The 253,701-nt window shown below is 36.4% G+C and overlaps 4 protein-coding genes and 1 long non-coding RNA gene across 5 annotated transcripts; 2 read left to right on the top strand and 3 right to left on the bottom strand.

Annotated features, from left to right (window-relative positions):
- Nucleotides 1-10,745: 10,745 nt before the first annotated feature.
- On the top strand, nucleotides 10,746-60,620 carry tmie (transmembrane inner ear). The gene is made up of 4 exons (XM_067364092.1): nucleotides 10,746-10,892; nucleotides 25,343-25,460; nucleotides 26,004-26,153; nucleotides 60,319-60,620. Exons 1-4 carry the CDS (start codon nucleotides 10,746-10,748, stop codon nucleotides 60,618-60,620), a joined length of 717 nt encoding a protein of 238 aa, XP_067220193.1.
- Nucleotides 44,983-47,960, bottom strand: LOC137002569 (uncharacterized). Its single transcript, XR_010891889.1, has 5 exons — nucleotides 47,806-47,960; nucleotides 47,015-47,173; nucleotides 46,814-46,865; nucleotides 46,670-46,707; nucleotides 44,983-45,803 (listed from the first exon to the last, which is right to left on the bottom strand). It is a non-coding gene; the product is annotated as an uncharacterized lncRNA (long non-coding RNA).
- A 4,629-nt stretch (nucleotides 60,621-65,249) lies between the features above and the next one.
- pth1r (parathyroid hormone 1 receptor) lies at nucleotides 65,250-161,282 on the bottom strand. Its single transcript, XM_067362301.1, has 13 exons — nucleotides 161,208-161,282; nucleotides 113,359-113,461; nucleotides 89,540-89,650; nucleotides 87,045-87,169; nucleotides 77,230-77,324; nucleotides 69,252-69,438; nucleotides 68,379-68,532; nucleotides 67,695-67,755; nucleotides 67,441-67,507; nucleotides 67,049-67,143; nucleotides 66,709-66,850; nucleotides 66,558-66,599; nucleotides 65,250-65,837 (listed from the first exon to the last, which is right to left on the bottom strand). Exons 1-13 carry the CDS (start codon nucleotides 161,280-161,282, stop codon nucleotides 65,484-65,486), a joined length of 1,611 nt encoding a protein of 536 aa, XP_067218402.1. The 3' UTR covers nucleotides 65,250-65,483.
- Nucleotides 161,283-180,866: 19,584 nt separating this feature from the next.
- myl13 (myosin, light chain 13) lies at nucleotides 180,867-186,358 on the top strand. The gene is made up of 7 exons (XM_067362310.1): nucleotides 180,867-180,983; nucleotides 182,500-182,527; nucleotides 183,605-183,754; nucleotides 183,828-184,001; nucleotides 185,388-185,465; nucleotides 185,797-185,829; nucleotides 185,986-186,358. Exons 1-6 carry the CDS (start codon nucleotides 180,882-180,884, stop codon nucleotides 185,823-185,825), a joined length of 561 nt encoding a protein of 186 aa, XP_067218411.1. The 5' UTR covers nucleotides 180,867-180,881; the 3' UTR covers nucleotides 185,826-185,829; nucleotides 185,986-186,358.
- Nucleotides 186,359-193,070: 6,712 nt separating this feature from the next.
- Nucleotides 193,071-253,008, bottom strand: LOC137002561 (corticotropin-releasing factor receptor 2). Its single transcript, XM_067362303.1, has 12 exons — nucleotides 252,758-253,008; nucleotides 252,551-252,670; nucleotides 232,927-233,012; nucleotides 228,211-228,317; nucleotides 226,431-226,548; nucleotides 223,739-223,892; nucleotides 216,612-216,672; nucleotides 213,827-213,899; nucleotides 212,181-212,266; nucleotides 207,898-208,033; nucleotides 199,447-199,488; nucleotides 193,071-193,951 (listed from the first exon to the last, which is right to left on the bottom strand). The coding sequence occupies exons 1-12, from the start codon at nucleotides 252,876-252,878 to the stop codon at nucleotides 193,811-193,813; spliced, it is 1,245 nt and encodes a 414-aa protein (XP_067218404.1). The 5' UTR covers nucleotides 252,879-253,008; the 3' UTR covers nucleotides 193,071-193,810.
- Nucleotides 253,009-253,701: the final 693 nt, after the last annotated feature.

Below are 253,701 nucleotides of genomic sequence, written 5' to 3'. Positions count from 1 at the left end.
CCAGAATGTGAAACGCCCCCTGCTGAAGCGATATGTGTGCGATGTCTTGACCTCTCTCTTACCGTGTCTCTCCTCTTGTTTACATTTACCGTATCAGCCTCGGCATTCATGCTGCCATACTTGAGTTATTCTCTTTCCTATGCGGCCGGAGGGGGTTTGAGGCCTCCCCTCCCAGCGCTGCTCCACCACGCTCAATTTAAACCTGTGGCTGAAGCAGTGTGCTCCTCCTGAAACAGCACACTATTTCATCTTCCCAGAACCCTGAGGGACACTGGCAAGCCCGAGGCTGTTACGAGCGCAAGGACCACAAGACAAAAATATCATCCGGGATTGGAAATGACGGAAAAAGCAAAATGCCTTATTTACGTCGAAGGAATAAAAAGAGCTTTTGAAATGAGATTTCAGATAAGAGATGTTCATAAATATTTGACACGACTGAGCTGCAGTTGTAAAGGCTTTAAAGGGATAGTTCACAGCAAAATGAAAATTCAGTCATGATCTGCCTTGTGAAAAAAAAGTACTTATTATGGTAACAATACACTTATAAGAATATATGTGAACTGAATGTGATCCTTTCAGACACTTAATTGCATGTTATTTACAGTTGAAATTAAAATGTTTTATAGTTTAAATGTATATTAAATGCAATTAGTTGAACTTAAAAGTGCTTTTTTGACCCACTTAAGTACCTTTATATGTAATTACATAATTACTTGGTTAAAGTTACTACTGAATGTACTGAAAAGCATCAATGGTCAACTAGAATTTACCTCTTGAGACTTGTATGTTATGCATTTAAATATATTTGTAATTACACATTTGTAATAATAAAATTGCAATTTAGTGCATTTAAAATATCTTTAAAAATGTAATGTTGAATAACATTGCTGTTAAAGTAATTAACACATTGCAGTATAATATTACTGACTTCTAAGAAACCTCATTTTATAAAAGGACTCAAGTACACCATTATCTTCTTGTTTTGTGTTTATGATTGAGTATTAAATCAAAGAAAAATTGAGTGGATGTTCTGATCATCTCATTCAAGCAGACAGACCTAATATTGATTTCAAAGTTTCTAGCTAGGAAAATAAAGTGGATTTGTTTGGCAAAACAAGAGCTGAATCCTATTAGATAAAGCCATGTGATGCATGGTGTTATTAAAGGTCAAATAATCTCTTTCTCTTTGCTTAACTTTGACTAACTAACTTACTAAATAAATACAATTTCATCACAAATCATGATCAGCAGCACTCAAGCTGATCTATGTTATCCATATGGATTGAGAATGTCCCGGTGCTTCAAATGAAGTTCACATGGTCAGCGAAATCTTACTGTATGTCTTTCATTTGCTTTTAAAGGGTTAGTTCACCCCAAAATACAAAAATTCAGTCATCATTTACTCACCCTCAAGTATTTCCAAACCTGTAAGAATTTCTTTGTTCTGCTGAACACAAAGGAAGATATTTGGAAGAATGTCAGTAACCAATAGTAGGGAAAATAAATACTATGGTAGACAATGGGGGGCGAGAACTGCTTGGTTACTGATATTTTTTTAAATAAATAAATTATAATAAGATACTAAAATGCTGAGACAATTTAACAAATGATTTGACTATGTTTTATTGATGTGACAGACAATTTCAAAACATAAGAACCAGTGAAGAGGCATTATAAAAGCCAGCACTTTGAAATATGTGGCTTTAAACCAAACAGATTGGCATTGTTTTGCAAGACCCCAGTAGCCCTGAAAGGTTTAGATTTATTCCCGAATACCCAGCAATAACCCACCGAGCCAAACGCGTGCTTGTGTCAACAGCGTGTACGTAAACAGACTCACCTATTTGTCATTCCATCTTTGAATGGGCCCTTTCTCTGGGCTGCTCCTCCAAGGTATTCCCTCGTTCCGGACCAGTGCTTCCTCCACACCATTGACTACATCCAGGAACTTGGGTAAATAAGTCCCCGCTGTGCAGGCAGAGGTTAAAGTGGACTATGCCAGTTTTGACGGCGTTGTGAAAGAGGTGAGAGCAAATCACTGCCGTGTGAATACACGCATTCATTTAGCATCATGATCAGGAAAGAAATGAAACTTGCACATATCCAGTCACACTTCCAGGCTACACTGTAATTACACAGTGCAATCATTAATGAAATAGCTTGTAATTAAAAAAGATTAAATGTAGTGCACATTGCTGTATTATAGACACCTCAAATGGTGTGAGAAAAACAAAGCAAAACAAAAAACTTGGGCCTAAACCAAGCACCAGTTGTTCTGCAGAATGAAGCTTGTAATATGTGGTTTTAATGGGTTTAAGCACAACTGTGCATTGCTTGTAAAAGTTTATTGAACCTATAGACAAAATCTAAAAAATGTTTGCATCAAGTGATGCATCATGGCTCATATTATAGTATGACATGTAGGCTATATGGAGCTCATACTCATAAACATCACCTCAGTTTTAACTGGGAAAAATATGCAATTTGGTGCAGATGCTGATATTTATATGGCCAAAAATTAAGATGAAATTCGGATGCTTGTAATGTAAATCAATGAGATTTTTTATAACAGCATAGCAGATACTTACATAAAAATGCATAGAAATATCAGTCTATATCTGCCAATAATAATGTTTTAGTAAGATTATATTTAAATGCTTAGTTTTATGATCAAAGCTCTGTATAGTTTTATATAATGCAATGCAATACAATGATGATTGAGAGAAATAAACACTGATCATATCTGATACTCATATTTGAACATGAAAAAATATTGACTAAAATGACGGGGTTTGTAGGGTTAATTAGCTAACTGTAAGGGATAACTTTGGATATCAGATGCTTGCTCCCTGTATTAATATTACCCAGAATGTAGCAAATGTCACTTTTAATTTGAATTGGTGTTATAGTCATTGTTTTAACCACAAGATGGCAGTGTATGTCAAATTAGAAGTGGAGAAACGGGATGAATTGTCTTTCCAGCCTCTCAGGATCCCATAATTAAGACTAAAATAAATGATGTGCCGCATTAAGAGAGACTATGGGCATAATTGCATTCCTCTGTGTGTACGTTAGTCTGGCTGTCATTACGCATTAAGTCATGAGTGAATTTGCATGAGATTATTTATTAGAAAAAAACATGAAATGCACAAACAGTTTAATAGTACACAGTAATGTCCCATATAGCAGAAATGTTATTTTCCTGACCCAAAATCACACGAAAGTAGCACAATAAAGTCACGGGGTTGCGTCTAAGAAGCCGGGAAACGGGATTGGTGCCCTCGTTGGAGCCACAGCACGTCTCTCGGCGTTACGGTTTGGCAGCAGGTTTTATGAGAGGCCTTCTGGGTGGCAGCTCATGCACCGCTTTAACGCAGATATGCCGTTTTTCCACAATCCCACGGGTGTAGCTCTTTCTTTTAGCTTAATTACTTTTAATGAAACCATTGAAAGAAAAGGGTCAGTTCCTATTACTGTGTAATTTAAAAGATCTGTGGTGAGTTCCTATTTTTGGATGAGTAAAGCGACCTTGAGTCAACGTCTGTATATGTCTGTCCCCTCAAAACTCGTATCCATCGCTCTCACACGATTTTTCCATGACACACTTATCTCAAGATTGCCCTCTGTGGTTCCAGCGACTATGAATCTGAAATCAGCTTGAGACAATGATTGTAAAATTAAAGCTCCACATGAAGTTGGATTGGATCTATCCGAGGGAACGACTGCCAGTGTAGTTAATACCGCATCGGCATACAGACCTGCTGCGTTCATTGGTCTGTAATCCAAAGCATTCAATTGAATTACAATTATCAAGCACCATCTGAATTTTCTAAGTCTGTACCTTCACAAGTACATCATGTTACAGGTGTAGCAGGTGGTAAATCCGTGACGCTCGGTTTCCTTCATCTGCCAAGGCTAGTCAGGCATTGCTGCCTTGGAGACGATTAGTTTAAGCAATTACCTGAGCCATAAATGCCATGTGACAGGGATTGACATTAACACCTGCAAACCCGCCAAATGCAGGTATATTTCAGCAGTGGCGTGTGACGCATTCACTTTGGCGGGTTGAATAATATATGCATTTTACTAATTCTCCCAGATTTTGTGCTCACACCGAAAGTGCGCATATGAAGGTGCCTCTCAGAGTTATTTTTCGCTGCTTATTGCCTATAAACAGTCAAATACACAGAAAATAATGTCAAAATGCCAGTCTTGGCGAATGTAAACAGTTGAGAAAGAAAGCACATGTGTAACAGTATAATGCATCTGTGCATCAGGTCTTAAAGTGACAGCAGCCTAATAATAGTATAATATTAAAAATATCTATTTGGCAGATTTTTCCCCATGGTATCAATGTGGCCAGAGAAAATGCTGAGGCTAGTAACTTTGGAAAACCACTAACCACAGGCAGATGGTGTCAAGCCCTGAATGTGACTAAAGCTGCCTTCATGTGTTATCGGAAATCTGATAATTCCCACTTCTGAAGATGTGATTACGAGCTCATTGCATTCAAGTTTTGAAATGGGAGGGCATTCATGTGCAATTTTTTCCTAGGAAACATGTATTTACGATAATTCCAAGAGCACATGAAGGCAGCATAATCACTCATGAGCTTCAAAATTATTGTTGTATCCCAATTTTCCTGCTTTTATGAAGCTTCTTGCACTAAAAGCATGTTTAGTTTTATCCGAAACAGATGAAAGTGAAGATGGCAGTGTTTTATTAGGGTGGTTGTTGTACCATGACAGTGGCAGTTCTGAAATAAAATGTTCAGTAAGTGTCGCTAAAAGGATAATGCTCAATCACGTTGGAAAATAATGTAGCATATACACCAGGGATGGACAACTCCGGTCCTGGAGGGCCAGTGTCCAGCAGAGTTTAGCTCCAACCCTAATCAAACACACCTGAACCAGCTAATCAAGGTCTTTAGGATTAGTAGAAAGTTATAGGCAAGTGAGTTTTTATCAGGGATGGAGATAAACTCTGCAGGACACTGGCCCTCCAGGACCGGAGTTGTCCATCCCTGATATACACTAAACCTTACCAATAGTATAAAAAAAGCAAATGATAGATAAATATTTGCTAAAACAACCTTGCCATTTTAGTCATTGAGCACTTTTATGGTGATTGGTGTTTCACGGGACTCTCACCTGACCAGGTGCTCACACTGAGCAAGTTTACTACATCAGAAAAGCCAAACATATGGAGGTGATTATGTGATGCAAATGTCAAAACTTATAAGCTTACAAATGATGCACTGTGGTGAAAGTGTTTTGAGGTCATGACATAGTATTGTGCAAGGAACCACACAAAAATAAGTCATTATTAATCATTAATCTGCTCCTGCAATCATAATTTGTGTGAAAAGGCATTTTACTGCCTCTAGTGTTCATTTAAGCTGGAAACTGCAGTGATTTGTTTTGGTACATGTTTGGAGGTTTGCAAAAGTGTAGGTAGAGACACGTTTTTCCAATGAGCCTAGGTTGGGTGTGTCCCTTTAAATGCAAATGAGCTGCTGCTCCCTGCCCCCTTTCCAGAAGAGGGCGGAGCTTTAACAGCTCAACAACAACAAAGCTGGAGAATCTCACGCAGCCAAAATGACGATTGTCAGTAACGGTGTTCAGCCTTACATTGTTCAAACCGGAGTTGACACTGATGGAGAGACTCAGGAAGAAGTTACAACTTTTAGACGTTTCTGAATGGTTAGTGGATAAATTGATGTAGTTGCTGTGGAGTTGATTCAACTCATCCACTAGCATGTGCCGTCATGTTCATCTTTTGTGTTGAATTGACCCTCGTTTGTGAAGCAGTCCGGCGTAAAATGACGGCATGACAACAACACTCTACTACAACAACTCTTCCTCTTCTCTAAAGCAGCCCAACATGGCCCCGCCCCCTTTGTTGTGTGTTCTAGGGGGCGGGGTTTATGTAAATTTTGTGATGTCACCAATCCGGGAAGAAGCTTGTTGTAGTCCATACCAGCCATTTGTTGTAGTCCTTAAAAAAGAAAATATCTCCCTTTGCATTGAACTTTGAGCATCGTAACTTTGCAGACAACTTTGTTTATGCTCCAACAGCAACATTACACACTGACTTAAGTTAAAAAAGTGAAACCATAATCATCCACCCCTTTAAGTAGAAGAAGATTGTTTACACAAATGCCCGCTTTAGCCCGCTTTAGCACAGCAAGAATTACTGTGTTCGCTTATGGCGTTATTTTTGACCGATCGCTGCTGGACATGACCATAAACAAACAGGCTTCCTTAAGATTGACTGCTCGTTCAGACCACTAACTAGTCAATTTCGAAAATATGCATGCCTCATGTTTAAAAGCAGCTGCATTAAGTAGTGCAGAAACACATGCTCAGATGTAATATCTGATTGAGACAGAGTTGGTAATCCAGGAGAGGCACGACATTCATATCTAATTCCTTTCATAACAGCAGTGTAGGTTGGGTTATTAGCACCCATCATCTAATCCCCAGATCTTAACATTAGCATGACATTTGGCTGTGTTTATTCATTATCTTCTCTTGCAGCTCTCAAAGGGAGTGGAGAAAACCTTGTCAGTCAAGCTGTGGTGATGTATAGGCTGAAACCAATAAGCTGCTGATGAATTCTAACCACATCCTCTCACCAGCATGATCACGCTCTAAGAAGATCACAGCCCAGAAATGTCAGATCCCTTGAAAGAAGGATGGAAAATGCAAAAGTAAAGAACAAATTTGAATAACATATTCTCTAACTCAGTCAGTATTTTTAAATGAGTAGATGACTTTGGACCTCCAAGTTTGGAAACCACTGAATTACACTATTATGTCAATATTTTCAACCATCTGATCCAACCTCTTCCTCTCAACATCTCTTCTTAACAACATAAAACAGTACGCAGGCAGATAAAACGCTGGATAGCATGAGTTTGGGAACACCTGTTTGTTTGGCCAATGGCAGACGGAGGGTTTGTTTAGGAAACCTGTTTGAAAACAATAATTTAGCAGTTCCAAATTCATGATGTTAATGCCGAATTATCCACATTTATCAGTTTAGAGCTTGGCACAATGTAATTTTAGTATCATTGAGACACTATTATAATTTTTATTAATATTTTACATTTACATTTTAGTTTTAGTTATAGGTTTTGTTGTTTTTCATCCAGTTTTTTTTTTAAATGTCTATCATTTTTATTAATTTTAGTTGTTTTAGTACATCAAGTTAAACTTTAGTATCGTTAAACAGCGATACTAAATTTCTCCACCGATACTGATAGCCAACGATACCAATAGTTTGAGGGTTCTGCCTTTTATACCTTCTTTTAAATGAATGATAATTTCATTATAATTAATAATTAATCATTATATTTTTAAATATTTTATATATTTAAAAAAGAAATGCAAATAAAAACTTTATTCTCTCCATTTTATCAAATTGTTTCAGAGTAACTGGTATCAGTTATAAACACACACAGTTAATATTAACACACATTAGCTAAATTCTAAAAGAAGTAAAAGATTATATTAAAGAAATAAAGATTATATTAATATTTCTTAACTTTCTGAATGTAATTAATTCATATAATTACTATTAATATTGAACATCAAACTGGTTTCTTAGCGTTTTCTTTACACAAAGCACAAATGAGGTGCATTTTCCTGCCCTCTTTTGATTGACAGGATATCAACCCTGACTATATGATTTTATATATATATTTTTTTATTTCAAACATTTTTGAATGGTTTCACTTTTAGTTTAATAACCCAGATATTTTACATGACATTGATATTTGAAGAAGTAATATAATTAATAATTTGCTAAATAGCATGAACTGCGTTATGTGAGCATGGTGTATGTATGTGGCTAAAGCTTGATAGCAGTTGCCAGTTGAAGTTATTATAAAGTTTTGTGGTGATATGGTGTCCTTTTGAAAGGTATAAAATTTGTATTTTGTGTTCACTATTAGTTTGCTTCTGATGACTGACAGCTGCTTTCCCCTCAGTCACACCAGCCATCTGCTCACAGCCTGCCAATGATGATTTAATGATTAATGCAAATATAATTCAGTACAGCAGAGATCTGAAATCCTTCTGCGCTAAATAGAGCTCTGATAGTGTCTTACTGGTGATGCCTGCTCTGAATTAACTATTAAACATTGTAATAGGTTCAGTGGGGCTCTATATATAGAACTCTAGGGATCTTGACTCAATTTTAAAGAAACCTTTATGCAAAAAAAAAAAAAAAAAAAAAAATGGTTTAAAATGTCTTAAAGGATTACATAATACTTTCATGTTTAATGGGTTATTTCATTTTTTCTAGTGATAAAGCATGTTTATGAGCTTTTCAATTCATAACATTAAAAATGAATTAAAACAAAATTGTATAATTAAAACTAAACTCATAAAATGATCTCATGAGGGGAACTGTAACGTCGGCTGTTTCAGAGGAACGAGAGTAGGATCCCGATGCAGCAAACATTTATTCAAACAAACATAATAAAAGTAAATCCAGGCAAAACTGATAAATCCAGACATGGCAAGGAAAAACTGACAACAAGCGCACGCATGTAAGGACAACACCAGACAAAGAATATGAGATATCTAACAAACTTAAACACACATCCCAAAGAGCTGTATATCCAAAATGAGAGACCACAACGGACAACCGCTGACTTCATATAACATTGTGTTTCTATCAAAAATGGAGATTAAATATCAGATTCGATAGCAAATTAACCACAAAGACTAATAATGCATTTAGTTTTAGTACATTTGTTAACCTAAAAAAAAAAAAAAAAGTTTAGGGCGAAATAAGTCTAAAAAGCAAATAAATATATTGTACATTATTATTCAACAGATATTTTGCCAAATTTTGTATTAACCTTGTGTAGAAAGTTTGAAGGTGTCTTTTTTAGATGTCAATAAAAGGTTGATTATGATTGTCCAATGGCCATGAATGGATGAGTTTTAGAGTTCAAATCACAAAATTTTTCCCATATTCTCCATTGTTGCAGCTCCTCTCTTCCTGAACTTTTTTCTCGTAATTTAATGACTTTATTCAGATAATTTAATGAGTTTATTCTCAACGTTTTATCTTGACTTTTTTCTTGAAATTTAACAACATTTTTCTCATAATTTAACGAATTTGTTCTTGTAATTTAACAACTTTTTTCTTGTAATTTAATGACTTTATTCTCAACATTTAATCTTTAAAATTTAACGAGTTTTTCTCGTAATTTAACGAGTTTATTCTCAACATTTTATCTTGACTTTTTTCTCGAAATTTAACGACTTTTTTCTTGTAATTTAATTACTTTATTCTCAACATTTTATCTCGACATTTTTCTTGAAAATTAACAAAGTTTTTTCTCGCAATTTAACAACTTTAATCTCGAGATGGTTTGATTTTTTTATTATTGCTCGGCCCTAATCCTCTTCCGTACTTCCCAGACTGTCAGTAACGCTCTGGGGTGCGTTTCCCAAAGCAAACTATGGTCGCAAGTTCCGTTGTTACCAATAGAGTTCAATGGGACTTACGACCATGGTTCACCAACGATGCTTTCGGGAAACTCACCCCTGTTTAGTTCCTGTCTCTATGAAGCCCCTCCTTCTGAAAAGCACAATGTGCTCTGATTGGTCGGCTTGAGCAGTGTGTTGTGATTGGTCAAGTGCTTCGAGCATGTTTGGGAAATGTCCCGCCCCTTACCAAAACCGGCAGTTTCAACACACAACTAACTAACTAACTAACTCAACCAGGCCCCGCCCCTTTATTTTGCATATGCCTTGGGCGGGAATTATTTAAATAATGAATATTGTGACATAAATCTCAAGACTACAATGGAGGCGTTTCAGGGAGTTCAGAAACAGACACTGATGAAGAGAATATCTCCCACTGGAGGGACTTTGCAGAGCTTTTTCTTGCCCAAACATCAACATTACACACTAAAGACAGATGAAAATGTGACAAAAGCAGAATAGCTCCTCTTTAAGGCCGTGACACACCAACTCACACCAGCCCTTTTGTCTAAGAGTGTATGGAGCTGTTTATGTGATGCAACCAGTCAAAAATGTATTCGTTTACAAATCATGCACAATGATTTAAAGTGTTTTGAACTGTGCAAAAATATGTCTTAATCAAAAATATGCTGCTGTGAAAAGAAATGAAAGTTAAAACTTGATGTTTTACTACCACTAGTGTTCATTTCAGCTGAAAACCAAAGTGAAGTTTTACCAAAATGTAGGTAGAGGCATGTTTTTCCAGTAAGACTATTTTAGAAAACAGCAAAAAAAAAAGTGAGCATTTCACAGTTCAGTAAATTCCCCTTATCTCAGTGGACAGCTGAACAACTTTGTTCACATAATTATTGGAAAACCTGCTGCCGATCCTTGGGCCAGGCATTGTATTAAGATGAATGTGTGATCAAAATACAAAGTGTCTCCAGAGTGTCACACAACTCCTCTGATCTCATCGTGTCCTTCCCTGTAACTCCCTTCCCCCCACAACTCTCGTAACCTCTCTGTGCTCCGGGCGGCAAGGCTGTAAACGACACCAGGGCTATTAATTAATTAATGGCCTTTAGCCGAGTGGCTGGCTTTCTGCAGCGGCGAGCGTAGTCTCTCTGTGGAGCGTTAGGACAGAGACCAGAGCAGCATTCATGTAGGGGAGGTGGTGGATATTTCGCACTGATCGACTATCAATCACCTGGACTATTGTGGTCCTGCGCAGTTTTCCGGGCAGAAGCAGCAGGGGGAGGGATGAGGCGTGGGAGAAGAAGAGGGAAAATGGCGATGGAGGGGCCTAGGCATCAACCGCCAAGCCTCGTCCCATTGCTGATGAGCGTAACGGCGGTGTTGATCTCACACCACGTCTTCAATGCGGCTGCCCAGATACCAGACCCAGAGGTAAGAGCTGCTTGGATTTTATGGCCCTTAAACTGCACTGCTGCTGTTGTTCTCTTTGTATCAGGCTAGCGTGAACTGCTTTTCAGTTTTATGGCACTGAATACATTTACAGACAAAACTGCAGCGATTCTGCGGCTTTTTGAAAGCAGTGGACACATGAGGTTAAAATCGCACCTAGCCTTGCAGTAGATTTCTCTAATTACATCTCAAATTAGCGCTTATGGTATTTCAAAAATATTTATTGACAGTCAAATGCCACTGTACAGTTATATAAGTGCAATAGTGCAAGGACACTGTTGCATCTGTCAGACAAAAAGATATAAACAAATTTGTCCTTGGTTGCTTCAATTTCCTGTGAGTTTAGTTACATTAGAGCTCAGTTTCCCGAAAGGTCAGTTCCTTGAAGTTTCCAGAGTAAATTAATAGATTCATGATGTGCATAGCAAACATTTTTTCACACAAAGTGTTGAAAGAAACTAATGGAATAGAAGAAGTGGATAATAGCTGTCTTAAACTTCATCTTTGAAGGTCATTAGTCACATTGACACAAAAGATCTCACCAGCTAGGACTTCGAAACAGAGTTGCCACTGGAAGAATTATTAGTGGTTGCTTGCTAAGACTAGCGGCACTATTACTATTTCTTAATTTTAGAGATTTAAACAAAGTCCTACACTGTTAAACCGAACAGTAAAATTAATTAAATTAAATGAGTTTGTTTCACTCAAATACTAATGAAAGTTCATTGTACTTAATAGGAAAAAGTTGCATGAACTCAAAGTTTCATTGTAGTAAGCTGAACTTAATATGATTGAGTTGAGCTGCAGCAGATTTCTAATTCCCAGCATGCTTTGCGTCAGACCATATAAAAAACTGTTGAAATTAAGTGTTATTTTGTGTGTTTTTGCACAAGATTAACATATAGAGATATAAGTTAATATTTAATGTTGTGTTATGTTGGGATTCAGGGGGTTCTGTTATGTTAGTTTTGTAGGGTTACCACTGTGGTGAAGAGTAGAGCCTGTGGTTAGGTTTTGGATGAGCTGCAAAACATTTAAGACCACATATGTTGTTTGATTACATATACGCAAGTATGTAATGACAGTCTCTCTGATAGTTATAATAGCATGTGTTATTTGCTATGTAACATTTAACCAAGATCTGAATGTGATGTTTATGTAAATTAACTGTATGTAATTAACATTATGATGAGTTGGGAAAGGGATGCTGGTGACGGGATTGTTAGTAAGAGAAACCTGTGCACCACACTGGCCTTGATCCGCTTCCATGGCTCTCAGCCCCGCCCCACTTGTCACAAAAATTTTAAGTTCTACCAACTTTAAAAAAATTAGTTAGTTTACTTAAATGTTTTGAGTATTCTGAACTTATTGGGTTTTACAGTGTAAAGTAAACATTAACATCAAAATGAAACGGCAGTCACAACATTTTATGGTATCCTTGTTTCAGTGTGAATTTATTTTTATGCATTTATCGGGCCGATTAAGCATTTTTTTAACTGATCGGTATCGGTTATCTTTAGTCTCACATAGCCAGATGTTCAGACTGACAGCAGAAGATCTGGACATTATTGCATCTTTCATCGGCCATGGATCGCCCAAGAGGACATTTGACTGACATGTAATGCAACCAATCACAATTCGTTTTGTTCCGCGTCATGTTTAGGGTGGTGAAAATGTAAAAATCGATGTTCCTACAATAACAGAGCAGCATGCATCTAATAAATTATTCATTCAAGAATGTTGTGCGAGTTCACTGCAACAATGGAGCCGCGAACTTCACATAATTTTGAAAATCCAGTGTTTAGTTGATCCTGGTAAGCACTCTTTGTCACAGTTGTGACACACACATCTCTCTGACATCCTGTAGAATTCAACCAACCAGATGAAGAAAATCCTGAAGTGTTTCCAGTTAAAGGATTAGTTCTTTTTTATATTAAAATTTCCTGATAATTTACTCACCCCCATGTCATCCAAGATGTTCATGTCCTTCTCTCTTCAGTTGAAAAGAAATGAAGGTTTTTGATGAAAACATTCCAGGATTATTCTCCTTATAGTGGACTTCAATGGGCACCAAACGGTTGAAAAATCACAGTTTCCGTGCAGCTTCAAAGCGTTCTGCACAATCCCAGATGAGGAATAAGGGTCTTATCTAGATAAACCATTGCTCATTTTCTAAAAAAAAATGTAAAAATTATATACGTTATAACCATAAATGCTCATCTTGAATTAGCTCTCTTCATCTTCTTCTCTATTTGAATTCCAGCAGTGTAGACACTGCTAAGTGCATTACTGCCCTCCACAGGTCAAAGTTTGAACTAATTGTTATATACTTGCACTAGCATATTGTATTTGACAATTTAGTTCAAACTTTGACCTGTTGAGGGCAGTAATACACTTAGCATATGCATCAGATGTTCGGCCAACGGTCCGTGTGCGTGACGTCTGAGGCTGAGACTAGTGCTGCGTCCCAATTCGCATACTTATACTACGCCCTAAAAGTATGTACTCTTTCTGCGAACAAAAAGTACTTTTGAGTGTGTAGCAAAAGAGTAGACAAGCTTTGGGACATACTATCACGTCATACAATCGCGTCTTTGCTCTCTGTCGCATCCTGTCACCGTAACCTGTCAATCATCTTACATTCTCCACATTTCATTTAGTTAATTTCCTACCGTATCGGAGAGAAATGCAGCACGCTGATCTGCAGTCGCGAGTCTTTCATGTGGAGAACTCTCCTCATATTAATCCATAATTATGCATTTAAATGTTAATGGTCAATCGGATCTTTATAAAAGTCCACATTGGTATTTACAGAAAAATAACACAGATAACAATAAATAAATATTTTCTATCACTTTAAACCAATTATTAGTCACTCAAACCTCTCAGCGTCGATCGCACATATCCGCCATATTTTGTAGTTTTTTAACACTTTTTACTCGTGTTTGTAGTTCTGAACTGATTTCTCGTCCAAAGTGCAATGGGTTGTGGGCAATATTAGCCTTTATAGTGTGCACGGATCCACACTTCGAAAATCTACCGGAAATAGTATAGACTTTTGGCATACTCTTTTGAACATACTATGCTTTGGGACACACTTATTTTAATCTCACATACTATTTAGGATGGATAGTATGGGCATTGGGACGCAGGGCTGGTTATCCTAAGCTTGCAGTAGGTGGCGGTATGCATCTTCAAGGGGGTTTACCAACCACCATTAAAAGGAAAAGAAGAAGCTCAAATGTGTGTGCATGATGGGCGATAACCAATGAGGTCTGTTAGCCTCTACATACATTTCTGCAAATCTCCAAAAACGTACTTATATATCACTGCAGTTTCCAGCTGAAATAAACACTAGTTGCAGTAAAACACCAACAACTTTTATTATAATTATTCACACAAATTATGATTACGGGGCAGATAAATGATTAATAATGACTTATTTTCGTGTGGTTCCTTGGTTCCTCAAAACACTTTCACCATAGTTTATCATTTGTAAACTAATACGTTTTGATGTTTTCTTCACATAATCACCTCCATATTTTTGGCGTAGTAAACTTGCTCAGTAGTTCACCCGGTACAGCTGTGCTCTTGTGATGTGAAGTGTCCTGTGAAACAAGAGAATAAAGTTTTTAGTTTTTTTTTTTTGGTTATGCGAACATTAAGCGAACCCTCCATTTTATCGCTTTGCAAACATTATGGGAAAGCTACTTTACGAATGTTCTCTGAACGTTCAGAAACAGGTAGCAACATTTAAAAAACATTAGATGAGCATCCAACTAAAAAACATTCCATGAATAATGTATAAATAATGTCTTTGTGCTAATGTTTGAGTACTTTGAACAAATGTTTTATTAATGTAACTGGAAGAATGTTTGTTCATAACTTTAGCTAAAGTTCAGAGAATGTTGGGTTGATTTGAGCCAACTTGGGTTGATAATCGTTCATATTCAGTAACCCAACGATGCTGGGTTGGGAATGCGGCCGTAAAAAGAGTTTATGCATGTCAAGTTCCAACCTTTTTTTAAGAGCTGACCTCACATACCGGTATTCACAGCTCTCATGACGGGAATATGTGTGGAAAATAGAAGAAACCCAATCGGAGAGATGTTGTGAATGACTGGTGAACAGGAAATGAAAAAGTAGGAATGGCTCTTGAGAAGAGCGATTAAAAATGCTTTAATCATGTTGATTCACTATGTCACTTCTTGGTGACTTTTGCCTATATTTTTGTCCATTTTTAGGTGCTCTTGCTAATCAGTAAATTTCAGCTTTTGATTACTGTTGCTTGTTTTGTATGGCAGTAGCGTGTGTTAAAGTAATTTTAATTTACAACCTATTTTAACCAAAATTTTAACCCAGCAGTACTTTTAAATGGAATCTGTACGTTATATGCTTTTTCCAAAGCTGAACTAGAGTACTTTTACAGTATTGACGAACATGGCACTTATAGTGTGAGGCACTGAATAATGTCTGTCTGACAAATATATAGAGCAGTGTAATATAATTAGTCTGGTGCAACTTCACATCCAACAAGGTGCATGGAATGGAAAATATGTAGTTTAGGAACAAAACCGGCAGCACACAGCAGGAGTCAAAAATAAACAAAAAACTATGAAACTGGAGCTACACTGCAAAAAATGCTGTTCTTACTTAGAATTTTTGTCTTGTTTTTAGTCAAAATATCTTAAAGTTCTTAAATCAAGAAGCGATTTCTTGACAAGTACAAATTATTTTCTTGTTTTCAGGAAAAATAAATCAAAATTGAGTACTTTTTTCCTTAAAACAAGCAAAATAATCTGCCAATGGGGTAAGCAAAATAATCTTAGCCCAAACTGAAAACAAGATTATATATCTTATTCTTGGTTTGAAATAAGATTATTTTGCTTACCCCATTGGCAGATTATTTTGCTTGTTTTAAGGAAAGACTTACTTAATTTTGACTTATTTTTCCTGAAAACAAGAAAATAATTTGTACTTGTCAAGAAAATGCTTCTTGATTTAAGAACTTTAAGATATTTTCACTAGAAACAAGACAAAAAATCTAAGTAAGAACAGCATTTTTTGCAGTGTATGTATCAAAACTTTATTTTGCCAATGCGTTTCGGCACACAGGCCTTCGTCAGGTATATATAGAGCAGCAAAGCGAACACAAGGTGTGCTATCTAAAAGACCCCAAATACGCAACATCAGTTCTTTAAGGTGCAGGCAAAAGTTTAGTTTACATTCATAACCGATAATACTACAGGTTTCTTCACAGCACCTGTTTCCTACACTCACTGCTAATTAAACACTCATTATAGGATCAATTACCCAGGTGCCTCCAATATTCCCTGCCTGGGCAATGTTTAATTCCAACATGAAACATCTTAAGGAACACAAATTTATGGTTTGGTAACATTTTGTGCTCCAGTTGGCTCAGCAGGCAACAGAGTTGAACTGGAAAAAAGGGTGATGCTCATTCATATTTATAGACACATCAAACACCCAAGTAATTGAAGAGATTTGTTCTTGAATCAGCTGCAAGCATTATAAGACACAATTCTATCATATCATATAAGGCTGGAAGAAGCTCTTCATGCTATTTAACATACTATACGAACACATTTAAATATATGCCTAATTAATTTTTACATATGTGAATGTGTGCAGATAGAGACGTTTTTGTTAAGGATACCTCAAATAAGAATCTACAATTTTATTTCTCTGGAGGACAGAAGAGAAGAGACATGAAGTACATTACAACGAAAAATATCAATAAATGATCTACTGCCAGTTGAACTCTCCAAACAGTCTGCATCTCATGATTGATTGGCTGTCAAGAACGTTGAATGACTCAATAAATCTTTAAAAGCATCAACCTTAATGCTGATATTTAACATGACCTTTTCTGTATTCAGTTCGACCTACTTGTTTCACTCAAAAACTTTTCATTTAAAGAGATATTTGTTTTTTTCAAATATTGTTTAATTGTTTTGGCGCATTTCTCAATTCACATTTGGTTAGTGCGGTTGTTTGCCTATAGGGTATATGGTTTATAACCAGAGCTAATTGATATTAGAAGAAGATGGTTGAGCCATAGCCTTGTGGATTGAGCACAACAGAGATTCAGAAGCATATAAAGGCATAAATGCCAAAAGTAAATTAAATATATAATCTCACAATTCTCACAGAATTGTGAGATAAAAAGTCCCAATTACCTTTTGTTATTTTTTATTCAGTGGCACAAACAAGCTTCCATAGTTTAGGGTAGGGGTAGATAGAGACATTAATAAAGCCCAGAATCACATCAATATGATACTGGTAGCGTTTACCGCTGTCAAATTGTGCTGCTAACACCGACTAACACAAAAACATACACTCTTAGCCCGGATTTTATATTTACTTAAAAATATAATTACAATATACTTAAAATATTTAAGTTTGGTTGCATTACTTATAAAATATAAGTCTATTCTACTAATTTGTGGGTGTATTTGAATGTGTTAATAAATGTAAGTTAAATGCACTTAAATTATGACGTTTTTCTCCTAACCACGCCTCTTACACATTGGTTTACGGCAGGTAATGACGCCATTTTGTCGTGGTGTGTGTGAATTCAAGAAGCTGTTGATGAACAGTTGGAACATTTGTTTTGGCTGTTCTACAGACATTTTTCCCAAACATTTACCTTTTTATAGTTTTTCACCAAAGGAGAAAATCACAATTTTTAAGTTACCATCATCGAGGTCAGGGTTTGTTTTAGTTGAGCTCTTGACCCTTGACTTTTTAATATTAGATTTTGTTTGGGAAGTTTTAACTGCATTAAAACCAACCAGACAAGCAAAGTTAAAAGATGATCAGGTGGTGTTTTCAGATAATCATTATTTGATCTGAATCACTGAACTCATTTAGAGCCCAATCTCTGAGTTAGATTGACATTATTGATTACAGCAACACTGTGATTCGGAAGATCAACTTTTACAACGCTTTTTTTTTAATTATTTTTTTTTAAAGTTGTCATCACAAAAAAAAAAAAAAAAAAAAAAAAAAAAAAACACAGCACACACAGACATCAAGAATCAGCGTATGAATCTCAACAACGGTGACAAGCAACATATTCTGATAAACAGATCAACTCTGAACATTAAAAAACAAGCTACTAAAAAGTTGCATAAACAGAACAAAATGTAATATGAGGTCTTAAAGTGACAGCAGCCTAATAAACCTGCTACAGTCTGCCATTAATGTTAATCAAACAAAAGAAAATTAAAATCCCTCACTGCTCTTAATTGAATAACTTTTGTAGCTTTAATAAAAATGAATATTAATCTATATTTTAATCTAAATTATATAGTAAAGTCTGTGAAGTGTTTGATAACTGCTTTGATTCAAGATATTTATAAATTTATTCCAATATAAAATTATATTTAAAAACTTTAATGTTAGGTGTGATTAATCGCGATTCATTTTAGAAAAATGTGCGATTAATTAGTTAATTTTTTTAATGGATTGGCAGCACTGATAAGTTGGGAAAGATGCCACTCCTTTTACTTCTACTGATCAAAAATGTCAGAAATCGAAACTTAAATACATTTATTGAATGACTATAATTTGACATTTAAACATCAATATTTGTATGATTCAGTGATGTTTTTTGTCATTGCATAATGATTTGTGAGTTGATTATATGTTATATATAAAACAAATCTGTATATATATATATATATATATATATATAATAATATATATGATTTGTCACACACCACCCCATAGTGAAGTCTTGTTTACCCTTGTGTTGCATTTCTTGGTGTTTCCCTGTGTTCATTACCTGCTTGCCTGTTTCTGATCTTGTTTGTCTTTCGTTTATGACCCTCTGCTGCCTGCCTTTGGACTGTGTATTGTTTCCTGACCTGTGAGTGATATCTGCCTGTCCTGACCATTGCCTGTATCCTGACCATGATTCTGCCTATCCCTTGCTGTTCCTGTTTGCTCCTGCTTTGTCCCTGCCTGTCCGACCATGCTCTTATTTAATAAAGCTTGCAAATGGATCTCTGCCTCAGTCCCGCTTCATTACATAGATACATATGGGAGACGTGTAGTAGTAATTAATTTTTTAGGATTTTGAGGGTATTTTTTTTTTTTTAAGTAAAAAGTTAATAATTCCATGAATTAGATTTACATTTACATTAGATTTGATTTTAAGCAAATCTTCATTATTCATCATAACACATTCAATGTAATTTCACAGTCTATTACTATTGTGACTTCGCTTCAGTTATAATATAGGCATATGCTGTTCTGTGTTCGAGTCTGAAGTCTGTAAGAAAAACAATGCCGATTTATCCATGATATTTGAACAGGTTGTTAAGACTGTTATATTCATCTCTGCGAATTACCATAGTTTCCTTAGTTGCTTAGTATCTTAGTTGCTCTTCATGTAAACCCAGACTGACTCAATATCTCTTCGTAAGCCATACCCTCTTTTCATAAAAAAATCACTAGATTATTACAATATTTGCAAAAGTAATGTTTGTAAATCTAAAATAGATCTTAGTGGTTGGAAATCTGAGATTGATCTTTCTGGAACACTATAGCAAAAGATATAACCATCGTAAAGCATTTAATATTCCTTGACTTTTGCACATTATTATATGTAATTTAGTAATAATACATGCACCTTTCAGATGTATCTCCTTGTCTAGAATTCTGTTATTTGGTTTTGTAAAACTACAAAAGGTTACTAACTGTCTGACTGATGTCAATGTAGACATTTCGTTCTGTTTGCAGTAATGTTTATTCACAGCTGGAATGGGCTCAATACAAATCCCTGAGGCACTCCACTCTCCGATATTACACAGTCAGTGAAATAAAAAGGATTTCTTCTCATTCCCTGGCCTATACATCTATCCATTTATCAATCAAACATATAAATATATGCTCTGGAGTTCTGAGGCTTACTCTGTTTCTACACATTGAAGAGTTTCTGCATGTAAATTGTTAGCTTGCTTTTACAGTAGACTTGCTTAGACCTGACCGAAACAGGTGCCAAGCTCCGAATGTCTGAAAGGGTTTTTAGCACTCTCTCTATCGATGTGACACAGCGAGAGACCATGTGGAAATCTCAGGCTTTATTGAATAAGACTGAAACATCAATAGTAATTTACTTTTAGCTGAAAGGACATCTGCTATCTTCAGCCTTACTGATCTTATCTAGCAAAAATATCATTCCAATCAGTCAATACTGAATACTAATGGTTTAAGTCAATATTGATTATTAGTAGTTCTTGCTAATGCAAGCCTCACCATTTGATCTGGTGACACTTAGGGTTGGAGTTTTATATAGTGCTTTATACAGAGCAGCTTTACCGTGATAACAGGAATATGATGCATTTCAGAAGATCATCAATTGCTAAATTGGTTCATTTCATCTTTGAAGCAGTTTTTTTCCTCAACCAAGGCTGTGATTGGATAACAGGACTAACCAGCGAACCATCGCATCTCAGATTACAGTGTTTGTGCGTTTCATCTGCTACTTTGAGTCACAAGTCATTGATGTTGGAGGAAATGTCTTTCCTGACGGTGGAAACTTCCATTTTCTATTCAGATATCTTGCTGCAATTTCCCAGGAAGGGACGGTTTTGTTCTTTTGAACACATGGGATGGAAATGCTGCTTTACTTGCAAATGTTTTATGCCTTATTCCAATTTTGAGCACAAGATAAATTTGCAGCTTTGGATGGCCCAGAAACCAACCAGAACACAATTGTTATGCATGGGTGAAAAGGCCATATCTCTTTGGCATATTAAACTATAACCATGTTGGTACATGAAATCTCATCATACTAGCAGCTTGTCACCACCAGAACTGTGAGGAACTGGTCTGAGGCGATGGACAGTCATTATATGACCAACTACATCAATGTTTATGTGGACAACACAGTTCCATGAAGACAGTGCACTGCTTCCTTCACTGAAAAAGCTTTGTATCACCTGCAAGGATTCATAGATTTATTGAGCAGTACAAATGGCCTTCAGTCCTGGAAACTGGAGACAAGTGAAGTCTGTCTACAATAGATGTGGAGTGATAACCTGTGCAGAGGAACTTGGATAACAAATCACCATGTCAACAGTGACCGAATCCTTGATCCCAACTTTCCACCAATGCTTTGTATGACACATACATGCTGAATTATTTAAACACAGGCAACAAACTCTCACCTTAAAGCGACTGTCACACATGCTGCCTGGAACCTGCCAGAGCTGGAGCCAAACATTCAAAAGTTTGGAATTTAGTTTAAAGGATACTTGATATCAGTGTTATTTTGGTATCATTGAGATATTAGTTTTTTATTAATGTTTTGATTTGGGTTTTATTTTTAGATTTTCCAATTCCATTGTAATTTTATTACTTATAAAGCACATATTATTCTGCATGACCTTATTCTACATCTCTATATCCTACCCCATACCTACCCCTAAACATAAATGCTACAACAACTACCTTACTGACTATTAATATGCAGTAAATTAAGTTTATTGAGGCAAAAGTTGTAGTTAATAGTGAATATGTGTTCCCCATACTAAAGTGTTTCCCCAAAAAACTTACACTTAAACATTTACAACAAATGCCAATTTTTTTTTTTTTCAAAATACTCTTGCTTTAAAACAACAAGAACAACAAAAACTCTTCATTTTACAGCAATGACATCTGTGTGGATATTCTAGGCATTCTAGCAATAAGTTTATTGAAATATTCAGGTAAATCATTTTTGTTCCCATCCTGCCACTCCAGAAATGTAAGTACTTTCAGCACATGAGAAAAGACTGCAACTTTTTAGGCATTACGCAACACAGTGTTTTCTTAGTAGACTGACTGATGAAAATGGAAATTCAATATTAGTTTTTCTCAATTGCTAAAACACAATTCATGAAACGATTCACCATGAACAATTCAAAACTATGAACACAATCTCGTAACTACAAACCAGCTTGTACAAACCTCCGACTTCCATGTCAAAATCAAATATTTCAGTCAAAAAATTATTCACTTCTGTCAGAATCAAACTTCAGCCATCAATTCACAACACTGTAACAAAAACACTTCTTATTGGTATTCAAGAATAATTTGGCAGCTCAGTGTCTATTACAGTATACAACATAAATGAGTGCAGATAGAGTAAAATACAACAATGAGCTTTAAATAAAAAAATAAAATAAAAACATTTCTCTAGTAGATGAAGTATACAGGTGATTGGGACAGTTTTTGAATTTCCGGCTTGTGCAAGGTTTCTTGTCATAAATGAAAAACATCAGCTCAACACATGATACATTTCTGAATAATGAAGATGTTAACTATCCATTTGAGGAGGAAACAATGGCATATTATAATGAAAGGTTGTGTGACATACACTTTTATGTAAACAGAGCAGAAAAAAAGAAAAAAAATATGGTAACATTTGGGTGATTGGGAATGGATCTTTCCATTGATTTAGGGTAGTGTAAGAATATTTACTGTATTGCACATGTTAGTTCAAACTTTGATATAATTTTATATGCAATATTTCATTTTCTGTTCAACATCATTAAGAGTCCATGTTTATGTTTGTTCAACTTTATTTCTCAGTTCATAAATCAATTCAAAAAAGAAGGCTTGAAGTCCAAAAGTCATTGAAAACATTTAAAAATCAAGTAAACAAGTAAAAGGAAAATGCTATAGGTCCAAAATTCATTAAAAAAAAAAAAAAAAGTAAACTGGTAACATTTGGATGAGATGTTGGGTGGGCCTAGACTGGGTAAACCCAGCCTGATCTGCCGGCGATTTGATTTCGCCCAGCAACTCAGTCTGGAAACCCGTACATTCATTTCTGCTGCATCTGTTACACTTTTTTGGGAACCAATCACAGACTGGCTTATCCACCTTGGTCACCGGACCTTTGATCTGATTGGTTGAAGGACTATCCAATTGCGCGAATAATGCTCGTTGATCACACCTCTTGTGCAGTAGGAAATACATAGCAAACTCCCCAGACCAATGTTCAATTTAAAATTGAGCTTGGTCTGTTGACAGCCAGAAAAGGGTGGGCCCATCACCAATTAACTGTTTGACAAACAAATTTAACCTGCACAAACCTTTTATTACTGCAGTAAAATTATTTCTAAATTATTGAAATCGTGGGGGCCCCCAGAATCATCACCACCTTTAGCCCTGCTAGCGATGGCTCTGATTACAATATTACTGTTTGAGTACATCTTTAATGAATTACAACCTGAATCGGAAAATGTTGGGACGTGGTGGATGTTTGGTGTTGGAATTTGGTCCCATTCTTGCCTGATATAGGTTTCCAACTGCTGAAGAGTTTGTGGTTGTCTTTCTTTTAATGATGCGCCAAATGTTCTCTATCGACTCTTCTACGACGAAGCCGTGCTGTTGTAATAGCTGCAGTATGTGGTTTTGCATTGTCCTGCTGAAACACACAAAGCCTTCCCTGAATTAGACATCATCTGGAGGGGAGCATATGTTGCTCTAAAACCTTTATGTACCTTTCAGCATTCATAATGCCTTCCTAAACATGCAATCTGCCCATACCGTATGCACATATGCACCCCCATACCATCAGAGATGCTGGCTTTTGAACTGAATGTTGATGACACGCTGGAAGGTCTCCCTCCTCTTTAGTCCTGAGGACACAAGAAAGCCATATTTGGAGTTGTCTAACCATAGAACACTTTTCCATTTTGAGACATTTTAAATCAGCCTTGGCCCATAGGACACGACGGCGCTTCTGGACCATGTTCACATATGGCTTCCTTTTTGCATGATCGAGCTTTGGTTGGCATCTGCAGATGGCACGGCGGATTGTGTTTACTGACAGTGGTTTCTGGAAGTATTCCTGGGCCCATTTAGTAATGGCACTGACACAATCATGCTGATGAGTGATGCAGTGTCATCTGAGGGCCCGAGGGCATCCAATAAAGGTCTTCAGCCTTGTCCCTTACGCACAGAGATTTCTCCAGTTTCTCTGAATGTTTTGATGATGTTATGCACTGTAGACGATGAGATTTGTAAAGCCTTTGCAATTTGACATTGAGGAACATTGTTTTCCACAATCTTTGCATGCACTCTTTCACAGCTCTGCCCATCTTTACTTCTGAGAGACTCTGCCTCTCTAAGACATCCCTTTTATAGCTAATCGTGTTTCAGACCAGATATCAATTAACTTATTAGTTGCTAGATGTTCTCCCAGCTGAATCTTTTAAAAATGTTTTGCTTTTTCAGCCATTTGTTGCCCCCGTGCCAACTTTTTTGAGACTTGTAGCAGGCATCAAATTTGAAATGAGCTCATTTAGTGGATAAAATTGTTAAATTTCTCCCTTTAAACATTTGTTATGTTCTATTGTGAATAAAATATTGGCTCTTGTGATTTCAAAGTCTTTTAGTTTTCATTTTATTCAAGTTAAAAAACGTCCCAACATTTCCGGAATTCGGGTTGTAAATGCTACATTGCTCAGTACAAGTATAAATATATTAAATTGGCTGTGTAGTTGCAAACTTTTGAATGGAAATTGTTAGACAGAATCCTTGCACAAGTAATGCTGGATCAAGTCCCTTAATCATATCCCATATCCCATATTTATAATATCTGCTTTGTCTGGTATAGAAAACCAGTTGGCAGGATTTTGTCTGATACCCTGTATTTAGTTTAGGATCTAAATCTGTATTAACTAAAACTTAATATTAATTTAAGATCTTCTACCTGCCCAAGAGTTCGACAGAAGAATCCAGGGAAGAGCAGAAAGCAGGACATAAAGTGATGATGATTACAAGTGGGCAGGGTTTATTAAATAATTTCTCTAAATAATAGGTTTTTCTGACCAGCACAAATCCAACTGCTTCCTGATAATATCCTATAAAACCTTCGGATTGAGATATCTCTTATTTGTGAAGAAAAATATTTCATGAAACTCCACAATTCTAAGTAAAAAAACAAAACAAAAAACAATGGAACACAATAGGTAATAATAAGAAAAAAATAATTCAAACAAAATAATAATATAAACGATTAAATGATACAAATGATAATAAAACAACACAGATGTATAGTTGCTCTCTTAAAACCACACACACACACACACACACACACTCACACACATACACACAAGGTTGCCACTGGAACGGATCCTCAGTGGATGCTAGCTTAGAATCTCTTTCTCTTTTATTTTATTGTATTTCAGACTGCCATTTGCTTCCACTTTCCCCTTCCTTCTGTCTAAAAATGCACTCCAAGCAATTCACAGCCACTGTGATCACCATGAGAAAGTGAAATCTTCCTGCAGTTCCTAATCACCGCTATTGTTACCATTCCATCCATTTGGGTGGTGCAATTACCTGGAAATGGAAAGAGATGCACGAAAAAAAAAAAAAAATCTTTTTTTTCCCTATTTTCCCTACAGCTCCTGCCAACAGATCCTCCGAAGAAGCCCGATCCGGTCACCTCAGAAACAGTGGTGTTTTGGGGTCTTCGATTATGGCAGGTTGTTGGAATTTTCTCCATGTTCATCCTAGCAATTAGTAAGTGTCTAAAAGTGTTTATCTTACATTTCAAGCAATAATGCATCCAATTAGCCACTGTTTTCAAGGATTGGGCCTGTCAAGCTCCAAAGTGACAAGTTTTATAGACTATATTTTTGATAACTTAATGATAGCCTACTTATGGCACATTTTGTGTCCTTTTTGTAGCTTGAAAAATCTAGTTTCCATTCATTATAACTGCATGGAAAAGAGCATCCGGTATATTATTAACAATTCCTCCTCAGAAGAAATAATTATACATTTTTTATTATTGCCATGAGGGTGAGTAAATGATGGAAGAATTTGTATTTGTGTGTGACCTCTTTAAAATGGCAAGCTATGCATATATTTGCATTCAGAATTCACATAAATGGATGTCAAAATAAACATTTAATTATTTACATGTCGTGAATCACATTAAGTGATTTAATGAAATTTCCCCAGAGCAAAATAGCATTTACAGAACAAAGAGATTCGAGACGCTGCGTGTTGTGAAGGACAATCTCTTTCAAAGATTTCAAAGCTCTCTTCCTCATTTCACAGTAATAACTCTGTGCTGCATCTTCAAATGCCGAATTCCACGAACGAAAAAAGAGATCGAGGCCCGGCATGCTCAAAGACTAGCTGCGAAAACGTATGCCAACACACTGGAGACGGTGCCCCCCCTCAACGAGCTCACAGATGTGCCGGGAGGTAAGAGCACACATTGTCTGATGTGTGACCATACATCTGTCCTTGTAGCTGGTTTGTTCTGTTGCATATTTGTAATCGTACGACCTCATTTGTATGTTTTTATTTTAAAGATAGATCTTCATACTTACATTTTTTGTTTTTCAAATAAATCATACATTTTTACATGAATCACAACGTGCAGAATTGCAAACTCATTAAACTGAAACTGGTTTAGAGTAATTAATCAGTGCTCATATATATATATATATATATATATCTTCTTTTATTAAGATTTGTTTTGGTCTATTGGTATTGACCTGTGAGTTCATTATTGGCTTCTGTCAGGTGGGTGTGTTTGATTTCACAATGTCAATCAGATCAATTTCCATTAATAATAGCAATTCAATAATAATACCATTCCCATTATTAGCCTATCAATTTTCCCAATGTGTAATAATCTAACATTAACCTATTCAATAAATGAATAAATACATATATACAGTTGTGCTCATAAGTTATTTACCCCTGCAAATTTTTATTATTTTAACAAAATATGAGGGATCATACAAAATGCATGTTATTTTTTTTTTTTATTAGGTACTGTCCTGAATAAGACGTTTTACATAAAAGATGTTTACATATAGTAGACAAAAAACAAAAACACACAAAAAAGCTGAATTTATGAATTTATGAAATAAAATGACCCCATTCAAAAGTTTACATACCCTCGATTCCTAATACTGTGTGTGGTTACCTGGATGATCCATGACTGTTTGTTTGTTTTGTGATGGATATTCATGAGTCAAACATTCAATGATGCTCCAGAAGGAAAAATAACTAAATAAAAAATAACATGCAATTTGTATGATCTCTCTTATTTTGTTAAAATAATTAACATTTTGCAGATATGGTATGTAAACTTTTGAGCACAACTAGTTAGCATATGCAGACACACTGTATGAATACTGAACCTTTTTTGAGACATAAGCTGTTGATGGGTAAAGATATCATTTAAAATGATGAAAAGATGAGCATTAGAACATTATGGCACAGACAGGCCTTAGATCAAAGGATTATTTTACTTTCAAATAAAAATTACCCCAAGCTTTACTCACCCTCAAGCCATCCTAGGTGTATATGACTTTCTTCTTTCTGATGAACACAATCTGAGTTATTTTAATAAATATCCTGATGCATCCGAGCTTTATAATGGCAGTGAGCGTTACCAAACGAGTATGAGCTGAAGAAAGTGTCTCCATCCACATCCATCCATCATAAACCTACTCCACACGGCTCCGGGAGGTTAATAAAGACCTTCGGAAGCGAAGGATGTTTATGATGGTTGGATGCACTTTCTTGAGATTCAAACTTATTGCCCATCTTCACTGCTATTATAAATCTTGGACGCATCAGGATATTTTTAAATATATCTCAGATTGTGTTCATCTGAAGTCATATACACCTAGGATGGCTTGAGGGTGAGTAAAGCTTGGGCTAATTTTCATTTGGAAGTGAACTAATCCTTTAGGCCTTAGTTCAATTAGGTCATTTAAGAGGCTTTTATAAACGTGCCTTAAAAACATTACTGGTGTGCATCTAGAGACAAGACAATGGCACTGACATATTTTAAGATATGCTTTCAGTTAAAACAGCTCAAACATGTATTTTAGTCTGGACCTAGACTTAAGCTTGTCTGTGAAATCAGGGGAATATAATATACAACAAATAATGAAGTCGTCTTCTGTGGAAAAAACAAGCACTGTTGGCAGGTACCGTCTCCTTAGGTAGAAATAATGTGTTATTGGTGTTTCTTATAATTGACATTGAAACACTTGCCAAACAACTCAGACTCTGACTCATCCGATCACTGATAATTATTCCCAAAGTCCTCTTCTTCCTTACCGACTTTCCACATGGCCTAAATGTATGCAGATTTCCATCCTGACAGAATTCCTTTTTCCATTTTTCCTTTCACACATTTCTTCCACATATAATTTTCTTCACCTCAGTTCATATCTCTTGTTCCAGCTGATGTGTCAGATCTGTCTTTTTCTATTGGTATTGATCTTTGCCTCTGCTTATCTGTATTCTTTTCCCTCTTTTCACTACCCTTGTGTGTTTACTCAGCTCTTGCGGAAACGCCAGCGCTGCAGACAGTCTCTGAGCAGGTACAGGCTCGTGGTAGTGGACAACTTCCTGCGGTCAGGGAAGAAGATGAACCTGCCAATCCAGTCACTTAGACTGTGCGCTTCCTGTTCTTTCTGACTGTCTGTCTTCAGCCTGCACTCCTGATGGCCTAGAGTAGAAAAGGCTTTCAAGACTATATATGATGAAGCTGGTGTTCTTGAGGTTGTGTTTTGCCTGCTGTCAGTAGATGTAAGGGAAAGATGCAAGTGTAAATGAATCCTTACAAAATTCAGGCTTGGGTGCATCTTAGAAAATATAAAGTAATGAATAAGTGAAAAGCACAGATCTTTACTTGTTCTTTCTCTGTCTGTGTCTCCACCAGGAATCAGTATTAGGCACATTTACTTTCGTAACACACATTACTGTGCATGATTTGTTGGTCTGCAGTTTTCCAAAGGAAAAAAGGTGTCTTCATAATCTTTTATCACAATGCAATTACAGTGGCCCAATATTGCACAACACAACAAAATATAAAAATCAAACAAGTTAACCTCACAGCAGAATCAAGCCACAACACAAAACACTAAAGGAGGGCGCTATAATTGTTTAAGTGCATTAAGAATTATAAATAATATTCTGCATTCATTGCATTTTATTTAAAGGGTTAGTTAACGCAAAAATGAAATGTCTGTCATTAATTTCTCACCCTCATATCCTTTCAAACCTGTAAAACTTGTTCATCTTAGATCACAAATTAAGATATTTGTGATGAAATCCAAGAGGTTTTTTATACCTCAATGAAATGACCGTCATTTAAGGTCCAGAAAATTAGTAAAGACACAAAAATAGTAAAATAGTTAAAATACTGACTGGTTTTACCTTAATGTTATGAAGTGACGAGAATACTTTTTGTGTGCAAAAACAGAACAAAAATAATGACTTTATTCAACAATATCTTCTCTTCTGTGCCATTCTCTTACGCTGTTTATGTCCAGTGCTTCCAAGTTCTACATCAGAACGCCGGTTCAGTATTAAAGTAGTGACTATATTATCAAACTGCTACTAATGTGTTGTTAATGTTACACAAACCATGTTCCCGTTCTTCATCTCAGAGTCAAACAGCTGTCTTCTAACAATCAATATCCTTAGAAATGCTTTGAACAACTCAGAACATCAGTGGAGAAAGGCATATAGTTATCACAACATCGTAATATACATCATACACCCGCAATATTGCTAAATCTACACAATTTTTCATATCAATAGAAAAATAAAACGGGGATAACCTGGCTTCTCTTGAGACTCCCTTGCGCGGTCAGTTAATGATATGCTGGTGTTGTGATTGGTTACATGTTTGTGACGTAAGAAACACCAGCGATATCAAACCGTTTTCTGTAGTTTTAAAGAGAAAATACTTAGCAATGTTGACTTATGAATTTGCTCATGGTTTGTCTTAAAGCATATTAAAAACACCACATAGACATTTAAGCAACATTAAAAACTTGATCTTCTCTACAGGGGGTCTTTAACATCTAACTTGATATAAACATGGCACTAGAAACTGATCTAATATATTAAATGTTCATTAACGTTACTGTGGTATGAAGCAGGGCGGGAGACTCGGACATTCTGCAGTCGTCCTTTCATTTTGTTCCTTATGTTTATTTTACGATTAAAGTAACGGTTAACTTTGCAGGTTCCTGCCTCCTCCTTCCCTGAACTTGAACTTTGTTACAGTTTGATCACATGAATTCACATTATTTTATTTCATTCTAATGAAATAGTCACAAATGCTTAATATTACCTTTTTGTTTGTTGAACTGTATAACAACAATGTCACATGGGAAAAAATGCATTCTTGCTCGTATAATATATGATCAACATTAAGAACAAGAAGAACTCGCACTGGATATGTTTCTGTATCGAAGAGAGCTTGAGTCTTGAATCGATCTCTATGCACAGTCTGCATCTATATTTGTTGTTAGTAAGTGCTAATTCCTCACTTTTACAAAGGTACATTATCGAGGACGGCAGTAATGTAGAGCGATTTGCTAAAGCAGCATATTCTGCATGCAACATACCATATGCTTGTGTGGATGCAGCCTGTTTTGAATGCAAAAGATGAGGTCATTTGATTGGATGTCATGCATTTGACCTTTTACGGCTCTAGCATTTTCATTTTTTTACACCAGAAGGGTTTTAATGTTAATCTGAGGTGGGGTAAAATTAAATGAACGGCAAAACGCAGCATTTTGTTTGTGTCTGCCTTCTCACGTACCCTAGTTTGGGAACCACTGTTCTAAGTCCATGTAAAAACGAAGAATACTTTGGGCTTTAAGGAAGTGTTATGCTATTTAAAGGGGAGGATCATGCATCAATAAGTAACTAATGATTAATTAGCTAAGTTAAACCTCATGGTAGTAGTTAGTTAAGTGCATTGTTGTGTGGGATAATTTCTTGATTTCAATGTTTTTACATTTTGTTGTGTTGTGCACTACTGGGCCATCGCACACTTTCACACTTAGTGAATGTGATCTCATTACTATTTGAATGTGTTTTATGTAAAGAGCGGTTCTACAACACATACATTTACTTACATTTGCATAGACAATATTGATGTATTGAGAGCATCTAAAATGCAAATTATTTGTGCATGAACTTTATAGATGTACATGTTTTTAAGAATCCTTATTTATGAATATTGAATACACAAAATGAATTGGTTAAAACTATTGTTTTTCTGATCATTGAGATGCAAATTGCATATGTTTCACAAGTTTAACTGCCCATACAGGCTATCTCTCCACCCAGATACATATATGAATGGGATGATAAAGACAGGTTTAGTGAAGAGGAAAATCTCTGATATAAATGCTGTATAGTGCACCTTAAAAGCGAGAGCCTACTAGTGTATTTTGGCACTTGACAAAAACCCTCCTCTATACAAACTAAACACAACTTCAAAAAAACAAGAAAATAAATAATCAAATCCAGATTGATTATCCTTGATGTCTATACAGAGTCATGCGGTGCAAATGGTCTGATAAGGCCTCTTCTAAGCCCACTTCTGTGCTAGACCAGGGCTGCGCTGATGAAAATGAGTGCAGCCACACATGCAAACTTAAAAGTGAAGGACCAGCATTTGTATTAATTTTAGCCATCAGACCCTCAACCTGCTGTGCCAGTGCTGCCCCGGTCGCAGCCAGGCCTTGCTTAAGAAGCTTAGATTGGGGGAGAGGAGGAGAACTGCCCTAGCTTTTGTCACAAAAGAAGTGCCAGCGAGTCTCTCTGGTATGAGCCGATAGAACAAAAATTCATGCAGGAGGTGGGGTCCTCTTTAACCATGAATGCATGCCCAAAACAGAGACAAGGCATGTAGGTGTTGTTGCCATCCTGTGGAGGCATGACTGCCTTGCGCTTGGGTCGACTCGCCAGATGCTCAGAAACCCAAAACACCATCACATAAAAGCCAAAAGCCTGGCGAATTGTGTACACAGTCCAATGAGATAGCATTGCATGCATACAGAAAAATTCAAGCCCCCTAAACTGGCACAACCATATCAATTTTTGACTTCATTCTACTTGGTTGTGCTGGAGTAAGTATCTGTTACAATCTTTGTACAGAGACAGAGCTTGTAACTCATTCACCATTTTAGCTAATGTAATAGCCAAAATGAAGGCAGTTTTTATGTACAACCACTTGAGATCTGATGTGAGCAAGGGCTTGTAGGATTACTCAACAAGAGTGTCAAGGACCCTTCCAAATTCCCATGTTGGCAGGGTTATAACCTTTTGAGGGCTAAACGTTTCACGCCTTTAAGAAACTGATGAATCAGAGCCCTGTCTGTCTCCGGCACGCTACCCAGCATGAGAAATCCCTATCACTGCCAAAAATCTTTTTTAGCATAGTCAGTGATCTCCCAAGCTCTTGTAAAAAAGACAGAATTACAGTTGCATCACAAGCATGTGGATCTTTCTGGCATGCTTCACACAATAATTGAAACATCAATCATCGATAACCACTCGATGATAACTAGTAGGTATTTCCCTTGCACTCTGCAAGGTGTGCACCACTGACCGAGAGAGACCCATTAGCCGCTTTTCCACTGTCGGGTCAGTGTGAGTCAGGGCTTTCAACGGGCCAGGCTTGGACAGTTGCCTCGGACCTGTAGCATTGAGCCCAAAATCACGCTGCGTTTCCACCATCATGCCTGAAGCTCCGCAGCGCTTCACTAAACCTGCCCATAACACGCCTCTCTGGAACATCACACAAACCCATCATTTCACCAATAAATGGAAGTTTTATCAGAAAACTAATCAATTTTTGTTGTTTACTTAAAGCTTTAAAACCCAATCATCGATGTTTTACCACGATTTTACAATATAATAAGTTATATGTTGATCATAATTAATTAATTTGTGTTTACATCACATTTAGACAGAGTGATCATTTCTACATATTTACCACCAAAAATATGACCTGAGAAGCTTTAGCACTCACTCCAGTGACAGTCCCAATACAGTTATATTTTCAGTCAGAGAAACAGAGGAAGTTGCTTTATTTTATGACATATGCGGAGCTAAATATGGATATCAGACAGTCCGGTAAGAGATGAGACGTACTGATAAATAAAAAAAAAAATACATGATTTTGATAGCCTGATTTGTCTGATTTCTTCAGTCGTATTTACCATGTTTACTATAGTAAACAGTACTATAGTAATGGTTATGCATAGACTTTTGAATTGCATATAAATATTCCTGCCTTATACGGTGATCAGAATCCATATCGGATCACGAACAAAAATGATTTTAAACACTCACTGCTGTCTGAAAGTGAGTTTTGAGCTAAAATGATTTTAAAAGTCTTTAATGCTGATGTTAGCTGGCATATGAAATCATCTGCAGTCTCCAGACAGATAAACTTCGCCTTTGTTTGTAACCACTCCCTCAAGCCCGAGCTGGCCTACTCTGGACCAATATATTTGGCGAGCAAACAAAAACCCTGACCGTTGGCCCTGAGGAAACCCCGACAAGGCCCGATCAAGCCCTGGAAGTGACAGTGGAAACACGACTGGCCCTGGCATGCACTAGCATGCCCACCTTTGGCTTGACAGTGGAAACGCAGTTATTGATAGGATGTGGGCCCTCTCATGGGCCAGGCCCACAGACTAAATCCCTGAGGAATTGAATGGAACAACATTCCTTGGGCCTGAGACAGTAGATACCATCTAAGGGGAAGCTCCAGGGGAACCCCCTCTAGGACAGATTGAAGGTCATGAGCTTCTATCATGAGGTTGAAGGTCAGAAAACCATTGCATGTGTGTCCAACTTGGTGCCACTGGTATGACCATGATTATTCTCCATGCCAATTTTTGGAAGGAGGTGCTTTGATCCCTTGTCTTCATCAGGAGTTGAAGCATGTGTGCCATGCTTGGTTTCCGGATCCTGCTGCTCCTGTCTAGTTCAGTTTCGGTTCAGTGTCAGGGTCCGGACATTCATGCACCATATTTTTCATCATCTTTTGTTGTGAGGGTTCATTTCCTCACCTTCTATGGCATTGTACTTTTTTGTTGAGTGTCTGGACAGTTGTTTTTGTTTGGTGTCTGCATATGCCCTCTGTTATGTTTGTTTCTATGTGCCATGTTCTCCTCCAACTTATGTCTTGACCCCGCCCTCCTTGCTACCTAATTGTAAGTTACCTTCCTCATTTACTTCCCTATTTATTCTCCCTGTGTTCTCTGTTTTTGCCTTGCTTCACACTATCAGGTCCTGCTGCCGGACATGTTTTCCCCTACAGGGTAGTTTTGGTTTGTTTTTGAGGAAGAGCTCACTGCTCCAGCAATGAAGAAAGTAAAGACAGACAAAAAAGAAAACCACAGAGAGGGGTCCTGCGGGAGCTGGAGAAGAGTTTATTGCTGTATCTGCTGGAAAGAATAACTAAAGAAAATACTGAGCAGAGAGAGAGAAAAAACAGCAATGTTGAAAAGGCATTATTGCCTTTTTGCTTCAGTTGGGATCATGGTACCTGAAGCAGAAATTTATCAGCAGATCACAAATTCTTCACTGGCCGGTGTAGAATAACAAGACCTGATAGATTTGAAGGGACAAGACCAGTTGAAACTTTAAAAATAATAGCAGGGCCTTGAAGTCAATCTGATATCTGACTGGTAACCAATGAAGGGATGATAATTCTGTCCCTCTTTCTCATACCTGTCAGTAATCTTGTGGTGGCAGGTTGAACCAGCTGCAGTTGGTTCATCAATGGCTGGGAAAGGCCAAATACACAACATTGCAGTAGTCCAGTCTGGATGATATAAATGCATTGATGATCATCTCCAGACCTTTCACTGAGAGCATAGGTTTATCTTAGCAATTAACCTTAGGTGATATAAACTATACTTTTCACTACAGCATTAACTTGTTTTTTTTTTTTTTTTTTTTTTTTTTTTTTCAAAAAACAATTCAACTCAGAATCAAATAATACACCTACTTTTTGCATATGGGTGAACATTTCTAGAGAGGGACCCCAAGTATTTAGAGATAAGGGGTGAAGAGCTAAGACGGCCAAAAACAACAACATCAGTTTTGCTCTCATTTAAGTGGAGAAATCTAGTCTTTTACATCTTCAATCAAGACAATTACTAATGTTGAAACAGGACCTATCAACCGGGTGTAATGGGACATACAATTCTGTGTCTTCTGCAGTTGCTATCTGATATTTCCCAAAAATAAACCCCAAAGAAACATATAGGGTGAATTTAGGATGATTGGGACACTTTTTGCCATTGAGATGACTTGGAAAAAGTGTCACAATCAACCTGAATTCACCCCTACAGTGAAAACAGAATTGAGCTCAAAATAGACCCTTGAGGCATTCCACATGATAAAAGAGCCGAAGGAGATGAGTGATCGCCAATTCTAGCTTTAACATACCTATTGGAGAGATAGGAAGAAAATCAGAACAAAGCAATGCCGCTAATGCCAACCTCCTGCTGTAGGTGATCTCTTTTATTTTTGTGTATTTATCTGTATTGCTTTGTTTGCTTAATAAAAATAAGTAAATGAGTAAAAATAAATCAAGCAAAGTTAAAATGGGCGAATTGGCAGAATCTAAAGTGAGCAAGAGGTCATTCATTATGGTCTGTTAAACATGCAGAAAGTTGAAGAAAAATCTTCTCCAACACTTTCGACAAGAAAGGCAGAAAGTTTAAAAATTATTAAAACTGGATGAATAGAGATTTGGCTTCTTCAGAAACATCCTTTTCACTGCGTGCTTAAAACAGGATGGAATAACATCTCTAAAGAGGCATAATATCATATGCCATATGGTGAGGTAGTCGGTTTCAATTTATTAAGATCAATTGGATTAAAATGAGCAGAATTGTAAAAATTAATGGGATGATAAACACAAGGAATGCAAAAATATAAAGTCTCAATCTTACTCAATCTAAATAACACAACTCGGTGGTAGTGTCTGGGTATGATGTTGTCCTATCAAAAGTATTAAACAGTACCTTTTATATTATGTGAAATGTTAGATATTAAATCTGAAATATACTTAATTTTAGTTTGATAGCCACACAGGCAATTCTTAAAAATCTCCAGAGAAACATGTAACTTATCTTTTTTCCATTTACGTTATGCTTTACAACATTCCTGCCTAAGAACATGAGTATGGTGTTTAAACCATGGGTGTGAGCTAGATTTGGAAACCTTAATGTTGATTGGGACCATTAACATGTTGAACGAAATGAGTCAATGAATTGTACAAATTCCTTCACCAGGTGATGAGAAGGGCAGCAGACATGAATATACAGTAGACATTAATATTAAAGTTGCCCAAAACTAGCAGTTTATCCGCTGCAGTGACAATATTAGACAAAAAAAAGTCCCAAATTCATGAATAAAATCCTTATTATATTTTGGTGTTCTATAAATAAGGGAATAAATCACCAGGCTAGATAGTCGAATTCACAATAATTGCAACTGAAATGTGAGGTATTGAGCAGTAGGCAAAAGCCTAAATTTTAAAACGTTTAAAAAATAAAACCTCCTCCTCTGCCCCAATAATCTGGGAGAATTACAATAATTACAGTCTTCTGGTGATAAGTCTGCAAATGCATCCAACTCACCAGCGTTGAGCCAAGTTTCCATCAAAAATATAAAGTCCAATTCTTGTAATATAAAAAAGTCGTTTAAGATAACTGATTTATTGTAAATGGATCTCGCGCAGTTTCACGCCGTGGGCCGGTGTCCAAGAGCTCTGCAGATGGTTTAGCGTATTCCAAAGAGGAGAGATTCTGATAGTCGACACCCCTCTTGATGCAGCGTTGTCTTGATGATCTGTAAAAATAGTATGGAAAGACTGGAACAAGACAGGTAGGCTGTAGCTCCAACACATAGTAAAGTTTAAGCTGCCTAGAGGCCCAACGTGGAGACACATTAGCATCTCCTTAGCCTACAAGAAGTCCACTGCGCTTTTCTTGCTTTCTAAGTTGCTTGTTACAATGAAGAGAACAGCCGGTCGAGTCACAGGAGAAGTAGAAGAAGCCCTTTAGTTGAAGAAGTGATCCTCAATAAGGGATGCGTCTGCAGCAGTCCGTAGAGAAACATGCAGTGTTGGTGTCTAGAACTAATAACCATATAAAACAACGGGTATAAGTGAGAGCCGACAGCATGCCAGCAAACAGCCTGGTGCCATCTAGAATTAGGTTTAAACTTGAATTAATAATTAACCTTTTAACTTTCTGACCAGACCTGTACAGGTGTATCGTGCCTATTGATGTCTCCTATAAATAAAAATGTTACATAATTATGAATATTGATATGTTGTTGTTATGATGGTCGGGTTGAAATTTCCAACAGATTTGAAGTAAAGCTTGAAATAATTCTGCCTTCATTCTGCTTGACCCCATGAATTGGATTGATGATTATTGACAATAGAAGTTAGTTTAGCTCACACTCCAGCAAAATGTAACCCGACTAGCTTGTACCAAAGCAAAGGAGACACTTTTAAATAGATTTTTTCCCCCCCAACCAATTGGTGGATAGGAAAGGTATGGAATCTTGTTTCTGCCACGGAATAAAAAAAATAAAAAAATAAAAATAATAATTGCTTTAAAAATAACAACTTTTTATCTCACAATTGCGAGTTTACATCTCACAATTCTGACATTTTTTCTCAGAATTTCATGATATAAAGTTCCAATTGTGAGTTATAAAGTCAGAAATATGAGATATAAACCTGCAATTACAATAAATAAAGTGAGAATTGCATGATATAAAGTCAAAATTGTGAAATATACACTTGTAATTGCAAGAAATAAAGTCAGAATTACGAGATATAAACTCGCAATATATAAAGTCAGATTCACGAGAAATAGTCAGAATTGCATGATATAAACTCGCAATTGCAAGAAAAAAGTCTGTGAGATAAAAAGTCGCAATTACCATTTTTAGTTTTTATTCAGTGGCAGAAACAAACTTCCATACAAAGGTAATAATAAAGTACAAGCATCAATGCAATTTATGACCGATGAACCATGATTTGCTACTTGCTATTGCATGTCAAAGGCAGATGGTATTCATAACTGAGGAGATGGAAACGTTCTCTTGAATAAAAAGTGAGAAACCGTATATTCCTGTGTGTTCCAGATGAGTGAATTTTGATCCAGACATTCAAATATTCTAGGTGCAAATGTGCATATGCGAATGCTTGGCAGTACATATTTAAGATTCTGCCATAGGTAGCGATAAACATGTCAGCAGGTTAGCTAAATTCAACCTGCTTATTCAACTCTTGTTCTACAGTTCACATGAAAGACTGTATGGTAATGCTCACTACAGTGCACAATGTTAAGAATGCAATGTGGACTGTACAAAAATTAACATATTATAAAATGCTATTAAGTGTTCTTCTTTAGAGTATGTTTCAGGCCTAAAAGCTTTTGTCCATTCTTAGGAATCAAACCTCAGAACTACAGTACAAACGGGGTCTTTAACACCACTACACACTGCACTATATACAGTCACATTATGGGTCGTCTGTCAAAAAGAAGAATATTTATAGCCTCATTATTCCAAGAGGCTCATGTTTGATGAAGCATTCTTTGACAGACTGTAAATAGACAAGATTTTGTTTTACAGAACAACGGGTCTCAGAAAACTGTAACATGCATGAGATGGAATGACATGCTCAGCACTGACGTTCAGATTACACACATGAATGAAGTATATACGCACACACAGTGCCAGGGATAACGGAGTGTGTTTGAAACAAACAAACCCACTGAGGCTCGCACTTCCCCACACAAACCCTGAGTTAATTATATTCATCATTAGAGCTAAAGACATTCTAATGGGACTCTCCCAGATACCACGGAGACCATTTAGCACAGGAAGTGCCCCTCGTCAGGCGCCTTGCCTGTTCCTTGTGTTCATAGATGGAATGCGTTACACACTTGTGGCTTTCTTCTGTGGACATATGCATTTTTCATAGGCAGCTATGCAAATAATGTCAGTGGGTTTCCACTGCGGCTACATCTGGATTAATTAGGTCACCCATAAAAAACGTGATTTAAATATCCCTCAAAGAGGAGAGGCCTGATTGTGCGGTTTACGATCAGAGACACGTCGTATTGCTTATACAGCACAAGAGGATATGTGTGATCAAAACCTTGATTCAGTCAACACTCGTGACAATTGTTTTTTTTTGTAGTAGTATGCTTTATATAGTGCTACTTTCCTATCACACACACAAAAAAAAAAGTCTGCAGTGTAACTGGGACAGTTTTCAATGTTTAACTTTAAACAATTGACTTCATATAATGTATCTAACTCAATGCATTTAGGCATGTAGACATGGTAAAGACGATCTGCTGAAGGTGTTTTAAGTGACGTTGAATGTGGCTGAGTATTTCAGAAAGTGCAGATCTAATAGGATTTTAACACACAACAATCTCTAGGGTTTACAGAGAATGGTCCCAAAAAGAGAAAACATCCAGTGAATGGCAGTTATGTGGGCGAAAACACCTTGTTGATGCCAGAGGTCAGAGGAGAATGACCAGACTGGTTCCAGCTGATAGAAAGGCAGCATTCGTTACAACCAAACCTCTGAACACACAAGCAGATGAGCTCCAGCAGCAGAAGATGACACTCCTGTCAGCTGAGAACAGCAAACTGAGGCTACAATTCACACAGACTCACCAAACTGGACAATAGAAGACTGAAAAAATGTTGCCTGGTCTGATGAGTCTTGATTTCTGCTGTGACATTCAGAACATTGGGTCAGAATTTGGAGTAAAAAACCTGAAAGCATGGATCAATCCTGCCCTGTATCCATAGGGGCTTTCACACCGAATAGATTTAGGAACTCAGTTCTAGGAACTAGCCACTAGGATAGTTCCTTGATAACTCATTTCTCCCCTGGACCATGTTCTTAGCTGCATTCGCACCGGGAATAGGAACTCTGAATCGGCCGACAGCGGCATCTTTAAGTGCAACATTTACAAACGCTAAAAGCCGGTGGATGGAGGATGCCGTGATCGTAACTGTGTTTGTTGTGTGTCATGGGTTTCGTGATAACAATGTAAATGCATAATTTACGTGACTGAAAGAGCAAAAAGTGGGGCTTTGATGAAGATGGAATCTCCTATGTCATTATCAAGGCGGAGAAAAGAACACAACCATGCAGACAACAGGTAGATGCCGTTATTGCTGTTTTCCATGTTCATAAACTAAATGTATACATGGCTTTTAAAAATGCTGGGTGCCAATGTTTGACATGCGTTTGATCAAGTTCCTATAGTTCCTATAGTTCTGGTTTAAATCCTACTGTGAAGTAGGAGCTAATTTTGTTCTCCCAAAAGGAGTTCCTAGAACTAAAATCGTTCCCGGTTCCTGCAGTGCGAACACGGCAAAATCCGGGGTACTTCAGCCAGTAGTTCTAAGAACTATGAAAAGGTTCCTCCGGTGTGAAAGCCTCTAATGGTTCAGGCCGCTGCTGATGGTGGTGTGAGGGATATTTTGGGCGCCTTAGTACCAGTTGAGCATTGTTTAAACGCCACAGCCTGTCTGAGTATTGTTGCTGACCATGTCCATCCCTTTATGACCACTGTGTACCATCTTCTGATTGCTACTTCAGGCAGGATAACGCACCATGTCAGCACAAATCATATCAAATTGGTTTCTTGAACATGACAGTGAGTTTACTGTACTCAGATGGCCTTGAAAGTCATCAGATCTCAATCCAATAGAAGACATTTGGGATATGGTGGAATGGGAGATTCATGTCATGGATACGCATCACTGCGTGATGTTATCATGTTGTCAATATTGACTGAAATCACTGAGGCATGTTCCCAGCACCTTGTTGAATCTATGCTATGAAGAATTAAGGCAGTTCTGAAAGCAAAAGAGGGTCCAACCCGGTACTAGCAAGGTGTATCCAATAAAGTGGCTGGTGAGTGTATATATATATATATATATATATATATATATATATATATATATATATATATATATATATATATATATATACATATACATACACATACATAAAGTTGCTGTTTGGATTTAAATATGCTTAAGAGTCTATGATTGGAGCATTACTGCAGTGATTATTATGTTTCTAGCATGTTATATGTTTGGCAACAGTTCTTCTAACCCTAATTGATGGAGTGTGTAGCTTTTCATTTCTTAAACAACCATGTATGAAGACACATCATGGCCATATTCCAGGATGAAAAAGCCAAGATTCATCAGGCTCAAATTGTAAAAGCACGGTTGAGAGGGAGCATGAAGAATCGTGTACTTGAATGCTACAGTATACAAATACCCGACTTCAGTATTTTTCTGAGGTGTATACAATAAAGGTTGTGAAAAAATTGCCTAATATTAACTCTACTTTGGTGCTACATTGCACAATACCGAGATAACTGACTTTCTCATCTGAGCTGCCTCTAACACCGCTCATCAATGTCAAAATGTTTAAGATGACCAATCAAATCAGTGTAGGCGGGCTTTATGTTCACAGAAGCTGCTGAGAGTGAAATCCAGCACAACGCTTCAGTGAATGCTCATAAAGTGCGAGAAAAGCTGTAAGTAGCAAAACTAAGCATTTAATATTTGACAGCTGTTTTACAATAGAAATGTTAAATGAATGACTGATATATGCCCTCAAACACCACCGTAAACTGAGTTTTTGGACCTCAGTAATTATAAAACCCTGCGTATAGCCCTGCTATAACCCTACTGAAAAAGGAACTCATCACTTGTGCCAAGTAGCCATGCCCACAGAGTCCAAAAAATGCATTCCAAATAACTTTATTAAATATCAAGTATATTACAGTTGGCTGTTATTGTGCAGTGTTGGAGAGCATTTCTGACAAATTACATCATTGTATCATTGTAAATGAAACTGTAATGTGGTCAACTAACCTGAGACGACTTCATAACTGTGGAGTCTCTGAAAATAAATCAGCACTGTTGGTTTGTCTTTCAAGCATTTCGAATTCAAATATTTCAGTTGTATAAACATTTTTTTAGTTGGTTTGTTTCTGTTGTGAATACTTGCTTATTGTTGGTATCTAAGCTAATTCTTGGTAGATATTGAGTAGTCACAAAATTGCACAATGAAATCAGTTTGAAAACATCAAGCTTTTCTGAATGTATTTCATTATCCGTGTTTACCATCCTTGCTTTTAATGAATTACCCAGAGCATGACCGTTTTCAGGCCCAGAGCCTCTGAAGAGCAGAGACATCCCAGTAATTCTCCAAGACCTGCTTCACTCACACACCTTAGTAACCTTGAGATTCAATCCCTGACCTTTCAGCTCGCAGGCCAAATCATTAACCTCACGGCTGCCGGCCACACACAGCCTAGAAGTTATTTGTGAAAACTGAAGACATAAAAGCCATAGAATCCATTTAGGCTGTGCAATGTTATCAACAAAATGCTGTAGGCGCATAAAAATTGGTCATAAAAATGCATAGAGTAGGTGTAAAGAAACCATTATTACACACTTAGAGAAATGTCTTTTTTGGACCCCTGCACTTTCCCCCTGAAATAATGTTTCCCTAAATAATTTATAACCCCCTGATTTAGAGTTAAAAACCTGAGAAAGCAGTTTTGAACCACACAGTAGTTATTTCTGTTACATATATTTAAATTGTCACAGAAGTACTGAGATAAAAGTTTAAAGTTAGGATATAAACAATGATATCTATGATAGCGATCAAAATAGAACAAAACACCTTTTGAAACGAACTTCACGCTTTAAATAACAGTTTTAGCAATTATATCTTATGCCACTAGGTGGCGACAAGTGGCTTTTAAAATGTATTTGTCATTGAATCATTCCTTCAAAAGATTAGTTCAAAAACACTGATTCATTCAGTAATGAAACAAGTATTTATTAATCATTTTTAAAATTATTAATTCAAATTAAACATTTTCCAACAATTAAAGTCCAGCAATTAATGTTTTGTCAAAACCTATAGTAAATGACATGTTATTTTGTTTAGTTTTATATTCAGAATTGTGGGAGAATCGTGATCTATTTGAAACCAAAAAAATCATGATTCTCATTTTATCCAGGATCATGCAGCTCTAGCCTATTGTTTTATTTGTAAACTCTCCAAAGACACACACAATACTCAAATACATATCACAAACTGACTGTCAAAGTGCAAAATTGCTACAAACATCAATGCAAGAACAAAATGCAGTGCAGGTTAAACTCACAGCACATGCAGTGATGAAACTCTTTTACTGTGAACGGAGCTGTTCTGAGACGCGAATCTTGAGCTGCTTGTGTGAACACAGTGCGCTTCGTTCTGAAACCTGCCGCAACCTATTTAATTAGATCACAGAATTTGCTGTATGATAAGCACACTAAGTTATATCGTTTTTTTTTTTTTTTCGATTAACATGATGCTATGCCAAAGCAATGGTGCAAAACAAAATGTAGCTTTTAGTCATGCTACACCGCTACTTGTTGTAAAACGTAGTTAGCTGCATTTTTTTAAAACGGACTTCGGCAACCCGCGGCTCTTTAGCACACCCCTAGTGGCTCCCTGGTGTTTTTAAAAAAAAATTATGGTTTCTGTAGGAGGACATACATGACACAAACATTCTTAACATTTCCCAATGCTGTAAAAATGTGTATAATAAATATTAAATTTCAACATTTCTGTCAACAAAGATTTGCGTCATAGGCTGCGACACACGTTTCAGCGCGGCGCGAGGGTATGTATCGACGTCACTTTCCCGCCGAAAGCGCGCTCCCTCAGCTGGACTGAGTGGCAAAAGAACCTGATGCGTGACTGGATTTAATAGAGGAGACGACAAAGACGCGAGTAAAACAAACGAATTACACTAAAGGTTGGGCTCGAAAGTGTTTCGTACAACATGTCAAATAAACCTAATCCATGGATATTGACATGCAGCCAGGAATCGTGTTTCCTGACATTTATATGTGCCTGATTTAATCGCCGGGGAAATACATAAAGCAAATCTGCCTGTGAATATTTTATATAACTGCAATATAGGTAGGTTTAAATCCGTGTGATCACTTATATCAATGTTATATATATCATCATATTGTCCAGCCCTAAAACATATTGTTTTATAGTATAGTTTTTGTCAGTGTTTATTTTAAAACACAATTATGCAGAATATAAGATGAAAAATATTTAATTGATGATTTGTCAACATAATATATAGCAATACAATATATATGGAATGATTTTACCTCAAAATCCAACAATTTGACACAAAATGATAACTGCAAATCCATGTTTCTCTGCCTGCTGTTTCTGTGAATTGCAACGATCCATTTGCTTCTTTTTTCTGTAGCTTTCAGCAGTTTTTAAATATATACCTCGGGAATACCTCATTATATATTTGTAGCCTACTTAGTCATTTTGATAGTAGGCTAATACAGCTAATATACACTTACAGCCTGTGTTGCCTTCATATAAGGCTTATATAAGGCTTTTAATTTTTTTTTTGCGGCTCCAGACAGATTTGTTTTTTGTTTTTTTGGTCCAGTATGGCTCTTTGAACATTTTGGGTTGCCGACCCCTGTTTTAAAAGCAACTGAACTTCTGTCAAGCTACTGAAAAATATAGTAGCGTCTTGTAGTAAGCTACTCTCCAATATTGTAAATATCTTTCAGGCATCGGTGAAGCATCTCTCAAATCACGTCATTGATAATTCAGTTACAAACAGTGATTGTCACTTCATCTACATTAACTGTTGGCGAGCTGAAAATCAAGGCTGTAATGGTGTAGTGTGTTGATGTATAAGCAAGTAAGTACTGCACAGTGATATGATGAAGTGGTGTTTTGTGTCAGAAGGTGAAGCTCTGCTCATAAACGCATAAATCAAGCACAATCAATTCCTCTGAATTTCCATAAAGTTGGGTTTTGTCACAAACATATGACTCTTCTCTATACTGAAAATGTAAGTGATATTGATAATCTTGGCCTGATTGCTTCTAATAAATGCAAGAGAGGCAGAATAAATGAGGTTGCAGTTCTCAGGAATCAAGATTTATTCTTCAAAGCAGATAAAGTCTCGCATTTAACCGTGTGAGCTGTGTGGTCATAAGACACTGATAGACCCTATTTCAGGGAGATAGGACTAACTGCAGAACCACAGAACCATACGTCATGACAGTCTGAGGACGACAGTGCCAGACTAACAGCCTGAGGGCGGAAGTGGGCGGAGCCAATTTATCTCCGTAGGCATCGCTCCATTTGGAGCATTTTAAAGTTTAAAACCATGTTAATGTGAAATATTGTATTAAAACGATCTAACTGAAATTATAGATATAGATTCACATTGTGTTAATAGCTTAATCATATACACAATCACGTTAAGATATATATATATAGCCTATGTGTGTATTAAAATCCCCTTGTAACCTTTTAATATTTTAAAAGTTCATAAATTTGTTTTATGTCTTAAATGATTAACTGAATATAAATTGAACACAACAAAGCTTAAACACTAAAATCGATAAACATTTATTAATTTGTCATAAAATAAAATAAAAAGCATTTCAGAATGAATCATTGTTTTTCATAATATATAATACGCATTACACGGTTGTACACTAGAATGCATGAATTAAACACATTCAGATCCATCAAACCCAAAAACAAAAGATATTTATTTAATTTTAATAAAATGTACTAAAATGTAAGAGCAAAAGCATTATATAGCCACTAGCTGTGCTTTGCTCTAAAAAAATACAAAATCAAACTAAATTGAGTGTAGATTGAACAGCAGGTACATGATGACAAATTAAATCTAAAAAAATAAACTTTTTTTGTAAAATGTCCATATCATCCTTAATTTGAAAGCAAAACACTAAAGGCTCTTTGGCCAGTTGTCTGTCATCATCTGTTTCAGCCTGTGAAAGTTCTTGTTCCTGGTCTTTTTCTTTCAATATCAGAAAGCACAGCTCTTCCACTAAACCCGTAAAGACCTTTGATTGTTGTGCCGCGCAGAAGTCTTCTGTGATCCGTGGTTCCTTCATGAGAGAAGGGTATAAACAAATGGGATGAGATGTTAAAAGTGTATTTAACAACACTTTGTGTTGTAGTCAGGATGCAGCACAGCATGTATAATAAAGTTTTGACATTCTGTTTTTCTCATGTTTATATATTGAAGACTTAAATCATACTCTGTCACCAATGAAATTAATCAGTTATGTTCAGTATAATTTTTTTTTTTTTTTTTTTTTTTAAAAGGCAAGCAATTCACATGGCTTTTCACGCTACATTTAACCCCGGGTTATCGTCGTCCTAAACACCACTTTTAACCGTGGGTAAAGTAACGCTCCACATATTGCTTGTATATTTACATGCTTTTGACAGTCACAGAAACACTGTGCATTGTATATAAATAGAAAATTCAGCATTGTAAATAAAAAAAAAAAAACAAATGCTGACAGAAAATGCAACAATTGCAGAGCAGAAAATACTGTTTAATTCTTTTATAGTCTGAAATGTTCATTCAGGATAAACTTGATCTATATGTAATGAGGAAGTTGACTATATGTAATGAGGATGTGCAATGCCTAAGCATTTATGAAAACATATTGTGTGCTTTGTTCATCCAATCAGTGACACTGACACTGCAAATAAGGATGTTAACCAGGGTTTAGTAATGTACAGTGCATATGAATACTCAGGATTAATTGTTAACCTCAGGTAAATGATGATCAGTGTGAAACGTGAATCAAGATAACCCAGGATTCTGTTTACCTGGGGTTAACAATCACCCAGGGTTAACTATTTAAAGTATGAAAAGCCCTCATATATGTTTTTCATTCTAATGAAAAGAGAAGTTCATACATTTTTAAAAACTTTTAACTTTTCCTTTTTTTTTGCTTACCATTAACATGAAGATCCCACACAGCCGGTCAACTGTTTCTAAAACAATAAAATATTATTAAGTTATTCCTGAAAAGATGTGACAGATATAACACACCATCTGTATAAGTAGCTTATGTGTTTATGAAAGTCTTATAAAACTAACCTTGTTTTTGATCAGCTTCTCTTGTTCTGGGGTGATTCTGCTTGTCAATTTACTGCATTGCAAAATCAAAGAAAAACTTAGATATATAACCATAAAAATTGCATAAAAGAAACAAGTTTCATTCTTCTAAAGTCAAAATTACTACTTACTTCATTGCAAAAACAACATTTTAAATTCAGAATACAAAAGAAACGTTCATACCTCCATGAACGACAGTTTTTTTTAAGTGAATTTGAAGCTGTGCATTCAACCTGTGCCGTCTGGTCGGTTTAAGAGCACTGGGCAGTGGAAGTTGTTGCAGCACGTTTTGCATCGCTGTAAATGAAGTAAAGCGGAGCATCTCCCGATACTAATATGCCTCTAAAATCCACAAAAACACTGATCAGTATAGTAAAATGTAACCAATTAAATAAAATACAGTACCAACAACAAGTAAAATAACAAACCATGAATATGTAAACACCCAGGTGAAAAAATACTATAGTAAATACTATAGTGTTTTTGAACCATACTGTATTTACAACACTAATGAATGCTACATAATACTATAATATTAACTATAGTGAACTGATAAACTAGTATAAATAGTATACTTTAGTTTTTACTACAGTAAACTGTAGTGTATATTGTAGTATAATATACCCTAAAATTGTAGAAAACTTAGTACAATATTGGGTAAAGTAATTTGTTTATATTATTATAGCTGCCATATTATCACAGCAACTATAGAATTACCACAATAAATTAATTCAAGTATTTATAGTACTATAGTATGGTTCAAAAACACTATAGTATTTACTATAAATGACTATAGTATTTATTCACCTGGGCGCAAGCAACGTGAGACGATTTGTAAAATATCAAAAGACGTGATAAAGTGACTTTGAAGCCCATTTACAAAATATCTGAGTCATGTTAAGTGTTAACGATCGAATAAATACACAACACATAAACGTGATCGATTAAAAGCACAACACAAAGAAACTTTTTACCGTGTTCGCTTCTTCCGCCATGATTGTTTGCTTGTTTGTCGTCAACTCCGCCCACATCCAACGTGAGACTATTACTCCGCCCACTTCCGCCCTCAGGCTGTTAGTCTGGCGCTGTCGTCCTCAGACTGTCATGACGTATGGTTCTGCGGTTCTGCAGTTGGTTATTATTGATTTCAGGGGCTTCAATTCTCCCATCTTCTGTCAAATCTGTGATTAACTCAGCACCCTTATATGCTTAATGAGTAATTGACTGTAAGCTCATAATGTCATAGCAGAATAACATACACCACAGATTGAAGTATATACCCAGCAAACACAAAACGTTTTTACAACTTTTCACAACGTTGTATTTTGGTTGCAATTAGGTAATGTTGTAGTACAACGTTTTAAAAACGTTTTAAAAACGTTTTTTAAAATAAAAAAATAATGTAACCAAAATAAAACGTTTTAAAAACGTTGTGAAAATACCAAGCTGGTATGTTTTCTTTAAGTAGTCAAAAAAACGTTAATATCACGTTTGTCTACTACGAAAACGAAACTATACCAAATTGCAACTTTTGGGAGACGTTTTATTCAGGTGTTAAAATAACGTAATCTGCACGTTGGAATACGACGTTTAAAAAACGTCATGACAGTACCAAAATACAACCATGTCAAAACAAAGACTATGCTAGGGCCAAAACACATACATTCTGTTTTTTTATTATTATTTGTTGTGCAATAGCCTATAGCCTACTTTTATTTGTACACCACGTTGATCATTTCTGGTATATAAAACATATGTTTTCTTTAGTCAAAAAGAAAAAAAGAAAAGAAAAAGAAAACTTAAGTATTCTAAAGCTATATTATATTATATTATATTATATTAACCCCCCCCCCCCCATATTCAAATCCATCAGTTACAATCCCCCCCCCCAATATTTCAACATGAAAATCACAGTAGATCTATACTAAAATATGTATAATTCATTTATTTTGTAACAATAATTTTGTTTATAATCGAATATGTGTTTGTCATAATAAATTAGTAAAAAAAATACCCCCCTCCATTGAACCGATTGGTAACGCCCAACCAATGCGCATCGCATTTTCACCAAAAAAACGCCAGTGGCGCTCTACTGTTTGAATGAATGAGAGCGGGTAGCACCAAAAAAGAAGAGAACCGCTGCCCAGCCGACTATATTAAACTTCTGTTCAAAGAGGGACGTTAAAAAGAATAAAGCATGTACTGAGAAGGAGGTATGAAAACATTGTAATAGTTAAGTACACTCCACATATATTTTAGCTAGCTAATCCATTGCAATTTAGCCATAACTATCAGTGTAACTGTAACCAATTACTAAAACAGCCATCTATTTTGTTACTTCATTTTTCAATAGCGTCTTATCAGTGACAAAAGTATTCAAATCGGTGTTTGTTTTCTTCCTTAATTAATCTGATTTTTGAATGAATTGGCTGAATGAACGATTTAAGTAGCTCACTCATTAAAACGTCGAATCGCTGCCACCTACTGGCGGTTTCAATATATAACATTATTTATTTTTAGAATCACTCCGTTATGTTAGAATTTGATGAATAGTTATATTCCATAAAGTTATGATAGATAGATAGATAGATAGATAGATAGATAGATAGATAGATAGATAGATGATAGATAGAGAAGAAATAAATTATCCAATAACGCTACACATAAAACAGATTTTTTTTTTATTATTAAAAAAAAACAAAAAACAGGCAGCATACCAACGCTCAACCCCCCCAATGTTGAAACCAAATCTACGCCCTTGACTCCATCAGTAGTCTATTGTTTTAACGCTGTAATGTAAACGATAGCTGCTTAACTTTTGACATGTTTAATTGGCGTGCGCATTTAACATTTCGAGTCCCGTGAGCAATCGGATTGGAGTCACCATGGAAACGGGGCGGCAACCAGGCGGCAACTCAACCAACTGACAAGTGTCAAGCAAGAGCACGACCGTCTGTCACTGTTATTTTCACTGCTTTCAGGTAAGTTTAGTGCCTAAAATTACACAAATAATACATACAACTGTTCTTGACACGTTCATACATGTAATTGACAAGCTTCTGTTGAATATTTTCTTCATAGAAAAGGTTTGTTGTCTTTGGAAAAAGATCGTTAGAATCTCAACCGTTAGGCTAACTTTAAGAGGTAGACTAACTTGACATAAACTCTTATTTATGAAAGTTTGGGCTTTTAATCACATTTTATGTGTAGATTAGAGGTTTTGATAGTTTTGTAAATGATTTTCTGGCAATTTGTCAATGGATGATTAGAAAATATAACTTAAAAGTATGCGGTGTACTGTTAATCGGTGACGTCACTTATATGGAGCGTGAAAATGGGGTGAAACTAACGTTATTTCAAACATGTTTTGATATTTCATGGTAAATAAATATTGATTAAAATTGCACTGTGATTTCAGGAGCGTCAGATATATGAATAATTTATATTTATTGCGTCCAAACATAATTAAGTGACATTGTATGAGGAATACTAAATAAGTAAAGCTACAAATGTAAATGCTGGCATCTTAAGACTTTTTTTTACACACACACACACACACACACACACACACACACACACACACACACACACACACACACACACACACACACACACACACACACACACACACACACACACACACACAGACAAACACACATAGCCTATATATAAATATATATGTATATATATATATATATACACATATATGTATATATATATATACACATATATATACACACATATATATGTTCTGTATATTATTCTTTCTCATTTCTGCATTTCACCTCTATTCTATTTTTTTTTTTTTTTTTTAATAAACCTGACATTGAATACTACATTTTGTTGGCCCTGTGACAACTTGTTTATGTTCCTAGATTCTTCCATGTTAAAGTTTGATCAAAAGTTTATCAAGTATTCAAAAAATTCATCAAATATTTTTTGAGTCCTCTATGGCCATCTTGTTTAACTCTGCATTGAGGACACTTGGTATAGAGTTAGCAACCTACAGTAAGGTCCAACATAATTCAAAATGAGACAGATGATAATAAAAAAAGTACTGAGCATTGTGAATGTAAGAGCCTCACATTATATTAATAACAATCATTGTTGGTGTGTGAATTGCATTTCAGGGCAGTTTGTGAAGACGAGATGCTGTGACAACCTGGACAGAAGTCAGTTCCAGATCCACCTTCAACACCAGACTTCTCATATGGATTGCTGTATACTAGCATATTATTATTCGCTTCAGAATTGGGTGCATGCAGACAAATGTTTATAACATTCTTTCTTTCTGGTGTTGTGTCGAATTCTGTGACCTACCAAATCATATGACTATAGGCACTGCATTGACCTAATCTGACTAAACCTAACCCTAATCCTACCCTTTTGATAATTAACCATGGTTTTACTATAGTAAAATCTTGTTGTTGTTTTTTTTTTTGTTGTTGTTGTTTTTTTGACGTATTGATTACCATTTGTATAATCACACAAATACCATAGTTAAAACTGTTTTTCTAGCAGAACCATGGTTCATTTGTGGTAACCATGGAATTACTACAATGACTATATTTTTTGCTTTTAATCATGGTAAAACCATGATAAATTTCCATAACCTACACCTTATAACCTACTAGGGTCACATAATTTAGTGGGTTACAGAATTCGGCATTATAACTGTTTGGATCAGCAATTAAAGGGTTAGTTCAACCAAAAATGAAAATAATATCATTAATTACTAACCCTTGTGTCAGTCTACACCCGTTAGACCTTCGTTGATCTTCGGAACACAAATTAAGATATTTTTGCTGAAATCTGATGGCTCAGTGAGGCCTCCATTGCCAGCAAGTTAAAGGATTAGTTCACTTTTTGAATGACAATGTCCTAATAATTTACTCACCCCATGTCATCCAAGATGTTCATGTCTTTCTTTCTTTGGTCAAAAAGAAATTAAGGTTTTTGATGAAAACATTCCAGGATTATTCTCCTATGGACTTCAGTGGACTCCAGACGATTGAAGGTCAAAATTACAGTTTCAGTGCAACTTAAAAGGCTTTCAGTGATACCAGACAAGGAATAAGGGTCTTATCAAGCAAAACGATCAGCCGTTTTTTTAAGTAAAGCTTTCATTGCGAGTGCTTTCATGTTCCGTATTCTTCTAATGCTGTATATCCAATGCCTTCCCTATTCTACGTACGGAAAAAAACTGAACTGGTGCCGGTTCGTTCCGTAAGTTGAATAGTGAAGGCGTATGACATAAATAGTAAGCTTTATGAAGAATACACAACACAGGAGCACTCGCAAGGCGATCATTTGTGTTTATAAATCATATACAGTTTTTTTTTTTTTTTTTTTTTCGAAAATGACTGATCGTTTCACTAGATAAGATTCTTATTCCTTGTCTGGTATCATTTAAAGCCCTTTAAGCTGCACTGAAACTGTAATTTTGACTTTCAACCATCTGGGATCCATTGAAGACCACTATAAGGAGAATAATCCTGGAATGTTTTCATCAAAAACCTTCATTTCTTTTCGACTGAAGAAAGAAAGACATGAACATCTTGGATGACATGGGGTGACTAAATTATCAGGACATTGTCATTCAGAAAGTGAACTAATCCTTTAATTTACACTTTCAGTGCCCAGAGAGTTACTAAAACGTTTAAAACAGTACAGCGGGCCTACTAATATTAGTATTGGGTCTTAATATTGTAGAACAGCACAAGGGTGAGTAATAATATTGACATAATTTTCATTTTTGGGTTTACTATGTCATTAAGACAGCTCCTAGCTGCCACCTACTGGCATAACAATGTAACCTGCAATGAAAGCGCTGAAAAATCGAGAAATCGCTAACATAGTTTCTCAAAATCAGGTATTTATTGAACAATAAACTTCTTATTTAATATATATTATTTAAGTTCCGATGCCTATATATTTGTAATTTGTGTTGAAAAAAATCCTTAAAATATAAGCATTAGTTTTACTGCAAACAAGTGATTAAAATATAATTATTATAATCGCAATAAAATAATTTGTATCTATTTAAAATGAAATACTTTACAATTTACAAATTAAATGTTTTTTTCTTCTGTAAAAACATCTGTCCTCTGAAATTTCTTGGAATTTGTTAATGACCCCATATTTAAATTCGCCAGTAATGGCATAATTTTCATGTGTTTTATTTATTTACATATTTACCTTTTTTTCCATATCATGTTACTTTTTTTACATTTTGTGAATAAATATGAGTGACAAAATTTGTGTGTAGTATAAATTATTAGGCCTACATATATGTTAATGTAGGCTTATACAATGGACAACAACCAGAGGTCTGCTCTACAGGTAAGGTAGTGCAATGTAAAAAAAGTTCTGTTGAATATTCAGATTTACAGAAATGTTGTAAACTGACATAATAGCTTATGATGAATTATAAAGAAATATAAAATACACCACTTAATGTATTTATCTTACCATACATTTATGTTTTATATATTTGTTTTATATGGTTTTAGTCATTTTATCTGGAAAGATAACACTAAAAAAAACATTTTGATGGCAGCATATGAAGTACTAGTTTGGACGTGTCAAGTACGTTTTTAAAACGTTGCAAGGAGACATTCAGACGTGATAAAAACGTTATAAAGACTTTTCTGCAATGTTGTGAAAAAACGTATTTATAACGTAAAAAAAACCCGACATCTGTCGTATTAAATACGTCCGATTAAAACGTTATCACGACCTTTTCACAACGTGAAAAAAACGTTTTTACAACGTTATTGTGTTTGCTGGGTAATTAACTATTGACTAATTATAATATTAAATTAGACACCAAATCCAAATCCTTTTAAAGTCTACACTACACTTCTGCTTTTTACAGTCGATTGCATAGCCTTTCAAAATGTCTTTGTACTGTTTTTAAGTGACACAAGCGCTTATCAAAGTGCCGTCTGTTGTTGTTTTCTCCTCCTTTTCTTTTGTGACTGTGGAACAAGCGAGGACACTGCAGCTCACATATCTGAAATCGAGTTGTAATGGCAAGATTATTGCATTTCATGCTCAGCAGACACGACTGTGATAGGATACAATGCACTGCAACCTTTGATGCAGTGGGAATAGATATAAATATCAGGGTTGTCGAGTCGCATGACTTGGACTTGAGTCTGAAATTTGATGACTCCATTTTATATAATTAAAAAAGACTTTTGATTTGACTTAGACAATACAGATATGGATAAGACCAGTTTTTTTTTTATATCTAACTAGTCATGTCAACTCTTCTATCTACCAAATAGGCAAGTGCTTTTATAAATGAGCAGAGATTATAATAGTAGTCTTAACTGCAGTTTCTTAATGATAAGAGAAATTGTACTAATAGAGACTTTACTGAGACCAGCACAGATTTACAGCACAAACTTATAAAATTGCTATAAGAAAGGGGGAATGAGTTGAAGATAATATAAAAAAAGAAATAACGAAATGGCATGAAGTACAACACCGATGTGTGTGTGCGTGTGTGTTTTATGTTAGCCGTTGCTATTAAAATAATTACACTCTTAGATCCTTCAATGCTATATACATTATTATATGTTGAATGTATTTGTCATATTTGAAGAGCAGAATCTATCAGCATGCAAGATCAAAACTATCCATGTTATGATATTAAACAGGTTATTTTTACAGGTTTATGTATATGTCAGTTGTGCTTTAAAGCTGAAATCAAAACAAAACTAGAAAAAAACAAAGCTTTTCTTCCGGGAATGAACACGTCACAATATTCCTCATTTAAATAATTCCCACCCATGACATATGGAAAATAAAGGGGCGGGGCCTGGTTTAGTTAGATAGTTAGTTAGTAGTGTGTTGAAACTGGAGGTTATGGTAAGGGGCGGGACATTTCCCAAACATGCTTGAAGTGCTTGACCAATCACAACACACTGCTCCAGCTGACCAATCAGAGCACAGTGTGCTTTTCAGAAGGCGGGGCTTCATAGAGACAGGAACTAAACAGAGCGTTACTGACAGACTGGGAAATGAGGAGCTGCAACAATGGAGAATATGAGCAAAATAATGTGTTTTTTGACATTAATTTCATATACATGATTTTCATTGATTTTCTTTGCTTCATGTTATAGAGAGAGGTGTAATTTTCCTTCCATTGCTCTTTTATGCTCAGATGTTTTGTTTTTTGACATGAACTGTGACGTTTCTTGTTTTGTTCTGGGTGACTGATGTATTAATATCCACCAAATGAAAGAAAATAGAGTTTTCATACAAGATGACACATCACATCATCTTTCTTCACTTTTATGACAGACTGAACGGACACATTAAAAGCGTATATGAGCTTTCAATATTAGTGTCTTGAAAACATAAAAACATTTTTCCACCTGAACAAGCATCCGACATGTTTAAATGTGATAAACTGCGGTATAAAAGTTGCTTATTTCATTGTGAAACATTAGTTTCATTACTTCAGAGCATGGCTCGCTCATCCCTTGCCTGCTTTACATGAGGATTTTATCCTGTTTGTTCCAATTATAAATGCATGTTATTAAACACGACAAAAATATTATTCTTTCAAAAGCAGCATGTATGTCTTGTACACGTCCTAGTATAAATCATGCAGTAAGAACGGCCCCTCAGAGGAGGAATGCGCTGAGATTGTGTGCATAGGGTGAAAGTGCGGGAGGGAAAATATTACAGTTGGAACATTTTCCCATAAAAATGTTTGATGGAATTCAGAGCAGCCACAGAACGATTCAGACAATCTCAACCCTGCCCCTTTAGAAAGTCTATCTCTGCACACACGTTTGGTTGTGCACAGCGAGAGAAAGAGCTTTGTTAAAATCTCCAAATACACTTGCTGAAACTTTAATTTACCATTGTTATTATATAGATATAAAAGGCTGAAGAAAGATGATTGTATGTTTTGAAAAGGCTGAAAGAATGGGGGTTTTGGGTGCATGTAAAATCATCTTTTGTCACACTGTGTATGTCAGATTAGGTGGTGTTTTCTGAGCGCGGTGAAGACAGCGTATTCACTCACAGGACTGCAGTCCGCCAGCTGATCAATCTGAAACCAATTAACAGACATCATCTCCTGTCTGCTCCATTCTGAGCTCTTTCTGAACATCTCTATCAGTGGCTGCTCAGTATGTAGCTATGTTTCAATCAAAAACTAATTTAACTTACGCACAAAATTGGAATATGGCATAAAACATTTGTGAATAAAGCACCGTTTCCATCCAGTGAGTCGAAGAGAACAAAATTGTAACTTCCTGATAAACTGGCACTAAAGAAAGTGCAGTAAGAAAAGCCACTGTATAAAATAATTTCGTATATAATAAATGATTTGCATCTCAGGGCACGCTCTTGCTTCTGGAGGTGAATGCCGGCTGTTTGACAACGCAGTTCTGGGAGGGAATTAAACTGAATCACTTTGACAACAGACTTTCTCAGGCATTTCAGAACAAACAAAACAGCATTTCAGATGATTAGTCCAGTTATGCCATCCCATCGCAAACCTGTCTTTTTTTTTTTTTTTTGATGCGCATTAAGAAATTTATTCAGAAAATGTGTTTCCATCATAGTTTATTCACATGTTTTCTTATCAGATAAAAAGTTTATATGACTCAATTGAGTGCAAATGTTTGTTTTTTTTTAATTCATGTGCAATTTGGTGTTTCCATCTAGCATTTTTGTTATGCAATATCCAAAAAGGTGCATAAAAATGGGTGGATGGAAACAGCTAGTGTCATTCAGATATTATTACTGTTTTTCTTATTATTTTGAATTATTTTTCATTTTTTTAGTTAAAGTTTTGGTGACACTTTATTTTGATAATCAACTTTATGCATTCTTCTAACTAAAAGTAACTTTGTCAACTAACTCTCATTAGAGTTTTAGTAGACTGTGAGGTTTGGGTTAGTAGAAATAAGTTGACATGTAGTTGCAAAGCTACTTGTAGTCTGTAGTGAACTACTGAAATTAAAGGGTAAATTCACCCAAAAATGAAATTTCTGTCATTAATCACTCACCCTCATGTCGTTCCACACCCGTAAGACCTTCTTTCATCTTCAGAATACAAATTAAGATATTTTTGAGGAAATGGCTCAGTGAGGCCTGCATTGCCAGCAATGACACCAAACTTTTCAAAATCCAGAAAGCTTCTACAAACATATTTAAAACAGTTCATGTGACTACAGTGAAACGTCATTATTTTGTTTTTTTGCCGCACGTTTTTTCTCTTTCTGGATCTTGAGAAGTTCGGTGACATTGCTGACAATAGAGGCCTCACTGAGCCATCGGATTTAATCAAAAATATCTTAATTTGTGTTCTGAAGATGAACGAAGGTCTTACAGGTGTGGAACGACATGAGTAATAAATGACATCATTTTTGGGTGAACTAACCCTTTAAGTGTTACCAAAGTTTTAGTAAATTTGTTGAAGTGTGAATAGTGAAATGGGACACACCTAGAGTTGTTCTCAAAATAACATTAGTAACAGTAGTATTTATGACTGTAGTGTGTGAATCTTTCATACGCTGTGCTGGATTGTGTTGTTTTCATAGCTGGAATGCCTTAGGTTGGTATAATAAATGTAGTCAGGTCGACTCATTCATATTAAACTGTTTATTATTGTATGAATATCACAGTGGTGGCTTTAATGAAAAAGATGAACAAAAGAGTCTTTAAAAGGAAACATGCTGGAGATAACTAATAAGACTGAATAGCATCACCACATAAATCATTGATGATACCGGACGATGAACTGAGAAAACACAGGGCTCAAATACATGGAGAAAGTTATCAACAGGTGTGGGAACTGACTGACAACAAGGGAAACTAACTAGAAACTCAGGCAGGTAAAACAGGAACGAAACACAGTAAAAACGAAACCAAAACAGACTAAATGCTGACAATGTAGTTGTACATTTTTTAGCTGATTCAGATGCACAGTTTACGTTTCAATTGGATTTTAGGAAAATTCATTCCACTGAGACGGCTTTTTTAAAAGTGTTAAATGTTCTCTTACACACCGACTCTGGGTATTGTGTAGCACTGGTAGTTTTAGACTCAAGCGCCACCTTTGATACTGTAAACCTGTTTGTCCCTCTTGGCACAGGCAGTGGGCATGAGTGGTTCTGCCCTCAGCTGGTTTCAATCATATCTTACAAACAGGAGTTTTTCAGTCAATATTGGGCGATTTCTCTCTGGCTCTGTCCCTCTGACCTGTTGTGTCCCCCAAGGTCCTACTCTTGGTCCCATATTATTCTCTCTCTGAATGCTTCCACTTGGTTCTGTCTATCTGGTATAAGTTACAATTGTTACACAGACGACACACAAATATATCTTCCTTTGAAACATACAAATGGTTTAGACCCTGTGGTCCTTGCCTCTGATATTAAAGCATGGATGTTCTTACATTTCTAAAGTCTGAATGAGAGTAAAACACAGATTGTGGTTTTTACCCCTTCTGATGCCCAGAGCATACTGAACTTAAATCTTTGTGTTTTAGCATCTCATGTTAGGCCTTATGTGAACAATCTAATGGACAGCACATTAAAGCTGGATAGACAGGTTAATCAGGTGATAAAATCAAGTTTCTGCCAAATATGAGTCCTGGTAAAAATGAAGTCCTTTCCCTCTTTTAATCATTTTGAAAGAGTTATCCATGCTTTTATCACCACTAGGCTTGACTATTGCAACTCTCTCTCTCTATCTGGGGATTAGTCAATCTTCTTTAAATCGACTTCAGATGGTTCAAAATGCAGCTGCTACAGTTTTAACATGAGCTCAAAAGCGTGAGCGTATCACCCCTGTCTATGGTCACTGCGCTGGTTACCTGTGTGCCACAGAATTGATTTTAAAGTGCTTTTATTGGTTTTTAAACTTTAAATGGTTTAGCACCCCAAGACCTCTCTGACCTGTTGATACACCACCAATCACTGAGAGCTCTAGATCTGCCAATCAGAGGATCTTACACTCTGAAAAATGCTGGGTTAAAAACAACCCAAGTTGGGTTGAAAATGACAAACCCAGCGGTTGGGTTAAATGTTTGCCAACCTGCTGGGTAGTTGTATTTAACTCAACTATTGTTTAAAAATTACTGTATTGCTTAATTAAAATGAACCCAAAGCATGTTGGAAATGAACATTTATTAATGTTCAATGAATAATTAATAAACAATAAACATTTATTAAATTGCTTATTCATAAATTTATATTAATAAACTATTAAAGCTTATTAATAAACATTCACCTTTTGTCTATTATTGTTGCCTCTAATTGCATCTGGTTTTTAATTTCCCAACTATTTTGGGTTCATTTTAAGCTAGTCATATAGTTGGTTTAAATAAAACTACCCAGCAGGTTGGGCAAACATTTAACCCAACCGCTGGGTTTGTCCATTTTCAACCCAACTTGGGTTGTTTTTAACCCAGCATTTTTTAGAGTGTAGTGTTCCCTAAAACCAGACTAAAGTCTAGGGGCGATCGGGCATTTGCTGTAGCTGCTCCGAGACTCTGGAACAGCCTACATATTCAAATCAAAACTGCTCCCACATGATCTATGTTTACATGAAATTTAAAATCATTTTTATTTGATCTGACTTATAACCCATGATGTGTAGCACAAAACAGACTGTGACTGGCATCCATGAGTGTAAAGTTGTGGTTTGGTGTCACTTTGACAAGAAGCTTAAGTATAAAAATAATGTAATATTGGTAACACTTTATTTAACAGGGTCCTTGTTACATGTAGTAATAACAACAGTAAATTATCCATATTTACATGCAACTAACCCTAAACCAAGCCCTAACCCTATAGTAAGTACATTTAGTTTATTAACATTAATCAGTACTTATTTGTGTAATTACACTGTAATACACCTTGAAATAAAGTGTAACCGATTTTTACTATCATTTAGTGGAGACTACAATGCAAAAAAAGATTTTTCATAGCTGTAAATAAAAGAGTGATTATTGCAATAGATTATAGATATATTATATATATCTTCCAAGGGGTTTTTTCCCTCCTAGGACTTTTTTCCCAGTGCTAGCACGCTGGGTTTTTCTCCTAGGGGGTTTTTTCCACCCCTGGGAGTCAGCCGACATTGGCTTAATGTAGCACCATCTTGTATATGTTACATATTACCACGCTTGTTTGTACAGCTTATTTTTAACCACTTCCCTTTTTTCTGTGCTTCTAATATGTAAAGCTGCTTTGAAACAATTACCAATTGTAAAAGCGCTATATAAATAAATTTGACTTGACTTGACTTGACTTGACAATAGCTTTACAAGAAAATACTGTTGAATTATTTCTGCTTCAAAATGTCACGTTTAATTCAGTCCATTCCTTTGTAATTATTTGTGAAATTTCTGATTGTGAATTCCTACAGCATTTTTTTTTTTTCAGTGTAAAACACTGGTGAAATATGACATCAAATAACTGTTGACCTAATCCTGATCTTTCTCTTTGGTTTAGCGGCGAAGCCTACGGAGAAGGAGGAGGTGCCAACCGTCGCGGGAAAGGTTGACGCAGAAAAAGGAACAAAGAAGAAGGATAAAGACGGCAAAAAGGAAGGCAAGGGTGCGAAAGAGGGCAAAGAAGGGAAGGGAGAGGAGAAGGAGGAAGCCACGAAGAAGAAGGGGGAAAAGGGAGAGAAAGGAGCATCAAAGAAAGAGACGTCAGATGGAGGGAAAGGTAAAAAGGGAGGTGGAGAAGAAAAAGGAGGGAAAGGAGGTGGAGCCAAAGGCAGTGAAGCCAAGAAGCCTGCAAAGAAATGAACATCTAGTCACCTTAATGGTGTGTGCTAAACTTCCATTAGCCATTTTATAATTGATTTTTCTAAGAAGATTTGTAAATGTACATTTACAGTTTGTTTATTTCATTGTAAATTGTAAATATGGACAATAAATGTTTCTCTGTTAATTATACATTTTTCATTTATTTCTTATTCACATGATACACACGATCAGCACTAAATAATACAACACTGGTGTACTTAGAAAAGTTATTTTGCATTTATGTAACATATAAACAACAACAACAACAACAACAATGTCAAATTTTCATTCTTTAAAGGAGTATTTTCTCCGAAAAATTCAAATGTGCTTCTATGGTGCTTGTTTGGAGCTCGACATTGAAGAAACGGTAGACAAAAGACAAAAAAAAAACAAAAATATTCCTTGTTGCAATGTGTCAGATACACTTTTCTAATGATGACATGAAGAATGATGGGTAATAAAATGTACAGGAGTAAAGCAGAGATGGACAGTCATTCAAAGCAGTAAAAATAAGATCATTTTCTTCATTGATCGATCTGTTCTCTGTACAAGACACCTCAATCCTGAAGATCTGAGCTACACCCACCATTCCCAATCAATCGCTGTTCATCTAAAACAAACAGCCTGAGCTGCTGTTGAGGACCAGGACACATAACAAGTGCAAACATAGATGGCATTTTATAAATAAGACTGAATTTAATGGTAAAAAAAGACATTTTCTTCCTCAAATTCAAGTTCAAACATGTTATATAGAGAAAAGCAGAATGCATAAGTATATTTATTTATAAATACAGTAAAGGTCTGAATGTATCGACAAGCAAAATCATCCGGTAACACTTTACTTAAAGCTTTTATGTATAATGCATTATAAAAGTAATCATAATGTACATTATAATGCATTATATCTTTTCATAAATAAGTGTAACCAAAGTTAAAATGCATATTCACAGATCCCTTGTTACATCTGAAATTGGTTATTTGTCGTGTTTTAATGCATTACACTTTCTAAAGGTGTATTATAAAGCATTACAATTACACAATAGGTTACAATTATTCATGAGATCATATATATGCATTATAATTTTTTGTTTGGAAATTTGAATTTAAACTTTTTTGAATTTCAGCATATGTACTGCTGTTTATTGATCTGCCAGCATATGAATTACTGCCCTTTCATAGTCATATTACATTCCAGAATATATGCAGAGGAACACATTGAGCTCATAACTGGATGGACCTGTTCATTATTATGTAAACACAATATGAATGTTTATATATGGAGTAACAAAAAGCAGCATTAGATTACACATAACAGACCATGAGCCTCAAAAACTGTAATACTGACCAACAGATGATGGCTTCATGAACAATCCCCATACACACATAACAAACCCTGTTTGTTCTTCCTTATGGCTGTAAAAAAAAAAAAAAAAAAATGAAATGATAGTAATTTGGCATCTGATGATTTTCATCTTCCCGTATACAGTAATATATGACAAACATTATGAAGTGATTGACTGAGGCAGTGGAGTGAAGCGTACGTATAATAGAGACTTTTCAGGATGAAATCTATATGCGACACATACGACTCATTCATTATACGATAATGATGAAAGTGAAGTTCGGGTGTTTTTCTGTAAACAGCTCTAATGATGCTTTTAACGCTGAGCAATAATTCCTAGAAAACTCTTAGAGTGCAGATCATGATGCTGCGAATCGATTTACTCATTTCCAAGAATGTGTGTTTATTATATATATTTGTTTATGGCCTGACACTCGAAATATAGTCTAAACAGGACACAAAATAACAAACACAAAATGAAAGGTATTCTGGGTGCTGACAAAGGATATATTGCAAGGCATTATAATAACGTTCATTAATATGTCATGATAAAATGCTCAACAAATCAATATTTGCTCCGCATTTAATTATATTTAAATTTTAATTTCTGTTGAATGCAAATGGTAAGGGTCTGTTATATAATGTTATATAATTATTGTTCATACATGGGGTTGGAGATGTGGACGCACACTTTACCTTTTAATATTAAATGCCTGTTAATAACTCGTCCTCTTTTGACGTGAACACCTCATATCATTTGGCTTGTTAATAAGAGCGTTTTATACGTGATCTGACTAAATAACAAAGGTTCGGATTATAGAGATTTTGTATCGGACCAGTAAACCCTATCAAACACCCTAGCAACACCTTAGCAACCACTCAGAACAACTTAGCAACCATTCTGACATCCACTAACAACATTTGGGTTTGAGCAAATCCAGTTTTTATAAATATTATTATAGACGGTATTATGATAAATCTGCTATAATAGATGCAAAGGTTAAGGCAGCCAAAAATGACCCTGAACATGGAACATACAGATATAGGATTTCTCTTTCATGCTATGTGTCTTTCAAAATGCTTTGATATTTTACAAATGCAATAATTGCTTTATCATGACGGGCAATAATATACTATATGAATCTACACAGATTCAGAGGGAATTACCTTTTGTTTTCACTGTCAGACTCACGAAGAGAAAAAAGACCGTTTGGCAAATCTACACTGCAAAAAACGGATGTTTTTCCTCAGTATTTTTGTCTTGTTTTCCAGTACAAATATCTAAACATTTTTAAATCAAGATATATTTACTTGAGAAGCAAAATGACTTAAAGGGGACCTATAATGCATGATTCACTTTTATAATGTGTTTGAACACTGATGTGTGTCTGCAGTGTATGAGAACAACCAGCCTATAATGGTAAAAATCCACTCACTCTTTTTTTTTTTTTTTATTATTCCCATAAATCAAAAGTAGTCTCTTCAAACGAGCTGATTCAGATTCCCCCCTACGAAGATGTCATAGAGAAGCCCCGCCCACAGCCAGTGACGATCTGCCCTATTAGCATAGACACAGCGCTGAGTGAGAAGCATAGAGTCCACCATTTCTGTATCCTCACTGTAGCAGCTGGAGTTGTACAATATCTGCACCAAAGAGGCTTTAGAAGTGTTGTGTTTTGGGATGTACCAATGAACATAAGAGTCTCCGTAGACTCCCGCCATCTGAGGACGTTGTGGTTAAGTTGAATTTTTAAAGGAAATGTCCTGAAGAAAGTAGGTAAATTCTTATATGTTTGTACCAATCTTTTTACGCCAGACTGCTTCAGGAAGAGGGTCTTTTCAACGCCTCTGGTTCGAACATATAAGGCGCTGAACACCACTACTGACATTTTCTGACTTTTTCAGTGCATGAGATTGTCCTGTTTTGTTGTTGCTGGTATGCCGGAGCATGAGCTCTTGAAGCTCCGCCCTTTTCTGGAAAGGGGTCTGGAAGCAGCAGCTCATTTGAGATGTTTCGGGATGTACCAATGCACATATGAGTCTCCATAGACTCCTGCCATCTGAGTCACTGAGGACATTGAGGTTTAATTTAAAAGGAAATGTCCCGAAGAAAGTAGGTAAGGTCTTATACGTTTGTGCCAATCATTTTACGCCGGACTGCTTCACAAACAAGGTTCTGTTCAATGCTGGATTTTCACAAAGATTGATTCTGAAACAAATAAGGCTGAACACTGCTACTGACAGTTTCTGACATTTTCAGTGCGTGAGATTGTCCTGTTTTGTTGTTGCAGGTATGCCGGAACATGAGCTCTTGAAGTCTCACCCTTTTCTGGAAAGTTGTACCAATGCACATAAGAGTCTTCATAGACTTCCGCCATCTGAGTCACTGAGGACATTGTGGTTAAATTTTATTTTTAAAGGAAATATCCCGAAGAAAGTAGGTAAATCTTACATGTTTGTGCCAATCATTTTACGGCGGACTACTTCACAAATGAGGTTCTGTTCAAGGCTGGATTTTCACAAAGGTTGATTCTGAAACATAAAAGGCTGGACACAGCTAATGAAAGTTTCTGACATTTTCAGTGCGTGAGATTGTCCTGTTTTGTTGTTGCCCAAGCATTTTTTGGAAAGGGGGCTGGAAGAAGCAGCTCATTTGCATGTAAAGGGACACAAAAACGGCACGTTTTTGATCAAGCCCCAAAAGTGGAAATTTTAACATGCTATAAAAAATTATATTTTGAGTTAAAACTTCACATCCACACTTATTTTACATCTTGTAAAAAGGGGCATAATAGGTCCCCTTTAAATATGAAGTCTTGAGTAATTTTTCTTCTCCAGTAAATGTACGTTGATTTAAGAATGTTGAGACATTTGCACTGGAAAACAAGACAAAAATACTAAGGAAGAAAATCATTTTTGTCAGTGTACTGATAAACTCTCAAGGCTTAGAGACATATAAATATCACATTCTACTAACAAAATCCTGCTATTATAATACATACATCACCCCTGCTGACAGTTGCATCATTCTGAACTAGTGTAAATAAAATTACATTAGTGCTGATCAAAAACATTTTTATGTAGGCTTATTTAAAATATCATGGATGTCTTATTTACAATTCATGGTCCACCGTGCCATATATTTCATATGACTTGTTTATGAAGCAGAATCACCATTCTTCATCTGGAGGAGATACGACAACCTGAAAGCGCCGGCGTTGTGTGTTTACAGCGCAGAAACACACGTGTAATATATTATGGTGCTCACCATAACCAAAATCTGTTCTCGTCCTGCAAACACTGCTGGTGAAGAGGCCGGTGCCTGTAGAAGATTCCAGTCTCGCAAGAACATTGTGGCTCATTTAAAAGATACTGATCATATCTGGTCCATGAGGTTAGTCATTGTGTCTCCAACACATCTGAGATGGTCCCACAAGCCAAATTGTGAGGAAATCCTGAGAAACAAAGGACTTGCTAATCCTTCGATGTTTTTTTGTACATCATTTGTCATCTTTCTTAAGTCACATGACGGTTTCTCTTTCCTCCTCCACCACTGGGATGGTTTTTTCCACCTGGAAGTTCTTTGAAGGTTCCTCCTCTTGTATGTGGAGCTCCTGACCCGAGGATGGGATGGAGTTCTCTGAGACGGAGCCATTTTTGACGTATCCCGGAAGGTTCCGGTGGCCGTTGATGGTGACGGGCCCCAGGCGGGTAGTGAGGTGCAGGGCCAGAGGGCCCCGTGCCGTCACATTTGTGACGCTGGTGTGAGACACCATGGGTCCATAGCTGTACGTGTTGCTGCCGCTCCGGGCTTTTCTCTTGAAGTCCAGAGCAAGTGTCCTCCTACTCCATGACTTCTTGATTTCTGCTTGGACCTACAGAGTGATCAGAATGAGAATAAAACAAATTGTTTCAACTTCTACTATAAATAACTGCTAGTAATAATAAAGAAATGTGTTAAATGCTATTTACACAGCAGTATAAATGGATGCTGCTTTATTGGGACATTACTTGTCCCCACATAACCCTACCCATTAGGCACTTTATTTCAACTTTTCAAATACTTTCTTCATTTTTATTTAAAAAATAAAACACCTCTCCGAGCTGATGTGCATGTCTTTTGGAAAAAGTGGCTACTGCACTGTTATTCTTCTAGTTATTTAGCTATAGTAGCTAATGAAACGCTCTTGCAGATACACAAAAAATATCTCCCTTCAGTATTAGAAAACAAGGTCTTTCTTTCCAATAAATATGACTTTAAAGCCAGAATACAGGGGCTCATAAAATTAAACAAATTAGGTTAAACAATTCAAGAGCGTCACCAACAGTTAGGAGAATACATCAGTTAAACTGAAATAATTCAAACTGAAAACAAATCATTTAAATTCAGAATTGAATAGTAAATAAAATAGTATAAAGTGCTAGTACAAAAAATAAATAAATTAGGGTCCTAAAACTGTCAGGATCTGCTATTTAAAAAATCCCCACCACTAAAACACAGACACCTGGCAGCCTGTGTAACTTCTGTGTATGTGGCCATTAACAATTACCCGACAAAGTTTTGAGATACAGAAGCTACAGAAATTCATTCTTACCTCTCCATTGCAGAAGCAATATATAATTGCAACAAAGAATCCCTGGAAAACATAGCATGGATTTAAATATAAATATACAAGTTATTGAAAAATATTTTGGTGTCTATGTCCAATCATAATTGTCTACATCTTAAGAAGTTTGAAGTTGTACCTGGAATGAGTTAAAGAGCATTTCATAATGCATCTGGATTTGCCACGGGACCCCAGACACTTCTGTATAGGGCATTGCCATGAACACAATGTAGTGAACGCCAAACAACGGCATGAGGACCAGAGTCGACTTTAACAGCTTTCTGTGGGACACAAACAAGATAAAGAACCAAACGGCATTTAAATAAACAGTCAGTGTGTTCTTTTTTCTTTTCGCTGAAAGTAACTTTTATTGAGCAAGGATTCATTAAATTGATAAAAAATAACAGTAAAGACAATTATAATGTTACAAAAGATTTCTAAAAGATTTTAAGTAAAGGCCATTCTTCAGAGAATCTTACCTGTACTGTTGTCTGGTGTCACATCTCCCTGCATTTGTTTCTCTAAGTTTTGTTGCCAAGACTCTGATTATATTCAGGAACAACAAAAAATTTACCTTTGGGGAAAAAGTACATATTTAATGGATCATAGCTGAGACTTAGTGACACATGAAATAACTCCTGAAGATTCTTACACTGTATTCACATTAAAGAAAATGGCAGATAAATAAACAGCATATTTGAAATTTACTTGAGACACATGCATGCATCATGCAAAGGTCTACAGAACTTAAACTACTAGTCAAAAATGTGTAAACACTTGACTAAATTTATACTTCTCATGAGTTTAAAAATATAAAACTTGTGCAAAAAAACTCTTTAAAATGCATTTCTTTTTACTTATGGAAACGTACAACAATTGCTGTGAGAATAGGGATCTGCACAATCCATTTCAGGTTTCCTGCACTTAAATCCCAGCACCTGTTGATTATAAACCAGATCATATCAATCCAGACATCTTATTAATATTATTTAATATTAGCCTACTATACATAGATATCATGTTTTTTTGCAAAACATCCTTCATGTGCATACACTATTTACCATGCAGAGAATATTTTTATTTGTTTGACAAGCTGAATTAACTGTTTCAAGCACAAACACTTACTCTGTGTCAGCAAGAGTGGCTCTCACGCTGGCCCAGATGGTGACAAACATCGCAGGAACTCCTGTGTAGTTCAACATACAGAAGGACATATGAATTTATTTTTACACAGCGCTCAAGGCTAATAAGATTGACCTTGAATTTTGATAGTCTTTGATAACATTTATTTAAATAAAAATAAAAAATACTGTATGCCATGATTTTTTTATGCATTTATACAGCATTATTTAATTTTTTTTTATATATCATAGTGTAAAGCTAAAGTACTGGTGCAGCAGAAGAAAAATCCTATTGTTGAGCCATGGCTCTGCAACCCTCTGCAACAGAGAAGTGGCTTAACGCCACAGCATCCACATTGTATGCGCTGTGCATGTCCAACTTTTCCGCACAGTGTGTACAATGCAGGAGCCGTGGAGTCTAAAGTACATCCACAAATGTGTCTCCAAAAGATACAGCACTGGAAACAATTAGCAACACCTCAAACTAACTGCCGCCATTATACGAGAGTAAAATCAAAACTTTGTTTGATTTACTAATTGATAGCCCACTTAGTTATTTATTCCAAATAAAAAGTCTGAAGAAAGCAGTAATTATTGGACATGATTTGGTGTCTGTAGCCAGAAGCTGAATAATTATGTCCTATTGTTGTGTACTGGAGATAAAGTGTACGTGAACAAGTTTACTCACCCCATCCAATCAGAGTAAAGCCCCAAAGGTACTTCCTGTCTGAGAAGAAGGTCATGAAGATAAGGCTGTGCAGGTACAAGCCTTCCACCAGAATCCAGTAATAATTAGTCGCCAAGAAGTACAAGAAGAGAGTCACGGCCACCTTACAGCCAATCTTGAAGGGTAAAGAAAAGTCGATTCAGCACATATTGATTAGAAGAAGTGTTCATTTGCTCTTGAGATATAGACTACATGTAACTTGACCAACCCACAAAAATCATTCTTTACATAGAAGGACAATTTAAAGCAAGTTTTGAAAGACATTCTGTCAGAAGCTGATATTATGTGGAAACACCTTTGACCGTCTATGAAAATACTGAAGCCTTATTGAACCATGCCAGTGTCTCAAACTGGCCAATGCTGTTTAAGTGCGCCAAATGGAAGCAGCTCGCAACCTATATAAAGCGGCATCAATCGGCAAATCCTCAGGGAAATTGAAAGGGAACCGATGTTTGCTGGGTGACTGCTTACTGATCCAAGACAAAAGAAGCCACCCTCAACTCACTATTATATCCTGGTCTCTAGATATGGCTTGGGACCCATATTCATGCCAAAAGAGAATATCCATAATCCTTCCTGATACTGGGTTTGAGTAACTACTATAATAGTCTTAATTATAATATTTAATTAAAAATGAAATGTATTACATAATTTAATTCCTATAAAGCTTAATTGAAAACCTTGTTTATGCATAAAATCCTGTATGTGTATGTGGAAATTGCTACAGGGTCTTAGTGACAAATGCTTTCAGATGATAACAGTGCTCCCACCAACACAATATGACTCTGCTATGAACTTTACTGTGAGATATGACTGTATGTGTGCTGAACTTACAAACTGGGTTTTGTTGGCAGGAGGGGCTTCTGTGATGGATTTGAGATCCTCCACAGTGATGCGTTCCATTTCCTGTAATGCAGCACCAGAGTACAACACCACATCTTTCACAAATATACTAATGGCCCTCAACATGAACGATACAAACAGGTGCATGTGGATGTAGTTTCTGGTGCAGTGTAGCCGCCTAAAAGAGTAAAACAGAAAAAAAAAAGAGAGAAATGAGGTCAAACAGATGTTATTTTGTAATTAGGTGTAAACAGTGTGAGGAATCAAGGTACATAAAATCACAGAACTCAGTACTATGCAATAGCAGATACTTTGAGCTGTGTATGTCTGTGTTTGGTTGCTCTCCAATGCCCTTTCACAGAGGCTAGAAGAACAATACTCATCTTAATTAGGGCCAGATGAGTCTGCCGCTGACTGTAACACATTCTTTGGATTTAAAGGGTTCAGAAAGCACAAATGTTGAAAATCCAGGGCTCAAAAAGTAAGCTATAAAAACAAAATTGCAAGCATGTGTTACTCAGATTCCCTTCAGTTTGTCTACACTTTCTCAAACTAGTTTGACCAGAGCAAGTCTATTAAGGTATAGCTGCTCCAGATTTGTTGCAGTCTTGTGAAAAAAAATAAAAAATTGCAGCCCTCATCTCATCTCATAGTGTTTACAATACAGCTGTCGATATGTAAAAAATATATATATATATACAAATCTTTATATATATATATTTGTGTACTTATATTTTACTACTATATAGATATGTTTGAGCCCACCTCAAACTACTTACCAAGAATATAAAAAGTAATAGGCAGATACACAGGGGTCAGCATGGGCACCCTGACTTATCTGCAGCTATGCAGCTCCGTACGCAACAAACTGATGCACTGTGTATTCTGACACCTTTCTATCAGAACCAGCACTAACTTTTTGAGCAATTTGAGCTACAGAAGCTCGTCTGTTGGATCGAACCACACGGGCCAGCCTTCGCTCCCCACATGCATCATTGAGCCTCGGCTGCTCATGACCCTGTCGCCGGTTTACTACTGTTCCTTCCTTGGAGAACTGTTTATAGACACTGACCACTGCAGACCGGGAACACCCCTCAAGAGCTGCAGTTTTGGAGATGCTCTGATCCAGTCGTCACTCGCTGCCTAATATATCCACCCACTAACAGGTGCCGTGATGAAGAAATAATCAGTGTTATTCACTTCACCTGTCAGTGCTCATAATGTTATGCCTGATCGGCGTATTTGCACAGCAACAAATATTGTAAATACAATATACTGTTGTATGGATATTTTCAAGCTTCCAACTCTACCCCGTTCCAATAAAAATAACGATTTCTTGCCAATACAGACACCACCTATCATTATGGTTGCCAATAGTCTGCCTTTATTTTATGGTGATGGATAGCTCTCTGTAGATGAATTTGAGCTATTCCCAAACATATCTGATGCACCGCATCCAACAATCTATCGCTGGAAGTTTCAAAGGCTCACCAGACCAGTTGCAGAGAGGAGCTGAAACCCCAAGATGAACAGGAAAGCTGTCAACCCAGTGGAGGGCTTGCAGAGATAGTTCTGGGCATACTGGGGAGAAACCAACACCAGTCCTGTTGGTTGCAGTTGCATTAAGAACGGAGGAACTGACCCACCTCCTGATTAAGCCTCTCAATCTGCCCACTGGAATGGGGATGGTACCCGGATGTATTATTTACATTGATGTTTAGTAGAAAAAACAAACAAACAAAAAAACACGATGACATTCGATGACAGTGTTTTGGGGGTGAAACACAGAAATCAAGCATTCTGCATCAGTTCAGGCCTTGTAGTCAAGCACCCATATCAGCTGATCTGATTTCTATGGACTCCATTGGGAACTCTAAAATAAGGCGCATTACTTAAACACAGCTTTGGTCATTCATTAATCAGATTCATTAACCAGTGTCATTCTGTTGTCATTGATGCATGCTCTGTTCTCAATAGGGGGATTTTCTGCTGCTCTAAATGGGAGGTTGTCCCCAGAAGCTGCTGCTGTTCCCGGTCTTGGCTTTCATGGAGCTCATGAAAAGGACGGGAAATTTAGAATAGAGCCATACCACCAAATTGTAACTTTAGCAAAATATGCCAATAAAAAATTTACTAAATTTTGTCTCTTGTAATTTTTTACTTAAGTGGTCCTGACTAAAGTAATGTTGATGGGTGCTGCTACACTGCTGAAGTCCCTGATTAAACATCTATAGAAATTGGTGAATCTCTGCTATTCTTTGACAGCCTAAGGAGCAGGCCAGTATATGATTGCTTTGATTTTGGCCACATCCATGCAAGCACCTCCAGCACTTGACAAGTAGCCTAGGAAAGAGATGGTTGGTACATTTAGGCATTTCTCAGCTTTCACAAACAGATGATTGCTTAGCCTTTGTAGCCCTTCGTCAGGTGCTCCAACGAGGTGGAATGGATCAAAATGCCATCTTTTTAAACAATTGTTTACAATGATTTATTTATCACGTCCTTAAAGATTTATTTTATGAAAGATTGGAAAACTGATGCAGTGTTGGACAAACTAAAAGGCATCACCTTGTATTCAGAATTTCCCAAGCTGATAAAGGCAGTCTTTCATTCTTCCTCTCCGTGGATACGGATAAGGTTATCGACAAGGCGGTGATTGAGCTTGGAGAAAATGTGACCTCACTTATCCGTTCTGTTGATGCTATTACCAGAGGCAGGGGGCATGGGAACTTATTACATTGAGTACTCTGTAGTCTATACATGGCCAGAGATTACTATCCTTTCTCTCCACAAAGAAAACAACTGCAGCAGGTGAGGTAGTAGATGGATGGAGGAAGCCCAAATGCAATGCAATGATTTTCCATCGCCTTGGTCTCGGGCAACAACAGGGGGTAGCCTTTAATCTTAGGAGATTGAGCACCAGTCAACTGATCAATGGCACTGTTGTGGGGATGTTGAGGAAAAAGTTAAGTGGCCTTGGCATGTTAAACACCATAAGATATTTGGCTGGTAAGAGGCATGGCATGGAGGTTGCACTCCACTTCAGGATCTCTCCCAACCTCCAGGAGATGACATGCTGAATAGCTGAATCTTTTTGTTATGTAAAGGTCCGACAAATTAACTGGCTGGGTTACTTATGAGTCAGAGCCTGCTCACCCATAAATGCTGTGACAGACAAAGGAGGAACACATGGCACAGAACCAGTGGCTAATTTGTGGATAATGGCAGCATTGATAAAATGACCAGCAGCCCCAGATTCAATACATGCTTGAATAGTGGTTTGATTATTACTAAAAGTGAGTATAATATAACAAAACAAAACAACCAGGAGCCATCAGATTTAATGGAAACATGAGGATTTGAGCTCAATGTAGTGGTGCTAACAAGCATTTTAATGGGTGGGCTCAATCTGAATGAAAGTGAGCAAATCAAATCATCAAGGCCAACAGTGAAGGCTACATGTTGTAGTTAAAATAAGTTTTGTAGGTAATAAATAAGGCAATTTGTTTGCTAAATATGACTACCTGCAGGGTCTATCGAAGTAAATAAGGTAAGCTAACGGGATAATGGAGGCCACTACGCTTTGTTGTGGTCACATTCAGAGTTTCATTTTATTGCTCCCATTGCCAAGTGTGTTCCAGATTTCCAAATTGAGACAACTGCCCTGCTCCTACTTCAAAGACTCTGCCCTTTGGAGTGGATGCTTAGGGGATGCTAACTTCCCACTGAAATTCACCCAGTGAGATTGGACATTACTGCTGAAAACAACTGTGTCATAAATTGCTTGAGCCGACAATAGGAATAGTTGGAATAGTTACATGAATGCAATGTTTGAATTGGACTACGAATGAGAACACATATCTATGCATAATGATTTTACAGCTTCAAAAGTCTTGGAATAAAGCAAAAATCCATTCATGGTGCATTTTAATTTTATGGTTAATAGCTGTCCCACAGCAAACAAAGTCATAATTAAAAAAAGAATGAAGTAATTATTAAATAATGATAGAGTGTTAAAATTAACATAAATATTCAGGCTTGCTTAAAATAATGGGATATCTTTTGTGATATATAGCACCAGAAATCACACATAACAAAATTAATTTAATGATAAATGTGACCTTAAAATCTTATCATTTGTTTCAAGAATTCAGTATTCAATAACCTAAAATGCTGAATAAATAAAGTGGTTCATGCATAAAATGTTTGTTGTTACCAACATGTACTATTGTGTATGCAAATGTGCAAAACATACATGTGCTTGAACCAAACATGCATGTTTATTCATGAAATCACAATGGATGTCTGACATCATAGGCCACTTTTGTCAGAAACAGATCCTGTATTGACGTCCACTAAAAGAGCACGGGAATGTCTGCACTATAATGTCCCTTCGTTCAACACAGACAGCAATCAATAGCAAACAAGAGCAACTCATGAGAATGGCTGATCAATTTTGTACTACAAGAGCACAATTTCAAAAATTGTTTCAGAACCTCCACCGGTCAGTAATGATTGCGGGTGTTGCTTTCGTCCAACACCAGACATTCACCACAAATTGTGCACAAAGTTCAGTTATTTTTTAAAGCTAAGATTATGATTGTTGGTATGATTTACTGAGTGTTCTGAGATTTACTGAGGCTCTCTAACGATGTTGGGCTTTTATATGTGATCTCAATTAACTGTTTGAGTGGTTGCTAGGACATTGCTAGGGGGGCTAAACAGACCTGATTGTTGTATTTGTTGATTGTTTTAAAGTTCTAGGACAAATTACATTTAGAAATTGTGGTCTCAAAATAGGGATTTAAAAAAAATGCAGAGGCAAAAATTAGTCACTAAAATGGTCATAAAAAGCTACATCCAAAATGTAACAACAACAACAATAATAATAATAATAATAATAATAATAATAATAATAATAATAATAAAAATATTACAGAAAACGGAGCTGATTGTTACAAACTATATTTTTGTTTGGAAAAATAAACATTTATTTGAATGATATGTATATCTTTACTGGCCCAAGATTGTTTAAGATTTAAAGGTGCCATCGAACATTTTTTCACAAGATGTAATATAAGTCTAAGGTGTCCCCTGAATGTGTCTGTAAAGTTTCAGCTCAAAATACCTCATAGATTGTTTTTAATTATTTTTTTTTAACTGCCTATTTTGGGGCATAATTAAATATGAGCTGATTTGTGCTGCTGCCCCTTAAAATCTCGTGCTCTCCGCCCACGGAGCTTGCGCTTGCCTTAAACAGTGCCTAAACAAAGTTTACACAGCTAATATAACCCTCAAATGGATCTTTACAAAGTGTTCGTCATGCATGCGGCATGTATGCGTCGGATTATGTGAGTATTGTATACTGTTATATTGTTTACATTTGATTCTGAATGAGTTTGATAGTGCTCCGTGGCTAAAGCTAACATTACACACTGTTGGAGAGATTTATACAGAATTAAGTTGTGTTTATGAATTATACAGACTGCAAGTGTTTAAAAATGAAAATAATGACGGCTCTTGTCTCCGTGAATACAGTAAGAAACGATGGTAACTTTAACCACATTTAACAGTACATTAGCCACATGCTAACGAAACATTTAGCAAGACAGTTTACAAATATCACTAAAAATATCATGTTATCATGAATCATGTCAGTTATTATTGCTCCATCTGCCATTTTTCGCTGTTGTTCTTGCTTGCTTACCTAGTCTGATGATTCAGCTGTGCACAGATCCAGACGTTAATACTGGCTGCCCTTGTCTAATGCCTTTCATAATGTTGGGAGCATGGGCTGGCATATGCAAATATTGGGGGCGTACATATTAATGATCCCGACTGTAACGTAACAGTCGGTGTTATGTTGAGATTCGCCTGTTCTTCTGAGGTGTTTTAAACAAATGAGATTTATATAAGAAGGAGGAAACAATGGAGTTTGAGACTCACTGTATGTCATTTCCATGTACTGAACTCTTGTTATTCAACTATGCCAAGATAAATACAATTTTTCATTCAAGGGCACCTTTAAGATTGTTATCATAAAACCGTATGTGGTGATAATTCTATTGCAAAAGCCATATAATTGATAATTGTAATTTTCTTGAACGATCAGTATCCATTCCAATCGGAGTGTAATTTCTTACTAAAACAAACAGTTCAAATGTTCAATTCAGTCCCTTCTTCAGAAAGACACTGAAATGTGAAGCCTTTTGGGTTTATTTGTGTTATCCCTCTGCCTCCTGGAGAGGTTTATGGTGACTGCGTGGAATCGGTTCCCTCCTCATCATTAGACTAACTGCTGTTTAACCACCATCCCACTGGGAACGATTGATCGGGAGGTTCCGGAGAGCAGATCTGGCTTCTCGGAGCATGCCTCAGACACTGGAGGTAATGTCTGAGAGTCACCGCACTGAATGGCTGATGTCCTGAAGCTCATGCACCTGAGACCATACTGCTGACACTGTGAGTGCAGAGCATGGAAAGGCTGGCCGCGGTTCAGCAGCAGCCCAAACGAGCCCTTATTAAAGTCATTTTCCTGACCTGCATTTCCGGGTGCCTAGGCCTCTTAAAAACATGGAGCACTGGAGCCGAGTCAAGCTAATCTGGTGCCTGTCAGCGGCTCATTCTGCACACGACCCGACCCTTTATTTGAATAAGCCCACTGGATAAATAACGAAGGGAACCTCTTTGCATTAATTAGTAATGAAAATGGAACGATTGAACGCAAAAGTAATAAATGCACTCATATGTCTTAATATTGAAAAGGGGCCAGCACACACACTGGGTGAACTATTAGAAAAACATTCATTTGATGCAGTTCATTTGGAAAACTGATCGCTTTAGTCAAGTCAGAACACAAAGTTTTACTTTAGTTTTAATAGTTTCTCCACAAATTCAAAAACATTAACCCTTCAAAGCCATTGTGCCACATATATCTGTCTAAATCATTTGTAAAGCCATTCATACACAAATGACAAGTGACAATTTCAGTAATTAATAATTTAGACAAAAATGTTCTCTGCTCATGCCTGAAGAGAAAAAAGCACATACCAACTCCAATTAACTGCTAAAAAAAACATTCAAAGTCATTCAAAGAGGCCCAATTATGCCCCTGTGCAAAGTCTTGATTACTTGGTATTGAATTTTTGGCTCTACTAGAATAGGTTTTAATGCATGAATGTTCAAAAATCACATTATTTTCCTCATATTCTCCATTGTTCAGCTCCTCTCTTCCCAGTCTGTCAGTAACGCTCTGTTACTGTCTCTATGAAGCCCCTCCTTCTGAAAAGCACAATGTGCTCTGATTGGTCGGATTGGACCAGTATGTTGTGATTGATCAAGCACTTTGCATGTTTGCGAAATGTCCCGCCTCTTACCATAAACGCCAGTTTCAACACACTACTAACTCAACCAGGCCCCGCCCCTTTATTTTGTGTTTGCCTTGGGTGGGAATTATTTAAATGAGGAATATTGATTCCCGGAGAAAACTCAATGTCTAAATGTGGATACCATAAAACTAGCATCAAGTGATATAAAAATGGTGCATTATATTAGATTGTAGCCTAAGAGCAGCTGCAGTGAGTTTACTGTAGATCACCTAATTGTTTTATAAATCAACACAAAATGATTACTCAGCCTTTGTTTGAAAAATGCATAATTTATGGCATAATTTATCACTTAATTTTCTGTAAAGATTATAGCTGTGTTACGCTGACATTGTTAAAGCTTGCAGATATGCTGCATGTTGTAAGCAAGATCTATGCAAAAACTGTATGGATCAAAGAGAAAAGTAAAAAAGAAAAGAAAAAAGAGTAAAATATCAAGACGATATCATAGGAGAATCACACAAACTTGTTTTCTGCACAATCCCCAGAAGTAGGAAAAGGCCCTTAAAATTGCTTTTGAAGATTTCTCATTTGTGAAGGGATTCATGAATCCTTTCTGTGAAAACAAGGATGGGTTTTCTCACCGAAAGTATCCGAGGATGACTGTGGCCACCATAAGTGATCCCAGAGAGATGGAGTAGCCCACTGTGTAGATCAGGTAAAGTCTGTGAAAAACCTCCTGAGAATGAAGAGGACAATAAGAGAGTGAGAACAATAACAGCACCAGTAACAGAACAAGTACATTTTGAACGTCGTCCACCTTATTGTGATGAAATGTTTTACAGAAAGCAAGCAGTCAATCACTTCAGCTCACTTGAGTTCTGCACCAAAACCTGTTCTGATCAACAATGTTGTCTGCGCTGCATAATGAATCTCTTGTTTTCACTGTTTGCACTGTGTTACGATGAAAGCGTTCATGAGAGTGGAGAAACTGAGTTGTGATGGTGAGATTATTGCATTTGTGCTCAACAGACATGGCTGTAATGAGCTGCTCTCAGCGCTGCAGCCTTTGATGTAACGTCTTGTTAATTTACAAGGACTTTTCCTTGGACTAGTCTAATCTGGAACCATTTAATTTGTTCTTCCACTTTGACCTTGGCTGAAACAATCCCACAGTTTCTTTATGTTTACTACTATTTACATCACATGAAACTCACGTCAGCAGCGTCTGATTTCTGTTTGGGCTTAAACTCAAAGCTCAAGCAGTTGCATCTTTTGGTGTGTAAACCAAAGCAGAGCTGGTAAAGGAATTACCAACTTTGGCAGTTTTTCCATCAAAAACACAAATGTTTATTTGAGGAGCAAGCTGACACCCTGTGACTAAGGTGTCTGCTCACTGCCTCATGTGAAAACAGTTTGTCTTGAAGTTCAGAGGCCTGACAAAAGCTAAGCAGTCAGCGGCCACACTTTCAACTCAGATTACTTCAGGCTGCAGTCAGCCGAGTGACTTCACATCGCGACCGCACTAACTGAGCTATAGCTGGATCAGTGGCATGCATTAGAGGAGAGCAATCCGGGGCTGATAGAACAAGAGATTTGCCAGCTGTTAACATTTAGCATGAGGGGTGATGGCCAAACCCAGCCATCGTGGCTGCATTTATTTTGCAAGGATGAATTTTTATTAACTACAGAAGTGGCTCTTGGGACTTCATCAAATATAAACATGGGAAGCAAAAAGGCATGACCTCAATATATAGATCTCCACTCTCAATCTACGCTGTTACAGTTCAAAGGAAGATATCTTTCAAAAAAGTGCTAAATAGTAAAAAAATAAATTGGAAACTATAATTGAATATTTGAACATCAGGGTGCAGTGAGCATCCGTGGATCTGAGAAGAGTGTCTGAAAGGCTAATCTACAGAGCAAATTATACCTTTGTGACAGAATTGTTATGAATATGAATCAATTGATCCAGAGATTATCTGACTTGTTAATGAATGAACAAATGAGATATGAGCAACGTGTGTAAAATGTCTGAACTGAATTTTGGCAAATTAGTAGTATATTTTGGCAAATTTAGTTCACCCAAAAATGAAAATTCTGTCATTAATTACTCATCCTCATGTCGTTCCACACCCATAAGACCTTTGTTCATCTTCAGAACAAAAATTAAGATATTTTTGATGAAATCTGAGGGTTTTTTTTATCCCCCAACAAAAGCAACGTAATTACCTTCATTCAAGTTCCAGAAAAGTATTAAAGACATTGTTAAAATAGTCACTGCATCAACTGCATAGAAGACTGACAGGGGAGATAACAAACTGTTGAATATTTTTGTTTTGTTTTTGTGCACAAAAAGTATTCTTGTCGCTTCATAACATCAAGGTTGAACCGCTGTAGTCACATGGACTATTTTAACAATGTCTTTAATACCTTTCTGGACCACAAAAGATGCAATGACATTGATGCCTATGTGAAACCCTCAGATTTCATCAAAAATATCTTTATTTGTGTTCCTAAGATGAACGAAGGTTTTAAGGTGATAATACATGTGGCAACTTTTTGAGGAATGTTGCTGGGCAACAGGCAACCTGCTGAGACACATGGCAACTAATAGGGCAACAGACAGTTGCCAGCAACCAATCAGAGAGGAGCAAATCTATTGCCAACCCAATAAATACTTTATTATAAACACTTCATTTCAACTTTTCAAATATTTTCTTCATTTTTATTAAATATAAATGCCTTTCCAAACCAGACAATATAATGAAAAGCTTGTGGACTTTACAGCTTGCTGCATTAATACAGATTATTATTTTGTGGTCACAGGTTTTTTTTTTTTGTAGCTTAGATCCAGTTGCAGTAAAATGAAACAAAGTACTTTTCATTTGTAAATGAATGAACTCACTGCATTATTCAAAAACAGACATTACCACATGGATGTTTATTATGCAAACCATTTTTGTTGCACTTTTAGCAAACTATATCATGATACTAATATACTAACATACTGTGATATAACATCTAAAGGTCTTTGCACACTGTATACATTTTGGTCCAAAAATAACAAAAAACTATACGACTTTTTTTAGCATTGTCTTCTCTTCTGGAATCCTTTCCATTGAATTGGTTCCATTGAATTGATTCCATTGAATCCTTTCATCTGTCGGCGTTGGTAATGCACTTTTACGTCGCCGTGGTTGTTTTTGGCGATTAGGACATTAGGACATGCACACTTATGCACCATTTTAAAAAATATAGCAAAACCAAAATACAAACAATGTAGAATAGCTTGAATACAGCGTGCGTCTCCCTCAGACTGTAAACGAAGCTTGGGCGCACCGGATAACACGTCAGCAGCGTCACTGCGGAGTCGTGAACCACACTCCGGAGCAGAAGGGGGCGGTAATGCACCAATAAGCTGGATGCCAACTGCCGTAAAACAGGAAAGAAGAAGAAGCGGAGTCGTGAACGCAGATTGACAACAGACCCGTAAGAGAATACAATGCTGAATAAAGTCGTAGTTTTTATTATTTTTGGACAAAAATATATTTTCGATGCTTCAAAATGTCGCGGATGTACTAATCGCCAAAAACAACCACAGCGACGTAAAAGTGCATTTCCAACGCCGACAGATGAAAGGATTTAATGGAATCAATTCAGTGGAATCAATTCAATGGAAAGGATTCTGGAAGAGAAGACAATGCTGAATAAAGTCGTAGTTTTTGTTATTTTTGGACCAAAATGTATTTTCGATGCTTCAAAAACTTCTAACTAACCCTCTGATGTCACATGGACTACTTTGATGATGTTTTTATTACCTTTCTGGACATGGACAGTCTACCGTACATACATTTTCAATGGAGGAACAGAAAGCTCTTGGACTAAATCTAAAATATCTTAAACTGTGTTCTGAAGATGAAGGTCTTACAGGTTTGAATCGACATGAGGATGAGTCATTAATGACATCATTTTCATTTTTGGGTGAACTAACCCTTTAAGTTAGTGAACGTAAACCTGTTACTTTTGAATGTTGCCTGAACATTCTGAAACAAATTAAAAAATGTTAGACGAAAAAAACGTCCCGCTGAAATGTTTCTGGTAAAAACATACTGTGAACAATGTATAAATAATGTTGTTGTGCTAACGATTTGAGAACATTATTAAAGACCAGATAACTTTGAAGGAATGTTCTATCGACATTATTGGAAAAAAAAAAAAAAAAAGTTTGTTCATAACTTTGAGAAAACCTTGTTAGAACGTTTCCTGTTAGATGGGATGTTCTGTAACCTAGAGGTTCAACAAATTTTGATGACCTACATTAATTATGCCGATTCCATTGATTAAATTCAATTCAGACTTCTGCAGTGGAATACTCTTTCCACTGAGGGTTCAGTTTATGTACATTCCTCATCTAAATGGTAAATAGTTCTGCCCGCAGCTGAGCTTTTCGCCAGTCTACGCCAAAATGAAAAGCACACAGATGAGAGAAATGAATTTAAACAAAGCTAAACAAACAAAAGACTTCAGTGTTAACATTGATGACTAATGAACTGTGTCTACACAATGTGGTTTGACTTTAAAATACTGTCATTTCCTCTCATGTTGTTCCAGGCTATATTCCAAAGCCATGATAACTTTGTGTGAGGAACAAATCAAAATGCAAACAATTAGGCAGAAATCACTGAGGGGGGAATTCACTAAAGAGTTGCATCACATGGTAAGTCAACACAGATACCTGTGTCTTATTCACTAACCACCCGCAGACAGTGCTGAAATTGTGCTGCGCTTTCAATATTTAAATGAAGACATTGACATTCCTCTCTGCGCAGACCTGCCTCATTATACACCGTGCTTCATTCACAATGAAGCAATATGTATGAACACATGTACACCTCATGCAATTACTACCAAGTGAAGTACCACATGAATGTAGCCTAGTGGGAAAAAAATACTTAAAACAATTGCTCAACACTGTCACAACTTAATTGCATTGTGTTCAATCCACATATATGTACAATTCAGTTATTATTTCTGTAGGTATTTGTGGTTACCATTGTGTTGAAGAGTAAAGCCTGATTGAAGACTCTACTGTGTGTTGCTTCACAGTGCACTGTAGCTGTGCTAATGTTTCAGTTTACTGAAAAATGTAGACTGGAATATACTAGAATTTACTCAATATCATTGAGTTGATGTAACTAAAAACATTGACTAAGTTAAGCTTAAAGTTACAGTGTAAGGGGCCGTTCACACAGAACACATTTTTCCATTTCAATGCGCTACTTTTTTAAATTGTTTTTCTAGGTAAACACGCACTAGACGGATGTGTATGGCCATTGCGCTCACGTCTTTTGCAGCATCTCGCATGAGCGCCGCATTTTTGAGGCTCTATGTCAACTTTTCCATGCAGCGCTGCTCATCAATGGCAGTTCTAAAACAATGGACCAATCAGATGATACAGGAGGCGGGGCAAGCGTTGTGAGCATGGCATGTTGTTGGCATGGCAACTGTTTTATTTGATGGCAACATGGCAGCGGAGGCGCTCATAGTGGCTGTGTCTGGATAGCCAATGCGATTATTTTCTTTTTTTTTTAATGTCAAAAACATGTGACACTGTCACATAAAACACGTGTTTTATCCACTCAATATATATATAGCATGATGGTTTTATGTATATTTGAGTTTTAATTGGGTTTCATGTTGTCTTAGCCATTTTATTCCTCTTACTTATTTTAATGTGTGTATGTCTTTAAATGTGTACGGGTCTGCCTGTCATTTGACTGATCACATGACAGGATCCAGGAAGTAAGCCAGCATAAAGGAGGCAGCATGGCAAACAAAGTGGGTCATTAATCAAACGACCACAAGCTGGATTGCAGAGTTGTTTTTAAAGACTTACCTTTCCAGCACTTCACATCATCTTCACTTGGATTAACACTTCTGTGGACTTTGTATATACACCGGTGGACACTTTCACATTGGGACTTACATCACGCTAGGATTCTTATGGACTGTTTTAGGGTATGGTGCAATCGGACTCAGCGCTTTTAAACAGCCTAAGTTATTCTAGTTTTATTGTGTTGTTTTAAGTTCCTTGTGAATATTGTAAATACACTTTATTTATTCATCTTTGTTTTTAAACACTCATAACCTCACACAGCATAATCTGACCCCATTTTAATCAATGTAAAATCGACCGATAGGGCCAATCGTTACAAACCGTACTGTAGCTATCTGTTTGGCTATTTCTGTTATGTCCGTTATTGCATCACATCTCAAAAGCACGTCTCAAGACCATTGGCACTTTTTTAAAACCTTTCATGGGGGCTGCGTCTTGCATTTTTAGAAGCATTAGTGTTAAAATGTCTTATATACACTGTAAAACAAACCTATAAAATTTAATCAAAGTAACAGTTTGCACTCTGTTTGTTTGGTTAAATTTCATGCCATGTTTGGAGTGAAGAGTACCAACATGTAACAGATGTAACATACTAAATTAGGAAATGTCTACACAGTGTTGGGGAGCAGCTAACCAAAGTAACGATGCAATTAACTTTTGTAGACCGACAGTAGATCATTTGCTTTTAAAACTGTGTAGCTTTTCCAGTAGCTAACAACTTTCTCCAGCAAGTAGAGGTGTAATGTGACTAAAAACTACCGTACATTTTGATGAACCTGCAATGCATTGGAGCAGCGCAGCATCTTATTAGATCACAACCTGAAATTGTGCTTTACCACCATCTATTGTTATGTCACACATTTTACAGTTCACAGAGATCGTCTGAAGATTACGTACAGGAGTGGGTTTGTATTTCTTACCCTAACAGGTGAATAATAGCTTTTTTTAAATTGATTAATTATCCTGCATTATAACACTCTGAGCAATATTTTAACAATCTAAGTGCATGATCACGCTCTTTAAATAACAAAAAAAATAAATAAAAAATACTGCGCCATTGACTTTGGCCAACAAAAACCTGGTCTAATGCTGTGTTCACACCAGACGCGACTTGCGCGAATAAATCGCGCTATTCGCGCGTAGTTGGACGCTTGAACATTTTGAGTTTACTCGCTTCATTCGCGCGTGAAAATCCCTTCACAACAGACGCGAATTCGCGTCATGAGAGGGGCTCTCCCGCTCCTTTAGAGTGGGGGTTCAATCTTCAACTGGCTGGCGGCAGCAGCCACTGACAGGTCACATGTCTCAATTAAAGCAGTAAAATGACCGTGATCTCAACTGGTGGAAAATGACGCATAGCCCAGCCAGCCACTGCTGAGACGCGAGTATAACGCGCTCTCTAATCACTCTCGCTGCATGGAAATATATAATTTTATTATTATTAATATAATATTATTTCTATATTGTTTTGTATGATTGACGTTTTAGATGGGTTTATCTCAATTAAAGCAGTAAAATGACCGTGATCTCAACTGGTGGAAAATGACGCATAGCCCAGCCAGCCACTGCTGAGACGCGAGTATAACGCGCTCTCTAATCACTCTCGCTGCATGGAAATATATAATTTTATCATTATTAATATAATATGATGTCTATATTGTTTTGTATGGTGGACGTTTTAGATGGGTTGATCTCAATTAAAGCAGTAAAATGACCGTGATCTCAACTGGTTGCTAGCCTATATGCTTTGCTGGACGCTCAACCATCCAGCCACTGTTGCCTGTCATTCCAAAGAAATCATTCTAATTTGTATGCATACTGCTAATAATTGTGACGATTTTATGTTTTGTAATAACACGAGTTATGCAATAATATATAGCATAAAAATGGCAATTAAAACGTGAATTATTCTAATGATACGACCCTTTCTCAACATTAATCCTAAATCTGGATACAATCATTTTAGCGGCTGTGGGGAAGATTAGGTCTCATTTTTTGATTTCATTTTAAAAAGGTGTGTTTGATGTAAATATTTAGATACATTGACTTTGTTCATTTCTTTTAAGGTCACGGGCAGCATAAGCAACATGACCACCTGTAAATCTGCTTGTTTCACAAATATGTTTCACATATTTACAATATTTGGAGGGGACTTGCATGTTTAAAAAGTTGTTGTTGAGTGTTAGCTTGTAAGTAAGTGTAAGATAAAAATTTTGTGGAATGCAGCAACTTTGATTTACCTAATTATTCATGACTCTTTTTTTAATGTTAAAAATAATAAAATACATGTTCACATTTTTTAATGTTAATGTAAACAACATGCGTTTGGGTAACATTTATTTGTCCATTTCTCATTAATTATATATATGGGAGGATGTACAGTTTGTGCAGTATAAATAAAAATCATGAGTCCCAGTGCATGTGTGTATGAAATATGATACTCAAAAGTATGTGCATGTTTTTGTTGTTGAGCATCATATTTATACATCAGGCTTTTATAGCTCAATTTTTTGAAAATCAATCATAATATGTTCCCCGAAAGCATGCTGTGTTATATTTGACATTTTCCACCAATTGAGATCACGGTCATTTGACTGTTTTAATTGAGATCAACCCATCTAAAACGTTCACCATACAAAAGAATAGAGTCATAATATGATATTAATAATGATAAAATTATGTATTTTCATGCAGCGAAAGTGATTAGAGAACGCGTTACACTCGCGTCTCAGCAGTGGCTGGCTGGGCTATGCGTCATTTTTCCACCAGTTGAGATCACGGTCATTTGACTGCTTTAATTGAGATAAACCCATCTAAAACGTGAATTATACAAAAGAATAAAGTCATAATGTTATATTATTAATAATACAATTATGTATTTCCATGCAGCGACAGAGATATAAGGAACGTGTTACACTCTGCCAGCCACCAGAACCTCTTGCTGCGTTCCAATTCGCCTACTTATACTACGCCCTAAAAGTATGTACTCTTTCTGTGAACAAAAAGTACTTACTTTTGAGTGTGTAGCAAAAGAGTAGACAAGCTTTGGGACATACTAACACGTCATACAATCGCGTCAATTCTCTCTGTCGCATCCTGTCACCGTAAACTGGCCTGTCAATCATCTTACATCCTCCACATTTCATTTAGTTAATTTCCTACCGTATCGGAGAGAAATGCAGCACGTTGATCTGCAGTCGCGGGTCTTTCATGTGGAGAACTCTCCTCATATTAATGCATAATGATGCATTTAAAAGTTAATGGCCATTCGGATCTTTATAAAAGTCCACATTGGTATTTGCAGATGAAAAATAACACGGGTAACATTAAATATATATTTTCTATCAGGTTAAAATGATTATTAGTCACTCAAATCTCTCAGCGTCGATCGCGCGTATCCGCCATGTTTTGTAGTTTTTTAACACTTTTTATTCGTGTTTGTAGTTCTGAATTGAATCCTCGTCCAATGCGCAATGGGTTGTGGGCAATATTAGCCTTTATAGTGTGCACGGATCCACACTTCGAAAATCTACTGGAAATAGTAGACCATCCGGGGACTTTTGGCATACTCTTTTCAACATACTATGCTTTGGGACACACTTATTTTAATCTCACATACTATTTAGGATGGATAGTATGGACATTGGAACGCAGGGTCTGACAGACATGCCATAATCAGACTGGCAGCTGCCACCAGCGCCAATGGCAGGTCACGTGACCTGCCAGAATCAGACTGGCAGCTGCCACCAGGTCACGTGACCTGTCAGTGGCTGCTACCGCCAGCCAGCTGAAGATTGAACCCCTACTGCTCCTTTATGTGTCCCAGACTCTCCCACTGCTTCTGCACACTTCCTCTGAATAAACACAACTTGTCAGTGGGGAAATAATTGTAAATTACAGCGAATAAGCTCAATTGGTCGTCTTTAGTTGGCTTGTAGTCTCAATATGTATTTATATATATGTATATATATATCAAATTGAGTAAAGACCGTCTTTTACAACTTATCAGATTGTCCGACCTCCTCACTCACTTTCTTTCAAACACGGTCCTTTTTATTTCTGTTTCTATAAATGTATGAAGATGTACAGCGACGATGATTTTGTCCTCCATTGTTGTTTCGAATTTCTGCCTCAGCTCGCTACATCACGTCACTACTAGAGCAAGCTCCCGATTGGTTAACGCGGCGCGGAAATTCGCCAAAGTTCAGATTTTTCAACTTGCGCGATTCGCGCGAATCGCTCAATTCGCGCCGCGTCATTCGCTCGAATCGCGTCGCAGGATGTCAATTCGCGTCTTTGCATTGACTTAACATGTAAATCACTCGCGCTTACCGCTTCATTCGCGTCCGGTGTGAACGCACCATAATGGCGCAGACATTGTCAGTTGCTTCAAAACAGCAATACGCCAACAATGCACCTGAACACACCTTGTTTTCAGACCAGCCCGCCCATGGTCGAACAGTGCATTTGCTATTTAAACAAAGTGGCACTGGATGTGAAAATGATAACTGCGTCTAGCTGACAGACTCGTGTCGCATACTGTAAGGTCAAAGGTCTTACCCTCTCTGGGTCCGGTGGGTAAGGGTTGAGGAATTTGGCACACTCGCTGTAGTTAGCCCAGGTTTTGTTGTTACTTGAAGCCAGTTCCCAGGTCCCGTTGTTGTCACAGCGCCGGTAGGCATGTCCTGGAGACACAGCACAAGCATCCTCTAGCAAAGCATCCGTGTCTTCAGGACAATCATATATTGATTTTCTCAATCAGAATGACAGAATAGAGCTACAGTGTAGGAAATGATTAATGTTTGCCCCATTAGCATTAAACAGCGGCACACTTATGGATTAAATTATTGATAAAAGGAATACAATTAAAAAAACAACCGTGACTGTGGATAGATTTGAGTAAGATGTCCAATTAGTGCTTTCATATACAGATCTCTAGCTACTGTAATTAATGCATCTCTAAAGCACTATTGTAAATACTATTTTGCAAGGAAACTCTGTGTTTGGAAAGCAGCAAATCAAGTCGAAATGTGTTTCTAGGTTTTCATTTCCACTGTTAGGGAAAAGTGTGGAAAGTACTGTATTTATAAACCACTTCAATGGAAATACATGATTAATATTGAACTAAATACCCTAAAAGGCAGAAAAATATACTGTTATACTGAATATTTTTATAGCTTTTTAAATGCAAAAAGGACACATTTAAAAAGCTATAAAAATATTCAGTATAACAGTATATTTTTCAGCCTTTTATGGTATTTAGTTCAATATTAATCATGTATTTCCATTGAAGTGGTTTATAAATACTCATTGTAGCCAATCAGAGGTAAAATGTTTAATGCAAATAATAAAACTAGTTTAAAACAATGTTGTTTACACAGTTTTCCACTTATAGAACACAAAGAAGAAAAGATATTTTATTATTTTCATTAAAGGATTAGTTCACTTCTGAAAATTTCCTGATAATTTCCTCACCCCCACGTTATCCAAGATGTTCATGTCTTTCTTTCTTCAATTGAAAATAAATTATGGTTTTTGAGGAAAACATTTCAGGATTTTTCTCCATATAGTGGACTTCACTGGGGTTCAACAGGTTGAAGGTCCAAATGTCAGTTTCAGTGCAGCTTCAAAGAGCTCTACATGATCCCAGACGAGGAATAAGAGTCTTATCTAGAGAAACCATCGGCCATTTACTAAAAAACAATTTGTATACTTTTAACCACAAATGCTCATCTTGCACTGCTCTGCAATCCGCCATGCATGACGTAATCATGTTGGAAAGGTCACGTGTGACGTAGGTGGAAGTACAGATTCAGTGTCTACAAAGTGAATGTGCAAAGATTAAGCCAAACGGCCTTTACAAAAAAAAGGTAAAACAATGATGACCTTTCCAACGTAATGCGTGGAGCATCACAGAGCAGTGCAAGATGAGCATTTGTGGTTAAAAAGCATATAAATATATATATATATATTTTTAGAAAATGTCCAATGGTTTCTCTAGATAAGACTCTTATTCCTCGTCTGGGATCATGTAGAGCTCTTTGAAGCTGCACTGAAACTGACATTTGGACCTTCAACCTGTTGAACCCCAGTGAAGTCCACTATATGGAGAAAAATCCTGGAATGTTTTCCTCAAAAACCTTAATTTCTTTTTGACTGAAGAAAGAAAGACATGAACATCTTGGATGACTAATCCAAGTGAACTAATCCTTTAATAATATCTAAACAACATTACACGCCGATAAACAGAATTTACCTAATGCTAAAATCACGAAACATATCACAGAGATGCATGTGACCTTTTGTGAGTGATGAAACCAAAACTCTGAATCAGATTCTTCTCATTCTACAGAATTTGAAAAATGATGCTTTGAAACAAACAGTGTGAACTGATTCAAGGAAATGAATGAGGGAATGAACAAACTCATCAATAGCCCTACACTGTAAAAAAAAAATATTTCTTTGAAGTTGTAAATAGGAATGACTATTTTACTACTTCAAAATGTCATGTTTAATTCAATATGTTTCTGAGTGAAAATTGTTTCAAAGTAAATCCTACACCAGATTAAATTTTCCGGATAGAAGTCTGATTCATTGTATGCACTGCGTTTACTCCAACACTGCCGAATAATAACACGACTCTAGTATTTTCTAAAACTTGGAATGCTAGCACGTTTTGTATAATTTTCTCCCTTGGATTATTTGCTGACAATATTCTTATTTGTCCATCACTTTGCCACTTTCTGCTAAAAGAATAAATATAAATGTAATGAAGTAAGGAATCACACTGCTAGTTTTCAGTTCACTGTCTAGGTACATGATACATTATGAAAACACACCTTGTTATGAATGTACATATCCCAGCATGTTTGTCTAAAAGACGTGACAAGAATTGTGAGGTCAACAATGATGTTCTGTATGAGGAGAAAGGCAGAGATTCTGGAGGATGTGTCTTCCAAATAAGAGTATACTGGAGGTTATTCATTATTGTCAGGGGATCTCCATGTGCTTCAGACATGTGTCAGTTAACCACAGGTCAGCAGCTGCAGGCTCACCTTTGTGGTTGAAGTCATATATGTACTCTGGGCAGGCAGTGGACACCATCCTTCCAGGAACTCCCTCAGGCCAACATACGATGCCATCCCACTCCGGCGAGCAGTAACCCTCTACAACACAAAGACGATTGACATTTAGATAAAGTGAACTCCACTCTCCACTCCAGCAATACATGAATAACCTCCTCTGCAATTTGAGGACAGTTATAGTGGAGAGAATGTAGCTTCTCTGACACATTTGGATATGCTCTTCCTGAATGACAAGGCTACAATCTCTACTATTCTCTCTGCTCAATATACTCAGAACAGAACAGAATGTGTCAAACACTGTAACAATCAACTGCTGTCTATCTTTCAGTGCACTGTTATCTTGTCTGCCCTTTACGTGCATGTACTTTTGTAGTTTGAAGTCAACCTGAAATGACATTTATAATCTCTTTAATTTCAGTAATCTGATGCACAAAGCCACGTTAGGCGGATTATGAGTGAAAATGAAGCAGATGATAAGTATAATGAAAGCAGCATTTTCAACTGTAATGTTTTCATAAAATGCATCAAAGTTTGATCACATGAGCGTCTACGGTACACAAACATGACGGTCCGGTACGTATCTCTGTATTGAAGTCACAGTTCGGTACGAGTTAACTAAACATAAAATTGCTTCTTTTTTATTTATTTATTTATTTGTTTCATTAGACAGTGGTTTGTCTCTCTCTTTAAATAAATTAAATTTAACATTTTCTTAAGGATAAAAAAAATCTATCTCAGCTAATGCTGTAAACAATATACAGGGAGCCCTTTCTTGCACATTACTATAATATTAAAGGTTACTATTAACAACAGAGCCTGAACTATTAAATTCATATATATATGTAAATATATCTAAAACATATAAATTGCACATAAGGCAGGTTTTGCATTAACTTTTAAATCTAATTATAAAATTATTTTTCAATTATTTTTCTACTCCAATTAATTTTTTAGTATAATAATTTACACAGTTACTGTCGTAACCTGTTTTCATGACAAATTTATTGAAACATATATTAAATAATTTAGACATCACTAACAGGTAAAGTAAATATAATGAATAAATAAGCTAATATAGTGATGCTAATGCTCCTCTAGAGTTCATTTATCTTGTGAACTAACATGCTGTGGACACTAAATGACTTGCCTGAGGTAAATGTAATGCTACGTGAGATATTATTCTCAAGCTGTTTTATTGATGTCTTTTAGTGGTTGAAACACTGATGAGAGATTATCAGTGCGTTCCAAACGGGATATATCGCCCTCCGAAGGGCACTTCGGAGTGAAAATAATCATGGCCGCCATATTGAAGGGTCGTTCCAAACCAAAGTGCTCAAAACTGGCCACTTCAAAGGGCCCTTTGGAATGAAGGATTTCGAAGGGAACAACTGATGGACACTTCGGGCCCCATGATCCTTTGCACAGGGAAGTTGTTTGACGTCACAGAATGGGTACAGGAGGTTAGGAGTTCGATTTTAACTATAAAGTTATGTATAATATTTTTCTGTACTACTGTAATATTTATACGAGTTAGATTTGGTACATTATTATGGTCAAAATGACATTGTACTTCAAAAAAAAAAATACTTTACAGCTCATTTATCAGTCCATTCAAATGTTTCAAATACATAACCTACATGCGGTAAACCTAAAATAAATAAATAAATAATAACGTTAAACAAAAGGCGCAGCTTGCACAATTTATCCTCCTTGATTGTCTCGTTAAGATGATGCTGAAGTGCGTTCCAAAAGAACAGTTTTTTTTACCCCTACACCCTTCATCCCTTCGAAGCTCTCACTCCGGAGGGTAAACCCTCTGAAGGGATTAGGGCATAGGGATGAGCCCTTCCGAATGGAACGCAGGGCCTAACATATGTATGCATAGATTATCAGTTCTTCTGCACTTTTTCCTGTTGTGGCGGTCAGCAAACAGCGTTGCCCCCTTCTGTATTGGAGTGATTATGCATAATTTATAAGTAACTACATGTAACATGTAACAAGGACACATACATTATATATACTTGTAATAAGATTTGTAATAATACTATTGACCATATCCTAAATTCAACAGCAGCAAAAGTAAATCTGGCACAATTATGCAGAACATCAAGTTAGTACACAATAAGTACATATATAAATATAATATTATATATAATATATATATAAATAAAAACATTATTTTTTGTGCCTCCAGTAGAATCATAACATGCTCATCTGTATTGAGGCAAAAACCCCAATAACTTGGATGTGCACGGTGGGAGGCTCAGTTAACATTTTTACCAATCTCCTCAGTTTCTCTCAAATTTTTTTTTTTTTTTTTTTTTTTTTTTTTGAGTGACTGAGATATTTGGAAATCAACTGATATTCACTTGAATCACTTTGTCCTCTCAGGCTACAGCATTAAATGTTGATTAACTTCAATACTTACAGTGATACAATTATAGGTTAAGACCATCAAATGCTGTTTATCAACTTTTTCATTTTTCCTTTTTCTGTTCTGCACCTCTATCAATTTTGGTCATGTGACAGACTTACAGTAATGTCAGATGGTGAACGGCTGATAATATCACTTATATAATACATAAAATGTTAAACAAAAGCTAATAATAGAATGACATTAGCCTTGTTTTATCTCCCCATTTTCATTTCTACACCTTTTTGCAATTACAAGTTTGGTGGATTTAACTTCACCTGAGTGTCACAATATCTTCTATAGCACACCATCTTCAAAAGTGGAGCATAAATCTATTTTAGTCACTTAAACAACTAAAACACACAGCAAACTTTTATCATACCTCATTTTCTTTGTTTCACGACATGCTATAACTTCACACTTCAGGACAAACTGACACCAAGAGCACAAAGCAGCTTCTATTCGTGTGCTAGTAACAATGGTTCATGTCATTCAACTCTTTGAAAATGAAATAGTGTAGGAACAGAAGAATGAGGCATAGATCTAGACCACCTACAATATTTCAAAGTCTGTTCTTGTATGAAAAATTAAAAATGGCCACTTTTGACAAAGAACTGAAATATCTGGAAATATATCAATGACAAAGTTTTGAATGAGTCTGAATAATAGACTAAATGACTGAACACATTTATATGCACTTTTTAAAATAATAGCTTGTATGTAGGATCCAGACCTCTGATAAAGGCAAGGGTTCTGTCCTGATTGTCCTTGTTTTGTGTGTCAGTGTTTGTTTTGTGTACGAGCACATGACTTTGTCTGTGTTTATATTGGCCATGTGCTCTCCTCATCTGGCCTCCTCCTTTCCCCTCACCATGTCCCATCGTTTAGTCCTTGTCTAGTGCTTCTTTTGTTAATTGTTTGGTCCCACTTTATATTATAGTGTCTTTACTATTACTATGTACTTGCATCAAAATGAATAAATAAACAATAGTTAGGTGCAATGTACTTATTGTGTTGATGTTGTATTATAAAACACTTGTGCTGCTGTTGAGGTGGATATGGGTGAGGTTAGGACAGGTTTGGTGGTGTGGGTAGGTTTAAGGGTGGGTTAAGGTATAAGGGAAGGTCAACAGTGTAATTATAGATGTCAATATAGAAATTAATTGCAGCTCTAATTAAATAAGGAAAAGTCAACAGTGTAATTACAGATGTCAATACAGCAATTAATTGCAGCTGTAATTACATGCAGGTATTTTCAGATATATGCAATGTAAAAACAGTATAAAAAACTATATATATTAGTACAAAGTAGTTAGATAGAAGTTCAGCTTTCTTTAGTGTGTAATGTTGCTGTTTGAACGTGAAAAAAGTATGCAAAGGTACAAAGGGAGTTATTCTCTATAATATCAGTGTCACTGTTTCTGAACTCCCTGAAACGCCTCCATTGTAGTCTCGTGTTTTCTTCCGGGAGCGAACACGTCACAATATTGCTCATTTAAATAAGGAAGCCCACCCTTCCTTTTCCTAAGGAGGGGCTTCATAAAGACAGGAACTAAACACAGTGTTACTGACAGACTGGGAAGAGAGGAGCTGCAACAATGGAGAATATGGGAAAAATTATGTTTTTTAAATAATCATGCATGAAAACTCTAGTAGAGCGCATAAACAAAATCAAGACTTTGGGCGTTATATGGCCTCTTTAACTCTTTCCCCGCCACTGACAGAATTTTTCAGTCAATATTCACTGTTATGCAGTAGGGGGCACTGTTGTACATCTTCTGAAAGAGTACAGCATCTCCGGCTCCAAAAACAAGTGAAGAAGAAAAAGCAAAAACTAGTGTCAGAATCATCACAAGTAAGCTAATGTGATCATCAAACATTAAACAGCACATAAATCAACACTGCCTAACGTTACTGAATGAAATGTCGAACTCATGAAGATGAAACGACTGTGAAGTTGTGGGGGTGTTGATGGACTTGATCTACTCCATCTGTTTTGATCATCCTTCTGAATCCCATCTAGACAATGTCTTTGACAAAAACAAGATTTTCTCAACTTTTTGTTGAAAATGTTTCTTAAATCTTAAATACAAATTGCCCACATTTAAGTGCTGATAAAAAAAAGAATGCATGAAGCTGTTTTCACTTGATCCTTGTGTGCTTTCCTCAATATATTGTGTTTCCTTTCCTCCTGATTGTTTAGTGCCACACGTTTTGTAGGCTTACTTGTTAGTTGAGTTTGTCTTGTCCTGTCCTGTCCTGTCCTGTTATGACCCTTGTCTGTTATCAATCTAAGCTTAAATTAGTAATTAGACCCAGTTTTCTTTACAGACAGGGCTTAGGTTAAGCCAGGATCAGGCCTTAGTTCAACTAGGACCGGGTGTGCCTCATACGTCCTGAAAAGTGAAGCTGCAGGCTCTTTGATCGCCCCCTGGGGGCTGGATGCAGTACAGGTCATAAACCCCGCCCGCTCAATGCAGACGAATGAGACTTAAGTTAATACATAAAAATAAATTATGCAACTATTAAAGATGGTTTTGGTCATTTAAGGTAGTTGTTATCACGCTGATTTATATTCAATAGCTCGATTTTGTGATAAGTTTGATTTTATCTAGCAATTTGGTGCTATAGAAAAGGGGCGTGTCGTCATGATTCACAGTTGATTGACAGCTTCTCTGAGGACTGTCGGAGCTTCGAGGGGAGATTGAAGATATATAACTAGCTATTCATTTTCGATTTCTGTGTTATTTCACACCGACAAAATGAGCTGTTCAGCAGTAAACTGTCCTAACTGATCTACAGGATCTGACAGATATCTGACAGATATCTGACAGATACACGCCTAACGTTAGCCATGACGGAAAAAAAAGCAGGTGATCGTTATCTGGAAGTTACTAATTATTTTTATGGGTATAAAATAAAAATTAGCAGGATAAAAATAATGATAGCCTACTGTAATTAATTATAGAGCACTGTCTACAGCAATCGATCTCCTGTAACGTTAGTTTAACCCTTTATTTGAAATGGCAGGACCGTTTCTGATGATTTAGAATTGTTTCTAGTGGCATATTATATTGAGTTTATCTACTGAATTTACTGTTTCAAAAATATTATTGCTCTAGAAACAGAATAGCCTATTATTTTATAGGTAGAATTTTAATTTGTGTATAATTTATATAGCCTATTTAAAATACATCAGTGATGACGCAGTCGTCTGGGCGGAAGTTTGATACCGCGACTCCGCTTCCGGGCTCCACTGACGATTCTTTCTGCGCATGCCCAGGCTCCAAACTTTTTTTTTTTTTTTGGACGTTTTTGCGTAACGTGTCAGTGCCCATCGGCGTCCATTTTGGCTTCAGTTCAATACAATGGAAGGAAGCGGCGTCGCGGCGTCCATCTTTTTTTACAGTCTATGACTAGGACATTTAAGTAGCTTTTATAAACACCTTAAAAAAAAAAAAATACTGGTGTGCTTCTTGAGACAAAACAATGGCATTGACATATAAGATATGCCAGAGCATTTTACTCTGTGACTAAGCTTAAGCCTTGTCTGTGAAACCGGGGGTTATTATGACAAAAAAAGCTTATATTTTTCTATGCACCTAGTCTAGCAACTTTTACAGCGCTGCCCTTACCGGAAATTACCATGCCATATTGTCTGGCTGCGTTGTTTACATGCTGCTGCTCTGTTGTCATAAAAAAAAGTTTAATATTTGTTAATATTTTTAATATTTGTTATAAGTTAATATTTGAAGTTGTAATAGTTTTAGGTTTCATCATGAATATTTAAGAGATGTAAATGTTCCTTCCAAAACAAGGTGATGTCAATGGTTCCCGAAGAGACAATCTTTCATTAAAGCTATACACGCTTTGAATTGCTTAGTCCAGTTAATCATGTGAACTGATTCTAATTACACGAGTGAATTCATTCTCTTTCCAAGTTCACTAAAACTCAATATTCTCATTCATAGAAGTTTAGTTACTCAGTCTTCATAAGCAACAGCATTATTCTTCCATTTGCATTCTTAAGAAACTAAATTTGAACTCAAATTGCATTTTTTCACTCTATACATTACTCTGTGTTCTCCATTAGTATATTAATGATATTGTGTCTCATGCATGATCGAACTCCTTGAATTCTTTAAGTAACTTAAGGTGAAACTCATGCTTCTTTACAGGCACGGTGAATGGAATCGCACTGGCTTGTTATATGCTCCATCTCTACATTAATTTTTTGATAGTATCTGAAGGTCAAATACATATTCTAGCTCTTTATGTATTACCTGCATGACACTACTGAAATATCTAAGCATTGTATGCTAAACAAAGCACTGTATGCAAAGAATACATTATCTGATAGCATTTGATATGCAAATACATACAGATTTGCACTGCATGAACATCTCAATAAGCTCATGTGATGCCTATTCATTCACTTTTAACGTGTTCTTATTCAGCAGTGTTTAGTCTTCATTAGCCTTCATTAACCCATAAAAAATAATTTTGTTGGTAGGAATTAATGATTCAGTTATGTTTTAATTTAGATGTTACCATATTTTTAGTGCTTTTGACATTGAACGCAAAAGCATATATTCTTGCTAGCTTGCTTATGGTTTATAATTTCACTCGTTGCATCATGCACAGCTTGTTAAATATCAAACATAATTAATGCTTCGTTTAGAAACTGATAAATTCAGACAGTGCAATGTTTTGTGATTTGGAATAATAATAATAAAGTTCACTTATCTTAAGAAGTTAAATTTCAGAGAAAGACAACACCGAACCAAATTATTAGTTAATAGCAGCACATTGGCTGCAGATGCAACAGAGACCAATCAGCTTGTGCCGTGTTGTAAATTATGTCATAGCGATCAGATTGCGTTAAGGACCTATTAGCCTGCGCCATCTAGAGTTTCATGACAGAACTAGATATTTATAGTAAATAAAGCTTGAGTTGAGAATCATCTCACTCTTAATTCCTCTCTCCCCGCAGGACTGACAGAAATGCCTTTTCGTTTTTTTCCCCCCAAGTTTTCTTGGCAACTCTAGTATTTCTGGCTTTGCTTTCAGTCGCTGTTATTGAAACCATCTGCCCCCAACTTGCCACAAATAACTAGTTGAGGATAAATCTCAGCGTATGGCTTTACTGCAGATCCATTATTTTCCTATGCCTGTAATTAAAGATTTTCAGAGGGAAAATCAAAGCGTATGATGGAGCACATTTTATATGCCTGGAGACCAGCTTGTCAATTTTTGCGAATGTAATTAAAGGCGAGTTTCAGACAACAGGCCTGTTTTGCAGGTCGCTTGTCCTGGAGGGAATGTGCCATGTGTGTTTCACATTTCCAAAATAACAATAGCCAAATGCCGAGGTTTTCATCTTACATATAGAGCATTAAGCCGCAGACCACCTCCAATAGCCTTCTGGTTTCAGATATAGCTCCACACACAATCGTCACATATAATTTCCCAACATCCAAGGTTCCGAGGAAGCTATAAACGTATCTGATGAGGTTGTGGGTATTGATGATGTCATTTGGGGTTTCTGAATAATATTTATCTTCTTGCCCCCTTCTCACATGAGATTCGGAGTGGCTGGCATGAATTGTGCCGGGGTTTTGATATATGAAAGCTTTTATAGCAATCTGGTGGTGTTATTTTACACCCAACCGCAAGGTTTGAGCGTCAGGCTATTTTCACACACAGGCCAGAGAGTCTCAGGGCTTGTGGAAGCCACATCCCGGCACTGTGCGACCCAGGCCGAAACCTCAGTGTCTCTTTCAATGGGAACCTTGTTCATGCCCCGCCATGGAGACTTGGTCTTAACCGAAGCACAAACGTGCAATAAAAACAAATAAAAGCTTCGCAGTGCAGAGAGCTCTGAGGCCTAGCCTTGACTTGAGGTTGGGCTCCGCCACCTCCAGCCTGGACTAGAATAGATAAACCGACTCAGCTAACTATTTGCTGAGCAAACACGACGATGCAATGGTCTAATAATAGTTGGCTCAACGGTTAGTGGAGAGCGCCACATAAACTGCAGCATAAAAACGTCAAGGGTGGTCTCACAAAAGGCATGGTCAGGGGCGAAAGACATTGCTGAATCAATCCCCGTGTCTTTCCTCACTCAGCAAGACGGAGGGATGTAGCGGCAAGCCGTTTCCTTTTGATGGTGAATACTTGAAAATAGACTTGTTTTTACTGTAGGAAATCTCCTTAATGTGCTATGACATGCATTTATTGTACTAGGGCCAGAACTGTCTTTGGCAATACCTCACACAAGCAAGAGAACGCTGAGAATTGCATTGACGGCGACGGAGAGGAAGACAGCGATGAACGGTTGGTGTAAAATTCGAGTTAGAGACAATAGGGAAAGGAAATGCATCCAAACTGTTTGTGTTATGTAGGGTTGCAGTGATGCTGGAGTCCATCACAGGGCGAGACACACACACACACAACATGTCTGTGACACTTTACAAGTGAAATGTCCAGTGGCAGTGAGTGGCACAAAAAAGCATGTTGAATTTCATTTGAAACAGATGAATGTGAATCTGGTGACATTTTATTACGATGTTTGTTGTATGTGTCACAGCAATTTGGAAATTAAATGTCACCTTTGAAAATAATGTACCACCTACAATAAACCAGTGACAGAGCTAACAAAAACAAATTTGCTAAAGCAACCGTGCATTTTTAGTTTGATTCTACTTTGAGCTCTCGCATTTCAAGTGTACCAGGTGAGCTACTGAGCAAGTTTACTACATCAGAAAAGTCACACATATGGAGCTGATTATGTGATGCAAACGTCAAAATGGCTACGTTTACATGCACCAATTTTCGTCAATCCGAATGAATTGAATCCGACTGCAGATCTGTTTACATGTAATCTAAACATGGTAATCTGATTTAAATATCCGTTTATATGTGTTTTATATTAAGAGGATTTGTCATTTCCAATTAATGTAGGTAACATTGCTATTAGGTTAAATTAATATTATAATAAATTTGCCCCGCAATAATTTCATAGAGCATCACTGCATAACTGATGTGCTCTGAGGATGATATAAGATTAGGCTATTTGCTATCTTTGAAAATGATTTAATTTTTTTTTTAGATCTTAGCCTATACAATAAATTATAGGGCTATAAAATTATTAAGAGTGTAGGCTATAATATTGTCATCAATGAAAATTAAGCGCAGCTTTACTATAAGCACTGACGTTAAAAACAACAACAACCTATTTACACGAAATGTGAACTTGCGCACTGCGTGATGCATGCCAACATTGCACTGTGCTCCAGAGACTTTTGAATACGACTGAGAAAGTAGTCGGATTCAAGTGTTTACATGGTAATTTTTTGCTGTTGGATCGGCTAAGAAAAGGAATAAACCACCCCTTCCAGCAATCCGATCGAAATTTCATTCAGATCGAGCTCAATCGGATCGATTAAGGTGTTTACATGAATGTTTTTCAATCCGATTGAGCCGCCAATCCGATTACAAATGGATTATTTGGGTGCATGTAAACATAGCCAATGTATTCGTTAAAAATCATGAACTTTGGTGAAAGTGTTCTGAGGTCATAAAGTCTTTATTATTCGATAATCTGCCCTTGTAATCATAATTTGTGTGAAAAGGAATGAAAGATGTTGGTGTTTTATTGCCTGTAGTGCTCATTTTGCTTGGAAACTGAAGTGATTTGTATATATTGGTATGAGTTTTGCAAAAATGTAGCTAGAGGAGTGTTGTTTTTCCAATGAGCCTGTGTTGCAGACATTCACACTCATGGTCAATTCACAGTCTCCAGTTCACCTGTGCTGCATGGCTTTGGATTTGGGAAACCAGAGCACCCTGAAGAAACCCACGCCCAGACAGGGAAAGCATGCAAACACCACACAGAAAGGTTGTCTGGCTCAGCAGAGTCTTAAAGCAGACCTTCTTGTTGTGAGTTGACAACCACCATGAGCCATCATACTCGCCTAAACGCAGGAAATGTGCAGTGTTACACATTGAAGCTGACAGACTACATGCTAAATGCTGTTACAATCCCAGATGCTGCAAAATTGTATAATACTGTTGGGATTGCTCTGACATGATGATGTGACCTGCTTCAAAAGACCTTGCAAAACAACGAGAGCCAGTCAATTCAGAACAGAAAGAAATACACATGAAAAGGTCATAAACAAACAAAGATGTCTAAGATGATGAAAATGAAAAATCTTTTTTAGGCTGAAAACCAAATAGGTTTCATTTGTTTTTGAAAAACGCTTCCATACACTCCAAAATGTCCAAATGGACTGTCCATAAAATAAATAATTTTCCTAACCTTGTATATATGTGAATGCACATATCTTATTCATTCTTTTCAAGGTAAAAACATTTTTTTTTTACAGACTAATCTTGCCATGTCATAAAAGGTCAAATTTCAAGGTTAGTGTTTTTCATGCACATAAATATACTGCAGTTTTCATTGCATTTAGAGTTCCTCATTCAGAACAACTTTGCCTCACGGACCAATAGGGTAAGTCAAATTGTACTTTTAATATTTGAGATAAAAAAAAAAAAAAAGAAGCTAACTAATCCTAGTGTCGTACAATTCTCTGGACTCCCTAGATCAATATTACTGTATCAGTTTTAATCAATTTTGTTATTTAAAGGGCATGTTAGTAATATGAGCCTATAGGCGGGTGCACAACCCACGTACACTCTGTTTGGTACAGACACATCGGTGACTTAAATATTAAAAATAAAAGGATTCCTCTCTGGAGAAGCATTCGGTCTTTCCGCTTGCAAATGCTGCCATGTAAATAGCGAATCCACCATGGTGCAAGCGCACCTGGCTTTTAAAGGGAATGAGAGATGAGACTCTGATTGGTTTATTGCATGTTATGCCCAAAACACACCCATGACTCATTAAGACTAGGTACAAGCCATTGGGACCATTTTTTTTCCATCGTTAAACTTGCAAAAGAGGATTCGGACACGCCCTAAGTGCACCTGCGCCATGCGCTTCAGAACATTTTCTTAGATCGCTTAAAATAGGGCCAATGCAAACTTTTATGGAGAATGAGCAATGGGTGGCAATATAACAGTTATAAATGTTTAAAACACTGTATTTCTATGATAAGTTACCTGAAATTGCTGAAAATTGTCTTTTCCATCTCTGCTTATAGACTTGCTACATAATATATACGTTAATATATCTTTATGAATACAGTTAAAAGTCTTAAGTTGTGATTTTTAACCCTTAAATGCATACCTCGGGTCTTTAGTGACCCGGGACGTCATTCACTACCCTCCTCCTCGTTCATTTTTTAAAGTTAGGCATCAACCTTTTTGGTATTCCTCAATCAATTCTTTATAAAGAATATAACAAGAAAAAAATTATAAAAGAATGCCTATTTTTGTATTATTTTTTTGTAAAAATTGTATAGGGTCGTAAACGACCCGAGGTGTGTATGAGTGTTCAAGCTCCAAAAGGTAACAAAATATGCTTTATTTTATTCTTCTGTAATTGTTACTCTAATATCAGATGAGTTTTATATTATTGCGACAGGTAGAGATCCTTCCGTGTTAGACATAGATCCGGGGCGATAAAGACCCGAATATGTAAGAATGATTGGCGAAACAGTCATGCATTTAAGGGTTAAATAAATTAATAGATCCAATTTTTTAAAAAAAGTGTCACATCATTGACCCAAATACAAAATGCACTACAACCATCACCAGTGTCTTCTAGTCTCAGCACTTCAAAAACAGCAAAAAGACATCATGCATACTCTTTGTCAGAGATAACATGCTTAGCCTAATTTCTTCTGCTGGTCCATGATCAGAAAGACGTGTGCACCCTTCCAAAAGGGGTCAGGAAACAGCCACCAGAAAGAGCACAGAGTCATCAGGTAAACAGGTCAGATCTGACTCAATCGCCCCACAACACAGGGCCAAGACCAGACAGCAGGGAATCTCTCCCAAGATCCGCCACATATAACATCACTTCACATTACTGGGGGGCTTTGAAAAGATTTGATAAAAACAAAATTCTTTTTTTCATGAATGAACATTGCATATGACCTACGCTAATAACTGACTGCATGAAACTTACAGCCAGGGAATCTGAGGTTTATTCTCTGGATGTAATAATGAACATCTGGAACAAACAAAAGTTTGGATTTCTAAAACTATATTTAGTTTGTGCGTATGGTATTTTTGAATAAACAGAGACTATCTGCACAAGTGCAAACGGTGGCAGATAATATGCATGTCAATGTATTGTAGTATATTATTAAACAGTATGCAATAATAACAACATATTCAGTGTATTTGATTATAGGTATAATTAAAACCTGTTAGTCACTTTGCTTTTGGGATCCGAAAATAGGCGGATTTGGACTTGGGTCGGTCCCGTCAAAAGGTAATTTCACTGTCCTTACTTGCCAAGCTGCTGTTTTGTCAGGCTCAACCAGTCAATAGTTAGTGTGATTAACCTTTGCCAACGAGATGGGTTATTTGCACTCATTTGAATTGAGTTTAATCAGATCGACTGATGTGTTTACACTGAGGCTTTTCAGTCTGACTGAACCATCAATCCAGTTACTAACAGATTATTTGGTTGCATGTAAATGTGGATAATGTGAAAGAAAAAAAATATATATAGTATATAACATCCAATGGAGTCTGAGACAATGTAAAAAAAAAATAAATAAATAAATAAAAAAATCTAAATTTAAGCCTGCATGGACATAAACTTTTTTTTTTTTTTTTTGAAAAATGTCAAACAAATAATAGTTATGATATAATAGAAATAAGAACTATATCAGATTTAAAGGGGTCATGAATTGAGAAATAAAATTTTCCTTGAGCTTTTGACATATAACAGGTCATCATACTACAAGAATATCCATAAATATTCAGAACTAAAAGCTTCCTTGTTCAAAAACAGCCCAGATTACGACTCGTTGTGGAATGTGCCTACTTCTACATTGTTACCACTTTAGCCCCACCCACTGATTTGAGCACAACAAGTAGTAGGTAAACAACAGACGTGGTGCTAACACTGGATCGAGCAACTAAGTGATAAACTTGTCTTTGAAGAGTGCAAAATGTTGTGAAGTGTCAGGCTGTGGAAAAACACAGTAGTTGCACAGGATTTGCAGAGAGCCTGAAGTTAAAAAACGATGCTGTGCCTTCTATATTGGATCCGACAGGAATGCAAAAAGAAATGGAATTATGTGAGAAAAGTTTTTACTGTGTCATTATTGATTTGCTACAGACCGTTTGATATGTACTCATTATGTGTACATGTCTAACCAAAACCACCTCTGATTTCTGATATGTAATAATTCATGTACAGTCAGATGTTCTTTATCTCAAAATCGCTTGTCAGTAAATCAAACCAGTGACTAAACTTTCAACTTCACGTTGTTTCTCTTAGTAGGAAGAAAATAATCTGTTCTTTAAACTGTGGTTAAATTATATATATAGAACGCGATCAAAGAACGCTCCCTTTACAATCGCTGGAGCTGTCAATCAAACAGCGCAAGTTTATCAGTGACTCGTGCCGAAACTCCTGTTATATTCAACAAATCTATTATTTAAATTGTGTTTGCACTGTTAGTTATGATGAAAGCATTCGTTAGTGTGCAGAAATTGAGTTACAATGACGAGATCACTGCTTTCATGAGCTCAACAACATGTCTGTGATCAGCTACATGTTCATCACTGCAACCTTTCATGCCACGATCTAAATATAATGCTATAATCAACACTTTTCACGATTAGTAAACCTTGAGAACTGTAATAGTAAAAACGTGCTAAACATTTCTGAGAGTTAAACATGTAATACTTAGCTATTTTCATATGCAAAGATGTCAGCCAATCACAGCAGTGGGCTTTTACACTGAAGTCTCACACAGACACACCCCTTAAAACAGAGCGTTCAAATCAGAGGGCTAAATCAGGGTAGAAACATGCCTTTTATTTATAAATTATGACAATTTGTGATGTAAAAATCATATTAACATTATAAGTGCATCCCGGGAAACATTATAAAATAATAATTTTATGCAGTTCATGACCCCTTTAAGACATTATTTGTAGATCAATAATCAAACAAGCAAATATGAGAAGAATAACTTGTGGAGTTATGCCAGCTTGAGTGCTGCTGTTATTAAAGCTAAAGGTGTATTTCCAAAGGGGACAAAAAAAAAAAAAAAAAAAAGGTTTATGCATCATAATTCTAAGAAATTCAAGGTAATTGTTTCAGTAATGGTATAACTATACAAAACTGGAAAAGTCAATGTATCAAAATTCTAAGCAATTCTGAAATAAAAAGATAAAAATAAATAAATAAATAAATAAAATGATGAAGTTTATAGTTCAACTCAGATTTCAGGGATTCGTTTCCCGTAACTCGCTGCTGAACCATCACAGTATGATGCATCATTGGAGAAATTACCTGCTAATCACGACTGTTTCACAAAACTGTAGTAACTTGTTCGTTTGAAATTGCGATACATCCACTCAGCCTTGAAAAATGCAAAATAGACTTGTAGTCTTAGACCCCACTATATAGTATAATTATTCCTGTCTGTTATTCATCATTTCCAAAGACACTGGAAATGGTTTTGAAAGAGTGAAAAGAGCACAGTTGTCCATCTTGGCAGTGACACGAAAGAGATGTCGAGAGGCATTTAGTGTGACAGAGCTCAGGCAAGCTAACCTTGACTGCATCTGAATGAGAAGTCACTTGAGTGCCAGATCTCTGCTTAGCATCAGCGTCCAGCTGCATTGAGATCAGTGGCCTCTAATAGGAGATATAGGAACATCTACTGCTCCCTAAACCCCTCATGACAACTCTCTGCTGCTGGATCAACTCAAGACCTAGTTCAGAACAACTCAACATTGAGCAGGACTGGACTAGCATTACTGCATAAACACAGTCATGGGCAAATCATGGCTGCTGTATAATCTTCACTTCTGTTTCTTGTTCATTTAAATAAACCAGAGCTACTAATTGTCACGGGTAGGGGTGTAACGGTACACAAAACTCACGGTTCGGTACAGTTTTCGGTACAGCAGGTGGAGAGAAAACTCAACATAAAATTGCTTTTTTTTTTATTAAACAGAGGTTTACTGAACAAATTGTGTTTTTGTCTTTAAATATATTAAATTAAATTAAAACTAAAAGTTTCTTAAGGATAAAAAAAATGATCTCTGCTAATGCTATAAACTATGTAGGGAGCCCTAACTTGAAAGAAGCCCAAACTATTAGCCTAAATTCAATTGCTTTTTATTTTGAGATAAAATAATCAACACTTAATTAAATAAATTGTATGCAAACCTGTAAGCTGCACCTAAGGCAGTTTTTGCATTAACTTCTAAATGTTTTTTTACTCCAATTCGTTGTTGAAATATAATCATTTCTACACAGTGGCTGTTATTTTAACATCAGATTTATTTAAACATACATTAAATAGCCTAATCAGGATATCACTAAAAGGTTAAGTAAAATAATGAAGATATTGGCTAATACAGTGCATATATTAAGCGAAAGAGTTCATTTCTCTAGCGAACTAACAAGCTGTGAACACTGAATGGCTTTTCTGAGGTAAATGCATCATGACATATTGTTGAATACGGACGCTTTCATTGTGTCTTTCCACCGTTGAAACACTGAATGAGCGATTACATGAGATATGACCGTTTCAGTAAGTTGTACTGAATCTTCGACATACCTTCAGATGTTCTTTCATGTTTATTCTGTAATGTTCATCTGTAGATGAACACGTTCACTTGCGCTCCGCGCTCGCGCTGCCGGTTGAACTGAGGCACCTGTACAGTGATCTGTCACCCCACATCAAAGCACGTCAAAATGGCATTTTCTGTTTAAACTTCATGATTTCGTGGACAGAATTTGAAGGATGACACTTTGTTTCTTATCGAAAGTAACAAAACGCAGAGCTTATTGCGGTTATTGGTGGTGAATATTGGTTGCAATGTAATGCTTCGGTACACACGTACACACGTGCACCGTACCGAAAGCCCTGTACCGAAACGGTTCGGTACAAATACGTGTACCGCTACACCCCTAGTCACGGGTAGTGTGTAACTTTTCCAAAAGTGAGATGAGTGACACAGAATGATTTAATGACCAAGAAAATTTAATAAACACATAGAGCGATATACAACATATAACATTAACTTCAATGCTGAAGAAACAGGGCTTATAAACACAGAGAGAAGAAAAGAAACAGGGAACAGGTGAGAATTAGAAACCATGGTAACAAACGAGAACTCAAAGACAGTGACAAGGGTGATGTTCACATTAGCTCCACCTATTTTTATCCACATTTTCGAATATCACATAAAAAAAAACAAAAAACTGCTAGATAGAAACACCAAAATGTATGGAAGCCCGTTTCCGCCACAAAAAAAAAAAAAAAAGCTTTCCTGTAGCTCAGTGGTTAGAGCATGGCACTAGCAATGCCAAGGTCATGGGTTCGATCCCAGGGATTGCACATACTCAGATACAAATGTATAGTATAATGCAATGTAAGTCGCTTTGGATAAAAGCGTCTGCCAAATGCATAAATGTAAATGTAAATGTAAAAAAGAATTAAAAAAAAAAAAAGATTAATTGCGACTTTTTATCTCAGAATTCTGACTTTTTAACTCGCAATTGCGTGATAAAAAGTCAGAATTCTGAGATATAAAATCGCAATTGCGAGTTAAAAAGTCAGAATTCTGAGATATAAAGTCGCAATTGCGTGATAAAAAGTCAGAATTCTGAGATATAAAGTCGCAATTGTGTGATAAAAAGTCAGAATTCTGAGATATAAAGTCGCAATTACGTGATAAAAAGTCAAAATTCTGAGATATAAAGTCGCAATTACGTGATAAAAAGTCAGAATTCTGAGATATAAAGTCGCAATTACGTGATAAAAAGTCAAAATTCTGAGATATAGTCGCAATTACGTGATAAAAAGTCAGAATTCTGAGATATAAAGTCGCAATTGTGTGATAAAAAGTCAGAATTCTTGGATATAAAGTCGCAATTGCGTGATAAAAAGTCAGAATTCTGAGATATAAAGTCGCAATTGCGTGATAAAAAGTCAGAATTCTGAGAATTCCGAGATATAAAGTCGCAATTACGTGATAAAAAGTCAGAATTCTGAGATATAAAGTCGCAATTGCGTGATAAAAAGTCAGAATTCTGAGAATTCCGAGATATAAAGTCGCAATTGTGTGATAAAAAGTCAGAATTCTGAGATATAAAGTCGCAATTGCGTGATAAAAAGTCAGAATTCTTGGATATAAAGTCGCAATTGCGTGATAAAAAGTCAGAATTCTGAGATATAAAGTCGCAATTGCGTGATAAAAAGTCAGAATTCTGAGATATAAAGTCGCAATTACGTGATAAAAAGTCATAATTCTGAGATATAAAGTCGCAATTGCGTGATAAAAAGTCAGAATTCTTAGATATAAAGTCGCAATTGCGTGATAAAAAGTCAGAATTCTGAGATATAAAGTCGCAATTGCGTGATAAAAAGTCAGAATTCTGAGATATAAAGTCGCAATTGCGTGATAAAAAGTCAGAATTCTGAGATATAAAGTCGCAATTGCATGATAAAAAGTCAGAATTCTGAGATATAAAGTCGCAATTGCATGATAAAAAGTCAGAATTCTGAGATATAAAGTCGCAATTGCGTGATAAAAAGTCAGAATTCTGAGATATAAAGTCGCAATTGCGTGATAAAAAGTCAGAATTCTGAGATATAAAGTCGCAATTACGTGATAAAAAGTCATAATTCTGAGATATAAAGTCGCAATTGCATGATAAAAAGTCAGAATTCTTAGATATAAAGTCGCAATTGCGTGATAAAAAGTCAGAATTCTGAGATATAAAGTCGCAATTGCGTGATAAAAAGTCAGAATTCTGAGATATAAAGTCGCAATTGCGTGATAAAAAGTCAGAATTCTGAGATATAAAGTCGCAATTGCATGATAAAAAGTCAGAATTCTGAGATATAAAGTCGCAATTGCATGATAAAAAGTCAGAATTCTGAGATATAAAGTCGCAATTGCGTGATAAAAAGTCAGAATTCTGAGATATAAAGTCGCAATTGCGTGATAAAAAGTCAGAATTCTGAGATATAAAGTCGCAATTGCATGATAAAAAGTCAGAATTCTGAGATATAAAGTCGCAATTGCGTGATATAAAGTCAGAATTCTGAGATATAAAGTCGCAATTACGTGATAAAAATTCAGAATTCTGAGATATAAAGTCGCAATTGCATGATAAAAAGTCAGAATTCTGAGATATAAAGTCGCAATTGCGTGATATAAAGTCAGAATTCTGAGATATAAAGTCGCAATTACGTGATAAAAATTCAGAATTCTGAGATATAAAGTCGATTTTTTTTTTTTTTTTTTTTTTTTTAGTGGCGGAAACGGGCTTCCATAAAAATGCACCAAAATGCACATAAAAAACTTTTATAACACATTTATCAAATAAATTCCATGCGCATAAAAAAAAATCATGTGACTTAGCGAAGGGATGGCATAACTGGACTAACCAGTGGACCAATCTCATTGCCCAGCATCTGAAATGCTGTTTTGGTTGTTCTGAAATGCCTGAGCAAAGTCTGTCCTTCCAGAGCTGTATTACAAGATCCCAAACAGCAGGCATCTTCCTGCAAGATGGAAGATGGCGGCGTGTATTTACGCAGCGGCTTGGTGCTCTCAGTATAAGTCTATTGCGCTTTGACTGTGCGCACTGAGATGCAAATAATTTATTATATATGAAAATTATTATATACAGTGGTTTCTCCTACTTTTCTTGGTGATATTTAGCACCATTTTATCAGGAAGTGACAATTTTGTTCTCTTCGACTACATAGAAACGCTGCTTTATTCGCAAATGTTTTATGCAATATTTCCATTTTGCACATAATTTACACAGCTACTGTGAGTCCAAATCCAATTATTTGTGTATCAGACTGGAATCTGATCTAAAATGATTAACATCCACATTGTGTATCTCAACTGTTCAGATCCGATTTGTGTCACGTGGTGCTCTTTTGTTTTTCTGAATATTTTTATTGGTTTCTATGGCAATGACGTTTTTTTGGTTGGCATACGACAAAAACAACAACATCAGCTGCAAAATGGAGGGGTTTGCAATACAGATGTTGTCTTATTATTGTCTTGCGTTTTCACATTTGGCTCTGAAACTCTGGAATAGCCTTCCTGATGATGTTCAGGGCTCAGACTCGCTCACCCAGTTTAAATCTAGATTAAAGACGCATCTCTTTAGCCAAGCATTCACATAATGCATCTCATACCAGATCAATTGCACATGACTATCTTTGTCTAATGTCATGAACAGCAGCTACGCTAATTATTCTCCATTTGCTTTTCTGTTTTACCTTGGGATCAACATGCACATTGCCCAATTTCTATATCCTAATTATTGTTAATGTAATTCATTTTTCAGGAGCTCATTGCTTCTACGTTCAGTTAAACTGCTAACAGTGATTGTAAATTAATTGTCTAAATTATTACATTATTACCTAACTGCATTCTTTAAATTGTAATGTTGACATGCATTCTCTGTAAAGCTGCTTTGAAATTATATGTATTGTGAAAAGCGCTATACAAATAAATGTGAATTGAAAAATGTGAATTATTTACATGACAACATGTCCAGTAGCTGGACTACTGCGTCTTCTGAGGCAGCGGCAGAAACGTGGGCTGCTTTATTATAGCTTTATTACATGCTGTCGTCTCCACCGGTTTCAAAACATGTCTCCGTTATAGTTTCATTTTCTGCTCGTCCTGCACTTTGCAACAACGCAACCTTGTTTCTGCAGTGACTTTCAGTATGTTTCCTATAACAACGTCTAACGGTTACGTTTTACGTAAAAAGTCACACAAACCACTGATCAGAGCGGTCAGACTGAAACGGATTTCCAGAAATGCGATATGACCACATATGAATGTAGCTCGAAACAGATTTGTAAAAATTGCATTTCACGTGAATTTTTGCAGTTCACATCTTAATAAAACATCTGATCAGATTTCAATTGGTTTCATTGGTTTCTGTTTCTTTTTAAATGTGTTTACTTTGATTGTCCCTCATATTTGATCCCATATAGATCATCTTATTCACTAAGACATGAACAATTTCCTTTCTTTTTTGTTCCCAGAATTTTTAGTAAAACTGGACGAAGGTCTTTTCATTATAAAGCCCCTTCGGATTGGAACAATCTCCCTAAGTCTTTGAGATCTATTACCTCATTTTATTGCTTTAGGTCATTTTTATTTTCTCATCTTAAAATTGCTTGTGTATGTTTTTAAGTTCTCTCATGTTGATTAGATGATTGTGTATGTGTATCTACATGCTTATATATAATTGCTGTAATTTTGTTGTGGGTGTGAGGGTCAAGTTGAGCTTGTTTGTTTGTTTTTTTGATTATTTGTATGTTTGTTTTGTTTTTTGTTTTTGCTTAGGACCCCCTCGGAAATGAGATGTTGCGTCTCAAAGGGCTATCCTTCTAATAAATATACATTGGATTTGCACAAAAATCAGATTTGGACCAACAGTCTTAACATAGTCAAAAAACCATGACCTAGAAACTAAACAGAACATCACAATGAAACTAAGCAGAAAAAGATAAAGAAACTGAACACCGTGACACTAATGTACATTTTCATTTAAACTCAGGCTCACACATTTTTGACTAATGGCTTTCTATGACTTTTCCATTCAACCGTGAACGCTTGATAAGGAGCTAAAAATCATTTGAGAGACATTGCACACAAAAAACAGCAATTTCCAGATGCATTTTCCATATTTTACCAGTTAAATATTTGACAGAAATTACAGTCCCACTCGTTTTTTTTCTTCTCTATTGCAATGTATACAGTATGCGAGTGAAACGGCTTCTGAAGAATTGACTGTGAGGGTTTTTCAGAAAGCAATCAGGTGAAATTATTAGTACGTCTCCATGTCTGTGACCACTGCAGTGTGATGATTAGATGCTATTTATATTTAGTCCAAATAATGACAGATTTGCACCTCGGTGAATATTTATTAAAATCCGAAATGGATGCTGCCTTACTTGTCCCTAAATCCCACCACTACACTAACCGATCCTGCAGGTAAGTAAAGGATTTCTCAAAGGTCCAAGAACAGAGACATGTTTTTTTTTTAACAATTTGAGCTGCCAGCCTGTCCGATCAACATCTAGACCTCATCAAACTTCAAGTATCAGTATATTAAATACCTGTTTATTACTCTACACCTCATTTCCACTTTTGATTTTGTTTTTAAATGTAAAATAAGCTGATATCAGATGAGAAAAGTGAAAGAACCTGCAGTCTGCAGCGTGTCCTGATACCATCTGCACACAATAATTCCATCTGTCTAGCAAAAAGGCAAAAGCCTGAAAACAAATGAATGGCTCACAGTGACTTACAATCATAAGCATATTTTATTTTAAACCATATTTACACATGTGTATATATATATATATATATATATATATATATATATATATATATATATATATATATATATATATGAAAAATGCAATGGAAAAAGGTGATACTCTAATCTGAATTCAAAATCCTTAACCCATCTATAATTATTTTAAACACTAACGTACTGTAGCTTACGTCATGTTTCATTCAAGTTTGCATCCAAAACTGAAATATCTTGCACATATTCCCATTGTGTGAGAGTCTGACACGAGATTCCACAACATTCACTCCAGTTCGGACATAAACATCCCTAACTGTTTCATGCTGCGAGACAAAAGTGACTTAACACAAGTAAAATAAGCCTGCGATGAGAAGAAAATAATACAGCAGTCTGGCTATGACAATAGTCCGCCAAAAAAGGTTATTTAAAAAGCCTTTGAGACAGTCCACCAGGGAATGAAATGACCACAGTGAAAGGAAACTGAGGTTCCCATAAAATGAAACCCTTTAACACACTCTTCTATTCCCAGATCTCTATTTAGCATGGCAAATCACCCAAAAGGGATTACACAGAACTGTGCTATGCTGTTTTCCAGGGCAACGTCTGAGGACATCTAGCAGTTGTTGTTGTTTTTTTTTTTCTTTTCTTTTCTGATGTTGCAATGCCAATGTATCGTTCAGACATCACACCATAGTAAGTAAAGACGCGATTTTAATTCAATTATGTCATCAGTTGAAAGGGTTATTTTAAAGTTCCTTTGAGGTTCACTTATATTGTTATATTTTTATGCACAAATATATGTGTGGAAAAACATTATGAAAATCAAAGCATTATGAAATCATTTATGCAGTTTGTGATGCTGCTGTCAGATCCAATACATCTGAAATGCACAAATATTAATGCAGCCAGATTGAAGCAGTTTACTTCTTTTTTTCATAAGTGTTGCGTGAATCACCTGTACGCACCAAAAGCGTGATAAGATGATGAAATGTGCAACCTATTTGAATCCTCACAAATACAATAACTATGGTACATAGCACCTTGATGAATTATAGACCAAGCTAGTTTTCTCTGTGTAAAATGTGTTCTGTTATAATGATGATTGATAGTAGGAAAAACCTGATATCCAAAAATATTACATAAATCATTAAAAGCCTGATGAAATGAAAATCTGTTCATAGCAGGAAATTTCAGATTTTAGTGAAGTTAGACTTCCCATGGTGCTCTGAAGTAGAAACATCTGTCCAGTTGAAAAGGTTAGGCCTAAACAATATAAAATACTTCATATATCACATCCAAACAATGAATTATGTTAATTATTCATTAATTGCGGTAATCAGCTTTATATGTGTGGGTTATAAAGTAAGCTACCACAAAAACAAAAAAAATAAAACTAAAACGCTTCTCACTTCAACCCCCCAATGTTCAAATCAAATCTACACCTTGGAGTCTATTGCTTTTTTAAACAGGGAGCTGACAGAGCTTATTTTTTTTTTTTTTTTTTTTAATGGCTTAAATAACGAGATGTCAGGCCAGTGAAATAGAAACTAATGAATTCTCTTGGCTTTAGCACTGACTGATGGAGTGTTGCTGAGAGATCCAACCTAATCAATGCCAGTTCATTTCAGCATCAATCTGATTGGATGAGGCGTAGCGCAGAGTCATAGTTAAGCACCTGAGACCTGACCTCAGCACACATCCCTATGGAGACACATGTATCCACAACTCCTACGTTCATCAAAGATGTCATTTCAGCAATGCTAAACTGAGGCGAGAGCAAAGATAGTGCTCAGAGACATGGCTGTTTATGCAGTGACACCGAGAGCCCTCCTGAGATTAGTAGTTTGTTACTCTGCATGCTGTCATTTTTTTTAAGAATAGACCATTTAAACTTACCAGTAATTTTATGTTTGGACTTGATCACTCGCTCGCATTTCCGCTTTGCGTTGAACAGCAGATAGATTTGCTCCTCTTTAGTGAGGACATCATCAGCATCGACCTGTACAGACACACACAATCAGAGTTGATTACCATGGGTATTATTTACCTTCATGAGGGCATATTGTTTTTCATCCTTTTATGTCAAGCCCTTCAGTGTAATTAATTCACTGAGATAAATGCTCAAAATAAAATCATCCTCATTTCTAAGTAATTATTTTATGTGAGATTATGTAGCATAACTAATGTCTAACTAAGTATTTTATGTAACAAGTATAATGTATTATATAAAAACAACCCAAGATAGATAGATAGATAGATAGATAGATAGATAGATAGATAGATAGATAGATAGATAGATAGATAGATAGATAGATAGATAGATAGATAGATAGATAGATAGATAGATAGATAGATAGATAGATAGATAGATAGATAGATAGATAGATGGGTCAACAGTGTAATTATAAATGTAATTACAGAAATTAATTATAGATGTAATTACATTCAGGAGTTTTTTAAAATATAAGTAAAATGTAAAAACATGTATGTACACAATAAGTGCATTGTATCAAATGATTAATTTAAATGTAAGTACATAGTAGTTAAGTCACTTAATATAAAGTGGGACCCAAACTTCAGAATGATAAAGAAAATTCAATTTAGCCCTTGTTGGATACAAACAGTATTTGAACACTTAAGCCACACTTGAAAATGTATGATTGTTATTATTGCAAAATATCAAAGAAAGTGTCATTTCTTTTGAATAAATTATAGAACCAGCACATTTTTCATCAACAGATATACTGTTCAAAAATGAAGATAAAAGTATTGTGATAGTTTCTTGCTGTCAAATGTTGGAACGTGTCAACAGTTAATGTGTTGAACTACTCAAGCTTTAGCATCACTGGCTTGCAGATGCCACTTGATTTGAAATGTTATCATCTAACTAATGACAATAATCATTCACAGAACTAGCAGTCTGGCTTAATGTCCATATAGTTTTTGAGGTCACTATATATATATATATATATATATATATATATATATATATATATTAGGGCTGTCAAAATAACGCATTCATTTTGATTAATTAATCTGAGAAAAAATAACGCGTAAAAAAAAATAATGCAGATTAATTAATTCCGTATCGACCTTTGAACCTGGAGCCGTTCTCGTGACCGCAAGCTCTCTGTCTTCAAAGTAAGCACCGTCTTTGCACTCTCTCTACCTCACACATAATAATCTAAATCAACTGACACAATGCTAAAGGTTCGTAAGACCGAATCAATGTTTCACGAGGCGCATTCGGAGAATGTTTTTCCTGAATAACCCTGAATTGTGCTCAAAAGAACGTCTCCTCATCTTCTCTGACAGGCGCCCTGCACGTGCAGCTCACATAAACCACACTTTCAGTAAACAAAAAGAAAATCCTATCCAGTGGTGAAGTGTTTTCTGTGTTGACAGATCTTTTGCAATGTCCTAATAACAGTCGCGATTCGCACAGAACGCGTCAACGTCTGCTAATGTCCGATTCGCGACCTAATGACTCATTTGAACAAATTCATTTTAATGAATCATGACAACAACTGATCTGTCCACACGGTCTATAATGAATCATTTACTCGAACAACTCTGAAATGAGAACATAAGTGTGCTTACCCCATTTAGCAAGAGTGGTTAGTAAAATTAGCCTTAATAATCCACAATATTTTCAGATTATTTAAATGACAATGTTTAGTAAATTAGGCCTACCTATAAAATCAGTTAGTTTAGTCTGGAGTGAGGTGAAACCGAAACAAAGCAAGCTGTTGTTAGCTAGGTGCATTCAATTGTATATGGTAGAAAATTATATTATTAGTTAATATAACTTCTAAATGCTACTTCTTAATACTTTTCAGGTTTAGCTAAAAATCATCTTCTCTTACAAAGCTATAAAATCACTTTTTTTTTTTTTGCAGAGAGGGCAAGAAAGAATTACAGTGAGAGTGACGGGTACTTTATTGTCAGTATCGGGCTCGCAGATCACGTGGACACTTTTTACTGTTTGTGTGGATGACCATGTCTGTCACCACTGAAGACCTTTTTTGACCCAGAAAACACCCTGCGTTGATTCATTTGAATTGAAATATTTAATACTTTCACAGCAAAAATTATTTATGCGATTATGTATTTAGATTAATTAATCACAGAGTATGTAATTAATTAGATTAAAATTATTAATCGATTGACAGCCCTAATATATATATATATATATATATATATATATATATATATATATATATATATATATATATATATATATGTGTGCATGTTTTCTGAGCGATAAGAAAAGCACATTTTGAAAAGCACTTTGTTTCTCTAGTGATAAACAGGCCACATAACGGCCTAATATATCAGGGAGACAAATACAAAACCAACTCTAAGATATTCAGCTATTTTTATCACTTTAATATCAGTTCATAGTCCATACTCACAAAAGCTTTGCCAAGTAAACAAAAAGAACAATGCACAATATCTTGAAGGATCTAAGGATTCTCAATAGCAACATACGTGTGTGCGTAGCTTCAACGGAGCGACCATACATCTGTGTTGTGTTTTCTTTGTCTTTTTATTCTTTTATAATCATTAAATCACAATCGTTTATGATTTATTATCCAATTTAATCATGTAATTATTAATCTTTATTATTTTCTTGCAATGCTTGCTATTGTAGTTTAATCTTATGATTGTGTGGTTTCAAGGGATGTTTGTCCTCATGAGTAAGAGATAAGTGAATGTCTCCATTTCAAGGTTTTTAAGGACAATGCGGTGAAGCAGTAACTTTCCATTGCTTTTGCTTTGGTATAATAACACTTGTTGGATTTATTCTGGCCAGAAGAATTTCAAACAAAGTCCAGACGAAGTAGAGATGAAGTTCAGATGAAGTCTGAGAATTGAAACATATGCATCTAAAATTATTTAATAAACCCTGGTCATTTTTTATAATCATCTCCTGCTTTCTGCTCTTCCTTCCTCTCAGGCTGATAGAAAACAGTTAATATGGTTTTGTTCACTGATGGAATCAGACACATCTCTCATCGCATGCTTCATCCACTTTGAGCTGTGATGCTAATGCAGGTGTCACTGAATTTGGCTTGCATTATTTCCCATTTTTTTCCCCCACTATTTCCTGTCCTCTCTACTATTACAGCATGCCAGAAATGCTATCATTTCCAGTTATGCACATATGAACAACAGTTTTTCAGTGGGATGAAATTATGATATGGAATTATCAATGAGTTGTAACAGATGAAAGGGTGTCGGCATCAAATATGGTGGAAAATAACTGCAGCAGATGGATGTTAATGTTTTTCAATTTTCAGTGCTGCATTTCAGTAATATTCCCATGTTGTGCAACAGAGCTTATAGTAAACCAATGTTAAAGAGGACCTACTATACCCTTTTAACAAAGTCTTGACGTAGTTTTTGTGCTCTACTAGAACAGGTTGTCATGATTTCATGCATATTTGACATTGTTGCAACTCCTCTCTTCCCAGTCTGTCAGTAACGCTCTGGAGTACGTTTCCCGAAAGCATTGTTAGTTAACTATAGTCGCAAGATCTTCCCTTATTAATATAGTTCAATGAGTCGGTGTTTCCCAAAACCATAGTTCGCAAATATCATCGCAAAGTTGTGGGGTTGGAATGACAGCTCTCGACCTGTGGTTAGAAGCAAAGTTTCTTGTTTGCATGATGTGTGGATTTCATAAATCTTGAGCAAAGTAAGCAAGCTGACATTCAGTACTCTATCTTTTATTTCAAATACATACAAATGTCTTTTAGTTTGTCAAGAGATTTAAAGCTCCATTTTTGAAGAGTGTGCATATGCGTACGTGTTCTATTATGTGTGAACGAGCCTATGATTGAATCTGGAAACAAAGCAAAATAACTGAGAAAAATGAGAATTAGTCCTCAGATGCCATGTTTGTGATTTATAGCAATATGGAATATATTCAATCTCAAATGGATTCATTTATAGAGGTTATTACTCCACCACCTGTGTGTCATTATTATCCAACATGATTGAATGACAAATTTGCGAAAATTCGGTTTCGGGAAACAGTCATGACTAGCTAGCTGAACATGAAAAAAAGCTCCTCTTTAAGCTAATGACTTCACAGTTTTCCTTATGTTAGATTGAATGTTAGATATAGTGTATTCAGTTATTCTAATTCACTGTGCTTATTTTATTTTTTTCAACTTCTATATTTTATTTCCTTTTTTAATGTATGTTGTGTCATAACAACTGAAAAATCTTGTTTCAAAAAACTGCTTTCCTATTTACAGCTTGACTTACAATGTCCAGAAATCCATATTTTGAAGTATAAAACATATCCAATCAAGATTAGAGCTAGAAGACTTACTCACAGCCATAATTAGACGTTCTGTTCCTGAACAAGCTACGGTTATATGAGAACCAAAGATTTATTATAATCATCATCATTTAAACAAAGTATGCAGCTATTTATAGATGTAAAATGCCCACATCAGGCCCTTAGAGATTACAATATGTAGCTTGCAAAGCTTGTTATTAATGTCAGTTTCATTGCTTATAAGATGGAATAAATATTTCTTACATTGACACACAGAAAAAGAACATTGCATCTGATAAGAGATCGTCAGCGTTGATTTTATCCAGCTGAGCTCCAGTAACTGTTTACACTGTAGTACATTGATTTCCTTCTCAGGGAAGGTGTCAATGTCTGCAGTGCTTTGATAGACCTGACTGGAGTTTTTTCTTTGTATGCATTCACTGGTTGTTTAACATAGCATACTATACCCTGCCATATATGCGATCTGTGCACAGTACACAGTTTTCTTCATGCACAGAATAAATGTATGAATTTGTGTTGTCAAAAGTACACAGAAACACATGGGAGCATTTAAAAGAAGGCGTCAATCGGAGATCCCTAATATATCCGCTGATAGACGGATCGTTTTTGAAGCGTGGATCATCTGTTGAGCATGTGAACACAATGCCAATCAGAGGTGTTTAAGAATCCGCACAGCAATTTCCTTTTGGAAAACTATCCATTTGCATTCACATTCATCTCAATGGCACTTGCTTGGCTGACTAACTATTTCCGGCGAGATTCTTAAGTGCACTTCTGATGAACTACTATCCCATGAGGCCACGGGAGACGAGCGACACAACTGATTGAAAAGATGAAGGTCACATGACCTATGTAGTATGTCCAAATTTCATTCATCCTACCCATAGTCATACTATATGCAACATTCTTTTGAACAGTCTCAAATGCAATTTTGGATGCAGCTAGCATATTTTTTTTACATTGGCATTGTAAAATTCTACAATTAAGCATTCTGAGGCACGACTGGAAATAACAACAACTTCTCAGGCTAACTTCAGAATTATAGGCAGTGAAGTCTTGTGGCATCTACAGGAACATACACCTCGATGAACTCTGTGTGGCATACTTTTATCTACGGAAAACATGAATAGGATTTTTATAGCAGATGAACCCTACTGTTGAACTCTGTTGAGAGAAACTTGAACGTAGAAAAGTGCTGAAGGTCGTAACAGGATTCAAGAGAGTGAATATTTCATTATAAGACAGGCTTGTTTTAATTCTTCAAAGGTATGGTATGTAATTTTTTGGATGTTACAGAGCCTTCTTTTATCTAAGCATAAAATGCAAGTCATTTGTAGGCTGATTTCTCCTGAAAAGTCTAAACACTGTGGCTTTGTGGAGCTATCAAAACACTGATGTACCCGACACAGCAAAACTGGCTCAACCAATAGGGTTTCTTCGGTCAATGATCTGTTATTTTATTGCAGTGCAAGCATCAGAACATGTAGTTATTTTTTTTGCAATAACATTTGGCAGAAATTACACACTTCATTTTTAATCAGTAATGTCAGACCACCATGACTTAATATTGTGTACTGTCAATTCACTAAGACAGTTTAGTGTAATTGATGATCCAAATGTTGCTCTTATGTATATCATGAATTGGAAAACTATGGGTGTCATTTGAACCTGATATTTAACATCCATGAAGAAGTGTAGTTGGAAATTACTGACATTAATCAAGACGGATAAATATGAAAACGTCCTCTAGCTTGACTCGCATGCAGCAGCACTAATTTAGGCATTAAATCAACATTTTCTTTTTTTGTCTAAAAACATTTACCTTTCACGGTACACGGCAGTCAACATTTTATACTTATATAAGCACAGTAGCCAGGCAGGATTTCATTAAATTAAATCACAATATTTTCCAAATGGCCAGGCCAAAATCCAAAATTAATGAAATGAATAGCGTGTCTTTTATCTTACGACTGAATGGTTGAGTGACTCTCAACTCTACTGTGAACTGCCATGTTTGGATATGATAATGAGACCAGAATTTTTTTTTTTTTTTTTTTTATTCCAGAAAGGCAGTGTTAAAAAAAAACAAAAAAAAAAACAAAAAAAACAGACGATAAAGGTATGATAAAAGAAAATGTCCTTGGATGAGAAAGGAGGACATGAATGGAATGTTTTTAAATAGCTGAAATATGATGCATTATGCAATGTGATTACAATTGAGTGCTGCAGTTTTGTTGTCTGGGCTGTTAACTCAAGATCTTTGAAAAGATGTTTAGTTATCTCATTGCAACAGCAAAAAGAGTAAAGCTGTCCAAGCTGAAAGACTATATAAGATGTCTGTCTTTACCCATCGTTAAGAAAATAAGGACTAATACAAAACAAAAACACGTTCACAAGAATGACAGGAAAATCCAGGTACATCAGTAATGTGAAGTGGAAAACACTTGAAGTAAAAAAAAAGCCCATAATGTGAAACGCTTTCTCCATTTTTAAGTAGCCAGTCAGCGCCAGCATTTTTGATCATATTCACAAAACTTTCATGACCCGAAATCTGAACATGTAATATATCAAAAGAAAGAAGAGTTTTTGCTTTTAAACAACAACAACAAACATTTTATTCTAGCTTCATTCTAGCAGTCGATTTAATTAGATCACAGCCGTGAGAAAATCACAATGAGCTACATCGCAATTTTGTTTTCTGTTCGATTGACAGATTGCTTTGCCAAAGCAATGGCACAAAACAACATTAGTGATCTTTTAGGTTCATTATAAAACTGTGTTGGGTTATCATAAAATCAGAAATATTGAGTGCAATAGCAGGACAATTAATCAGTTTAAAAAGACTATTATTCACCTATTTGTGCTCAGACGCATCTTTGGTTTGCATAAATTACATACAAAAGTATAACATTTCCTAGTCGATTCATGTGAAATATCACACAATCTCTTCTCAGTGAACTGTAAAGCCGCAAGATGCATGATGAAACAATAGATGTTTCAATAGTAATGCACAATTTTAGTTTGTGATCGAATAAGAAGAAGACGCTTGCGCTGCTCAATGCATTGCATGTTCATCCAAACGTAAAACTTAACGCAGCTTTTGGTAATGCTACATCGCTACTTGCTGGAAAAAGTAGTTAGATACTGGAAAAGCTAAACAACTTATCCTCGCCTGATTTATACAGATCTTCTGCTTTGCTTGTTTTTGCAACTGGAGATACTGCACTATTTTAGAGGATCTGTAACAGCGCCCCCTGCCGTATAACAGTGAAAACACAGATTGCTGGAAAAACTTGCCAATGATAAGGAAAGTGAAAAAAGTGGACGTTATATATCAGAACAGAGCCAGATGTTTGGATGGAAGGGTTGCAAACATTAACCCTTGCTGGTAGATGCTGTAACTACACCATTCTTAGACAGTAGACAGTAACGTATCCTTAGGAGTTTTTTCAGTAAAGAAAATCATCCTCTTCAACCAACTTCATTCTTTCACCTTAAGTAGTAGAGACAGACATGTGTGTGACTCATCCAAAGTAAACTGTAGTCAGCCAACCAAAATTGTCTGCTTCATAGTGGCAATCATAGTCTCATTCACAGCATCCTTTCTAACCCTATTTTTCCAGACTGGGTATTTCTGACGCCTAAATATCTGACCCCATTGAGTGGCAGCATCTGTAACCATAATATTCTATCCATCAATATTTTCTCTTTTCTCAAGTAAGGAGGTGAAGGGAAGTCATATTTTGGGCACTGAAAGGGTGTACAGAGGAAAGACATTTATGGCTACGCACAGTAAACAACCACAAATGGAACAACATTTTGCCACAAGCAAATATGGGATAGACACAACTTGTTTGGTGTTCTGGATAGGGCAATATCGAATATTCCAGAATCCAATCCAAACAGGTCAGGATAGAAGACCAAGATATAAATTTGCTCAGTACTGATGTAACGTTATGGAGAGGTAAGTCCAGGGAGAAACAGGATACAACCAACACATTCAAACAAATCTACATTTAGCAAAGTAGAAAACAGATAAAAGATTTAGGGGATGATCGGGGAAGATGTACTCCTTAAGAACATTGTGCATTTACTTCTAAATTGTAACATATTTAAATAAGTTTAGCATGTGTAGGATGATGATGCAACAGCCAGTATGTTTGCTTTTTTCCCCTTTTTTTGTATAGCATAGCAAAAAATGTCAAATTATTCAGAAAGGAAATTTTACCCCACTACTGTATTCTATATTCAATAACCGATGACAGACAAAGCAAAATCCTAATAAAAGATTTATCTATTTATTCTATGACTTATATACAGGTATATGAATGTATGCATCTTTAATTGTCCATATTTTAATTGAGGATATGTTCTAATAGCAACACTGTGAATTCAAATTGAATTCAGTAAACTAGCATGTCATTTTTAATGAATAAAATGTCTGAATTGTACATCTAACTCATGGAATTGCAGCCCTATGATTTACAATATGCAATTGGTTTTATAATAGTAACACTAATAACATCATGCCACTCATGGCACCTGTGCCAATACTGGGAAACTTTTGAAGTAATATTTTTACTTCAAAATGAATAAACAATATTATTTGCTCCACAAATAATGTCCCCAAATCCCCCATTAATAAACTGACATAAAAATGTCACTTAGAATGTCACATATCACTATTTTCCACAGACACAAAATTAGATGAATTAACCTAGACTGACTTCATTGTACAAATACCTAGTTCTGGCATGAAACTCTAGATGGTGCAAGCTGATAGGTCAAACTCATTTGGTAGCGATCCTGGCAGAAGCAAGTCTCGGTACTTGCTCTGCAGCAGCAGTAGCGTAGCAGATCTATTCCGCCAAGACCAAATACATTAATATTGCCATATCCATAAATATGCCAATCGCCCGAGGGTTGTCATGACAGAAATGTTGATTTTCAGATGAAATGACAAAATTAAGAAGAGAATAGCCATTCATTTTTGATTTTGCAGAAGCAAGCTACAATGGCCTGGTTGTTTAAGCAAATGCTTTGTTATCTCCCTTTTGCTTTTGTTAACACTATGGTGTATAGGGATTTAGTGGTACTAGCATTAACTTTTAGCGACACTGACCGCACAATTCATTTCCAAACTGTTGCATTACATACAACAACTGTTGTGGAAAAAAAGTCATCTCTTTCTTGCAAATGCAGCTTCCGGAGTTCCAGAAGTCAAAATTAGACTTAATTGAGCAAATCAACAAAGAAGAGATGCCTGCAGGACATCTGAATATGTTGAGTCCCCATCTTTATACCTTTTTCTTATCAGCCATTAACCAATAATAATACAGCTAAATCGCTACTCCTGCTTCCCACCATTGAAGCCCACTCCCCTTGAATTTCATTGTGGAATCCTGCCAATTGATCTATTTTCCAAAAATAGCCTTTAATTGGGCCTTTCTCAGCATTTCTCAAGGACAGTTGTTCATCCCTAGAGATAAGGTATCCCCACGTGACACACACATCTGGACAGTGATTGAATAACCCTTTGATTTCCACAGCCACTTGCTGTTTGATGGAATCATGTGATTTCAAAGCTACTACTAGTGAGGCTCTCAAACTCATCTGGCTTTTATAATGATTACTTCCACAGGTTCATAATACTACTTCTACAACTGTTTACTGTGTATTGAATGAAAACATTCAGAAACAACTAACTAGGGGTTGCACGACTACTGATTTGTCCTAGTCGGTTACTTGTCAGTTACTCAAGTAATCGTTTAAAAGATGCATACAAAATAATACTGTCAATGAGAGATCATTAGTCAGTCCAATGTTTGCAGCTCTTGCATGTTTAAATCATGTAGTCTATTTGCTGTCACGTACTCTCTTTGGTCACAGTCATGGCTCACTGGTTTACTTTAGGAAAAACAAGCATGTCATTATGGTTATTGCATGTTTGAGTACAAAATAGCTTCTGACAGTGCAGACTAGTGGCTCAAGTAGTCAATCAGTCTATGCAAGCCATACATCCATTGCAATAAAGCAATGCCAGATTCACATTAATCTCTTTTGGATAAAACTAAATGCGCTTTTAGTGCCACTCACAGAAGACATGTAATATTATTTAGCAGAAATGCCGACACGGGTATGTTTTTCCAATGGGCCTGGGTTGAATCGTGTTATCCAATAACTGAACGTCAATTCACTGTTTGTGAATTCACCCGTCAGTATCCTGGATTTTGTATTTCAGAGGGTCATCTGGGTGTAACTGGTCACCTGACTTTGCCTGTCAAAACAAAATATGCATCTGTGAATACATTCTTACTCCTGCTTAATTCACATTTATTCAGAGAATGCATGTGATATGATTCAGTTTCATGGCCAGAGCTAATGAAAACAAGATGCCCTGTCAAGATGCATGGTTCCTGCATGCGGCTTTGTGTTACAGGGTCACACAAGTCCGACCTCATTCACTATACACGTCAACTGCTACTTCCTTAAGAGAGAACCAGCAGTCAGTTAGCGTTTCTTGTCGATAGCATTCCTGAGCCTAATTCAATCGGATGTATATCCTCCTGGTGCCATTCATAGCTGGTTTACATTATTCAAAGAATATTAAATTGAAGCGGAGCACAATGCAGGTCCTGCAGAGATACAGAAATTAGTCATCGGCTGCGAGGTGTTCCACAATTACCCCAGACAGACCTCCGATTGTGAGGCTGGCAACAACGCACAATAACTGGCAGGAAACGGATCGTCTTTTCCACTCTATCGAGATACTGAGCATGATTCGGGATTAAGCTTTCCCCAGAGGCGGATCACAAGTAATTAGTCTGTGCCTCACAATTATTTTTGAAAACTATTCCTTCTCCATTGGCTTGACTCCCAGCCACCAAAGTAAACATCAGAGTCAAGGGGGAAGCTAAGATACTCTAATTTATAGCATTTCATTCAAAACAGTCTTCTTTTTGTTAAACAGCGCTGGAGGCAGTCCAGGAAGAAAACGAGAAAAATACACAGTGTATAAATACGCAAGGTTTTTGCACACCCTGTGTTTGAATGACAGCGTGCGTTTATGTCTCTAAAACGACATGACTCTTTTCAAGGAAACACCTCAACTAATATTGAGTTTACTGTATTTAGGCTTAAGAGAGCAGAAGATATCCAGCTTGGCACTGGGTCACTTTGTGATTTTATGAAAAGGCTGCTGACTCTGCCTGACCCATTAATATTAACAAATATAGTTTCTGCAGATCTGCACACTGTTATATTTTGAGTCATACCTCATCAAGTTATCATTTATAGCAATATTTCCTCAGTGAACTCAAAGAACTAATAATGTGATCGTAAGGAGGAATAATTGAAGCATGGATCTAAATGCAGCTTATTTATTAAAGAAAAACAAATCTCAGCAGCCAGAACCAAAAACCACAAAGTATACTAGTCAATTCAAATGTACAAGACATGGTACAATAATAACCAACAAGACACTGGAGATGGACACTTCATGAAGCCTCAAAACATGCACAAATCTTTTGTTTCAAATCAGTGGTTAGGAGCTTGTTTCAAACTCATCAAGTCAAATGAGGTTTTGAACCTTTATTGTTGAAAATTTCAAACTTTTCATGGTTTTCTGCTAAGGGGTGTTGATCTGATGAAGCCATTAATGAGGGCCTAATGGTTTTAACTGACCCCAGATCAGTTTTATAATGTACGTTATTTAACTTGATGAATTGTAATAATACTTAAAGGAGAATGACATTGCTTCTAATTGGCCTTGTTTGCACAAGTCCTGACTAATATTACAAAATAAGCACAACAAATTTATGAATTAAAACAAATTTACAGAACGTAAATATTTAATGGTACTTACGTATTTGTAGATTCCTTTTAATAGATTACATTTTCATAAAAACATTAGCAAAAAGTGTAATTATACACTGAATCATTTTGCATAGTAATTAAGTAAAATTAGTAATTAGTACTGAGGGAACAGATTAAACAGTAAGAAATAAGAAGAATACAAACTAAGGGCCAGATTTACTAAAAAGGGCAAATTAGTAAGGCTGGGACAATATATCGATGCATCGCGATTCGTGGATTGATTCTGAGTTTAGTTTTTAACAGCAGATGGCGAGCTAGGCTAGTTTTTAACCGCACACTCAAATGCTCATGAAGAAGAGCACTGAAGAGTCTTTTTTTCATAACTTTGCTTTTATGACACAAGATTAATGTAAACAGCCCACTGCAACACTCTTGTAATTTGCTTCAATGTTTTTGAACTTTATGAAGTTTTAGTGATGTGTGAAAGGAACTGGAAGCAAGCAGAGTACGGCTGTTTCTAAAGCACGCAGTGCCATTTGCTGTTAAAAACTAAGCTTAGAATCGATTCGAGAGAGAATCGCAAGGCATTCAGAAAATATCAGAATCGATCCAGAATCATTTCTCGATTCGCAATGCATCGATAAATTGTCACAGCCCTACAAATTAGCATGAGAGCACAATTCTTAAAAGGCGGCGATGGGAGTGGAAAGTTGTACGCGTGATCTACCGATGACGTGCAGATGAAAGAATACAGATGCAGCCGGATCATTTCCATAATGACCAACACAATTTACCAAGAGCAGCGCAAATTAGCGTTTGGTTTAAGAGACGTTAAATAATAGCACAAATACCAGTAATTTGACTAGCTCAAACCTTAGTAAACAATGTTGCGTGACTCATTTAAATACTCTATTCCCATAAATTTTGCATCTGAAAGGGAAACTCCTACAAATGCATATGCAATAAGGTCACAAAAATAACTGTCCACGCCTTTTCAGTGCTACATTTTTTCAAATGGGTGTCTTTAGTAAATCCTGACAGTAGTTTTTTAATGCCAAAAGAGGGTTTGCGCTGGCGCAAGCTGTTAGTAAATCTGGCCCAAAGAGTTTTCAACATAGTCCTTGATACATGTAACAATGATCACATGGACATGTTATGACTACCCACATACTGGTTTATATTAGATTACCCTTACAAAAATGTACCTTGGTAACCATAGTTTCCACCAAAATAATATAAGCGCTACAGTAATTGTTACTACAACAAAACTGTGGTTACTGTGGAGGGGGTGAAAAAAGATTTTGAGAGTTTCAATGGGATCCCATGATCAGTTAGTAACATATAGATTTTTACATAGTTGAAGGAAATGTGAATCTATGATACTATCCTGGTTACGAGTAAGTGTAAGTGTAAGTGTGTGAGATTTTGGGATTGCAAGTGTATAGCTTGCTTCTCCTCAACAAGCTGCACATATCATGTAGTAATTGTGTTATTTGGTGGAAACCACTACTGTGGTGCATTTTTGTGAGATTAGTGATATTGTGAATTTTTAGCTAGTTCAAGTGTCCAATTTTACATGAACATGTATCATTCTAGGATGTGGGAATTACAACGCTATAACGCTGGAAAGGGATGCAGCACATTTCAGTGTATTTCCCAGCATCAGTAACCGTTCCTGTGTGGCAGACTGAGAGCGTTTTTGGCTAGCTTAGTCTCAGGAACAGAACATGGCAGCACTGTTCAAGTTAGCCACACCAAAACCAGCAGTGGTCTAGCTTTTGCATCATCACTATGGGCAAACACAGTTACGCTCCAAAATGTTTTGTTTGTCATCATTTCTGAGAAGCAAACTATGTACACAGTATTTGCGGCCTTCAGTTTTTGGCAGTAATCAACCAGATATTTGCTGCTGAGTTGACTTTACTGCGGTCATCTGCAATTATTGTTCAAACTTTCCCAGAACAATGGAAAAAAGTCATGGGGTATATTGTTTTATGTTCTGGAATTGATAATTACAGTTTTTTATTATTGCTTACACACTAAAAATGGTTAGTTGAGGCACACTCAGTGAAACCATTTACTCACGTACCTATTCTTGAGACCAAGTCTTCTAAAAGCACATTATCTGCTTTACACTCCAGTTGAAATAAAACAAACTTTTTGCAATACTCTAAACACAGTTCTTTACATTAGACACATCACTTAAAATGCACAGCTCTTTTGTTTAATTCGGAAAACACAACCACTGAAAATGTCGCACTCATTTACCGATTACTCACCACTACTACACACAGTAGTTCACTTAGAATTCAGAGCTTGAGCAATATAAAAAGGCTTTAGGTTGGCTTTCATGGTTTGGACAAAAATGGAGGCCAATTTTGGAGAATAAGAGCAGTGAGAGTAAAGCCCAAAGTACTCTTTGGTTTTTTACAGCTGAATGCACAGCCTACTTCATTCACATATTGTTTGTGCAGAGTGTGGAAGCTCAATTCGTACCACGCTTACTGCATGACACATTTAAATTAAAGTGTATTTCTCTCTATAGGCACATTCGCTATACCGAGAGGACGAGTCTGAGTCATCAGCTTCATCTTTGCAGCTGACGTTGACTCAGAAAACAGTAGTTTATTAATAAATTGGTAAATGCTCAGACATTCTCCTTTTTTGTCGACACATTCATGATCAAGTTATGTTGGTGCACTGCAGCAAGCTTTATTGTGTGCACTTGAGCGCTTAATTTATATTCTAAAAGGCTCATTATTATGGTTTAGAATTTCTGTATATGATACATATAATACTCTTTCTCACTACTGAAATTTTTCAATGCCCCCCACCACTATCTTTTTAAGTAATGAAATGAATATTACATATGTGTGAGTAGTAGACTAATGGCTAAAATCAAGGGTGTCCAAAGTCAGGCCTGGAGGGCCACTGTCCTGCAGAGTTTAGCTCCAGCTTGCCTCAACACGCCAGCTTGGAAGTTTCTAGTATGTTTCATTAGCTGGTTCAGGTGTGTTTACTTGGGGTTGGAGCTGAACTTTGCAGGACAGTGACCCTCCAGGAGCAGGATTGGACACCCCTGGGTGACTACTAGATGACTAGAAAAATCTTTAGTCAGGGGCAGCCATAATCTATACAGTACCATGCTACTGCATTCACAGCACTACAGTAACATCTCATTGCATATCCTGAATGTGTACACCCTAACCATTCGGGTCATTTTTTTTTTTTTTTTGCTGAATTGCTAGAAGACGAAGAAAACGATTGCTCACAACAGAGCAGAAACAACCCACAGTGAACAAGATCATAGAGCATTCATGTCAGACTACTGCAACAACACATCATCACTGAAAACACACATAAATACAGTAAGTTTATCTACATGATCTCCTAAACATCACCCGATTCAAATGAAGCAACTCGCACAGAGAGAAACAACTGTACTATTAATGCTTCATATCGACTGGTCTGTCTATATTCATAGTGTTCCTAGTGAGATATTTCACTTGTGGTAAACATAACCACATGCTCGCAAGTGAATACACAGTATGAATCTGACAGATAACACCATAACAAAAGTGAAGAATCAGACAAAATTTCACCTTGGTGGACAATAAAAATTCTATTCTATTCTATTCTATTCTAAACATGACAGTACTAACAATGGAACTCGTGACAATGACATCACTTATGTGATCAGTTGTTCTATTACTGTCTCTATTACAGTTTTTTACAATCGCTAGGACACATTTCTCAATACTTAGGTCACTTTTTCAAAACTCTTCACACAGTTCTCATAACCAACTTTCATCTTGGCACAGCAGTTCATTTCACATTCAAAATGCACTAAATCTACCAAAACACTTCATTCATGTCTCAAATCAACTCATTCTTCCAGAACACTAGCAAAGGTTGACAGCTGACAAACACACTTTGTCAGTCATAAAACATCGACCTTAAAAACACTAACATCAGTTAGCATTATACACTGTTTTCTTTTTTAAAATTTCTTTATAAAACAAGAATGACACTCTCTACTGCTTATAATTCACCGCAGTACATGTTACATGGTCGATGTTTACATTACAGAACAAAATTATTCCTAAGTTTCCCCTTTTGAATGGATGGTAATGAAACTAAAAAACCAATGCTTGTGTAGGTGTTCAGTTTCATCTAATTCCTCTGATAGTATTTGAATTTTTATATTTAGAATATATTTCATTACAATATTACTATAGAAATGCAGCATATTTCTGTCTTACTCAGTTTTGTATGATGTTATTGATTTGAACATAAGTTTAACAGTTTTGAAAACAGTATGTAAGCATGCGCAAATTGGCCTGTACGTACAAAGAGTTTTGGCAGTTGTTGTGTCTGAGTGAGAAAAGAATTGATGAAATTTGAGAGATGTAGTCACTGAATGCATTTTGTGCCAAAGCAATGATAACTGATCCTCAGTTTAGCCCACATAGACTTCTGTTGTGCTCACTGTGTGAAGAGTTTTGCAAAAGTGACCTAAGTATTGAGAAATGTGTCCTAGCGTCTGTAAAAAACTGTAAGTCACATAGGGATTATTTATGGTTTGAACATTTATTTTTTATGTATTACAGATAAAACAGGTAAAATATTAACAATATGTGGACATAAGCTCTCTGTCCACCAGTAAAGAAGTACTGCATGTCCCCCTGAATGAAAATGTTGTCATCATCATGCTCTTGTTTCATTGCAGTATTATTTCCATTCTTCCATGAAACACTAAAGGAAGTGTTGGGTGGAATGTTTCCCACACCACAAAAGTGGATAGTGACTTATACTGCCAAGCTGCAAAAAGGACAAAAACTAATGAGGACCTATTTTAATACTGGTACAGTACCTCAGACACGCAGTGTAATTTGTGCAAATTCATTTGGGCAGGGAGAAGCAGGAATAGCTGCAAAATTGCCATTGGATTAGAAGTTTATCTATTTGTTGATTTCAATTTTAGTTGGTTGAACTTTTCTCCCCAATGTATGGCACTGTAACAGAGACTTGTTTTGGTCTGCTGCTCACACAAACTTAACTATTTTGTCACAAAGTGGTGCAGTGAGGAGAGGATCTAATTACAAGTGGTTCTTTATTAACAAGAACAAAACTCTGAAACATGGAAATATACAGCAAAAAATATGTGTAATTTTGCAAATGTACCAGGTTTATATAAAACAAGTTGATAAGCAGTTAAGTTAGGTTAAATGTGTCAGTTAACACACAAAGTTGAAGCTTTTAAAAAGTATAAACATAACATTTTTATTTACTTAAAATGTTAAATTTAATTTATTTTCTAACACTTTGGACTTTAACAAAGAGAGAAAACCTGCACTTAACCTTTTTGTTTTCATAGTTAGACAGATATCGTAATGTTTCATTATAGGATTGTCTAGCAATATATCGATTATCGCAGAATCGCTGTATCGTGATATTATAGTGAGACATGTATCATGATGATAGAGGTTCCCACCTCTAGTATCTATATATTAATGAATATTAAATTATATAGGCCTACATTACAATATATCGGTGAATAATCTCTATATATGAAAATGACAATTCCTTATGTATTATGAAATATATTGTAATATATTAACACAATATGTTATTCTAAATATTTTCAACATATAATTTAATATATTAAATGTTTATATTTCGAAATATATTTAGGTTGATTCAGTAATGTTAAATAACATTGTTTTTATTTGAATAAACTCAATGAATTTAGATGTTACCTATTGTTTAGGTCACCATTTTATTTCAGTGTGGGAAGTGAAAATGAAAACGGTACAAACCAACTTCAACTTAAGAGTCTTTTGGGAAACACAAACAACTGCCTGTTAAATCTAAAGGAAAAGAACCAGGTGTCAAACACGGAAAGAAAAAAAACATTGAAATCACTATCTGCCAAATGGTAATAAATTAAACAGCAGTAAATATTTACACATCTTAACATAAAAAGGCTTATTATGGAAATGCTAGTATATGTTTGTTTTGGTGTTTTGTCATTCTTTACATCACCGCCTAACTTTTCCTTCCTTGTTGTTGGCATGCTTTACAAAAAAACAGTAAGAGGAGGAGAAAGAGAGAGGGCAGTGATCTTGTAAATTATAGCTTTGCCAACGTGTTTTTAATGGCACGTCCACAATCTGGAAAAGACATGAATATGTTGCTTCTGACATATTGCACCACATGAATGTTCGAGCCGAGCGGCTTCCTGGACTCTATGAAGCCTGTGAGTCAGTGCCACTCCTCCTCAACTGTGCAATTTGCATTTGATGATAAAAACCACAGACCACAAGACTGGTTGTCCCTTGGAAATGCTCGCAAAACCACATTCTGACTTAGTGCAGCATTTAGTTCCCTAATTACAGTCTTGCCTTGGCCAGATACGACTCAAGAACGGCAGCTGAATTTGGTATGGAAACATTGTGAGTTGCTTTAGTGTGCACTCATGGGCCAAAAGCGGCCTCTCCCTCTGTTTTTTTCCCTCCTATTGAAAAAAATCATTTTTTTTTATCTATTATATAAGATCTTTTAATATACAGTATATTTTCTTGTTGAACACTGCCAACACAGCATTTTAATTTTCATCTACAGCTTAAAAACGGGTTATGTAAAGTGCAGAGTGGACACTGGGTGTTTTGCAATACCTTAATGGATATTTACAACATGTCATTCATTTGTATCTCAGACAGGGAGTGGATGTTTGTATGTAACGGAGGCAGAATGGTCAGCTATGTGCACCAGCACACATCTGTCAACCTGTATGAGGGCTCATTACAGCAATGACAGAGTAACCGCATCTAGATTATGGATTAGTAGAGATTTTTTAAATTCTCTTAAGTGCTGTCTATTTTTAGATCTTACAGATGTTATGCTCTTAACTACGATGCTAACAATGCATTAAGATACGATAATGTTTGTGGGACTGAAAGTAAAATTTTGATGTCAACAACAACGGCTTCAACTCCACTGTTATCTTCAATAATATATTCCATGATTGAGTTTAGCATCACTTCTCGAGAGTTGTGCAGGTGAGCATTGAGCAAGACAGCAAAACAAGTGAGCATTCGCTCTGAAATTTTACAGGTGTGTTTTAATGGACTCATTACATTTTCAAAGACCTGAGGCAGGGGAGCAGATAGACAAATTAAAGGATTTGAAGGAAGTAAATATGATTAAGAAGAAGTCTGTAAGCTCTTCAAAGAGACATCCTGCAACAAACAGCAAAAATTAATGATGACATGTCTGGGGAAACAAGAAAAAAAACACATGGGAAAGGGGGAACATCAAAAAGTCGGTCGTGGGCAAAAGTGACATCCGGAGGAGATATTTGTTTTTAAAGGCCCACTGAAGTGCCTTAAAACATGCAGGATTTTTCAATAGGGTTTCGTTTATATCACAGCTCAGCCAAAGCTGAGCAGTTTCCTTCTAATCTCCAATGGTTTCTCCTCCTAATCTCCGATATATCGCTTTCAAATACAGCATTCTGTGCAGAATTCAAATGAGTCCGATATGTTTTGTGGTCTGAGCTGGCTCGATCATATGATCCGCTCTGTGCTCTCGTGTCTCTGGACCGGAGCAGACTGTGTGCGCTGCGGTTTGCGTGATGCTAACATGAAACCAGACCCTCAATGGAAAGCATATTTACACTGTCTGAATCGTTCCCTATCCCCTATATAGTGTGTGAATGTGCCATTCACCATGTAGAAAATAGTAAATGTGTGAACAAGTGGCCGATTTTAGCCTATTTATAATGTAGGGGATTCTAGAGAGCATTTGATTGGACAGAAAACTGATGGGAAGCTGAAATCCGCAGTGATCCATATTGGCGGAAGTGAGAGACTAGCTGTGTCTGAAACCGCTCCCTATCCACTATATAGTCCACTATATCGGGTGTCGGCCATTTTGTAGTGGTGTCCGAATTCTGAGTGAACGACTTCATTCCCTACATTCGTTCACTACTTTATACCCACAATTCTCTCTGATTTCGAGTGTACATTCCATGTACACTTGCTGAAGCACTATTTCCCAAAATCAAATTTTTTAACCTTTTTTTTTTTTTTTTTTAATCATTACTTGAATAAAACCTACTAAAATGTAGGGGGACATTATTATATAGATGAATTAAAAATGAAATTATATTAATAAAAAATATTATTTTTATTATTAAAATATTATGTAGGCGTTAAATCAATTTAATGTGTTTTACTAACAGCAATGTGTTTTAATAATGTGTAGCACAGTTAACTCATTAAACTTTAAAAGATGATAATTTAGTGGATGATTTAAAAAAAATTCGTTAATCATAGGTAGCGTATTCAAATCATAACGGTCGCCTGAGGGCGCTCAAAGCCCACGTAATCTATGAGCGTGAGAGTTTCTAACAACTTTATTAAAAAGGATAAATACATGAAATTATGTAAACTTGTTCATGTGTATTTTTGTTTGCAGTATTTTATAGTATTAAATGATTATGAACACATTACACATGACAAAAAAAAATATACAATCGATTAAACTACAAAGCTGGCACAGAGGCATGTATGATTACAAAATGAAGTCATTATGATTGTTATCGTTTTTAACATTGTTTTATAATGTAAATAACATATAGGATAAAATAGTTTTATTGCGTGTCGAGCCGTTTCTGAGATAGATATCTCCGACGCACAGTGTATACGTCAGCGTCCGAATTCATTCACTTCATTTCGTTCACTCCATACAGATATAGTGCACTCAAATGCCATACACTATATAGGGATTAGTGAATGAGTGAACGAGTGAGCGGTTTCGGACACAGCTACTATGTTTTGAACGCTAATATCTTCTAAATGTGAATTTTGTCATTGTTTTGGAGCACACTAGCTCATAGATAACAGTAAGGCTAACATATTCATACTAAAAGCAAAAAAAACTTCCATTTTGATTTCATGGTGACATTAATGACCCTACAAGTTTGCTTGAAACATCAAAATATGAAGTAAATATTTTATATTTTTAAAATATTCTAAATATGGGGGTTAAAGTATTTATCTGACCAAATTATCTGGCAAAAAAGGCAAACTACAGCTACAGGTTTTATTTCACTATGCAAAAACAAGTTGCATATACAAAACAAATAGCTGACAGGAAAAACCATTGACTAGACTATAGTCATTAATATTTTGCTGATTCTCTGGTTTTTGCACGTGTTCATAATTTCTTTGTATGACAGCATGGCCCAAAATGATGTTGCATAATTTGTCAAGTTTCATTGCGTTATTATATTATATTATATTATATTATATTATATTATATTATATTATATTATATTATATTATATTATATTATATTATATTATATTATATTATATTACAAAATAAAACATTCAACTCTAAGCACAACATGATTTACAAATTTGTATTAATATCTGAATAAAGGGTGAAATTTGTCAATTTTCCTAGGCCGGACATTACTTTTGGCCACTACTGTGTGCAATGTGACCATACAAAAAGTAATTACACAGTAATATGCACTGATTTTGTTGTTTAATTACTATATGTTTCGTAACATTAGAGGAAAGTTTTTTTGTAAAATGTTTAATATATCAGTCCCTCCATTTTTTTCTTCTTCGCTGAATACAACCCAAAATCAACAAAATGCCGTTTTTTTTTGTTGTTTTTTTTGCAATCCTGCATAATTTGTATTTTCACCACATATTGTGTTCTATTTCTAGGCTTACTGCCCTTAAATGGTCAAATAATTGTGTCAAAATGTCTGTCTTGATGGTTATGTCTTGAGTGACAAGTTTGGGATGCATGTCAGTATTGGATCCATGCATTACTGTAGGTCTTAAAGTGAAAGAAACATTATATATACCCGCTCCAGTCTGTTCTATTAATGTTAATCAAAAACAACAGGGGAAAAACAAAACAAAAACAGTACTTAAAGCACTGTATCTGTATCTATATGTTGTACTTACTTGTCCTATTGTAATTTGTTTATCAATTCTTATTTTATTGCTGACTGTTTACTTGATTAATTAATTACTTGAGAACTTTTTACTTATATTAGGTAGGGTAAATTCAGGCTGATTAGGACACATTTTCCAAGTCATTTCATTGACAAAAAGTGTCCCAATCACACTAAATTCACCCTAATTACTTATAACTGTGGTTTATTTGTAAGATTTTGGTCATATTTCTCACCCTAAGTGATATTAAAGCTAGATAGTACATTTCTGGAAATTACCACCACAAAATTTGATTGCAAAAATCACAAAAGATATCACAAAATCCGGGTGGGACTGATATGTATAATTAATCAATTCTGCAAACAAAATAATTATTTGGAATTATGTGCATTAAAATAATCATTCACAATAAGAAACAAGTATTAAGGTAAACATTTTGATTCAGTCAACTTCCCATTGTTTATGTGTCTGCAGCCTTGGTTTAATACCATATCAGCTTACAAGCTAGTGTGCTTAGCATAAGTGACCATCTTTATAATCACATGAGAGAACATTACTAGTTCTTGCGACCTCTACATTCATGCCCTGACGACTAATTTGATTCCAGCATGTATGTTTTTTAATGCTAATGGAATTAGCCATAATATAAATATTGCCCATGACCAAAATGTACTCTCTAATAAAGCTCATTTCTATGTCATTTGGAGGTCCCTAGTTACAAACATATCTAAAATTGACTGTGAAATTTCACCAAGGCTTTGCTGTCACATCCTTTTAGTTGCACTTCTGGCACTCTAACCGATAGCCAGTGCCAAATGACATGAAGGCTGTAGCTGCCACACAGCAAATACTAGGAAACACTGGCTGATATCATCATGTAGTGGGAGAATGTCAAGCAAGCGTCAACCCAATGCATAGTGTTATCGAGGGATCTCCGCTGCCCTTTGGTCGCTCTATGGCCGCTGTCAGACCGCTGCCTATTCATGTGTGTCAGAATTGGTTTCTAACACCGTGCTCGTGAAAAGCTTTTTAGTGTAAAATGTGACGAGACATGTTCTGAAGAGCGACTCTTTCCACTGCTTGTCTGTAGCCAGTTAGGAGGACACCTTGGTAGATGTTATCCTATATGTTGTGTAGTGTCAAGGGGATGGGTAGCTCTGTGTGCAAACCATGAGAAAATTATAAATTAGATTATAGCTGGTCATTTTAAGCATTTTCTTCTGTGATGCAAGGTGGTAATTACAAGTTAAAAGAGAATGCATGACAAAAGTGTTTTATGTTTATATGTTTTTTAAATAAAATTAGAAGAACTTTATATAATATATATATATATATATCAATTCAGTAACATCAACTTCTGTTGTCATTGTTGAGAGTGGTAAACATTATATTATATCATTATATTTGCAACCTAGCGATACTTAATTTAACTCTTTGACAAGAATTTCCATCATGTATGACACAACGCTGCCCAGCAATTGACAAGTTTTTCTAGCAATCTGTGTTTTCACTGTTATACAGTAGAGGCGCTGTTATGGATCATCTGAAATAGTACAGCATCTCTGGATACAAAAACAAGTGAAGAATTCTGCATAAACCAGAAGGAGCGGATAGAATTTGTTTATGCACATGTAAATTAATGTGAACATTAAACAGCATATAAAACAAAACTGCCTAACACATGAAGAGGAAACACTTTGGGGGTAGGGGTGTGATATTGAAAAAAACTATATCTTGATATTTTATCGATAATGATAAACAAAATTGATCTTTGCAATGCACAGGAAACACAGAACCTGCATCTGAAGTGACATTTAGATGCATTTACGCATGTACAAAGACTGTTTAATTCAGCTCAGAGGGGACATGAATGAGTTTAACCTGCAGTTGCAAATGCATAAATAATGTGTTGATGTTTTAAACATAAAACATTGAATACTGATATTTGAAATGATTTTAAAAAAGAAAGATACTTTAAATGTGAAATTAAAACCACCAGTAGGCGGCAGCAAGTCAATGTTAATAAGACTCATTCAGGAACAAAGCATTTGACTGTCTAAATGAGTGAATCATTCATTCAAACGATTCATTCATTCAGTAAGGAAACACCACCATATGTTACTCAGAGATGCAAAACAGTGCTGTGGCTTTGATTGAAACTATATTTGTTGGAGAAATAGAGCAAAAACAGCCAATATTCTAAAATGTAAGATACTTAATATTAACTTATTGTATATTGAACTGCTGTATAAAATCAAAAATCACATGAGTAATCATACTGATATTTGGAGAAAAACAGCACTATTTGTTTGATATAGATTAACCATATTTACTTATATAAATATAATAGACATACAGGGGTATTTTTGCCCCTATATCTTGAATATTGGGGCATTCTAAATGCATTTTAATAGACTAAATCATGGATGGGCAACTGGCAGCCCACTGGACCACTCGGATGATCAAATTTAAAACATTTGAAAAGTAAGTCACGAAAAGATTGCATTCAGATTCTAATGTTAAAGGAGTGGTTCAAGGCGATTTCACTTTTTTAACTTTAGTTAGTGTGTAATGTTGCTGCTTGAGCATAAACAGTATCTGAAAAGTTACAGCGCTGAAAGTCCTAATGTGAAAGTTTACTAAAGTGAGCAACAATAAGCAAAAAATTGACAATAAAAATCATGTTTTCTAGTCCAGATGTTTTCTAGTCAAGATATAGTCAAGATTATCTTTTTACCAAGTTAAATGGGTCACCCATAAGTTTGGTTTGTTTGGAAACTAAATCTGTAATGAAAAATTTTAATATAAAAAATTGCCATTCCAAAACTGCACCGCTCACAACATCCGTTTTTCCATTTAGGATCGGTCATTTGTCTGTTGCCCGGCTGCCAGTTTCTCCATAGCTTGCTAAACATGCTATTTGATTCAATCATACAATTAAAAAAATAACTGATCATCCTCCATAACACGGCCACTATTTACATCGCATATCGTGTGTAAACACTTGCGTTACTAAGACTGACTCATTTGTATTACATTCCAAAGAGCTCCGTTATCAGGCACACAGTGGAAAACAAAACCATATCCATACTGGCCAACTTGGATCGACACAGTTTGGCTCGACGTTGGAAAAGCGGCTAACGAAAAGCATGAATGATACACCTGTGATGCCAGAGTTGCACTTGTCTTAGATTTCAAAGGTAAAATGCATAGTCAACAAAACCTTTTTTCCCAGATGCAAGACAGAGATGTATACACTTTTATACATTTTTAAAAATAGTATTTTTATTCATGGTAATGTGGATGTGGATTATGGTAATACCATATGGAATAACTTTTTGAATAAGCACTTTTAACTGTTCTCTGAGTTTGAGTTGAGAATGTTCTCTAGGCTTGTAATTTAAAATAGGACATTTGTTTGTTGCAAATGTATAAACAATGCAATTTAGATGTTTACATTTGCTTGTTTGGGTAATATTACTTGTCAGCTGAAAACAAAGTTTCCCATTAGCATAATTATACATTGATTTCCCTCGATAAGAAGTAAATTGAGTAAGACGGTGTAAAAGGTGTGAATGTGGATTAGTAATCTGGTCCCTTGATATGAAGGAGAAAAAATGTTGGCCCTCGTCATTATCGAGGTTGCCCTTCTCTGGACTAAATCATGCAGTGAAAGCACACACTAGTCTAACCCAGACTACACCATGTAGATATATGGCTAATCTAGAATATTGTGTCCAATGAAGTACTTTAAGTGCAATAATTGCTCGGTTATGTTTTGAGGTGACCAGGAACACATAAGCCAAAATAACACCCTAAGCAGGATGACACAGTTTTCAGCTGGTCTTTTGAAAAGTGCTGTGACACTCTGTCCAAAGGTGCAGCCTGCTGTGTACTGGCAGAGGTCAGAAGAAACAAGCATGTGTTCTGCATAAGTGGCTGACTGGAGTCGAAGAACCATGGGCAGAAGGACAGAAAGAGCACTCAGGGGTGAATGGTGGGCATCCCAATGGGAGTTAATCAGAGACTGCCTAATTATCAGGAGGTGTCTCTCATCATTCTCAAAACATCCCACCCCTTTGATTAGCTAGTTAAATGGCCTATTGTAAGTGAACCTTGAGCAAGGTCAAATGTATTTCTGTCTAGTTATCATTCATGTTCGTTGAGAGTGTGTTCCTGGATGCGCTATTCGTTACTTATTGAGGAGAGCATGAAACATTTCTGAATGCACACAGAAAAAAATAAGAAAGAAAAATACACTGCATGCCCCTTTTGAGTCAAGATGAGTGCTGCTTCTCTGAATACTATATGTTAAAAATTTCTGATTTGCAAAAGTAATTTTTGCTTGTGTCATTATTACAGTATTTCAGCATTAGAAAAATGCTGACAAGACAAAATCAAGACAAAAATCATAATTGTCGATTATTCCCTTGAAATTGCAAATTGTAATTATTAATTACAATTATCACAATTGCATTGAATGATGTTTTGAATAGCTTGATACCATTGTTTGAAGCAACTGCATGCCATATTTTTATTTAAAAATAAAAACAAGCTTAAAACACTTTGCTTTTCTGTAGCATTAAGCCTCAAATATCAACTATACATTGGTTTGGTTTCTTCTCTAAAAAAAAAAAAAAAAATTAAACATATGCATGTAATAATGATAGGTGCTTCCGCACCATGTTATTCTAGGAACTTAGTTATAGAAACTAGCTACCAGGGTGGTTCCTCGAGAACTAATGTTCCCCTAGGGCCATTTTCCTGGTTGCATTTGCACCGCCAGTAGGAACTCTGAAATGACGCGGCAGACTTTTATTTTGAAAGACTATTTATTTTAGCCTGAGCACACAGTGCTGACATTCTCTGTCTTCATTTGTTTATGATCTGTTTAACAGTCCTAATATGTTAGAACTGTTATACAAATAATCTAGACAGTACATGAAAACGTATTAGCTTTTGCCGTGTAGTTGATGCCCAATGTTGATAGCTGAGCAGAAATACATAATCATGTTACCCATGGTCTGGTCAAAGTCACACTGGATTTTCTCCTTAGTGTAAGTTTGTACAGTAAGTTTGTTGAGTAAATACAGTGTACATGGCTTTTTAAAGATGGCGGGTACTGGTGTTTCGCGTGCCTTTGGCAAATTACGTTAATGGTAGTTCCTTTTGTGTTGGGTTAGACCTTTTACACGTTGAAGTAGTCGTGATTCACCTCTCACAACGTAACATGCTCTAAACACGCCTCTTATGCACGCAGTGTAATGTAAGTGGATATTTTTTGTAATCACGCCTTTGAACGATTACAAAATCATGGCAGCCGTATTTGTAATCGTGGTTAGAAATTCGATTAATTGTGCAGTCCTACTGTCTGGTGATATTTCTTACTAAGACTAGTGTGTTTCCAGGACAATGATGGGACTTCAAGTTGAAATGTTGAAATGATAAATGTTGGCGTCAGTGCAATGCAGAATTCATTTTGTTAAAGCGTTGTTTTGTTTTCTGTATGCAGTAACTCAGTACCTCTTTTAGGTGCTTATTGTTTGACAGACCTTGCTAAAGAAGAGCTTGAAGGTATTTCTCACAGGTAGCAATGAAAGTGTGTGTGAAGCAATGTCACACATCTTAGAAAATCCTCAACCATTGACCTCAAGCAAGTCATGCAGTGATGCATCCTAAATAAACACTGCCATTTTATTCTAGGTTGTTTTGAATAGCATTATGCACCTTATTATCTCAGTACACAAAGAAAACTCATTAGTTTTCATACAGAGGTATTTTTGCATAATTTTTATGCATATTTTTTTTGTACATTGTAGAAAATGCACATACAAATATTAATATAATGACAATGTCTAAAGTAACTGCTATTATATGTGAAAATAATTAGAGACGTAATTTTTATTTATTTTTTTAATTTAATGATAATTTCTAAATAAAATCCAGATGAAGCTAATTAAAGTTAAAAGTCACTAAAGTAAGGTCACCTGCATTTTTATAAACCTCAAAAAGTATGAATTTAATGCAGTGAATGAATCTCAGTGTCTATGTTTAAACATATTGGGCCTTTTGTAGTAACTAAATGTGTAGCTTTTCCTACAAAAAGTTGGCCAGGCCTCAAAGTAATGTTACAATCTATTTTACTTCTGTAATATGACATGTTTCTGAGTAAGAAAAAAAGTAAGATGGGATTTTATCCATCAAGAATTGATTGGATCATAAAAAAAAAGAAAAAAGAAAAAAAAAAGTGGTTGTTTCAAACATAAATGTTTGGGGGCGTTGAGAAGTAAGAGGGATCTCTTACTTTGTTAATCTTTGACTTCATGAGGAAAAGCAGATTGTGCATGTCAGTAAGAAGCCGTGTGGAGGAATGCAGGTTGTGGCACTGATAGTGCAGCATTTACTGCACATGGTCTCTGCATATATTAACAAGTAGTCACAAGGGCGCGGGGCACTGGATAAATGAACCCCAGTGTTTTGCTACATCGTCAGTGAAGCTAGCACTCACACGTGGTGACTCAACTTGCCTAAATCACAAACCTTTACTCACAGACCTGGAGAGCACGACCCTACAATACGTCTTCACTGTCTTTGTAGGTGTCGTATCACCTTGCATTACAAAACACTTCAAAATCCATTAGACAGGGGTACTTGTACCTTCCCCAGGAAATAGATGGTGTCCTACATTATACAGTACTTCCCACTTTCCTCAGGCACAAAAGCCAAGCTAGAAAGCAAGAAAGCAAGGGTAAATAACTTGAGAGGTAATCTGTGCAGTGGTGTTAAGGCAAGAGCATAGTTATTATATGGCATGGAGTTGCCATGTTTTTGCATTTGCGGAGGACAAGGCCTTTCTGCTATCTGAATATTGAATCACTTAGTATTTTTCCCGAGTGTTATTGAGATTGCTAGCTGGAAAATCTAGAGCAGTGAACTGCATACTTACAAACTCCCATAAGCCCCTGAGGTTTGCAATGAAACTAATAAAGGTCCTTTTAAGAATCCCCCACCCAAGCCCTCTGCACCCGCTTCACAGCCAACAAGACTTTGCCAAGAGTTTGGTGCCGCCTGGTGAAGAGGCAGTATAACAGATCCAGGATGCCTGGTAGTCATTCTTAAAAGAGGACATAGTATGTTTTTTTTTTCATCTTTGTCTGTCTTAAGTGTGTAATTGCTGTTTGAGCATGAAAAAGCTCTGCAAAGTCCCTTCAGTGGGAGTTATTCTCTAAATCATTGTCACTGTTTCTGAACTCCCTGAAACGCCTCTATTTTAATCTTGAGTTTTCTTCTGGCAACAAATACATCACAGTATTCCTCATTTAAATAATTCCTGCCCAAGTCATACGCAAAATAAAGGGGCAGGGCCTGGTTGAGTTAGTATTGTGTTGAAACCAAGCGGCTACCTTCCAGTCTTTCTCTTAAATCCAACACGGAAGTGACTTAAACTGCAATTCATCAACTGGCCGCTAGAGACAGCAGAAAAAAAAAAAAATGTTTACAGCCTGGTACAAAAAGTGGTTTTGGTCTATATATATATATTCGACAGCCAGCTCCGCCCACTTTGGGTTTCAAAAATGCTTTTCAGAACCCTACGGGTGACGTTACGGACACGACATCCATTGTTTTATACAGTCTATGGTTGGAACTCACGGTTATGGTAAGGAACGGGACACTTCCCAAACACAAAGTGCTTGACCAATCACAATGCACTGGTCCAGCCGACCAATCAGAGCACATTATGCTATACAGACGGAGGTTAATGACAGACTGGGAAGAGATGAGCTGCAACAATGGAGAATATGGGAAAAATAATATTATTTGAACATTCAATCATAGTAGAGCCCAAAAACAATCAATCAAGACTAAAATAATGCGTTCTCTTCAACGCAAATGAATTCTTGCTACTAGAAGGTGAGGACACGCAAAGTGAAGTAGCAGGAAAAAAAGAGTGGAGAAGCAAAAGTTCATGGCTGAGAATTTTCACATGGTAACACTACTCTGTCAACCTGGGAGTTGTGGAATGCAGAGCTGCCTGGAATTCTGGGGCCAGGACATCGATAGGCAAATGCAGAAAGAAGACAACATTCACAGTGGATTGAGTCAAAATGATTGAGTCAAAGCCATCGAAAGTATGCTATTCTGTCTGAACTATTTTTTCATCAAAGTTTTGCGTTTGGTGTGCTAATAAAATGTTAAAACGTAGTCAGATCGATATTTTGTGTACAGTATTTGAATTATGTCATCCAGTGTAATGGACTCGCTCTCTTGTTTCATACAAACGCAGCTGCTGCCATTTTGCGACTGTTTTTTTGTACACTGTTGGATTATAAGATAGCAAACAGGTATGATTTTAAAACAGTTTAATCTCAAATCAATATCTCTTATCCCTATAATTAGTTATGTGGTGAAATGCCATTTAATAAGTGGTGTGACTGTATCGTATCCCTTAATTGCCCATCTAATTTGAACTTGCCACGCTACCCTGACAGCAACATAGTGACGGGCCAGATCCGGCCCACATCTGGTCCACGTGTAATCCACATGTACCAAATGTGGGCCGGATCTGGGCCACACTATGTTGCTGTCTGGTAGCAACTGCTCTCTCCATGGAAGCTTTGCATTTAAAGAACTAATAATATATTTTGTGTCTAATTATTTACTTGTGGCAAGTAGCCGTGTAATAAGCGGAATAAACCCTGTCAGGTTTTATTCTGAGATAACAACCGGCTGGATGTACATTATCCGTTATATAAGGCACATAATCAGTGCCTTATCATTGTCATATTTTGTATGTTGTTCTTCCAGCCACAACGTCACAAGAATAGAAACTGTTTCTAAAACTGAATTCGCTGTCGCTCGTCGCATATCACCATCATGGCTGGTTTGAACAAAACCTCTGAATAACATGGAAAAAAACACCTTTTGTTGCGGTGTTGCTTTGTGTCTGTTTAGGACAGTTCATAATAAATCACCATCACACCGCTGTGTGCTGTTTATGCTTTTTATGCCTGAAGGCATAAACTATGGCGGATAAAGACAATATAAGTTTGTGAATGCATCAAGAGACTGTTTCTTTCTTCAACTCTCAGAGTTCTCAGGCTGCATAAAACTGCATTAAGGATTAGTTTTAGTTCATAGTTTGGTGTATAAATAGTTTTAGTCATCTGATAAAATGCAATTGCACTAGTTTTAGCATAAATTTAAGTGTCAGATTTAAAGCTTCACAGTTGTAATTGTCAATAAAATGTGTGGGTCAGTATATGATAACCAGCAAAGAATTCCCTAAGGTTCGTTACAGCATCTTGACATGTTTCCCTAGTATCTAAAAAGACAATCCTCTTCACACAGTACTTCTGTATACATTTCCCTTTGAAACCTGTCAGCTGCCCACATATGGCACACATCATTTCAACCAGACACATGAAAAAAAATCCTTTTAATAGCAGGTCTATGCAGACACATAGCAAAAAGTAAGCTGCCTCCTACTTTCTGAGATAATGATCCAAGTGCCTTGACTGTGTGTATTTTGTGTTTAATTCACACTTGGTTCAATTGCATGGTCTGAATTTCACCATCCACCCCTGCCCCCACAGATCCCTTTCCACATTATACTTCAGGGTAAGAACTGTGGTGTGTTTGCGTCATCAACACAAGAACCACTGGGGATACTGGTGGCTAATGATTCAGGAGCAGATATGCCAGTTAAGCTGCATTATTGAAGTATTTGTCCCATTGGACAAAAAATCCACCATGCACAGAACCTGAGCGTTGTGGATGTGATGCAAGCGATTCAAAGAATCACTAAATGATCTTGCTCTTCAATGCCAAATAATTTAGAACAAGCATTTTGAAATTATATATAGTTTGGTTCATGCATGGTTGTGCCAAACTGTTGTCAAATAAAAAAAAAGAACATAATTGTAATGTAAGTTATGAGCTGGGCTCAACAGATAAGCACAGATCTGACGTGGTAAGCACCTCAAATGAAACTCTACTAATATGAAGTTGAAGACAAATTGAGTTGTGCCCTATTATTTTGCATCGTCTTGTTAGTTTGCGTGAGATTTAGCTGGGTTGTGCGAGAGCATGAAGACTCCTTGAAAGTGTGTCTTACGCCAAATGTGTGAGAATTGGCAACCCTGTTATATACTATATGTCATCAATTGCGTTTCACCTCTGTGTATCAGGATGGATTGCGCTCATACTAACTTCAAACCGTAAATACATAAACTGTACCCTAGACCACATTTTAAAGCAGAGCCGGGTGTGGATCACTGCTGGGCACCTAAGATCAGAAAACCTCTTTCATACAATCTGACATCAAATGGTTCAAACCAATGAGTGCCTGAGAAACATTGAGCTAAGTTATCAGTCTACCAGAACTTCACCAAATAATTTATCCTAAATATTTGATGCCTAAAAGAATCATCAGTAGCCAGCAAGGAGACATCAATGTATAATGCATAAAAGAAATGCATGAGTCCCTTTACACAGAGCTCGGCCCATCATGGACTGCATCCAAAAATCTGACAGGCAGAACGCTTTTCGTTGAAATATTTGTGCTAGCTGTGTCACCTATTTAGGTTGCTGTAAAACTGGCATTGAGTTACTCACACTCCAACATTCTTTGAGTGGAAAAGGTGGGGGGAAAATCCTTGCAAAGGTCAGGGGAAGTCAAGTAAACAACATTTTCCTGAGTCAAATACTGCCATCATATTGCTTTACCACGCCAGTGAAACTGAGGCCTTAACTATTAACACGAGCGTTATGAGCTCCGAGTCATGAACTGTTGCCAAAACTTGCTGTATGTCAGACCACAGACCGGCTGCAAATTTGGAATATTTCTCTAATTGTCTCTGTCATCCAGAAAGAAAGATAGCACTTTCAATTGAGTTACATTTCTTTCCAGTTGCTTTTATCCTTAGCAAGCAGTATTTAGCTTTTGTAGAGGAATGTTGACTCCTTAGTGGGAGTAAGATATATGGCAGAGATATTGGTCCACTTGTTGTGTTCTTAGTTTTAATTTGTAGTGGATTGCTGGCAGAGAGGAGAGTAGCACCTTTCTGGACCTTGAAAGTGGTGGTTATATTGCTGTCTATGGACGAGTGATATACCTTTCGGATTTCATCCAAAATATCTTAATTTGTGTTGCAAAGACGAATGAAGGTCTTACGGGTGTGGAACTACATGAGGGTGAGTAATTAATGACAGAAGTTTTATTTTTGGGCGAACTATAGCTAACTCTTTAACATGCAGTGACCCCCATCACTGGTACTGCTTTTTTCTCCCCAACGCTTATCCTTAACTGGGAATGATACATACTTTTATTACACAAACACACAAAATGGAGCACATCTTTTCCATATCCATTCATAGAACTGTATACAGCGTGCTGTTTGTGACACAATGATGCATGGGTGAAAGTTTCATGTTTGGACTCTATAGCTGGGATTCAATCCTAAAAGCGAATCTTTTCAAATTCTCAAAAAAAACAAAACAAAAAAAAAAGAAAAAAACAACAGTAAATTAAACACCATCAGCGGAAACAGCCGATTAGTTGTGTGGGTTTAACGTTTTCTACGTCAGAATCTATTCAGCAAATTTCCATCTCGCATAACTATTTTTTGCACAAGTCAAAAAAAAAACCTTTTTTGTGAATTAAGGGATTTTTTTGTTTTGGAATTTGGCGTTTTCATCACTTGCTTCTGATGCTATGCTTCAAAATGCACATAAAAACAGGTCTGTGGTCTGACATACAGCGTTTGTTCAACTAGGTGTTAACATTGCATTGAAAATATACATAACCGGAAGAATCAATGCACTGCTTCAACAAGCACTTCTGGTAATCAATTCTGCTGTGATAAAGGTCTATTCCTGCTAAAATAATCCAGCATTGCGCCCATCTGTTCGCCCATGGGTGTGTTGGTCTGAAAATGAGGTGTGTTCAGGTGCATTGTTGGCGTGATGCTATTTTGAGGCAACTGAAAACGACTTTGCCATTGACCAACAAAATCCTGCTCAAAAGTCAATGGTGCAGTATTTTTTTTTGTCATTTAAAGGGTGCTTTCGTAATATGCGTAATAAGCTAAATAAGCGACCAGTCTTTCCGCTTGCAAATTCCGCCATGTAAATAGCGAATCCACCGACTGGCTTTTAAAGGGAATGGGAGATGAAACTCTGATTAACTTATTGCACTTTGCGCCCAAAACACACCCAAGACTCAATAAGAGACTAGGTACAACACTTTTGGACCATGCACCAGGTGCACCAACTATTTTTCTCATCGTTAAACTAGCAAAAGTGGATTCGGACACGCCCTAAGTGCACCTGTGCCATGCGCTTCAGACCATTTGCTTAGACCGTTAAAATAGGGCCCTTGGACTTCAGCTTTCAGAGGATGTGCCTACAATGGCACCATTTTGTGCCTCACAGTGTCCTGCTGAATGCAATTAGAGCCATATGTCATGTCAAACACCATTACCCTACGACTGACACACTGGTTTCTCCCATCAAGTGATCGCAAGGTTAAAAGGCATGAATTCAGTAAAAAAAAAAAAAGTCTGATTGCAATCATGACGATTTGTACCTAGTAATAGACGCACAAATGGAAGGACCAATCAGTGGGAATTCTTCCTGAAGGTCAAAGCTGTCATAGTAACTGAAAACACTGCTGATAAAGTAAAGCACACTGTCAATTCTTAGCCCTTTTTTAGTAAATCCAGCGGAAGCACATACAGAACACTGTAAGAACAGATCAGACTCCAATGTTTGTTTGGTGTGAAAAGCTGGAGAAGAAATAAGGGGTTGAAAGCCAAAGAAGATCAATTTGTTCAATGTGTGTTTGTGTAGCCGCATTGATTCATGGTGCACTACTGGATATTCAGTCCACTGAAACTGGACAGTTTTTAGGCCATATGTCTGGAAAAGATAGCATGGGTAAAACAAACAAAATCTTTTCTTTGAAAAACTGTTCTGCATACTGTATAAGATGCTTATGAATAAGAAGACATCAGGAGAAACGAATACAAAGTGCAATGTTTTCTATTGCAGTAAAAATATTTTGCAGCTACATTAAGTTGACCAGTGGCTTCAAACACAATGTAATTTATTTGCAAATTGTGCCATGCATGAATCTCAGCAAAACAATAAATTGTATATTTATGAGGAATGGTAAGAAATAACACTCAATATTTTAAACAGCCTATTGCATTGATACACTCAGTGAAATGGAGAATTCATTGGAATGCTTTTTGTCACAATAACTACATCGCCTCTTAATAATCTTTTCAATCTGTTGGAGGTTCAAAATAACACTACAACGTGACATAGACTCTTCATTTGCAAAAGGAGCAAATGCAAATATTCAGCAAATGTTCAAATTAGTTGACAGCAGGTGTCCAAGAATTTGCTAAAGTTTTAAATTGTTCCTTTTATTTATTTCAAAAATTCTCTTCTGAAGAAGAAAGTACAATTTAATTAATCGCCTGTTCAAAGGACTTCTAAAAACTTGATTAAAAAGAGAGACCTACTTTGAATAACAGCAATAAACTCTCCTATGTTTGCATAACGTGCTCAAGTTTTACAAGCAAAAAGGACAGGACAGATTACAGTTGTGCAGTGAAGCCAGTATCTGTATCTGCTGCAATGGCAAAATCATCTGTCTGTGAACCCTAATCTGTCTAACTAAATGAAAAGTCCATTTTAAATGTAATTCTGTTCTTTAATGTTTAACATACAGCAAATATGCCTTGCATAATTCATACTTTATTATTATTATAAAACGTTTTTTATTAAAACAATAATACTAAAATGGTAAATAAATTATTTCCTTAATCAACAACATAGGTGTCATTTGCATGTGGGACGGGTGGGACATGAACGTCTGTTCGTTTGGAGCATTTACACGTGTTAAAATGTTATTTTGCATTTTATTATTTGCATATTCTTACCAAATGATCAATATTTCATAATCTATAGGTTTGCAGCGCTGTTGATTTAATGTGTTAACTTAATTAATTAGTTATGGGAAAAATAACACCTTAAAATTATTAATGTATTTAACGCACCCGCCCATCCCCAGACCTTTTTGTCCCGAATAGCACAAGTGCAAATGTGATATTGATTTTATACAACAGTTCAATGAATAAGAAGTTAATATTGTGTTATATTTTAGAAACAATATTGCCTATGAAAATATTACCTATAAAGCCAAGCACACATGCGGTGCTTCGTTTCTGAATGAATCCTTGTTTTGAGTGAATCAATCGGGTGAACCAATGATTCAGTGGCCCATTCATAAAGAGAGCCATTTACTTCATTCCTGAATGAATCAGCCGTTTGAAGGAATCAAATGAATGAATCACTCAATGACTTACTCATTTAGACATTTACAGCCACCAACTGGCAGTTTTAGTTTCTTATGTACAGTATCATTTAATTAAAAAATATATATATTTCCATATTAATAAAACATTAAAGGTATAGTTCACCCAAAAATGAAAATTCTGCCATCATTTAATTTTATGTGTAAATTATATGTTGAATCAAATAAAATATTTTTTTTTCTAAAGCCACTTTTTGTAATGTTCATTTGATGCTTTTCTCATTTAACACAATAATGACTTTAAATTATCTTTTGGGTGTAAATTCTTCAGCCAAATTTGATGTGCGATTAATTTGCAATTAATTAGATTAATTACTCACCACATCATGTAAAATTTTAATAGCTTGACAGCCCTAGTTTGTATATTTACATGTATGTACTACATTAACCGAAATATTTATATTTAGGATTTGTCATAAATCGAACACTATTAGTGGAATTGCAGTATTACTTAATATCGTGATACTTTAGCTCATATACTGTGAGTTATCATTCCTCTTTGTGTCCAGCACTGTTTGTAATTATTGCCTTTTTTCCTGTGTGTCAAAAGTAGCCACATATTTTACCTATAATGAGCTTTACCATATCGATATCTTGAGAAACAGATTCACACATTAGTGACTCATGAATTCTGTTGCACGTGTCTTCCTCCTAAAGTACCCGCGTCTTCAATAATCAAATATAACAGCAGCTAGATCTCCCAAATGACCTCCTGTAGTGAGTCCCAACACCCAGGCTTTGCACTCAACCAAAATGACAATAACAGAGGGTTGTGTTGCAGTTTGTGGTCACAGTATTTGTCTCCAGTGACAAGAGAACATAATGTTAGTCTGTGGACAAATATGCTTGCAGCTGAGTAGTGAAGTAACAACTTAGTCATGCGGTGGGCATTAGTTGCATGCCATGTCTCCTGAGAAGTTGCATTTCCTTTTTAATAAATGCAGGAACATAGTGAGTCACTTAGTCTAGACAACATTTTCTATAACAAGGCATGCTGGGTGACCCACAGAGATGGGTCTCTTTTTTTAGTTTGTATCTGAGTGGCTCACCTTAGCTCAAAGTACCCACAACCAGATCTTTGCCCTTTTAAAACAGGCTGCGTAAACAGTCAAAGAGGGGCTGCTCCATGTTTTTGTACTCCACACAATCAAGCAATATGGGAATTGAACCGCGGAAAGTCCTACAAATGCCTCACAAAATCCTTGATTTCTGGCCATTTGATCACTGTTACTGTAGAAATTTGTCAGCCGGTCGATATTTTGTGTTATCGTCTCTATTATGCTTATGATGTTTCAGTGCTGGTCATGGGGTCATGGAAGTTAATTTGCATGTGTTTTTAAGCCTTGCCAGTTTTACCTATCGTTTTACCTATATTTTAAACTGTTTGAGCGAAATGAGACACAAAAGAGAACTCATTTTGGTATTCACGCTGTCTGAAGGACGGTTTCTGTGCAACCGCACACAAAAAGCCATACTATTTCACATAAACACAGTCGGGTATATCTTGAATGAATGTTTAAAGCTAGGAGACAATCAAAGTAATGTTTTCAACAACTTTTACACAGTTTAGTGTTAATTTTGTCAGCTATTTTTTAATTTAGTCTTAGTCCTGTGTCAAATGTCACTTTTAGTTTTTATCATATTTAGTCAACCATGTTGTGTTTTTGTTTAGTTTTTGTCAACTTACACATTTCCGTCATACTGACAAATAAAATGACAAATATATATATATATATATATATATATATATATATATTATTTTTATGCTAAATTTTAATTGTCATTTGGGAAATTTATTTTTACATTTCATCAGAAGTTGCTCTTTCACCAATAAACATAAATCAACAGAATATCGATTCATATGCTCCAAACACTTTAGATATACACTCGCCCTATCTACATTATGAAAACTGGTCAAACAAAAACCTACTCTCAAATATTATAGGAGAGAAATTTATAATAGCAATTCCAATTCCAAGTTGCATTAATGTCTCTATTAAAGCAATAGAGAGTTTTTTTTGGTTTGACGCGCCGTGTTAAAAAACTGGCTGACCAATGAGATTAGTGCTTTTGTTCACATGCCTGGAGCTGCTGAAGATAGAGTAAAACACGACTTGGTGGCGCTCAAGCACAAAACAGTCTTGCCGAGCACACATTGATACCTAAGATGAAGATGACGAAGAGGAAGTAAGTAGACAAAGAGAGGAAGCAACGAGGCAAGATGAATGTAGAGCTGCTGGTCTCATTGGTGTCTGAACGCAAAGAAATTTAGCAACTACAAAAATCTGGATAAGAGGGAGTTGTTATGGAGAGGAATTGCAGATCAAATAGGATTCAACAGTAAGTTTCATTTCACTTAATTTTCTTTCATGTACATAGGCTTGTAACTTTTTTTCTGTTTTTCAATAAGCGCCATCTACTGTCAGGGAGTGAATTTGCACATTCACTCTGCGCATTGCCAGTGAAAATCGCTTGGGTATGAACACGAAAAACGTCTCGAGAAACGCTGGCAGGGGAAAAACTTTGTTGACGAACATTTTTCGTCATAGATTTCGAAATTAAATGAAAATTAACACTAAGACAGTTTTATGATCATTTTTATTTTGTTTTATTTAAATATACACATTATTAGCATAGGAATAACATTTTATTCCACAAATGTCAAAACATTATTTCATTCATATACAAATATGGCTAAAATGCATGGTGCCAGTTTCATGGTACTGTAAGTGAAATGCTAACGCTACAGTTTTTTAACTTAGCTACATAACGTAGGCTTGGGCGGAAGACACAACATGCTTTTTGTCATTTATTTTTCTTTTGGCACTTTAATATAAGCCTGAGGTTTTGCAGTTGCTAGTGCCAATACCACCCTGCTGCAAAATCCAGCATAACCAGCATAAATTTCATGTTGGTCCAGGCTGGTTTGTGCTGGTTAAGAGCTGCTGGTGACCAGCAATGCTGGATTTTTCCACAGGGCAGGCAGCCAAAGTGTTAAATTAGCAGTGTTAAAGGTGTTAAAGGTACACACCACCCCATAATGAAAAGTCTCTCATCATCATTTATTCATCCTATGCCAACCCAGATGTATATAACTTTCTTTTCTCTGTGGAATACAAACAGATATTTTTAGAAAAAATAGTCTCTCTGGATCTCTGTGAGACCTTATAATGCAAGTGTATGGGTCCCTTAAATTTGTCACTTTAAAAAACACACAAAGTGAACACAATAACTCCAGTTGATGAATAAATGTCTTCTGGAGCAAAACATTTGGTGTAGGTATAAAAGGTACTAAAATTTGTAACTTTTTATCAGGTTATAAACCACAGCTTCAGGCCAAGTGTGATACACAGGTTCATAAGTTCACAATTGAAGCAAGTGTGGGTATGTTGGAGTAACGTTTCTAACGGTATTACTACTCTTACTGATGCTGCTTATTGATCCGGTACTTTAACAGTACTCTTATTGGTTCATGGAAATCAAACAAAGATACAAATGAAATAAACAGCTTTAATTTAAGAAATGTCTACTAACATTACAGTTTAGGTAAGTAATATGGCCTACAAAAGAAATCTAATAAAGTAAAAGTAATCAAATGTAAAATAACACTGCACAGTTTTCACTTAATGCATTGATAGATTAATGCTTATTAAAGCTCAAGTTATTCATTCAAGAGCTGTGAGTAATTCATTTTCTCTCTGTGAGTAATTCATTTTCTCACTGTCTTTTTTTGTTTGATTCACATTAATGGCACAATTGTCAGCAGACTTAAGCTCTCAAAGACATAAACTCTGTTTAAGTGAATACGCTCCAATCTGGTCATTTTGACATATTTTTGTGTGTATTTGACTGTTTAGATGCACAAATGAAGATTAAGGTATAATCTGCTTGTCTAGTTGTGGTCCATTTCAGAGCACACATGCAGAAAGCCACCTTGAAGTTGGAAACAGCATCTCTTGCATGGATTAGTTTGCTTTTAATAGCTCTTTTTATATTTTCAAACATGTCCCACAATTTAGCAACAGTAGAGACTGCATTTTACAACAGTCACAGATTGTGCTGATTCTGACATTTGGGCTTTTAGGGAGGAGTGAAAGCTCCTTTCGGCATGCACATTACTCTGACCTGCAGCTAACCCTGTCTCACTTGAAGTGTGACATAAATGAGTTCTGAAGCACAGAAGACCCTTCGCAGCTCATATGAACTCAACTGTTACTTTTCTGGCACCTTTACATCATTGTCAGGTGGTTTATAATTCCCTCAACAGATATTTGTGTGACCTAAGTGTGATCCTACTTAACTTTGGTGCAGCTTTGGAAAATGGTAAGCAATAACTTGTGGGATTATATTTATCTTTATAGTTATCATTCTTAGTGTGAATGGGCTTTAAATCAGTGATTCAGTCAGTATTGTCATAGGCTGATCTAATTGTAAATAACTATAAGTTATAATGTAATTGAATGGACAATTGTGAAGAAAAAAATGTGGATGGTTAAACAACATCAATGTTGATTCGCTTTACAAAATCAGTACATAATTCTATGATAATTTAACATTGCTGCAAGAATTAGAAGAGATAAGATGGCTCCTGCACAGAGTATTGTTTATCGGGCATTGACAAAGGTCACATGTGACTGTTTTTTCATTGATGTAGTGGTTTTATCTCACAATTTTTGGCTTTCCTTCTTTGTTAGAATGTTAGAGAGCCTTTTGGATCTTTATCGTTTCTTCCGTGGAACACATAGGAAGATATTTTGAAGAATGTTGTTAATCAAACAGTTCCAGTTCCAATTGACTTCTATAGTATGGACAAGAAAAATACAATGGAAGCCAGTGGGAACACATTATCAACATTCTTCAAAATATCTGCTTTTGTGTTCAGCACATGAAAAATATGCCTACAGGTTAGGAACGACATGGGTGGGATGACAAAATTTACATTTTAGGGGGGAATATCCCTTAAATTCACCCGCATTGAAAGATAAGAAGGTGAAACAACCTTGCAGTATCAACACTAATATAAATAAATTCCTCATCGCCCAAAAGTTAAACAGTCTTAAACCAGCAGCACCATCAACTATTGATGATTGTTTCTTAAATCGTCTATAGTCATTATGATTGTCAATTACTTGGTCTTAATACAGTTACAATTAAGTGTTCCAAACAAAATGATGCATGCTTATTTTATCATCTCTTTCTGTAGTTTAGATTAAAGTAAAATGTGATCTCCGGTTTGGAGGACCAGGAGATTTATAGATTTCTCAGGACTTCCTGTTAATGTACTGGTTGATGTATTAAATAGAGATGCACTGGTCAACCACTCATAAACTGGACCCGGACGTTTTTGTGCACCATTTAATTTTGGCTGATCTCTATTCCGGACTTGCACACAAACTGCAGTGCAATCATTTCCCAAAATGTAATTTGTGTGGAAATAATAAAAAGTCTGTAAACAGGACGCTGAATGCGGACACAAAGATGAGAGGAGGGAAAATACTGTACCAGACACAGCAAGCTCACTGTTCATGATGCTCAAAATATTGGAAGAAAAATATAAATATTGATTTGGGGTTTGGGGTTTATATGAATGTATCTATGAAGGGAACTGACTGTCTTCTTTTTCTCTGACCTCTTACACTCTAAAAAAAATCTTGGGTTTTTTTTTCTACCCAAGTCCTGGGTTGAGCCTTTTTAAGGGTTATTTTTCCAGTGTTTGGGTAGTTTTTGTGTTGGGTCAGATGTAATAACCCAGAGGCTGAGTTATTTTTTGCAGGGTTTTTGCGCCCTCTTCAGGAGTGAAATTCGTCAAATTGGTGCATGTCTTCAGTAAATTTTATTTTATCTAAAAATTCATTATTGTTCTGTATATCATTTAATTTTATGCAAAGCAACAGGGGTGCGATGCGAGTCACCTAAACGAGTGTCACATCAGTCTTTTCGTGTGATGCCATGGATAAAAAATTATGATTTTATTCAAAAAGATACAGAATATAAATACTTAGGATGTTAAAATATGTTCTCAGAATTGTACACTGATTATTTTTGGACAGGTTATGGAGTCAGTCACAGCATTTTTCGGCTAAGAGTGAAACGCAGGCGGCAGTCTGAAGTTATTAGTTCACCCGCTGAACGCAAGCGATCTCCAGCATGAAATCCAGCGCTGTTACGATGGGAACAGGACAACAAGACTGGTCGATTACACTTAAATTACTTCTAAATGTTTCATTTTTACTTCTAATATTTGTTAAACAAGCTTAAATATAGGCAATATGTATTAAAAACTATATAACATTTCTGCTGTTCCATAAGCGCCACCTACTGTTGGAGAGTGAATCTGCATTTTCATTCAGTCTGCTGTTTTTGTTTTGTGCAGGTATGTTTTATAATTCACAAATCTAAAATCAGACCATTCTGCTTTCATTTTAAATCTTGAAATTATACAATCTAATTTAAATCAAATATAACTGCTCATTCTACACGTGTGTAACATCTTTGTTTGGGTCATGATTAAATGTAGCAGTTGCCTGTTATTTTAAATGGCTACAAATATGTTTATATATGTTATAGAGCCAATAAACTACAAATAAATTTGCTTAAAGAAAAAAATCAGCAACTGTATTGGAATCAGGCAATCTGCTTGTAAAAAAAAAAAAAGAAAAAGAAAAAAAGAAAGGGAATTAAAAATCTCAATCTGTGCATCCTAGTATTGAAGACATTCACTTCACAGAGGAGTTCAGACTTGAGTATTTGGGATGGTGGTTTCAATGAATTCATTCATTTTAGTTTAACAAATGAGATCCAAGACAAGAGCACTTTGAGAGTGACTCTATTTCCAAAAGTGAGCCTAGGCAAAGGCTATAGATATCGAAAGACGGTTCACTCCTATTAGCTATGAATGGGAGAAACTGTAATGCACAAAATGGTGGAATAGGTCCCACCTTCTAAGTAAAAGAGCCAATCACTGATTGATAAAGTCATTGCGTCATTGCATCACTGCAGCAGAAGCTCTGGTTCCCATAGAAACCTGAGACTCACACTTAGGATTGCACATGCGCATTTGCTTGTCTAGCCTAAAAAAACATGCTTTTTAATGCTATTTGAGTATAAGAAACAACATTTATGGGGCAGTTCATGTCAGATTTTGTTCCTGATTTGAAATATGTTATTTAATGGTGAGTTTGCCTAGCAGTTTTCAGATTTAAGGATTCCCTCATTCAAATAGATAGAACTTGGTCTTGGATGCCCCAAAGAGCTGCTCGGAGGCATTGCAAATATGTCTGCCGAGGAAACAGACTTTACTTGAAAGGTACTTTGGCCCAGCGCTTAATCTGGAAGCTGATTCTTGTTACAATCCTTTTGTATTTTTTTGATCAGCTGATAAAATAGAGTAGATAAAAGCTGTTTTAGATGAGACCAATTTTATTCTGTTAACAGAGCTCTGTTAGCTTTTATTGTGACACAGCAGTAGAACTGTTTAAGGTTCAATATGTTTGTCTTTTGTACAACTGTTTTTTAGTCAAAGTGCATGTTAGTTTTATGAAATGATTTGTTTGTTTTTTTGGTGTGTGACTGCAAATGTGTGAAGGTATGTTAATATATTCAATAATGTAAAAGAGAAGCATGCAAGCCAATTATAAAATCAGCAAAATATTGTATTAGTGTAATAGACAAAAGAAAAATACATCTGAGCTATGCAATTTTGGTATATTTTACTCAAGGGAAACTATTAAGCCAGTGTAATGTTGGGTCCACAGAAAATCACACTGCTTCTGGTGGACCATAAATATTAATAATAAAAAAAATAAAAATAAAAAAAAGCCATAGCATACAGAATATAATAAAGACTTGGTCTACTAAGCAACCATTTAGAACACCCATAACACCTTAGCAACAACAAAGAAACACCCCAGCAACCACCCAAAAAACAAGCACAACTCTTAAGGCACTTTGTAAATAAGCTCTATTTATCACAAACAGCATCTAAAGCAATTAGGAGCTATTCCAACGTAGTTCAATTGGCACTTTATTTGTTTTTCTAACAGACTTCAGCTGTGGGCTCCTTAAATGGCAAATCTAATGCTCGACCATATTCTGTGTTTCCTTTGAAGATAAAAACCTGCCATTTTAGAAGATGTGTTTGGAAAAATCAGAGACACAATCCATATGAATGTATACACAACCTGTGTTCACTGTCAAAGCATCAAAGACTGAAGCATGGTCAAGTGCCTTCAGAGTCACTGTTAAGACATTGCTTTCAATGAGAAACCTTTGGTATCAATGGGAAATGTATCATTATGAAATTATACTAAGGTTTAATTTTAGAGTTTTAAAATATGTTGGACATAATTTCAATTTAAACAGCCACAATAATTGTATATACATTAAACTATTGAGTGCATAAAATAAAAAAACATCAACACAGTCACAATTTATTAAAAAATTACATATATTTAAAGTCTTCTGAGGCCCAATGATTGCTTTACGTTAGGAACAGATCTAAAACGGATACACATTTAAAAATTGCCACATGGAGAATCGTTACATCAGCTTTGATTGTGAAATGCCATTGGCTCTCATGTGTTTCATGACCGAATGCATCATGCTAAGGTTCAGATTTATCTTTTGAATGAGATGTGACTGCGTTAATGGAGTGGGATCATTTTCAGACTTTAAAACCTCTGTTTTTTACATAAAAATATTGCATGCCTTCAAAAGACTTGGAATGCAACATGACCCATTTGTGACACTTTTGTACTGTTTTTTGGTCACTTTTTGCAATAAATTTCCATGACTGTATTGTTACGTGCTTTATAGTGTTGAGAAGTGGTTGGGTTTAGGGTAGGCATTGCCAGCCCATCCTACAGGCTCTACAGACGATCGTCACATGATACACATAATGGTTTTAGTACAGATACTGCTGAATAAACATTCTTTCTTCTCCACTGACAAAATGCAATCAACACACCGGCAACACAGTACACTAACACACAGTCAACATTAAAACCACAGTGAAGGAGACAGCCTAAAGCAATACTAAGTACAGTATAAGATTTCAATCACCAAATGACAAATACCTGAAAAACAACTTCAATCTCCAAGCCACTATAAATAGGCCACATCAACACAGATGAAGCAAACAGTGAAAAAAATGTATTGGTAATCTGCATAATTTTTTCATGTCACGTAGCATCGCTAGTATACAGAGTACCGCATTATTATCCACAGATTTCAAACTTTCCTCAAATGTGCTCAAATTGTCGGAAATGCACAAAATAGGTCACAGAAAGCATCTCAAAAAGCCGCAAAGTAATAATTTCTTGTTTTGGATGGCAGAAACAGTGGTTCTTTTGGCAAAGTCTTGTCCCGTTTTCTCAAGAATAATCTGGGCAATGAATTCAAAGACTGTCAACATAAAGACGCAAAAAAAATCAGAGCGAAAATGTGAGCAATTAATCTGTACATTAACTAACCTGTCTAAAGAGCTGCTCTCTAGAGGCATATATATAGTCTTTATAGTCATTTGTTTATAAACACACACATACACACACACATATTATATATATATATATATATATATATATATATATATATATATATATATATATATATATATATATATATATATATATATATTAGTATAATATGAACTATTGTACTGTTGTTTACATAAAATTTCAATATCAAATTTCAAATTTAAGCATCAAATCTATAATAAAATTATTATACATGTAGTCACTATGAACTCATGTTAATTTCTACATAATTTATTTGTACTTTCAATAATTTACTTGTCACACCACTATTTAGGTGAATTAGGTGATTAAAAATAATGAAAGTCTTAGTTAATGGTGACCAGTCATAAACATACACAGAGCCACATTCACACTGATTTGTTGAAGAATAGACATGGACATGTCAACAACTTACAGTGTGCTTATTTTTATTCCAGCGCAGTTGTCATGTTTAGTTTTAATATTATGTGAATATTGGTGGAGCCCATTTTCAAAGTATATATGTGACCCTGGACCACAAAACCAGTCATAAGTCACACGGGTATATTTAGCAATAGCCAACAATTCATTTTATGGGTCAAAATTATTAAATTTTATTTTATGCCAAAAAATCATTAGGATATTAAGTAAAGATCATGTTCCATGAAGATATGTTGTAAACTTCCTACTGTAAATATATCAAAATATATTTGTATGCATTGCTAAGGACTTCAACTTTAAAGGTAATTTTCTCAATATTTAGATTTTTTTGCAGCCTCAGATTCTAGATTTTCAAATAGTTGTATCTCGTCCAAATATTGCGCTATCCTCACAAACCATACATTAATGGATAGCTTATTTATTCGGCTCTCAGATGATGCATACATGATACATCTCAATTTCAAAAAATTGACCTTTATGGTTTTGTGGTCCAGGGACACATACAAAAATCATTTTATAAATGGATGCAAATAATTAAATGCATCATCATCATCTGTCACACAAGGCGAGCGATTGCCATGCGTGGCACTTGAACATGCTTCAGTTTTAGATGGCTTAGGGAGTGATAATAGATTGTTATACATGAAATATACAGTGTTGACTTGTTGACATACTGATCTTGCTTATAGTGAGAAACAAAGCACAATCTCATGCTGTGACAAACTGCAGCTTTCACCAGAGTGGCTTTAATTATATAGTGGATATCTGACTGTGTGAAGTTTGTAAAGAGCAGCATCCTTTACCCGCCACATCACTGAGTGAACATCCCTATCATCCAATCAATAGTTTTTGTTTTTAATAAGGGAACTCTACTAAGGTTTTGCCAATGTAAAGGCAAAATACATTTATATAGTGTGGACTGTCTTTAGCTTGAGGTTTTAGCATGAACAAAAAAGGATATATACAGCATCTTCAGTCTACGTGATACACCTAGTGGAAAATATAAGGCTGCGAACATCGATTCTTTGGACAAGAGGCTATTAGAAGATAATCTTGGTTAAAAGAAGGGGCTGGCACAGCCTAGGGCTAGTGGTATCCCGAAATGCAACTCAATCTTTAAATAATTACCACTGTGTCCTTGATTCTTGACAGTCTTGCAGTTAATAAGTGTTACGGTGCATGTATAAGAAAGTGAGTCAGACACACCAGAAAGCGCTTTAAAAGAAAGAAAGAAAGAAAGAAAGAAAGAAAGAAAGAAAGAAAGAAAGAAAGAAAGAAAGAAAGAAAGAAAGAAAGAAAGAAAGAAAGAAAGAAACTTACCAGACCATAGACGAAACTCAGCAAGGTGCCGCAAAAGAGAAAACCTAAAGTGTGTACGATCAGCGTGGCTCCCATCCCGACTCAAGTTCACGTAAATTGATGTCAGCTTAAATGGGATTTCTCTGATGTTTACGTCTGTTTAAACGCCGTCAAAGAGCCAGTCATTTCGCCTCCATCTGCTCCCCTCCCATTACATCGTTTGCTTGTAAAATTATGAATATTTTCTCACGGCTTTTCCTTGTGACAGATCTGCAGGCTCGATTCAAACTGTTCCCACTCTCTCTCTCCCGCTCGCGTTTTATTTCTCTGCATCTGTCTGCCTTTTTTTCTGAAATTACATCCACATGTCAGAACTATTTATGTCCTTCTCCTTCTGCGGTAGGAAGTTCAAATGATTCTTTGTGGAGTAGAAACCGACACTTTATTTTTAGGTCTTTTAAATTTCCCTTCAGCCCTGCTGTAAAAAAAGCGACATAATAAAGCGGTGTCCCTCAGGCTTCTCTCGGGACATCAAAAAATAACGGTTAAACTATCGACTGAACTGTTTTAACGGACACTAATGGTAAGTCTGACAGAAATGCCCACTAAAGCAACAATAAATACAATATTCTGGCGTTTTTATCAGTAAAACATCGTTTGCAAGTTAAACTGACAGACTTCAAGCGCAAATGTTGTCTTTAATGAAATACGTGACGCTTAAAGTTAGCTTTATGTAAACTAACGCTAATTATGAAAAACACGCGGCTAGTTTCAAAATGAACTGAAAGTTTCACATCTATTTCAAAACGTATATTCGCTTTAATTTTGAGGCAGATGTGAATCTGACAGCCGCATTGAGGCTACGAGACAAACACAATGTGTTTTTTTTACAATGAAAAAAAAAAATCATACGTTTACTTCACAGTTAACGTCACGTCACGCCGCACCGCTGAAAAAAATAATATGTTCAGATTATTTTAAGCAAGTTGTCCTCTTTGACCAAACGGCTCCGGACTCGCACACGTCGGTAACCCTCACTGAACCTCTCACTGTAGTACATATTGAAGTAGAGGCAGGTATCGAAGGATTTTGATTGGCTTACGGGGAAATGGTGAGGGATTTGATTGGCTCATGGTCTCCAGGGGTTCATTACACCACGACTCGAGACGACACGCGCTTCCCGCCCCTTTTGCACAAGCTGCGCATTCAGTGCTGTACTTTATGTTGGCAAAAGAGCGTTTATTAGCGGTCCGCGTCGACACCGTGCAATGCAACTGATGAATATATGCAAATCCAATGCTGGGTAACGTTTGGTTTAAATTCTCGCTGGCTTCTGAAATACATCTTTCAGCAATATTTGCTTTTTTTAATATTTGCTTTTTCATTAAACAGTCAGTCAAGTCTACTTCTGACAACACACACTTGGCTTCGTTTGTATTATTGATTTATTATTGATTTAGCCTATATTTTTATTTCACACACACACACACACACACACACACTTTTTTTCTTGGAATGAAAAGAATACGTTGCCTTTCAAGTCTATTTTACATGCATACAAAAGTTGCAATGCTATAGCTAGCAGTTTGATTGAAAAATCACGAGTCTGATCGCTTAGCACATTTCTCATTCACAGGCTGCACTATTTGAGTTAGGCTGTCTTATTTATGCATAATATAAATCATACATTATATGCAATGATTATGCAGTCATTTGTCTGTTATTAAAACAGACATATAATTCTCTTTTATCAATGCAGAAATGTTTTCTGAAAACACCTGCAATTGCTGATAAAGAAGCAGCTCAACAAAAGTCAAGAGCCCAACTAAAGCAAATGATCTTGGTTTACACACCTGGCTTCGTTTGTATTATTGATTTAGCCTATATTTTTATTTCGCACACACACTTTTTTCTTGGAATGAAAAGAATAAGTTGCCTTTCAAGTCTATTTTACATTCTGTAGTGCATGCATACAAAAGTTGCAGTGCTATAGCAAGCAGTTTGATTGAAAAATCACAAGTCTGATTGCTTAGAAAAGTTATATATACAGTAGCACATTTCTCATTCACAGGCTGCACTATTTGATTTGGGCTGTCTTATTTATTCATAATATAAATCAAACATTATAATTAGACTATACATTAGCTATCATATAGCAGCCTATGTTCATTGGGCTTTAAAGATATTAAAGATTAAAGATATACATTATAAATGCACCAGATCTGTTGGCTAATATCTTCTGAATCAATATCCCAGCTATCAGAACGTTGATTTGTAACATTCCAAGAACATACAAATGTCCAGTTTTCTTAATGTTAGTAAAATGTTATTTAAAGTTTAGTATGATGTTCCTGAAACATTCTTACAATCATTTAAATATCTGCTGTGAACAAGCACTGAAAGAAAGAGAAGAACACAAACTACAACTTTCTTCAGCCACAGCCTTGATGAACTAAAGATTAGATTAGATGGACTAAAGATAAAAGACATTCAGGATCTGATTAAACAACTCCACAAACAGCATTCCAGCCAACTCCACCAGCTTCACTTATTACTAACCAGACTGACTTTATTTCTGTCACACGTCTACAGAAGATCTTATTGAGAATTAACAGAGGTTTGTTTGAGGTCACTACCATGTAGATCAGTGTTTGCTTTAGTTGGGCTCTTGACTTTTGTTGAGTTGCTTCTTTATCAGCAATTGCAGGTGTTTTCAGAAAACATTTCTGCATTGATAAAACAGATCAACATGTCTGTTTTAATAACAGACGACTTACTGTTTAATCTGCAGTTTTGCTTACTTTTCAAATTGAAATGATATTTGACAAGTAATAAACTCAAATGATGTGATAAAATAATTTGTAACACTGATTTGTAACAGTGATTTATGTAAAATTGTCCAAAACTATTTTAAAGTTAAATTTAACACACTTAGACATCAGCACTCATCATACAAACCTAAACAATGGTGACAATAAAAAAAGAATTCAGCTGCATAATTTATTCATGCCACAATGCATGCTGGGAGCCATTAATGTGTTTTGTATGCTGACATGAAAAAGGTCACCATTGTTGTGTTTCATATGCTGAATGTTGATGTATTTTAGTGTATAAATGAGACAAAACATGCCTTAAACAAAAAGTTAACAATGACAGTGTTCAGATTTATACAATCACAAACATCGACATTCAGCATCTAAAACAAACGGCATTACAAATAATTCTGGTTATACTTCTCAGTAACATTTCAATTCCTTAAGACAAGAATTTCAGAAAAAAGCAATTGTTTAAACCACTTTAATGCATTAATTTGTCTGTTATTATAACTGACATGTTAATCTGCTTTATCAATGCAGAAACGTTTTCTGAAAACACCTGCAATTGCTGGTGTTTGTAAAAGTCAAGGGTCAAAAGCCAAACTTACGCAAACACTGATTTACATGATGGTGACCTCAAACAAAGCATTGTCAATAAGACATCAACATCTAAATCTTTAAATTGCATTCTACTAACATTAATGAAACTGGACATTTTTATGTTCTTGGAATGTTACAAATCAACGTTGTTGTTTTAAATCAAAATTGTTGAAAAAAGTTGATTTTTTTTTGCACCCTCCCTGTTGAAAAAAAGTTGAAAGAACATTTAAGGAACATCATACCTAAAAAAAAAAAAAATGTTCCTCTAACGTCAAGAAAGCTGGACATTTTTTACGTTCCCAGAACCAACACTAAATATTTAGAGAATGTTCTTATAACAAAATTCTGTTAGCTAGGTTGAAGAACATACTAAAATTTATTTACATATTCACTGGGATAAACTTATTGACTGTGTGAACTATTCCATTAATTTTGATTATAATAGTCTTAAAGGGATAGTTCACCCAAAAATAAAAATAATTTGATGTTTATCTGCTTACCCCCAGGGCATCCAAGATGTAGGTGACTTTGTTTCTTCAGTAGAACACAAATGATGATTTTTAACTCCAACCGTTGTGTTCTGTCAGTCAAATAATGCATTGAAACATTAACACCATTTATAAGAGTCAAATAAACATGCACAGACAAATCCAAATTAAACCCTGCGGCTCGTGACGACACATTGACGTCCTAACGACAAGGAAGGAAAGACGATCGGTTTGTTTGAGAAACCGAACAGTATTTACATCATGTTTTACCTCTAATACACCACTATGTCCAACTGCGTTTAGCACTCGGTTAGTGAGGTCTGATCGTGCTCTGACAACAGCAGTGATGTCTAGCACTCATTGAAGTATAAGCGTGAGACATCACTTCCGTTGTCAGAGCGCGATCAGACCTCACTAACCGAATGCTGAACGCAGTTGGACATAGTGGTGTATTAGAGGTAAAACATGATGTAAATACTGTTTAGTTTCAGTAATACTGATCGTTTCATGTATTAGGACATCAATGTGTCGTCACGATCCGCAGAGTTTAATTTGGATTTGTCTGTGCATGTTTTTTTGACTCTTATAGACGAAGTTCCCATTGACATGCATGATACGGCTGACAGACGGCAACGGTTGGAGTTAAAAATCATCATTTGTGTTCTACTGAAAAAACAAAGTCACCTACATCTTGGATGCCCTGGGGGTAAGCAGATATGTATATATGTATACATCAAATTTTCATTTTTGGGTGAACTATCCCTTTAACAGACTGTCAAACATTTCACAGGTGATTTCTGTAAGATTTAGTCCCACAAAAGTAATTCGTAAAACGATTAATTCAGAAACAACATGTAATACCTGAAAAGGTTGATTCTCTTTTTGCTTTGTTTGGAAGAATTTTTAAAGCAGAGAAACTCATCTCATCTCTGGCCATGAACTATTCCCTGAGTAAATGTAAATTAAAGTGAACGGTTCCGCTCATTTCACATGGGTAGAAATTCTAGTACATTGACTGAGCAGGCAATGCTTTGGCATTCCAGGTTGTTTTACACTTGATTACACTATCTATCCATGAAGTCCTAGTGATTCAAGTAAAATATTTTATTTTTAGGCTCAATAAAAATATGACATTTTTCACTGATTAGAAGACCATCTCCCTCATTAGGGGCAATACAAACTGACTGCCTGAAGTTCAAAAACTCGAACTAAAGGGGATTTAAATGACGTTTTTTCCTGCACTATAGTATTCTCAAAGGGGTAAAAATGCCATTCTCATGATATCAATAGATTAATCTGTAGTTTGACAGAGTGCATATGGAATAGCAATATGATATTATTTCCATTTTACATTAAAAGATAAGAGCTAAGTAATTTTTCTCCTACACTGAAACTGTGGCTCAACTGAAACTTAATATTAGTGTGAAATATATTAAACTTCTAAGAGTACAATATGGGTCAAACATTAAACAATATTCTGTAACAATTTCTTCCTTCTGAACAATTTCAGTCATTTAACACAATTGCAAAAAAAATCTAAATATTGAGAAAATCACCTTTAAAGTTGTCCAAATGAAGTCCTTAGCAATGCATATCCACTCTCAAAAATAAATTTTTGATATATTTACGGTATGAAATTTACAAAATATCTTCATGTAACATGAACTTTACTTAATATCATTTTTGGCATAAAAAGAAAAATTTATAATTTTGCCCCATACAATGTAGTGTTGGCTATTGCTACAGATATACCCGTCATGACGTATGACTGGTTTTGTGGACCAGGGTCACACACACACACACACACACACACACACACACACACACACACACACACACACACACACACACACACACACACACACACACACACACACACAAACTTTGTGAGTTGTGTTTGATATAGAGCTGACTGAGACCTTTAAAGCATATTTTGCACTGTAAATCTGCCCCTGCAGAAGTTCAGTGTCATGTTTGAAGCTTACATGGGAATGACTCACAGTCACAACAGCATGTTTAAAAATTATTCAAAATAATCCTTATATGGTTCTCAACTGAAAAGTTTTCACATCAAATGATCCTTTATCATTTTTCAAAAATGATAAGTGTCCTTACAGGTCCAGTGCAAGAAGAAAGGGTATCATTGGCCCGCATGTTATTTAACACCTCTCAGTAATCCTCTACAGCGACACTAAACCCCTGCAGTGAAGATCTAAAGGCAGGCGGCAATTTCATTTTCCTATCATACACCACACACACACACCGCACATTTTTTAAGCCTGTATCATTCTAGTCGATATTGCAGTATCTCCATTAGTCGCTATATTGTTGTTGAAACAGATAGCCTCTGATCCCTGCCTGCCATCTGGCAACATTAAAATCCACCTACAGCACAAGTCCCTGCTAAGCGCAAAACAAACAGCGGCATGCTGCAGCAGAGCAGATGAGATGATGAGTATTATATGATGACAGTGTTAAGCCTCTTTAAGGTTGAGAGGGCTGTTCATTTCTGAAATTAGACAGTCAGGCCTTGGTGCAAGTAGCTTTCTAAATGGGCCCTTGCATAATTTTTATTTTTATTTATTTTTTTCCGTATAGGCAGTCCCTGTAATAATGTTTCATTGATTGTTGCTGTGATTGTTGAGGTTTTCCAAGGGTGACAAATTGAGCTTTTATACCACTCTGAAATTTACAGTCATGATTTATAATAATAGCTTCAGTTTGATTTGCAATTTGCTGGGTGTCTTCAGCTGTATGAAAAATGTCTTAGGGTTACATTTGTGACCCAGTTCCCTGAGAAGGGAAAGGGATGCTGCATCAGTTGAAATAGTAATGCCTTCAGTGTGCGCCGGTTTTGAAGCTTCGGTGTTAAACGTGTAAATATACGTCAATTCATTGGCTGAGGCAATCAGGTGACGTGCACCAGCATGATTATATACTGTAAAACATGATTTGTTGGTTTAATTTGCCTTACCTGATTGCCTTAAAAATTTGAGTTCATTTAAAAACAATTTGAGTTGATACAAAGAAAAAGATAATAGTTTATTCAACAGACACTCAAAATATGTTTTTATCTTAAAAGCATTTGTGAACCTAAGATTTGTGAAAAGTTGTGGTAACAAATCATGAAAATATTTTTCACAGTGTAAAGACGTGCGTGCGATAGATGTCATCAGCTTCGTTTTGTCCGAAGGAATACTTGCAGGCATGCCCGAAGTATGGGAACACAACGCAGCATATCCTTCCCATCTCAGGGAACCGGATTACATACATACCCCTAAGTACCAGTCCATACGAACATGGGTATTTTCAAAACCGCAGCTTTTTCGATGTGGTTTGACCGTTCCTACACATGCAAACACAGTCACTGAAACCAAACATTTCTGAAAACATCTGCCAGGGTCTAAAGGTTACAGTGTTGTTGTGTAGATGGTGAAACCAGAGATTTTGGCTTGTGCCATCAGAACCGGTAATAACTTTTTTTTACAGGATTCTGATTGGCTAACATGGCTTTAAAGTTAGGGTTATATCACCACCTGTTGGTTTGGTATGCTCCTGACAGTGCTTCATAGCGTGTGTTTTTTTTTAATGTTTTTTTGATGGAGGAAAAACTCTGTTAATACCCACTTTTCCATACTGACAAATGCCTGCGCTCAAGCTGTGATAGAAACAACAAGTCAGTAAGCATGTAACAACCCAGGGATCTAAGTCCAGGATTGCCTTCTATCTTCTTTTTTCAGTTTTCCAGTTGCCAGAGTTGACCATCTGTAAGACCTTCAGTGTATAGAGATGTGAACACTCACTTCAGCTCAATGCACTTGCTCGTGATAGAGCCTAATTTTCTAGAGCCCTTGGGAACAGAGCTAGCAAGGGAAGCCTCAACCATGTCCAGCTTACATCTTTTACAGAAAGAGAGTAAAAATACCTACAAGTGGGCTGTCCTTCACACACCTCAACATCAAAAAGCTCTTAGAAAGCAATCCAATCCGGAAGCATGCAGGCATACCCGCACTTCAACCTGATGTACTTAAACCTCCAACAATAATGTACTGGAGAGGGCGACAGATAAGAGAGTAGGACACGAATGGCGATACAGTCCATCTTCTGCTCTGCCAAACCTGCCCACATCACTCAGGGAAGAGTTTTCACATTGCCACTGAAAAATTATGTGGGGGGGGGGGTTTCTAAGAAATACACATTCCCAGGGCTTAAGCCCCTGCCTCAGCAGGATGTCTTTAATGAGCCGCATTTCCCTAGAGGAGTGAACAGACATAGTCTCTGTCTATGTTTTTGTCTCCATGCCTTCTAAAATGAAAAGGGCGATAAACTACAGATTGCTGCACTCGCATGTCAACTCAACTTAGCCACTCATACCTCCTCATGGATTCCTGGTCCAACACCCACTTCCACTATGGGAAGCACATTGTGCCTCTAACATTAGGCAAAACAGGCAAGAGAGTAGATAAAACATGGCAATTTTCAACCAAAGTCATTGTTTACCCCTTCTTTCTTTTTTCCGCTCTTTCTGTCCTCTGGAGTGTGTACTCAATTCCCTACCGGAGGCTTGAGAAAAATCCACCCAAACAACCTCCTGTGCCCCAACACCCTCACTAGGGCAAGGAGGGGGTTTGGGTGGAGACCCACACAGAACCTCACGACTTCAGGTCCTAATGTTGTAGTCAAGACCACCTAATCCAAGACCTAGACCGAGTCAAGACCAAGACCAGACCAGCACTCCTTAAATGCATAAAGATCCACATTACCATCTGAGAAATTACTTATTTTAATCAGTAAATATCATTAGAATAAGACACTGTTACCAATATAGCAATTATAGCAATTTGGCCATTTCCAATTATCTCCCTCAATGCCTGTGGTGGTTACAGCACTGGTCTGACATGGCTGGGATGGCTTGACCAGGACCTTCAGTGAAGACACCACACCCAGGGAGAGGTAACTCGCAAGGGCCTCTTCTACCTGGGGAATCTTCTAATAAATATTTCTAATAAATAATTTGATGGTGAACCAGTGATTATGCAAGATGATTACAGTTTCTCCCACAGTTTTGACAACTAATAATGGATATCAGGGAGAAACGTAGGGCTCACACAGAGGAAATGTTGATGACTTGGCAGGAATCATTCATCTAGCATGCTCTGAAAAACTTCCTGCTTCTCCACAGACCAGTCTAGACAATGTCTAGCCATGGCACGGGTCATAACTTATAATAACTCCTCAAACACGGGGCTATGGGAGGAGGCAGTATATCACAATGTATGCTAATCTTTGGGACAGACAACAATAAATAAGACACAACACACAGAGCGCTTCCTAAAGAAAAAGAAGCTTATGTCTATGGTAGGGTCTTCTTTGTAGTCATGGCGGCACACTGAGTGATGTCACATGACTACCTTGACAGTGTTTTTACACATGCTTCAGACACCGGCACAACTGATGCAGAACTGCAGAACATCTTTTTCCTTATATTTTTAATACATTTATTAGTACACAATCATTATTTTTCAAATAAATACATGCAATTTTTTTTTAGGTGTACCACATGGCATATTACAGCCTGCACAAAGCTGTCTATGTCACAAAGTGTAAATTTAATTTCTTTACTTACATTCCGGATCTTGAAAATCTCTCTCTTTCTGTTCACAGTGCAGTTGATTCCAGCTTGGTTAAAGACCAGAATTTTGCCCTCTGCTGAGTTACAGAGCCACTGAACTGGAAGAGGAAAACATTGGGCTGAGGTTCCTGCCCCTGGCACTGACGCAGAAGGGCTCACCTGGGTCTCTTATGAGACATCCAGCCTCAGCACAAGCTCCTGAGGTCTAAGGGGGTTAGTTTTACACAGAGAGACTGTGTGCTGCTCTGAAAATGCCATACTTACAGTTGTTTGCTTTGACCTAATGCAACTGAGAAATGTTTCCATGCCAGAATGCTTATGAAGTAGATTGTGACATGATGCATGTCATTTATCTTAACCTTTGGCTTTGTGGGATGCTGGATTCCAGTACATAACACAGTTAAATGCCAATATTTAGGGAAATATTGGCACAGAAAGTGCATTAGTATGCAGGACACTATTGTTTTCCTAATACATATATTATTATTAATATTAATAGTATTATTATTATTATTATTATTTCAAGGTTTCACTAGCTTTGGGGGCCACACAAAATTGTTGCAATTTCATGGGAAAAAGCGGGCACACAGGCATCCCATTGAATGAATTAAATAAACTTGGAGTGCACTTGTGCAAAACTTATTACACAATGATGAATTTCTAAATTCTGCAAAAAATTAAAGAATGTTTTATTTTGTTTTTTTAATGATGGTACTACTACTATATATATAGTCATAGAGACCCCAAATGTGGTCAATTTTCATCATTTTCCCATGTACAGTTCATAGGGCTGCCAATAATACGAATATTATCAAATATAGCTGCAAGCAGCAATACGGGGCCAAGCCCCTGAAAAAAGCATATTAAGTAAAAGTAGGAGCAAAGGAGTAAAGGGCAAAGAGGAAAGACAGCTAAAATAACTGCTAACAGCTAATAACAGCTTCTGATCTAGTCTGTTTATTTCACTCTTATTCAGTTAAAAGCATCAAACGTTTCACAAATTCATGCTGCAATTTACCAATACACGCAACAAAATGAACAAATATATTGTTACATGTTTTTGTAACCATATATTACACACATACGCACATATCCTGTGATATATAATTGGATATAATTAATAAAATTGCAAAGCACAAATAAATTCTTAGCCATTTGCATTTGAACTCTGCCTCAAGTACATTTCAAGGAGCAATTAAGCATAGCTGGAACACCGCTTGAACTCTTAAACTCTGGCTTAGAAAACACTGGGCATCATTTCCAGGCTCTTATGCAGTGCCCTATGCCCTAAAAGCCTGACATGTTAAATAATAGTGAGAATTTGTTGAATGATGCAATCCAATACAATGATGACTGAAAGATAAACGGATATGGATCAAGTAACCTCATACTGTAGCTATTCAGTAGTCTGCCAAAGTTACTTTAGCTAAGCCATACAGGCAATGAAGCGAGTGATGTCACAGCTTTATGGATGCGGGCCCCAATCCGCCCGGGCCCATATGCACATACATACCCTGCATACCTAGACACTATGCCACTGTTCACCGGAACTCATTTCAGCTGGGATAGTCCTACTTCCGACCTTGTCTCATTATGGCAACAAGTTAGGCCACATCTACATAACTTGCTTCAGCTAAAAGAATAATGAATTATGTTGATCATTTAAGCTTGGTGCACATTGTACAATGTATGAACGTGATCCCTGCTGTATTTACTACTATGTACAATTCTTCCCTCCCCTGCCAAAAAATATGGTCAATTAGGTACATCCCCCTCCCCCTCCCACACACACACAAACACACACACTCTTTGAACAATGTGGTTACATAACATTACATATTATCAGCCCTGTTTAAGTCCCGGCTCAGACAGGCCTTTCTGTGTTTGCATATTCTCCCCATGTTAGTGTAGTTTCCTCTACACTTTAAAATAATGGTCAAGATCACTAGTTACTACAGAATGACAAGTTGACACTTGAGTAATTAGTGAGGGCCTTCTCATGGGTTTAGCAAATAATTATGTTTTAATATTTTCCATACAGTACAGACATTTCTGAGGTCCACAGAGTTATATGTCTTTGGTAGATTGGGTCTGAAAACTTAGACATAACACACATGGGCCAGTAGGTGACACTCTTCCCTTCTGAAACTGATCATCCCTGTAATATAACAAAACCTCTGGAAAATGTCCCATCACCTGCTGTGTCAGGATCAGTGTTGTTACCCCAAACACCAGCCCCCACCATCCTGAGCAGAGAGGAGCCTAAATCAGCAGCTGAAACAAAATGATCTCAGCATGGATGGGATATTTGTTGGAACATTACACAAAGAAAAGTGCTGACTGGTATCTAACTTGTCACACACAGTGACACCTGTTCAACACGTGACACACACACACACACACACACACACACACACCATAGACAATGCTTTTTATACTGTAGAAACTGTATATTTATTTGTTTAGGTGCCTCATACAGTCAGAGAGTGAATCTTTTGCACAAAAGATACATATTAGTACTTTAAAGGTGCATTGTAGCGGCATCTAGTGGTGAGGTTGTGAATTGCAGTATAGAGAAGCTATGCCAACATCTGAAGCAGCAAAGAGTAAGCCAGTCGATCAGATACACTCTGTAGAGCAGTTTGTCCGTTTAGGGCTACTGTAGAAAAATGCCGGCACAAAATGGCCACTTACAGTAAGATCTAAGAGGACCTGCGGTGTATGTGATAGAAATGGCTGATTCTAAGGTAATAAAACCTAACAGTTCATTATGTAAGGTCTTTATACACCACTGAAAACATAGTTATGTATTATTGCATTTCTGTCAATAGATCCTCCTAAAACTTACACATTGCACCTTTAAAAGTACATATTAGTAGGTACAAAATACTTTTGTACCTTAGGGTACTGCCCCAAGCACCATATATTTTTTTCTGACAATGTACAAACCCGATTCCAAAAACGTTGGGACACTTTACACATTGTGAATAAAAAAGGAATGCAATAATTTACAAATCTCATAAACTTATATTTTATTCACAATAGAATATAGATAACATATCAAATGTTGAAAGTGAGACATTTTGAAATGTCATGCCAAATATTGGCTCATTTTGTATTTCATGAGAGCTACACATTCCAAAAAAGTTGGGACAGGTAGCAATAAGAGGCCGGAAAAGTTAAATGTACATATAAGGAACAGCTGGAGGACCAATTTGCAACTTATTAGGTCAATTGGCAACATGATTGGGTATAAATAGAGCCTCTCAGAGTGGCAGTGTCTCTCAGAAGTCAAGATGGGCAGAGGATCACCAATTTCCCCAATGCTGCGCCGAAAAATAGTGGAGCAATATCAGAAAGGAGTTTCTCAGAGAAAAATTGCAAAGAGTTTGAAGTTATCATCATCTACAGTGCATAATATCATCCAAAGATTCAGAGAATCTGGAACAATCTCTGTGCGTAAGGGTCAAGGCCGGAAAACCATACTGGATGCCCGTGATCTTCGGGCCCTTAGACGGCACTGCATCACATACAGGAATGCTACTGTAATGGAAATCACAACATGGGCTCAGGAATACTTCCAGAAAACATTGTCGGTGAACACAATCCACTGTGCCATTCGCCGTTGCCGGCTAAAACTCTATAGGTCAAAAAAGAAGCCATATCTAAACATGATCCAGAAGCGCAGGCGTATTCTCTGGACCAAGGCTCATTTAAAATGGACTGTGACAAAGTGGAAAACTGTTCTGTGGTCAGACGAATCAAAATTTGAAGTTCTTTTTGGAAAACTGGGATGCCATGTCATCCGGACTAAAGAGGACAAGGACAACCCAAGTTGTTATCAGCACTCAGTTCAGAAGCCTGCATCTCTGATGGTATGGGGTTGCATGAGTGCGTGTGGCATGGGCAGCTTACACATCTGTCTGGAAAGGCACCATCAATGCTGAAAGGTATATCCAAGTTCTAGAACAAAATATGCTCCCATCCAGACGTCGTCTCTTACAGGGAAGACCTTGCATTTTCCAACATGACAATGCCAGACCACATACTGCAATTTACAACATCATGGCTGCGTAGAAGAAGGATCCGGGTACTGAAATGGCCAGCCTGCAGTCCAGATCTTTCACCCATAGAAAACATTTGGTGCATCATAAAGAGGAAGATGTGACAAAGAAGACCTAAGACAGTTGAGCAACTAGAAGCCTGTATTAGACAAGAATGGGACAACATTCCTATTCCTAAACTTGAGCAACTTGTCTCCTCAGTCCCCAGACGTTTGCAGACTGTTATAAAAAGAAGAGGGGATGCCACACAGTGGTAAACATGGACTTGTCCCAACTTTTTTGAGATGTGTCGATGCCATGAAATTTAAAATAAACTTATTTTTCCCTTAAAATGATACATTTTCTCAGTTTAAACATTTGATATGTCATCTATGTTGTATTCTGAATAAAATACTGAAATTTGACATCTTCCACATCATTGCATTCTGTTTTTATTCACAATTTGTACGGTGTCCCAACTTTTTTGGAATCGGGTTTGTATATACATATAAAATGAAGTCCTTAAAACTATCAGGCCTTTACTTTAAGCTTTCATTTCATGACTTTTTGCTAAGAAAAGAGCAGAAGAAATGCAAATGTCTCAGGTCTGGAGAAAGCTCTGAGAAGAGTGACTGTTTCATCTCACAGTACGATGCAATGTGCAGAAGTGAAAACTGCAGCCAAAGCATAAGAAACACATTTAGACTTTTCCATGGCTCATATTAAAAAAATATAGACTTCTGGTAATCCATAGTCCCATGAGACCAAATTGATAAGTTTGGATCTAACAGCATTGGTGTTGCAAGGGGAGGAGTACAGTAAGAAGTGTCTGGATCCCACACTGAAGTTTGGTGGTAGTAAAGTTCTTATATAGGGATGAATGAGTGCTGAAGGAGTGGGGGAGCTGTGCTTCACACATCATTGTGTGATATTATATACATAATCTTGGGTGACTATTTCAATGGTCAACTTTAGACATTCTACTAATTACGTACAAGTAACTGTGTAATGTCAACTCAGAGTATTAGTAGACTGTCTTCTTAATATCTGCTCACACTTTATTTTGATGCTCCCAAACATTCTACTGACTATAAGTGACTTTGCAACTACATGTCAACTTATTCTACTAACCCTAACAGATTTTGTACAGACAGGTTGAGACATTTTCTAGGGTTTTTATGTCTTTTAAGAAGCTATATGGAGAAATAAATCCAGCTAGGCAGTTTTCAGAACAGCTTTAAATCTGTTTTCCTGCATTTGTGTCTCAATATGCTACATTTTAAAAATGTTTTTAAATGCATTTTTAAAATGTCTTGCATCTTATGTCTTGAGTCTTGCATCACATTCCAATGTTATGCACACCTAGCGCTGTGAGATTGTGATTATTATTTTTTTTTCTTTATATAATTCTCTTTTTTGTACATGTATCTGAATGTTTTATTAATCTGAAATCACATCATGACAAAGGTTCACCAAAAACCAAAACATGCTGCCTGTTTCATGTCAACACTGGGTTATTATGATTCTGATTTTATCCCTTGGAGAGGGGTTTAGATCAGTTGAAACAGGAAGAATCATCTGAACGCTGTATAAATGTGTGGGTTATGATCAGAAGAAATTATATCAAGCTAGAAAATCATTAGTTTGAACAATTGTAAGCTTTAAATAAACCTCTTCATGTTGTTTTTATAACTATATGACTATACATAATGACATACATACTGATCCCTCTTTATTTATTGGGGGTTAGAGTCATAAATAATGCTTTAACCACAACTGAAGATTAAAATGAAGAATAGAAATGAATGTGATTTTCCTCTTTGGGGAGTCTAATTGCTTCTGAGTTGTCCTCTGCATGCTGCTTTTAAACAACAGTCTTTGTAAATTGTTTGCTGAGCCCCAGCAGCTGCTTTTAGACATGAAGGTCACTTCAGAGGGGGTCCAATGACAATTGTCATTGTAATTTAGCTGCGCTCCTCCCAGAGTTCATACCAAGTGAACAACAGGTTGTTGCTAAAATAACGTCCTAAACAGATCTTGCATGGTTTACAAGCTTGTCTTCTGTGGTCTCATGGCTGGCATGTTTCAAATGCATTCAGCACCGATCACCTGATATAGTCTTTACACAGCCTGTGTTGTTATGCAAAGCTGGAGCCATTTATACCCATGTTCAGTGCACAGTTCTTTCCATCTGTGGCAGGTTAGCTGTGAAGTGAACGTCATATTAAGTTCACAGAGGTGTCATAAATAATGGAAAGTGGCTATAGTGTTTCATTTAATTGGAGGTTCATAGGCACTTAAAGCCAGGAAACTGCACCTATTCTGAAGTGAACTAACATTTTTTCCTTCAGATTTCTAAAAGTAGTTTTTAGATGTTATTTCAACATTTTTTTTAATTCCACAAACATTTTTCTTACATTATGTGCAGAGCATTGTTGCCCTATTAAAGATGCATTTACTGTAAATCGTGTCATCTTTTCATCATTCCTAACCCTAACCTCTCTACTATCTCTAAAAATTAACATGGCGAAAAGGTTATTTCCAGTAGTTAGTTGGTTTATTATCAGCTATCAAGCTGAGCAAATAGCTTTGTTACAAACTGAAACACTTCAGACGACAGGTTTGTGGAAACAAACATATCACTTAACAGCTGATCATGTTCATCAAACCCTTGAGTTGGATCAGCTGTGACTCCACACATTTGCGACACTTGAAATCTCTTGGTGGTCCTTGGCTGATGAACAGACAACTCCAGTATTTTGTACCAGGATTTGAAGTCCATGAAATTGCATGAACTTCAAATGGAGGCTTTTGCTCAGAAAAATAGCCCCACATTTCAGAAGAGACCTCAACAACATCACATAATGTGTTCAGATTGTTTTCATTTGTCACATTTGTCTCCTCATGGTTTCAGAAGACATCTCAACCACTTTAAAAACATTAAACATTTCCTTATACTACCATACAGTATTAATAATGAAATTATTCAAGAGTTGTGTCTTTCAGCAAAGAAAGTGCCAGGTTTTCTGATATGACGTCTGGTGCATGAATGCTTCCAAGAACAAATGATCTGCCCAGTGCACATTAACTGCATAGAGTTATTCTCGTGCTGTATTTCAACGATTAAGTGTAACTCGCCCTATTTCCTCATCATTTGACTCAATATGACTTATCATAGACTTAGCATAGAAAATTAGCACAAAAACATTATTCTATACTTCATGATTTGTTTAATTTCTGAAATGTTAAGTTCAAACATCTACGTGTTTCAGAATGTTCAGAAGACATTCAAAAGTAACGTTTACATGTTTGCAGAATTATACAATAGAATAACTTTTAACTTTCCAAGAAACAAGGAAATGGAATTTTTAAAATGGAATTTAATAACCTGGACATTTTGAACATTCATGTTTTAATAACTTAATAGGGAATTTTGGCAAAACATTTTTAGAATGTAATTTTGTTAGCTGAGATGGGACATGTCAGGATTCAATCCCTATACTTGAATCCTGAGGTTTGAAGGAGAAGCCTGTGGAGCAGTTACTGAGCTCTGACAGACGGCACAGCTGAAGATCCTTCCTGCTTCCTCTCTCACCTCTCCCAGTGATTCCTGAAAGAAAGAAAGAAAGAAAGAAAGAAAGAAAGAAAGAAAGAAAGAAAGAAAGAAAGAAAGAAAGAAAGAAAGAAAGAAAGAAAAAGAAAGAAAGAAAGAAAGAAAGAAAGAAAGAAAGAAAGAAAGAAAGAAAGAAAGAAAGAAAGAAAGAAAGAAAGAAAGAAAGAAAGAAAAATAATTTTTTTAGGAGAAACATCAGTGTTTTGTGGTTTTGGATAAGAAAAATAAAGCCTTGTTTTAGGACTGTTAATAATATTACTACAATAAACGTTTTATTTCATTAAAAAAAAGTATGTGTGTAAAAAATGCCCGAATAAGATCTTCAATCAAAATAACACTAATGAATGTGAATTTTGTGGTCATGAGAATGCAAAACGTCTCAAAATCATCTTCATTTTCTAAATGCAAAATAATATTTTATTTTTTGATTTGGAGGTTTAATTATTATAATTATATAAATATAATAATAATTATTATTTTTGACAAAGTTTTGACTTTGGTAACACTTTACAGTAAGGTTTCATTAGTTAACATTATTTAACTAACATGAACTAAGAATGAACTGCACTTACACCGTATTTATTAATCTTAGTTTATATTAATTTCAGCATTTACTAATACATTGGTAAGATCATGAGTGTATTTGTTAACATTAGTTAATGCACTGTGAACTAAAGATTAATAAATACTGAAACAAACATATTGCTCATTGTTAGTTCATGATACATAATTGATAAATAATGAGACCTTATTGTAAAGTGTTACCACTTTTTTAATTGGCAGAAACTCCCTCACAGCTTCTGTATGGATGAATACTGATGAGCAATAACTGACCACTTATCACACCATATATTGTTTATTGTTTTATTTAGCCATGTAATGTATATATTTTTGCCTTTACACTCTTAAAAATGAATATTAGAAACAAAGTGGTTTTTACACCCTAATTTCATAGAAGAACTATAGTTCTTTAGAAAATGTACTGGTGCTTAAAAACTTTTTAATCCCTTTAAGTTCCTTATACTCAGAGGTGTAAAGAGGAACTGAAAACCATACTTGAGTAAAAGTACAGATAACTTACATCGAAAATGACTCCACTACAAGTTACAAGTAACCAATTCCAATGCGACTTGAGTAAAAGTCTTAAAGTGTCTGATTTGAACAGTACTTCAGTATTTTACTCATGCTGAATGTAGGCTCAGAGATGCACTAGTCCTGCGAGACAGGCCGGTGAAAATAAGAAACAATTGATTTGTAAGATGAGAAATCAAGTTTATTTCCTAAAATCAAAACAACCTTTTGAACGTCTACAAACTCTCAAGTCTCAGTTGAGCTCAAGTGCACAAAAAGGCCATAAGTAAACCAAAATCATCCTTCAGAAAGGTCTTGTCAATATGGCGGATGAATAAAACAAAGTTAAGTCAAATTAAACATCGCTTCTTTATAGAAGAAACAAACTGCTGCAGAAAAAGTTAGGTGTCATGAACAATGTAATGTGTAATTGCATTACTCATCACAAATGTAGTGGAGTAAAAAGTACATTTACTTGCTCAAAAATGTAGTGTCAAGTAGAGAGTAAAAGTTGCCAATATCTTTGATACTCAGTACAAATACAGAGTAGCCAAAGACATTTACATTTACTCCAATACTTTACACCTCTGCTTATACTAAAAAGATGGTTCTTTACCGAACCTCAAGATATGCTGGATTCTGTGTCAGTATATCATGTGAAACCTCACAATTATCTTACAGTGATTGGGCTTTTACATGTAAATGTGTCTGATTGCACTGGATCATTTAGAATAACATCCTGGTGTCCCAGTTTATCCCTGGACTGCTGAAAAACTGCATTCAGAGGAGATGTGACATGCATTATAAAGAATCCAAACCCAACTTAATATTCAACAACATTATTGATTTGACAGCAGACGCCATCGGATGAGAGGAAAACTTGAACTGAAGTGAGATGAATAATGACACTATTGTCTTCTGTACAGCTTATTAAACTGAATTCAATCAACACTGAACTTAATTGAGCCGAATAATGCAATTTGCATCAATAATTCTGTTACATTCCTTCTTATTACTGTGAAGCTGCTTTGAAACAATTTCTTTTGTATGAAGCGCTATAAAAATAAAGGTGACTTGACTCTGAATGACATATCATGTGTCTTTAACTGTGGCTCCTCTTTGTTTTAAAGTGTGAAGATTAGAAAATATCCATAATTTGTCTGTATATTAACAAACCTGGTGTCTCAATGGCCCTGTACAGATGGACCAGAGAATCTATTGTGAGAGAACAATGTGTCTCAAATAGAAGCCTTAGCGCTTGTCCTTTTACGGCCTTCCTCTTGGTATCTGGCACCTTCTTGGGACAAAAGGGGGCCGGACTTACCTGCTACTCCGAGGATAAAGTGTCGTCCCGCAGCATGGAGTCCTGTACCCAGAGTGTGTCTGACCCTGTGCCGTCTCTGTCCCTCTGTGTTGCATCGTAACCATCAGCATGGCCCCCAAGAAGAAGGAAGAGCCCAAACCAGTAGCTGCACCCAAACCCCCAGAGCCCGAGCCTCCCAAGGAGCCGGAGTTTAACCCAGCCGAAGTCCAGGTACCAGTTGAGATCCACTGCAAGAGATTGAACGGATTTGTATTTTCATTTATGGTGTCTAGTCTGATTAAGGTCTTTGTTCGTTTGGTTTGCACTGAGCAACAAGTCTTCTTATTCTTCTGTTTCCCTATTATTTATGGTGAAGGATGAAGTGAAAATAATAGCCTAATTATACCATCATTCCTGCTGCCAAAGACTTGCATCTGAGTTTTACTTAAGGTGGACTTCCTGAGGAGAAATATTGCCTACTCACAAAGATTACCACTGGTTTCTTTATTGTCCATGCGCTATTTTAAGCAAGAGCATTCAAAAAGACAACCTGCTGTTGAATAATGGCTGTTAATGCCAAATGATCTCTCCCGCCGTCTGCCGATCAGCTGCGTTTGGCAGTGTGTCGTGTACATATTTGTTTAATCTGCAGAGCTCAGAACTGATTTGAGAAGCCATTTGCATTGAACTAAACAATTGTCAGAGTTTGTTTTGTTACCATCAGAGAACTTCTTTCCCACATCCGAGTGTTTTAGCAACTTGCATTATTTCCACAAGATATATATAAATAAATACACTAGACTCAAACAGATCATCACTTTCTGTGCAGGTCAAGTAGTTTTTGCTAGTGAAATGGTGGAAAGTTGAGAGTATGACAACAAAAGAGATTTTAGTGGTCAACATTGCCACCACATTTCCATAGTCTGAAAATTTGGGGTTAAGAGAAGCCATGATATATGTTCCAAACCATTGAGGTTTGGGCCACACAATGTGATTTTGATTATGTTACCCCAGAATGGACCACCCAAACTCTGAAGCAATTTCCAATCCATCTACAGCTTTTGTTGAGAACAAGCATGTCAATCGACTAGAACACGAGAAGCTCTTATTCCTGAGAATAATCTTTTACAGCTCCTCTATAATTTCCTGCATCCAGTGTCATTGTTTTTGTGATTGGTTGTGCCTCAATGGGTAATATGCTTTAATGCAATTCAAACAAACAGATACAATGGCACTTAATGGCAGTGAAGCATTAATAATAGTTTTGGGATGTAAATCTGTTCAATTATCTTTGGCAGGACAAAATGCAGAGTTACAACTCTCATGTAGTTGTATTGTTAGGTCATAATCTTAACTGTTCCCTCAGTAGGGCTCATCTTTTGGCATTTTTTCATTTACTAAGGCCGTAAAAAGCATCTTGTCAGCGTCATGTGTCCGCGGCCTTCAATCACTGTCTAACCCTGTCGTTAAACAGTTTGTGCTGAGATGACAAAAGGGGTATCGGGTGAACACACGCGCCCAAGGTTGGCCATAAATTCTTTTGGACAATGCGTCACAGGACAAACGGGGTTGAGCTTGAGTAACCAGAGACATCTGACAGCCGTGATGAAGGACAAATACCACCCGAGCATTAATAATCACATCTACCGCATCTAATCCAATTATAACCTCGTGTGTAATTTATTAAACTTCAGAGTTTTGTATGATTATTTATTTATTTTCTTTTTTTTTTTCTTTTTCTTGGCAGATTGAATTCACCGCTGAGCAGATTGAGGGTAAGTCAGATTTTTGTATGCATTATGTTAGCATGTTAAATCTATTTAATATATCTTACTTAAGGATGTTGCTGATTCTGTTTTCAGAAGTTTTATTCTCTCAAAACAAGTAAAGTCTTTAGAGTAAATGTATTGCTTTTAAATGATGTTTAAAACAAGACAAAATACTGAATAATGAAATCATGACTTGACATAATCAAAGTAAATGTCCTGAACTTAATATTTATGCTGGGTTAAAAACAACCCAAGTTAGGTTGAAAATGGACAGAGCGATTGGGCTGTTTTAACCCAGTGGTTGGGTTACATGTTTGCCCAACCTGCTGAGTAGTTTTATTTAACTCAACTATTGTTTAAAAATTACTGTATTGCTTGCTTAAAATGAACCCAAAGTTTGTTGGAAATTAACATTTATTAATATGTTTAATTTAATAAGATTATTACTTAAACAATAAACTTTTGTTAAATTGCTTATTAATAAATGTTCACCTTTTGATTATTATTGTTTCCTCTAGTAATTATGTGTCTGATTTTTAATTTCCAACATATTTTGGGTTCATTTTAAGCCAGACATATATATATATATATATATATATATATATATATATATATATATATATATATATATATATATATATATATATAGTCATTTTTAAGCAATAGTTGAGTTAAATAAAACTGCCCAGCACGTTGGGCAAACATTTAACCCAACCGCTGGGTTAAAACAACCCAATCGCTGGGTTTGTCCATTTTCAACCCAACATGGGTTGTTTTTAACCCAGCATTTTTTAGAGTGTATATTTTATCAAATAATTTAGCCTGTAAAATTGCAAGAAAATCAAAGCCATACGTCTAACCAATTTGTGTTCCAAATTTGAATGTGATATCCTAAAAATTGAGACACTAAAATTTTTAAACTACCATTTCCATACTAAAGCAATGTCCGATTTCAACACAGTTTTCACAGGGGGGGTTTGAGTGTTTGAGCTGCTGCTCCTCACTCCACATGAGCAGCGTGGAGGTTTTAGGTCTGTTGGAGCCTGAGAAACTGATGATGTCCCATTGTCTTTTTCTCTGCAGATTTCAAGGATGCGTTCCAGCTGTTTGACCGGACGCCAACCAACGAGATGAAAATCACCTTCGCTCAGTGTGGTGACCTGATCAGGGCCTTGGGTCAGAACCCCACCAACGCTGAAGTTCTGCACGTGTTAGGCAAACCCAAAGCTGAAGGTGAGACCCTGACCCTCTCAGACTTCCACTATCTATGAACATAAGCCCGACTGTCCACTCTGTCCACTCTCAGATATGCAAGTGAAGATGCTGGACTTTGACCAGTTCCTGCCCATGCATCAACACATCTGCAAGGCCAAAGACCGTGGCACCTTTGAGGACTTTGTTGAGGGCCTGAGAGTGTTTGACAAAGAGGGGAATGGAACAGTGATGGGTGCTGAGCTCAGACACGTCCTCGCTACTCTGGGTAAGCTTCAACATTCATAATAATAATAATAAAAAACTGCACCTGTTGATGATATTTAATTGTCTTCTATATAAGCAAATTCCTGTAGTAGCTGCAAAGATCTTCTCAGCTAACAGGGAACATTCTCTGAACTTTAACTAATGTTCTTTCAAAGTTATGAACAAACATTCTTCCAGTAACATTAATAGAACGTTCGTTAGTTATCCAGTTTTATATATAATAATGTTCTCAAAACATTAGCACAAATATTTATGCATCATTCATAAAATGTTTTAGTTTTACATTTTTCTAACTTTTTTTTTTTAAATGTAACTACTCTGTAAAAAAAATAGTTTCATGATTTGTTATGCATTTTTTCTTTTGTCAAATGAACTTCAATAATTAATGTGGATCAGATAACATAGTATTTTGAGTTTCTGTTGATTAAACCAATCGCCCTTGTTGTATGAACTCAAATTTTTAATTTCAATGAACTCAAAATTTTAAGGCAAGCAGGAAATTTACTTTAAGTTAAACCAACAATTCTTTTTTACAGTGTACTTGTTTTAGAACATTCAGAGAACATTCAAAAGTAACATTCCTATTATGTTTGAAGAAAGATAAAATGGAATGTTCCCTTAACGTTCACATAACCAAGAAAAACGTTTTTAATTTTTTTTTTAAAACATATGTTTGTTAGCTGTTTTTTTTAGACTTTATATTGGGGTAATATATATATATATATATATATATATATATATATTATATATATATATATATATATATATATATATATATATATATAAACATATGTTGTTAGAACATTTTACTAACATTATCATTAAGTTATGAAAATGCTATTTCTGTTCTCTGAGCATTCAGAGCCTCCAGTTTTAAAAAAAAAAAAACATTAAAAACGTTTTTCTTGGTTATGTGAACGTTAATGGAACATTCCATTTTATTATTTTATATAAATACCAATATATTATATTGGTTATATATATATATATATATATATATATATATATATATATATATATATATATATATATATATATATATATATATATATATATATATATATAAAAACTGACTTATTTGTCATTAAAACAATGTCAATTTACTTGAGAAGCAAACTGAGCAAGATATTAAAAATTGCTTTTAGAGATTTCATTGAATCATGACAATTACAAAACAAATTTAATTCCTCAAAACCATTCTTAATACATTGATTCTCAATGCAAACAAGAGAGAGAGCACACTGTGACACTGCATAATAAATCGTAATAATAATTAATAAATTGAGACTGCATAATCACACAACATGGACACAAGAATCAATCCTTTCAGGTCAGATGATGATTTAGATCACTGTAGTGAGAACATGTGTGTGTTTGTTCTCGTTAGGTGAGAAGATGAAGGAAGATGAGGTCGAGCAGCTGATGGCTGGACAGGAGGATGCAAACGGCTGTATAAACTATGAAGGTGAGCTTCTACACACTTCTACAACTCCATCATCTGCTGTTCAGCTCTTTCATTCAGTGTCAGCATGTCCACGAATCCATCAACATCTGTTATCAGTAGAAAAAAAAGAGAAAAAAAAAAAAACCCTAATGAGAATAGGTGTTCTCTTCTCCACTAGATGGCAATGTTGACCCATCTATTACAATATTTTCTGTGAAACGCAAGAACTTGGGATACTATACCCACGTGATTTTGTTTAAAAATAATAAAAATATCAACACTTGACTCAGAATAGTACTAAACATGCACTAGCACAGAATATTAACATAGATTTTGTCTTTTTACCCCACAGCTTTTGTAAAGCATATCATGGCTGGCTGAACAGGTATGAGAAATCACCTGTTTGTCTTGAATGCATTTGTGCTATATTTTGTTATATTCATCACTAAGTGTTTAAAACTCTGTAAAGCACCTTGAGGAACATCTGCATGTGCATTGAGTATAAATATTGATTATTTTATTTTTTCCCCTTATTTTTCAGATGATCAAGACACGTCAATTAAGGATACAAAATGATGCCAATGTTATTTCATCGTTGTTCTTTTGTAAATGAAAACCCGTGCAGGTGTTTTCTGCTGTGGGTCCACTGTCCTCACTGTCTCCAGCTGTCTCTCAAATGTTCCTTTTTGTATGGCTTCAGTCTGTTGAGCCAAAATGACTCAATCATGCATCACACCTGTTCTTTTTGTGAATACAATCAGGTTTATTAAATGTCACGCTTGGTTTAAACAGCCTCCTCTGAATCCTTTTCATTACACTATTCCTAGAAACCACTTGAAAAGAACTTCATTTGTCAAAAGTCAATGAATTAGCAACAGCTGGATGTAGCATTTTTGACAAGACAAACATGTCAATCTCTGACTAACATGTAATTTATTTAAGCTACGAAATAAACTTTATTCTGTAAAACAAGTATAATAAACTACACAAAAAGCATTTCAAATGTATCCAGGATGTTTTATAATTACAAAACAAAAAAACTGAAACACTCCTTATACACATTATCATTTCCGTAAAAACACTGACTTCATTAACATCTCTGAATACTTCATTATTTCTGTCATTTATTACTCACCCTCATGTCGTTCCACACCTGTAAGACCCATGTTCATCTTCAGAACACAAATTAAGATATTTTTGATGAAATCTGAAAGGTAGCCTATATGATTCGTCCATAGACAGAAATATAATCAACACTAGACATCGTTAAAACAGTTGATGCGACTCCATGGATCTGACTTGGCACACTCTGGGGAATTTGGAGACTATCCCTGCATCCCAATGTTCATACTATCCACCCTAAATAGTATGTGAGATTAAAATAAGTGTGTCCCAAAGCATAGTATGTTGAAAAGAGTATGGCAAAAGTCCCCGGATGGTCTACTATTTCCGGTAGATTTTCGAAGTGTGGATCCGAGCACACTATAGAGGCTAATATTGCCCACAACCCATTGCGCATTGGACGAGGATTCAGTTCAGAACTACAAACACGAGTAAAAAGTGTTAAAAACTACAAAACATGGCGGATATATGCAATCGACGCTGAGAGGTTTGAGTGACTAATAATCAGTTTAACCTGATAGAAAATATATATGTAATGTTACCCGTGTTATTTTTCATCTGCAAATACCAATGTGGACTTTTATGAAGATCCGATAATATTAACTTTTAAATGCATCATTATGCATTAATATGAGGACAGTTCTCCACATGAAAGACCCGCGACTGCAGATCAACGTGCTGTATTTCACTCCGATACGGTAGGAAATTAACTAAATGAAATGTGGAGGATGTAAGATGATTGACAGGCCAGTTTACGGTGACAGGATGCGACAGAGAGAAAAGACGCGATTGTATGACGTGATAGTATGTCCCAAAGCTTGTCTACTCTTTTATTACACACTCAAAAGTAAGTACTTTTTGTTCACAGAAAGAGTACATACTTTTAGGGCGTAGTATAAGTAGGCGAATTGGAACGCAGCACAAGTCAACACCTCAAACTTGTTGTTGTGCTCCTCAAACCATTCCTGAACCATTTTTGCTTTGTGTCAGGAGCATTATCCTGCTGAAAGAGGCCACAGCCACCAGGGAATACTGTTTCCATGAAAGGGTGTACATCATGCAACAATGTTTAGGTAGGTGGTACGTGTCAAAGTAACATCCACATGGATGGCAGAACATTGCCCAAAGCATCACACTGCCTCCGCCGGGCTTGCCTTCTTCCCATAGTGCATCCTGGTGCCATGTGTTCCCCTGGGAAGAGACGCACACGCACCCGGCCATCCACGTGATGTAAAAGAAAACGTGATTCATCAGACCAGGCCACCTTCTTCCATTGCTCCATGGTCCAGTTCTGATGCATGACCCTGTCGCCGGTTCACCACTGTTCCTTCCTTGGAGCACTTTTGATAGACACTGACCACTGCAGACCGGGAACACCCACAAGAGCTGCAGTTTTGGAGATGCTCTGATCCAGTCGTCTAGCCATCACAATTTGGTCCAAATCAAATTCGCTCAAATCCTTACTCTTGCCCATTTTTCCTGCTTCTAACACATCAACTTTGAGCACAAAATGTTCACTTGCTGCCTAATATATCCACCCACTAACAGGTGCCGTGATGAAGAGATGATCAGTGTTATTCACTTCACCTGTCAGTGCTCATAATGTTATGCCTGATCGGTGTATAATACAGTCTCTCTCTCATCTATATATTTAGGTGAGAGAGAAAGACTGTATTATCTAAACAAGGCACTAGATGGCAGACATGCATCAAAGATAGAGAATCAAAGCTGTAGGCCACTCTAAGGAACTGAATTTGCAAAAAAAAAAAAACACATTGTAAAAGAACCTCAAACTGGTTTAATATCTGTTTTAAATGTATTGTCAAAATATTACAAAATACCAAATATTCTGCTTACTGAAATATGATTTTCCCAGCATCAAGCAATCATGTTGGGCAGCCTCCAAATAAATTTCCCTTAGTCATGTATCATTATACTATATAAAATCAAGCTCAGGTGAAACAAGATCACATAATAATACTATAGCCTACTGGAAAAAGTTGTCTCAGTCTCAGAATGTGAGATGTCTTTGCATTAGTGAGTTCTGCACAGAAAAGTGTGCCATCTGCAGTTTCACAGCCCAGTTTCCATTATGTCAGATTTAGGTGAGTCCTCTGTGATCAAGAGAGGGCATTGACATTTTCACTCAAAGTCAGCACAGCAGGGTTCAAAGCACATGGACGTGTCTTTAAGTTGATGGCCAGTTTAATATGGCGGAAACATGCTATTAAATGAACAAAGACTTGACGGTGCGGATGAAAACATATAGTAATGCCTTTGGACTTTGTTTCTAAGGAAAAACTGATTATTATTAGCATCACAGATTTATGCCGCAGTTCTGAATTCAATGCTTTAATAGATATAACATCACGCTAGAGAAAATACAGTCTGCCTTTTAGCCCTTGTTGACTCAAAGGATTACAGTGAATAACCTCCTTGTGTGTTTGTCAGAGGAAGATGTGCATCATATACATGGAAAAATGCATAAATACTGTAAACAATAGAACATGTGGAGAATATTAAACGTGACATTTCTTGTTTCGAGGTGTCATGTCAGATGTATAACAAAACTATTGATTGGACAATGGATAATTCAACCTGACATTGCATTGTCAGTGCTGCGGTCACAACTAATTGAGAGATTATCTGTCTGCTTCTTGGGGTCTGAAGTACAAGAGAGTAAACAATAACAAGCTTTAAGAGCTTCTGATGTAACCTGAACAATATCATGTTCTTTTAACGTCTAGACTGACAATATGTTTTCAAGTCTAAGTCTGTCATATTAACAAAATTGTACCCAGATGTTACTGATGTCATTAAGCTGATGTTCTGCTGCTGTCTCTGTTGTCTGGGTCTGGGATGAAACACTCGGGGATAATCCACCAGAGTTTTTAATCCACGCCAGTTAGGCTTTTGCGGTATGTTTGGGTCACTGAGGATGAGTCATTCTCCCGAGTCCCAGGTAATGCTGAGGACTAAAATAGGTTTCTCATGGCATGATCCCTTAAAGAAAGAAAGAAAGAAAGAAAGAACAGTCCTCTGTAATAATGCATGTAGTTATCACAAGCCATTAAACACATCAAATATCTTGTTAAGGAAAATGCACTGCTTGAGATGTTTAAAGAACAAATTTATGCTCTATTTGTTGCCTGGCCAAGAAAAACTCAGAGAAATCAGCGTATGATTATATAACTTGACACTTGCCCTCCGGTTATCCCGAGATTCGTCAGCGCTGAGCATCTGGATGTGATTTTCTTATTTGTTTTATTTAACATAATTTTGCAAACCAGCATTAATCTGTTGATTTGGACCAATTTGCATTAATGTCAAGGGGAGTATAATGCTTTGTATATTGTGTAAAACAAATTGTACAAGTGTTTTTAAAATGTGAGTTTGGGGAAATGGGATTTGGTGCATAAACTGAGATGATTAGCTGGTGTGTGTAATGTAGCATGTGATATCTGGATGGTGTTTCAGCGAGTGCTGTGTTTCATCCTCATGTTCTGACTTTTATATATTTCTGGTACCAAAGACTGCAATGCTATATGTGTAAAAATAATAATATAGCAAAAGTAATAATATATCTTCTCTTCGTATTCTTTTATATGACTCCATCAAAAACAAGTATGCAAACCAAGATGTAATGCTCTGGACACAATGGAGAAATACAGAGACTGTTTTCCAGACTAGAAGAGTATAAAGTTGTTTCTGTCTGCGGAAAATGTGAAATTTCAAGATTATTTGCATGTATACAGTTCTTATACTGTCATTGGCATCTCTAAAACCCATAACATTTTTTGTGAAGGACATTTTGCTTATATAATAATCAGTTTTCACAACTGTTTCAACTGGTTATGTTACTGTCAAGTATATTTGTGGTATAAAGGGTTTCTTAAATCCAGCACAGGACATCAGTGTGATGTAAAGAGGAACTAATGACTGTTTCTGAGTGCCCACAATGTTTTATATTCAAACAGAGCAGTAATGTATATTGTTCACATCTTCACACTTTCAAAATTTTAAGGCATTTGGTCTTTTTTTCATTAAATTACAGAACATAAATTATATGCAAAGTATCATGGCAGACAATTAATTAATCAGGCAAACAAACAGAAAACCTGGATTACAAAAAGCAAAATGAACATCAAATATTCTTGTCTTTGGCAAATATACAATATTAATTATGAGCAGAAAAGTTCACCCTCTATACATAATTCACATAATTCATCTGCCCAACTATTTGTAAAAGTAAAAGTTTACTTCTTTTTATTCAAAGGTATAAAAAAAAAATCATGTATCAATATACACTCTTAAAAATGAATCATTTAATCATTGAAATCATGGTAACACATTTCTAAGTTGTTTCAAACAGAGTTTGATTAATCAGTTCATGTGAAAATTATACTTTCCTCATAAAGTATAAAACTATTTACATATTTGGAGGACACACACACAAAATGCACGTAGACGATATGGTGATACAATGGTCATGTCATTATAATTATTATATTATTATTATATTAACAGAGACAACAAGGTCTCTTCATTTTAACTGGACAGCAAAACATTCAGTTACTGTATGTCTTGCAACTTGACAAATATATTTTCAATAACAGATTTGGATACACAAAAATGATCTAACTATTTTGGAAATCACATTTTTTTTTTTTTTTTTTTGCAAATGGAATTAAACTTTATGAAACTAAAACCATAAAGAAATTCAGTATTTTACAAGTCAATGTTTTGAACAATTTATATAAATTGTAATCTTTGAGACCTAAAAAGATTTCTTGTCCTTTGGTGGAAACATTAGTATGCCCTTATATCAGTCCCACAAACAAATAAATAAATAAATAAATGACTGATATTTTAGAAATTGCATGATCAGCTGATGTGTACAAAGTTTTGTTTTCTCGTGAATGGCCTAGGAGAAGTTTGAAAAAAAGTTTTTTGTTTGTTTTTTAAAGAGTTAGAATGGTGGATAAACTTTATAGAAAAAGACATATACATTTTTAGGGCTTGACACAAATATTCAGATGAAACTACTTTAAAGCTAGCATGCATGGAGAGAGAGTTAGGAGCAAAAATGTTGCTTATTATTATTGCAGATTCTCACAAGATTTGGTTCACAGCTTCATTTTGCCACTATGTACATGTCACTTTTCATAATGGTCGACCATTCTGATTTGGCATTATTAGCTGCTGAAATTTGGCTGCAGGAGGTCATCTTTGTTAAATTGTCAGTGTGATATTCAAAGAATATGCTTGTTTCTGACACCAATAAGTTGAAAATTAAAATGCACAATTTTCACTTGATTGGTGAAATGGCTGCTAAGTTACAAGCATATTTTGTCATTGTTGTAGCGCCCCCTATGGCCGGAATTTGATGCAACTTGGCATACATCCTCAGAATGTTGTGTATCCAGTTTCATTAAAGGGATAGTTCACCCACAAATTAATATTTTGTCATCATTTACTCACCCTCAAGTTACTCCAAACCTGTATACATTTCTCTATTTGTTATGTCAAATTGTAAGTTCATTAAGATCATGCCACATTTTATGAGTGATCACTGCAGAAATTCTAATATTTCAAAAGTTTCACAAACTGTATCAGAAACCGGGCAGTTTCACAGTCAACAGTCCTGATATTTATGGCTGCGCTGTCCTCAAGCCGAATATGGAGCCCAAAGCCCAGATCTGACTGTACAGTAGCTCCGAGATATTGATACAATTTTAAAGGGATATTCTTTGTTGAGAATGAGGATGATGTTGGTTATACTGAGGTAGTACAACACAAGAGGTCTAAGAGGTGAGGGCCTTTTTGGTCCTTGCAGGCTATTATAGGTGTTTTATTTCCACTTGGACAAAATAGCTCAACCATTGAATGCTCTTTTGGTAGGAAATGAAGTTTGGTGGACATTGAATCAAGTGAACTGTTGCATGTTAAATGTGGGGCAAAATCTTACTCAAGCCCCTAGTGGCTCATACTAATTTTTCCTTGCCTGATGGATTGCATACAGATATCAGTCATTGGGGATTTGGTGTCCAGGATGGATAAGAAGGTGTGATTGCTTATGCTTATGTCTCTACCCTGTGGAGTGAAACCATGAAAATTACAGATCCTTTGTATTAGAGTTGTTGGCCTTAAAAAAAAGAGTTAAATAAAGACAACCTGTCTGGATCAAGGTTTACTGTGGTTACGGAAAGCAATCTTGTGGCTTGTTTGCAGAGAGCCAGCCTTGGGGCCACAGAACAATGGCTTGTCAAGTTTTATTTTCATAGTAAGGAGACATTGTTTTTTTTTCCTGGAAAATAAAAAATGTCCTGCTTGCACTCGTCCAGATAACAGCAGTGAAGAGTGACCACATTCAAGCTCTAAGAAAAGATGCAAAAGTATCACAGAATGTTGGCATGTGCTTTGTGCCATATATTTATATAAAGTTTTCTAAATGCACATGATATAGTTTGGTGAAAAACTTATATTACTGAGGATTGTTGGCAGTTGTTTTCCTGTTTTGCAGTATAACCATATCTGCTGCTTTTGTGGAGACCTGGTACCGAAAGTGATTCGGATGCACAAGTGTGGGCTGAAATTTTGACTAAGATTCTTTCATTTTACAACATTGAGATTTTTTTTGGAATAAATTGATTTGTGATCTGTGCTCGTCCCTAACCGTTCCCTCCCCTAAAAATAACCTGAAATCATTATTGAGTTCATTACTAACTCATAGTCAGCTACCAATTATAATAGATAGATAGATAGATAGATAGATAGATAGATAGATAGATAGATAGATAGATAGATAGATAGATAGATAGATAGATAGATAGATAGATAGATAGATGGATGGATGGATGGATGGATGGATGGATGGATGGATGGATGGATGGATGGATGGATGGATAGATAGATAGATAGATAGATAGATATAGATAGATAGATAGATAGATAGATAGATAGATAGATAGATAGATAGATAGATAGATAGGCAAAACAGATGCTACAGTGTTTTGGATGATTGCAAACTATTAAGTGAAAAGGAACAGTTCATCAATACTGTTAAAAACCTGTTAATTCAGGGCAGATTGTCAAAATTACACGGACATATAAATTAAATTCACTGGTTATTGGATGATACACCCATGACCATCAGAAAGGCAAACAATCACTTGGTCTCGTATGCCACTTGCAGTTCATCTGTGTGGCTGAATTACTAATGAGGAAAAGCAATTGTGAGAAGGTCAGACAGCCGTGGTCTGCTTGATGCTATGAAAGCTGATGCGGGTAGGGGAGGTGGGGATGGACATGGCCCTCGCCACTCTGACTCGCAGTGCGTGATTATCCTGCCATCGATGCCAACGTTTTCTGGCTGCAGAACGTACCTATGAAGAGGAAACATGCATTAGTTTACTTTAGCATTTTAATTGTTCTGCACTGATTGTGGAGAGGAATCTTCTGAATCATCTGTTGATGTGTCTACTATCAGAAAAATCACTGAACAAGAATAGTGTTCATGATCGGACAACACACACTGTAGAAAACCATTTTTGTCTAAAAATATTTAAGGCATGTCTCAGGTTTGCCCAAGACCACCTGGATGTTCCACAATGTTTAAATTATTGGCAAAAATGCTCAACACTTTCTTTAGAGGAAAAAACTGCACACTAAAAAATCTCTTCACAACAGTGAAGCATGGTGGAAGGAGTATCATGGTTTAGCTGCCTTTGCTTCCTGAGGACCTGGACACTGTGCAAGCATTGAGAGAACAATACATTCAAAAGAGATTTTACAGGAGAACTTCAGGAAAGCAGCTCATGACTTCAAACTGATCCAAAGCACACAAATAAATCTACTAAAGCCAGCAAACCCCACACTGGACCCAGAACCCAACATTACCCCAGAGCCCGAGCCCAAGAGTGAGTCTATCCAGATGAGTGACAACAACATCCGTCAAGGAGGACATCCTTGTGGACTATGATTGCATGGAATGGAGCCCCGCCCATACTCCCACCGCTGAGGGTGAGCTGCGCCAGGTCCCAATGCAATGGTTTGAGGAAGAGGTTATGCTCCCAAGTCTCCTGCCACTGCTGTTCCCTCCCAGCTCCAAGTTTCCTGCGTCTCCGCTGGCTCTCTTAAGTTCCTTGGCTCCTCCTCTGTTTACTCCACTCTGCTGTGCAGATCCGGCTCGGGTCTTTCAGTCTCCAGCTCCGCCTTGACAATTGGGTCCCCTAACTCCGCATCATGCCACCAAGCCCATCACTCTACCTCGGCCCATCAAACAGTCATGTCAAACTTGGGACCACTGGGCTCCCATATCACTCCTTGGTCAGTTGTCACTCTGCCTGCCCCATGGACTTCCAAGCCTTCAGCTGCGCATCATTCCTCCACCCCTTTGGCTCTGTCAGCTTCCACCTTCCCTCTGGGCTCTACCTTGGTTCTCAATCCCACTGGCTTAACTTCAGTCCTCCAGCATGCTGGCTCCACACTGCAAAAAATGCTGTTCTTACTTAGAATTTTTGTCTTGTTTCTAGTCAAAATATCTTAAAGTTCTTAAATCAAGAAGCATTTTCTTGACAAGTAAAAATTCTTTTCTTGTTTTCAGGAAAAATAAATCAAAATTGAGTACTTTTTCCCTTAAAACAAGCAAAATAATCTGCCAATGGGGTAAGCAAAATAATCTTATTTCAAACCAAGAATAAGCTATATAATCTTGTTTTCAGTTTGGGCTAAGATTATTTTGCTTACCCCATTGGCAAATTATTTTGCTTGTTTTAAAGAAAAAAGTACTGAAAACAAGAAAATAATTTGTGCTTGTCAAGAAAATGCTTCTTGATTTAAGAACTTTAAGATATTTTGACTAGAAACAAGACAAAAATTCGAAGTAAGAACAGCATTTTTTGCAGTGCACCTCGGCCGCTCATCGCCGTGGCTCCACCTTGGCCTCCAGGACCTATGGTGTCGCCGGGTCTCAGCGTCTCCTCGGCTCCGTCTGGGTCTCCAAAATCTCCTGGCTCCAACTCTGGGGGTCGGACCGCTGATTCCCCCCTGGCTCCTCCCACTATTGGTTTCGCTGTGGGCCTTCATCATGGCTGTGTTCTAGGTTCCCACCTGACTCCTCCTACCTTCGTCTCCTCCCACCATCATCGGTGCCCTGGTTCCTCTCGCCGTCATCTCCTCCTCCTGAAGTGTCATTAACAGGCTTTTTCTGTTTTGGTTTCATTACTCCCTGTTACAGTTTGCCTGAATTCGGTTTTCTAGTTAGTTGAGGCATTTTCTTCTCTGCCCTTTGAATCAAAGAAGGTTGCACAGGCTTTGTCCTATGAGGATGTAATGAATTTATGATGACCGCAGGAGCCAGTGGCATAAATTTGCTCTTTTGTTTTCTTGTTTTGATGGCCACTATAGGAGTGTTGCTACTACAAAAAGAGTATGTCACAATATGTTAAGGACGTGATTTATCTTGCTTATGAGGCTGGGTTAACATACTGTAGCATCTTGGCTTTTATGCTCACTCTACTAAGAGTGTTGCTTCTCAGGCGTTATCTGATGGTGCACTTTTGGAGCACATTTGTGTGGCTTCAGGCGGCCACTCTCAATAAACTTTTGTCAGCTACTGATGCAGTCAAGTGAACCTATGAAAGGGAGTGTCTGTTTTGTATGTAACGAACAGAGAACGAGAGAGCGGCATAGCTCTGCCATTTCAAAAATCCAAAGAGCGATCTATTTTATATGGGGTCACAGACAGAGGGTTTTTCTCATAGCATCAGCTCCAGGGTTACACACGTAACTGGGAAATTTTGTAGCTACATGTATAAGTAAATGAGGACAAACTGTTTTTATTTCTACAAAAATTCAATTAAAGAATTCAAAACACAAGAATTTAAAAGATGTATAACAGTGAATTGTTTTAACCCTCAATAACTATTTATAAAAATTTGACCAAGAATAGTGGAAAGTCTTCATTCAAGTACAAGATACGAAACTGTAATGGATAAAGCCATATGAACTTGATTTCTAGCTATCATAAAGACTTACATGTAATGGTTGTAAAAAGAAAAAGAGCAATAAAAAGAGCTGGATGATTTCATTATGATATGTATTAATTTAGTCGGTCAGTCATGAAAGAGGATGTTATTGTCTTCATCTAAAAACATTATAATATTTATGGGCAAACAGAGAATGACATAGCTAAGAGTCATATTATATGATATGATTTGGTTTGATGTTCTAGATATTTGGTAGCTTGATGACAGAGTAATCTTGATTGTAAGAATATTCTCCATCTTGCCTGGGGTTATAAGAGAAATACAAACAATTACCCCCAAACAAATCATATATGAAGAGAGGCTATTAGACTGTATAATAACGATATTCTAAAAATACATAAAAAATAATAAACAAATGTTTAGTTAAATAAATAAAAAAGACGCTTCAGAACTAAACATGTCAATAAAGTTTTATGAGTAAACATGTCTTGCAACATCTTATGACATGAAATTAAGAAATGTATGACTCTGACCAATAATAATAATAATAATAATAATAATAACAATAACTCTAGGAATATTTTCAAATCACGCTGAATAACGTGGTTTTGCACAGACTTGTGTCCATGTGAGTTCAGTGCTGCTGTCATCAAACAGTCAGGTACTGTAGAAAAGAATGCATACTAATAGTCTATATTTGTTACAAATAGTCTCAGATTACAGTGAATCTCACTGACTTTATTTAATATACGGCCATTATATATTACAATTTTAAATAGTTATTTTCTGTTTAAAAATGGTAGAGGAAAAAAAATCAATGTCCAGTTCCCAGAACACTCTGCCGCTTGGTCTTCAACCAACTGAGACATCCTCACTCGCGGTGCCCTTTGATGGACGGCCTCCGACACATCTGCCCCCTGGTGGACAGCAACGGCTCCTCTGGAAGCGAGCCCCCCATTCCCTCATACCTGCTCCTCTTCATCATAGCGGACGGCGACACGCCTACCCTCTGGTGAATGGTGGAATCTCCTCCGTCTGTTACCCCTCCAGGACGGCAGCGAGTTTCCCCGTACCCCCAGCAAGTCACTCCAGCACCACCACCTTGGACAGTCTTCGTCTGCACTGCCCAACCTCCTCAGCACCACGATCTCCCTCAGCAGAGAGGGCTCTGCATCAGTGTGCCCCTCATACATCCTGGGTTTCGGCACCAATATGGCAAGGTTTATGGAAGGAAGGAGGTGGGATCCAGGAAATGATGAACATTTAATCATCAACAAAATTAAAGTAAGCGGCAGCCACCTCATAGCCAGCTACCTATGAATGAGGGCATTTATATAGCACCCAAAACACTTTACAATCATATCAGGGGTCTCTCCTCATCCACCACCAGTGTGCAGCATCATCCGCTTGGATGATGCGACGGCAGCCACAGTACAACAGCGCCAGTGCGCTCACCACACACCAGCTGTAGGTGGAGAGGAGAGAGAGTGAAAGAGCTAATTCAATGGATGGGGATTATTAGGAGGCCGTGATTGGTAAGGGCCTATGGAGGGAATTTGTCCAGGACACCGGGGTTACACCCCTACTCTTTACAAGAAGTGCCATGGGATTTTTAATGACCACAGAGAGTCAGGACCTCGGTTAAACGCCTCATCCGAAGGACGGTGCTTATTAAAGTACAGTGTCCCCATCACTATACTGGGGTGTTAGGACTAGGGTTGGGAATCGTGAGAAAACCGGTTCTCGGTTCCCAACCCTAGTTAGGACCCACACAGACCACAGGGTGAGCACCCCCTGCTGGCCTCACTAACACCTCTTCCAGCAGCTACCTGGTTTTCCCAGGAAGTCTCCCATCCAGGTACTAACTAGGCTCAGCCCTGCTTAGCTTCAGTGAGCAACCAGTCTTGGGCTACAGGGTGATATGGCTGCTTATATATACACATATATATATATAAAACAGAAACGTAAATGTCCCAGGCCTGGTCCTCTCTCCCCTTCCTTCCTCCTTAAATCCTTCCGGAGCTCCTCTGTGGGACTCGAGCTCCCACAGCTCTCTGCCCCGCCCTGCTTTGCCACAATGATCACTCAGTATTCCCCACTTCTTGCATATTCAATTACTTAATGTTCTGGATAATTTGATCATGCTATAAGCTACCAACGAAAGTGAGAATTCCAAATTAATGTGAAATATTTTTAAATTCTACAGATTTACTTCCACAATGTCGAATTAAAAAAAAAAAAAAAACGTGCACACATTCTATGTGGGCCAACTTATATCTACGCACACACACATACATTTGTATATGTGGTTTATGGGAACTCGCCATAGACGTAATATATTTTTTTAAACTGTATATTCTATCCCCTACTACCCATCACAGAAAACTGTCAGCATTTTTTGAATTTCAAAAAAATATTTAGTATGTTTTTTAAGCCATTTGATTTACAAGGACATAGGAAGTGTCCTCATAAATCACGTTTAAGTTGTAATAAGCATATCATTATACACATTTATGTTCTCATAAACCATGTATAGAAGAACACACACACACAGATACAGACACAATATCATTTTTTCTGTTTGGACACAGAAGAGGGAAATAACTGGAGGAAATGACAGATGTGTCAAGTGATATTGAACAGGCATCCTATAGGTAATAAAAATGGCCCCATTAAATGAAAGCAGTTTGCAGGGTGTTAATAAATTGCTCTGTTTCTCTTGGTGTTTGTGTGTAAGCGAGTCAGTGTAAATAGCCTCCCACATAATAATAGGTTTGGATGTCAGAGAGCAGATAGGGTGACGGGGTGATATGGCAGTGGAAAAGGCCTGTATATTTATCGTTATCTTCCAGTTCTGTCCATCCATGAAATTACACTCATCATTGACTCACCTCCCCATTAAGAAAGCAGTAAAATACTGACACAAAGAATCCCTGAAAAACAAAACATTAAACAACATCAGTCAAACTGTCACCTCAATTAACAAAACATTGCTAAATGCAAATAATAAAATGAAAAATGCATTAAAAATGTGAACATTAAAATGAAATATGCCATTGTGATGGACACAAGAAACACAAGTCCGTTGCTCATCAGAATTTATTATTTTTGGCCTTGTTCAGTATGAAAAGTGGCAGATTATGGTGTTTTGACAGCGGGTCTTGTACCACAGGTTGTTCTCCCTGGAACAAAGCTCCATCCAAAAATAATTGGCATATGTTGTTACTAAGATGTCAGTTCTACTTCTGAGGACTGACTGCATCAAAGGCTGCTGGGAAATAATGTTCTCCGGGGAAACAAAACTATTTTTTACACTGAAGCACTTAAAAGTTTCATGAGAGCAGAAGATGAGATAGACTCCAGACCACTTCAAACAGAAAGAGATCAGGAGATCCTACTTAAAAGGTGACATAAGACCAATAATGGTCCCCAACTCTCTCACGCAATATCTTTTCACAATATTGACTTCTCTAAAGTTGATTCAGGTGCACATGATAGACACAAAAATAAATAGAACTGCAACCAGCAATTATGGTACCAAGCACCCTATATCATATTCAATGCATACAAGCAATGGATCATCAGACCAATTTGAGTAAGAATACATACGAGATGGTGAGCGCTGTACTTCAAATGTCTTAAGGAATCTACACTGAAAAGAAACATGAATTTAGGCTATATTACCATAACATAAATTGAACTGACATTAACCATAGCACAAATTGAACTGTTAAAATTAGTAGTAGCTATGGTGATTGCAAAGTTTTGTTTAAATAAGCCAATAGGCCTTTAATAAGACTATTTATTTTTTTTACCTCAGGACATGCTAGTGATGTTTATTAAGTTTTTATGTATGACATTGCCATTGTTGACTGTGATTGTTCACATTGTTTCTTTCCTTCACCAATCTTGCCTCTCTCTCTCTCCAAAGTTCAGGTCAGGGTTGCTATAAAATTCCCAAGGAAAATTAAAGTACTAATATCTGCTTTTGTACCTTTGTAATATCACCAATAACACAGTGGTGATGAGAGTCACATGAAGAATCAACGTTCATCACAAACTGCTTTTCCACAAGCTGAGGAGGACAATACTAATAAATAGAAGATGCACACAGTGTCATTCACACAAACACTAAACACCATCATGGTAACACACATGAAATTTTAAAAATGCAATAAACATTAATTTAACAACAGTAGATGTAAAATAAAACCCTAATGTATAACTGATTAGAAAAAAAAAAATAAGAAGAAACAGAGTTATTTCGACGAAAATACATCAAATGTGTCACACAGGGAATTGTGGGAATGTCAATTTAGTGGTATTTTACTGTAAAATTACATTAAATGTACTGTTACAGTTATTTACCGTATATAGTACGAAAACTTTCTGTAAACCAATTACCTGTTTTCCTCTGCAGCATTTTTACAGTCTTTTACCGTTAAAATCAAGATGCTTTTTTACAGTGTGTGTTTTGGGTGTAAGGTGCAATGAGCCAATCAGAGTCTCATCTCCCATTCCCTTTAAAAGCCAATTGCGTTTGCACCATGGTGTATTCACTATTTACATGGCGGAATTCGCAAGCGGAAAGATTGAACGCTTCTCCAGAGAGGAATCCTTTTATTTTTAATATTTGGCATGTTTGTGTGCTGCTGCACGTCACTGTGGCAGTGTGTACACGTGTTGAGCACCTGCCTATAGGTGCATATTACTAATGTGCTTTATTTATTTATTACTAAAAAATAAAATACTGACTTAAGACCAGGTTTTTGTTAGTCATTGGCGCAGTCTATTTCAGTTGCCTCAAAATAGCAACGCGCCAACAATGCACCTGAAAACACCTCGTTTTCAGACCAGCAGATGAGCGCGAGTGCATTTGCTATTTAAACAACGTGGAACTGGATGTGAAAATGATAACTGCGTCAGGCTGAAACTAGCTAAAAACACTTGCGTCACACCTAGCGTCACATTGCGCCAGGTGTATGATAGGGCCTTATGACTCAGGGGACGAAGTTAACACCACTTAATCACTTGCATTTATCCATCTCATGCACAGTATGGGGCCTCATTCAAGGCAGGGGAAACTAAATTGCTTATTTTAGTGCACTTCCTCACAACCGGTGTGTGATTTAATTTAAATAGGCATGTTTCTACTCATGTTTGTTATCAGTTACATAGGTTACATTTTGCATCCTATATTGTTTAAATATTAATGTCTATTGCATTATTGTAGTGTTGTGTATGTTTCCTGATTTTTGTATTTGTGTGTATAACACTGTGCACCATATATTTGCCTCAACTTGTGGACTGTAATTTTTTTTCTGTTTCCTTCTTTAACTGTCTATTTTTAAATAAAAAAATAGAGACTTGCTGCATCATTTTACCACACACAGTGAAGGAATTAAATAAATAAGCACTAACAAGGGCCTTGACTCCCACATAGCCATTAATCCAGTGAGGGGCAGCTGATGTTGAGATGTGCCTACACTTTTCCTGTATTTCAACTGTTGGAAAATTCCCAGAGTAGCAAACTCTCGCCCACTCGAACTGTTGACAGCAAACTGCAACACAGCAGAGAGTGCTGGCCATAATGATAAATGTTACATAAATCTCTATGATATAATTTGCTTTAGAAACGTGGTTAATTAGTGACAGATTGTAAATCAGTGGTTTATACAGAACAGTTGCTGGCAGAATTAGGACTCTAATCCAAAGCTGCTTTGTGATCTTGTCCCCAAAAACAATGGGTTTCTGGTGAAATGTCTGAAATAAGGCCTGTGGCGAGAAGGCCAAATTACATTAGTAATAACCTCTTAAATATATTTTTTTTTAAAGCGTTTATAGTCTTGAAATAGGCTATTGCTAACAATTGGCTAAATGGGATTATAGAGGGTATCTAGGATATTAAACATCATCACACAAACAGGAAGATTCAGCTGTCCTCACTAGTCCACTTTAATGAAACACGAGCAAAACAATATTTTTTGAAAATTGTACATAAAGCTGACGTAAATTTTGGGATTCATAAAAAAATATCTGTAGTTTTGAAATGTTAGTTGGTACGAAGGAAATTTACACCTGCTCCCTACCATGTGCAAATGGTGTGTAAAACATTTAAACGTTCTTTGTTCTTTTTTTTTTCATAGCTGAGAGTTGAAAACTTGTCAACTTTTGGTAAAATACAGTGCTCAACACTGTCACTTCTTACTTAGCTGTCCAATCACAGTGGAGGAGGGGTGTGGCAAATACCACACCGACCAATCATCCTCCTTGTACAAAAATGGAGTTAATATTGCTGGTTACTGCATTTTTATATTCAGTAATACTCTTCAAAATGAGATACTAGTAACATATTTCTGTTGTGGATATTCCAAATCATAGCAACCAAAGCTGGAAAAACGCTATGCCTGGCCTGGCATTTTTTCAGTTGGCTAAAATCGCTTTGCTGTACACAAGTTAAAGTTGCCCTAGAATGAAAATTTGAATTTACCTCGGCATAGTGAAATAACAAGAGTTCAGTACATGGAAATGACATACAGTGAGTCTCAAACTCCATTGTTTCCTCCTTCTTATATAAATCTCATTTGTTTAAAAGACCTCCGGAAAACACGTGGATCTCAACATAACACCGACTGTTACGTAACAGTCGGGATCATTAATATGTACGCCCCCAATATTTGCATATGCCAGCTCATGTTCAAGCATTAGACAAGGGCAGGACGTCTGGATCTGTGCACAGCTGAATCATCAGACTAGGTAAGCAAGCAAGAACAATAGCGAATTGTGAATTGTCTTTCTAAATGTTTCGTTAGCATGTTGCTAATGTACTGTTAAATGTGGTTAAAGTTACCATTGTTTATTACTGTATTCACAGAGACAAGAGCCATTGCTATGTTCATTTTTAAACACTTGCAGTCTGTATAATTCATAAACTCAACTTCATTCTTTATAAATCTCCAACAGTGTGTAATGTTAGCTTTAGCCACGGAGCAACATCAAACTCATTCAGAATCAAATGTAAACATCCAAATAAATACCATATTTACGCGATTAGACGTTGCATGATTGTAAAGATCCATTTGAGGGTTATATTAGCTGTGTGAACTTTGTTTATGCTGTTTAAGGCAAGCGCGAGCTCCGGGGGAGGGGAGCACTAGAATTTAAAGGGGCCGCAGCCTGAATCGGTGCATATTTATTGATGCCCCAAAATAGGCAGTTAAAAAATGAATAAAAAAAAAATCTATGGGGTATTTTGAGCTGAAACTTCACAGACACATTCAGGGGACACCTTAGACTTATATTACATCTTTTAAAAAGACATTCTACGGCACCTTTAATTGAATATTTATTATACATGCTTATAGCCTATTAGTCTCTTTTGCATTTATGCAAAATACTGGAGTCAAACCTGAGATGGGAGTCCAGAAGTTTGCACAGCTTTCTTTGACATGTTATTTACATAGTTGTAATTCACATGCGGCGATTACACTAATTGTGAATGAGCGTGCATGTGCGCCCTATTTACAAAAGATTGGAATTCATTAACATTAACATTAACGCACGTTTAACTATCAAATCTGATGTTTATGAAGCATTTGTGAATCTGGAGGAGAATTTTTGGGAAGGTCCATTTTAAGCGCAAATTATTCAGAATATATTTATGAACACAGTCCTACTGTGTTTATTTCTGACTCGTGACAGTGGTGTAGTTCATGTGTAGCTTACGTTTAGCTTTTGACTTCTGATGATTGTATTTTCGCTTTAAAATTCATAAAAGATGTGTCCATTTGTCAAGTTTATCACAATGAACAAAATGCATATCACAATCATTTGTTGGTCACAGAACTTATTTTGTGCAATAATCCGAAAGCCAATTAAATAATCCTATTATGTTTTTTACAAGGGAACCAGGTGATGCTATGAGTTGGCCTACAAAAATATGTCATCCCTGCAGACTTGTACAGGAAAATTCCTTTCTTTGACCAATCCTAAAGCCTTGTAGAGACACTAATTTGCATACAATTGGCCAATGGTGTTCTAGCACACTGTATTTGGCATGAATGTGACCCATATAAGGCGCCAGGGAACACCATTTCTTCAGAATCGTTCAACTGAGGGACACTCAAGCAGAGTAATTCAGCCAGCTCACACAATTCCCTTCAAACGACCCCTACATCTCAGTGAACTGAGGTTACATGTGTAAACGGAGACAATACCCAGCTGAAAAGTCCAGAATAAACCAGCATGGATTCCACATACATAGGTGTTCTGATTCCACTTATATTTTTAGTTTGTTGGGCAGATTGTGCGCTTTTCAAAACAAAAAATAATAATTTGGTTCCTTGCTGAATGAAAATGTTTGTGGATCATCACACCACATCACTGAGTCATAGAAAAAATGGTTGTGTTGGTGGTTTGTTTGCTTTCTAATCAAACGGCATTCTTCTCGGCGCCAATGCAAACAGTGTGTCTTCATCTGTAGGCACTGTGCGTACCATAAGTGCTCTGACTGACCTGAGAAATGGTTTCCCAGCGAATATTTCAGCAGTTATTATGTGTGTTCCATACTTTTGTAGATCGAACCAGCGATGCCAATCATTCATGAATCATTCTTTTGTGTCGTTTCTTTCTTCTCAGTGAATTGGGCAAATTGGTTTACAAAAGAGACTGAATGGAGTCGCATTCATTTGGACCGCACACTCAATGAATCATTTGACAAGCTTTCTCAGCCATTAAAACAGACAGAATCGAGATACTCAAGAACAGAGAGAACAAACAGCACTGGATGAAGTGGATATCCACCTATTGAAACAAAAAGATACTTCTTGAGAGGTAAATTCATGTGAATAAGTCATTAAAAGTGTTTTTTTCCCCCCATCTGCACTGTTTCTCGGTTGTTTTCCTATGAAAACATGCACTAGATGGATGACTTTGACCATCTTGCTGCTTTTTGCATTTCTTCGTTCTGCTCAGGTCTACCGCTGCACTCACAAACCATTTGTTCTGAACAGTCTTATAGAAGTGCATAATAATTATATGAATGCATTATTTTTAACATGGGCATACACTGATTGTTTGAACTTTTTAGAAAAACCCTGAGCCTTTCATTAACAGTAAAGGCCCCAAAATAATTCAAGCGAAATTCAAGTGTGATGAGGTCCGTTTGTTGTTCATTTCGGGACTTCAAAAACAACTGGCCAAAGCAAACTTTCCGGAAAAGTTGGCTCTGGCTGATAAACACCTTTGAACTATCCATGCTGATTACATAATACATATGTGTGGCTCAAGGCTCTTCTTTGATGTGGAAATCGTTGGTTCATTTCTTCTGTTCAGTCCCTCAAGGTCGGACGCCCATGAGTAAAAACTTGAACACACTTTATAGTAGAAATTGAAATTTACTGGAGTGTCAAATTGCAGAGCTCATGCAATCATCCACACCGCCATGATCAGATGCTTTCTTATCTGCTGTTTTCTCTCTGCTGTTATTTTTGGTGAGTTTATTTTGTTATTGAAACAAAAGTGTGCAGAACATTTACATATTCATCAAAACGCCGCTCTCAGTAGGTGCTAACAGTATATCGCTGCTCAGGTATTTCAAACTTCAAAAGAACTTCATCATAAGTATATCAGGACCTTAACTGTATTTCACAATGCTTTTTCTATCAAACCTTCAAGTTTCATCTTTTTTTTCATTCATTTTAATACATTTGTCTAACTTATCTTAGGGTTGGTTCACCCAAAAATGAAAATTCTGTCATTAAATACTCATCCTCATGTCGTTCCACATCCGTAAGACATTTATTCATCTTCAGGACACAATTTAAGATATTTTTGATGAAATCTAAGAGGTCGTACATAGACAACAATCTACCTGACACCTTCAAGGTCAGGTGGAACGACATGAGGGTGAGTAATTAATGACAGATTTTTTATTTTATTTATTTTTTTGGGGGGGTGAACTAACCATTTAATACTTAATCAATTAATTATTTGGTATATCTACAGATTTTCAACTAGTCTGATTATTGTGTGTTGTTAAGGATAAACTAGAGTAATTGCTGGAAGTGCTTTCAATCATAAAAGACTAATTATACTAAATCCTATTTCAAATGTACAGTCACTTTGTGAAACTATCAGTAAAACTATATGTGAGAATGTGCAAGCATGAAGCAGGATAAACTTCAAGACAGAGGAAACAAACAAAGGGAACTAGAGGGTGATGGAGCTGGATGCACTGTGCGTAAAAAGTTTATTTTTGTTGACAAGGCATGTTTCAATTTGGCAAAAAAACGCTGCCGTAGATGTAACCTAATTGACCAACGGGCATCCATCCATTTCAGTGTGTGTGGCTATGTGAAGGTGGAGCAGTAGCCCGTAGAGCAGTTTTTGGATCATACAACATCCCAAGAATATCTCATGAATATCTTATAGCCTTTCTAAATTAACTTGAGCAGATATCACCCTGTACCGTGTGGGAAAATGTCTGTTTCCACCATGAGAACTGGATTGAGAATGGTTTCAGGCTCATCCTGAGTTAATGACCCGCTGTCTTCCACCATATTGCCCTTTCCTCAATCCAATCGCAGAATTCATCTCTACATGGAGGTGGAAGGTGTATAATCACCATCCCCATGAACATATCACCCTCTTTCAAGCCATGGATGAAGCTTGCAATGACAAAAATACTAAGTAGTGTCAAGCGTGGATTTGTCATGCCAGAAGGTTTCAACACGAATATTCACTGTAATGCTGATGAAATTTCATAGCCAAATGTTGAAGGCTTAATTAACATAATGTATTTGAGACTATCTCCATTTACAAAGTGTTTACTGTAAATTTACTTTCTATCACAAATGCAACCAAAGTTTTAAAAGAAGATAGCACTGTTGTTTTAGCGAGTAAACCAAATGTTCCCATTAATAATATAAGAAAATATGTATAACTGTAATGAAAGCATGAGATCAGATTTTGAAAGAATGACTGGGGTTTTACAAGTGTGATCAGTTTTTTGAAAATTGAACTCCCACTCCTTTACCTCTAACCCTTGCTTCACCATTGATTTCTATTTTATACCGAACAGGAGAGCAGTATTACTATTTATAGTGCTAAATTTCTAAGTCAACAATTCATCTTTTCTACTCTAGTCCTTTAGGGGAGACTAGAAACCTCACATTACTGTACATACAGTATGAGTTGTGATACTCTAAGTGTTTTTTGAAGCATTGAAGCAAACATTACATTATCTATTTCAGTGTGCTTTTCACCTGCAACTTTACTGACAGTTCAGTGAATGTGATGGGAATAAGAGTAGGATCTCTGTGCAGACATGGAGTGACACTCACCTGAAAGGACTGAAGAAATGAGTTGAAATAGATAAATACAATTTGAGATATGTCATCCTCCCCTGGGTTCACAAAGAACAGCATGTATGTGATGCCGAGTAAAGGCAGAAGCACTAGAGTGGCTTTCACGGCTTTCCTGCAATCACAGAAAGGGAGAAAAAGGGACAGGGAAGGAGAGGGAGCAACGATTTTTAATTAAATTTATGGCACATTAACTGATTTAATACAAGGCACTTTCCCTAACTTCAGCTCATTTCTTCTTAAAGCATTGAGAAATCATCAATGACAATATATTCACATGAATCAGAGTTTACAATAGCTATATTTAAACTGCATTCATATGTCCCAAATTCAACATGGTTGTAAACCTCATTTAATATGTAAAATAGCTGATATATGAAATCTAGATGATTTTAACATTTCTACATGATCGATATCTGAAAGTTAAGTGCATGTACATCAAATATCAAAATGGCTCTCCCTTTTATTGTGTTATTATTTTGAGCAAGGAATATTAAGGACCATGCGTGCTGGGTTGAAAGCTTCAAATATTAAAGGATTAGTTCACTTTAAAATGAAAATTACCCCAAGATTTACCCACCCTCAAGCCATCCTAAGTGTATATGACTTTCGTCTTTCTGATGAACACAATCTGAGTTATATTAAATATCCTGACGCATCCGAGCTTTATAATGGGACCACTGAGTATGAAGAAAGTGCATCCATCCATTTTAAACGTAAGTTATAATGTAAAATATCAAGCTTCCGCCAGAACGCCTTCCATATTCAACTTATGAAAAAAGCTTAATTGACGTGAGCTTCAAACTTGTTGGTCTCATTCACCACCTTTATAAAGCTTGGATGCGTCAGGATATTTATTAATATAACTCAGATTGTGTTCATCAGCAAGAAGAAAATCATATACACTTGGGATGGCTTGAAGGTGAGTAATGAGCTTGAGCTAATTTTCATTTTAAAGTGAACTAATCTTTTAATAACAGCAACTTTAATGATATCCAGTATTATTATGCGAAAAGGAGAACCCACTCCCATAGGAGTGAAAAGACAGAAGCTGGGAAGTAGCTCTAGTGTAAAATCACCAACTTGACTCTCAATTTCTTCCACTCCATAAAACCCTGTGAAACTTGGTGATCAGGCAGTTATGAATTGAGTATTATTTTATTAACCTTTTTTCTCTATGTAAAGAACTTTGAATTAGCATTGTGTATGAAATGTGCTAAATAAATAAACTTGCCTTGCCTTCTGAAAGCAAAAGCAATGATCTCCTCAACCAACACTGTGATGGTGAGTTTGGCAGAGGCAAACACTACCCAGACCCCCCACCCCCCCCACCTACATTAAAGTATATGTATGGGTTCTTATGGATTTTGAAATCCATGCAACAATGAAATCCTGCATTTTTTGAGAAAAGAAGATTAATTATACGCAAGCTTGCCCTCAAGACTCAAACTCACTCCATTAATACTTAAGAAATCAAATGAAACGCCACAACAAAGTTTTCAAACGCATTCTCAGCAAACCTCAGATGAAAGGACTCATTTTCCCCTGCTCTGACTGAAGTAAGCATTGCCCTGAGATACACTCACACGTTTGGAAGTAGTGCCTGTCAGTGTTATTCTGAGTTAAAAAAAAAAAAAAAAAACTTCAAATCTGTGTAACCTCAAATGAGATGACAACATATATGGTTAAAGATTTGATCTTTTTTGACTGTCTCTAGAAGAGATGACAGGTCTATAGAGGTGTAGAGATCACAGACCAAGTTTAAAGACATCCAAGTTTCTATCCAGACTCTCAAAAGGGCTAACATTACAATTCAACTAATTACTGTTCTTTAACTACAGTTCTAGTTTGTAGTATATAAATACAACTGCACCGACAATCAAATATAAGGAATATTATTATTATTATCAGATTATGAGAAATGAAAACATGCAAATGAATTTTTTTTTTACTGTGCATGCAACAAAAAACAAAACAAAACAAAACAAAACAATGAAACGTAATGCAATTGGGCTGACATTGCACATGAAGGAAACACGTTTATGTGTCATTTCTCATGCAGAAAGTCCAGCTAAACCTTCAAAGAAATGATAATTACTATCATTGCTTTGGCATGTTTTACTGATTAATTACAGTGGGTACAGAAAGTATTCAGACCCCCTATACATTTTTCACTCTTTTGTTATATTGCAGCCATTTGCTAAAATCATTTAAGTTCATTTTTTCACAGCACCCCATATTGACAGAAAAACACAGAATTGTTGACATTTTTGCAGATTTATTAAAAAAGAAAAACTGAAATATCACATGGTCTTAAGTATTCAGACCCTTTGCTGTGACACTCGTATATTTAACTCAGGTGCTGTCCATTTCTTCTGATCATCCTTGAGATGGTTCTACACCTTCATTTGAGTCCAGCTGTGTTTGATTATACTGATTGGACCTGATTAGGAAAGCCACACCCCTGTCTATATAAGACCTTACAGCTCACAGTGCATGTCAGAGCAAATGAGAATCATGAGGTCAAAGGAACTGCCTGAAGAGCTCAAAGACAGAATTGTGGCAAGGCACAGATCTGTCCAAGGTTACAAAAACATTTCTGCTGCACTTAAGGTTCCTAAGAGCACAGTGGCCTCCATAATCCTTAAATGGGAGACGTTTGGGATGACCAGAACCCTTCCTAGAGCTGGCCGTCCGGCCAAACTGAGCTATCGGGGGAGAAGAGCCTTGGTGAGAGAGGTAAAGAAGAACCCAAAGATCACTGTGGCTGAGCTCCAGAGATGCAGTCGAGAGATGGGAGAAAGTTGTAGAAAGTCAACCATCACTGCAGCCCTCCACTAGTCGGGGCTTTATGGCAGAGTGGCCCGACGAAAGCCTCTCCTCAGTGCAAGACACATGAAAGCCTGCATGGAGTTTGCCAAGATGGTGAAATAAGATTCTCTGGTCTGATGAGACCAAGATAGAACTTTTTGGCCTTAATTCTAAGCGGTATGTGTGGAGAAAACCAGGCACTGCTCATCACCTGTCCAATACAGTCCCAACAGTGAAGCATGGTGGTGGCAGCATCATGCTGTGGGGGTGTTTTTCAGCTGCAGGGACAGGACGACTGGTTGCAATCGAGGGAAAGATGAATGCAGCCAATTACAGGGATATCCTGGACGAAAACCTTCTCCAGAGTGCTCAGGACCTCAGACTGGGCCGAAGGTTTACCTTCCAACAAGACAATGACCCAAAGCACACAGCTAAAATAACGAAGGAGTGGCTTCACAACAACTCCGTGACTGCTCTTGAATGGCCCAGCCAGAGCCCTGACTTAAACCCAATTGAGCATCTCTGGAGAGACCTAAACATGGCTGTCCACCAACATTTACCATCCAACATGACAGAACTGGAGAGGATCTGCAAGGAGGAATGGCAGAGGATCCCCAAATCCAGGTGTGAAAAACTTGTTGCATCTTTCCCAAAAAGACTCATGGCTGTATTAGATCAAAAGAGTGATTCTACTAAATACTGAGCAAAGGGTCTGAATACTTAGGACCATGTGATATTTCAGTTTTTCTTTTTTAATAAATCTGCAAAAATGTAAACAATTCTGTGTTTTTCTGTCAATATGGGGTGCTGTGTGTACATTAATGAGGGGAAAAAAATGAACTTCAATGATTTTAGCAAATGGCTGCAATATACAAAGAGTGAAAAATTTAAGGGGTCTGAATACTTTCCGTACCCACTGTACATGTTATTAATCTCAGCATTGGAATATATATTCTCTCTCTCTCTATCTCTCTCTCTCTCTCTCTCTCTCTCTCTCTCTCTCTCTCTTTTATTTGACTAATATGATGTTGTAATTTAAGGAACAAACCCAGTGTTTTGTCAAGTAGATTTACTTTACTACAGTAGAATTTACTTATTTGAATGAAACTCACACTTAATTTATTAAAAGAAGCAGCTCTCTGTTTCTGAAGAATAATTCACCTTAAAATTTAAACGTCTGTCATCATTTACTCACCCAATGGATGTTTTAAAAGTCCAAAAATATATGCTTTTTTTTCTAAGAGGCTACACTCAACTGGATTATTCTGTTCCTAATACATAAATAAATAAACAGCATATGGTTTTGGAACTACAAATAATGACAGAACTTCTATTTTTGTGCGGAACTATTCCTTTACAGAACATGGAACAGCTGACCATCATTCAGGCTAAACAAACTCTCGCTCTGGAATATTAGTTATAGTGATCAGTAGTTAGTTAAAGTTCTTTACCTGTATTGTATTGTTTCTGATGTGGTCGAGGCCCTCAGCTTTGTCATTAAAATGCGCACAATGTTGAAAAGGAACACAAAATTGATCTGTATTAGGGAGGAAGAGAAGGGATGTAGGTCAGTTATGATGTAAACATCATTTTGTTGTTAAATTAAAGGATTAGTTCACTTCAGAATTAAAATTTCCTGATAATTTACTCACCCCCATGTCTTCCAAGATGTTCATGTCTTTCTTTCTTCAGTCGAAAAATAATTAAGGTTTTTGAGGAAAACATTCCAGGATTTTTCTCCATATAGTGGACTTCACTGGGGTTCAACAGGTTGAAGGTCCAAATGTCAGTTTCAGTGCAGCTTCAAAGAGCTCTACATGATCCCAGATGAGGAATAAGAGTCGTATCTAGAGAAACCATAAGTAATTTTCTAAAGAAAAGAAAAAAGAAAATTGATATACTTTTTAACCACAAATGCTCATCTTGCACTGCTCTGTGATGCGCCACACATTATGTAATCCCATTGGAAAGGTCATGCGTGACGTAGGCGGAAGTACTGAGCAAGTGTTACAAAGTGAATGTGCAAAGACTATTTTAAACAGCCTTTACAAATAAAGGTAAAATAACGATATCGGATGATTTTGAAGTTGGAGGACAAAACAAGATGTAGTTTTCCGCCCTACCCTACCCTGCTGCTGGGTCGGTACTTCCACCTACATCAATGCGTGACCTTTCCAACATGATCACATAATGCGTGGCGCATCACAGAGCAGTGCAAGATGAGCATTTGTAGTTAAAAAGTATATCTTTTTTTTTTTTTAGAAAATGTTTCTCTGGATAAGACTCTTATTCCTCGTCTGGGATCATGTAGAGCTCTTTGAAGCTGCACTGAAACTGACATTTGGACCTTCAACCCGTTGAACCCCAGTGAAGTCCACTATATGGAGAAAAATCCTGAAATGATTTCCTCAAAAACCTTCATTTCTTTTCGACTGAAGAAAGAAAGACATGAACATCTTGGATGACATGGGGGTGAGTAAATTAACAGGAAATTTTCTGAAGTGAACTAATCCTTGAGGTTTCCAGCAAATGTATGACATATTTAAATGAACAAATGTCCCAGCAATCACAGTTAATGGCACTTGTGCCACATTTATTGTGGTGGACACTAAATGTCTTTGCTCCTAGGATTTTTGGCATAAACATATTTGTACATGTTGTACACTTGATCTTTCTGCACAGAACATGCATACATTTCAGGCTGTGGAGATCTCACTGAGACTTATGCACTACTGCAGAATGGCTTACATTAAATACTGTATACATGCTTTTACATGAAGAATGAGGAAAAAAGATTCCACTCTTTAGCTCATACCAGTTCAATAATTCTCTCAAAGCTTAAGCACTCTATCTGAAATTAGCAGACATTGCTATTATATAAAAAGCTGATATTCTGGCAAGGACTGGCCTACTATCTGCTGATGTTAATAATGATTGAACAGCTCTCTTCAATTTGCATCTGGGTATTACATTTACATTTTGTCCATTCCAGTCTTTGTAATGCTTTTAGAGTTTTTTGCTTTAAATTCTGCACTCTATTGCCCTACTTTTTGGAAGCATTGACAACTACAAATCTGAGGGAGGCAATAATACTTACCAGAAGAACTAGAATCACAGGCCCCTGATAAATGTAGTCTATGTACTTCCCAGGTTCCTTCCCAAACCAGCATCTGAAACGCAGAGTTTTTTGAGTGTGTAATCACAGCACAGTTATTAGTTAATAACTATAACTACACTATATAATGTGTCTTTGTAACTTTAACAAATGAATCATTTCCAACAGGGACTGTATTCACTGCACAATGAAATATATATATATACTTTACTGTGTCAATATCAGTGGGTGGAAGAACCAAGGTGGCCATGGAATGGTGTTTTATAATAAACACAATACTGCACTTTCATATAATACAATAGCTAAAGATGAAGTTTGCACTTTCAGAGACATAAGCGGCACCAAATGCAATCACAAAAATAATGTTTTCATATTCTCAATCTTATGTCTGAAAGATGGTTTGTGCTGACGCAGGCAGATAGTAAGTCTGGCCCTAACAGTGCACAGCTACAATTCACTTGTGTTGAAAACTAAAAACATAGACGTAAACTAATTTTGTACTCAAAATTGCAGCAAACGATTCATGTGTGAGTTGGAACCATCCGATTACATCTGAGAGTCAACGACTCACTGATTCAAATGATCTGGTCAGAGCGAGTCTCCAGTTAACAATTCACTGAATTCACAAGTCTGACTCAAACGGGAGATCTTCAGAGCTTGAGTGCATGCGCGACGGATGGAGCGAAAAGTAAGTTAGCCTACTTGCTATTGCTGAATTTAGGATTTATATTTTAAATGAAAATCATATTTAGGCCACAAATGTTAGTTGTTTGTGAACTAAATCTGCTATAAAATGGCGAGCTGTTTCGAGCTGTTGAATGTGGACTTTACCGTCTAAACAGGGTTTTAGGCAAAAACTAAAAACAACATTAAAATATAGCTGCAAGCAGCAATTATCGGGGCCAAGCACAAAGAAGGCACAACAAGTCATCCCAGCACAAAGCATTGCAGAGATACAGCTTCAAGAGTTGGTTTTGCATCATGCCTCAAATTTCATGGGAAAATTGGACATCATTCGACTCGGCATACTGACCCAAATGTAAAAAGACCAAACTTAAGATTTTCAGAAGTTATAAGCAAAAATAGCCATTTTTTGTATCTCCAGACCAGTAGGTGGCACTGTGCTGAAACGCTGCATGTTGTCTCGGGCCATGCTTGTGATGACATGTACCAGGTTTGGTCGGAATATGATAAAGCATTGCGGAGATACAGCCTTATGTCTATTTTCGCAAGCGCTACGTAAAATTCGTTCTTGTGTTTTGTGAAAACAGTTTGAGAAATCGACTTGAATTCCTTAACTTTTTGTCGGCATTGTCTGAAGATGATCTGGTTCGATTTTTGTGAAAATCGGAGTAAAGGCCTAGGAAGAGTTAGAAAAATCAGGCTTTTCAGAAAACTCAAAATGGCGGAAAAATTTTCATGACTGAAATAATGTCAATTTTGTTTCTACGGTTGAAAAGTTATTAGCATAAACATGAGTGCAACTTTGGACAGCTGGTGGCGCTAGAGGGATTGAGTTAGAGACTCCAAATTTGCTATATTGACAGATCAGACTGGGACTCTGTGTGCCAAATTTCATAACTTTCATAACATAACTGCATAACTGCAACTTTCATAACATAACTGAAATCGGTTCTATAGACTTCCAGGATGGAAACGGAAGAATAATAATAAGAACGCCAACAATTACAATAGGTGCCAACGCATCTTCGGTGCTTGGCCCATAAATACAGCAAATTAAAGTCCATGAATCTTCCCTGTTCAAGTGATGAAAACTATTTTACATAGCGTTCTTAAACTGTTAACTGTTTTTATTTTGTATGTTTATACTTGTCAACATATATTTTGTTTTTCCTCATTTTTTATACCGTTTGGTAGGATTTATTTTGTAATTTTCACTTATTTGCACACTAGCGCCACACTGTCAGCAGCCATATCCCCCTGTAGCCCAAGACTGGTTGCCCACCGAAGCTAAGCAGGGCTGAGCCTGGTTAGTACCTGGATGGGAGACCTCCTGGGAAAACTAGGTTGCTGCTGGAAGAGGTGTTAGTGCCCCAGTATAGTGATGGGGACACTATACTGTCAAAAAGCACCGTCCTTCAGATGAGACATTAAACTGAGGTCCTGACTCTCTGTGGTCATTAAAAATCCCAGGATGTCCTTCGAAAAGAGCAGGGGTTTAACTCCAACATCCTGGCCAAACTTTCCCAGTGGCCTCTGTCCATCATGGCCTCCTAATCATCCCCATATACTGATTGGCCATGGTCTCCTCTCCACCAAAAAGCTGGTGTGTGGTGGGCATACTGGCGCAATATGGCTGCTGTCGCATCATCCAGGTGGAATCTGCACATTGGTGGTGGTTGAGGAGATTCCCCCTTCAATATGTAAAGCGCTTTGAGTACCCAGAAAAGCGCTATATAAATGTAAGGAATTAATTAATTAATTAACTTGAATTATTATATAACACCATAGTGTTGTGGCTGGGAGTTTTTGCAATTTTGTTATGAACAGGTTTTTATTCTGACATTAGCTAACATACAAAAAAAGTTAACATTTATTACATATTTGTTTTTCTACATATATTTCTACTCTGTCAGTTTTATACATATATATCTGGAGGAAATGTCACGAATTTCCAAGTATTCCAATCACAGGCTCATTCATTGACATCTTTTTGTATACTCTACAATTGACATCAACAGTCATTCACTCCCATCATACTGTCGGCTTACTGCACTAAGCTTATTTCTGCAAATCAGCAACTTACTGTTCGTTTTCATTGTAAAGTTTTCCGATGGCCCACACTATAATTATTGGACATGGTATACCTGAAAGAGAGAAGATTGCAAATCACACTTCAAGGATAGCAACTCCAGAAATGTGGAAATTAAATATATAAGCAGTAACTAAATATCATGAACCAGTGTTGTGCTGTGGGAATTTATTGTGATTTTGTTTATGCAAGTGGAAAGAGATGCAACCATAATACTTTAGATTCAGTTCAGATTGTACACACTTTATAATTTACATACATATTTGTAAATTCCATGTTCAATTTGATGTTTACTTTGTTAATGGAACACCATTTACACTAGCATGATGAAGTAACCAATACTATAATATTTATTAACATACTATTTTACATAATTTATGTCTCATTGCTTATGCATTTTTAAACATTTTCATATTAATTGCACATTCCTATATAACCACTAAATACAGTAATACAGAAATAAGCAGATATCTTTTATTTGTTACTACAAACTGTTGTTTGGTAATATTGAACAGGGTATTAATATTAATAGTCCCTTGACTCCCTTTCTATTATGGCCATTAGTCAAGAAATACTCAGTAAATGCAGCAGGAGTCATGATGATCACAGGGGAGGTGCAGCTTTAATTTAACAGAGCTGAGCGCTCCAAAAAGTCATTTCAAATGCATTTAATTTGGATATGACCAAAAATGATGTCCGAGTGGGTGAGTTGTTTGCTTTGTAATTAGTCCCTCTACCTCCACTAATTTGTTTGACTGATTCATGCAGATATGTGTACTGTTTGTGAATATGATAGAGGGGTATTATGACATTGACAAGGTAATGAGAAAATCATAGCATGATGGAAGAATTGCCTCCTCGCATGACTTTATACTGCAATGGCAAAAGAGATGCTGCCTCACTCTGGAACCTTATCTGCTTGATGCTGCTGAACAGTTTAAATGAATGATTTATACATTATTCAATCACACACCTGTAATATGTTGTATTATTTGTGTACAGCTGATTGTTGTCTTTTTTGCTTGTTTGGTAAAACTTTAGTTTATCAAACAATTCTGCATGACCATATCATTCCTTAATCCTACCCAATACCTGAAGTTAACAACTACCTTAAAAAGCAAATTAGGAGTTTAATAAGGCAAATTTCGTAGTTAATAGTGAGAATTGGACTAAAGTGTGACCATTTTTTGTTTCTTTTTTTGTCCTCAGTGAAAACACAACCATATGCATCTTATAAAAGAAAAGTTTTGGTCTATATCTGGCTTATATATATATATATATATATATATATAGAAACATTCACTCAGCACCAAAATACAGTTGTCAGTCCTGTATTTGAGTCCTTAAAGGATTAGTCCACTTTCAAATAAAATTTTCTGATAATTTACTCACCCTCATGTCATCCAAGATGCCTTTCTTTCATCAGTTGAAAAGAAATGAAGGTTTTTGATGAAAACATTCCAGGATTATTCTCCTTATAGTGGATTTCACTGAAGCCCAAACGGTTGAAGGTCAAAATTACAGTTTCAGTGCAGCTTCAAAGGGCTTTAAATGATACCAGACGAGGAATAAGAGTCTTATCTAGAGAAATGATCAGCCATTTTCTAAAAAAATTAAAACTGTATATGCTTTATAAACACAAATGATCGCCTTGCAAGTGCTTCCACTTTCCTTATTCTTCAAAAAGCTTATGCTGTATGTCCTTCGCCTTCCCTTTTCAACTTACGGAACGAACGCAGCGCCAGTTACGTTTTTTCCATAAGTAGAATAGGGAAGGTGTAGGACATACAGCATAAGCTTTTTGAAGAATACGAAAGTGCAGTTTTGGCAGAACCACTTGCAAGGCGATCATTTGTTTGCAAAGCATCTACATTTGTATTTTTTAGAAAATGACCGATCATTTTGCTAAATGAGACTCTTATTCATCGTCTGGTATCATTTAAAGCCATTTGAAGCTGCACTGAAACTGTAATTTTGACCTTCAACCGTTTGAAGTCCACTATAAGGAGAATAATCCTGGAATGTTTTCATCAAAAACCTTAATTTCTTTCGACTGAAGAAAGAAGGACATGAACATCTTGGATGACATGGGGGTGAGTAAATTATCAGGAAATTTTCATTCACAGGTGAACTAATCCTTTAATACGGTTACTTTCACACGCAGTTTAGTGACAACCGCATTCTATAACCGAACACACACCCCAACATTTTCACATTTTCATTGTCAATCCCATAGGCAGTGGCCTTTTGATCTGGTCTCACAGTAAATCAGCCATGTGACCGAAGTAACGGTCTGTAGTATCAGCTCTCTTACAGCTCTGAAAAAGCCCCAGAATCCTCTAGTTACACACTCAGACACATTTAACACGCTCACATGGTGCACTCCACAAAACAATAATCTGTCCTGCAGTTTGAATACTTTGTAACTTTTAATTATATTAGTGCCAGAATATTTCAAGTATTTTGTGATGTGACAAAAATATTGTTTAACCAGATGTATGCCATCTGTTAAAGACAATGAAATTCTCTCATCTTCAGAAGGTTAATATAGCCATCTTACAGTTGTAGGGAAAAGAACATTCCAGAGCCCAGTTTTATGGCAGGGTCCCTCTCTTTCTGCAACAGTGGACATAGTTTGAAAACAATTCGATTGGATCTTGGTGGACAAGCACATATAAATGTCCAACACCATCAGATAAGGATACTAGGACAGACACCTCAAGTGTGGGAAAGACAGGACACCCATCACAAGACTAATCCCTAAGGATTAAGCCAACTGCCATTTAGGTCAAAAAGATTCTTTAGGTCTTTTTGGATACAAGTGCAGTGCGGAGGCCACAATGATCCATCCAGTCCATTAATAGCCAAGTTTAGAAACCATAGGTGTAAACTTTTTGGTGCTATTTTGTCATTGTCATTGTGTACGCCAGCTGTGCACTCAGTATCGCTGAAAACATTACAAACTGAAGCCGAAGCTCTAGCCGTTGTTTGCAGCTGTGAGCATTTTCACTTGTATGTTTATGATGTGTGTCCTCTATGTGTTCTTGCTTGTGCTCTGATGCCTTCCTCCAATCTGTGCTCCAATTTAGCAGAGGTTGGGCTAAGCAGAGGTAGAATTGTTCGCCTTGAGCAAAATGACCCAGTGCTCCTTTTGGTCTCCTTTATCTCTATGAATAAATTCTCCTAGCACTTATATGTCTGCCTTTCTGCCAATATGTCTGCTTCCAGCGGTTCTTGTGAGAGAGGGAGAAAGCAGTGTGCATAGTCTGTAGGCAGCAGTGATTATCTGTCCCACATTTGGTTCTCGGATCTGGTCTCAGTCTCACTGGAGGACCATGCTTGAGAAATTCCAATTAGAGCACATCTGCTTTCCAAAGCTCAGGGAACTATGTGATATTCCCAGTCTGAAATTGTGGGAACTTTGGGTTTGACCTTTGAAAAGGCCTCTTTGATAAGTTCTGGTCTTTCATCAGAGACTATGAAGACAGTTTTGAATGCATGTGCTCCTTCTGCAAGAAGCCTCTATGCTTTCAAGTGGTGGCTATTTGTATCATGGTGCAGAAAGGCAATTTGGATCCATCGCCTGTTGGTGACAACAGGACACTTTCATTTTTATGCATTGTTCCCTTTTATCTGCGTCATATTTCGGGTTTCGCATAGCTCAATTGGCAGAGCTGTATAAGTGTATACACTATAAATCACAAAGGGTAGGTTTAGAGGTGGGGTGGGTGTAGTCATTAATAAAAAATGAGATTTGCCTAAAGGAAATTGGACAAATGGTATAAAAACTCCACACGTTGGGTGTCATTCATGAAACACGAGCAGAACAAATTTTTGTGTAAATCGTGTGTAAAGTGGTTCTGGCGTAAATTTTCGGATTCATTAAAATGTTCGTATTTTCCAAATGTTAGTTGGTACAAAAGAAATCTACACCTGCTCCCAGCCACGCGTAAATAGTGCGTTTAACATCCGAACGTTTTGCTCATTAATAAGGCTGTATTTTAATTCACCTTAATCGGGTACATATTTACACAGCATTCTGAAAAAAATATTATATAGTAATTACATACATTTTTTCTTTTTACTTTTATTGTGAGAGCCAGTAATAGCATCTGCACATGGAGCACTTTAATCAAATAATTAACTGATTTCAATAGGGCTGGGCAAACTAATGGCCCCTTAATTGTTATGGAAATTGTTTCCTAAAAAATGGCCAAAATCCTTCGTTTTGTGTCATAATATGATGCCCATATATAGTTGTCAGTCGGATTTAATGGGCGGGATTTATGGTAATTGAGAATGAGCGTGCACGCGCGTCCCATTTACTACTGATTGGAATTCATTAACACACACACACATTTCACTATCACTTCTGACATTTACAAAGTATTTGTGAATCAGGAGAAGAGTTTTCGGGAAGGTCTCTTTACGCGTAATTCACTCATATTTACTCGTATATTTACGAATGTTTCATGAATGAGACCCGTTGCATTTAAATGAACACGCATTTTGATTGGTAATGACAGTCATACTTCATTTCATGACGACAGACGTAACACAACACTGTCATAATTTTTACGCCAGCTAGAGGGCGCATGACTTTAAAACGTAAAATGTAAATATAGGTCATAATAAGGTGCTTGAAAGGTGCTTTTTTTGTTTGTTTTTTTGTTTTTGGAGGACAGTCTGATTTTTCTGCCTGTGCACTTCTGGTGTACACGATTGCTGCTGAACATGCACCAGTTGGTGGTGTTTTTTCCTAGGGGAGGCATTCAATTGTTTCTCGTTGCATGCATGGGATGATAAGGCTGAGACCTTTCTCTACTGCTTGTGTTTGTTCTTGGAGCTTATCTATAGTCCTAGAAAGTTTAATGGGCCCTATTCAAACCACTTGAGTCAGCCTCTGTTGCTTCTTCTTAGGCGGAATCTAAGGTGCGTCTTTGGATTACATTTGTGTGGCAGCAGGCTGAGCATTTCCACACACTTCAGTCAGGTATTATAAACTGGACATGAAAGTGATTATTTTATATTAGGTGTCCTTACTATTTACATAATACGCTAGTGCAATTGGAAATGAATAAGGTTAGAATAGCTTGGGTGGTATAATGTAAAAACATGTACACAATAAGTGTATTGTATCAAATGATTCATTTAAATGTTAATACATGTTTGTTAAAAACACCTAATAAAAAGTGTGACCATGTACACTCACCGGCCACTTTATTAAGTACACCTGTTCAAACCTAATCAGCAAATCACATGGCAGCAACTCAAAGCATTTAGGCATGTAGATCTAACGCCACAGCATACCTGGGTTTTGTTGCTGCAGCAGCCGACAAATCTGCAGCAATTGCATTATGTTATCATGCCAATATGGACTAAAATTTCTGAGGAATGTTTCCAGGACCTTATTGAATTCATGCTACGAAGAATTAAGGCAGTTTTGAAGGCAAAAGGGCATCCAACCCAGTACTAGCAACGTGTCTCTAATAAAGTGTGTGTACTGTACAGTATGTGGCACACTAATAAGCAGCGAACCCCTGACTGGAAAACTGCAACTTCGTAACAGTGCATGTCATATTGTGTCAATTCTGTTCTTTGGCTCTGTACTCGCTAATAGTTTAAAGGTGCCCTAGAATCAAAAATTCAATTTACCTTGGCATAGTTAAATAACAAGTGCTACAAAAGACATACATTGAGTTTCAAACTCCATTGCTTCCTCCTTCTTATATAAATCTCATTTGTTTAAAAGACCTCCGGAAAACAGGCAAATCTCAACTTAACACCGACTTTTACGCAACAGTCGGGATCATTAATATGTATGACCCTAATATTTGCATATGCCAGCTCATGTTCAAAGTAAATTTAAAGGGGCGCGCAGCCTGAATCGATGCATAGTTAATGATGCCCCAAAATAGGCAGTTAAAAAAATTTATTAAAAAAAAAACTATGGGGTATTTTGAGCTGAAACTTCACAGACACATTCAGGGGACACCTTAGACTTATATTATATCTTTTGAAAAGACGTTCTACGGCACCTTTAATTCTTTGGCATAAAAGGAGGAGACCATGACAGGCCCTAGAGACAGATCCCCTAAGAAGACCTCATCAACGATACAGCCATCAGCACAGATCCTCAGCCAAGACCACAAGAACCAGACAAGTCCTCTGCACAGATCCTTTTTTCTTATTATTATTCTGTGGCAGCCCATAGAACTGTATCATAAAATGTTGTAAAAATGTCAGAGCTTCAATCTGACCAAATTTCCGTCCAGCCTTTCATTGCCTCTAGCACCACCAATGGGTCAAATTTGCACTGAAATTTATGTTAATATCTTTTCTACCATAAATCCATATTTTGTTCTCACCGGAAAAACATTTTACATTTTTTTTCTCAGCACCCTGAAGAAACCGGAAAAATTTGGAGCTGGTGCCTTCTAGTGTCCAAAAATTGAAAATAATTATATGCTTCCTGACAGGGTTCACCTTGTCCACCATTTTGATTTATTACATAAACTACTTTAACAAATTGCTTCTAGGCAATTCAACTGAACAGGACAAAGCACTGAAATAACAACCTAATTGGTCAACTTCTTAAAAGATGTACAGTGTTGATTCGATGTGCCAAAAAATGCTATCAAACCTTGGGGGTGCTATGTTTTTACATGCACATTAATATGAATATATATATGAGATATGAGATATTTTCAAAAAACTTGGGAAAAAATTTAGACTTGTCCACTATCAGTAAACTGTGTTAGCAGAAAATATTAGCTTAAATGATCAGCATGCTAACTAATGCTTTGTGTGCTCAATGTCTTTCCTCTATGTGGCGTACTGGAACAACAGCAAGAACCTGAACAGAAGGTTGCAGGTTTGACACTTTATGATTGTATTCTCGCATTGAGCCTCGTAAAATGACCTGAGGATTTTTTTTTTGTTTTTTTTTTGTGACATTCACTCTAAAAAAGACACAGAAACTTTCCAAATAAAACAAAACTTAGTTTTTAAACTTTCTTGACTAGCAGATTACATTTCAGCTTCTCTCTTCACAGCTAATGGAAATTGCAGATGATTAGGCCTTTCAAAGTGAGAATGAAAGTGTAGAGAAATCAACTCACACCATCCAATGAAGAGGAAGACCCATTTACGAAGCTTGTCTGTGGAATATGTCATTACGATAGCCGTGTGAAGATAGCAGCCCTCCACAAACATCCAGAAAAAATTGGTCACCACAAAGTAATTATAGATTGTTGTTATAAGACGGCACCAGGGCTATACAAAGAGAAAGGGAAAGGGTGTTAATTGAGGTGAGCTATGTTGTTTCCAACTGCAAACCTTTTTGATGCTAACATGAATCATATTCTAGGTCTTAAAGCAACATCATATCCTAGCTCAAATGTTTTATAAGTGTTTTGCAAGGTGCTATTTTGCATCTTGAAAAGAATGTGCAATAGCCCAGTTGTTTTGTTGTGCGCAATATGTAGTGGAGTTCCTCCAGCCATGGCTGCTAAAACATGGTTACTACATAATACATTTCAAAGATTTTTTTTTCATAAAATATAATTTTATTAAATTAAAAAGTGCTATGTTTCTGCTATGATGTATAATTCCTGAAAAGCAAACGACAATAACATTTTTATTCAATGGATGCTGAACAATAGCTAGGTGAACAGGTGCCAACATTTGGGAACCCATTCTTGCATTATATGGATTGAAAAAAAAAAAAAAAAAAGTGTTGATCGGAAGAAAAATGTCATATACAACCCCAAAACAAGAAAAGCTGGGACATTTAATAAAATAAAAAAAAATAAATAAAAATAAAAAAATAAAATAAATAAATAAAATAAAATAAAATAAAATAAAATAAAATAAAATAAAATAAAATAAAATAAAATAAAATAAAATAAAATAAAATAAAATAAAGAATCTGTGACATGTTAATTCTCTTTCAATTTTATTTAACTGATGGAAGTACAAAGAAAATATTTCCAATGTTTTCACTGACCAACTTAATTGTATTTAGTAAATCTAAACCTTTTTTGATTCTGATGGCTGCAACACACTCCAAAAAATGATGGGACAGAGGCAAAAGTGAAAAGATCACAGAATATCCGTTAAACGGTTTTGAAACAGTCCATAATTAGCAGGTTAATTGGTAATAGGTTAGAGTATTGTGTTTGGGTATGAAAGGATCATTTCAGTCCTTGCCAGCAAAGATGGGTCGTGGCTCATGAGAGAATATCATGAGAGAATTGTTCAACAGTTCAAATATCACATTGGCAAAGTATTTAGTTCTTTCAGCACTAGCTTACATAATTGTGAAAAGATTCAGGGAATACAGAGAAATCTCAGGCTGTGTAGGGCCAGTCAGGAAACCTTTGTTAAATGTGCATGACCTTCGAGCCCTCAGATGACATTGCATGAGAATCCGTCATGCTGCTGTGTTAAATATAGCCACATGGGTTCAATAGTACTTTAGAAAACCGTTGTCATTAACACAGTCTGCCGCTGCACCAAGAAATGCAACCTGAATCTCAGTTATTCAAGGAGAACGCTATGCATTGATTCTATACAGAGATGCTGCCGAGATCTCTGGGCCCGAGCTCATCTCAGATGGTCCAAAAGACAGAGGAAATGTATGCTGTGTGTTCGAGTTCGAGTCCGAATAGATCATACAGACTTTCATCAGTGACAGGTGCAAAAGCATACATCTGTCATGGTACTGGGGGGCAGAGAACACGGCATGAGTGGCTCGCATATGTGTGAAGGTACCATTGATGTGGAGGTGTAAATTGGGTTCATACAGAGACATATACTGCCATGACATCTTTCCTGGGAAGCAAGACAATGCCAGGCCTCATTCAGCATGTGCAAAAACAGAGTGGTTCCGTAGACATTACACCGTAGAGTAAATGTGCTTGCCTGACCTGCCTGCAGTCCAGATCTGACTCTTATTGAAAATGTATGTCCCATCATCAAAAAGAGAATCAGACAACGATGACCACAGACTGTTGAGCAGACAAAAATTCCACATGCAAAACTGCAACAATTAGGATCCTCAATTCTCAAATGATTAAAAATTGTAATTAAAGGGAAAGGTGATGTGACACAGTGGTAAACATGCCTCTGTCCCAACTCTTCTAGAGTGTGTTGCAGCCATCAAAATCAAAATTTGTTTACATTTACAAAACATAATTAAGTTGGTCAGTGAAAACACTGGATATGTTTTCTTTGTATTTTTGTCAGTGAAATAATTGAAAGAGAATTAACAAGTCACAGATTCTTGATTTTATTACATTTTTCAAATTGTCCCAACTTTTCTTGATTTGGGGTTGTGCATCTAAAAGTATCTGAAAGTATCATATTTTCATTTTTATTATTTTGTAACCATGTTATAAAAGCAAAGCCACGCACAGCAATCCCACTGTTACTTCGGTCTTTTCTAAAGCTCTTGTGTTTGTATCAGTGAAGACTACAGTCATTCTATACAGAGTGTCTAAATTACATAGTATGGTGGAAACATTGCAAAATTAAATACTTTTGACAGAATTTGCATGTCTTCTCTTCACCGTCAATTACTTAAAAGTTGGAAATAAAAATGCTGGAAGATTGTAATGAGGCAGTTTATTCCAGGAGACAAAAATTAAATTCTTAATTAAAAAATCTACTCCATGCAATATCATCAGCTACTGTTTTCAAAGCAATATCTGTGAGTAATCGTCTGCCAACATCATAAATGTAAATGTTAGAAACCTGCTGATCCGTTTACATATTAATAGGCTGATAAATAAGTTTAAAAGTGTTTCATACCTCATTTGTCTCATAAATGTTTTGGTCAATCAGTTGAAGCAAAAACCACATTACATTCCTCAGAATGAAAGTTGTAATTAAGTTCCAGTGGATTATGTTGCGAAGGCATCGGATGCTCCTTGAATTTAAAAAAGATAAATGAAACAATCATTTCAGTAATTACACTGTGACACAGATTTAGCATTGCATGAGCTGATTATGGAAATACATGAGCATGAATATGAGACAAAGAGCTAAGAGCCCAAGACACACAAACAAAAATCATATCTAAAAGATGAATTACCTTCAATCGAAACTGAACTTTCGATTGTGCTGTCTTTAGATCAATTTAAAATAGTCATCCAGCAAATGAAAGATGATGCAGTGAAATGTAATTGTTTTTAATTCTGTGTGTATGGTGTAAATCTGTGTTGAAACTAATTGTATTGCTGCTCATTTTGTTCAGGACACTCATGTGAAAGAGATTTTTAATCTCAGTGAGTCTTAAATAAAGGTTAAATAAAAAAATAAAAAAATTATTATTCTGAGCATGTTTAAGGAAATGTTCAGTAACACTTTGCTCTGCATATTTAAAGAGACATGTTTAATTTCTTCAAGTGATTCATATGTTTATTTTACACAACACAGTGAAAATATTGCTGTGTGTTTGAGAATCTCTTGGCTCAGCCAATGTCATGTGTTTGGACCGTGACTATCTGTTTGACATGATGATGGATGGGGGGTGTCAATATTTTTGTTATTATGTGTATTGATTCTCAGCAGAGGAGAAATTACACATTAAATTGAATCCATTGAAAAGGTATTACAAATGCATTACAGTGCATTCATAATGATTCATAATATAGTTTATCTTTCCATAAAGAATTGTCATGCTCCCAGGTTTTCCACCTCCTGCCAAGACTTTTAATCTTACACACCTGCACCCACTCTACTCACTCTTGCAACTAATACTCAACTCACACAAACACTATCTAATCTTGCAGTCTTGCACACTGTATGGTGTTATCTTCAGTGTGGAAACACTTTTGGAGCTATACTCTGCAGAACAGTGGCTCGTGAATATGGCAAAATACAAACTAAAATACTTAGAGCACAAGGAAAGACAGACAATCCATCACGCAGTGTAATGACTTTTGTCTCTTTTTCATACAAAATAGCATACTTTTATATGCTTTTATGTCATTTTGAATATAAAATAAAAGTAAAATGCCACATTCTTTAGCATTAAAAGTACAATACATACACACAGTACATACATACTGTGCCTTCTTCAAAAACTGCACCCTAAAAAATTCTGGGTTAAATATGGACAAACCCAGGAATTGGGTTGTTTTCACCCAGCCATTTTTTTCAACCAATTTTGCATTTATTTTTTTAGCCAGCAATATAGTAATGTAGTAAAAGGCATGTTTTTGGTCACCCCTAAATAGGGGCAAATTTGTGGGGTATTTTAAGCCGAAACTTGACCAGACCAGAGACTTGTATTACATCTTGTGAAAGAGGGCATAATAGGTGCCCTTTAACCCAACCTGCCTGTTTTGTCCATATTTAACCCAACTTGGGTTGTTTTTAACCCAGCATTTTTTAGAGTGTGTCTTTCAGTGTTTCATAAAAAAGATAAAATTAGAGTAAATAATAACGAAACTACCCTTTAGTGTATATACAATCTTTATTATCTCTAAGTTTACTTAATCTTCAAAACATATCTTATCTTTGAACAAGGCCTTGGCATAATACTTTGCTCACAAACTATAGTACTGAAAATCACTGACACACTTACCTCAAGCACAGAAAGAGAATGAAGGCAATAACGAGAGCTCCAACAGATATACAGTGACCAAAGTAGTTTATGATGAGGGCTATCTTGTAGTGCATTGGGTACTTCCTCTGTGGAAAACAGATTCATTATTATTTATGCCTTGATTAAAGAAGCAACTCAGTGTCTTCCTACCATATGATATGATATAATATGATAAATGATTACAATTTTAGCACAAATCAATACTCAATGACCGTTTTGTCATTGTTTAATATTTTATTGAAGCTTTCAAAAGACCTGAAACATTTATATATTTCTCATGAGTCCTTGAAAGAGGTCATAAAACTGTGACACCATATTATAGTATTCTAATTTTCCTTTTGCAGAATGTTTAGATGTAGAAGTCATGTGAAGTGAAGTGACTAAAATAAGAGGGATAATAAAAAATGCATGTTATTTTTTGTTTAGTACTGTCCTGAGTAAGATATTTTACATAAAAGATGTTTGCATTTAGTTCACAAGACAAAACAATACCTGAATTTATTAAAATAACCCCATTCATAAGTATGTGAAGCATTGATTCTCAATATTGTGTGTGGTTACCTGATGATCCACAACTGTTTTTATGTTTTGTGATGGTTGTTCATGAGTCTCTTGTTTGTCCTGAGCAGTTAAACTGAGCTCTGTTCTTCAGAAAAATCCTCCAGATCCTGCAGATTCTTCAGTTTTCAAGCATTTTTGCATATTTGAACCCTTTCCAGCAGTGACTGAATGATTTTGAGATTCATCTTTTCACACTGAGGACAACTGAGGGACTCAAACTCAACTATTAAAAAAGGTTCAAACATTCACTGATGCTCCAGAAGGAAACACGATGAGTTAAGAGTCGGGGGGTGAAAACTTTTGAATTCAAATATCAAGGTAAATTGTACTTAATTTTTCTGCCGGGAAACATGCAAGTATCTTCTGTTGGTCCCAAAGGGCAGTACTAAATAAAAAACAATGATATATAAATATAATAAGAAAAATTGTGACATCTTCATCTTGTTCAAATGTTTTCACCCCTCGGCTCTTAATGCATCGTGTTTCCTTCTGGAGCATCAGTGAATGTTTGAACCTTTTTTAATAGTTGAGTTTGAGTCCCTCAGTTGTCCTCAGTGTGAAAAGATGAATCTCAAAATCACACAGTCACTGCTGGAAAGGGTTCAAATATGCAAAAATGCTTGAAAACTGATGAATCTGCAGGAGCTGGAGGTTTTTTTTCTGAAGAACAGAGCTCAGTTTAACTGCTCAGGACAAACAAGAGACTCATGAACAACCATCACAAAACACACAAACAGTCGTGGATCATCAGGTAACCACACAGTATTGAGAATCAATGCATCACATACTTATGAATGGGGTTATTTTAATAAATTCAGCTGTTGTTTTGTCTTGTGAACTAAATGCAAACATCTTTTATGTAAAATATCTTATTCAGGACAGTACTAAACAAAAAATAACATGCATTTTTTTATGATCCCTCTTATTTTATTAAAATAATTCTCATTTTCACAGATTTTGCAAGGGGTTCACAAACTTTTTCATGCCACTGTAAAATATGGGCTGCTTCATTACAAGTGGTCCAAATGGATTATATGTTGTGTTATATGATTTAAACCAATCAAAACCATTTCAGTTGCTCAGGGAAACTTTACATAAGTAATGTAAATAATACAAAAAAGAGAATAACTGCAATGATATTTTAAAAGATCTTATAAAGGACCAAATTCAAGTGCCATCACTCCTCAGATATTTCTTCTTAGTTTAAGACAATTTATCTACCCGTTCTATCTCCAGATCTCAGCGATTCACTTCATGTAGAGTTTATCTTCCCTTAGAGTGGAACACGATGCCATTTTTCATCAGTGTGTGCATCCATGTCCTTGCTTATTTTGACAGAGGACACTCATGAGTTAAGTGTTTTGGTTTTGCCACTTGAAAGCCATGCTCAACGGCTCATCAACTACTCACACTGCATTCATTATAAAATTAAGTGTTTCTCTCGAGAAAAAGAGAATGGTTGGCCATCCCCAACACTGTGGTTCTGCGGTTGCATGAGTCGGGATGATGGAGAGCTGATGTGGAGCTTTAGGCTCTGTATTTTGTGTTCAAGTCTGGAAGCTTGCGATGTGATGTCTTTCGGCTTGTATACATGTTTGTTTACTGTCAATTTGGACTTGGATCGCAGGAGTAGTGCTTTGTGGTTACAACAGGGTGTGTCCCCATGGTGCATGTTGGGCCCCTCATATTAATAATCAGAGAACTGTGTCAGACCGTCCAAGAATATCTGCCTTTCTCCTCCCTGTCTTTGAGATTCTGCTCTGTCAGTTTCACTGCAGTCTGCATTTTAGACAATAACACTTCAACTGTGCGTTTTTAACAACAGTTTTCTCACTCGTGTTCCACGCAACAACGCCTTTGGAGCACAGTAGTTGTGCCACCATGATGCATGTCGGGCACCTCATATTAAGTCGGATTCTACAATTTTGGGATAGGTTTCCCTGCTGTTTAATCACTTCCTGTAGTTTAATCCTGTTTGGTAAGGTCTGCAGCAGACAAAAAGGCTTATCTCGTTTACTGACTGGAGACGTCCATATTCTCCTATATGTGCACTGTCAGACTAACTGAGACTGTCCTCCCAAAAAAAACTGACCTTATAGGTCATTTTTCAAGCACCTATATTCACATTTTAAAGTCATGCGCCCTCTAGCTGCCATAGAAATAATGACAGTGTCGTGTTACGTCTGTTGTCACGAAATGACATATGACTGTCCTAACCAATCAAAATGCGTGTTCATTTAAATGCAATGGGTCTCATTCATAAAACATTCATGAAACATTCGTAAATATACGAGTAAATATGTGAGTGATTTGCGCGTAAAGAGACCTTCCCGAAAACTCTTCTCCTGATTCACAAATACTTTGTAAATGTCAGAAGTGATAGTGAAATGTGTGTGTGTTAATGAATTCCAGTCAGTCGTAAATGGGACGCGCGTGCACGCTCATTCTCAATTACCATAAATCCCACCCATTAAATCCGACTGACAACTATATATGGGCATAATATTATGACACTAAACGAAGGATTTTGGCCATTTTTTAGGAAACAATTTCCATAACAATTAAGGGGCCATTAGTTTGCCCAGCCCTATTGAAATCAGTTAATTATTTGATTAAAGTGCTCCATGTGCAGATGCTATTACTGGCTCTCACAATAAAAGTAAAAAGAAAAAATGTATGTAATTACTATATAATATTTTTTTCAAAATGCTGTGTAAATATGTACCTTATTAAGGTGAATTAAAATGCAGCCTTATTAATGAGCAAAACGTTTGGATGTTAAACGCATTATTTACGCGTGACTGGGAGCAGGTGTAGATTTCTTTCGTACCAACTAACATTTGGAAAATACGAACATTTTAATGAATCCGAAAATTTACGCCAGAACCACTTTACACACGATTTACACAAAAATTGGTTCTGCTCGTGTTTCATGAATGACACCCAATGTGTGGAGTTTTTACAAAAAAAATAAAATTATTATACACTTTATGAGCACATGCGTTCCCTGGGATCGAATCCATTATCGCATAATCGCATATTGTTATACGATCGCATATTGCTATATGATGCAGATAATAGAGAACAATGCATTAAAATGAAAGTGGAAGTGACAAACAACCTATACAGACGTATTGGTTGGATAACATGTTGGACTAACTTATTATTTATTGAACTCAGCAAAAAAATGTCCCTTTACACACTAATTAAAGATAACTTTGGAAAATCAAAATAAACATGCACCTGTGGAATGATCATTAAGACACTAACAGCTTACAGATGGTAGGAAGTTAAGTTTACAGCTATAAAAACTAAAGAGACGTTTCTACTGACTGTGAAAAACTGCAAGTGTTAACATGCTGCATGGAAGCACGAGGACTGCAGTTGTGGACAGGGCAACAAAATGTCTGTACTGTGAGATATCTAAGACAGTACTATAGGGAGAGAGAAAGGACAGCTGATTATCCTCGCAGATTGCGTGTAACAACAGTGTACAGGATCAGTACATCCGAAAATCATACATGCGGCACATGCACAGGATGGCAAAAGCAACTGCCTGAGTTACATCAGGAATGCACAATTCAGTGCTCAGACTTTTCGCAATAGGTTGAGATTGGCTAAATTGAGCCTGTTGTACGGAAGGACCTTCCCAGACATCACTGGCAATGTCGCCTGTGGGCACAAACTGCTGAAAAACACTGGTGAAAAGTGCTCTTCACTGATGAGTCATGATTTTTATCTCACAAAGGGTGATGGCCGGACTTGCATTTGTTGCTGAAAGACTGAGCATTATGCCATAGTCTATACTCTGGAGCGGGATTGTTTTGGAGGTGAAGTGTCCGTCACGGTCTGGGGCGGTATGTTACAGCATTATTGGACTAAGATTGTTGTCATTGCAGGCAATCTTAACTCTGTGCATCACAGAAAAGAAATCCTCCTCCCTTTTGGTTTGTTTTTGGAAAAAGCATGCTGTGAACTTGCTCTTCCCAGAGAAATCAAGTTATGATCGATCACTGCTGCCTGCAGCTATTTTTTTCACTAATGAAATGTAATAAACAACCCTGTGGACATCACTAAAGCCAAAACAGTAGAGTTAATTAGAGTACAACTCAGGTTAATAACACATTTACCCACCTTTTCCTCTAAAATGGGCTCACAGTTGGAGTAGTTACTTTTCAGTGCCCATGTACCATTGTCCAAGCACTCTCTGTAAGCAATTCCTGCAGGGAATGAAAGGAATTCAAAGGTCAGTGTAGTTCTTAAAGCCCAAAGAGTTTAACATTTGAATTGCTCAGCAAACATAATAAGTTCAAATTCACATAAGTTAAAGTCAAGTACTTCTTTGAAAAAAGTTCTCCCTCAAGAACTTGCTGAATACACCAATTTATAACAACTCAATGGCATCGATTCATTTAAATTCGACCCTACTTCAGGGGCCGTTGGCTCTGTCTAAGGTAAAGCTTCCAGTTTAGAGTTTACCTATTTGATATGTTGTTTCCATTTGAGTATTTCAGCATTTAATATGTAAAGGCACTGAAGGATTTACTTAGTATTTTGCATATCTTTGAAAATCCATCATGCTTAAATTTTCTTGCTTTGCTCTGGTTATTTTATATTAATTTATTTATTTAATTTCATGGAAAATTCTAATCTCTTTTACAAGCTGCACTTGTGAGCTTAATTAGATTTTTCAAAATCCTGTTATCCTCGTTATTACAGCCATTTTAATAGAGAGTCAGCTTTTCTATCCATACTCAATGCACTTCTCTTTTGACTCTAGTCACTTGTTGTTTCAGCTTTTTAGTGCCAAAACACTGCGTAGGGCCTTATTGTGTTCCTAAGGAATATTAATGTTTTGTTCAAGGTTTTATGTGCTTTTGGGGCTCTTAACATGCTGAAAAACCCTTGAAAATAAGCACACACATCAGAGTCTTTGGCCTGCTCTGCAGCTCTCCCTTGAACAAACTTCGTAGACCTGACCTGCATGAACTATCAATCGTTAATTAAATCTTGCATTGAGTTTTCAATGAGGCTATAAAACTTTCTTAATGCACAAGTTGAGTTTTCATTTCTTGGGTTGCATCTTTGAATGGGGATTCCCTTCTGTGGCATCGAATGTTGAAAAGGGTTTGCTCATTCATTTGAGGTTTGGTTAGAGGTCTTGGAAAACGAATCAAAATGATCCGTTAGCTGATGAATAGTTTAGTCTATAAAGTCTATAAAGCAACTAGTTAAAAGTGATAATTATTCCCCATACTGAAGTTTTACCATATTATGGGGCTTTATTTTTAAAATAGGGAAATTGGTTTTGGCCGTACTGCTCAGTAACTTATAAAGACCAGAATCGTGACCCTGTCTAAAAAATCGTGATACGATATTTTTGCCATATTGCCCACCTCCACTTTCGAGGGTACTCTTCTGCAGAAGTCAATATGACTTATTTGTTTGGCATCAGAGTTGGTTGGTCAACAGTATTACATTACAAGTGATGATCAAATCAGTCCACCCTTTCAACCTTACAGTCCTGTTTTTGTCAGTGAGAATAAATATAAAAAGTCATATTTTGATGATCACTAAATGTTATTTTATCTCAAAAAGCAACAAGTTTTTAAAATTATACAATTAATAATTGACAAAACTACTCCAAACTGTGTCACAAACCTTAAAAAAATCCAAAGTTACAGCGAAATATCTTCACAACTTGTATCTTGACATCCATCATGATATGTGTACTTTGGTGTAAATGAGTAACAGTTTCTTTCTGCAGATGATGAGGTTGTGGGGTGTGACAGCATCAGTCTGGGTCACAATGAGTTAGACAAATGAGTTCAGTGTCACAGCGCACCTCCTCCATTTGTTTAAGTAAAGCACTTAAGTTTATGAAGGCCAAAAAGGATAGTATGTGAGCCCTTCACAATGTTAGAAGGAAAAAGTTATATTAAAAAAATAGCTTTAATGTTTTTGTGTCTGAGCATGTTTATGCATAAACAAAATTTTAATTGAATATATGGATGGTAAATTAAATTTCTCTGCCACTTACTTAATGGAGAAGAGGACAGAAGTATCCTCAACTGAAGAGAGCTTGCCACACTTTAATGAAAGTGGTGTGACATGTAACTAAGTAGAGTGTCCTACTCGGAAATTGTGTTCTGCATTTCACCCATCCAAGTGCACACACACAGCAGTGAGTATTGAACACACACACATGCGGAGCAGTGGGCAGACATTTTTGCTGTGGCGCCCGGGGAGTGATTGGGGGTTAGGTACCTTGCTCAAGGGCACCAGTTGCGGTTAAGGAGAGTGGAAGAGAGTGCTCTTCTTTCACTCCTCCCACCTACATTTCCTGCAAATACTGAAACTTGAACCCGTGACATTCAGGTTATGAGTCTGACTCTCTAACCATTAGGCTACAACTGCCTTACTTGCATGTTCAATTGAAAAAAAAATACAAGAATGAGTTACAATTTTAAAGTTAAAATTCATAGAAATTTTAAGAAGGACATCAACTGTTGAGTATTAGTCTGTGTAGTTGGATGATTTAGAAAATCAATATTGAAGTATGTGGCAAGAAGTTGCATGACTGATAATGAGTGCCACCTGTATGCCACACCGGTCTCGTATCTCTCACTGAGGAACACAGAAGCATAAAAGGAGGAGCGATGACAGTGAAGGACGAGAGAGGACCAGGCCTGGTCTATTTATGTTTTGTTTATTTATGTGTGGCAGACATCCTTGAGGGGCTGCCACTTTTACTTTCATTTGTATTTGTTTATTTTATTTAATTAAAGTTATGTTGAACATTCACCGGTTCCCGCCTCCTTCTTCCCTGATCTACTAACTGTGTTACAAGGTAGTTTTGAAAAGGTTTTTTGACAGTTATAGATTTAAAAAAACAAAAATTGGGAATAAATATCAAACTCCAACACAAAGCATTTTTTAAACTCCTTCAAAACACGCCTCTTTAACGCGCTTCATTCGGCTGTATGCAAGTCGTCAGCAGTGCTGCATAGGACTTTCTCGAGAAAGATTTATCACTTTGTTTTTAGACTATGAAATCAACAGTCACCAAAGAAGTGGTTTTGAGGAAAAGATAACCTTGCTTCCCAAAGAACCCAGCGTTAAGTGGAGCTAAAATACATTTGTTTAGCTGACCATCGATAGCTTGCAGATGATCACTACGCAAAAGCTGCACATGCTCGTCACTCTTTAGCTTCACCCACGGCACGCCTCCAGGAGCTCGGCTGTTTTCGGAAAGACTTGGTACAACGTATCTATCTTTTATAAATCTGATAAAGCTAAAGACTCTTCGGAGATATGAAGGATGCTATACTACTCTATAGGTACTCAAGAAGATTAACATGAGATTGGCAGAAACTGTGTGTGTTATGGACCCTTTAACAATCTTGCAACCATATTAAAATGTGCTTGTTCAAAAATGTGCGAGAGCGCACATATACTGTTTGTTTACGCATTAAAAATAACAGACTCACATCTGCCTAATGTACTATTCCTGTATGTCACTGCAGTCATTTTTACCTTGATTACATTCGCCATCCTTCAAAACTTTACTAACTAGACACTGGATTGTTTTATTCAGCTGAGAGTTGTAGTTTGCTATCATAATGCTCAGGAACCAGTTGAAGGTTTTGACCTGCTGTTCAGTCACTCAGCGCTGTAACGTAGGAGTCACAAGGCTCAGAAACAATCTCTGAATATAAGAGAGGTGTTCTTCTAAAAGCAGCACTGGAATGATCAAAAACTGGACATCAGTCACTATTCTCTCTGCTAAATGATGTAAATGGCTGGGTTTTCTCTGCATTAGCAGTGTTTTGGACTGACTGATTGAATGTATTTGGTTACTAAATCCTTGGACTGAAAACGTTCTCAGAGTTTAGCTGCTTTAAATGATCTGATCGCAAACAGATTTGGGAAAACATAATGATGTTTCCTGTCAAAAATTCTCCAACTATTATTTTCGCTATAATGTATTGACTCAAGCACAATGTTCTCTCACCTTTCCTGATTTCTAACACACACTTACAGCGTTTGGTGTGGTATTGCGGCTGTCAGAGCAGAAATGAAAGCTGGTGCTCTCCATATGTTTTTCCATGTTCATATGTAAATTGCATGAGCCTATTTTGTCTCTTAGATTGAAAGATCTGAGAAAACCCAAACATTTACATAGACCTTCCCCTCAAAGAAATCAGGACAAAAGAGTTTGAAAGTGGACAAAATAGGCGGACTAAAATACCAGGTGGAAACGAGTATGTGTCTTTCTCGTTCTGCTTGTGATCCGATCGACCAAAAAGCATCTTAATACCAGGTGGAAACAGGGCCTGATTCTTTCAAGAGCAAATTCCCAATGTCCACATCAAATTTATAAAGCTATACTCTTTCTCATCAACTATTTTTGTATACTATATTTGTATTTTAAAACAAAAACAATAAATGTATATTGTTTGTAATTTCTGAAACTTCTGCATTTGCATTATTTTGCCACATCAGTGAGAACAGACAATTGTTATAGTGACTATGATCCGATGATTTTTTTTTTTTTTTTTTTTGCATTAGACTTGTTTTACCTAGAATAGAACTGCAGTGAAATGTCTCACATTCACAAAACACCCACCGACTGTTAAAGATCATTTTTTCACCTTCTTTTGCAAATTGCACACATAAAATAGCATTGGAATGAACAAATATGGGTGTGGATCTATACAACCATCTAGTACAACAATAATTTAAGGTATTTAAGGTATTGACATGTGTTGATTATTAGTAAAAAATGTCCCATTAGTTAAATGGGCAACAATGCGATTTTATCACTTCTGGGGCGAAAAAAAAGAAGAAATAAAAAAAAAAAAAGCCCAGAATTAATTTAGGGAAGTTGTTTTATTTGTCAGTATGGGAATCTTTGCCACCACTTTTGAAGAATGATTCATCTCGGTGCTGTCAAACATGTCAGGCTGAAACTGAGCAGAAGTGATAACCAGTAAATAAATGTTACAAGGTCCATCTCAAATAGCCTTAAAAACAACAAAAAGGGAGATATACTTTTACAGTCATTGATATAAGCCTTTATGCAACTTGGATCCAACTTTATGATCATTTAATTGCTCTGAGACGCTTTTTTCATGTCTGTGTTGGCGCATATGTTGGTAGAATCAAACGCTCTCTCCTCCGCAGTCACTGTTCTCTCTGACTCTTTAGAAGTCTTCACAATAGATGCCTTCACATCTTCTCACTGTTTTCCCCTTTGCACTTGGTAAATAATTCTCACTTTAGTTTTACCAGCCCACCATCCTTTTCTTTCATTTATCCACCGAGGGGAATTTAAGTTGATTTGTTGTCATACATTTTTATTGACCTCAATATATCTTGTTCTCAAAATACCTCAAAACTTCACTGTTGTATTTAAGAATATTTACCTTCCATTTACCCACAATTTAACTTCAGAATGTGCTCGTCTCATCTCATCTCACCAAGTTGATATCACTACTTCTCCCCTTCCCCAGAGCAATGAACTTGTTTTCTTGTTTGTTATTATTCTGGTGTAATACACATACACTGTAAAAAATGACTGTGATTTTAACAGTAAAAGACTGTAAAAATGATGCGGTGAAAAACCGTCAATAACGGTACATTTAATGAAATTCTATGGTAAAATACGGTTTACAGAAAGTTTCTGTACTATATACGGTGAATAACTGTAATAGATCTAACGGTACATTTAATGAAATTCTATGGTAAAATACCGTTTAATTCACAGTTTTTGGAAGTGAAAAATAACAATTCATTGTAAAATTTACAGTGAAAAAACGTAAATTGACATTCCCACAATTCCCTGTGTGACACTTCACATTTGATATATTTTCATTGAAATAACTCTGTTTCTTCTTAGTTTTTCTCATTTTTTTTCTAATCAGTTACGTACATTAGGGTCTTATGTTACATCTAATGTTGTTAAATTAATGTTTATTGCATTTTTATAATTTCATGCATGTTACCATGATGGTGTGTAGTGTGTGTGTGTGAATGACACTGTGTGCACCTTCTATATGTTAGTGTTGTCCTTCTCAGCTTGTGGAAAAACTGCTTGCGATGAACTTTGATTCATCATGTGACTCTTATCACCACTGTGTTTGGTGACTGTCAGTGTATTATAAAGGTTCAAAACAGATATTAGTACTTCATTAGGTTGGTAAATTAACATTATATCAGTTAATGAAATACGTTATTTTACCGTAAATTTAACAGATTTTTTTTACATTGCTACTGTATTTTTTACGGTAAAGTTCTGGCAACCACAGCTGCCGTTTTTTTACCGTACATTTTACAGGGATTTACTGTAACCATTTTACCCACTTTTAAGTGCCTATGTGAAATACTTCTCTAACATAGGAGAACATTTCTGCTTTATTAACATTGCAATCCTTTTGTTTCTTTTGTTCTTTCACATTAATTTTAATATTGTCTCCTTTTTATTATAAGGAGGTCAGGTTGGACACTGAATACACACAGTGAGAGGATTATTCTGCGTCTTTGATCACCGGCCATGAACTAAAGCTTCATTCATCATGGTGGGGCAGACAAACGTCCTGACCTTGTGTAAGATCCATGTCGGGTAGGTATAGCAGGCTGTTCTGTTATGGTTGCTGAGGAAGTTGATAACAATTTAGCCACATCAACAGCTCTTGAATAGTATTCAAGTGTTAAAAGGTACTTTTTTCCTGAGATAGCTTCCTCTGATGTTTCAAGGCAGCATAGATGTATCCTTAGCTGCCTTTGATATCACACAATCCTGTGCTTTCCATTCTGGGACAGTTGAGCTAGAAAAAAAAAGATGGCATCCGAAAGTTGCATTTGCTGGCCAGTTTGTGAGTAAATGTACATTTTTGTCCAAGTTTTTCCACTTTTGATGTCATTTCTATCAAGAAATTAATACTGTAGTAATGAAATATTTGTTTAGTTTGTGCTATATTGCTGTAGATCATTAAACTGTTACACTGCCTCAGAAGTCTGTTCGAAATCCATTTTATGAGGTGACTTCATGCACAAACACTGCCTTACAAGTCATTGCTTGATAAGGCAGTGAGGCAGCAAGTCAGCTACCTAGGTTTTTTGGATGCAGCCCATGTCTCTTTTCAACCTATAAGGTCTGAGTTTGTCTTTGGCATACACGAATATCAGCCACGTGTGTTTGCTGAACCTCATTACTTGGCTGCATATAAGGTCTTTCATTAACATTTGGCGAATATTGTCCAACCAGCTATTTATATTTATGCAGGGAAGCTATTCCCTATTTGGACAAGATAAATATTTGTGTCTTCCATGAGAGCTGAGTCAACATCCCATACATTACTCAATCAGGGAATCCTGGACACCATGTCTGTTTTCTTCAACATGAATCATAAATATATCTCATAAGTCTCATTCTGAACCTTTGTGGTATTCATCTAGAAGTGTTGTGCTCAGCAAGCTCACAAGCGGCTTGTGGTCCGTCTCGAGAAGGAAATGCTTTTCAATTAGCTAAATACATGCCCAAACAAGAGCTAAGGACTCCTTCTGTATCTGAGCATTTCCCTGCTTAGTTGGAGTTCATGATCTGGATGCATATGCTATGGGTTTCCATGCATCACTGAACTATTGAACAATTATCCCTCCCACACTAAAGGACGGATGCTAAAGTTGGCGTGGTGCTTCTTTTACAGCAATGCAAATGACTCCTGCTGTGCTGCATCCCAGAACCACAGATTTTTATGGAGGTCTCAAGGGTCTCACAGTTGGTTCATCATTCCAAGAAAGCTGCGTACCCCAGACACATTAATAGGCTCACGCATTGAACTGCAGCCAGTTTGCCCAAGTGGGACTGTAATACCACAGAATACAGCTTGTGACCTAAGAACCTGACTTCAGTCTTAGCAAATTCACACTTCTCTTTGTTAAGTGTTAGGCCAGCACTCCAGAGCTTCCTTAATGCTGAGTCCAGACTCTAGTCTAATGTAATTTTCTTCAGGTCATCTTCCATATATGAGGATGTTAACCATGTGACATACGGCTTTGTCCAGTTCCTCCAAAATCTGGCACATTCTTATCTGAAACAGCTCTGGAGCACTAGAGATCCCAGATGGAAGCCTCTTGAAAGAAAATGGCCTAATGAAGGTAGTCAACTGTTAAAGGTGCCGTAGAACATGTTTTCAAAAGATGTAATATAAGTCTAAGGTGTCCCCTGAATGTGTCTGTGAAGTTTCAGCTCAAAATACCCCATAGATTTTTTTTTTTTTTTTATTGATTTTTTTAACTGCCTATTTTGGGGCATCATTAAATATATGCCGATTTAGGCTCTGGCCCCTTTAAATTCTCGTGCTCCCCTCCCCCGGAGCTCGCGCTTGCCTTAAACAGCATAAACAAAGTTCACACAGCTAATATAACCCTCAAAATGGATCTTTATAAAGTGTTCGTCGTGCAGCATGTCTAATCGCATAAGTATGGTATTTATTTGGATGTTTACATTTGATTCTGAATGAGTTTGATAGTGCTCCGTGGCTAAAGCTAACATTACACACTGTTGGAGATTTATAAAGAATGAAGTTGTGTTTATGAATTATACAGACTGCAAGTGTTTAAAAATGAAAATAACGACAACCTTGTCTCCGTGAATACAGTAAGAAACGATGGTAACTTTAACCACATTTAACAGTACATTAGCAACATGCTAACAAAACATTTAGAAAGACAATTCACAAATATCACTAAAAATATCATGATATCATGGATCATGTCAGTTATTATTGCTCCATCTGCCATTTTTAGCTGTTGTTCTTGCTTGCTTACCTAGTCTGATGATTCAGCTGTGCACAGATCCAGACGTTTTGCCCTTTTCTAATGCCTTGAACATGGGCTGGCATATGCAAATATTGGGGGCGTACATATTAATGATCCCGACTGTTACGTAACAGTCAGTGTTATGTTGAGATTCGCCTGTTCTTCTGAGGTCTTTTAAACAAATGAGATTTATATAAGAAGGAGGAAACAATGGAGTTTGAGACTCACTGTATGTCATTTCCATGTACTGAACTGGTAAATTCAATTTTTAATTCTAGGGCACCTTTAAGACTCTTCAGCCAAACAGATCTGCCAAAATTCAGAATTGGCAACTAATTTAGTGAGGATTTTTGATCTGTCTGACTGGCCTAGCATGTGGTCTACTGAGGGCAAAATAATCTCTCGTCTAACAGCGCTGTTCAGTTTTGTCAGGTCCACACAAATTCTCACCGTACTGAGTAGCGGAATGCATGTAAATAAAATGCTGGGTTACTTCATTTAATATTTAGTCCTTACATTTGGAAAGACTTTATCAGATGTGATGTGCATTGTGAGAAGCATTTGGGCATTGGTGACAGTCTCTTATGATGTTAAATTTCTACGAGTAGACAGAGTGCTGTTAGGAATGAAAGATTAGGCATGTCCTTGAGGAAGTTCCCCTTGGAAATTTCATGGAGGACTAATAGCACTGTGTTTTTCATAAAGCTTAACAGAAACAGTGAGAAATGCTGTGTAAGACAAAAGATGAATTGAGTAAATACAAGATGATCTCAGTTATAAATATAATGAATAAAGTGTATTTGTGAGAAATGCTTTCCCATTGATTTAATTGCACTGACATTCTTGAAGCCCTGAAATCTCATTTGTCATGACACTCCATGCCAAGTTTGATTTCAGTGACACCAAGCACTATTAACTCTAGTGTGTGATGCAGTCTAACACAGTGTGCCATGTCTGAACATGTAGATAATGAAATTTGAGAGCTACAACAGCAGAGAAAAGGAAAAGAGCTGTATATAGATTGTTCAAAATGTCTCCTTTTGTGCGCTATAGAATAAAAATAGCAATGTACAGGTTTGGAACATGGGAGAGAGAATATAGAAAATAAAGAATTAATTCACCCAAAAACAAAAATTAGGGCACACTTGGAAAATGTATTAATATCATTGCAAAAGAAAACATCACACCATATGGCATGTGAAATATTTTTTTTGCCATTATTTTATTTTGAACAATATATCTATTGTTTATCATTTAAAAACATTATATTTTAGCACATAATGCAAAGGTATTCATATATTTTTAAAAGTAGTTTAGGTGCCGATATTTATTTATATATATTTATTTTTGGAGCCACTGTATGTGGCACATTAGCAGAACTGTTTCAAAGACTATAATTGATTAGAATCTGAAAGGTTGGCAGATTGTTGAGCTCAAAATGAACCTTAATGGAAGGAAAAATCTAACCAGGAGATGGGAGGCGCTGTATAAAAATAGCCGTCTTTATCAGCTCAATCTATTTTTACATTTTCTTCTCACTACCGGCTCTGTCATGGGACTGAAATAATTCAGTCAAAGCTCGAGAGCTTAAGCCACCTCAAAATGTGCCTGATCCACATTCAAATAAAAATATTCAACCCAACCCAAGGATGAGAGTACACACAAAATCACTTACAGTAAAACAAGTTATAAATACATTTTTACTAGTGGGTTAGTGGTGCACTCTTCTGTCACATCTGGGCATGCTGGATCTGGTTTAAAGATTACTGCATTATGGTGGTGTAGAGCTGAGATGCATTGAAAATGCAGCTTGTCTAATGCAGAGTTAGTCATTCAACAGATTGAGATTCACAGAATTGTGCAGTGATTTAATTGCAGGTATCACTTACTGACATGCCCAAGTCATGCTATTATTTGGCTTTATTTGCTCAGTGCATCATGCAATGGAAAAACATTGCATTGCAATCTTAAATATTATTAGGATTGGGTGTCAATCCGTGTCTGTCCTAGACTTCTGGGGACCCTAAGCAAAACATTTAAGGGGCCCCTGTCAGTGCGTTCATCAGAACCCTAAAATGACCCCCAACCCCTTAAAGGTGGACACTTAAATTGAAAGACATCTATGCTAATATTAGTCCAGTTTTTTCATTCCTTCCAAACAAACCTACAAAACGTGACCTGTGCCATGTGTTCAGCGAGGGGCATCTCAATTATTCAACGTCTGCGCCTCTACAAGCATCTATAACAGAACATGAACTACTGCTGCTGCTCTCTCTCTCTCTAATGTTCAATCCTGGACGGATCTCAAACACTTCAATCAATGTACAAATATACTTATTCAATTATAGACATTATCCCAGCCAGCACAGCATGGTGGGGTCCAGATGGGTGTCACTTGGGCAGCCTAACTGGGGCCCAGACATTTTTGTCCACAGTTTCTGGGGCCCAGACATTTTTGTCCACAGTTTCTATGGAGGCCCCACATGGGTTAGCCCAGATGAACTGAACACTGCTCAGTGTGCACACTACAGGCTGTTAAATGTAACACAGAAACATGCTGGAGTTAATGAGATAATTAGGTGATAACGAGCAGAATCACCGAAGGACAGAGGAACAACAAGAACTACGACTTCAGCCACAGCCTTTGATGAAATCAACTGAAGATAAAAGACATTAAATCTCTCAAGATCTGATTAAACATCTCCACAAACCTCATTTTGAGGTTTAATCTCCATCTAAACCTCTTAATTTAGAGATTTGTGGAAATGTTTGATCAGATCTTCAAAGATTTAATGTCTTTTATCTTCAGTTGATTTCGTCGAAGGCTGTGGCTGAAGTTGTAGTTCTTGTTGTTTCTCTGTCCTTCAGTGATTCTGCTCGTTTTCACCTAATTATCTCATTAACTCCAGCATGTTTCTGTGTTACATTTAACAGCCTGTAGTGTGCACACTGAGCAGTGTTCAGTTCATCTGGGCTAACCCATGTGGGGCCTCCATGGAAACTGTGGACAAAACTGGCTGGGCCCCAGTTAGACAGCCCAGGTGACACCCATCTGGACCCCACCATGCTGTGCTGCTGGCTGGGTATATTTGGACTGTATCGCCATGCAGAGGAGAACTGCCCCCTGGTGTTGCTTGGTTTCTCCAGAGGTTTATTCTCCATTATCCAACATCAATCAGACTTTTTTTCTTCTTTGCCACAGTTGCTTTTCGCTTGCACCCTAAGGCACTAAATAAATTATGTACTATGTAAAATGTGATGTGTTTACGTATTATGCTCTGACTTTCAATTAACTCCTCAATTAAACTGCTCAGTAGTGGGTGGTATGATTGAAATTTTTAACCTTCTCATTGATATGCATCATTTAACCACGGCAGTGATACACATCACAAATAGTAATTAGGATTATCACTACATCAAATAGTTTTAAATTGAACAAAAGTTTCATAATCTTTAATGTCAACACATAAAGACCTACAACCACATCTGTTATAAGTATTTCCAACATTACCCGGATACATACAGTACACACATGTTAAGTAATATAGCAAATATTAACTGCTTGACTGTTTATATCATCACAACATGTTAAGTATACAGTGGGTATGGAAAGTATTCAGACCCCCTTAAATTTTTCACTCTTTGTTATATTGCAGCCATTTGCTAAAATAATTTAAGTTCTTTTTTTTTTCCTCATTAATGTTCACACAACACTCCATATTGACAGAAAAACACAGAATTGTTAACATTTTTGCAGATTTATTAAAAAAGAAAAACTGAAATATCACATGGTCTTAAGTATTCAGACCTTTTGCTGTGACACTCGTATATTTAACTCAGGTGCTGTCCATTTCTTCTGATCATCCTTGAGATGGTTCTACACCTTCATTTGAGTCCAGCTGTGTTTGATTATACTGATTGGACTTGATTAGGAAAGCCACACACCTGTCTATATAAGACCTTACAGCTCACAGTGCATGTCAGAGCAAATGAGAATCATGAGGTCAAAGGAACTGCCTGAAAAGCTCAGAGACAGAATTGTGGCAAGGCACAGATCTGGCCAAGGTTACAAAAAAATTCTGCTGCACTTAAGGTTCCTAAGAGCACAGTGGCCTCCATAATCCTTAAATGTAAGACGTTTGGGATGACCAGAACCCTTCCTAGAGCTGGCCGTCCGGCCAAACTGAGCTATCGGGGGAGAAGAGCCTTGGTGAGAGAGGTAAAGAAGAACCCAAAGATCACTGTGGCTGAGCTCCAGAGATGCAGTTGGGAGATGGGAGAAAGTTGTAGAAAGTCAACCATCACTGCAGCCCTCCACTAGTCGGGGCTTTATGGCAGAGTGGCCCGACGGAAGCCTCTCCTCAGTGCAAGACACATGAAAGCCTGCATGGAGTTTGCCAAGATGGTGAAATAAGATTCTCTGGTCTGATGAGACCAAGATAGAACTTTTTGGCCTTAATTCTAAGCGGTATGTGTGGAGAAAACCAGGCACTGCTCATCACCTGTCCAATACAGTCCCAACAGTGAAGCATGGTGGTGGCAGCATCATGCTGTGGGGGTGTTTTTCAGCTGCAGGGACAGGACGACTGGTTGCAATCGAGGGAAAGATGAATGCAGCCAATTACAGGGATATCCTGGACGAAAACCTTCTCCAGAGTGCTCAGGACCTCAGACTGGGCCGAAGGTTTACCTTCCAACAAGACAATGACCCTAAGCACACAGCTAAAATAACGAAGGAGTGGCTTCACAACAACTCTGTGACTGTTCTTGAATGGCCCAGCCAGAGCCCTGACTAAAACCCTTGAGCATCTCTGGAGAGACCTAAACATGGCTGTCCACCAACATTTACCATCCAACATGACAGAACTGGAGAGGATCTGCAAGGAGGAATGGCAGAGGATCCCCAAATCCAGGTGTGAAAAACTTGTTGCATCTTTTCCAAAAAGACTCATGGCTGTATTACATCAAAAGGGTGCTTCTACTAAGTACTGAGCAAAGGGTCTGAATACTTAGGACCATGTGATATTTCAGTGTTTCTTTTTTAATAAATCTGCAAAAATGTCAACAATTCTGTGTTGTTCTGTAAATATGGGGTGCTGTGTGTACATTAATAAGGGAAAAAAAATAACTTAAAATGATTTTAGCAAATGGCTGCAATATACAAAGAGTGAAAAATTTAAGGGGGTCTGAATACTTTCCATACCCACTGTATTATTTCCCAGGAATATATTTAAAGTTTGATATTTAGTACATCCAACTTACCAGCATACATACAGCACACTCATGTAAAACATGTTACGTATATAACAAATCTTGGGTACATGATTGTTTGTATGCAAAATGCAAAATATGTTATTGCACAGCACTATATAAGTTGAACGTATAAGTGTAAACTTGACCATAATGTTAGTTCTCAATATTCTAAGTGAACAGAATTGCTCTTAATGTTTCTACAAGACGCTTATAGTATTATAGAACTCCATAGCCATTATCACGTTTAATATGACTTGAGTTGAGTGTTTTAGTTTCATCAGTTGACAGTTTAATTAGATATTATACAAACACAGAACTTCAATCAGGGGAAAACAAGCTTCTCTGACATGGTGGATGACCAGGTAGATTTGATCAGTAATATTTTAACAGGGGGCTTAGCAAACGTTCAATTATTCTGGAAGGTATTTGTCTTTAAATAGCATGATAGAAAACACAAAGATCCCCAGTGCCACTTCAATAGAATGACGCATGTTTATGTTTACTATCCTATAGAGAGACTGTTTTTCTCTGTGATCATGCCGTCTCAAGTCAACCAGGACAAACTGTCAGCTGTAACACATGACTGCACTATGATGATGAATATCAGAATGATATTGTCTGCTGGTGTGGACGCTGATAGAGTTATGGTTATGGTTATCCTTATAGTTATTGTTCTTAGTGTGAACGGGCCTTTATAGGCCCAGATGCAAACTTTCACATTTTATCTGAATTCTGAAAAAAATGTCTTTAAACATAAAGTAAGATGTATTCAGCAGAGCTAAGAGTACTACAGGCTTATTGGTAGATAAAAGTATAATTAAAATAGTCAAAATATTTAATAAATGAGCATACAAAAAGCAAAGGTTTTATGAATGACAAGATTTTCAATTCTGCAGAGCTTTAGTTCTGTGCGCACAGATCCCCTGTGGGTCTGCTTATACAAAATAATGAGGACAGAGATTTGGGTGAGTTTATCCATTACAAAACTAGTGTTGTTGAGCACTACTGAGCCAAATGACCTCTAATAATAACAGACTTTCAGTACAGTGACATTCTGAGTAAAAACAATTGACTTCCAAATCTCAAATCTTCCAAATCCCGTCCCAAATTGACTGGTGTAATTTGGATATTCAAAATTTTAAATGTTTATTCACTTAAAAACAAATGTATTATTCATTAAAAAATAAAAATAGCTAACATAAGCGCTTAGGCCATCTTAAAAGTACTTATTAATACATCAGTGTATTATATACTGGTCATTTACTAATGATTTGTTCATGATTAATGTGTATTAAAGGGTTAGTTAAACAAAAATGAAATTTCTGTCATTTATTACTCACTCTAATGTTGTTCCACACTCATAAGACCTTCTTTCATCTTCAGAACACAAATTAAGATATTTTTGATGAAATCCAATGGCTCAGTGAGGCCTGCATTGACAGCAAGATAATTAACACTTTCAGATGCCCAGAAAGCTACTAAAGACATATTTAAAACAGTTCATGTGACTACAGTGGTTTAACTTTAATATTATAAACCTTATATATACGAAAATATCTATTGATGGGCGATCTCAAAACACTGCTTCATGAAGCTTTACGAATCTTTTGTTTTGAATCAGTGGTTCAGAGCGTGAATCAAACTGCCAAAGTCACATGAAAATTTCACTGTTTTTTTACAAGATGTAATATAAGTTTAAAGTGTCCCCTGAATGTGTCTGTGAAGTTTCAGCTCAAAATACCCCATAGATTTTTGTTTAAATGCCTATTTTGGCATCATTAAATATGCGCTGATTCAGGCTGCAGCCCCTTTAAATCTCGCACTCCCTGCCCCCGAGCTCTGTGCATAAACAAAGTTCACACAGCTAATATAACCCTCAAAATGGATCTTTACAAAGTGTTCGTTATGCATACTGCATGCATGCGTCGGATCATGTGAGTATTGTATTTATTTGGGTGTTTACATTTGATTCTGAATGAGTTTGATAGTGCTCCGTGGCAAAAGCTAACATTACACACTGTTGGAGAGATTTATAAAGAATGAAGTTGTTTATGAATTATACCGACTGCAAGTGTTTAAAAATGAAAATGGAGACGGCTCTCTTGTCTCCGTGAATACAGTAAGAAACGATGGTAACTTTAACCACATTTAACAGTACATTAGCAACATGCTAACGAAACATTTAGAACGACAATTTACAAATATTACTAAAAATATCATGTAATCATGGATCATGTCAGTTATTATTGCTCCATCTGCCATTTTTCGCTATTCTTCTTGCTTGCTTACCTAGTCTGATGATTCAGCTGTGCACAGATCCAGACGTTAATACTGGCTGCCCTTGTCTAATGCCTTGAACATGGGCTGGCATATGCAAATATTGGGGGCGTACATATTAATGATTCCAACTGTTACGTAACAGTCTGTGTTATGTTGAGTTTCTCCTGTTCTTCTGAGGTCTTTTAAACAAATGAGATTTATATAAGAAGGAGGAAACAATGGAGTTTGAGACTCACTGTATGTCTTTTCTATGTACTGAACTCTTGTTATTCAACTATGCCAAGGTAAATTCAATTTTAAATTCTATGGCACCTTTAAGATATTGATATTTTGAACAAATTTGTGAAATGTCATTCATAGTATATCAACTAATCTACAAATATATAGTAAATGATTAGTTCATCATTAATAAAATGCTTTAAATGACATAAGTGAACACTGTTATGAAGTGTTACTCTTGCTGGATGCAGTAAACCTGCACCGAGTGTCTGTGTTTGAAGTATCTGTGTTGAACGGATATTGCCTATAGGAGGGTTTAGAGACGAGCGCTAGGAAAAGTGCCTTGGGCAGCGGCTCTGCACAGCAGAAGGGTTCAGCGACACCATACGAGTATTACACAAACTATAAATAACCCTTCAAGGTTTGTTCCATTGATTTCAGTTAAGTCTGAGGTAGCAAATGTGATTTAGTGGATAAACAATATCTAGCTTCACCTAAATATTTCAAGTAATGTGAACATAATTAGGTAATGCATTCAAATGGGTGTTTTAGATATGCATTGCACTCAATGTTTATTGGCATGTGCTGTCTGTGCTGTATTAGTTCACTAAAGGAATAATGCAAATCAAACACATTGTCTGGTTTATACACTCTTCTCCATCATTTGATCATAACTTGATGAATTACTGCTAAAAACATTATATTTATATAAACTAAAATTTATAGCACAACATTAACAGCGGGAAGCAAACAGTGCTGACCTTTGTAAATGAAAAATATAATAATCCGAGTTCATCCACAAAACGGAGGCATGTTTGTGCAGGAAAGAGTGCACAGCGTGATACCACTGGATTAATGATGCCACTGAATAAAATGCCAGTTTTGTTGATACAAACATATAAAGAGTCAAAGTAATATAATCAGCAGGTCAATATATGTGCAGATAGAGAGCTCTTTCACCATTTAAAGTATACATTCAGAGCTTAGCAATGAAAGGCTTAAATGTGCCTTGGAGCCCTGAATTATCCTCCAATGTGAAAGTCACATCAATACACTGAAGAAAGTTGCATGCTGGGCCGCACACAGGGGGATAATGCTGAGAAATGATCTGTGCTCAAAATTCCCAGCGACCACAGAAGATCACAGACACCCGCGCTCACTTTAAAATACACATTTTGTACGAATGCAGTGACTTTTTCTTAAATCATATTAAAATGTGTACAATCCTATCAAAGACACCATAGAGATTACATCGATTATTTTATTTGTAACGAATACTTTGTCTTCTGCATGTCTTTTGAACTACAGCGTGATCTGAACAGGTATTAATGATTACATAATTATAAGCATGATAATTACATAATCATTTGTATACACAACAATGGCAGAAATAATATTTTTTATTGAGGGGTGATATTTGCCCCTAGAACTGATTTTCAAGGGCATGCATTGTTTATTTATGAAGACATATTTTTAACCATATGGAAAGCAAGCTGTCCATTTGTCAGATACTATAACTTAATTTTTTTAAATCATAAACTGACAAAAAAACAACTCCTAATTATGAAATATAATCAACATCAATTACAGTTTTTTTCAACTGCTTACACACAAAATCCTTACTTGTCACACAATTTCTGAAGCCTGACTTTCACACACCAGAACCACACGCCAAATCTGCTAAACCACACACTTTATTCTCGGCCTTGGCCTTTGACACTTTTTGCAAAACACAACACACAATTCTCTATGTAACACACAAAAATCAAACAGGAAGTATCTTGATTTCCTTTTTCAAACACAAACGTTGTTTCTGTCCAACTACACATGCTTGATGTATTTTTCTTTCATACTGTAATACTGTATTCACAACCACAAATACTACAGTAAAATATTGTACTACACAAATACTACTGTAACACAACCACAAATACTACAGTAAAAATAAATAGTTTGGTTTCAATCTTGCTTTCGTATTTACCATGAATTGTTCAACATGTCTCTGCCAATTACTTTCATGCTTGTACAGAAATGAACACAGAAGCTCATGAAAGAAGAGCTTTAGGTTTTGAATAACTGTGTATGTATGATATATGCAAAAACAGAATATTATGGCAAAGGTGTTAGCAACATAAGACAAATGTTTGCTTTTGAGATGTGTCTGTGATATTTTGAATGCAGTGCTTCATTTTGCAAGAGATTTGAGGCATTTTGCATTTTGTGTGTGTAATTCTTTGATTTGTGTGTAAAGTTTTGAAAAAAAGATGCAAAGTTTTGAAAATGTGTGTAAGCAGTTGTAAAAAACTGTAAAACAGTAGCTGTATGTAATGCACAAGATACTACACTAAATGCTCTGAAAATACTTTCTGAAATAACTGGGCCATCAATGTGTTAGATTCTACATCTATACTGTCACGGTAGAATTTAATGAATTAATGTTTTTTTTTTTTTTTAATTAGGAGTGTTTTACACACGTCCTGTGTTTTCAGGTAATATAAAAATAACAAATGCATACATTTTGCATATTTATAAAAGCTCAACCAAAACAGACACAACTTTAACATGTCATGTGAATAAAAATAAAAACTTATCTTTGCATCACTGAGATTGAGTGTCAGCATGGATCTGTGTGTGTGTGTGTGTTACGAGATCTTCACAGCCCTGCTTCATCTCACACATTAAAGCAAAGAACATGTGGCAGGTCAGATAACACTGTCCACAGGAGCACAAATGGTGAAAAAACAATTGTCTAATTCAGTTGTACTCCGGGGACTCTCTGCTCTGCTCATCTCTCTATCTAACACATGAAGCTCTTTCATAAGGAGCTGACGATCTGAATCAGATGTGTTGATTTAAGAAGATATAACATGTGCAAAAGCGGTGGGTCCCCATGACCGGAGTTGAGAACTACTGGCTTAAATTATTACTATTGTCATTTATATGAATACAGATTGCATAAATAAGCTTAGAGAGAAAAAAATGTCAAACTAAAACCTTGTAAGCTTTGAAATGTTATAAATAGAAATCATGATCTATCTACTGACTCACTTTGCTGATGTACAGTATTTCATCTCTGACTAAAGGACTGACACACAGATGAATAGGCTCAGATCATCTGAAGGAGCACATATCTTACTCCACAGCCGTTTTTAATGAGTAGAAAGTGAACAGAGTCTCTTACTCGTGGTGTTGTATTTGACGCCGTTAATGTACTCCGGACACGGTCGCTCAATTATTCGTCCAGAGTTGCTTCTTGGCCAGCAAGTTCCAATTTCATCCGTGGTGGAGTTACAATATATACCTTAGAGGAAAATACAAGCGATGCTGATTAATGTGCATTATAAGGACTGAATAAAACAAATGCACGAACAAAGAGTACAGTCCCCACCATCGACGCTCATCGACGCGAAAGATGAATTCTCGTATAAAGTGCGCTGGAAAGCATCTATAAGAGTACAGTTGGAGTCGCCGAATTCCTCAATGAAGAACTGAAAGAGGGACGCATCCATGATTAAAAGCGTTAAGTCAAGCACAAATAAGGTTTCAGGAGAAGCGTTGAGTCTGCCTCCTGCCAAACTTGATTCAGTTTCGTCTCTTTCACTGAAGACAAATGCTCCTTGAGCGCGTGTCACAGCGCGATTCCAGCTAATCAGGGGATTGTTTTGTGCGCGCGTCCTTTGACAGAATGATGGTGATGTCATAATGGAATGTCAAGGATCAAAGCGTGGGATCCGGGAATATTTCCTCTGGAGACGTTTTCGTCACTGCCTGTTAACGTAGTGAGATATTTTGTAATTAATTTTATTCAGTTTGACATGTTAAGAAGACAGCAGAGTGTGTACAGCTGTACCGACAACTATAGAGTAGTGTGTGAATGATTAATAATAGCCCATAAATTATGGAGAGAAATATGGGTCAGTGACGTTATTTAGCTTATTACTATTATTATTACGTTGCAAAAATGTCTTTTTGATATGTGTGCAGTTACTTGATATAGTCTGTAGTGCAATTTACCTTACCAAGAAAAAAGTATTTGCATTTCTTGAGGGCATGTGCAATGCTTATTTGGGGTTGGAAAACATCCTTTGTAATAGAGATTCCACATACAGACAATTTGTTTGTTTGTTTGTTTGTTTGTTTGTTTTATGAGGAATCTCCAAAGACATAATGTTTTTTTTCTACTGTACAAACTCAACATTCTGTCCTCTAACCCCCACAACACAGGGAATGGACACACAAGCAGAACAGAGAGAACCATAATAGAATAGAGTATGTAATTGAAATACATACTCTCTTCCTTCTATTGATTGTTTATAAAGATTAATTATTTTC

This window comes from Chanodichthys erythropterus, chromosome 16 (genome assembly GCF_024489055.1).
Source record: "Chanodichthys erythropterus isolate Z2021 chromosome 16, ASM2448905v1, whole genome shotgun sequence".
In the NCBI taxonomy this organism is placed as follows: Eukaryota; Metazoa; Chordata; class Actinopteri; order Cypriniformes; family Xenocyprididae; genus Chanodichthys; species Chanodichthys erythropterus.
Note: the sequence above shows the minus strand (reverse complement) of the source record. Positions and strands in the feature narration are given on the sequence as shown.

What these genes read in the sequence shown, in the direction of transcription:
- tmie (XM_067364092.1), top strand. Translation starts at nt 10,746, where the DNA reads ATGAGGCGTGGGAGAAGAAGAGGGAAAATGGCGATGGAGGGGCCTAGG. An exon ending in CCCAGATACCAGACCCAGAG is followed by an intron (nt 10,893 to 25,342) that starts GTAAGAGCTGCT and finishes TTTTCCCTACAG; the next exon opens with CTCCTGCCAACAGATCCTCC. An exon ending in CATGTTCATCCTAGCAATTA is followed by an intron (nt 25,461 to 26,003) that starts GTAAGTGTCTAA and finishes CTCATTTCACAG; the next exon opens with TAATAACTCTGTGCTGCATC.
- pth1r (XM_067362301.1), bottom strand. Translation starts at nt 161,282, where the DNA reads ATGGGAGCCACGCTGATCGTACACACTTTAGGTTTTCTCTTTTGCGGC. An exon ending in TGAGTTTCGTCTATGGTCTG is followed by an intron (nt 113,462 to 161,207) that starts GTAAGTTTCTTT and finishes GTGTCTGTACAG; the next exon opens with GTCGATGCTGATGATGTCCT. An exon ending in GTCATCCTCGGATACTTTCG is followed by an intron (nt 69,439 to 77,229) that starts GTGAGAAAACCC and finishes TTACTCTTTTAG; the next exon opens with GCGGCTACACTGCACCAGAA.
- myl13 (XM_067362310.1), top strand. Translation starts at nt 180,882, where the DNA reads ATGGCCCCCAAGAAGAAGGAAGAGCCCAAACCAGTAGCTGCACCCAAA. An exon ending in CACCGCTGAGCAGATTGAGG is followed by an intron (nt 182,528 to 183,604) that starts GTAAGTCAGATT and finishes TTTTCTCTGCAG; the next exon opens with ATTTCAAGGATGCGTTCCAG. An exon ending in AGGCAAACCCAAAGCTGAAG is followed by an intron (nt 183,755 to 183,827) that starts GTGAGACCCTGA and finishes GTCCACTCTCAG; the next exon opens with ATATGCAAGTGAAGATGCTG.
- LOC137002561 (XM_067362303.1), bottom strand. Translation starts at nt 252,878, where the DNA reads ATGGATGCGTCCCTCTTTCAGTTCTTCATTGAGGAATTCGGCGACTCC. An exon ending in CGTCAAATACAACACCACGA is followed by an intron (nt 233,013 to 252,550) that starts GTAAGAGACTCT and finishes CATTCCCTGCAG; the next exon opens with GAATTGCTTACAGAGAGTGC. An exon ending in TCAGAAACAATACAATACAG is followed by an intron (nt 208,034 to 212,180) that starts GTAAAGAACTTT and finishes CTGTGATTGCAG; the next exon opens with GAAAGCCGTGAAAGCCACTC.